General features: G+C 41.8%; 6 protein-coding genes and 2 long non-coding RNA genes across 32 annotated transcripts; 3 read left to right on the top strand and 5 right to left on the bottom strand.

Annotated features, from left to right (window-relative positions):
• Positions 1-5,325: 5,325 nt before the first annotated feature.
• Positions 5,326-93,320, bottom strand: LOC131448781 (calcium-activated potassium channel subunit alpha-1a). Of its 22 annotated transcripts, XM_058621529.1 has the most exons (34): positions 92,418-93,320; positions 74,292-74,435; positions 50,045-50,106; positions 45,626-45,719; positions 45,434-45,545; positions 41,117-41,192; positions 40,322-40,397; positions 40,044-40,214; positions 38,766-38,857; positions 35,849-35,959; positions 35,609-35,714; positions 35,427-35,509; positions 34,599-34,668; positions 34,223-34,378; positions 33,879-33,988; positions 33,168-33,236; positions 32,627-32,713; positions 31,621-31,697; positions 30,041-30,205; positions 27,564-27,596; positions 25,314-25,631; positions 24,098-24,191; positions 18,604-18,727; positions 18,010-18,234; positions 16,801-16,993; positions 15,823-15,936; positions 15,499-15,591; positions 14,387-14,517; positions 13,358-13,552; positions 11,772-11,890; positions 11,427-11,648; positions 9,312-9,357; positions 8,737-8,765; positions 7,595-7,657 (listed from the first exon to the last, which is right to left on the bottom strand). In XM_058621529.1, exons 1-33 carry the CDS (start codon positions 92,649-92,651, stop codon positions 8,748-8,750), a joined length of 4,020 nt encoding a protein of 1,339 aa, XP_058477512.1. In that variant the 5' UTR covers positions 92,652-93,320; the 3' UTR covers positions 7,595-7,657; positions 8,737-8,747. The 22 variants fall into 22 exon arrangements, with proteins under 22 accessions (XP_058477508.1, XP_058477509.1, XP_058477513.1 ...); XM_058621525.1 differs by lacking the exon at positions 9,312-9,357 and having other exon boundaries at positions 5,326-7,657; XM_058621526.1 differs by lacking the exons at positions 9,312-9,357; positions 38,766-38,857 and adding an exon at positions 38,589-38,680 and having other exon boundaries at positions 5,326-7,657.
• On the top strand, positions 78,978-81,968 carry LOC131448783 (uncharacterized). Its single transcript, XR_009234224.1, has 3 exons — positions 78,978-79,406; positions 79,578-79,640; positions 81,010-81,968. It is a non-coding gene; the product is annotated as an uncharacterized LOC131448783 (long non-coding RNA).
• Positions 84,251-87,288, top strand: LOC131448782 (uncharacterized). 2 transcript variants are annotated; one of them, XR_009234223.1, is made up of 11 exons: positions 84,251-84,911; positions 84,986-85,169; positions 85,250-85,312; positions 85,387-85,443; positions 85,516-85,606; positions 85,681-85,750; positions 85,831-85,903; positions 85,978-86,068; positions 86,143-86,212; positions 86,293-86,351; positions 86,435-87,288. It is a non-coding gene; the product is annotated as an uncharacterized LOC131448782 (long non-coding RNA). The 2 variants fall into 2 exon arrangements; XR_009234222.1 differs by having other exon boundaries at positions 84,251-85,169.
• A 1,077-nt stretch (positions 93,321-94,397) lies between the features above and the next one.
• On the bottom strand, positions 94,398-121,306 carry LOC131448326 (disks large homolog 5-like). 2 transcript variants are annotated; one of them, XM_058620687.1, is made up of 33 exons: positions 120,309-121,306; positions 114,668-114,736; positions 113,905-114,058; positions 113,524-113,667; positions 112,048-112,231; positions 110,219-110,475; positions 109,614-109,926; positions 108,599-108,829; positions 107,459-107,643; positions 107,215-107,340; positions 106,828-106,960; positions 106,609-106,733; positions 106,230-106,405; positions 106,017-106,120; positions 105,058-105,150; positions 104,033-104,983; positions 103,742-103,865; positions 103,500-103,644; positions 103,158-103,279; positions 102,492-102,575; positions 102,258-102,417; positions 101,310-101,472; positions 101,087-101,220; positions 100,642-100,806; positions 100,347-100,530; positions 99,950-100,098; positions 99,527-99,697; positions 99,231-99,427; positions 98,696-98,839; positions 98,428-98,555; positions 98,177-98,286; positions 96,570-96,679; positions 94,398-95,431 (listed from the first exon to the last, which is right to left on the bottom strand). In XM_058620687.1, the coding sequence occupies exons 1-33, from the start codon at positions 120,604-120,606 to the stop codon at positions 95,328-95,330; spliced, it is 5,937 nt and encodes a 1,978-aa protein (XP_058476670.1). In that variant the 5' UTR covers positions 120,607-121,306; the 3' UTR covers positions 94,398-95,327. The 2 variants fall into 2 exon arrangements, with proteins under 2 accessions (XP_058476670.1, XP_058476668.1); XM_058620685.1 differs by having other exon boundaries at positions 113,905-114,073; positions 120,309-121,305.
• A 3,693-nt stretch (positions 121,307-124,999) lies between these two features.
• Positions 125,000-133,532, bottom strand: anxa11b (annexin A11b). The gene is made up of 15 exons (XM_058621561.1): positions 133,378-133,532; positions 131,129-131,555; positions 130,981-131,018; positions 130,683-130,826; positions 130,468-130,555; positions 130,252-130,346; positions 130,035-130,148; positions 129,765-129,855; positions 128,280-128,359; positions 128,104-128,160; positions 127,920-128,013; positions 127,722-127,817; positions 126,693-126,751; positions 126,438-126,560; positions 125,000-126,348 (listed from the first exon to the last, which is right to left on the bottom strand). The coding sequence occupies exons 2-15, from the start codon at positions 131,544-131,546 to the stop codon at positions 126,289-126,291; spliced, it is 1,557 nt and encodes a 518-aa protein (XP_058477544.1). The 5' UTR covers positions 131,547-131,555; positions 133,378-133,532; the 3' UTR covers positions 125,000-126,288.
• Positions 133,533-135,151: 1,619 nt separating this feature from the next.
• On the top strand, positions 135,152-151,137 carry LOC131448685 (zinc finger CCHC domain-containing protein 24-like). The gene is made up of 4 exons (XM_058621343.1): positions 135,152-135,659; positions 137,531-137,731; positions 148,843-149,007; positions 149,981-151,137. Exons 1-4 carry the CDS (start codon positions 135,447-135,449, stop codon positions 150,092-150,094), a joined length of 693 nt encoding a protein of 230 aa, XP_058477326.1. The 5' UTR covers positions 135,152-135,446; the 3' UTR covers positions 150,095-151,137.
• Positions 151,138-151,725: 588 nt separating this feature from the next.
• On the bottom strand, positions 151,726-155,755 carry ppifb (peptidylprolyl isomerase Fb). The gene is made up of 6 exons (XM_058621344.1): positions 155,502-155,755; positions 155,279-155,309; positions 154,028-154,116; positions 153,852-153,948; positions 153,096-153,171; positions 151,726-152,093 (listed from the first exon to the last, which is right to left on the bottom strand). Exons 1-6 carry the CDS (start codon positions 155,652-155,654, stop codon positions 151,946-151,948), a joined length of 594 nt encoding a protein of 197 aa, XP_058477327.1. The 5' UTR covers positions 155,655-155,755; the 3' UTR covers positions 151,726-151,945.
• A 1,354-nt stretch (positions 155,756-157,109) lies between these two features.
• On the bottom strand, positions 157,110-287,278 carry LOC131448684 (zinc finger MIZ domain-containing protein 1-like). 2 transcript variants are annotated; one of them, XM_058621341.1, is made up of 24 exons: positions 287,149-287,278; positions 254,286-254,384; positions 213,312-213,431; positions 206,633-206,746; positions 203,843-203,948; positions 196,061-196,096; positions 168,059-168,194; positions 167,073-167,187; positions 165,781-165,998; positions 165,487-165,688; positions 164,788-165,063; positions 164,513-164,695; positions 163,887-163,964; positions 163,625-163,793; positions 163,395-163,536; positions 162,738-162,948; positions 162,484-162,589; positions 162,227-162,387; positions 162,064-162,131; positions 161,892-161,960; positions 161,570-161,805; positions 161,307-161,464; positions 160,293-160,559; positions 157,110-160,194 (listed from the first exon to the last, which is right to left on the bottom strand). In XM_058621341.1, exons 3-24 carry the CDS (start codon positions 213,378-213,380, stop codon positions 160,087-160,089), a joined length of 3,228 nt encoding a protein of 1,075 aa, XP_058477324.1. In that variant the 5' UTR covers positions 213,381-213,431; positions 254,286-254,384; positions 287,149-287,278; the 3' UTR covers positions 157,110-160,086. The 2 variants fall into 2 exon arrangements, with proteins under 2 accessions (XP_058477324.1, XP_058477325.1); XM_058621342.1 differs by lacking the exon at positions 196,061-196,096.
• Positions 287,279-288,358: the final 1,080 nt, after the last annotated feature.

Genomic DNA, 288,358 nt, shown 5'->3' with positions numbered 1-288,358 from the left:
AAATCTATAACGTATATATCAGCAAAATCCATGCATATCATTCCATGCCCTTGGCAAAAATGCAGTCTTATAAAAAAAAAAAAATCCTGAGCATATAAATGTATTTTATTCTCTCTGGATTTGTGGTTTGTGGTGTTTTTTGTGTTCAGCAAGATCACGCTGGTTTTCAGCTAAAAACAAAATACTCTGTTCTCAATCTGTGCAAATGGTACCACATTAAAGTGGATATGTGTAAGAAATGTATTATACCCAGTCATAAAATAACCATGATCGTGTATGTCATCAGAGATTAAGAAGACGTGTTCATTTAAAATACTGGCATCACACGCTACAAAATGTGTTTATACTTTAGTTTGGTGTGTTGGTCTGTTTACCCACTCAGTAAAGCAGGTTACGGTGCTTTAATACCCAGGTTGGTAGCAACACAGCAAACTCCAGCTATGGCTCGCAATTTTCAAACGTTACCGAACCTAAAAAGCCTCACTACCCCTCTCAAAAACATCCCAAAGAAGCAAAATGAGAATCTGCAGTGAAGACGTGTTACATGATAGATGCTGAGAGAGGGAATTAAAGACAGACATGCCAGAGTCAGCTGACCCTATTCCTCTCTCTCTCTCTCTCTCTCTCTTATACATGTGGTTGGTAGATATTTCATCGATATAATGTTTTTACAGTCCCCTATCATCATGTGATGTGTCACAATTTCAGTCTGACATGTGAAAGCTACCTGAATAGGATCAATGTTTTTAAAAATAAAATAGACAGATGGAGAGTTATGTATGTGCATGAGCATGTGTAACATCAGGTGGAAGTGCAGCTTTTTTTTGCTGGTTGCTGTTGTGCTTATTTTACATAGTACTTTGTAAAAGGAAAATAAGACAAAAGCTATAGTTTAGCGTAGGGGCAGGCCAATTTTTTTTTGACTTTATTCAGTTGGTTGTTCACAGTGGATAAAATCAGCCATCACTTGATGGCCACAGAGCAATCAGACACAGCCCTGCAGTGTCTTCAGCTGACTCTTCTGCCCCTGTCAAGTCCTCCTTCAATCTGGAAGTCTGAACAGTCGTGTGGAGGTTGACATGATTGCCTTTAAGCAGCCCCTCTTAGCCAGTGACACACAGCTGCAGCCAGGCACCTTCTCTGACAGTAAGAGCACCATGATGGATTGCCTTGCCAAAACTGCTGATCAAAGAAGGTCGGAGTTCAGGTTTGTGTCTGGCTGCACTGGGCATGTGCAATCACCAGAGGTGGCTTTTCCTTTTCCTGTCATTTTTTTTGCCAAAAGCTGCCCGATTGAGCTGTACAATAATTATGTCATAAAATAACCGGGAATGAGATATAAAAAAGGAAAAATAGCTTATGTGTCAGGAATACAATTTCTCAACTGAGCTTCAGAATAAAGCACAAGCGGATGTTGGGTATTCATACATGCATTTGGACACATACCCGTCTTTGGGCTGCAGAAGCACTGTGCTGAAAAGAGCAGACATTTAAAAGTTTCTGACATGTGTCGTACTACCATTGAAGCACTGCCGCTGATGTAGGTGGAGCTGACAGTGTCCCAGCCATTGAAGATGGCTCTGGGACATACGAAGTTTGGTATGTGTCAGCTCTCATTGTTGTCAGGAAGCGAAAACGGAATATGTAAAACGGCCTCATTAAAAAGGGAAGGCATCTGGAAAGAATTGGGAAGAGTGACGGGCAATTGTCCGACAATACCATTTTACCACATTATATTAAGATAGACAAGAGTATGTGGACTGGTTTCTATGACGTGTCAGAGCACCTTAAGAGACTAAATGTGTTTGTTGTTGTTCGACATAGTCATTCACGAACGGGATGATGTAGAAGGAAATGAAACAGAGGCAAGTGTCCTTATCTAAAGATCCTGGCTGGAGAGGAAGACTTGCGGTTAAGGTGACTAAAAGGAGTCTTATTTCTGGGGCCAGATTCACATTAGTGACATTTATCATTGAGAGGGAGGATGGTATAATTAGCTTGTCAGTCTCCTTTAGGCTGAGCTGGTGCTCTTTGTGAAGAAGAATGGACTGCAGGCCCAGGGAGCTGACAGCTAGTCGATAATGTGGCAATTAATGTCATAAATAATTCTAAAGCCAATTATATTAAAATGGACCTCACACTCTAAAACAACACTTTATTTCCTATCACTTTATGATGTGCACAGTATCAAACACCAGGAGCAGATTTCCCTCTTTATTTCTACATATGGCCGACATATGGCAAAGTCATAATGTGAGGCATAAAAATCGGAAGGGCCGCGCCAGAGATTTATTTGTTGATTTAGTTTGCTTTTGACTTATGAATGTCTTCCTTATTGCTGAAGCATCACCCGCGGTAAAAAGCAAATACAAAGTGTAAAACCACTTTTAATCAAAGTTATATTGCCTCCATGTTGCTTGCTGTAAAAAATGGCAACAGCTCATAAAGAATGTGAGTAATTTAATGGCAGTAGTGGTTAAATATATCAAATGCTCCTTCTGGCCTTGGGAGGGTCAAGCCCAGAATGATATATAGAGAAGACTGTGATGGCTGAAGGTCATGTCAGCTTCTTCTGCATAATGCATGAATCCTGTAACTCTCTCCGACTCCAATCTTCTGAACCTGAACCTTGGGATGAAAATTTTACTAAGTAAATCAGTGAGCTTGCTGGCATTTCTATTAACCTCCAGTGTGGTGCTGACAGAAACGTGAATCAGAGTAAATAATATCTCGCAAACTGTAAATCATGTTTACAACTTGTGCCGAGGAGTGATGTCATGGGATAGTGCCATCTGTTCGCTGTTTGTTACCGCTAATTTCTTTGCACAGAAGCGAGCGAGAAGGTGATTTGAATGTGCAAACTCCTCATTAAGCTCAACAAAAAACGGGGGCAATTTGAGTTTTGATGCTAAATCAATTTAATTTAAGCTTTAGACTGCAAAACTGTGCACTAGACGGCCTGTAATAGTGTTTGTATTTACCATTAAAATATACACACTGGTTTTATAGTTCTCCAGTTTTTGACGACTGGTATTTCCCACATCAAACATGAAAATAGCCAAGAGCTTTGTTTTATGCATGCATGGAGTGAAACAAAAGAAAAGAAATGTTGACCTTTACAGGGATCCTAAAGGGTCACTGCGGCAACTGAGCCTCACAGGCAAATTGCCTCCCAGTGCTGGTGATCTATCCTTACAACGGGGCTAAAATTGTCATCCTTTGCCATTTATTCCCAGGTAGAAATGTGGAGAGGCACAGTGTGTGTGTGTGTGTGTGGTTCACAATGTATTATATATTTCTTCTTCAAATGAAGCTATAGGGTAAGAAAATAAAAATAAAAATAAAAGTTTTTGTCAATTTAAATCAGATTCAGACAAAAATATTCAAGTGGCAGCGCCGAAAATCATTACTTTGCTTTTAACTCAGCGTGCAAGTCGACAAGCCCCCTTGCCCTCTTTTATTTCTGTATCAAAGGGTAAACTAATGCAAAATGTATATGGCCCTTGGCACAGAAGATGGTGTTGCGGCTCCATACAGGAAGATCTGTGTGCTAAAAGCTTGAAACATCTGTGTAAACACATGGCCTTTTTCCAACCATGTAGACAATGTTCTCATAGCCTTAAGATAGATGTCCAAGGCAATATACCTTGCCCTGGGGCCATGAGCGAATGGCTTTGAACATCTGAAAAACCTTGAGCTTCAAGCAGTATCCACTTTCAATATTCAAAAATCATGTATAGAAGAAATGAACATATGGCTTTTGTTTGACTCTTGCTGTTCCCAGCATGGATGGAAAGCGACTTTGAAACAAATAGACAGAGGCTTTAAATGATAATTGTTTGTTTTTTTGTATGATAATTTTCTATAATAGGATTTAGGAAAGCAGGACAAACATAACAAAAAGGGAGGACCTTTGCTTTTGTTGTTGTTCTTTAATTCTGTTAATAGCCCTGGGTAAAGATTTATCTGCTCTTGTCAATTTACCTCAGCCTCAATATAAAGCACCAAGGTCACTTTTTCCTTGCCTGGCCCACAGGATTAAATTGTCATGTCCCTCTAATAGGCAGCACAGGGAATCATTAGTCCAGCTCAGCTGCCTGACTGATAGGCATTTCAGTCCAATCATGGGAGTGTGCCGCCACAGGCCAGCCAGTATTGACACTGTGTCAGGACTGAGAGGGGACGCCTTAATCAGCCAGGACACACTCAACATTGATTTGACAAGCTGCCGTAATGACCCCCCTTGTTTTGGTAAAGGATCACTGTTTATCCAGGCCGCCATTGATGCACTTGGAGTGCTGCATTGTCATGGAAACTATGATCATCAGCTACGTCTGTGCAGCTGGACAAGAGCTGTCTTTAAAGGTGGATTATGGATTTTTAGAATGCTGTTCCTAAGTGCAAATGTTTCAACAAGAGTTCATATTTATTCTCATAACTCTATTCAGTTCCACAGGCAAAAAAAAACATCTGTAGAAATTATTATTAATCTGTAAAAGAGTAATTTAACTCATTAATTTCATTTAATCTAACTATAGCCACGATATTATCTGGGGCTAATTTGTCGCTTTTTTTCCAAGTGTTCCAAATTAACTCGTAATGTGCTCTTTACTACGTATAATACCATGAATACAAGAGTAATAATACATTTAGCCTTTTGAGTTATGTGACTATGTCTTATGTTATAGAATATTTGATTATTTGGGTTTTGTTTGGACAAGAAAAAAAACCCTGAATGAATAAAATTACTTTTAGTTGAATCATGGCATATTTTCAGACATAATCATCCCTTTCCAAAATGTCCCAGCTTTATTCTTGAGATAACGTCTATCATAATGAAATAGCATACATACATCAAATGAATACAGCTTTCCTCATAGCTGTAATCACAGTGTATCTCTCGGTGTGGGAGCTTCACGTGTTTGTTTATCAAGACGAGGTGACACTGCAGCTGGCAGGAGGATCAGGGAAATCAGCAGCCTCTCTGTGAGGTGTTAGACTATAAATATTATTGGCATGCTGACAGTCTCCCACAGAGCCGTGGTGTGTAAAAATCGTTAACAAGCAACGTGATGGGGCCCTCTCCATCCCCAAGGTGAGAGTGTGGAGAGTGTTTTTATCAGCCATTATCCCAAGGGTGCAATGAGGTGTCTCGTATCACATGATCTGTCTGTTTGTGTCGTCCGTCATCATCACACATCAAGACGTTGCGCGTCTCTCTCTTTGATAGACAAATGTGTCAAATTTGGCCTCGAGGCTGCCGTGTGTCCGTTCAGCAGCACCTCCTAAAAAAAAAAGTCTGAGAAAATTAAAGACGATGTCCTGTAGAACACAATACATTAGCTTTAATTTGTGAAAATACAAAATGAAATCATGTACAATTTATGTACAAATCTATTTGTACAAGACAATAAACTGTATTTATTATTGGGTAATTATGACATAGTCAGAAATATCAGCTTTGCACTGTCTTTGTATCCACAAGTAAACGTGCTAAAAAAAAAAAAAAAATCACAAAATATTACAAACTAGACTGTGATGCTGAACATCGCTCAGCCCCACAGGAAGTGGCAAACAACAGAATCAACAGAATCAGTCAAACAAACTAGAACACGCTAGAAATAAAACTTTTACATGAAGCTTTAGAGATTTCTTTAAAGAAAACATAAATGTATTTGCTATCAGGATCTGCTATTGGTGGTGGATCATTTAAAAAAGAAAAAAACAGTTTTAAGACTTTTTATTTCATCGTACTCTTTTTATCTCCAGGAAATGAAAGACCGTTTCTGTGCAATGGTCTCTGAGTGGTGACAATGGAAAACAAAGAGGAGAGTATAAACAAAACAGCAAAACAAAAAAAATGAGCTTAAATCCAGTTAAAATTGAAGCCTCTTTTCGCAACAGTGGGTCTTGTGGAGTCCTCCGATGGCTTCTGCACTGCCTGGCACATCACTGACACTGAGCGAGGGAAGGATAGAAGGAAGGATGGAAGGATGCTCTCTTCTGCCAGTAAAAATGTCACAACCTCTCTCTTTCTACATTCACTATGAACCCTTGGCTGGATTGAGACACATCCTTGTTTAAGTTCAGGATGTTGTGGATTGCTTGTATGCATTTTCATTCATTTACTTCCACTTCATTGATTCCGGACAAAAGTGACAACAGTGCGAATATAACTATGTTCTATTATTCATATAAAACATGATTATTAACCATTGTTCACGCCGTATTCTAACCTGGTGTGTCGAAACAAACCCAATCAAATGATTGACGCTTTACTTTCATTGTCTTATGGATACATCAGATATGTAATCGATGGCCAACATGGATTTACCAACAGCACACAATCTATTACAACATATACAAACTGGAAGCCAAAAAAAACATGTTTTTTGTTGTATGATAGAGCTGTTTTTTTTTTATGCATGTATAAAAAGCACAAACATGTCTCGTTATGGCATTTAGATCATCAGGTCATGGAGTACTTAATGTGCACTCCAAGACAATCCTGTGTCAGGCAGTGCTTACAGCCAAAGGAGGAATTAAAGATGCCCACTGCATGCGATATGTGGCTTTCACATTCAGCTCAATTACACACTTAAAATAATATTTGGCTTGGCTGTCTATGATTTCTTGACAAAATGAAAAAAAGGAGTAGAATTTCTGGCTATGTTGTAATGGTGTGAACAAAACAGCTCTATCATGTTTGGCTATTAACAAGGAAAGAAAACAGGTTCCTAAGAGCAGCTCTGCAAATATGTAAAAGCTTTTCTCTGTAAGCTTTCTGGGATTTTGGACATTGCAACCAAACAGTGACATGAAAACATTTCCAAACAAATTACTCAGAAAGGCAAAGATAAGACAAATATAAATGATAACGATAAGGCTGGAGCCAAATGCCATATACACATGGACACAGGCCATCATAACCGTCACAAATGTTGTGAATTAGCTCCAAATGGCAAAGTAATCGCTGAGCGCCGGTCACTAAAAATGCCATTGTGGTGGGTTTGCAGCTGAATGTAAAATACACCGTTTGACATACTGTACAGAATAATTCTGCAACACTGGGTAAAGTGAATGCAGTAGTTGTAATAGTTGGTCATCGACAGATAAAAAGGCAACTTTTACGACATTTGATCCAATAATAACTGCAGTAGTTGTAGCCTTTTTTTTTTTTTTTACATTACTTGTCTCTTTTGAGTGACCATCATTCCCCAGAATAGACAAAAAAAAATCTCATGGGGTCTGGTCAATCGTAAAAATAGCAGAGAAAACTAAAGGTTGAGGGATTGTGATGCTCGTCTATGATTGTATGTATATATGATTGTACCGTAACTTTGCAACATAGGTGAATGAGGAAATCAGTCTTGTGTTTGTCTCATCGAATGTTTACCCGATCCTTTATGTTTCCAGTTGAGAAGAGATCCTGAATCCCAGTCTGACACCTACATGAGAAGTTCTCAGAGAGTCCAGGCATCCAGGTGTCAGCGTGGGTCCCGAGCTCAGCACTCGTCCTCGGCTTCTGCGATGGGTGGGATCAAGCTGCTTGTGGATTTATACTGACTGACTTGGCTGACGGCGAGAGTATTCACTGGCTTGATCTGTATGGTCCTCAGGTGGGTATTCTCTGGCTCATCTGTAAACCATGTCTTTTCTGAGAAGGAGCCAAAATCATATAGAGACAAAGAGGAGGGACATCAGACAAAATGCTACATGGGCGTCCTGTTACAATTTCACAATGTCACCAGTTTATGTTTGTGTGTTTCTCGAGTGCACACAAAACATTGGGAGGACATTGTCTATTTCAAAAGAAATATGCCGAGTTTTATTGACAGTTTAAGTTCCACTGAATGTCCCATTGCTCCCATTTTCACCTCTTTATTGACACACATCACAGTGGTTTTCATTATTAGCACTGACGCATGCCATTTTGTTGGGGCAGCAGACATGCAAGGTCGCCACTTAAAATCTAGTTTTAGTACTCCGTCGTACAAAATCAGAGGTTACTATTAGTTACTTCTATCTTCTCGGTTACACTTTAGTCTTCAGGCTTCTTACAGAAGAAAATCGATAAGTCTGGTGTGCAATATTGCCATGATTCATCCACTCGTCATGCATTTTCATGAACGCGACGGAAGACTGTAGTGCGATGTTGCATTAACATACAGTACTGTGTAAAAGTCTCAGGGCGCTACCAGCTTTGTTGTTGTTTGTTGTTTTGCCTGTCAAATCCTGTGATCATTGGCATTAGGATTGGAATGATGTGACTGAACGTTGGTCTGATATTAGCAAGTGCAAACACATTCATTTGGGTTCTACTCCAGGTTTAAAAGAGCCAGGATCCTGCTATTGTTAAAGAGAAGCTGTTTTTGTGTTTCATTTTTAAAATGCATAAAAGATGTCCTCTATTTTCTAGATGTGTTCCAGTAAAGTGATAATTATAATATTAATATAAATAATTACAATATACTTATATAATAATAACAAATCTAATGCTGGCCTAGGACTTTTGCACAGTACTGTATAACCCAATACTAAAACATCCAACATGAATTGTTACAGAATAACGTGAAGTAGAATCAAACCATTCAGTTACATTCACAGTTGAACCTACAGTGAGATGGACTGCACAGGTCATAACCATGCGCTCCCAATGCAATCGTTTGAAAACATATCAGCGAGGGACGTTTGACTGCATTATTTAACATCATGCATAATGATTCACTACCATACCTTGGCCCACTCTATTCATCCTTGTTGCACTTTGGGAACAGAAAGTAGTACACTAAATGCAAGCTACTGTAAATGAGAGAAAGCTTATTATGACCATTAGTAACAGACGGAGGCATAAAACAGATGGTGTGGAGTTTGTTAAGCTGTAGGTTGTGACCAGTGACAAAACATCTCAACCAAAAGTAAAGGAAAAACAGAATATGGACCAGGTTAGGAAATGACATAAGATGCTATTACATTACTGCAGCATATCACAAGCAACCATACTGTATCCATGCCTGTTACCAACACACTTTCATGTGTCATTTAGAACCCACTGAATAACATGCAGCTCAATGCATCAATTCAATATCAGCAACTTCAATGTCAAACATACCTCAAAAGCATTTCTGTAGAAACTGCATGTTTTTAGCACAGATTACTAACCACAGAAAGCCTGTGGTGTTCACTCAGCAGCTGTGCAAATGTAGCATACCCATGCATGTTTTTGATTTTTTTTGACAAACAAAGAATATTTGAGTGCGAATATTTTTTCTCAAAGATCCACTACGATATTAGAAAACACATGTGCATACCTCTGCCAGTCCTGCAAAAATCCTCCCACTGGGTTTATGATAAAGGCTGTTGATATATTTGTAAGAGAGGCACACAATGGTTGGAAATCGTTTCTATATCGTAAAACTATTATTAACATGTTTTTTGTACAATGTAACCAGTTATGGTGATTTAAATTCATCATGCCGAGACACTGGCAACCATTTTTAACATGCGGTGTTCCAAGATGATGAAGAATATGCTTTCCCTAGACGTTATTCTTCAAAGATGAGAGGTCAGGTTGTTCTTGATGAATTTGTACCTGTACAACAAACAAACGTTTGTCATTTCCTGTCATTCAAATCTGGCTCCTTCATAAGGCACTGCCTTTTTTTTGGCTTCAGTGATTTAGATTAGGTGTAACTGGCACCTAAACCTGCAGAGCCTTAGTTATTGGACTTTTGTGCTGAGCTGAGCTGTCAAGTTTTCAGAACTTCAGAGGAGCACAGAGGTTAATCGTCAGGGTTATGAGACGACTACTTGATCCAGATACAGGAGTGAGGCCGTGTCCAAAACGTCCATCGTGAACCCAGCTCCTCATAGCTGTTTCCAGAGTGTCGTTTGGTGCCCACTGCAATGCAGTAACTTGCAGGAGAATACAAGTGACAGTGTTGACATGCTGAAGGAGGCTTCTCAGGATGTGGTGACTCAGAAGATTCAGGCGTCTTTTTCCCTCTCATGGAGAAAATCTATAGCTGCCGCCGTCAAGTGCGAAACTATCCAGTTGGGTTGACTCATGAACTGAATCTCTGCTTTTTTGCAGATGATGTGACTGTTTTCCTTTATTGACCCCATGAACTTGAGCACATGTAGACTGGGCCACTATTCTACCGAATATTTAAAAAAAACACATTTGCAGTATCATAAATTCATGATATCATCACACGTAATCCATCAAGAAAGAATCACCATCATGGTAAATTTAGCTCAAACGACTTGAAAATATAAAATAATATTGTGATATTCTCATGTGGAGACAAAATCATCGTCATCATCATCATGGTGATGGGGTTTTTATTTATAAGTGTTACATTTTCTTTTTCCAAATATTTTGTCGTAATTCATACTTCATGGTGGTAAATGACGAAAGTAAACGTTCAATTTTGATGGACAAAATGCAGCATTATGTGGACATAATCAGTATTTCATTCATGACATAATATTATTTAAGACATGTAAATTAAAGTGTAGTTTGAGTACAGTTAAGGTTCAGTTTTAACTCGTTTTCCCGGGGCAAAAGTAATAAAAAAAACAAACACAGAAAGGTTTGACATGGCAGTTTCTTCTCTGAGGAGACTTGTTCTCTTCTTAGTCCATATCATGTACATAAAAAATTGTTAATTATTCTTTTAGAGCCCTTCCTTAGCAAGTATCAGGTTTTTAATTACTTGTTGGAGTTGCCCCTGTGTGTACAGGTAAGAGCACTATAGTGAAGTTAATGTTAATGATGCTAGAGACAGTGCATGTAAATATTTGGTAAATTCAGTGAAACAAGGATTGAAGCAGACACCACACTACCTTTGCTTTCACATGTATTTGCCTCATGGTTTACTAGAAACAAAGCAATGAGTCAGTAACTGAAGATGATTTAAAAACCCTTGAAAATCCAGTCCAACAGTTAAATGGTAAGACAAAAAAATCACTTTTATCATGACAAACATTACCCCAATACTTCCAAAATAATGGAATTATATAATGGTCACAACCCTGACAAAGTTAACTGTAATTATCGGCATGGCGTTCAAAAAGAAATTACAATAACAGACAGTTCACAACCACAGTAAAAAAAAAAAAAGAAAAAAGAATGAATGAAAAGAAACAATGAGAGAAACCTCAGTGTGTAGAAGCCCCAAAAAAGACAGGAGCCCTCTGTGGGTGCTTATGTTATCATTCCACCCCTTTGCAATGGGACATTTTTGAATGCAAACAAAGACATAAAAGAGACACAACCATCCACATTCAGACAAACATACACACATAAACCAGCCAGACGTGCCACAGTCTGCCTGGATCCTGCAAAGAGGATGCACAGGACAACACTGTAGACAGGCACTGCTCACGAACATAGAAAGTCAGAGCTTTAGAGGGGCACATACTTTTGTTTGTCTCGTGAGTCCCTGCTTTTGGTGCGGTTGCTGCGGTTGGTGGTTGTGATCGAGTGGACAGAGGAGCTCTTTTTGCTGGAGGAATGGGACGAGTGGGACGAGTGGGAGAGGCTGGTTCGAGACTGGCCTGCGTTGTGGTCAAACTGCATCAGGCAGAATATCAGGTCCGAGGGCACCAGCTCAAATGCATATGGCGGATTGGTTATGACATACCTAGAGGAGCGAAGGAGCAGATGGTCAGCCAGGTCTAAACATAGTGTTGGTAGTGTCGTGTTTGTGGATTCCAGTTTGAAGCACATACTGTGCATTTCCAGGACACATTAGAACTGTACTCACCGTTTGGTGCATTGGCTCTGCGCGTTTAAATGTGCGTCTCGTAGCCGATAGATGCCAAAGCACAGCATGTTGTATGTTTTCAGGGCTTTACAGAACAGGTCGCCATAACAACCACCGTCCTGCAAGAATGTTACAAAACAACAATGCAGTACACAATTAAAACAAATCATAATAAGCATTAATGGATTGAAATAAATGCCTTCCACGTTAAAAATAGGTCATGAACTGATCACTGTCCATCTTTTAAATGAGATATGTATTGCAGGAATTCTTAAGACAACCCTAGAAGATCAAAAACACCAGGGTTACATTGTTAAAATGTGCAGTAAAGTTAAAACAAATCCGTCTCAGGCTTTGATGAAGTAATTTTCGTGTAAGTGACTGAGATAATTGGCTACAAACTGTGAGATAACTAGTTATGCTAATTTTTCCCCTTTTAGCTGTCCCTTTACTGAATACAATAACGTGCACGCCTGAGAATAACATGCCAGAGAGGAGGGAAGATTGGGATAATATTTTGTAGCACACTGTTTTGAAACAATCAAGTCTTCAGAGAACTGCTCCAGTTCGTACAGGTTGTGATGTGGTGCCGCCTAATTGTGAGTTTTAAAGGATTGAACGCAGGATCCGTAACAGGCCACTTCAGATCTTTTCGTCTTATTAATTCTTGGGTGCTTTTAGGTGAAGCTCTCTCCAAACACTTCACTGATAATCGTGCCCAGTGCAGATTGAAGACACCCTGTGCCAGCTGCACCACTATAACATAAGTGACTGTGCCTCTTCTGTGTTTTAATGTGTAGATGATTATCTTTCCTATAAGGGTTAGGGTAACCTAGAGCCGATGTGGCTTATGAAAAAGCTCTAAATATGTTTCATCTGTCAACAGAAAACTCTTCTTGAAGCATTGCGGCTTGTCTACATTCATTTTTGGCAAACTCCAGTCTAGATTTTTTCATTTTTCTCTTAGTGGTATTTTCCTGGGTCTTCTTCAATTTGGCCCTCTTAAATTCAGATACCATGTGAACATGTGGTGTGAATGATCTTGGTGGTCAGTTTCTATCTGTTTTGAAGTTTTCCTCGGTTCTTTTTCCATCATCTTTTAATGTTCAATCTAGAGTTATTTTTTTCTTTTGAGGTTACAGCGTGGGAGGTTGACTATAAGTCCCTAAGCCCCCAGACTTCTTAATATTATTAGCAGCTGTGGTCACAGAAACATCAGTGGTCCTACATCCTCTTCCTTGGCCGTGCTTGGCAAACATTCTCTTCCTCATTCCCTCAGACATCTCTCTTCTTCCCTCTGTTCTGTGATACCAATCAGCACAATGTAGACTTTTTTTAAACAATAATCAATTATCAATTTAGCATTAAGGTGCATTCACACCAGCCCATCTAAATCAAATCCTAGTTTGTTTGCTCGGAAAGTCTTTTTCACTAAATGTACTTGTGACAATTAATGGATTAGATTTCATTCTGAATATCTTTTAATGCTGAATCACAGCCATCCCTGTTTTATCCAACTCCTTTCACTAAAGTCAACTCCCACCGATATGTGCTTAACCCGTTGGGTGACAAGACCAGTCACTTACCCCCAGGTCAGCAAAGGGCCCGTCGTACAAGGCCAGCTGTGCCACGCGACACCTGTCCCTGTTAGCCAAGGTCTGCGGTGTGCTGTAGCCACCTCGTAGGGCATTCTCCTCTGCCAGCAGCCCCTCCAGCTCTGGGGTCGCCCCGCCTGTTACCAGCGTCCGGATCAAGGTGAGGATATTATCATTGAAGTATGTCTGAAGAAATAAAGGCAGAGGAGGTGAGAATCCTTAAGCAAATGCCACGAAAGTCACAACTGAACCTTCTCAAAGTGCCAGCCAGCCCGAGTGGTGCTATCTAAGTCTTCTCTGTCACATCACATTGTTCCGTACACCGAGTGAAAAGACAGGAGAATCCAATTACTGCAGGTTACTTTCACTCCCATCAAGAGTGATGTATAGGAAGTCCATGAACACATTTGTGCTGTCCAGGCATTTCTTACAGCTAAGTAGCAGATTTAAAACAAAAAAAAATCAGCTTTACAAATTAGATTTGAAGCTTAAAAAAGCACTTTGCTCAGTGTTTGTCTTTTTTAGATTTGAACCTGTTATTGCTTTGTTAATTTCAACAAGGGCAAGTGTCTGCCCTTTCCTTTGCACTGCAGTCTCTCCCCCCCCCGCTTGTCCAGCACAGTGACATCTCCCTCGGCTGCTGACAGCACTATTGACTAAGATGATGGATGAGGGCTGTCCATTAGGTAGCATTACCTTTGTCTACACGAGAGCGCACTCGAAGGCAGCTTTGTTCTAGCCTCAGTCAAACTGAAAGGCAGACAAATGAAGCCATCATACCTAGAACAAGTTCCAGTCCTGTCATCTATTGTTTTAATGGGAGCAGAGTGCACCTACATTTTTTGCGGTCGGGGGGTTGGGAGGGGGGGAGGGAACTAGAGTTCTTCATCTCTCTGTCATATCAAAGCACAGGCACACTTTGCATATTTCAGATTACAGACAGATATGGTACGTCACATAACCCACCATCATTATCATTTTATATCTCCGGACTCATCAGTAAGCTAAACTGTGACTTACAGCGCTCATTAAGGAATCCAGGACACTGACAGCAAAGGCTGTCCCACAGGCAAAAGGTTGAGTGAGATATAACTCCGTGTCTGGGTCGTCGTCGTCATCTTGGTCCAAGAACTGAACGTTTGAGTCATTCACTATGGGCGCAAACATGAAATTCATTAGTGATTTAACTTCTTTTCTTTTGTTTGTTTTGCTCACACAAAACCCAGATGTCTTTGGTTTGTTTATGAGTTGGAAAATAATGGATTGTGTATTCAAGCACACATCAGGCAAAGACTTGATTGATGTGAGGAAGAGGACACAGAAGAACAGTGGTTGTGCACAACAGTCAGTAGCTGCAGATATGGACTGTATTAGAAATGTCTTTCTTAGTTCTGAATTTGGACAGAATTCCATTTTATTTTATTTTATTTTATTTTAATTGACTGCAAAAAAAAACCTGATAATCTTGTTTGGCCTTGTGGACAAGTTCTCCTTGCTACACTCCATATCCAGGGCGATTCATGCACAATCTTGACACCATGCACACTGTCAAAGCCCCAGGCCTTGATTCTGAGTCCTCCTGAGTTCAGTATCAGTAAAACCAATAAGCCATTGTTTGTCTTGTAAATCCAAGACAGGACTTCCAATTACTTGAGCTTGCATGTCAAAACAAATGAAAGCATCTCATTGCCCCAGAACCTTCTTTGAAGATGCATGGGAGCACAAAAACATATACAGTAGCTGGAAGAAAGTAATGATGTAAAATTTAGTTTGAGGACTGCTCCTTCTGTGAGGACAGGAATAAATGTCAGTCATATCGACAGGGCTGAGATGAAAGAAGGGCCAAGGAATATGATCCGACAGAAGATGCTATGAAAACTGCCAAGAGGACTTCTGAGGGATCAAAGGCCTTGTAATTCTTAGAAAAATAAAAGGGAACAATTTTGCTTTAAGATAAGGGGGCCAAAACAAGACAGGCAATTTCAACCAGAACCAAGGGTAAAATGTGCTCAAAGTGATGCTGTGGGAATGGACGGAGCCTCTTGTGCAGCGAGAGAAATCAAAAGAAAGCTGATGTGGAGGCAGCAGCAGTTACAACACTGCAGTACAGGACAGAGTAGAGCACTTCTTACCCAGCTCAGTTATCATTTGTATGCTGGTCCCACTGCTTTTATCCTGACTGAATGAAATCACAGGCAGTTTTTTGCCCGGCTTTGCTAATGGTGCTAGACAAGTATTGAGGAAAAACAGTTACTGGAGCATGTCAACAAGGGACCAAGGAGAAAAAAAACAAAAAAAAAAAAACACTCAACTTTTAGTACGGTTAATCAAGTGTTGACAGGCTATAATTGCAGAAATTGTGTTTTCAGATCCGTTTACAACTACTTGACTGAAATCTACATGCAGCAGTAAAGTAAGCACACCAATCATCTGACAAATAACACTGGCAAGCGTACCTAGCTCTGTTATGATGGGGATATTTGCTCCTGTTGTGACAGAGGTTTGCCTTACTAATCCATGGACTGGGCTGTTTTCTGGAGACGATCGGTCCATGCCTGGTGGTGTGAAGCCTGAACGAACACACACACACAACCCAGCGAACACATCTGTTAATGCAATATTCAATACTTCATCACATGCTTCAAACAGGCATATCAGCACTGTGGCTATTTCATCCACTCTGTACAGCCACAGCATTAAGTTGCTGAGTGCGTTGTTACCGTACTCCTGACGAGGTCCAATATTAGTCCATATATAATGGATGTGACATACTGCTCATTTTGTTTCCCTCGACTGCGAGTGCACGGAGACGGAAACCTTTTACACACATGCACAAAGAAAAGCATGTACAGTAAGGGGCCATGAAATAGAAAATAACTGACGCAAGATTGAATTTGGATTGACTTGACAGTCCTTGCTTTCCTCAGACTGACAAGTAAGCACATTAAATCAATGATGCCGTATGTATTATACATGTTTTGACATCCATCACTAACTGCTGACTAAGGCAAATGCGAGGTCATACATGTATTAGAGGAATAATGAAATTGGCAGGGTATTCCCCCCCCCCCTCCCTACTGAGGTCAAAGGTTTCTAAAAGCATTTTTCTCAATTCCAACGAAGGACCATTATTGAATGCCATCACGTACTAACTGACTGTTTTAGCAGCTTGTATGAAAGCTGTAATATTACATTGTTTATAAATATTGTGCACATGTATAGCCAGGTGAGGCTGCTGTGCCGATACTGTGCTTGTTGCCATCAATTAGGTTTGTGAAAAAAGCAGTTGTTATAGTAACCTGAGGAATAGTCAGTAGGGTTTACTGTCAAATGCACTGACATCAGGCCAGGCAGCACCCAGTGAGGGATATTCTGTGTGCCAGCAACCTGTCCCTCACAGGCAGTGCAGTGAACTATGATAGGGCACTCCTTACCTTGGGAATTAGCCTGCAAGAGCCCGATGCTGTCGTCAAACTGCATGGATTTGATGTTGAGTGACGCCAAGATGCATTCTTTGTCCTGCAGTGATGCATCGTCAATATTGTTCTGATTGGCTGACAGGATGACACACATGTCGCAGAGGTTGATGTTGACAGCCCTCAGATCTGCCCGACTCAGTGGTGTGCCCTTTGAGAGAAAAGCGAGAGAGGGAATTTGTAATGTCAAACGATTATACTAAAAAATGTAGCTGGATGAAACTTAACTTGCAGTTCTCGTTCTGTTTTATTTGCTATTTCCTCCAAAATAGAAGAACTTGACACTTATTTGCTTTGTCAAATATGTTCTTAAGTACACTTAAGAAGTGTCCAGAGGTGCGATATTTTTGCACTGAACAAAAGTTAAATTGAGTGGTCGTGGTGGTGGATAGTTAAACACAGAAAGCACAAAGGGTTTCACATCTTGTAAGTAAGTAAGTAACAACGATTTGATAACAACCTCAGCTGACCAAAGTGCTGTACTGACAATAGAAATAAAAACAACACGCATTTACGCGTAGATAATACAAACATTAAAAGGAGTAAACAATGAAATAAGTAGATTTGAAATCATCTATGCATACACAATAAAACAGTGGTATCTTGCTCAACCAGCATTGGAAGCCAGTGAGAAGAGATACGTAAGTCTGCAGGAGCTTTTTAAATTGGTCGAGGGTGGAAGGATGGTCTGCAGCTTAGGAGCTGCCACAGCAAAGACTCCATCACCACTGTTGCATATCTGATAATTGTTTTAACTAAAGCTAGGGCACTCATAATAGGAGGACACATTTTGACAAAAAGCAACAACATATCCCGCCCCCAAAACTCTGGAGTTTGTCGTCTGGACTGAGAATATTCACAACAAGCCAGAGAAGCTTGTTGTGAAAAGTCGTGACAAAGCTGTGGTCATGCAGCAACACATGGGTCAGTTAGTGATGGACAGATTGTGTGCTCTGAATGAAATGATTGGTTGTGTTTATCACATTGTAGTAAGAGCTACTGACTCTGGCCAGACGTACAGTAATTAAAACCACATTATTTCTCTGCTCTCAACAAGGTGCTTTTCATCGTTTAAACTTAAGATGACGATGCAAACGACACGTGGTAATGTTGTTAATTTTGTTTGTTTGTTTAATGCTTGAAAGTTGCTGCTTTTGCTTCACTCACTGGCAGGATCGAAACTTTTGGGAAGTTGTGAAGCGTCTCCCACTCTCGCTTCAGATACTCGAGGGAGCCGACGAACACGATGTGCTTCAGCTCATGGTAGTGAAAGTTGCTCGCTCTCAGGGGCATCACAAAGTTACGGAGTCCGATCAGTGCCGATTTCACGTCTCCAAAAATGCACACGACCACATGACCGCTTAGGACAGTCATGGCTGCCTCGCTGCGGGTCTGAGAGAGAGAGAGAGAGAGAGAGAGAGAACAGAGGACAAAAGATAAAAAATTGATAGATATGGTTGTTAAAACAAATGTTAATGCTTTCTCCTCTTTTACTCGCCTGCTCACCTAGTAAAATATATATTATGCAGTTTATGACTGCAGTAGACGATGAAAGTAATCTGAATAATGGTATATGCATTAGTACAAGAAATGCTCAATGTATAGGTCCCCCATATACCAAATGACAAGTCAAACACCCCATTAGAGTGTTTAAGTGCCCTGTCAACCTCTGATGGTGCTTTGTGACGTGACGCATCTGTCACCGGGCGGAATAGTGTCAGGGAAAAATGACGTGTAGCGCGTAAAAGAAGCAGGACGCACCAAGATGACCTTCTCGATGTCTTTGGACTGGCACCAATGAAACATCCCAGTGGAGTCGTATTTCTTTACATTCTCGTCCATGCTCTCGATCTGCTCATTCCCTGGGATGAGGAGTGGATCATGTCTAATCAAACAAAAGATAAGAGGGAGGGAACAAAAGATCATCAAACACCAACTGTGGATTAGAGGAAAGTACTTCTTAAATCATAAAGGAGTTTTATACAGCCTCATTTGAGGAAAAAAAATACAAAATTATCAGGTGAATCGTTGGGCAAAACATATATTTAAATACCAATCAATAAAAAAAAACAACATTTTTAATTAAATGAATAAAAAAAAAATTCATTAATAATAAGTCAAATGTTAGGGTTCTACAAACAAAAAAAAGAAAGTTTTTTCCCCCCATTTCCTCTCAAACTCATTCCTGTCAAAGGCCATCTGCAGAAATGTCAACAACACTGCCATGTCATCAAGCAGAGTGACATCAGCAGTGGCAGCCAGGCAGAAGGAGATGGCAGCAACACACTGCGTTGACTGGCATGAGCACGGAGATGCAATTACGCCCCCTTATTGCATACAGCTTTTGACTTCAGTGTGCTGCACTGTAAAAGCTTTAACAGACCAGACTTTAAATATTTCAGCAATTTGCCCAATCATATTTGCTTTCTAAAGTGAAGGGTATTAATTTTTTATCAGAGCATCAGAACTACACAGTCTTATTTCACTGAGCGCAGCCAACACTGACCATTAAAGTGGTCTCAGACATGAGAACCTGCGGTGGTATCATGCTTGTTCAGGTCAGCATAATGGAGTCTTTTGACAGACTCCTTAGACATATAAATGAAAATATAAAATGATATTGCTGCATCCATGCGTAGCTGCACGTATGCTTTAACGTTATTTTCAGTGACAGACGGGTCACAACGTACAGAGACAAACAACCATTCACTCTCAGATATAAATAAAATCAGTACAATAAAATAAGCCGATTCATTTGCAAAAAACAAACAAACAAAGAAGCAAAATAATTGTAAAAATTAAATCATAAAATTCCTGCCTCCTAACAGACACAATGCAGGTTCAGTTCGTAATAGCAACAGATGCTAATCTTTTTTCGTATAGCCTTTTTTACAGCAGCCATTTTGACATGTCCCAGCAGGAAAGTCAGCAGTGTAAATAATGGCATGAATGAATGTGTGTCACTGAACAGAACAGAGCCATCATTAACATCGTCACTAACACCTGTGCTTTTCCTACTATGACATTTACAAATGTCTGCCATGGCGAAGTCATTTTTCCTTCCATGTATTTTTATTATTACTATTTAAATGAAGCTTTTTATTTAAAATAATAGTTCAGTGCACTTTTACAGCAGTTACGTCCTGCGGTTCTATTCTTATTCAGTTCATTCACTGTCTCGTCTGTCGCTCAATGTTCAGGGCTTGTATGCTCAGTGACAGAGGCATACATTAAACCAAGAGACCCACCAAAATGGCTTTATTCAAATATATTATTGGGAATGTTTGTATGTTCATTAAGCATTAATTTTCATTTATTATACTTATACTATATATGCTTTTTAGGCATTCTGGATTGCCTCCCCTGCATGTCTTTTTAACTTTGAAGAGAAACTCACTCAGACAAAAGAGGAGCATTAAAAAGTCCAAATCGCTACAACCAGCCAACGCGGTCAAACAAAACCAGCTACAAAGGGATCTACAGAGCCATGTGCTGCCCAACACAATTCCCCTTGCACTAAATCAACTTTGTCAGATTGAGATCACAGCTGAAGATATTGTCTCCTGAAAAACACAGACAGCAGCCTTCTGTCTCTGTCTTAAACCTTTTAAACGCATCGAGTCGTCTCCCCATAAGAAGAGCATCTCCTTAGCCCATGTGTGTACTTTAAAAGAATGCTACCTTAAGTAACACGTTAAGTATGCATGAAGGTGTCAGCTGAAACTACCATCCCTCAGGCTCCAAGAGACTGAAGCCAAAAAAGCCCGCCTTTGGGCTCATATACCCTGAGGCAAGACCTGGATGTACTCTCAAGAAGAGAAGTATAGTTGGAGAGTGAAATGTCTTCTCTGCCAGTTTTGACCTCTCAGACTCAAGCCTGCCAAAGCAATTTTAATTTGAAAGGACATGGCGTGTGCCAATAAACTCAATGATATGTAAAAATGTTCATCATTAGAGAAGAATGGTCAACTCACTGAAAACACACTGAAATTGTTGCAGCTCAGTTCCCAAACACTAAATCATTTTCACTATGGATTATTTCCATGATTACACTGAAAATCAATGAAAAATTTAAATGGCTTGTAGCAAATGTTTGATGTCTTCTCGATTAAGGACAGTCATCTTCCATAACGCCGGCTGTATTCTATACCATCAGCCTTAACTCGAGTCGGAAATACATGTTCTTATAAGACTGAAAGCATTTAGTGGTTTTACACCTCGGCTAAATATTTCATCAGAAGTCAAATGTTTCACCAGTCACTCAGTGGAGCCGCTGTCACTTCAGTTTGTCCTTGAGGAGATGACTGGTGAGGCAGAGCTCTGCCAGGATAGCTATCGCTCACTGTCAGCAATGACGGCCTGTCACTATCCTGCACTGCCATTTGCCTTGGCAGTGCCGGAGCAGACATGACGTGTATGTCACAGTGCGGTCCGATGTGACCAAACGTGTTGTGACATCCCACAATTAGATGTGTCTTATGGCCCATCAAGGAGCCTATGGAAATGGTGTTAATTTCACTGTGGTTGTCATTTGTTGACTTTCAGACAGGAAGTGTTAAGTTTGCTGAGGCATCTGAAAAAAACAGCAGACAGTTCCTGCTTCCACGGCTTTCTTCTTTTGTGCGGTTCGTTCCATCACGCAGATCAGAGGTGTCTCTGAGTGTCATTTCGGTAAGCGCACTTCTAAGCATTCAAAATAATCAGCACCATAATACCACTGCTTTAGTCACTAAACGACACATCATGACCGCAAAACATAAGGCCAGGTGTCTTGTGGAGGAGCCTAATGACAGTTTATAGAGACATAAAGTCAACGTTAGGCATGCATATTATGTGGATTTTCTATTTCAGCATCACTGCATTGGTTTGCTGTAATGCAAGAAGGCAAAGCCTGAAAATACATCCCCTCATGCAAACTGACAAAGACTTGATCTTCAAAACCCACAGCCAATCTGTTGATCATTACTTATTTACAAAGGCCTTGAAGCCGCAGGTCCTGTAAAAACACATTTGATATAGTATACACCCAGATGTTTTTTCTCTCTGCTTGTTGCAATGAAGTATCCCTGAGGCTACAGCAGCGAATCCCTCTCCAAACGTGTAGGCAGCAGATACACTGCGTGGAACAACACATCCACCTGTACTGTTTCCTAAATTAGCATGGCGAGTAGATGGATTGGTTTGACGGGTTGATATTTAGCTGATGGCTATAGCATTGCAAAAGCCTGGTTATTAATTCCCACGAGTTTGGAAATCACCCGGAGCCATTCAACTTCGACACTACTTTGAACTAATTCAAACACGGGGAAAACGCCCACCTGAAAAAAAAAAAACGGAGGCCATAGATCAAAAGAAAAGGCTAAATTATGCACATAAACTTTAATCTCTTTTTACAAATAACAATGCAATTTTTATAGCTATTGTGCACTGTTGATCTGCAATGTATGTGCCACTTCTTTAGGTGAACCTGTTAAATTGCTTAAGTGACAGTGGTTAGAAAATGTTGATCTACAACACCTTGTTGAGGCCAAAGGTCAAAGGAGAATGGCCAGCATGGTTCTATATGACAAAATAAATAACAACTAAGGTTTGCAGAAGACCATCTCTAAACATCATCAAACCTTGAAGCTGATGGGCTACAGCAGCATACAGCAGCACACCAGAAACTTTAAGATACATATAATATCAAACAAAACAAGTGGCTGCTGAATAAATAGATGAAAGCATGTTTGTGTCAAAAATTGTATATCGTGAACTTACCAGTGGGACCATCACATCTGTGGGGTTTAGGCTACATGTCAGGGTGCAGGACTCCCCTGTAGCCTGCCTTCCTTTATGACAGTGACTATTACAATTATCCTCCCTCTAATGGCCTCTTGTTGAGTAGCATTGTTATCTCCAGTCAAAATCAATAAGTGCACGTTTAATTTTACAGGACAAGATAAAAGCAAGGTAGCATTTGAATTCACCTTTCATTGCGATAATACATATCATCTGTGGCCTTACGTGCTGAAAAGAGCTCAGTGGGATCCGACAATAGATGAATAGCCTTGGGCTATCTATCCTTTAGAGCCTCTCCGACTGCCTGGCTGTCATTAGTGCCAGGCCTGTTTAAGAGCTGCAGTCTGCTGGTGTCACATGAAAACCTTGTGGCACTGTAGAGCCCTTCTGCAAGTCTGTTTCATGAACACAAGTGCACAGCTTTTTTTTTTTTTTTTTTTTTTTTTAATATAAACATATTCTTATATACAGTAGAGCTGATACTAGACTTTTGGGACTGATATAAATATTTAGGAGCAATCAAAAATCAGTTCTCCTTTTGTTTTGTTTTTTGTTTTAATAAAAGCACACATCTTTTAGAAAAGGGTCCTCAGTATTACACTAATCCGTGTCTTGATATCATCAGGGGATCAGTGATTATACACCGTGTGAAAGGTGTTGCTTGTAATAATGAGCCCACAGAGAGTTATCACCAGTGTCACACTCTGCAGTTACCCTCAAATCTATGCAGCATTTTTACTGTCTTTGAACTCATTGCTTTGGTTTTATGGCACATAACTGCTTTGGCTCATCTTCACTGCTCTTATCAACCTGTTTTTCAGCCGCAGCACAAAGTATTTTACAACAGCTACAAACCACAGTAGTTATATGCAATGATAGCAATCAAATGGTAAACACAGAGTCCAATTTAGCTGCTAAGGAGTTTCTGTGTTTTAATTTATTTTACACATAAATCAGGATAATTCAAATCCAGCTATCTCCCTTTCACACTTCCATATCATGCCACAAAGAAATCTGGTGTCTCGGGCTGCTGTAGAAACACGGCAACACAATATTGCAGCCTCTGTAAAGGAAAGATTTTTGCCTAAATTACAGATATAAGCCTTATACAAAGGCTATGAAAACCATTTTATTTAAAAAAAAAAATGTATGTATACCTGCACAAACTCAAACTAACATGTTGTCACACTCTGTGACCCCCACTTCCCACTGGGCCAAACAATGCCTCTTATCCGTTAAATAATAACAACAACAATCAACACCTTTCCCAGTCTTTCACTGAATTAATTTAATGTCTTTATCCCTTGTTTAACGAGGTGATAATATGCCAGTATTGTGCCTGTGTTGCTCTCAAAGGAACTCATTTCCAGCAAATAAACTTTATCAGATTCAATCAATTCAAAGATAAAAACAAATACATGTATATTATACATAAACACAGTGAGACACAGCAGACTCATCAGTGATCTCCTACCTCAATATCTTAGGTGAGGAGTTTGGAGAGATCCTCATGCCTCCGTTGCGTTGCTTTTTTTTGGGCGACAGAGTCGACTGTTGGTCCTCTTCAACTGCAACAAAATGCATCGGTGTGAGGGAGGGAATTGTCAGAGGACACACACACACCACAAAAACAACTTCAGTAAAGGCAAGAACAGCACAGCACCATTTAAGCTTAGTGAATTCAAAGACAGGAAGTGAGGTTGGGTGAACAAGATGGTGTGGACAACACATTTGAAACCATGTGTAACACAAAATGTTTGCATGATGACTACAAGATGCGTCATTTGCTTCGTTTTGTGTAAAGAGACGTAATCATGCAACTGTGCCATCATTAATCATCATGCTAAAGTCAAAATCTGCGAACCAGAGACGTCCCTACAAATCCACACCCTGATTCAGTTAATATCGAACCACGAGTGCCTCCAACTCTTAAAATCCCGTTAGAACAAGTCTCTTTAGACTGTTTGGCCATGCTAATCGCACACAAATCCATTTAATTAACACAGTAACCTGTGAACATCATAAATACTTTGTGCCAAAGCTGAATCGGACTGCTGGTGTGTCGTCATCTCAGGAGTGACATCATTGGCTCGTTTAATTAGGTCGGTCTTTGTGCCACAGTGATTGATGTACAGCTGAGATGCCCCTTGGTCACTGTCTTAATGTCTACTGCAATGAGTGAAGAAATCAAGCTAATATTTTCACAAGCTAATATCAAGAGTGGAGGCAAACAAATCTGCTCTGTGGCCCTCGATGGTAAAATAAACACAAGCAGCAAGAAAAGTATATTCACTAATCACCTTTTAACAGCCATCATTTACACTGGGAATGGCTTGTTACAGGTCATGAAAAATACACTTGAATAACCGTAGAATGGGTTTTAAAGCACCGCTAACATGTCTAAGAGTGACACCGTAATGGAAGATGTTGAAGTGTGTATGTGTGTGGGGGGGGGGGGGTCCAGTGGAGAGGGAAGCTCCAACACACTGGCCCTTCACAGCTTGCTCGTCCTATTCAATATTTAATGTTTCACAGCTGACAGCTGCACACACTGGGTCATTAGTAAGGAATGCTACACATGCAACCACTCCAGCCTGGCAAGCACATGCTTTGGTTGTGCTGTTGTTGAGCACAGGCCTGCCAAACACGGCGGCGGGGGAGGGAGGGGGCGGGTTTGAGCTCGTCCTTACTGTGACCAAGTGTGGCGTGACTGGGGTGGTAGCTGTATTTCACTGGCAGGCTCCGCGCCCGCTGGAGCCGCCTGGCCTCTTCTGCCACCACTGGTCGCCGGCCCACCTGACCCAGGTCTCTGGAGCACAGGAAGCTCAGTCTCAGAGCGGAGGGCACAGCGGGGGGCAGCAGGCTTCCCTTGCGATTGTTTACCAACGGGACCGACAGAGTAGACACTCCGCTACGAGGCCCCCTACTGACCTTGTCTGAGTTGCAGTTCAGTTTAGCTGACTCGTATTGGGAAGTTGATAACGGGATTAAGGGGCCATCGTTTACTGCTAAATGAAGAGGAGTCATAATCAACAGCTGTACAAGTCAAGTTAATGGGTTATTTCCATTTGAAATGGCTCATTACGTCCAAATCACAAATCCCTAGTGGTATCTAGCAATGTCAACAGCTATGTTTTATTGGTTTTATGTGCCAGTGTTTTAAAATCTCATTTCTCCCTCCTTCTGACTATGACGTGGGTGAATTAAATGTCATTTTTGTTCACAACACTGAACTATTCTATTGAAGGAAAAAAACTTCACTTTTGCAGATAAAATAGTCCCATTTGGTCGATTATCTATAGTGGGACTGCCCAAAGGCGTTTAGTATATCTTTAAAAATACAATCAAAATATGATATCACTGTTTATTAAACTTATTTATAAAAAATCTAAGAATTTTCTAAAGCACGGGCATAAAGGCAGCTCCATGAATCACATTCTAGTGGCCACTGATATTGCAATTGCTAATTTAGTGTAAGGCACCAAATAAGTAGTTATTTATCTTGTGTACTTCCGCTTCTGATTGTTTAAACCTGAAGAACATTTAAAAATATTTAATTAAGGGATTATAGAATTGCAGTAATTACTTGCATCTTAATACAATACAATACAAAATGTATTTACTTCTTTTGTAGAAAGAAAAGGAACAAAACCATGATGCTGTTTATTCTTTTTAAGTCTTATTTTGATGCAGCACAGACTGTTTTGCGTGCAGGCAGAAATCTCAGAGACAATGAAACAAGCTGTATAGACACCACAAGGGCGACGTTAGTAAATGCTTGCATTGTCATTTGGGTGAAGTGGCTCTTTAATTCTTAACCTTAACCACAAGAAAGGATTTAATTTAAACTGACTTCACTAGGACCTACAGTGTGTATGTTAATAAAACATCTTGTGACTCTTATCATAATTAAACCACAATCACTGGTTTTGGGGGATAATTCTTTCTGGCACAAGAATGCTAATAGCTGAATTATTAAAAAATCTCATTTTTATTAAACACCACTTAACCACTTGGCATAGCCACCAATGAAGTTTCAGATTTGCTTGGTTATTTATAATAAACATGAATTAATAAATATGCTTTCAGGTGTTCCAGCATTTGTTATGCCATAAGAACAAGGAGCTGACAATGTGTGTTAACAAACACGAGCTGCAGTTTATGTCTAATGACTGAGGACTAAATTCATTATTTTGGAATACGAAAGCTTACATTTGCAGTGTTTTTTATAAAAGAGAACCTAACTGGTAAAGATAAGACCATGAAACAAACAGAAGGAGGCAGAGGAGCCTGGTCCTCTTACTCCAAGAAATAAAATGACTGGGAGCTAAAACTGGAGGATTGAGATGATTATTTCAACAGTCAGCTGTCGAGCAGATTATACTTCCTGCTGCAGACCTCCACTGTTCATCTGCCTCGTGTCAAACATGCACAGCAGTTCTCCAGGACAATACCATTGTGGCATATTTTCTGTTTATCACAAGTCTTGTAACAGCGGATGAAGTGGAAGGCCCACAAGGTTCACACTCCTCCAACGGCTGGACGAGCATCGCGAAAAATATCAGACTAACTCTCAAAACACTTTTGTCTTAACCTGTGTTTGTTTGAGCCCCCCCTGACTGCTCTTTAAAAATAAATCTGCTCTAAACCATCTATAGGTGTATTCACTGTACGGACAGATTTAACATGTACACTGAGTTGATTCAACAGTGAAGCAGTAGCACCATCTACTGCTGAGCTGTACCTGACTGCCGTAGCAACCAAACCCCCACACAGAAACTGTCTCCTCATGCTTTGCATAAGATGGATGATGATGTACTGGACTGAGCTATGGGCAGCAAACCGTGACACACAGCAGATTAGAGACAACTCACACTGTGATGGAAGTGGAAATGGTTAGAAACAAGTGGCAAAACGAGAGAACGGAAATCAAAACTTACTTGACTTGATATATCCATTATAGCTATTTTTAGCTGAGAAGAATGCAGAGACAGATGAGAGGTTACAGGGAAGAACAGGTCGTCATGGAAATAAATCAGACAAACGGGGACTGAAGGCTGGGGAAGTTTTTTTTTTAAAAGGCACTTAAAAAAACAAACAGGTAAGCCTTGAACACAGCATGGATGTAATGAGAAACAAAAAGGGCTCAGTTAGTCACATGTGTTTCGTGAGCTTAAACAGTGGCTCAGTGTGTGTCATGAAAAGTCACATCAGAGGAATTAAATCAAGCATTTGATTCGTTGTTGTTGGTAAATTTGGTTTAAGTTTTTGTTTTACATCAAGGTTTAGGGCAGCAAATTAATATTCTTTTAATCAAGGATGGATCTGATTATTCTTTATTTATATCTGGTTAGTTATAATACATATTTCATACATAATTAATAGTTTGAACAATTTTGAATGGTGACCTACTTTTATATGAAACACTCAAAAAAGGAATGATTGATAGCTCTGCTTTAAAACATTTTTTTTTTTTTTTAACTGACTAGTTGATTGACCACCCTGATTATCCAGTTCTGCTTAATCAAGGTTAAGTGATGTGTTATTTCAGAGTGGTGCAGGTCGTTACAGCCCACACTGAGATTGTATGTCATGAAATACTGTTTAACCTTGATATCTGAAAAAATTAAACCAAATTTAGCCTGGTTTTATCTCATGGATGTATTTTGAAATCCACCGCTCACTGGGTCGACCTGCATTAACAATATAAGTCAGGGTAAATGTATGGAACAAGACTTCTGTATGTTTTATTCTTGAGTCTATGGCGCTGTCTGTATTTTTTCTCCTCTTTCCCAAAAGCTGTTTTCTATTCCATTTCTCTGCCTGCACAGATGCATGGAACTTTGTGAGTCACTTTTTTTTGGAGCCACGAGTACCACACATGCTCATTAGGACTTTATTTCAGCCCCTTGCTTACAATAAAGGTCATGCAATGAGCTTAAGGCAGGACAGTGACAGCAATGTTCAAACAGGGACCTTGCTGGTCCTGGCATCTGTCGCCTGCAATCGGAGGGCGCGAACAGAGTCACAGGACTAACAGGCTAGCATCTGTCCCACAACGAGAGAGGAGGACAGGGGTGGGGGCACTCGGCTGCCTGGTGGTTAGGAACTGTCACGCTGAGTTTCATGACAACCGGTAGCACTCCAAAAATGAAAATGCAAACATAATTTCCATGTCAGGCCGTATAAGGCCTCGCTCTGTGCACCTCCCGCACTGTGTCGACAGCAGCTCCAGAGCTCTGCTCCAGCTTAGCTAGCCAGGCCGTGCTCACGGCACACAACCCTAGAAGACATGTCGAGGAGTGGAAAACGCCCAGAGATGTTCAGCTATACACAAACATGGTCTTTGATCAAGAGACATTCACTAAAACTCTGTGACAGACTACAATGTTTCCAGCAAATTGTATTAACGCTGTGTGAACTCGGACACATTCTTCATGCCTCCTGCGATAGATCAGCGCAACTTCACATGGCCTCTGGCTTTAAAGGCCAATCACACTTGAATTGAAATTTCCTCTACAGCTCAATTCAGTTCAGCACAATTCAGTCAATTCCAATATGATTCAGCATTGTAATAAAAAGCTCTCAGAGCTTGAAAATATCACCATGAGCTTTGCCTATGGCAGTAAATGTGAAACTGGGTTATGCACGGAACAGTTTTTCTTTTTTTTTGAGACTTTAGCCCATGGTTGTTCAACCTTTTGGTCTTAATTTAATAAAACCAGTACATTAACCACAATATGTGCAACTACATTCAGAGAGTCCCCTCAGGTGCTCTTAAGACTTCTCCAATAATTGTCTATTCACACATATCTCAGATCCAATCCTGTTCACCCATCTCTAAAAAGAACAGCCATTAAACATTTTATTAGTCGTAGGTACTGGAGTTTTTCTTGAAAGGATGAAAGTACCCTCTCTACGTGACATTATTAGTACAAAACAAACCCAGAACCCTCCACCAGGATTTCCAAGATTGAGAGAGAATTGTGGCAGGGAAACACAACAGCATTTTCTTTTTTTGCTTCAGGTTTAATTGCTTGTAATTATGTTGGTGAGATCAGCAGAAGCAGAAGCGCGTCATGTTAGAGGGGAGAGTTCATTATCACACTCTTGTCAAATTCTTGTTATCCCAAATTGAAGTAGAGGTCAGTTTGAATTCACATTCTCTGACAAAGCAGCAGCAAAACAGTGAACCAGCATGCGACACAACAGCGCCAGGTCACCTGCAAAAGCAGCAGCAGCAGCAGCACAGGACAAAGAACATCAGCTGATAATAAAGCTCCAACACTGAAGCAAAATCTGCACCCACGACAGTGATGACACAAGAGCCAGGCAGCACACAAGCCAGAGACACTGCACAGTAAACGCAGTGCATGATACAAACACTGAAGACTGCATGTCAATGGCAACAACTTACGGGCGTGTAATGTGGTTGTGCATTCAGTAACAGAGAGCGGGATGTCATGTTGAGAGGAGTCCATGTTACCACGCACATTAAGTGGCATGCAAGAGCAGCCCCGCTCTGAGCGGCCGCAATCAAAACAACATGCCAGTCGTATTTTCTTGTAGACGGGAGTCTTGGCTACAGTCACAGGTTCAGACAAGAGGAGAGGAACAGTAGGTTAATGTAGAGGGTCATTCTGGAGGAAGAGTGAACTAAAGGCAAGACAGGGCACAGAGGAAGGCCACAGCTGGGATGCACTAGATCAACTACGTCTTGACAGCGTGCAAATGTCAGATCAGGAATTCAGGAATTATTTTTCCCCTGTTTTGTTCGGGGTCATTTCTGGGACATGTGTGGGAAATATCACGGGGGCCCAAGGTCATGAGGCTTAAGGGGGTAGAACATTTTACGGTGAGTTGGGGTGGGAGGCAGATGATAAGATTTTATCCAGCATAGTAGTCCTCATGTGTTCTCTATTGACTTCACCACTCGACCTCACCTTAACATCACCATCAACACTCATGGCTGGGTTGTTTTTACACCACGACTCTTATCTGCACTGGTTCTCTGATTCGAACATATTCATATGATTTAACCATGATTCTTTTTAAATATATTGGTTTAAATAATAAAAAAATAAATAAAAATAGAAACGCTTTCTATGAGACTATGAAGTCCTTTGACATCCTGCACAACTTAGCAATTTTTCCAAGACAGCCCTGATATCAGATGTGATGACTTTCCTGTTATGCTCCTCTTGCAGGATGCTGTTTTTGTCAGAGGACGGTGGGGACACCTGGTGGTGATCTGCAGTACTACTGATTCTAGTCAGCAACATTTAATCCAGGTAATTTATGCACAATTGTTGTCCTAACATTGAAAACGACATAAAAACCAGAGAACCAGGCAGAATCAACCATTGTACATGCAACATTTAGAGTGCATTCAGTCAAGGGGAGCAGGCTGTGTTTCAGGAGGGAGACAAATCCACATTACTCACAATATATCACTATATAGTGATTTTTTAATTTTTTTTTTTAAAGAAAAGTGTGCCAAATTTCCAAGCAGCAGGAAAAGAATGCATACATATAAATGACAATTATTACCTGTAAAGGGTTAAGGAAAAAAACAGGAATAGGAAATCCATGTGAAAAAACATTAAGAAGGACATGATGTGTTTTAAGGTCTACAAACACACGATCCAGCCAGGTACCTGGGGGTGTTAACAGTCTCTGAATGCCTGTTAATGTCACAACATCATCAATGAAATGTAACAGAACGGACAGTCATCATACAACAGAACACATGGCAAACAACCAAACACACAAGCCACAGAGACATAATGCATATTTAGACTGCAGTCACGTGTGGTCTTAAAATACTTCTTGTTCCTGTGTATGTTCGCACGATGGCAAGAAAAATATAATATTCTATTCTTTAGATTCTCTACCGGTTGTGTCAGTTAGAAGTAGACTACAAAAACAATAAAGAATATCATTTCATCCAAATCCCAAAAAAGCAGAGTTCACAAAGAGTGATAAGGTGTTACTTACATTTCTTGCATCCACATTTCTTTATTCTTTTGGGATCAGTTATGTCGTCGTGGCAGGATTTACAGTAAAACAACGCCCTAGGAAAGTAAGATAGGCATCCCATTTAAGAAGAACCATCATTTATGTACTTAGTTCCAGGACTAAGTTTACATTATGCTCATATAATATATAACTTTTTACTCAAAGTTCATTTAATACAATGTATTTTTAAATGATTTTAAATGTATTTTGAATTACCCAACACTTTATATGAGTTCCACATTGCTTCACTATAACAGATGTTTAAAAAGAAATACTATGTAGTATATCCATTTTATCTGGATAATTACAGAAAGATACCACTCTGTGTTATCTTCTTCTTCTTCTTCTTTTCCTTTCGTCTGCTCCCTTCAGGGGTCGCCACAGCGAATCAGCCTCCTCCATCTCACCCTGTTCTCTGTATCCCCCTCTCTCACACCAACTAACTTCATGCCAATCTATCTATTCATCACCAACTAACCACTCTCTGTTATCTAATGCATCGAAAAAAGCACAGTGTGTGTAGATTCATACGTACACAAACGATCACGGTTGTGGATTTGCAAGATTTAGGAAAGCTTGTTTCTTTTTCTGTGCTGTTGGTTATCGGACTTTGTCTGTTTGTGTTGTGGATCCCCTAGAAAATGAGATGATCTTCTCTAGGAGTTATCATTTCAATAAATTTAAATAATTGATTCTCTACTATACTCTAGCCATCTCCAGGGTCTATACTGCAACTTCTGAATTTACCTCAATATTAATTATTACTATATAACATCAGATTTTGTTGCACAAATATCAAAAAGTCAAATATTTAGAAGGAATTATTAAACCGATCAACTCGATATTGGTCACGTTGTTATGAAGTTATTATTTCCTTCTGTTCTACCTGTCAAAGGAATATGGTCACTTTTAGATAACGTATGATGCGTTTTCAAACACGGCTTCTGTCTGAATAGAAACACAGCAGCTTGATCTCATTCATTACCTCTTTACTTCTTTGGCGTCGCTGGCAATGAAGAAGCCCAAGGTTCCCTCCTCCATTTTCATATGGTTCCCAGGATTTATCAAGGTGCTGTTAAGATTTATAGACCAAAGAGGTTGGCGTGGAAAGTTATATCACACAGACTGCAAATGCAACGCTTTGCACTCATCACGGGCCAATCACTTCTGTTTATTAAATTAAGCTGATGAAAGCTGATATCAGTGACACTTCAACTGGTGTAAAATGAGCATCAGTGCATTAAAGACACCACTGAGACGGAGCTTCAGCTGTGTTTAATGTCGCTAACTACCACCTCCTCCAATCATTTATCTCAACGCCTGGAAATGTTTGTTAACAAACCAATTTAGACACTAATTAAACACATTTTCTAAAGGGCCGTGTGTTTGCAGTCAAACAGAGGGCCCGATTAAAAGTACGCCCCTCACCGAAGGCAAACCCCCGACAGCAAACACACCTGTGTGTTTAAGATTGTGCATCTAATCTGAACAAATCCCAGTGATCCACCGTGAGCACACGCACGTACCTGCTTTCTCTTTGATCAGACTTGTACTCTATAGCTATGAGCAGCAGTTTTAGCTTCACATAGCAGAGTCTGTGGAAAGAGCACATAGATATAATTTGACTTTGATTCAAATTATCCAGACTAAGCACTCGTGTTTCCTGTGGTGCACTGTTGTAAATAGGCTTCAACTCTTTTACAAGACTTTACAAGGAACTCACTAGTTGAAACTTGTTATTATAATAATTAACATATTGAATCAATGGGTTTTAAAAGGTAGAGTCGTTCATTCTTTCTTACTACTACAATTGTTGTGTCCATAATTAAAGACAGCTTGACATTTTCTTTCAAAGGCCTTCAGAGATCATTATAATAACTATAACAATTATTATTAATATTCGTATTTTTACATCAGGAGCAGTTCTTCTCTCCATGGGCTTCCATGTTGGATCACCATGCTTTTAATTGACAAATTAACCACCTATTCAGTGTTAATGATAACTGAAGGACGCCATAGGTTCACTTATTCAACTGTGACATGCAACTTCACCACTAGATGTTGCTAAATCTACACACTATGCCTTATGGGTTAAAATGTTTAGTTCTGACTCTTTAAACATAGTAAAAAGACCACAGAGTTTAAATTGGTGAGGAAACACGGTAACAAAAGCAGCAGAAAGGCAAACACTGAGCATATGTTTGGCTTTAAACAACTCGATGGTTCATTGTACGTACTCGCAGATGACAGGGAAGGACATGCCCACAAAGGCACTCGACAGGTACTCGGTGTACATCTCGTTAGCTACTCCTTCGAGGTAATACTTCTGCCATGTGTCCTCTTCAATCTATGACAAAGATGGGATGATAAAACACAGATGAGCTTGTGCCGTTACAAAAATGCCAAACGCAAACAAAAATTGTGCCCGAAAGTTGAGTTATTTATATATCCAGCATTCACCAGACGCTGTATTTGAGCCTCATCTGGGAGAACCATCATCCTTTCAGACTACTTTAATAACCATATTCAATATTTAACTTTCTCCAGTCTTCACAGATGGGTGAATCTGAGCTGTGTCTACCTTGATGAAAGACCTCATGGAGAAAAGGTTGGCCAGCATGGTGGAGAGGCCCTGAGCCAGGCAGCTCTGGGCGATGAAGCCAAGTTTCAGCTCTGCGAGGCAAATGGCATCATCTCCCTCCTTCCAGTTCCAGCTTGGGATGTTCAAAAGGTGGGCCTGAAGGTAGGGAAAAAAACACACAAAAACTTGAACGTAGACAGTATTATATGTTATGTGGTTCTTAATAGTTAAACAAGATGGACAAACAAAAATTAAACAAGTCTTAGAAACATATTTCAGTTTTTTAGGTTAACCTAACCTTATTATAAATATCCTTATGTGGCAATAACAAGCATGTAATGAATGGTCTTTGTGGAAGGAGGTGGAATCTACTAACCTTATTGTGGTACTGCAACATCTGTGTGATGATTCTGATCTTTGGGTGGTAATTCTTGATCGATATAACCCTGATGCAGGAAAAAAAAAAAGGGACACAACAAACTTGTCAGTTTATCTTCTTTCTCATTTATAAGATAAAAACTCAAATAAGCATGTTCAAATTGTGCTATTTACACTTATAAAACCAACTTACTGTTTACATCCCTGTCCTTGGACATGCGATTGTTTCATGTCGGGAAAAAGTTTATAAAAACTCTCTGTCAGCTTTTGATCGTTTTCCAAAAAGGAAAGTAAACAACCAGGAGTTTGTCCGTGTGCTTGCAGTAAAAAAAGAGCTCTGTGATGCCCACTTACACTCTTAAGTTCAAACACTGGACTTTGGTAACACTTTATATAATGTATTTAAACCTATTAAGTCTCCGGACTTACAAATACCTGTCAGAGGTTCAAGAGGACGTGTTGCTAAGTGATTTTTAAAGAGGTAACACTGACATTTTCTGGTGTATAATTTGGCATATACAGTACTGTCCCTTTCAGCCATCACTTTGCTTGGTTTAATCCCAGTTGACACCGTAACGTCGCATTACTGCCTTCCTCTAGATTTAATCACCCTTTACTTCTTCTCTTTCCTTCCTGTCCCCATTTTCAAACTCCTTAGCTGTTTTCACCTCATGACAACATGCTAATACTGTTGTATTCAGAGTTTTCTGAGAGGGCTTCTACTCTCACATAATAATCACCATCATCATGCAGATTTCAGTTGTTGAAATGCAACATATTTGTCAGATTTGAAACACAAATCCTGGAGAGGGTCCCTGTGATTTACCTCATGATGTTGCTTGCATCCTCAGCATCAGGGTCAGCACAATATTTGTTGGCTAAGATCAAACAGGCATCGGCAGATTCAATCTGAAGACAAACAGACACAGAGAAACAAACGAAATGATCCAAATCAGCGTCAGACACTGAACAGCAGTGTTGTGTTTACAGCGAAACAGCAGAAGTTACCTTGACTCTGGCCAGGTCATGTGGATTTAGAACAGACCCTTGGTAAAACTCAACTTGGGTGAAATGGCGTTTGAACAAGGCTTCCAGCTCAAGATTAGGGGAAATACTGAGAGAGAAAAGAAAATCCAGATAGTCCTTAATCTGAGGCAGAATAACGTTTCTAATCTGGCAAGCATGTGATTGTTTTATCTTCACAAGCAAACCAATAAAAAACGAATCAAATAAATATTCTGTACTTACTTATGGAGAAAAACAATTTCTACATTGACATCATCCCTGTCCTTGTGTAGGAAGTCTTTCAGAAAGTTGGACACACTCTCAAGTGTTATATGACCACAGACAACGATGTGCCTAGAAAACAAGGTGCAGAACAATAACGAAACAAACAAAATATGTAGTGGAAATAAAAGTCAGTCACAAAACACAAACACACACACACACACACACAAATGTAATGTTTCATCTTCATCTGTGTCCTAAAATCAAAAGGTAAATCTGAGATGAGATGAATGTAATGGGAAAGTATTCAGTGGTGTTGTGTTCAGGTGACTGAGCTGAAATCTGTGTGGGATAAATGAGTCAAACTCCGTTACAGGAGGGATGTTTGATGTTCCTGACTGACGAGGTCAGAGGGCACCGTGGATTTCACTGTCAGATTAGAAAGGATCAGAGTTGATTTAGATGGAGATTATGAAAGCAGCACTCAGTGCACCTCCACTCCCACATCATTTACATTGACTTAAATGTCTTTTATGCATTCTATTTTTATTTGTCAAGATTTAAAAACTTGTTTCAGGCGTTTACTCGTGTAAACATTTCGCCAGGACGAACTGCTACGTGGAAAGAAGCACAGCTGGACGTCTCATTGTACGGCAGTGTCTCTTCATGGTGTTAATCTACAATCAGTGCTTCAGAGTCATTGTTATTTTTGCGCCACCTGTTGGTCTAATTTCCAGAGAAAAAAAACACAGAAAACGAGAATGCCGTTACAACAGTGATGGTATAACAACAAGTAAAGACAATAAGAGGAAGGTATATTAAGATATTAAAGAGATGGAAGGAAATAGTAATGATAATGATGCTGACACGTCTGTATAATTGTGAAAACAGATGTTAAAACTACAAAGCATGCTACAATACAGTAAGCCATCCAGAATCGGAATCGGAATATTAAGAGAATAGTTTGACATGTTGGTATTTACAGTTTTCATGTCTGTACGTTAGATATGGAGCTGGAGCAAGGGGGTCATTATCATGTCACTTCATGTCGGGGTCACCACAGTGGATCGCCTGCTTTTCAGTGATCCGCATATATCCTTTCTGACACAACCCTACCTTGCTCAAAGGCACTCAGCCCCTGACCTGTCAGGCATATGAACCGGCAACCCTCCGGTTACAAGCCAAGTTCCCTTTCCACTAGGCCATAGGATGCTCCGCAGCGGTAATCAGTTTACATTCCAGAAAAATACACACAAATTGTCTAATAATAGACATATTGTTTGTTAGTTACTTTTTGTCACAATCAAAGCACAACAAATAGGAATGTAGTAAGTTAGGAGCTTAATTAGTCACATGCTAAACTAAACTAAACTAACAGTCTGCCCTCATGCTCTAGCTTTATATTTAACATACAAACACATTAAAGAGAGTGCATTAGTGTATTTACCAAAGGGTCAAACTCATTTTAACTGTAATTTCTGTTCTAAGGGTGTAGGTCAGACTGAAGACAAAGGCCAAGATGGTTTAAAAGCAGAGCATGGAAGTAAAAAGAGAGAGACAAGCATAGCAGAGAAAAAAGAAATAAATAAATCAATAAATATAAAAAGAAATCAATAATAAGCAAGCAATGATATACAGGCCTAGATGTATGGGTCATTTTTCATCACTGAAACTTGAGTTGAATGAAGGAATGTTAATAAATGACTATGTTTTTATTGCTGTAGAGAAGGCTCTAGGTTTAAATAATGTAATTCAATGAAATTATTATTAATATGATTTTTTTTTTTAAATCATGAATGAACTACTCTAGTTTGTATTTAAATTGTTATTGAAAAACATGCACACAAAGTGATTCAACTTTGATTTATCAAGGCGTTAATTTGATGCCGTCACATACACACAGTAGTATGGTACAGTTTATGTTCAGTTACAGATGAGCCTTATTTAGATGTTAATTATGCAGTTTTTGTGATGCAAAAATCTGTGAATTCATGAGTGCAAATACTTGATTGACATTCCCCCCACACAGATGAGTACAGACCACCACCACCACAACACATGAAGGATTTTCTCACAGTGAGTTTTAGTTTATTTTATTAATTTATTTATTATTAATTAAATTATTTTATATTTTTAGACACATGAACTACTGTTGTAACTCAAAGCTCAAGGCAGATCATTTGTTATTGTGTATGTGTCAGTTGTTGCCACAGAGGGTGCTGTTCAGTCATCTTTAGTGACAATATCATTGAGAAGTATTTTAATCATTTTAAAGATAATCATTGTCAATATCACGGTGAGAAAAACCAACATGTACCATCTTAAAAACAATGGCAATAATATCATAGCACAGACTCTTGTCAAGTCACTTTTGTCTATTTTTAAACAAGTGAAAAATCATTTCTCTGTCATTTCCGACACTAAGTGCAGTAAGTGATTTTTTCACTTGTTTTACACAAACAGGACTTTCAGGACTCGGCTCACAGACAAAAATAACTGAGATGGAGCTATTTTTGCAGTGTAAAAGGCGAACATTGATGAGCAGCGACACCTTGCGCACACACATAATGGAAGCAGCAGCAACTTAACATTTATCATGGCCAAGTTCTTCAGTCACAGTGTGACTTAAGTGCTGATTTGAGGTCATTACATTTCAAATGTTTTAGCAAATATTAAGTCTCCTCTTTATGAGAGGGCCACTCGAGTCACACAAAACCACACCAGTCAAAGTTTTTTGTTTTTTTTAGTTTGTTTGACTTACTTTCTGCCCCTGGTCGAGTTATAACTCCCTCCATATTTCTTCCGATTAAGGATGAGAGCAGCAATTTCTGGCACGTAGCGAGCAAACATGGCCTACATGCATGAAAAAGAAAAAGAAAAGGGCATGCAGAGAAGGTTCTACTGCAGTGGAGGCAGCAGAGCCTCCTTGAATACTTACTTTCTCCCATTAACCGCACTATAGGAACCACCGTATTTCTTGCGGTTTCCTATTAATTCTATGATTTCAGGGACGTAGCTTGCAAACATGGCCTAAGGAGAAGATAGAAGACAGGAGAAGAGACTAAAAAAATAGGCAGAGAAGAGCAGGTCCTCTAATTTTAGTTTTTAAGACGTCTAACAGTGAAATGCTACTGTTATGTGCAGGAGTAATATTAATATTTTATTAACAGGAAAAAGGAGAAAGAAAAAAAAAGAGTTATTTTACAGTTCCATTCCAAGCATAAAGATAAAGTGTGAGAATGAAAAAAAAGGCCAATATTTACGGATACTGGACGAAAAGAAGAAAAAGGGAGGAAATATAACAGCGGATGAGTGGTATGTCGATCTGTGACAGGAAATAAAGAAAATCAAGAAAAAGCCTTATGTGCCATGTTTCGCCCAACAAACACATGTCAGTGTGATTTAGAAAGCACCGTTAAATAGACAGCAAACATTCACTTCATGTCTCTACACTTCTGCACGACAACAATTCCTCACTGTCAGTGTGAGGACTTTGATTGATGAGGCCACACTTTGGTGGGAAAATTAGAATTAAATTTACAGCAGCTAAAAAGTGAAAAAGATTGTGACTGATATGATGTCTTACCACAGAGATATAGGACTTGATTTTGGCTGAACTATCATTTTAATACTCAGCTCTTTTCCGTAATTAAAATATGTCAGTGCAGTTTAATCCTACGGTGAATATTGCTTCATCATCCAGATCACAGTGTGACCTCTGGCTACAGACTTGATCAGATCTTTAAATCCCCTAAAGGATGTTTTCTATTTCCTCCCCCCCTACAATCAGCTTATTATCCTATAAAAATGTGCGGCTTTCGATATTTGTGCAGGAAGAGATATGGTAATGTTGCGAAATCCATAAAGCGGGGCTGTAATAAATCACGCGGTGTCATTGTGTTTGTTGTAAAGAGGGAGGGAGGGGAGGCAGGAGAGTGGAACCACCTGAAACCGCAGTACTTCATAGTTAATAACAGATGCACACATCAAAATAAAATACAATTATTCAGCATTATATCCAAATAAATGCTGCATTGATAGAAACAACTCATACATGACATGGAAAACAAAACAAAATCCCACTGTAAAGAACAGATGAAGATCATCCTGAGTTGACAGCGTCCCAGTGAATAATTAACACCCGGTGCAGTGTGATGATTGACTGCAGGGAGGATTTTTAAGCAGCGATAATATAAGTAATGAGATGTTTTTTTACCAAACCACCAAGGATGAAGAAGACCATAAACAGGCGACCCAGGGTGGTTTTCGCATAAACGTCTCCATAGCCAACGGTGGACATCGTAACCATGAGTAAGTAGACACATTCCCAGTAGGAAAGGGCCTGGGAATTTTGGAAGTTTTCCCAAGGATCCCCTGAGTTTTCCACCTGGAACAGAGTTAGAGATTTCATACAACCATGAAAACAAACCGATGATTTAAAATAATTAATTGATATTAATAAAAGCAGCATCCTAAAAATGAACATGAACTTACCAAATGAATGAAGCCTGCTGCAGTCAGCCATGTGCTTATGAAGATTGAACACAGGTTCACCAGCTTGATGGAGTTGCTAGTTTAAGAAAAAGACAGACAACTGGTCAAAACAAATTTTTACATGTCATTATAAATGAAAATCCGGGGTTCTGCAGCAGCAAATGAGTCAAAATCATGCCGATACTCGGTAACACGCAGCAACACTAAACAATCAAAGGAGATGCAGCAATTTCAGTGACTTTTGGACAGAGACTTAAACAACTTTGCTTTTATTGCTGTGGTAAATCAGAAACATGTATATTAACACATCTACTTGTATACTTGTATAATTACATTTCTCACTTGACATAAAAACCCGAGAATATTGAAGTGCAATATCCCCTGCATGGCCTCTATTTTCATGACCTCTACCTTTAACTTCCATCTGCGTGAATGAGTGAGGAGATTATTCTATTCTAAGCATTTTGTTGCACTATAAGCTCTTCCTGACACAACATCTGTGCAAAAAAGATTTAATTCTATGTGGCGAGGAGACAAAGCACTTCTGTTCTGCAGGGTGCAGTATATATAGACATATAACTGCAAGTCCAAACATGCAAAATGTTAGCACTTTATTTTTAAGTGCCCACGATGTGATCGATTTTGGTTTTAAATATTAATCATCCCCCTTAAAAGTACAGTAAACCCGTGGCATGTTTATGTTTAAACAGAGCGAGTCACAGCATGTGCACCATTTCACAAACATTACAGTCTCACACACACACACAAAGTGAGACAAACTATCCACGCACTTACCTTGTCTTTAGTATGTTCAAAAATTGTAAAATCTCTGAGAACTGTATCAACCTTAAGGCCCTTAAAAATCTCAAGCCTGTGAGGGGAAAAACAGAAGACCACAAATAAATGACCTCACATGATGAATAATAAAAGATTCAGACCAGATCAATAGCATTCCACTGTGTTTTTTACAGATACGACATAGATTTAATACCATCATTCATGTTTATCAGCCTCAGTGGATTCACTGATCAAAGCAAAGGCCTAACCAACATGCAGTGTATCAACAAATCAACAGAAAAATGAATCAAGCTCTACAACTGCAGTTCTCTCTTCATCAACTCATCATTCTGTGTAACTCTCAGGAGATTCACAAGGCGCCAGCTTCCACCTGAGAGGTGTTTTCATTCCAGCTGAATGTGGAAGGGATAACAACCTGGTTTAGAGTCAAGACAGGTGGACGCTGTCCTGCCAAATTGAATGAGTAAACACACATGACGTCAAATCTGAAATTTGAGGGCATTTATGAGAAGAAAAATAATGCTGCCAAGACTTCAAGGACGGCGTTATATCCAATAAAAACCTGCACTGTCAACACACGCCTTAGCTCGTATACGCCACTATTGTCTGACTGTGCCATCCCATCTTTGAAGCTGTGTATATTTACTGCCATTGTTTACGGCCGTTTGTGTCCAAAAAAGCCCCAGAAAGTCCACACATAAATCGACGTCTACAAAAGCCTCGGCCGAAGCCACATAATTCATTTCTTCTTGTTTATGTTTCATCATGTAGGTGCAGTGCAGTAACAAAAAAAAGAAAAAGTTCTCTTCGCTGAGTTTAAAAGCCAAATGATTCATAGTCCGGCTCATGTTGTGAAAAAAGCTGTATCCGCTGCAGTGTCACTGCAACATAAACCATAAACAGCCACCTCGGCCAAGAGTGAGCCATCAAGTCAAATCCATTTCCACACGCATTAATCTGGCACATGAACTTCCCTGCATGAGTAGATTTGTGCCAATGCCAAATGACACAAATCAAATATCACAGGCACTCACTCAGCTAAAAACATGTACATGTGTGGGTGAAAAAAACAACAACAACAATGTGGACAGTGGTGTGCCTCATCATTTTTCATTCTAAGTGAGCGTTTTGCCAGACTGGGAGCATAATACTGTGAAAATCCTCAACCTGAACCTGCTCCAACTGACACATTCATGTCCAGAGAGTTCTGGACGTGCCAGCGTTGAGCCTCAGATGAGATTTCCCCCGCTCCGACATCCTGTAGATCTTACCCCAGTAGGCGATTAGATGGAAGCATGCACCCAAGCTGTAGCAGACACTGTCCTGGTCGTCTTTGTCGGTGACCTGCCCGTGGCCCATCCTGACCCTGTAGCCCTTCTGAAACAGCTCCCCCGTCGACTTCTTTCGCCTTCTCGTGTTCGTTATTGTCTCGGAGCGTGTGCCACCATCGGGCCCCCTGTACACTAACATCTTCGTAGGAATCATGTCTGATAAATGACTCGTATCCAAAGTTAAGTCCAAAATCTGCTTCACATCACCTTCTTTGCCATTCGGTATCCACCTTGCCTCATTTCACATAAAAGACAATTAAAAATAAAGAGAGAAATAATAATCAGGCGCTCTCATTTTTTTGATGAAGGTCTTTCGTCCGATTTACCTCAGACCTTTGTGGCATCCTCGTGGCGATCTGGCGCGCTCACTGAGCTTAAAGCAAACCCTTTTCCCATCAGGATATTAGAGTGTAAGCTTCTTTAGGATTCATCCAGGGAAAGGAATAGGCCAGACAGTGAGTGTGTCCATCAGCTGGCTTCACAATGTAACCCACATCTCATCCCTCAAACACTGCAGCTGCTCCTGACAAACCAAATTTCCCTCTCTTATCTCAGACGAGAACATTGTGTATCTTTGTCTCATATTTATAGCCGGAAACAAAGTTCTGTGAGAGATCAGCATAAATAAAAACATGAAGCTGAAGCTTTGGCAGACATTGTGTTTTTCTGTGGCTTGAGCAATTCTGCAATAATCCTTAAATGAATCACAGCTGATGTAACAACTGCTATTGTCGTTGACACTAAAGCCAAATCTGCAGCACGGAAAATGTCACCACAAAGAGGAAAAAACACAGCAGCAGCAGCAACAGCAGCAGCAGCAGCAGCAGCAGCAGCAGCAGCAGCAGCAGCTGACTGAGACCCAAGTCTGCACAATCTATTCAATCTGACAAGTGAATTAAAGCTTGAAATATGTGTCACTTCTGTCGTCAGCAAAAATCCTGTCTGTATTCTAAATCATTCCCACAAAAAACACAGAGATTTACGTGCTTATTTCGAGAAGTGGTTCTATTCGAAATTACATTGTATACAACTATTTGGAATTTAGGGACATTTTAAGGACATCATTTTGACATTTCTATCAAATAGAGAAAAATGTTGAAAATCAACTTAGTTTTGATTCACACAACATTCATATGTTGTTTTACTGTACAGCTCCCGATGTTTCCAATAGTTATTATATAATACTCTATATGAGACTAAGATAAATGTTATCTTAGATTGAGCCTTTCATATCTACATCTGGAGCAGTTCATCTTCCATGTTTGTCATGTTCCACGTCCGTGTGTCTACAGTAACACAGAATGGACAATCCAAAAATAACATGCACAATAACAATAACAAAGCTGAAATGTCTCAGTCTCCGTCAAACGACCTCATACCAGCTGACACCTGATTTCAATTCAGAGCTGTTTATTTCAGAGCATTTACTTTTCAGTCAACATCATAATAATAAAAGCTGCTTTCTGTTTAACTAGGGAGGAAAAAAGCTCATGTGCTCACCACAAACACATTAATATCTCATGAAGAAAAGAAATGACTGATTTACCTTGTCATATTTACCGGGATTACTTTTCTTTTGAGCTTCTGAATTCAGGTATTATAAAGAAAAAATGCTCTTGTGTTTATTAGCAGCTGCAGTGTGTTTCTGTGCGTCATGTTCACACCTGCAACCTTGTTGTGCACCAGTTAGTGTTGCTGAGCACAGAATAACTTTAAAATCATCATGGGAGAGATGTTGACAGCTATGAGTCCAGGAAGCTCAGCTGGTTATGACCTCATCACCTGTTTAACCACAGTTTCATTAAAACCCAACTCCTCTTGTTGTTTGGCTTGAGATTATGTTTGATAGATAAAATGCTCCACTTGTGTTTACTGTAGAAAATAAGGAAACAACAGCATGAATAGATTTTTTTGTCCTGTAACCACAATATTCTGACTGGACAAAAACAGCGTCATCAAAAAAACAAAAAAAAAACAGTGACACAATGTGACAGTGTGACAGTGAGCCAACAAGAGCCATTTATATTGAGAAGCTGGAATTTAAGTAACTAAATGGAATTGAGCCAATAAAGATTTTATTATAAAAAGCCATCATGGTATAACTTCTATAGTAATTTATACATTCTATATTCAAAGGAATCAAATGAGGCAAAGCAATAGGCGGCGTACTTTTAAACCCATTGACATTTTGCATTTAAAATGACCGGACAGAACCCAGGAAGAAACCTTTGTCTACGAAGATGGAAATAATCTTCCCAAAAATCTTAATGAATGACTTATTGCACTTTTCATGTCACCACTCGAGATAGAAGATAGCCCAACTGCTTCCTACAGTACAGTGTAAAGATGCAACAAACAGTGACATGTTCTCTTCATACACACACACTAGTCCAAATTATATCGTCTCCAACGACACGCACACTCTCTTATGTCCACTAGATGGCGTCAGCATCAACCACCTCCTCAGATTTTGACACTAAATGTCAAACTGCATCAGCCCAGGGGAAAAAAAACTCAGGCACATTATGCAACTGCACTGATTAAGATGATATAATGGAAGTAGAGGCTGTTATTTTCCATTAGTGGCTGCTGCAGCAGCTTTGTTGCACAGATAAGATAAAGTTGTGTGCTGCAAAAACAACAACAATAAAAAAAAGGGCATGGCCTTTAATCCTCTAATTGCTCACAGAACTTTCTGACTGATGATCTTCACACATTTAGTAGATTAACTTCTAGTGTTCAGGCTCCCAACAAAGCCTACTGCCTTTTTTTTGTTTTTATCCATCTGTGTATTTTTCAATTAGAGCATAATTGAATTCCTGCTCCGCTGGTAGGCAACAGTAACAACAGTAATACACGGCAAATCCACCAGGTGGCAACATAGGCCGCTGGGAAATATGGGCTTAAACCCTCCACTGTACAGTACAGCTCTTGTATAGTTCATGAGCATGTGTGAGTGACGTAAAAATGTGAGCGTCCTTACCCAGCCAGCTCCTGTTCAGATACACCGACACAAACACTGGAGGGACGGTGAAGAAGTCCACCACTGAGTTCACCTCCAGCCAGAACCACAGCTTATCATTGGCAGCAATGAACTGTGGACGATTCAAAGTGGACGATGAGATTCGCAGACGTTCACATGCAAAGATCGACCAACGACTTCACTTCAACTTACGCGGAGGCCGAAGTAGAGCAGGAAAAACACATTGAACGCCATGTCAATCTGCAGCGTGAAGTCTTTGTAGAAGTTCTGACAGGACTCGATAGGACTGTTTGAAAGAGACAGACACAAACTATGTGAAAATCACTCAAGAAATCTATATGTGTGTATACATATATATACACAATAAATGTAATTTTTCATCACAAATAAAGCCGAAAAGATGCATTTTTCTTTTCCTGAAAGTGCATTTTTTTGGATACACAAAAGAGGAGGAACTTAAGTGTTGCAAAGAGTGCAATACGTGATATTTTCCAATGGTTTTCTGTTGAGAAAGGACATGCAGTTCATTGTCATACAAGCAATAACTTGTCAATGCTTGTTTAACCCTTAAATAACTGCAAAACTGTCTGTGGAATATAGAGTATAGGATGAAAAATGTCACCCGTTTTCTTCTCACGCCTGCATTTCCCACCTAATAGACAACATTTCAGTGAAATATTAACTCAAACATGATGGAAATGCAGAGCCAAGGCAGTAGTTTAAGGGTTAAGTGCATGCAGGGGGGTTTCATGTCTTCTTTTTATGAAATCAGGCAGCCAAAGCAAGTACTAACAATGTAGTGAAGTCTCACCCTCAAACAAGCTTGTATCTGGCAGTAAGAATTCAAATAAAGAGAAATAATTAACCAAGTAAATGTGAATAGTATAGGGTTAGCATGGTTGTTTAGTGCAATTCATGTCCTGGGAAATGAATGCATAAAATAATCTAGACACAGGTTATACTGTACATTCAAAACAAGAGGCTTGAGAGAAACTGTTAGTTTTGTTAGTGTCCAGATTTGCATGAATGAAATATATAGAGCAGTAAAACAGCAATATTCAACGATGGAAACAGTGGCTTGTTAATTATATTAGTGCTGAAACAAATGGAAGATGAAGCCAGTTTTGGGTGGCACAATACTGGTTTATTCTAAAGCTATGGAAGCAAACACATTTCGCTTTAATGCGATTAAACACTTGTACAAACATTCTTATATGTAGTATATTTTATTTATGCCAACTAACCCTCCTAAATGTTACATATCGGACCTTTAAGTACTTTGGCAGCAGTGAATTCCATGAAAACCTTTGTCGTACATGAATATGCTGACAGTAAAAGCACCATCTCAGCCTTTGTTCCTGTCAATAACTGTTTCATTTTACCTGCGTAAACGTCAATATGAAAAGAAAAATAGGTTAGTGACGTGTGATATTTGATGAGGGAGCACAGACGCTGCTCCATTCGTAAGAGATGAGCATTTTGAATCTTCTGCGGCATGTTTGTAGTTTTTTTATCCATGAGCTTCCCCTGCAGCCACAGTCACAGTCTCTCTCCCCTGTGATGCCACTCGGATTAAAGCAAATTGCTTTTGTTATGTCAAAGACAGAAAAAGAAAAAAATCCTATAAACTCCCTTTGATAAAACTCTGTCCTCACGAAGATCAAGAGGTGACATTAAAATACCTCGGGGATTATTTGGATGCACATTAGTGAGCCTTGTTTGCTTTTCCGGTCGGTGATGAAGAGGTCAGTGATGATGGTCACATGATGATGGTCACATCCTAACCCCAGTCAACACAGTATTGCAGTAAATCCTCAACAGCAAAGCAGACACTAAAAGACGTTTCTTACGTTTTATGTCCACAAATCATGAAAATGCTCCAGACTCTGGAGTTGCCCCTAAATGCCCCTTTGCTGTATATCTTGAATTTATCTTCCTGGTCGTCGTATGATTTCTTCAACTGACATGATTAGATATCTATCGAAGGGTTTGTGCTGAACCAAATAAGACGGTACTCAGCAATGATCAATACATTAAAATCATTTATTCATTTATTTACTATCTATCTACTATTTATATTCTGTTCAATGAATGCTTGAGTGAATGTACGCAAGAAACTACGTATGCTGAAATGAAAGCTCTGCCCCCAATTTCACTGTCTGGTGCTCGCGTACAGCAACAATAAAGGAATCTTTATCTTTTCAAAAGATCAAAGTTATATTTTTAATAGGGCGCTTTGTTTTGTTTAAAGGTGATCTGATAATACAAATGCAATCATGTCTCATGTTTCCATTGATGTGAAGCTGCTTTGAGCTTTTCCTGGTGTTGCATCTCATCAAATCTTTCACAAGTTGCGTGTTTGTTTCTCAGTGTTAGAAACAAATAATGATGAAGAATAGAAACCAGTCTTCCTTATGGCACCTTTAAAGATAGTCGTAGCATGTTGGATAGTTCTGACTTCATTCATGGTAATGACGCATCCGCTTGGCAAATCCCTGTCATAGCAGGGTGACGGACCATATAGCACAGCGGCAGACCTGCAGTACTAAATAATTAAGTTCCACTAGGTCTGGTTTGGAAAATATCTGAGCCTGTTATGGATCACAAATCCTCCCCCATCTACAGCGGCTCTGGCTCTCCCTGAACCAACGCTGAAGACACTGAGGGTGAACGGGCAGTTAACTCATTCATAGCTTTTTGATACAAGTTCATGATGTTACTTTGAATTATTGGCTCGGCCAAGGAGGTTCTGTTTGTGTGCGTCTGTGAGGATATTTCATTTTTCGTTTTTTCTGTAAACTGTTGTTTACCTTTTTTAAGAACGTGTTTCTTTGAAATAGTACGTCATAACAATTCTGCAGATTGACAAGACATGACTGTTGCAAATGAGTTATTGCAAGTTTAAATTCTGTTCCCTAGAGGCCAAATAAATCAGAAAACGACACGATAATAAATATCTGATTAAGAAATATAATGAAGTCTGACCAAATAGATGAGCTTTATGTATCTGTGACTCTGGACACACTCACTGTTGAAGCGTGACACCACGCACTATGTTAACACTGATGAAACAGTGCAACATGAACTACATAGACGCAGACTTTACAAAGTAAAAATCCCAGTGGACCTATAACCAGTTACTTCCTCACTGTGCAGCTTGCAGATGGAGGTCCTCTCTGCGAGTGGATGTGTCTCTGCCAGGTCAGCCTGTCCAGCAGCCGCAGCAGCCCCACAGGACTAATTACAGGAAGGGCTGTATCGTTTACAGTCTGCTGCCACTTAGGAGGGCGCTCTGAGCGTAGTTAACTGGCTACTCTCTCTGGCTTCATGTACTGGGCAAAAATATAATAGAAAGGCCTGAGTGAAAACTGGGATAAAGAAGATTTAAAGAACGCATTTGAAAGTAAGTGAGAGCAGGTGCTGCCGCATCAGTCCCTCTGTGTTTATTTAACGACTCCCTTTCTTAGGTGCAAAGAGGTTAAAGAGAAAGGTTGACGGTCGCCAAGTGAAAAGGTACCGGGCGCTGTGATGAGAACAGGAGGCCACAGATGGCACTGGTGAGGCTGTAACTGGAGCTAAGCTTGTCCAGATAATGAAATGAGATCATGCTCGCAAGCCATGCCCTCAGCCGTTTGTGGTCCTATGAAAGAAAAAAAAAAACTGGATGTTTACCTCCAGGACCGCGAACAACATTACACTCGTTTATAGCCCATTTTCTCATCTCTGCCTACACATCTCTCCCTCTGGGCTTGAGAAAAGCTTTTTATCCGAGTGTGTTTCTTTCTGCTCTGCCTCTCAGTGGCACATCCTGTCCAAACACCGTCACACCACACTGCAGTATCAGAATACTGTTGCACATGGAGCGAAAGGGTCTTCCGCTGCCTCTAATTTGATGAGCGATGGTGATTGTTGTGAACAGGAACTCCTGCCTGTTTGAAATTCTGATCCTTTCATCACCGAGATTAAACAAATTTCATTGGCGAGTTAATCCTAGAGCAGTTTACCTGGAAGGGGATTAGGGGGGAAAAAAAAACAGCCAGCATGTACCATAGACTACTCAGTGTTATTGGCTCTTTGGCAGAATGTGGACAAAGATTTATGACACTGTGCTGTAGAAATCATAAGTGGCTGCATATGTGATTTTTAAATGCACCGCTATAATCTTTAGAGCTGAGGAAATGTTTGATCAGCAACATTTAAGTGATTTAGACTGGATTAAGATCATATTTGCTTTATATTTTAATAAAGCTGCTGTAAGGACAAAAGCTAAAGGACTCAGAGGACGACAAGATTTCAGATGAACCCAAAGCTGCACCTCATTTGTTGACCTTTCTCTTAAATTTCTCCTTCTCATCCTTCAGTCTTCGGACCAGATGTGGTTTACTCAGGTGAGGTTCCTGTGTTTCAAGTGTTAAAAGCTCCACAGCCATTTTATTTTTTAAAGAGCAGATCACAGAAGACACTGAACTTTGAGAAATGATTAAAACACATTCATCATTTCGGCTGTTCTGCAGAGGAACAGGATAAACACAGGATTAACTATCAGCTATACTAGGATCAGTTGTGAAACATGACATTTTTACTATTTAGTTATTTAAAGGGATTACTTACTCAGATGAATCTATGAAGTATATTACAAGGGCTCCGATGCTGAGAGCAAATACGAGAACCACCTGTAGAAAGAAAGAAAGAAAATCAATTTCAGAGCAAGACCGTGGCATCAACAGCTAATTCCTCAGAGACAGATGAAAACTAAGTTACAGGGAGATTTACAGAATACAAAAAACAACAACAAATGGATCAATACCAGTCCTCATATGACTGATTATGATTAAATTGCAAGTAAGACTTCTAAAGATGTATTGGGAAACATGATGACAATGAAAAATAAAACACAGATTTAAGACATTATGATGACCCTTAGTCAATTAAAAGAAAATGAATTTACGACTTTTAACCCCAGCCACGGGGAGTCACTAAAAGCATAAACTATCCTCAGATAACAACAGTGATGTGTTGGACACATCACTGTTGTTACTGGTCACTGGACAAGAGTCTTCAAGTGACACTGGCTCTGATACTGATCGAGCTCAGGTGAAACTTAATCACAACAGCTAATGCCACAGCAAATCAGACTCAAGTGTAAATACAAATAGTCAAATCCGCTCGCTCCAGATATTTGGAGGAGAAACAAGAGCGTGAGGTGACCACTCTCATGTCATTTCAGTCAACGTAGCACACAGGAAAACAAGCGGTGTTGTCACCTGACCTCACGCCACTGTCACACAGTACACTTTAGAAGTGAGTGCTGTCACACTGTGCTTGTCAAAGCAGAAAAGGTAAAAAAAATAGAGAGTACAGGACATAATCTCTTATCTAAATACAGCACACTTTCAACAGTAAGTCACCTGAGCCTGAGCCACAAGTTCACACAGTTCATATACACGCAGTACAATATCATTTATATATTCTAATACAGGGTAGATGATACCATCTATTGTAATATATTGGGATATCGTGAGCAAGGCGATATATTAAACCTATAGTACAAATAATATGACAGGCAGACACCATAAACATCCTCTAGTGAGAGGAGTAGGAGAGAATCAAATGGCCCAAAGCCTGCTGCCAACAACAAGTCGGAGGTTTCAATATAACAACAACAAAAGAAACACTGTCATGAATATTTGCATGCATGTTTGCATCAACACATTAGAATACAGTGTACAGAACAGTACAGTTCTATTTGGGCGGCGAAACACCGAGATTTTCAATACTTCCAACGTAACTATAATTGTTGTGTCAGAGTCAGCAGCTCAGCAACTCTTTAATACTGTTACACAATGTGTGTCCTGGCCGGTCCAGGGTGTCACCACCGCCTTTTCGCTTTATGTCAGCCGGGATTGGCACTAGCAGCCCGGCAACCGTCACGTGGAGGATAAAGCAGGAGAAGATGAAAGAACGATGGAAGTGTGTCCCAACTTTCTCTTTTTCAAGCCAACGCTAATGGGGATAAAAGCTAAAGCAGGAGGGTCGCAGATATGAAGTGAGAGGTCTCTGGCGGACGGCAGAACAAATGTTTGACATCATGATGTACACCACCACGGTACCTGCGACCCCACCTGGCTTTCATCTATTTAGAAACGACACAATGGCCATTCTGAACAAGAAACCAAAGGGAATCCATAATGAATGAGCTCAACCCAATTCATTTCCATGATGTGAAATTGCATTGTCAACCTGCAACCACTGATGATGGCTCTGTAATGACAAAAAGCACTCGCATGAATTTTTAATGAAAGGCAAGAAATCTCTTTATGCCTCTCTGACCGTCCTTGTTTAGACACTGGACAACATCATTGGTGCAGCCCTGGAAATGCAAATGCCACCAACGGAGGAAGACGCAGTGGTGGCAGTAAATAAAAACACACATGACTGATGATGAGCACTGGCCGAGGGGGCCAGTGCTCATCATCAGTCACAGGATAATGATGATGCATCATGTCTGGATCTTGAGCCACCTTTACCGCTTTGATAGTTGGTGGCGACAGACACAGTGAGCTCAGACTCACAGAGATGAGTGACCACAACCAGAGTCAACAATTTAGTGAAAACCACCTTGGATTTAGAAGATTGCAACAACACCGTAGTAAAAACCAACTGAAGAGGCCCCATGCCACTAATTTGCTGCCTAAAACCAGGAATTAACTCTTCAATCCAAGTGATTTCTTTGATTGTGGCTTAAAGCCTTGGAAAATAACATTTATTTTCTATTCAGTGCTAACAATAGCAGGTATGTCAGTCAGTGACTTGGTGAGGAGGGGGGCGGTTCGGTTAGATGTCGGACACCCTTGGTCGCTTTGGTTTAGCTTCCCGTAAGTCCCTTGAAACATCCCTGACATGATATACATGTAAGTCTGTCTGACATGAAAACCAAGTGATTTGAAAATGTTTTTTGTTTTTTGTTTTTTTTTGGGGGGGGTGTTACATCAAACTGCATCAAAGAGAAAACAACAGTGAAACCGTCTCAGATGGAAAACACATTCTTCTCTGTCAGAGGAAGTCTACAATCAAGTATCAAGTTATTTGAGACAAGTAGTGAACAAGTGAACAACGGTAGCTCTCATTTCACAGACAAAGGAGAGCGGTGTTCTTCATGTCCATCTGGCACATCCATCTTTCACCCTGATTGATCTTTCTCTTTGTCTCCCTGACAGCAGCCAACTTCATTTTATTTCCGCAGATGTGCTGCCATTTCCTCCTGAAGTGGCGTCTGTTGGCACAAAACGGGTCCTACTGGCTAGAGGAGAAAAACAGCCTGTTGTTGACCATGTGTGTGTGAGCTATTTCAGGCTTAAAGGGGAAAAATTGTTTTTCAACTGCAATAAATTTCCCCATAGATGATGTATATAGTGATGTGGCTCTGGTCAAAGAAGAACCAGTGTCATGTGTTTTTATTGTTCTCAATCCACAGCTCTAACACTAAATCTGAACACACAGGTGCTTTCTCTGAAATCTCCAACTCAACTGTGAATCTTAAGTTCATTAAGTTTAAAGAAAAAGGAACAACCAGACGTACTATCGCCAACGTTCCTGTCTCTGATGCACAGTATGTGACTGCCCTGCAGAGTGCACAGGTCTCAAGCATTTAAAAGTCAACGTGCAAACATCAGAGAGCCCACTCATGCAGCTCCACTTAACTATGACTCACCACTGACCAGCGTGAACACGCAGGAGTGTTTGAAGAGACTTTGGGGGCCAGAGGTAAAATTCACCCCGGGGGCCCTACACGAACCAGGCAAAAGCAAGCTAGTGGCAAATTTTTGTTCCAGTTTTCTGTTCATATCCAGTCACACAATTTGCAATTCAGTACTCGAGTATGACCTCGAGTGTGATGTAACTTTTAAACAACAGTTTGGCAATTAGAAGCTACAACAGGTTTTCTTTAATCAGTTATTTGGCTCCACCAACACAAACAGTTCCACAACTGGACCAACTTGACTGTTGCCTAGCAACAGAAACATTTCGTGTATTCGTGCACACTAGTTTACTTTACACTCAGGGTCATGACCTGATACTGTGATTCATGTCCATTTATTTGAACGTACTGCACGTGTTGTGCAACCAGAGGGGAAAAAAAGGTGTTGAGAGCCACTTTAGTTGTTTGAATCTGGCAAATGAACAGTTTGATCTTCCATCCTCTCCTGCTCTACTCATTTTTGTTTAGACTGTATTTGTTTGTGTTTTTACGACGCATAGTCATTCATTGTGCTCTTCCACGATCTCCCTCACTCTCTGTATGGCCGTGGCTCTCGGGCTGTGGTTGGTGTGGATGTGTGTGCGCGTCCTGGTTAACAGCTGGTTTACTCCTCAGAGAACTGTGGTTTACCAGACGCTGTCCATCACAGTTTGCTCTCTCCTGGGCTACAGATAGATGGTGGAATTTTTCTCATGCATTTTTCACGAGATGCTACAGAGAAAAGTTAATTTCCTCACTCTTGGAACAATTTGTCCATTTGTAATGTATCTCAAACATTATTTCTGGAGAAATGTCAATCTTTTTGTCATACTGTAGTTCCTCACAGTGTAGTGTTAAGCTAGTGATCATGATTTTTATGAACACCTGTGAAGCAGAGTGATACAATAGTTAAATGTCCAAGAACTAGTGGAATGCCCCATGTCCAATCAAATGACCTGACTGGTGTGAACTCACACATTTAATCACAATAGCAATAACTTGCAGGAAAAATTGGAATTTGATATTTTCAATGTTTTTTGTCGTTAAAGGTGATAGAGCGAGTTGTCTTTCAACTTGAAGGTTGTGGGTTTGTAAGGTTTGCATCGATGTAGAGTATTTTTTTTTTTTAAATAACACAAGAGAATGAAGGATATTTTACCGAATCTTGGCACATAGGATTCTATGAAGAAAATACACTTTTTGTAAAAGATAATGGTAGAATTCAGATCATCAGTCAGTTAGAAGCACTGAGTTAAAATCACAGTGCTGCTACAGCAGTTCAGTTCAAAGCGCTGGAGCTCGTTGATATTCAGTTAGGACACAAACATGTCTGCAGTTGGTCGTTGTGTCACTCTGAGCTGCTGCTGCTGTATCTAAAAACAGGATTCAGAAGAATCTGGGGTCAGTTAGTTCCATATTCCCTCGAAGCCATGTGATCGGTGGGATCAAAGTTGTCAATGGTGGGATTCCAGGGATGCGAGTGGGCCGTCAACTGACTGTCTTTGTCTTTGTGTGCAGCATATAGGGTTCAGTGGAGCACTGAGTCCCTGACCCAATGCTCCTCATGGGTCACTGTCTGGCCCTGTGCAGATTACCCAAGTACATTGTGCTGCTTTGCAAAATAAAATGATCTAAGGACTGTCCTAGTGAATTCCAGTCAGCCCATCTGTCTGTCCTCAAATGCCACATTGAAAACTAAGGCCACACACACACACACACACACACACACACACACACACACACACCAAAAACAGATGTGCACAAAAGAGAATGATGTCACTCTGAAGCTGAGCGGTGCAATTACTGACCTTTGCACCACAAGTTTTCCTCCTCATGACATCAAAATTATTACTTATGCACTCTGTCCTCTTTGTAACCTTATGAACTCTGTACAATGTGTCATTACTGAGTTATTACTTGTGATGTAACTGCGATGCTTTCTGATGTCTCAGTCCTAGCTCAGTTATGACTTTGTTTGCAAAGTGGGAGCCATTGTCTGAGGACAATCTTTCTGGAGTTCCCCAAGAGGAATAATGTCAGTGAGTAAGGCCTTCACATCCGCCCTCTGGGAGCAGAGGACATCTCACGCTCAGCGGCTAGTACTAAAATATGGTCACCATACAAACGCCATCCACGATCAGCTGAAGGAGAAGGTTTAGTAGCCTCTCTAATGGCCGCAGGAGACATAGGTTCTGTTCCGCCCGAATACCATCTTCTCGACATGAACAAGGGAATGGTTGTTTCAATTCCTATTTTGGGAACTGTTGCAACGACTAAATGGTTGTATTTGGGACTCAATGACGTGCATTTCAACACTCAAAGAATCGCTAACTATACAGTGTCTGGTTTTTCTGCCATCCACAGTCAACTCTCCGCTACTTCGATAATGACAGTTCAAACACGTCTTGCGGGAGACATGCTGTTATAATTCCATGTTGTATTCCATGCTGTCGCGCGGTTTTCCTGAAAGTGGTTGAACGTTCTATGACTGACCGATATGTGCTGATCCCGGTGAAAGATCGAGACGACAAACGACTAAAGACTTCCCACCGTGAGGACGACACACATGACCTTTTCCCTCTGCCTGTCTATTTTGATGATGATGATTCTCCTGACCTAGACCTAGTTTTATGAAGTAAATACGTCACAAACACAGCCTGTTGCAGCTCATTGCTTAAACCACAATAAAAGAACAGGTGGTTCGTTTCCTGTGATGAAAGATGCATGGAGCTATGCTTTTGCAGACTCCTCACCTCCGCTCATGCAGAGGCTGCATCTTGTTGTTCTTTCTGTATCATCGCTGTGGTGAAGCTTCAATAAAAACCCAACTCAGAACATCTGTTTGAATACTTTATTCCGACAACCTTTGCTGAAATTTCCTTCACACATAACAAGTCTTTCAAAAGGAATTGGACTGTGATACTTGGCTTAACAGTTCCTCAGTTTGAATCAATCGAAAGTTTTTTCTCACGTTTTAAAATTGAAATCCATGCAACGAAAGCTTTAGGAAGAAATCAACAGTCCAATCGTGTTCAGATGCAAAACTGTAATGATTTGTTCTTTGTTTTTTTTTATGTGTAGTTGAAATTGAATCCATTTTGAGTTGCTGTCCATATTCCTCCAATAGATTTAGAGCGACTGTAAATGTCTTTGTAACAGAGTAGTAGCAGTCTCTCACATCACAATTGCTGCCTTCATTAACTCAACTTTGTTACTATTGACCGGATGATAACTTAGAAGTAAATCAGCATATTTGCAAGAGCGGTGACAAACACAATGACCGTGGATGGACATGTGAGGCATTTGCAGTGTTATTACTGTCCAACATCAGGTCCTTTGTGACTGAGAGGGCATCTGTGGCATGTGTGGCAACTTCAGCTCCACAATCTCAAGCTATTGTTATTGTTGTCTGGCTGTTTGGGGGGACTGGCCGCCTAACGGATGCCTTGATGAATTATGATACCCACTGACCTCCTCATGACCTTCGGATGGCTCAACTCTCTATTTAGAGCATTCACAGTGCACATAGAGAACTTGGCAGGCCACACGTCGGGCTACATGATAATCCAGATTAAACTGCCCCGTGTGGGTTGATGATTGACAATCAGTAAAGCGTTCATTCTGATTGACATTTTGCCATGAAGTCGATGGCTGGAAGTAGCTAAAAAGTACCAGAAAATGACTTTTATTTATTGGTGAGATACATTTTTATATTATAAAAAGTCACTTTTTATAATATTACTTTTAAGTAAAAGTCTTAAAGTATATGACACTTACTGTACTTAAGTATCAAATGTCATTTTCTGATATAAAATGTACTTAAGTTTTAGAAGTTTTAAAAGTATTAAAAGCGGGGAGTAAGGATTGAGCCATGGTGACTCAGTGGTAGGGCGAGTTGTCTTTCAACTGGAAGGTTGTGGGTCAAATCTCTGGCTCTGCTAGTCTATATGTGTGTGAATGGCAAAACTGTAGTGTAAAGCTGCTCATCAAGACTAGAAAAGCTCTATATAAATACACACCATTACCAACTTATTCTTCTGATTTTATTTGGTAGTAATGAGTAACAAAGATAGTTAGAGGAAAATCCAAAGTTGCTAGAAAAATAAATAAAGCGTAGATATATGAATTGTGTACTTAAGTACAATAACAAAGTATTTGTACTTTGTTACATTACAACACTACACTGTAAAGATGTAAAATGGGAAGGAAGAGGAAGGAAAGAAGTAAAAAGGAATCAGGATCATGAATAAGGAGCTAAAAGAAGTAAATCACCTCAGTAAATGTCTCACTGAAACATCTTTCAGTTTTAGACTTTAACTGTAAAAATATAAATTTGGTATAAATGCATGCATGTGATCATTATACTGTGTATATTACATAGTTTACATAGTGCAAGGTTTATCTAAGTCTCATACCAGCTGACAGTGTGCACACCCTCACACATGCATACCAATCAATCAAGAGCCATGAATTACCTTAAGTATGAGAATTAAAAGTTTGACCTCCAGCAATTTAATTAAATGTACTCGAGAATACAATGGTACAATTGTGTGAGTAAGAGAAGAAAGAATGAGGACGTGTGAAAACGGAAGTTTGAAGAGAGTGAAGAGAGTGACAGCTGAGCTACGGCTGACTTTTGCTTGATTCTTAAGTGAGCAAATGGCTTTTAATTAATATTCCTTCATTTCATTCGTATGAATGTTCTCTCCTGCTTCCCACCATTTGTTTCCTCCTGGTACCTTGTAGTAATTGTCAAACCTAACTAACCTTAAGTAAACGTTTTGCAAGCCTAGTACAAACATCCCAGATTGCGAAGTGACAAGTTCCAGCTCATGAGATACGGGAACGTTTTCTTTTCTGTTGGTAGAAAGAATATTAATAGGTGTGACATGTTTTCTCTGGCCGTGATATCTACATTGCATAAGAAAACATCATCTGCTTAGATGAGTCACAAATGTACCAACAGCAAAGAATTCATCTTTTAATTTATACACACTATACATATATAGAGTGCTATATACTGCAGGTGTATTCACTATACAAAACAATGACATAATTGGCTCAAAAGAACAACAAGTGTTGAAAACACAAGATAAGACTTGTTGACTGGTCTAATATGTGATGACAACAGTGAAATCCAAGTGTGTTTGCACTTACCTGTTCACAAACAAACAAACTAAATCAGTTGTTCAATTACACGAGCACACACAGGCATTAGTTGTGAATGCAAATGTGAGGGTTAAAATAAAATGACAGATCGGGCTGCATCCCTGTTCAGCCTTGACATGTACTCGATGGCTGTGTCTGCGTGTGCTCCGCACTGTGGGCGACAGGCAGGAACACAACACGCATACTAATGGGGGTGTTGGATGGTTCTCCTGAAGCCTGGCATCCTCCTCAAGCAATAGAGTGATCTTATTATAACCTTCCCATTGTGTGTGTGTGTGTGTGTGTGTGTGTGTGAATGAGGAAATATGATTTAACAGTCCAAATCACAGCAGCACTGGAAAGGTGCTCCGCCGTGTTCTGATGACAAGGTCACAGACAGAAAGGAAAAGTGTCTGGAGCTGGAACTTGAGTTGAGTTTGAAGCATCGGCACCAGTGAGTGCACACTGTCGTATGTGTTAACACACTGTGGAATGTTTTTTGTTACATTGCCATTCAGAATTATTGTGAAGAAAAAACGGGTTGTAAACGAGTCTGTGTTAGCGGCACAGTCTTAAAGCTGCAATGGCTGTTATGCACTGTCACTGTAAAGGAGCTGTGGTGTAACCATGGTAACAGCAGCACCGTGGGATATGTGGCCGTGACGCTATGTTACCTGTTGTGTATGGAAAGCGACGTGTAATAGTTCCAGTGTGAACCTGAATATGTTTGAATACGTGCATTAGTTCTTACAATAAGCATTAGAATCAGCCTTTTTTGTATGTGCTTGAAGTAAGGGCCTTGATTTACAGATGCTGCCATGTTTCTGCAGCTGCTGGACAGACAGACTTTTACAAGCAGAGGCTTGCAAATGTATAACAATGACAGCCTTTCTTGTGTTTGGAGGCAAAAAACACAGCGATGCTTTACTTTGCAGTTGCTCTCAGCTTTACAGAGCTTAATTGCGTTGGTTTGTAGCCGACAACACTCTCATTATTAATCTCATTATCAGCTGAAGGAGGCAGCTGTTTTCACTATCGGGCTCTATCAACGTGGACAGCCAAGGTAAAAGGGAACTTTAAATATATATTTTTCTGTGAGTTTTGTGTCTGTTGATTCTGTGCCTGTTATTGAGGTGCATATCAGTAGCACATACTCTACGTTGTTTCCTTGTAACAGCGAGACAACTGTTGCCGAGACAGTGATGCAATACATGAATGCTAATTGAAAACCTAACTCTTAGACAAGTCATTAGCATTAGCAGTCATTTGTGTACGTTTAGGGACCTTTGGTGTCTGGTCAGGTGTTTTCATCCACAGGAAAGTTGCAGGTCTGGACGCTCGGTGAATTAAATAACTGGACTTGGGATTTAAACTCACACAGTTATTATCAGCGTGTCAACTTGTTAATTCATGTGCGACTCCAGATTGGCTTAAAGTGCAGGCTTTGCCTCTGTGCTCAGTTTAGGGTAAAGTGTGAAATTAATCACCGTCAGACAAGATCACAGTCAGATTATAAAAACGAGAAGGGATGATGATCTTATACAATGTTTATCTCATTATTGAGAGTCTTATATAAGGAACTTGTGCCCAAACTGCTCCGACAGTCTGCAAGTGATTCACCACCGATGGAAAGCTGAGGGACACGGAGCTGAAATTGGTCGTGTGTCACAGTGCTCTGTCCACCCCGTGGACAGGTTTATCAGAGATGTGAGCACATGAATGTCTGTGTTCATTATCAGAACACATAAATGATAGTGTAGTGTCAGTTGGCTTTCGATGGAGAAACAAACCACCGTCACCACAAACCTCAAACGAAGACCAAAGAAATGTACTAATGACAACTTAATGACGAACTTTAACACTATGTGCTAATCTTGTCACCTTGCTGTAATTGCACGCACTGTGTGTCATCTTGCACTTGAATAATTGTCAGGGCGTGTGTTTCATCTCGGACCACACCCAGACCTGAGAACAAAGGTGACATTTGGAAAGTGAGGGAAAAAAAGCGAGACGCTGCTTTTCAGCCTGGTGTTAAAATAAGAATAAGAAGATGACTGGTTCATGAGTATATATTTTAATATCATAAAAATGAGCAGCCCAGGGATCCATGATAACTTAATGAATTCAGCACTGAATTATACATCGGCGACACTGTTCATGGGGGTGAGATAATGGAGTACAACACATGCACACATATGAACAGAATAGTAAAAACTTGCAGTCCCATCTGGAGAGAGCCTGGATGTAATATTCAGGCTCCGTCTGTATTTTTATGAATATTTTGCCTGCAACTTGTACACTCGGGAGTAAGACCAGTGGGTTTAAGTGGGTTTTTTCTCTGCCAGATTATTTTTTATATCACCGGCACCCCAAACCTCGCATGAAAACCAAAAAGCAAACCTAATGAGCAAAATCAAAATATGGATTTTGTATTAACAAATCAGAGACCGTACAGGTGTATCTGTTGTCATACTGTGTGTTTGTATGTGTGTGTGCGTGTGTGTGTGTGTGTGTCAGGAGGATCTGAGTGAATCCATATGTAATATTCAGGCTCCTTCTGTATTTTTATGAATATTTTGCCTGCAACTTTTATACTTGGGGAGTTAGACCAGTGGGTTTAAGGGATTTCTGTGTCACAGTCTCACAGGGATCACACCAGCATTACAGTATTTCCAGAGGGATAGACCTGCTATTCAGTGCTAACGTCATCATTTCTGAAGGTGGATGCATTCGTATCTGCAGGGAATCCAGCGGCAGAATGAACAGGTGGTTCAGTGATTCATGAAAATGAATGTCTGAGAGAGACTTCACTGTTGAAGTTAGAGCTCTTCCAAAAAAGTGAAATAAAGTAAATAAATAACTCCACTTCAACAAGCAAAACAATGGACGCTGTGTTGCACCAACCAACTTCATACGACTCTGTTCTTTTGTGTGACAAATTATGGAACTTACTTTGCCTACAGCACAAAAATAAAACATGCAAATATTATTTGGCTGTTCTGTCGTGTGCAGTCACTGGGCGACAACCCAAACGTAATTACCGGCGTGGACTATTTACACACAACAGCAATTCTTGTAAAAACCCAGACACTAATAAAACAAACTAAATGTGACTGTTTACACCTGACATTAAATTGCGTCCCCGACGAGTCTCCTGTGTTTTGGCTTGACGTCATGTGTGTTTGCGGGAACACCATTATATTTTAACGAGTCAGACTGCACAGATGTGTCTGTTGTCATGGAATGTGTGTGTCAGGGGGATGTGAGGGAAGCGAAGCCCTACTTACTCTGCTGTAACATGTCAAAATACAACACTGACTATGAGGAGGGCTTTTCATGCTTTTATGTCGTAGTTTATCATATACTGAACACTTCAACATTCAGTTGGTTGCAATAGGCAACAAAAAAAACATATTCAAATCAGTTATGAAAGTAAAAGATGTTTTTATCAATGTTTGCATCAATATAAATGGACTATGAACTGATGAACTGATTGTGTCTCTCCGGTGACTGCGCTGAAACTGACAAACCTGAAACAGGGAGTGAACAAACAGCATTGTTTAACATAATGACCTGCACTGTGTAATAAAATGACACTCTCTACAGGTATCCAGCCTACAAAGGCACACGAAAACGAGTCTTGGTGAATCTGCAAACCTTTTTTTATCGCATCCACAGCCTTGCCATGCCACCCTTGCATTTTCGCGCCTCGTTTTCGTTATCTTCATCATTGCCGTCATTCTCTTCTTGTGTTTAGAGATCTATCTAGAGGTCTATTTGCTTCACTTTTATATTCTTTGCTTAGTTGCCCTGTAATGTATGCGTTGTAATGTATACTTACTCGAATGAAGTTTAAAAAAAAAAAAAAAAGGGTTGTACACAGCGCACATGCTCAAGGTCAGCGACGTACAGGCCCGGCATAAGTACTGCTGTACTCATTTTAATGAGTGTGGATGGATAACTTTTTCCAAACGACAAAGAATGATTTTTTTTCATTCTGAGATAAAAAGGATGTGTCATATTGAACAATTTTGAATATTGAAAATTTGCACTGTTCCCTTATACAGTGAAGACCACAGAGGAAATGTCATCAAAATACAGTAAACTCAGGTTTTTCTGGGGACGCGTCTGCGGGGTGTCTATAGAGACTTGCACTTCCTGCTTTGCTCTGTATCCCTGCATCAAAACACTAATCTGTGCAGTTCAGTGAACTGCAGAAAACACAGTGTGGAGTAAAAGGCTAGCGCAGGTTCCCACTGGGAATAACAAACGGTAAGTATTTTGGAAAAGGGAAAAATGGGCTTAGATGTTTCTTAAGAGCTTTGCTCATCAGCTAAGTAAAATAAGCAGATTGATTTCTTTGCACAGGACAATGGGAGCAGAGGAAGGAAAGAAAAGTGTAACAAAGTAATGAAAGCCGAGTGAGTCACCGAGCTTTGCTGCTGAGGCCTGATGAGTGTAAATGAACCGTTTCACCACAACACTGCATCACCTTTTCACTGTTTACACAAAAAAAATGTTAAACCTGCGGTGAGTAATCCTCCACGCTGCTCCCGTCTTTGTGTAAATAAGGGCATGTTCTCTCAGATCTGCATGTGTGTCAAACCTAAGCATCGACTTCAGCAGCATGAAAAATTACACAAGGTACATTCATGAACGAGGCCACTGAGTCACACTCCATTGTTATTCTATACAATCTGATCGTGATGTTCCTTCACATATTTGCTCCATGCCAAGTTTTCATGATAATGTGGAGTTTGCTCAAAATTTAGATGTAAGAAATTTAGAAATGAGCCGAGTTGCCGTTCCAGTTTGTCTTATTTGCGTGGAATTACAACTAATAAAGATTGCGACTCTGGGGCTTTGAGACATTGTAAAGTAATGGGGCAAAAGGGAAAGTGTGAACTTAGCAGCTCAACTTGGAATTTACTGGAACATACTTGTTTCCAATCAGCTAATCCCAGCTGAAAAATATGTAATATTCATGTAAAATAACATTTAAATGTATAACTCATTCCATTGTATTATTGACTGCTGTCGTCATGTTGAAGCTTGCAGAAATTTCTTGCATAAATATTGATTTATGACGGTATCGTTAACATATATAAAAAGATGTGGGGGGAGAAAATAACAGCTCTGTTTGACTTGCTGCTGTCACGTCAGTGTTTCGAGACTATTAGTTAATCTAATTTTCTCTCATGTGTCTTTCTCTCTGTTTAATCTGTACTAGAGTCAATACATTTAATTCCAGCGTGTCGTTCGTGTACTTTGTCAGACACAGTTTATCTGGAGCAGCAGCGACAGCAGCAAAAAAAAAAGTAATGCAATGCATAAAACAAACACAATATTCAGTGGGGCCAAATTTTACTTGTATAAAACTGTATTGTTTTCATTCAGTCGCCCAATTAAGGACAGAACCAACCGTGTGAATTAGGGTCACTTTTGTCATAAGATCATTTTTTATTTATTTTATTTATATGTTTATTTCGGTCATGTCAGTTAGATCACTCATCACACATCATCGTAGTGTAGTTCACACAATATACATAACCGAAAGGGAAAGTGGGAGAAGCAAAAGCTTATCTAGTCCCGCCCCCATTATCCACAGAATACATATTTTCATACATAATTATTCTTTTCTTATGACATTTTGACAAAAACATGTTTCAGCATCAGGTAGCACTCAGAGATGTAGTCTGTTTTTGCCAAGTTGTGTTTTTTCACATGAAGAATTACGACAAACCTGAGAAAAATTGGTGAAAAGTAATTAAAGGCGTATCTTTAAAACCCGACTAACCCTTTAGTATAATCTGATAGTAAAATACTTAGTTTTGCACCGAGCACTCTGCCTTTAACTTGACCTAACAATGTACTTATTGTTTGTTTTGTTCAGCCATTCTTGTACAATATGTGTGGAGTCACGAAACAGCATTAAAAAAATGATACACCACACATTGACAAACAAGGCCACTGACTGCGTCACTTCACTTCATTATTCCATATAACCAGCAGGTGACTCTCTGTTTTCTATTCAAACTCATCCTTCAAACATTTGCTTTACTGCACGTTCTCATTGTGGCGCAGTGTTTACGCAGACTTTCCATGGAAATGAGCCAAATTACAATTCATCCGATTTGCATAAAAGTGCAGCTGATTAACACGACGCCGCTGCAGTTTGGAAACATTTTGGGTGTGCGTATGTAAAGTAATGCGGCACAAAATGGAGTTGGTGACTGAATTACAGTTTTGTAACTGCAAGTGAAGGCTGTATGAGGAACGAGATTTCCAATCAGCTAATCCCAGCTGTAAAAAGATAAAATAATAACCTATATCTCCTTCTACATTGGTGTTACTTGCTAGTTAGTAATAGAATAGTTATAGAATATTTGATTTATGCAAATAAAATGATGTGAAAAATAACAGGCGGCTCTGTTTGGCTTATGTAATATTTGCTGCCACTCCCTTTATTGCTGTCATTTAAGTGTTTTTATGGCACGCTTATCTCATTTTTCTCTCTCGTCTCCTTCCCTCTGTTCAAACTCACTCTGTTTGTATTCGGCAGATTTTATACCAGTTTTTCCTCTGCCACAGCTGTCGCTGAAAAACCACGAACGGCACATTTTCAAAAACATATGTCTTGACAAACAAATACGAATATCCTTCAGTTTTTAAGGACATGAACACGCCTTCTGCTTAGCAGCCACGAGACGAGGGCAGTGTTTGCTTAGTTAATATCCACCAGAGTGTTGGGAAATAAAAACACTGGATTATTCTGAATTTATCCTGATCTTAATCCTACTGAACGTCGATGGAAAGATGCAGTGTGGACAAGACAGCGTTCAAAGCGCAGACAGCTGGAGCCATTAGCTCAGGAAGAGAGGAGCAAACTATTTGTTGGCAGATGCAGAAGTCTTACTCTATTTGGAGTTGCAGAAGTCGCTCGTTGGCAGTGATTGCTTCTCGTGTTTGTGCAATAAAATATTAAGTTAAGGGTACTATCGTTTATGTCCGTGACATTCCCATTTGGATGTATTACTCTGCTACTTTAAATACGCCTGACGTCTAAATAGAATTGCGTTGTAATCTTTGTTAATTGGAGTGTGGTTAACCAGTAAAGGTTAAAACAATGATCACATGCTTTAAGCTGTAAAGCCACTCGCTCATCTTCTGTCTATCATCCATATTGAACAGATGCTTAAAAAAAGCCACTTTGACACTGGATCCTGTCATAAAGCCTTGGCAGCTCCACACAAGCTCTCAGTTTGTATTTCATGTTGTATATGTTGCACTGTAACTGCCTGAAAACTGATCCTCTGTTTGTTTGACACTGGTCACTGTATATAGTGAGTGATCTGATCTATGAGTGTTGCTGTCCTTGGACTTTTTTTTGGCTCCAGCCAATTGAAGCATCTCTCTGTCACGATGTGTCTTAAAGTCTATTTATTTATTTTTTGAAGTGACAAGATTGAGTCAAATAAAAACAGACTTTCATTTGACCAAAACAGCATGTTCTGCTTTACTAAAAATAGACGTATTCTAGTACAGACCGCACCATTATACACATATTAAAATACCCATAATCAAAATATGCAGTGTAGAAGCCCAAATCCCATAATGGCTTAGCCACGATTTAAGCCCTGCAGGAAGCAGCCCAACCACTCTCACAGTGAAGTGTTAAGAGCTTAGTATGGGAGGGATGGAAGTATCTTCCCCGAAACTCTCACTGGTTCTCTCTCTCTCTCTCTGTCTCTCAGCAGAAATGAGTTTGTAATTCATTTGCCTCTCACTGTGGAAAGCAACAACATACAAAAGGAAACCGAGATGAAAAAAGTTCTCCAATGTCTTTATGTGAGAAAAAGAAGAGTTTGAAGTTAAATGTTATGACTCACTTCTCTGGCAGCTACTTTTTATTCTCGCTGCTGAGAGAGAAAAGCGAGAGATTGAAACTTTGCTCTGTGCCCATAATGGAAATGGAAATTCCTACCGCGTATTAAAATGTAACTCATGCTCTGCATGTGGGAAGATGAGCACAATGGCAGTCGCATGTATTTTTAAGTTTTGAGGGGATGCATGATGCACGAGAGGGGAACTGAGAGGCAGGAACGTCGACATGGACCTGTCGTGGCGAACGGTTCTGAGATATTAATGCACATGATTACATTTCTATTCTGCAGGTGGGTACAGTATAATTGCATTTTAGCTCACAGAGCGAGGGCCACATTTGTTTCCTATTCTATTAACCTCCAAATAGTGGTTTGTTTGTTTTTTCTTCGAAATTGCCGTGTAAATGAATTAAACTCAGTTTGCCGAGGAAAAGTCTGTGTGTTGCAAAGTGCCAGAGTAAAAATAGTTACCGCATTTACACCTCCTTTATGTCCGCATTTCCTGTAAGAACGAAGGAACGAATGAGTTTGAAAACCTCATGGACGCTTTCACCAGCCGGAGCACAAGTGAAGCTTCACACTGAATATGAATTGTATTTAATGACTTGTGTGTGTGTGTTATATTGTGTTATATACTGTCTCTTATTTCATTTTTAATTTGCTTTCAGTTAACCCTCTTGTGAGTTTTCAAGACTCTGTGAGCTCGATTACCAATAATTGCCACATCGCACGGCTTTCAGTGGAATCTGGAGAGCAGAACTGGGGACGGACAATTTCTTCATATGAATTAGCTTTTGAAGATAATTAGAATATTGTCTCCACCCTTTGGTTTCCATGTGAACACGATTGCAAATTCACAAACTAATTATACTACACTGTTTGCTCGTGCCAAAACACTGCTGGTCGACCATAACTGTCATTGGATAACTTCTGCAAGGATTCAGCCCCGCGAGCACAGAGCGAGGATGTGCAGACACGGGGCGAGACAAACGGAAAGACATATGAATCATGATATGAATCTATAGAGCCTGCAGGCTCTCAGACGCCAAGCAAAGTCCAAATATAACGCACAATATTGAGTTTGTAGTGACAAATACACACAATTAAATGCAAAAAAACAACAGACAACACACCAGCTAAGTGGTAGTACTTTCCGCTGTCTCTTGGATGTTTCATGGGCTTTGTCCCTGAAGACATCGCTGTCATGTATGTGCAGACACAGAGGCGCAGAGGTAATCGGACGTCATGCAACCTGATCTGTGTAATGAACAGGAGAGTTGTAAATGAGTATGTCAGACAGCTGAGTGTGTGTGTGTGTGTACACGCTGTGTGTTGTTGTTGTTGTTGTTGCCGCCGCCTGTACTGGCACTCATTTAGTCAGTCTCAGTTCTATGAAACCTTCATGGCCATTTCACAATAGCAGAGAGCGGTAAAGAGTGGGTGACGACGCGAGCAGACGTCAGTCGGGTGACCTTGCATAGAAATGCTGATTTCTATGGATTTAAAAAGTGCTGGAGATGTTTTTGGCTGATGTAAGAACACAGCTCGACAAGATATGTAACAGAAGTCTCCTGGTTTTTAAGTATGTTCATAGTCAAATCTTATCTATGTAGATATTTATATCTGCTACCATCAGCCCACAGGTAAGTTTCCAGCTGCATTAGAACACAGAGCATTTTACTATTACTATGTTCAAACGTACATACAGAGGCTATAAGAATGTGCAATATAGAGTGACTTCTATCCTTTTTTTCAGCACAACCTATAAGCAAACTGATGAAAAATAAAATGTTTTCATTTTCACCAACTATATAAACACACATAGTTGGTGAAAATGAAAAAGTACTTTTTTTTTTAAAATCGGATTTAATTTTTGAAATTTGGAAATATGTCAAAGTTCGCTTGGCTCGTTTTTATGAACAAAACGTTTTGTGACTTCTGCACAATTATCACTACTCCCATTGTTGTTTTAAATATAAAATTAACTCTGACCCTTAAAATGGTTCTTCCGATAGTATGCGATAAGAAAAAGGATTTCCTGCTCTGAGAGACACCGTGTTCCCCACATCAGCACATGTTTAGCAATTCTTACCATATTCACCAACTTATTCATCAATTTTCTTTCTTTTCATCTTGAATGCCATTTACTCCCAGTACCCTGAATTATTAAATATTATAAGTCGTCAGTCATACTATAAGTAGCTAACTTCACACAGTCTCTGGCATTGTTCGCCGCTGGAGTGTCCTGACAAAACAGGCCTGGCAGCTGCTGTCACCCGAAAATAGCGGCAGACTTAGGCGGGCAGAGAGCCGAGTGAAACTGCCACATTGTTCATTCTCTTGCACAGGGTGCGGTGAAAGTCACACACGATCACGCTGGCACTAGAATCCACAGGTGGCGAACACCCTCCCTGTCTGTACCGCAAGGCCACAGGAGCATTGGTGGACTATCGCTTACACACAACAACAACAACACCGACGTCCGAATCCGAAGCCAAGAGTCAAGTGGGAATGTCAGGAAAAGGTCACACATAGTAAAAAACCTGTCCGAAGGCTTTCAGTCTGAACACAGGGGAAAAAGTAAGAATGTTGTGCAGCAGCACGACATGAGCACAACTGTCAGTCATGCAAGTGACGAGTGTCAGGTGTGAATGGCGCGTGCGTCATTTTCTGCTGCTGCATAAGAGAGCGTGTTCGCACTAAATTGTTTACCCTCTCTCTTTTGCTTTTTTTTAAAACTCTCATCAGGCAAAAAGCATTTTCATGTCATGCTGAGGAGGAGGAGGAGGAAGAGGAGGTGAGTTTGTCCACCTGATGAGAATGCCCTTCTGGCCCACCTATAATTTTGTTCAGAGCGTCTTTTTCCCTCTGCAGCTGCTCCCAGGTGACATCAAATCTTGACGGCAGCGGTAAATAGAGAAGACGACTCTGTTGACCCTGGTAATCCAAGATGACTCTGCAGCACTTTTTGTTTGACAGCTGCTGATGAAGTGAATTCATTTGCGCTCTGTCTCACCCATGGATACGCAGGTTGAATGTTCCATCATATAAGCTTCCTCCCTGCCCTCTCCATCCCTAATATCACACCAAAAAAAACTCTTCCATTGGTGTTCATGAAGTTGACACACAGTCATATCACGTATGAAGATAAAGACACTTTCATTAGCAAGTGACACATGGTATGGTAACTATGGTTATGTGTTCTCATTTTTGCACACTGAGTCAATAGCTATCAGTTAGTGAGTTTGATGTGTCAGAAAAATGCATAAGAAATGTTAAATATAGCCATTCCTGACACCTTCCTGATTCCTGTTATACCAAAGAAACTTGAGATCTGATCGAGTTTTCTTTGTCGAGTGCTAAGTGTGAACAGGAAGCATAAAAAATGATTGTCTATACATTCACCATACAGGTGAACATACAGCATTTTCTGGAACAAATTTGCATGACTTGTTTACATCTATAGAGATGCATATCAACATAATAGTGTTTCGACATAAACAGGGAAATTAGTTAAGCCAAATGAAGCTGTGGTTTGGGTATATGTAGAAAAAGCACCTGGATAGTTTTGAGAAAATAATCTTTTCATCTTATCCAATAAAATCCAACAACACACTTTGTTGCAGTGCTAAAACACTCTGGATGTCGACAAGAATACAATGCAACAAAGTCAAAGTTTGATTCTGCTGCTTCATGGACGTCATCACAGGACACCACCTGTCTGTCCACCTCCAGGTAAGAATTTCACCTGATACACTTATGTCCTTACTAGTGTGACATGTCAATAATATGGTACCAAATACATCCCTTACAAAACTTTTGACTTTTGACATTTGTGTATGGCCCAAACCCATTTCTCATTTTCACCACTACTCACCATCTCTTGCCATTTGAAATTGTGTTGCAAAGGGTGATGCTTAAAATGGAGCCCTACGAAATGGGACACCCCTTCAAGAACATGACATGTCATCACGTAAGCTAACATGTAATCATGGAAGCAGACACGTCCTGCTTGTGCTGGGGAGTGAAAAAAAGAATCAGGACTCACGACATGTGAATTTGACTTTTGTTGAAAACGTTTGGACACACAGGCAAGAGAATCATTGAGAGGAAAACAGCCACATAACCACTGATGCTCTTCCACCTATGACTGCAGTTGGGAGTAGGAATGCAAACTGATTCATGCCAAAGGGCAGTTCTGTGCTTCCATTAATAGAAAACATCTCCATGGCCAGAATAATAGCCCCCCCCCCCCCCCCCCCCCCACCTTCCACACACACACACATAACTTAGGAAATGTCACTCAGCAGGACCCCCTCATTTAACAGACATCTAATTTTCTCCCAGAATGCTCTAACCTCAGGTGTAAGCTCTGACACACACCGTCTGACTTCCAGGTTCTGGACTATTACATTCTCGGTGGAGGATGCAACTGACCAGGGAACAGGTGATCGTCATTACAGGAGACCTGCCAGCTTTTTTGGCAAAGGTACAAGCTGAGGCCACCTGTTCAGCGAGCTGTTTGTTTTGATGCCGCAAAACTAACCCGGCGACATATTTGATCAACTGTGGGGGTGGATGTGTGCGATGCGTAGGTGACTTAGGGGGAGGGGGCAATGCAATAACGCATAAACCGACAGATGGGAGGCTTCCCTCAATCTGCGAAGATAACATCTTCTTACACGGAGCGTTGCCGCTGACCTGGACTTCAAAAAAGTAAACACAAAGCCTCGTCATTTCTGTTTTATTTGAGTGCATGAAGAGCCGAGATCTGAGGCAGATAAACCTTCACAGACTGAAAGGTCACCCGGGAGTATCCTCCCTGCTAATCAAATAGCCCTAAAGGCAAGGTTTGATCTTTTGCAATCTGCTGTGATGTGAGGCCGGTGAGGCAGATGCACATCGTGCCTCTGGGTCTTCCACAGAGACGCCTGCACCTGTTTGTCACTCAACATCCACCACCAGAGGTAAACATTCAGCTCAGTGTGTCGTGCTGCAGTTGGCGAGGTTGATACTAGTTATAGACACGTACATTTCACTCATTTATGACACTCCAATTCATTTATGAGCTGCCGATTTGAAGGTTTACAGTTTGGCAAACCCCTGGTTGAACAAGAAGAGACCGTATTTGTACGAGAGGGTGGAGCTGAGGGTGGATCTTACTGTACGACAGGAACACCAGCATTTTAGTGTGTTACACCAGCTGTCACAGACATACTGTATGTATATAGACGTCAGACTGACTGCTGGAGAAGGACGCTTCACTCTTGTTGCTTGGGGCCGTACACATCACTGCACTTGATCCCAAAGAAGAAGAGAAGCCAACTTCTAACACATTTATTTATTTTTATCATGGAATGTTATAATATTAAAAAAAACATTGTGTGTAATTTTTTGTCATGGCTTATGAAATGAATATGAATCATGAGATTTACTTAAAAATGATTCATCAAAATCAGCATGCCCTGCTTTGACATCATGCTGAAACTAAAGACTGAGACCAAACTCCTGAGGATATTGTTAAGTGGTTCTTTAAATCAAGTGAGAATTAGCCTTGTCTTCTCATACACTTAAAAAGCTTGTTCAAAATAACACTTAGACTGTTTTAAGGATCAAGGAAAAGAAAGGTTAGAGCGTTTCACTTGATGTTCATCTCGTGCAGGCAGTGTGGCTGCTCTGTGGTTGTAGTGTTTCTAGGTTTAAAAGCTAACTACACATATTCAAATGCAACTAATGTCCTCAACAGTAAAGTTATTGACTTTGTAGAATTGCAAAGTACTGCAGAGCCTAATTTTTGTATAATCTGTGTCTCTATTGGGTTGAAGGTTTAGGGCGTATTCTGTCCTTGACTTCATCTCATTCTACGGAACAATTTAAGAAGATTGAATTTGTTCAAGTTAATGAGAGGATGTGCTGCACCGTGGTAAAGGGCTGGAATTTCAAGCTCTGGACAAAAAGACCTAAGGTCAAATGTGGTCGATCCACCCTTTTCTGGCTTTTAGTGAGAGCTGCTGGAGCATTAAAAATATCCAGAATATCCAAAAAGCCTGCAAAATTATAAACGCAGACTCATCGATGCGTAAAACACACACACGCACACACACAAATTACTCTTATTGACTTATTTGGACAACCTTAACAAAGCCTTATCCCTAACCTTAACCATAACCAGTTAATGTCTAACCCTAACTTTAATTTAACCACAATTCAAATCTTAGCCCTGAATCTAATAATTTTCTCAGAAATGCCTCAATGGACAGGTTTTGGTCTCCATGAGGACTCCTGGTCCTGACGAGGTTTCTAAAGAGGTAACAAATACACATATTTCATATCACACATGTAAAAAACACACACACCCACGCTTTATTTTAAGCCAACACAAACTCTTACAGTAAAATTCCCTCTCATCTGGCTTGAAAATAGGCTTTAATGTGTCTCCTAAACACACACACACACATCTGCCATGTCTAGGTAAGCTGCAGTTGCCACGGTTACAGACGAGCACTCACTAAACAGTTGTGTGTCAGGCCATCAGAGGCATAGCACTTGAGCACGCACACACACTCTAATGAGTTGATTTGAGCATTCATGGCACACACTGAAAAACAAGGAAACACAGGATGACGTCACGCTTCTGTTAGCAATATGTCGCCGTCACCATTAACCAGACACTAGTGTCTGCGCTCAGGACAAACTAATAAAGCACGCCGCGGGGAAAAAGTGACTTCTGCCTGAGTCATCAGAGTTATCATCAGAGGACATTTAGAGGGAGATAAAAGAAAAGTGCTCTTTTTAGCCCAGACTGGGAGCTTAAGTGTTTTATTCTACGTCATCTCCTTGTAGCAGCGTGCAGCTACACATGTCATCTCAAAACAACAGCAAATCATTCACTACACAAAGCAGGAACAATATCCTTATACTCCTTATCAAGACAATCGCTGTTAATGGCAGCTGCAGATGAAGTAGATGCAACAGTTTGTAATGAGATGTTGAACTCTGAATTATTCAGCTGTCTCATTCAGGAATAAGAAGAATTTTACATTTAAAAAGACTGTAAAATAATCTCCTCCACACATATGTAAGCTCAGATGTCCAACCACTGGTCAGGACAAGTTACACCAAATGATGGACCTAACTAGAATACTTCATACATTCTCTTTATCCTGTTGTGCAATAAAAAGATCGTTTAAATCTGATTCAGATCTAACATCTACAACACCTGTGACTGTCCTCTCAAACGACACACATGCATTATTGACAAGACTTGAGACTCTTTGATATTAAAGCAGGAAATAAGATAAGATAACATAAGATATGATAAGATAAGACTAACGGTATCACAGAAAATGTGTGTGTGTGTGTGTTTAGTTTGCAGGAACGGAACTCCCCTCCCTTGCTGTTTGCTTTTGCTGTGCACACGTGTTGCAGGTCAGCGACATCAGTACATAAGCAAGAAGTCACATGGGTTCTGATACGACCATTGTCAATCATGTCACATAGCCACACGTCAGTATGTCTCTGCTCTAGCGCCACAAATCGGGAAATTGACGATGTCCACACAGTCACTTCAGCCTGGTAATCTAGACGTAGCCCAACTTGTCGTGGGATCACCGTGTCAACAGACACACCAGATGCCATGGCAACCACATCCAAAGCAATTGGTAAATTGTGCAGCCCCCACCCTCCCAGCCCCCTTTCTGGATCTGTTTCACTCTGCTGTAGCATTATGGGAAATGTGACCTTAATACACTATGAAAATCTCTTCCTTTGTTCCAATGTCTGTCCAGGGATAAGCTAACCAGATAAACACTATATAAAAGAGTATATCTCTGTTCAGACAGCAGAGACTGAGTAAATATGCCTGTTTTATCCTCATGTTTCGGGCTTGCGCTGTAATATTAAGTATTTTCCATAAGGTTGCCCCATGAGGGAATTCCAAGCTGTCAAGCAGATCATGAGGAATGATCATGAACAGCTGTCACGCTTCATCTCACTCATGTCTTAACGCTGGCCTGGTACATGTGGACCTAAGTCGCTCGAGACGCCAATCAAAGAGTAAATGAAGGATGATGACTGAGTGTGAACTCACCAGGACTCTTCCTGTCAGCGTCTGAGCGGATATCATGACTCCGGCCCAGTCTTTGACTGAGGTCATCCAGCCCACCTCGCTGGCCGCCACGTCGTCCTTATCAGTGCGTTTGACGCCATCGCCTGTGGTGATCCGATGGACCTCCTAAAGCAGACAGTGAAGCAGACGTTAATGATTGACCAGGGAACAGGAAATTATACTTTAAGAAACTACTTTTATACTTGGAATACAATAGCCTATCAATCAATAAATCAATCAGTCGACCCCTAACAGGAAGCTGCAAGCTGTAACCCTGTATAATAAATAAATAAATAAATAAATAAGTAGTGTTAAAATGCTGCAGAGCGCCGACAGGCTGCCCTTTTCACAGTCCACAGTATATCATGATTTCATTTAGAGGAAAAGAAAAATATTGATTGGTAAACAAAAGAGCGTGACCTTAACTTTGTTAAGAGTAAGTACAGCATTTGATGTAGGATCTGTTGTTGACAGCTGTGCTAAGCAAAAGCTCAACATCAACAAATTCCCAAATCAACCGCCCTGAGTACAGGCACAACAGAGTGATGTTTTCACCTCCGTCTGTGTGTGGACAAAATAAAAGTGTCTTCAGATTATTGACAAATGTCAAGGTCAAAGTCAACAAAAACACAATTTACTTGAGCAAGAAAGAAAATCTAATCTCTACTGATCATCATATGATATGTAAATGATGTCATTTGTCATGACATTTTTAAGGTAAAGCTAGTTTGTTTGTTTTTTTTAAGACAAACAAATCCTTTATGGTCACTGGCAGCAATCATAGCATTTAGTGTTTTAATGGATTAACTGGGATTAGACCTCATTTACACAAACAAGACTTCTGTCAACTCATACAATGATGACATTTCTACAATATAAATAAATGATCACAGCCTGAGTGTGGTGTGCACAGTGCATGTAAGGTATGCTTCGCCTCTTTCATGCTTTTCATTCCTAATATAGTGACCAGTCTCAAGGCTTTCAAAACAAACCCACGCACACACACACACACACACGCACACACACGCACCCATGCACACATGCACACAGTAAACATACAGAGCAGAGTGAGAGCAGCAGAGACTCCAGGACTGTATCCATGGCAGCCACTGAGCTCCTGGTGTTTCTGCTTGCCTGAGTGAGTGAGTGCGTGAGTGGGCTGCCTGTGTTCCTGTCTGTCTGTCTGCCTGCCTGCCTGCCTGCCTGCCTGCCTGTCTGTCTGTGTGCTGGGACTGGCATGATTCAGAGAGCAGGAAATCAAGACATGATGCAGATGTAAGCCATGCTCCCTGATAAAGAAAACAAAAAAACGCTCACAGCTTTCAGGAAAACATGACTTGGACTCTTTACCCGATAACACTCCCTAATAGTGTCAAACGTCAAGGCTTGGGTTTGTTTTGTTCTACAGCAGCAGCCGACTCTAAAAGAACTCCTGGTATGCAACTATGCAACTGTCACGCTGCCGTATATCTTGTTGGACGGATTTTTAGCACTTCTGGAATAATGTATGAATGAACACGGTCGATTCTACATCACACAGCAATAGCATCTGTTTGCAAACCGTCTGGAAGGTGGGAAACATAGGACATTGTTGTTTTGTTGTCCAAAAAATTCCACAAAAAGACCAAAGCAAAGAGTAGTGTGTGTTAAACCAGAAATAAACCACTGTTTTCAGTGTTTGGATCAATTTGTTAACATATTTTAATGCTGCAGTCCAAAATGTACTTGAAAGTAAAGCAATGTTTGCAGTAATGCACAAAAACATTAGGAAAGGAAACAGTGCTTTAATAAAATGACAATTTAACATGAGCATCTCTGAAGTTACAAACATCTTCTATAGAAAGTATGAAAATACAAAATTGTTATTGAGCTCAAGTGGCAATACATTTTCCTTTTATATGAACCGTTTTCCATTTAACACAATAACATCCATCATTTAGTCCACCACGGTGATTTTAAAAAGTTTCCTCAGACATAGATTGGAGAGAAAACTCCACAGTCCATTACTTTAGATATAATTACTCATCTTACATTTGTCTGTACAGAAAAACATCTTTTTCCATCCCATATACTCTGAATGTCATCATTATTACTAGACTGCTGGCTGCACAATGCAATTAAATCATGTTCAGAGCCATTAATCGGAGGCGAGCAGACCACCAGCAGGCCTTGTTCCATGTTCCCACTGCCCTGCAGCACTAATCTGATAACAGAATAATGACGTGTCGACTTCACTTTGTAGCTGGAGCAGCCAACGAGTAACAGCAGTGGAGGTAACTGTGAAACTGCACGTAAGAGCAGCTGAGATTTTCCAAAGTTACATCACTTTTGAATCCCTGTGTTTGAAGAGAGCGATATAGAAAACAATGTTGCTGTTTGCATTGTCAGTCAGCAGCCTATTGAACTGTGTTAATATGTGAAGGAACATAAAGCTACAGGCCTCTAGTTGCAATAACAGGAAACAAATGAAATTGTCAAGGGTTTAAGAGCTGTTTCATCCAACCAACTCGTTACTTTATGATGCTCGATAACACTGTGCAAGAAACTGACGCAATGAGAAAAAAATGTCACAGCTACATAAAAATATACAGTGTTTTACTTATTTACTCACTCATCGTCTACCACTTTTTTTTTCTACCACTTAAGGGCTTTACTTATAAGGGCTTTACTTATTAACTTTGTGATAACAGAGAAATATTATATTATTGATAATTAATTTTACAACTATGCTATGCTCACTCTAAAATGTATTAAATGTAGGAAAACTGTGTTCCTCTTTGTTTACTATATTTAAAGCACTTTGAATTTCCTCGCTGATTAAATTTGTGAAACATACATTTGCCTTCTTCTTTGTTTTATTACCCAAACCCCTTGGAATAATTGTCACGATTCCTATGAAGTGCTTTGTCTCAGTGAAACGTTTGACCTGGTATATTCATGTGACACTGCACCTTCTCAAAAGCGAACGCAGGCTGTGCTGAGTGAAGTGATAGCCATTAAACGGCCTTAATTGGCCTCGTGCTGTTATCCCTCAACACTTTAATGAACGGATCTAAAAAGACGGCATTTTTCAGGCGGATAAAGGCAGAGTTTAAAGATTAAGTAGTTGTGAATCATCACATGCCTCAGTCCAATTACTTTTTAAAAAGGCTCAGACCGTATACTTCATCTTAAGGTCACATTCAGAAAGACACCTTCCGTGAGAAAATGGAAAGCAGCTTTTTGACATTTAAACAACTAATTTCTTCCCTCATTTGACACATCAACAATATATAGTCTATAATTATATGTATAAGTCTAATTGTTTTAATCTATCTCTTCAAATGCACACATGTAAACATACACATAAATAGACATCAGGCACAGTTAAAAGTCCTTTTTAAAGTTGAAAGAACAAAATTTAATGTGATAGATAGACAGATAGAAAGATAGATAGTTAGATAGATAGATAGATAGATAGATAGATAGATAGATAGATAGATAGTTAGATAGATAGATAGATAGATAGATAGATAGATAGATAGATAGATATGAGCATAAAAGTTTCAGAGCAAGAAATTCATAAATAATCTCAGATGTCACTTGATAAAAGTCAGCAGCAAATATAAACAAGCACTCTGAGTCGTATGGTTCTTCACGGCTTCTGTCCAAGCCTCCTCTTCACATCACACATGCTGTTTCCTGTGTCTTTCTCTGTGCCAGGTTTTCTGCTGCTGTTCCATTTCTAACATGGCTGACCTCCCCAAACCTCCAAGTCGTCCGGACACTGAGGTGCTGCATTTTGGCATCGCATTGCTTAGTTGACAAAGTCACAGCAGGTGATCTCAGATGCAGCTTTTCTTGACAGCAGGAGGCAGATAATAATGTGGGATGCTACTGCTATCTCGCACTATACTGACGATGGAGTCCACAAGTGGTTCATCATGGCACAGACTGGTGGAAGAGAGTCTGGGTTTAAATCAGCGTTGGCTACAGGTCTGTCCTTTGGTTGGTGTTTGATGGTATTAAATATTATCTTAATATAGTTATCAAACTTAATGCCAGCTACTTAAGTAATGCAAATGCAATTTCATGTCTAAATGGTTGCACGCCTCCCTGTTGCCAGCCACACAGAGCAGGATGTGGTCGGCAGTGCAGCTGGATCTCAATCTCATAAAACCACCTGCAATACACAAACAGAAACCAGCTGAGAGTGAAATGTCTTTTTTTCCCCCTGCATTTACAAGCACTTTAGGTTAAAGAGAATTACATAAACATCTCATTTAGCTCACGCAGTGATCATACAACTTTCCTTTCATATTTGTTTACACATGTACAGTCTTTAACTGACACAATCTGCTCTAACTTATTTTCTTTCTTTATGTAATTACCTTCAGTTGTGCATTTGACTGGTGAACAGTTTTGAATCTATCTTCACTCAGTCTCAGTTGGAATATTAGATTTTAAAAAACATCATGATTATCATATTTCATAATCATTGCTAGTATGTGTTGGATCACGACTACGTTTATACTTGAAGACAAAATTACAAACACTAACTAAATGGGTATGTTTTATCTTTTTATTTAAGGTGACTTTAGCTAACTGTTCACTCATAATAGAGATAACAATTAGCCCCACTAGCTAAGGCTAACTAGCATTAGCGACTTACCTTCTACAGCTGTCGTGTGTCGCGACGTGGGGGCGTGGCCTCACGGATAAACGCGCAGGTGCCCGCAATCAGCTGATGACAAAGTGCATATCAGGTGTGCACGCGCAGCTCCTTCTCATCACGCTGCTCCTCAGACACCACGTTGGTTCGGTGCCTTCAGAACGTCTTCAGAATCAGAGCATCCTTCAGCCACAGAAGCAAAGACGAGCCACAAACACGAACCTTAGCAGCGTTTACACTTCACTTCCGTCAGCAAACGTTTCTGGCAAAGGGAAGCTTTTGGTTTTTAAAAGTCGCGCGTGGCGCAAATGCGGTGTGTGACGTCAGGCGCACCGAAGTCTCCATTAGCATACTGTAACACTCTCAAGTGTTTTAACTGTTAGCACGGATTTAAACGGTGAAGACGGCGTATCGACCTGGTCCAGAATCAAGATTTAACCAGAAAGGTACATTTTTATTTATTTCATAAATTTATGTCATAACATGTTTTCGATGTTTCCATGTTTTAAATGAATAAGTTCATGGAGTTCAGCAAAGGAAAATCCTGTGTATTTAAATGTATTCGGCAATATCATTTATTTAGTTTGTCTTTAATTTGTTTTCTTTTTAAATCACAGACATCGGAGATGTGGTCGAGCTCATCCGGACTCAACAAAGACCTGAGACTTATCTGAGAACAGGTGAGTGAGCTTAACTAGACAATTAACTCCCTGCCACAAATAAATATTTAACAAATGCTGATTTGTAAATACAAAACAAATCAGCTCATTAGCTTTAAAAAAATTAAAAAAACTAACTGTCCTCATGGCATGTAAATGGCACTATATCTAAAATATAGAGGCTAATATGGTATTAAATATTTCAAGTACACGTATTTAATATGAAATAGTTTATTAAAATCTATACCATTATTTTACCTGAAAGGACTTAAAATATTTTATGTAACCTTTTGCTGCTGTTTTATGAAAATGTATTTCATAACATGTTTCCATGTTTAATTGAATGTTCATGGAGTAATGTGCTAAACCCTATAAATAAAGATTAAAAGCAAATGTGTGGGATGTTTTTGTTTTTTTTAATTACAGCTGTATGAAATCTGCAAAATAGCTTAGTAAATTACCATCACACTGTGGTAAAATGTTGTATCTACATCTGATTACTGGTGTTTAAGTAGCATAAAACTGTTCCCATCAACTTGGATAATTTAGCGATTTTCTTAACTGCTGCTGCTAATAATCTGCTGTGCATTGACTAATTTGTGCCTAATCAACCAAAGCTGTCACAGAGCAGGTGATAAAAATAATCATACTTAAAATTGCTGGCTAAAGTTTGTCCAACTCTAGCTTGGAAGGCTGATGTCAAAGCACCAGAAATGACCAACTCACAGAAGTCAGGGCAATATTTCAGTCTTGCTGCCCTGGGAGTGTGCCAAAAACCCACCTATGTCAATGCTCCTACTCCAAGAAAGCCTAACCCATGTTAATCAACCCAAGTCATTACCCCTCTTTATCTTAATCACCATTTATCATCCACCTACACATTTTTCATAGGTTCATAGTACAAGTCATGAATTTCATTCATGTAGCCAGGATGTGATTTGTCACGAGAAATGGAGGGAAGGAAAGCAGTGTTTAAATGACGAGAAAACTCTAAGTATCACCATCAATTCCACTTTTTCCAACTTAGTTTTTGTTTTTGTTCGGCTTAATTTTCTCTGAAGCAAAAGAGTCTAAAATTAACATTATATATTTAAACAAAACTTGTAGTATATTTCTGCACTTTTGAAACATGCTTGTTTCTGAAATGATTCATTAGAAATGATATTTTCTTTTGTATTTACAAACCACGTTGAAAGAATCTGACACTGTTAGCCTTGTGGCTGGAATGTATCCTCAGTTCATGAGCTTATGGAGTCAATCAGTCAAGTTTATTGTATACCAGGACATACTATATTTTTCAACCTTTAGATATAGTAATGAACACCATTGCTGAAGCATGAAAACATCTGGGGCTTGAGACTGACCAAACTTTTTCTTTTGTGTCTTTCAGATCGATCGTTTTGAAGCGTCAAACAGTAAGGTCAAAGTTTTTTATCCTGGGTGGCTGCCGTGCCCTCACTTTCGTCTTTCCTCACCGCGCTTTCCTGGGCCGCCGTGCCGTCACTTCCAGCTTTCCTGGGCCGCCGTGCCCTCACGTCGCGCTTTCCTTGGCCGCCGTGCCCCTACTGCCTTTTCATTTCAGGTGTGTCTACATAAGGTAAGAGTCACTTTTATATTTTTTCTGAATGGCCGCCGTGTCATTGATTACATTTTTATTTTTGGAGTGTCTTTCATCAAATCAACAGGGGTTTAAACTAAAAACAGAGCAAAGGGTAAAACAAAACTACAACTTTTAAAACTTCAAATGCACCAAACAAACCAAACCTCAGTCTGCTCCTACACTCACCTCGGCAGTCTATAAAACTATACTTTTACAAAACCCGGGTCAAATCTGTGGTCATGTCAACATGAGTTCAGCATTTCTTTATTTCCTGGTGTATTACTAAACAAAGGGTCATGGTGGATCTTCATAAACAGTTTTTTGGGTTATGGTTTTACATTTCTATTTCAGCTCCTCCAACCAAGATAAACATTTTGTCCAACACAGCTGTCTAATTTTAAAAGGATTGCATTAATTTTCACGTCGGCATTTTTTCCCGTGTCGGTCTCAACTTGCGTACATCCGTCGGTCTAAAATCCAAACTCTAGGCATTTTATTTTCCCTCTTTATCTCTGATGGTTCTCTTGTGTGAATGCATTTCTTGTCTTGGTCCAATAAAGTGCAATTTGATTTCAAAGAGGCTTTATTGGAGCAAACAGAAATTGTTATAATATTAAGCAGCACCTAACATGAAAGCTGGCAGTTGAGTAATAAATCCACAAATCTATAGCAAGTTAATTGATTTCAATTCACAAATATGTATAGGACGTAAATTAAGTTCAACGGTCTATTTGTGAATTCAGTGTATTCAGTGTATTCAGTGTAGTGTAATCTAGCCTTGCTTTACAGTTCTATAGCACTATTTAATCACCATCTCAGTCTGTCGTATAGCTACCTTCTCCGGTAAGTCATATTTCCTTCACTTATGTGTGATACTGTCTTTGCATCTTTCTGTCTAACCCTTTCTCTCTAGGAAATTGAAGTCAGGGTCACAAATGCAGCCTAAGAAGAAAGTCAGGGGTTTAAATAACGTGGGAGGCTTTAATGATTTGCTGGAGGAAACTGTCCTTTTTTTTTTTTTTTTTTTTTTTTTTTTTTTTTTTATTAAAATGGATTTAGTTGATCTTATCTCACTCTTAAAATTATAAGTTTATCTGTTGGATGTTGTTGGTTATGCAAAATAGAAATAATTTTCCACATTAGTCTAATTTAAGAGTTCAGTTTATTTGTACTCGGCTGTTTTTTGCAGCTTTTATTGTACTTGATCAAATAGTGCAGAGTGTTTTAGCTTATAAAGTGTTATTCAGCCCATGGATACTGTATTTACAGTCAGTATTGTCATTTGACTTGGCACATTCATACAAACATGGAATAGAACTTAGTCACATGGTGGGCGGTTATGCCCACTTAAATATTCAAATGTTAAATGGAAATCACCAGCTTTAATAAATGTAAAAAAAAATGCATGATGTCAAATTTTCTGCATCGACCACAATGGTTTGTGTAAATCAATTGCCTAAATTTTGGTTTAAAATATATATTTTTAAAGGTTAAATTGCCTGTCTTTGCCAAAACCACTTCCAACTGGAGATTCAGATAATTTCTGGTTAGTTTACCTCCGATGAGGTTTTATTTTTGCGTGTTATGTTGGGAGGCCTCCCAGCAGGGGAATTTATCCCACCCCTGCAAAGTACGTGTTATTCGTTTATGAAAGTGTCACTGATATCGCAGCATCAGTGATGTAGGAATATTTTTGGACAGTTTCAGGAATGACTGGAATTGTTCAAACTAGCATAGAGGCGCGTTGACTCTCTGAGAGGAAGCACATTTGGCAGAGACAATTGCAACATAATATAGGTTACCATAGATATATATTTTTATTTATTATATAATGGACTAATAGTAGTAATAATAATAATAATAATAATAATAATAATAATAACAATAATAATTTTCAATCCATTTATTGTTGGGCACTCATGATCATGAATCTTGGTGTCCTTCACCAGATTTTACAATGTAATTTTTAGTTGCCTGCTTTTGACAAACTTGACGTATTAACATTATACTGTGGGCTGAATTTCAGAGACATCATCTTGAAGTAGATGTAGGACAGAACCAGGGCTTAGTTTTGGAGAGACTGTTGAGCAAGTGGCCTTTAGCATGCATTCATTTAATTGTAACTTTGTTTTCCTTTGTCACCTGGAGGACCTGTAGACTAATGCTTTGTCTTTTTGTTTGCATGTGAACACCCATGCGTCCCTGGACCCAGGAAATGGAGCGGTTTGTTAATTGTCCATTAGCTTTACACGTTAATCTGATTTCTGACAGATTGAGTAGCTCACTTTGTTGCTAATCTAACGTTGTTCCCTGTTTTTATTTTCTTTTTATGCAGTTTTTCATCACTCGCTGCTGTTGGCGAAGGAGAGCAGTTTCCTGATCCAGCATGACTTCATGTCTGAGGTAAGATGTGTCGTCATACATACACAAAGCAGACAACTTGAAATGCTTAGTCCTAATTTGTCTAAATCTTTAACACATCTCACTAGAAGTTCTGTATTAGGACTGGGTTGTACAACCGGTCCAAATCTTAATCATGTCTCACTAGAAGTAATTTAATTTGACAGTATGTCACCTTTAGTCTTGTTACAGACTGACTTGGTATGTGAGTTTAAGCTCCTCCAAAGGTCTGAAGCTTGTTTTGTTTTTTTCCTGCATATTTTTCTCTTTAGAAATCAGTAAGGATTTAATGAGCTGGGCCTCCTTAACACTACAGAGAACAAGGTCAACTGAGTCGACTCTAAGGAGACTTTTCTCCTTACCCTTCTTCTCTCTGTGTCAAGGAAATCTAATCATTAAACCCTTACTGGTTCTTGCGTCAGCCATGATGGTTCACTTTCCAAAACTAGACAAGGATCCATCTAGTTTTGTGAATCTGCTCCTGCATGCTTTTGTTTTTTGTCCCCAAACTAAGTAACTGATAAACATGTTTTAATATAGAGCATTTCAAGTTCGATGTTTTGTGTGGTATAATGACACATCTTACTGAAGACGTGAAGTCATGCTGGATTAGGAAACTGCTCCCTTTTGCCAGCAGCAGCAGTGAGTGAAAGGTGGCATAAAGGGGGAATGACACAGAGGACAACAAATGGGATTCATTTAGTCAAGTAGTGGTCAAAGGGTTGGAGCAGTGAGGGCAGTTTAAGTGCTGTGTTTTTTATAACCAGCTATAATAGTTTAGGATTCTAGGAGAGTCTAGGATTTTGGGAAACTGATGGGTGACACACCTTTTACATTTGAAATGACCAGGCAACCGTAAGGGAAAACTTAAGGTGGTACGCAGACAAACACATGGGTGAAAAATGTAAAGGGACATTCAGGGCATACTAGGCCCGAGGGCTTTTCCTCCAGTATTATCAGTATAGCTTCCAAATTAAAATTACTTTGCAGCACAATGATTAGCTGTTTTGCAGAAATTGAATCTGATAACAATCTTGCTTTAGGATTCATAATGCATACTAATACTTCTTAAATTAATCTACAAAGAGCCTCTGCATAACTTAATCCCTTATCCCAATCAGTATAAAAAAGCAGTATCGTAAATCCAAAGATTCTATTGTTTCCACTTGTGGAACTTGGCGTTTAGAGACATGGCAGTGTAGGAACAGGGTAGGCAGGAGGAGAGATGGAGCCCAGGCTGTGGATCCAGACCCAGGCTGCTGTGGTAAGATTGGCCCTCAAACTTGGAACAGGTGAGCTACTTAATATTTGATATACCACAAAGGAGTGCAAAAGAAATATCTAATTGTACTTTTTGGATGAATAGGTGCTGAACACACAAGCCCAATGGTGATGGGAGGCAGCAGTTGGTTCCTTTTCCTGTGCCACCAGGGAGATGGACGTAGGACACCATGGACCAGAAGCTGCAACCTGGAGAGCCGAGCCGAAGATTACGGGCCAAGCTGGACCGGACCGAACCATGATAATGCTTTGCCACGGGATGTCTTCAGGTATGTCCTCTCATATTTTATGAACTTGTTTTATTCCTTGCATACTTAAAACTTGACATTACTTCTCCGTTTACCTTTAGGACCCAAGCTGGACGGAACTGGACCCAAGCCCATGATGTTACGTTTCTACAGGATGTCTTCAAGTACAACCTTTCATATATTATGAACTTGTATTATTCCTTGCATACTTTATACTTACGATTACTTTTACGTTAAGGATCCATGACCCAAGCCGGACCCAAGCCCATGATATGTTTCTACAGGACGTCTTCTGGTATGTCCTTTCATATTATGAACTTGTATTATTTCTTGCATACTTTATACTTAAGATTACTTTTATCATAAGGATCCATGACCCAAGCCGGACCGAACTGGACCCAAGCCGGACTGAACTGGACCCAAGCCCATGATGTTATGTTTCTACAGGATGTCTTTAAGTATGTCCTTTCATATATTATGAACTTGTGTTATTTCTTGCATACTTTATACTTAAGATTACTTTTATCTTAAGGATCCATGACCCAAGCCGGACCGAACTGGACCCAAGCCCATGATGTTACGTTTCTACAGGATGTCTTCAAGTACGACCTTTCATATATTATGAACTTGTATTATTTCTTGCATACTTTATACTCAACATTACTTTTCCTTTTCCTTTTAGGATACATGACTCAAGCCGGACTGAACTGGACCCAAGCCCATGATGATGTTATGTTTCTACAGGATGTCTTCAAGTATGTCCTTTCATATATTATGAACTTGTGTTATTTCTTGCATACTTTATACTTAAGATTACTTTTACCTTAAGGATCCATGACCCAAGCTGGACCGAACTGGACCCAAGCCGGACCGAACTGGACCCAAGCCCATGATGTTATGTCTCTACAGGATGTCTTCAAGTATGTCCTTTCATATATTATGAACTTGTATTATTTCTTGCATACTTTATACTTAAGATTACTTTTACCTTAAGGATCCATGACCCAAGCCGGACAGAACTGGACCCAAGACCATGATGTTATGTTTCTACAGGATGTCTTCAAGTATGTCCTTTCATATATTATGAACTTGTATTATTTCTTGCATACTTTATACTTAAGATTACTTTTCCTTTTACCTCTAGGATCCATGACCTAAGCTGGACCAAACCCATGATGTTTTGTTGCCACTGGATTTCCTCAGGTATGTCCTTTTGATATATTATGAAGCTTGTTTTTTTTCCGTGTGTGCTTTATACTTAGGATTATTTTTCCTTTTACCTTCAGCATTCATGGCTCAGGCTGACCAAGCCCTTGCTTCGCCTTGTCCTAAAATCCTCACCTCCAAATGGCTGCGCCCAAACTACAAGATATTGTCAACATCCTGTGCTGAGTTTTCCATGAACTGTACTCCTGAAAACCAGAGACCTTTTTATGTCAACGATAAACAAAAAGCTACAACCTATAGCACAAAGGGCTTGATGCTTTTTTGCCCAATTGCTTCAACAGACTCATCAATGTTTAAGTCTAAATTTTAATTTAGACTTGAACATTTATTTATTTTTTGCGATAATTAAATGGCATGTTTACGGAACAATTTGCATTTAATGTTTAAGGAAAAGTGCAGGAGATGTTAAAATCCCTGTGCATGTTCTTTTAGAATCAACATTTTCATTTTTCTTAATGTAGAATCATTCAGGATTTAATGAGCTGGGCTTCCTTAACACTACAGAGAACAAGGTTAACCGAGTCGACTCAAGGAGACTTTTCTCCTTCCCTTCTTCTCTCTGTGTGAAGGAAACCTGACCATTTTATCCTGACTGACTGGTGAACCATGGTCGTGCAGTTTCCAAAACTAGAAAAGGATCCTTCTAGCTTTGTGAATCAGCTCAACGTGGTATTACCCACTTGTTAATTTTTAATCATGTAAAGCTAAATGTCTTTTTGTAGATCAGAGTCTGAAGCCTTTGGGCAAATCTGGGTTTTATTTCAAATGTAACTGTCAAAATGAATTGTCTTGTCACTGCCTCAGACTGTGAAACGTCACCCATACATACAACCGGCACACGCTGACGCAACCTTGTTTTCCTATCATTCATATACTGTACTTGCATCAATTCATTTTGTCAAATTAAAATTTACATTTGAACTAATATTGCAACTTTGGTGCTTGTAATTATTTTAATATGGTTAACATTAAATGAGATGAGTGCAAAGATAGCTCCAATGACTAGGGTGCAAAGACTTTGTTTCATCCCTAAATTAAATCAATTTAGTGTGCATTGGATCTCGGGTATTTATCATTGAATTGGTAATTAAAATGCGGGTTCTTGGATTTCTCAAATTTAATTTGAGAGACTACATCACAGGATTAATTTAACTGACCTGGAATAAACTAGCAGTTTGACACCAGACCAAAAAAAACTCAAATCATAGTCCTTACCTAAAAACCTGTGCTTCTATTCAGATATATTTTTTTTCTTGACTAATGTGGACAAGAACGTTCAGCTACTGAGCACAGAATAATTTTTAAGAATATTTTTCTTCAAAATGTAACCCAAAGATCGGGTCCTTCTGGTAGGAAGTGCACAATGTAATGGCAAACTTTAAGCAGCTTTTTAATGAGGTTAAAATGTACAAGGTAAATTATTTATCAGGAGCTGACACCAGCAAAGTAGTCATTAAAGTCAAAGCAGCACATTTCCTCACTGTCACTTTGATCGATAAGTCTCCAAATTTAGGTTTCTCACTCGCCTAAATCGAGTTCTCCCGACAGTACGAGTCATCGATCAACGCTGTACTCTTAGTCCTCTGACCTACCATGGTCATTTCTCAAAGGCGGAGGATGTTAAACTAGAATAGAACATGTGGCTCATGAGTAATTATAATTTACATAATTTCCTGAAATATCAGTCGCATAACTGATCAAACCCCTCAACTTTGTGAAGAGCCTCTTCAGTGTAATCACTTAATGCATGAAAGACTATTTGGTAAATATCTATGTCAAGTGTATATGGTAAAGATTGGAACAGAAGTCAGTGGCATGTATTGACTCGACTGTATATAATTTGAAATGTTGAAAATCAGTGGGAATTGCAGTTCAACTATGATCAGTACTTAAGACAGAACATGCAGTGTGTGTGTATATATACTGTAGACACTGCATTGAACTGTCTCACACCAGCATGAAGTGCATATTTAGTCTTTCAGACCGATGGAACGCAGCAGGCTCTGGCAGTGTCCGTGTTCAACATTAGTGTTCATCTGGGACCTGTGGGATCACAGATGGTGCAGTGACAGCCAGGCTTTAGCATGCTGCTTATACTGTGTAACATGAGCCGCTAATACTCGCAACAGCCAATTAAATGAATATTAAAAGGAATATAATTTGTTTGTGCAGCACTTTTCAAGATTAAGCACAAAGTGACTTCCACATACAAGATGAATACAGAGTATTAAGGTATGTTCAGCTATAATATACACAATGGTAGGTTAAACTATATAAAGGAAACTAGTAGCTGTTTGTTTTTGTTTGAGTTGTGTATGTGACCTGCATATTTCTTGCATATTTATAGTTTGTATAAATATCGGAATGTTTCCATGATATTCTGTTTAAAGGGTCATTTGAAGTGGTATTGTACTTTGTACCAAGCTGCTTTTGACACTCTCAACACACTTTGTTTGCACTGCTGTGCTATTTGCACTGTTTACACTGTGTACAAATATCTCCACAAATACAAAGTTTTATGTATAATGTGTTTACTGTGAGCTACCAAATAAGTCATGAGGCTGTTGTATTTAATGATTTAAAACACTGATATAATAATAGGGGCTGCACCACATTAATGTTCTCTCTGCTTAACTTATTGGCATTCTCTCTCTCGCTCTCTGTGTGTGTCTGACAACAAAAGTCCCACTCAGCATTCCCGACCCTCTTACTCTACTTACTGAATTACTTCATAGATCACTAACAAGAGTCGGAGTAAAACTCGCCCTGAATCCACAAGTCACACCCTGACCCCTTCCCATCACCCAGCCCCTCCCCCCACCTGTATCTCCATGAACCTGACATATCACAACACTGAGTCACTGACAGAAGATGCACAAGGCTCTCTGGGTGTGCATGAGTCACCTTTTGTAGATGCCAGTAAGAATAAAACTTATTTTTACATTATTAGACTGGTGAACCTGGTGTTTCGATTTTGTGTCACCTGGCGACATTCCTGCACTACACATAGGTCTGTCAAGACAGGAAGATTGCGCTAGTAAAGTGAGACAGTTGCAAACAGGTTGAGTATCACTGAAAACAAAGTTTACTAAAGACGCTTTTTCTTTATACAGTTCTAGCTCGACTCTATTCTACTAATTTTTTTTTTTTCTTAGTACCTGCCGATTTAAATGTGACGTTAAGCTGCCAAACACTGATTGGTCCGAGTGTCATCACTAGAAGACTCATGAGCGTCCAACACATGAATCAAAGCGAACAATGCCGAACTGTAGATGAGTAAAAAAAGACTTTGAGAATCCTGAAAGTGTGTTCAGCTCCTATTTTCAGCAGGAACATTTGTAAAATCTCAATATTTAACAGAGGAGTCTGGTGTATTTAGCGACGGCACTGCCGAAAGCCGGCAATCGTAAGCTGAGTCGCAACCTGTTCAGCCGTATTATAATTGAGTGACTATGTCAGATGGAGTCTGCTCTGGTCATTGTGTTGATGAACTCATTCTAATGATTCAGTTACACTGAAAACACTAGTTTGCGTGTCGTACCAAACCGAGTTGAGTACTGCTAGAGCTATGTAATGGAAAAGCACCATAAGTTAAAAAACTTGTACTGCAGTTTTCAGGTGAAGGATGCAGCGTACACATGTCGCGTCCTTTCTGCACATGAAGACCAAACCGAGGCAGAATAATATTAACAATAAAAAAAAGCCCCCCCAAAAAAAACAACCTTAACCTCTAACAATTTCTTTCTTCCTCTCAGATAGATAATAGCTGTCATTTATCAGAACCTCACAAGCTCAGAGTTTCATCGATTACCATCAGAGTAGGAAGGCAGAGGCACAGTGATGGAGGCTCGGACTCACACACATGAGAGCAGGCCAGTGAACGCCCCACACTGAGGGGAAAAACAAACTGGAAATCACAGGAGGAAACAGATTATCATCTCTGAACAATGCACTGAAAGCTCCATGTTTGGGCTGTTAATGACATGCACAGACTATGGTGATGGGGGGGGGGGTGTTTCTCCAGCACAACCTCACACATCCGAGACAACTGCATAACACAGGGAGATTTACTCTTATAATGAAATCCTGTGCTTGCTAGTTGCTTAGCAACGAAAGTACTGATTCATACTGGTACATGGCGAGTGTGCCTGACACTGCATTTCTGATATTTTTAAAGAAAGGTGGATTCTTAAGATGAAGAGAGAAAGACGGGGTGAGAGTTGGGTGGGGAAACAGCAGGAAGTACAAAATCAAAGTGCGGAGAGCAGAAGGCAGATTGGAAGTGAAAGGATGACACGTCCCTGGTCAACTCCCACAGAGCAGCACAACAGGTTGGTGCAGCTCACCAGCTTCACCTGGCAAAAATCTCCACAAACAAAATCTGACTGCTCTCTTGTGAACAGTGTTGCGCTGCGGGCCGATGCATTTTTCTGGTGATTATTTCATCTACAGTCAGGTGTCAAGAAAAACAACTTAGTTCCTGCTTCTACTTTGTATTCTTACAGCGTGAACATTATCAGACTTGGCTGAAAAAAGCAGCTCGAATACATTGCACTGGCCTGGGAACTTGGCATTTTATCGCTATTTATAGCCCTTATTTATAGATGTTTTAAAGAGCAGGTGATTAGTGCATGAGAAGATTTACAGCTGAAGGATGTACTCATTAGCCGCAGCCCTAATTGTAAACAGGAGCAGACCAAAGCGTGGAAATGATACAGGTGTCTCCCTTTTTTTAAAAGGTCAACACCACCCTGCACGAAGCCTGTGCCATTTCTCCACGACCATCACACCTGTCTGAGAGATGAATGCGCATACATGCGTCTCTAGAACCTCCATCACTACACTCCTCCTGTTTTACATTTCTAAACTACATTTTGTTTAAATGGGGAGGGGGAAACGGAGCTCTATAATTGAGACCTTTGTATTGTTCCGTAAAGCTGGACAGCAGACGGCCTCGGGCAGATGGTGTCATAACAATTGTAAAGCAGAAAATCTAGTGGCAGCGAGCCTTAAATGTTAAGAAAATAATTTCTCGGGATTACACTGGGACTCGAGTGTTAACCTCCACACAGACACTTAAATACACACCAGTGGTGAGAGAACAGAGTCTCACACTTGAAGCAGCAGCTGGCAGTGGCAGGGTCTGTGTGTCCTGACTTTGGACTCAGTGGAGGCAAATTATGATGATGAGAACATGTATTATGGAAAACTACGCTATGCTAGGACTGAAGGATTAAAGTAAAATATGGGATTGTGATTTTTTTTTCAAATTATTTTTCATTTATCGCAATTTGATTCCTGACGTAACTACAGTTTAGAGTTTACAACATTTAACAAGATGGAGCACACGGATGCCTTCAGGTTGTTTGCCAATTTAAAAAAGTAGTATAATATTGCGATTAGTTTTTTAAATAAAACATAATACTCAAAAGTAGAATTTCTTCCTACCACCAGGCACAGAATCACATTTAAAACTTTGCCAAAAAACAACAATCATACTATTTTAGCTACTGTGATAAAATTCTTCATTAGTTTGTTTCATTAATCCACACTACACATTGTTTTTCATTGGACCAACATTATATTAGAAAGTAGTTGAAAACTCTGCATGGATCATCCAAACTACACAAACACATTTTGAAACACTGGATTGAGGGATTTCACTTTTGTTTTTCGTGTTTTCTGCTTTCAGCAGCACTGATGGAGGCAGTAAACACACACACACACACACACACACTCACACTATCATTGAACCGGGAGCATCGCCAAGCGATATAATGGCACAAAGAGAAAGGTAGTAAAACTATAAACCCAACACACCTTCACCAGTATGTGGGCCTACAGTACAATCGTTGTAGTACAAAGGTATCTCATTGTCTCTCACACACACACACACACATACAGTATTCTCTGTGAATGGAGCCTCAGCACAGATTTAACTACAGGTCTATTTACATCAAACTCGCATTCTATACAACAACAACAACAACAAAAGTATGGGATCCACACGTCAATAGATGAAGCAGTGGCCTGGTGACATACCTTCTTTTTGGCACGACAGTGGCAGCACACGGTCCACAGATACCTGAGGGTCCTCCACAGGAGGATGATGAAGAGACCCCCGAAGAAAGTGACCATGGATGAGGCGAGGAAAGCCCACCACATCCGCTGGCCGTTACTGTCACAGGGCACATCAGGTGAAAACGGGATGATCACGTTCATCTTGGATATGTGGATGGACGGGTCTGGGTTGAATCTCTCCCTGTTCTTAGGCATTATCAACTTCTAATCACCTCCCAGCCTAAACAAACAATCGACTCTATTGGGAGTCAGGCGCTGTGGGGAGGTCCAGCCAGCGCCTCCTCATGCCACAGCAGCTCAGCCATGTTGAGTGAACCACCCTCCACTCGTCTGTCTTCTCATCTGCCTTCACGCGGGGGAGGACGCTCAGGATGAATGGACAAAACAAAAGCAATAATATATATATATTTAAAAAAAAAAAAAAAAAACTCTTAAACGCGGATTCAGTCGTGTGTCTCGCGATGCGCCTTCATGGGTGCGCGTTTTTATCTGTGCGTAAAAATCAAAAATAATAACAAATTTCACACCGAACTTCTCAAAAACTCACGATTCCACGGACAGTCCCACGTGGATCAAAGTGCAAGTGTTATTATAGTGAGAACCCGATCGATGAGTGGATGAATGGATGACTCCCTCACTCCTTCACTCCCAGCTTTGAGCAGGTCCGCCGCTGGCAGCTCCACACCGCGCACTGTTGAATGCGCCGCTCGCGTCAAAAGTCGCATGCGCTCGGTTTTCCTTTTGAGGAGCAGACGTCGTTAAAACAAACGGTGACGGTGTCTCTGGTTATGAATAGCGGGTCTCTGACGCCCGATCGCCGCTGGCTCGGCTCCAGCAGCCGCCCGTCACAATCCCCTCGCTGGAAGATGGCATCGCAGATTTACAGGTAGTGGAGGGGAGGAGCCACCGATGGCAGACGTCGATGCTTATCTGGACGTTCAGTTATTTATAGTGACCGCTCCATTAATGTTTGATGACCCTAACTTTGTGGTCACATCCGTCTAACACCCAAACATGATCTTAAAAACCACTGACGACATATTCATATCAAAACAACGGCTTTTTAATCATTTAACATGTATATTTATTGTATTAATATGGATTTAGTATTATTTTTTCAATTTGTTGATGATTTTACAGCTTTGTGGGCACCTGATTGACATTATCATGACTGGATGAACGATTCATATAAAACAAATGATCACCCACGTACTAACTTGATCTCTTAGTGATGTAAATCACCAGAAGTTCTCATCTGACCTCAAGCAATGCCAAATATCCACTAGTCCATGAGCAGGAGTGTTTTTCTATTATAATAAACAGCCGTGGGAAAACGGTGTGAAAACAATTTCTCACCTTTTACAGTGGTGGTTTACTCCACCTGGTGGACAAACGGTGCATCATTTTTCAGGTCTGACTTGTGACATTGACTTTAGAAAGTTTCTCACAACTAATGATTATTTTCTCGATTCATCGAGTAATTGCTTTGTCCATAAAATGTCAAAACATTAAATGTTGATCAGTGTTTGTCAAACCTGGAAATGATGTTCTCGAATGTCTTTTGTCCACAAACCAAAATGATTCACTTTTAATGATTTCTTTGTTATCTAGAGCAAAGAAACCAGAAAATATTCACATTTAAGAAGCTGAAACAATCAAATCTTGTTTTAATAATCTATTATCAAAGCAGTTGATGATTAATTTAGCAATCGATTAAAAGAGTAATTGTTTCAGCTCTACTCAAAAGTGCCAAAATCCTAGTTTCCTCCCTTGGGCCAGAAAATGTCCTAAACCGTTAACGTTTTTGAATTGAAGACAAACTCTGATGACAAAATATGAACCCCCTTGTCGAAGGTGATTATTAACCTGTTAAAACCTTTGTTTTTATAGCAGCAGTACAGTAAAAGTTCCAAGAGGAAAAAAAACCACAGACAACATGCATTCCATTAACTGCACTGGTGTTCTTTTTTTAATATTTTGTAGAAATATTAACCTTCATTAGGAGAAAACATGACCCAACAGTGTTTCCATCCAGCTTGAAGATGAAATGTTGACAACGATCAAAGGGGGTGCATGTGAATGTGGTGATAGCTGACCGTGACCCAGAAATAAAACATCCCTTCTTAAAAAAAATAAAATAAAATGAATGATGAATTGGAACAGTATTTGCAAAAAAGAAAAGACGACCTGAACAAACTGACGTTCATGTCGAATGATTCATTATGGCAGTTGTGTTAATTACAAAGAATAAAGAGGTTAAACATAATTTTAGCTTGGCACAATATCGGTTCTAGTACTGAAATGTCAACAGTGGAAAAAAAAAAAAAGTGGTCAGAACAGACAAGAAAATAGAACAGACTGAAGGAAGCAAATTTGCCCCAATTTCTCCTCTATAAATAAGAACATTACTTGGAAAAGAACCTCCTTCCTGTTAACTAGACAACTACACGTGTGTAATAAAAGCTTATAACCAACATCTTTGATTTGATTAGATAAATTAAATGGCAAGAGAATACATATAAATATAGAGAGGGGAACATAGTGCTCCAGTCTATCTTCATATCAAGAATAACATCTTCAGTTTGCATCCATGCAGATTTCTGTGGTCCAAAATATTCATGGAAAAACATGGGATTAAAGGAGTGCTACTAGATACAAGGGGAAGTCAAACATTCAAGTATTAAATGCTAGTGTAAACAAATCTATCTGTAGTACAGTACATCACTATTGTAGTGGGAATATTACACGATCATCATCATCATCATCAGTGCTGATATTGGTGTATGAGAAGAGATATTGGCGTTGGCTGTGATGTCTGTAGGATGTACCGATTCACTGTGTGTCCCATAGTAAACCATAAAAGTGAAATTTCTACGGCGCGCCATCTGGAATCCACAGTACTTTGCTCTGCTCCTGCTCCACGACGGTCGTGATCTGAGTGCAAATGTAGGCAACGCTGCCTCCTTGGACAACGCCTGTAACGCAGGGAGGGAATATTTACAGTGTTAATAATGGCTAAATTATTCATACACATGTTAACCAGAGGTCAAACGACTGTCGTGTTGTTAAATGAAGATCATCGGTTACTTGCTTGTTTAAAGGAGCACTGTTTCTTTAGAACTGCATGATCTGGTGTCGTGCAGCGGAATCAGAAACCATCTTTAACATATTCCTTGTCAATTATCAGGAAAAATGACTACCAAAAATCAGTTTCTTTAGATTTACATCTTTGGTGTTTTGGACAACACGAGCTTGTGCAGTTGGATAAACCATCTGACACCAATGCGCAGATTTGTAGGTGCTGATAATTAGAAATGACATCATTAGGGCTTGGTGCAGGACTTGTCCACTTACCTCTGTGTTACAAATAGATCTGTGATGCTGCATGTTCATCTCGAAAGCCCATCCCTATAACTGGCCTCTTTTATGGCCTCGTAAATCAGCTGGACAGCCTGGTGTCTCAGACAGCTCCTTGCTCCAGATACCAGAACATAAACTCTGATCTATTACAGACCACAGAGATGCTGCTCTGTCCCAAAAACCCAGCACTGCTACACACTCCCACTTTTTAAATGAAGATGACATTTTAGTACAATGAGTTCTTTCAAGTGGCTTTGCTTGGTGTGTTTTTGTGTGTCCGTGTTTTCCAGGGATGATCGATATTTAACTTTTCTATCTTTTGATTGTAATGACTCAGTAGGGCCAGTTCTTGTTTGTGTTGCCTATAAAACATCACGGCAGTTTTGCGGTGATGACCCCGCCCATGCTGAGGATGTACTATGAAGTAATGGAAAATGTTGTGACAGAACTGTGTAATGGAAAAAGTTCCCCTTGTGATCATTAGTAATGAAAATCTAAATGCATAATTGTTCCCAATACTTTGTCTACCTCAGTGTAGTTGAGAATGGAATCCTTTTGTTTGTGTCACTAATGTGATTTGGTGAACTGATCATTTTACATCACACCTAGTTTACAAAGTACTTTTATTCCCACGTTGGTGTTCATGACTGGAATGATACTTGAATTATTCACCACTCTTACTACCTCCAAGTCATCGCTGTATCTACACCAGCTTTTGAACATCACAGATCAAACTGAGTTACTTCCACTAACCTGTGAAGAAGCGGCAGAACTCCTGCTCTATTCTCTGTGCCGCCTCAAACTGCTCCTTGGAATGTTTCTGTGAGAGTTTATCCCGCAGGTACAGAGGATCCTTCTGCTCCCTGATGAGAAAACATCAAACACGCATTAGCATCCGACAACATCTTACACACGGATTCATAACATAGCACAATAATATCAGTAATGAAATTGCCCCCAAACATTCTTAACATCGTTATGATCTCCCTGTGTTTTATTAAAGCTGTTTGCTCTACTGACAACAACTCTATTTACTTTATTATCTCGTGACAAATGTTGGATTCTAATCACATCACAAACCTGAGATAAACACCTTCACACCTTGTTTATCTTAACTTGTCAATATGGTCTGAACCAATGGTTTAATTTGCACTGCAACAACTGCAATGTGGACTGTAGTGCAACAGCTAGTGATTAAGTATGAGTATTTATAATAAAAACTCATTGTGCATAAATTCCATTAAGGAAAACTAGATCAGAATGAATTATTTTTAGAACAAAACCTTAAAAATCCATTGAAGAAAATACCCAAGATGTATTAAAACTGACTAAAAAAAACTGTCATCATATACAAATGTTACCATGATTAAAAAGGTCCAAATCATTCAATCTATTGATAATTATCAATGCAATTAATTGTAAACATTTTGCAAAACTGAGACATTCTGTACAATTGTTACATTTCAGTGTTTTCATAAAGGCCTAAACTTTGTTATATTGATATTGAAGGAAAATTAGATCACCACATATGTTGCTATTGATTATCGGCCAGTCCCTACACACAGCAGTGAAAAATCTCTGCTCTATAAATCTTTCCAGCTCGCTGCGTCTCTCCACAGCGTTGAGCCCCTCACTCTCCATCCACTCCCATCTCTCCCTGACTCTCGGCACACAGTCTTGGTCAGATTGGTCTGCTCATGTCTCCCAGAGGACAAAAAAACCCATGAAAAAGCTCGAGCTTCTGTCTCACTGCAGCAGGCAGGCAGTGGGAGGTGTGTTTGTGGCAGCCACTGTGGACGGGGGCACAGATTGGTTTAACCACCCACACCATGAAACAGAGCCACAGACCCTGCAAGCTCTCCCTGGACAGCTGGCACTCAGCTGATGACAGCAGAGGCTTAGCGAGAATCAATCTCCATCATGTTTTCCTGCTGCACCACTTGTGGGAGTGGGGTTAGTCCGTGTGTGTGTGTGTGTGGCGGAGAGAGAATGTCCTTTATTTGTTTGTGTTTATAAAAGTACCTTCAGCAGATTCAGTCTTGAAAAGAAATGGCAGAGAAATCTTTGGAAAAGCATGAGGAGGAGGCGGCGGCTGTGTTTTCTGAGCTAATGACACTGATCAAATCAGGCTCATCAATTAGCTTTGGTTGTGTATGATTATGAAAGCAGCAAGAAATCTCTACATCAATTTCCTGGCTGACTGTTTGATCAAAGACAATTGACGGAGTAATAAAGAATCATATTTCCTGACCAGGAAAAGCCAAACACAGCAAGCTCGTCATGTCGTCAGGCAAGAAATATAAAAAACCCAAAAAAAACATACATAATGAATATTGTCAAAAACATATGGGATTACTCACTTTATCTGCTTGGCATTTTTGTAGCGAATGAATATGACGATTGGGTAGATGTGAACGCTGTGAAGACGCTCGATGGCGTGAGGAGCAATGTCTAGTAAACAGTGACAGTCCTGTGTGAGAGAGGAAATAGCAAAACACTGCATGAGGAATGGAGGATGGTTCAAGCATCAAAAAATACCTTGAATAAGTTAATATTTTTGCGTACTTTTTTGCAAAAAAGCATCCAGAGCTGGACAATCGGAGGAATTTACCTTCTCTGTGATTTCCTTTATCGAGGCAACAGTTGTCACATCAAAATGGCCGCTCCTCCTTTTGTAGTCGATGAACACACAGTCCTTTACTCCTCGCTCTATTGCCTGCTGGGAGGCCTTCATAATCTCTGCAAGTAAAATGTATATCAATTTATTTGCCTTCTACTTGTTGGATTACGTGGCTTTCTCCTCGCTTGCAGTCCAACATGGTTGATTTCACATCCTTGAATAAATGGGCTGTGATCACAGACTTATTATTTGAACTCACCAGGCAGACAGCGACAGAACTTTGAAGGAGCCTCCTTCACTAACATGTCCTTACTGGCCTCCACTAATGGTCCCAAGACCAGCACGGGTCTGGGGAACGAGCTCTCCACCTTCTGAACCCGCTGGTACATCAGGCTCCCCCCATCTGAGCAGCAAACACAGGAAGAATGTATTCCTACTTGAGACATGAATTTCTATTTCCTGGAAGAGTTTCTGTTGAGCATTTTATAACCAAACTTTCATACCTGAGCATGTACTTGCACTGTGACAGTGAGTTACTTAAATACAGTAATGAAAATACTGCACATTTGGAGTTTATCATACAATTTTACAATTTAATTTATTTCTAATGGTATGGATTTCACTGTATGAGACTGACATTTCTGACAAATTAGCAAAACTCTTGTTTTCTTTTAAGATGTCAACACCATACTGGAGACAGAATAATCTCAACCTTTTCCAATAACTAACTTTACATTAGAAACTTAAGTATAGGACACTACGATAAATGAGTTTACTCGCTTTGCATTTCTTACCCTCTGCGATGGGTAAAGAATCTGTGCTTATGGCGTCCAGAGCCATCAGATCCTTCCCGTCCTTGGATCCACTGCGTTTGTGTTTCAGCCTCCGACGGAAGAAGGACCTCCGTGCGGCAGCAGACATTGTCTTGTTGGCGCCATTATCGTCTTTCATATCAGCCATGCTGTGTCTCCTGCAGAACTCCTGGTCCATCCTGCACGTTCACATGAACTCAACTGTCATCCTGGTGGTGCTCCTTCACATTAATAACCTCCACGTGTTAAAGAAAACTAAAGGAGTATTTAAAACTTACATGTATTTACTTGGGATCTGCCCTCGTCCTAGCTTATGTGCATTCTCATCAAGTTGCCAGGCCATCCAGTAGCCGAAATTTCCATTAGGCAGCGTATCTTCAACAAACAGGATGTCGTCTTTCTTAAAGCTGAGCTCCTGCTCTGACTCAGCCACCCTCTCATAAAGTGCTCTGACACAAGAGATAAATTATGAGAAATAAATAAAGAGAAGGACATACAGACAAATTAACAATCAAAACTTTTACAACTTATAACTTCACTCTCACTTTCACACAAATCAGTTTTATATTATCTTACATTGCCAAATGATTTGTGAATATGACGATACTTGATTTATGTACTTGTGTTGTACATGTTTTCAGGTTCAGGCTTTTCTAAAAGCTACAAAAAAACAAAGCAAAAGCAGTAAATATTTTAGGTACCGTATAAAAAATGCATCTCCGGGGGTTTCTTTGATCGCAGCGAGGTTGTCCACACAGTTCTGGACCTTGCAGGTGATTGTTTCAGCTGGTTTCAACATTTCCAAGTAAGCCTCCTCTTTAGTTTTATTCTTCATGCTGACGCCATTGTACTGTTTAAAAAACACCGTTTACACAATTGAGGTTGGCAGCCAACACAAAGTGACTCATCGGTTTCAGTAAAAACCAACAATTACACTGAAGGTCTTAATTTGTACTTCACAGTTTTAGTCTTTATGATGTTAACAAATCTGCTCAAACACATTTCTAGAGCAATGGGAACATGTAACTTAAGTTCTGTCACAATAAAATAATCATGGATTAAAGTGATTGGCCAACAAACACTGTGTGTGGGTGTTACCTCGAGTAGCAGGTCTCCAGGCAGCAGGCCATCAGGACACTTAGCCGGGCTGTCGTCATCCAGACTCTCCACAAAGATGCCATACAGGTTCCCCCCACAGATCTGCACTCCCAGCTCCACTTGGACCTTCTTCAGCCTCACCAGCCGAGGCTCTGTGGCCCTGCACGAACTTGAACCAGGAAGTCTGAGGAAAAACATTGTGGTGATGAGAGTGAAATGGCAACCTCTTTCTTGGGTTTTCATATCTGGTTGAAATTCAAAATTCAAATACTGCCTATAGTGTTGAGAGTTCTACCTGAAAGAGCTGAGAGGGCTGGTGGCGGGAGTTGTCTGTTTGGATGGCGGCGTCATGGTGCCCTCATCGTGTTCGCTCAAGGTATCCACGGCACAGGAATTGTCCGGGGTGGTGGCTCCACTGGTTTGGGGTGTTGGTTGGTTGCTAATGGACTCCATCCGAGAGCTGTGAAGAACAGTGGCTCAGTCAGGAATGTTTGGTTTCTCTCATTGTTTACATTTTTTTGATTGATCTTAGTGACACAGTCCACATATGAGGTGTTCAAAAAGTATGTAAATGTATGCAGCAGAACTTTTTTTTTTCATTTTTCTCAAACAGTACAAAAAAACAACTCCATAATGTCCTGCATCGCCAGATTTGTTTGCCAGATGGTTCATTAAATGATGTAAAATTCATGACCTCAGTCTGTGTAAATAATTGTCGTGCTCTTCCAGGCTGTCATTACCCTGAACGAGAGTGGTTGCCCAGTTGAAACATGTGAGGATTATACTGAGCCAGAATGGTGACAGTGTCACACTGCTGCCCAATCACCAGTCGGGCCTGCTGCTCGTTGGCATTGCGAAGGTTGATTCCATTAAACTGGAAACAGCATTTGATTCATTAGAAAACATGGACAAATGATAAACCACAGGTAGATGCATTTAGTGGAATCGTTGTGGCTGCTGTACCTCGAGGAGCTGATCTCCATACGTTAAATGAACCTGGTGTGCGATACTGCCTGCAGTCACTTTGGACACAAATACACCGCCGTTTTCTCCACTCACGATGGAGATGCCCAACGGTTCGGCGCCTTTCTGTATGGTCACACTGCGAGGCTCCTCCAGGTATGGCCTTCACGGGGGGGAAAACAAGGGACATTTTGTACATATGTTGGCAACAATGATGATACTTGGAAGAATACATCATGCATTTTCAAAGGATATAAACTTTTCAGAACAAACTGTAAAAGGAGGTAGTGCTGCTGCCTGCTTTTCAGTGTTAAAATTCAATGCAGCTCCCTGGACAGTGATTTGCACTTCACAAATTATTTAAATCAAAGCTGCTGCTATAAAAAGGGCTGAAGGAGACGCGGGAATTCTGTGAGGCATGCCAATTGCTATTCGACCCAACTCAGTCATGCAATCATACAAAATTCGGACCACTGCTGATAATAAAGGCTTAAATGAATTTATAATTGAATTTATAATTGCACGTCGTACTGAAGCACTACAACAGTATTTCAGGTGGTGCATACACTGTGGGGTACAGACAGCACAGGACAAACCTCAGGCTTCTTAAAGAGAAGGACTTGGGCTCTACCGCCAGTCCAAGTCTGACAGAGGAAGTGTTATAAGAGACACATCTGAGAACAAGATTAGAGAGGAAAGAGATCATACACAGTCACCCAAACGAGGAGAGAGATTTCAGGTTATAATGAACAGCAGAAGAAGGAACAGGATGAGGACAACGTGACGGATGAGTCATGAGTACGAGATGGAAGCTCACAGCTTTGTTTACTGCTTTGCAAGCATTTAATCACAATGAACCAGACAGACGCACAGACAAATGGTGGAAAACACCGTCATGTTCTGCTGAATGATGGCAGTGTAACGACCGGGACGTGAGGCTGGCCTTACACATCTTTCCTCCTGTCACCGACCAGAGCGGGGCTGACTGATATCCTGGGCTGGGTGGAGATGGAGCTTTGTGATGGGCTGCTGGTGAAAGACGTTGTCTCCAGGTTGACAGGGGACATTGGAGGTGTAGGGCTGCTGCACTCTGAATGTGTAAGAGAGCCTGGAAGTGAGAAGGGTATAAGTTCAGAATGGCGGCTTACTGCGGCAACATTACCTGCCAAAAATCGACTGTACCTCTGTCCGATCCAGTGGAGCGAGGATAACGTGTAGGAGGGATCTTTATCCGTTCTGCCCTAAACTGTAGAGTGCTTAAGGAGCCTAAAGAAAGTCAACACAGGGTCAGTTTCACTTGATATTGTGTGAGCTGCGCTGATTAATTACCTCAACGTAAATGTTAATTAGTCCCCGTCATCACCTGAGCTCAGTCAGAGAGATCACGTTGCATCTCGAGTCTAAACACTCATTAAATATGCGTCCTCCGCTGTGTGATACACAGTATCGCACATATCTTGTTTCCACACACAACTGTGTTGTCAAACAATTGGACGATGGCTTGGTTAACGTAACCCCAGCAAATCCTCGTAAACGGGTATTTTTAAATATACATTTCATTATTTCAAACTGGAAGATTGGAAGTCAGCCACAACTGATGCTGAGGCAACAGTTTGTACATGAACTCATGAGGCAACTGTAACATGACAAAATTGGGGAAATCCCTCATGCCTGACATGTTGATAGCAATATATCCTCAAAATAATATCCCACTACACAGTACAATGTTTTTAGGTCATCATAAGTAACCAGGACATTTGGATAAACATATTATTCAAGAGAAAAAGCACCATAGTGGGATAAAATATGATGTGAATGATTATGAGAAACTTAAAATTCCATACGTACCCAGTCTTGCACTGGAAGGCAGGGAGTTGGTGTTGTGAGTCGGCTGGCTGCACTTTATGTCAGTCGATTCTCCAGCACGCTTGTGGCTGAGGTCCAGGCTGAGGCGACATTGATGCTGGGGGCTAAAAATAGAGGTGAAGGTCTCACTAAGTCACTGAATGGTCAATTATTCAACTCGGAGCGAGATACAACTTGGTGCACACCACCTTCCCATGAGATTTAGAGCACAGTAAATATTTTTGTTTAATATTTAATTCAAAGATATTCAATATACACTTGTATGAAACTGAATATTTAGTACTTTTCATTTAAGAAACTAGTAACACACTATTTGATTTCCACCTTGTGTGTGGATGCTGGTGAACTCCTGAACTTGGAGCTGGAGGACAGTTATTGTTCTGGATCTCATGGCTCCAGGCGGTGTAGACTGGGTTCCTCATCACAGCCGTCACAGCCGGACATGGGGCTAAACCTCTCTGTGCCGAGTCTGGAAAAAAAAAAAGACAAGATGTTAGCATTTCTATAGATGTCAAACGTAAATGAATCATGAATAATTCATTGGTTCACTTGATGAGAGGACCTACGTGCTGCAATGCTGCTGTAGCTGGGAGGTGCAAAGGGCACGCTGTACCGATTAGTTCTCATAGGAGAAAAGCGCAACAGGTCCACTGGCTCTGGTGAGTACTCATCGTTAGAGAAACTTTGTACCTGCAAAAGACAATCAGAGTCAAAGGCTGCAACTGACCATTTGCCATTTGTCCACTGACAATTACACTTCCTGTTCAGAAAACATTTAGTGAAGAAGAGGACTAGAGTATGTGACTTAGGACTTGCATTTATCTAAAAGGTTAATACGATATCAATGTCTCATTTACCTGCATAGGGACAGGAATGTGCAATGGAGTCACATTTCTCCGCAGTGCCGGAGCTGATTTTGGTCGATACCTCCTCTTTTCCTGGCCCTCTATTCTGTGCCGACTTTTCTCGTCCTCTGCAGGTTTCTTGGCTGTGCTCTTAGTTTCTGTTGGAGGTGCGTCGCTGTAATAGAAGTGGTTCCCTGTCTCTTCCTTATCCTGCGGGCCTGTAGCTTGAGCAGGGGACGCGGGGGGAGTGCCGGTGGTGATCGTAGAGTCCGATGCAGAGCTGTTCTGATGCCGATGTTTGTACCTGAACGAGTCACTTCTGGCAGGTGGGGTGGGAGGAGTCTGAGCGGACTCGGATATTGAGCTCTGAGGCGAGTGCTTAGGTAACTGGGAAACGGACATGTAGTCCAGTTTTGGGGACGGCTCGGGTCTCCTGAAAGCAGTCACATCAAAGATGGACTTCCTCTGTTTGGGTTTTTTGTAGATGGAAAGTTGTGCATATTCAGGAATCGAAGCGCCCGCTATCACTTTGGGCCATGTGCCTCCACCTGGCTTGCCTGGTGAGTTCTGTCCTTGGTCCCTAGCCATCTGAGAAGAGCTGCAGTCAGGGAGTGCAGGGGTGAAGGTGAGGGGACGGTGGTGAATCTCCTGCCTCCTGTAGCAGAAGTCTGGGTGGGGTTCTGAGGGGGTGTGCGACGTGGAAAGGGAGCGGGAGTGCAGAGAGTTGTTGGAAAAGGCCTTGTGGTGAGAATGGGTACTGCTGCTGCTGCTGTCTTGAGAGTCACCTGTGTCCTTTCCTCTGCAGTCCAGGTCACAGTTGCATGTGTCAGTTTGTGTGGAACAGTTGTGCTTGGAGTTCCTGCAGTTCCTTGCGTGAACCTCACACGTCTGCAGCCGAGAGACCTTCTCCGTGTCTTTCAAACTTTCCAATAAACTCTGACCAGAGCAGCTCTGTGGGAGGAACTGTTGAGAAAGAGAGGTACATAAAGAAATTCAAGAATACAGCAAACAAAGTGTTGTTGCTATAAGAAATTCACCTTCATGAGGGAGATGCTCAGAGAATCGCGGCAGTTTCTCAGCAGAGACTCGCATTCAGTGAGTGACTTGTTATCAAGAGCAATTCCATTGATCTGTCGAGAAAGTCAAATTTCAAACTACAGCTTGAAAAACATGACAATCACACAGCCTAAATTCACTTGTAAACCATGGACAATCATTTGAGAGATGTAATAAATTTGCATGTGAATTAGAAAATGGCCTTGTCCCATTTCCACACTGCATTAAGGACAACAAGAGGCTTGTTGCAGCTCTTGAGTGCAGCCTCTGTGGATTTAACCCTAACCCCACAGTGGTGGAGAAGCTACTTTTTTGTGAACAATTTTGTTAAATGCTGATTGGTTGTGATACAGTAGACGTTACACAGTAACCTGTCTACATTTTACAATGTCTACATAACCTGTAGACATTAGTTGATTTAAAAAAAAAAAAAAGACATCATTTGCCAATCTGGCAATTGCTTCATGGTCGTGATTTCTCCACCACGGCTGTGAAGGTACCACAGGTGGGCCCTTATTTTAGTTTTGTAATTGAGCTTCAAAAAACATAATATTAATGACCAATTAGAAAATAGATAGCAGATAATGGACACTTGATGAATCATTTATGTGGAGCCCTTTGTTTTGTCCTCTCGATATGCAGAGGTCTGATTTAAGTTAATAATTTATGTCTGTTTGGAGTAAACTTGATCCTATAGTCTTGCATGTAGATCAAAGTTGTGATTTAAGGTTTGGGTGAGCCTCAGAAGATTTTCAGAATTTAAAATGGGCTGCATTGTCGAAGACTTGCACTTGCTATTCATAAAAAGGACTGTAACACGCCTCGTTTGAAGTGAAAGGTCTGGAGAGCAAAGGGCACTAGATGATAGTGTCGATGCCCAATAGTGTTGCAGCGTTTTGAATAGTCAAAACCTAACTAGATTTTCAGGCATCATACTCACAGCTAAAAGTCTGTCCCCGACAGTGAGAGTGCCGTCACGTGTCGCTGGACTGCCTGGAGCCAACGTTGCAACAAACACTCCACCTTCCAGGCCTATGCCACTATCTGAAAGACAAGACCGAGAGAATCAGAAATCATACACACAAGTCATCTAGGATATCACTAGTTGCTTATTTACAGCATTGATTTTTATTCTTTTTAACTTCAAGATGACCTTTGTGTCCAGCCAGGTTAATCTGGATTGGAGTGACAATGCGTCCCCCGAGTGACTTTCTCCTGCGGACCACCATGTTGATCACTCCCTCTCCACTCAGCACCGCTTTGATCACCTGCTTCCTGTCCTTATTGGTCAGGTCCACGTCATTAATTTTCAACAGCCAATCATTAACCCTGCACAGAGAGAATAGAATAGATGATTGCAGACTCAAACGCATAAAGATTCATACAATAAATACGATTAAAGAGTATATTCTATGGTTAAGTACATGGAACTGTTGGAACTAGAATCAAAACTAAAACAACACTGATTAAAAAATAAAACACTTTCCAAACAATTTGATTTACCAGATGTAGTAAGGCAGTGAGACCTTTACCTTAATCTTCCTTCAGCAATACTTCCTTTATCCACCTTACTGACAAATATGCCACAGTCTCCTGGTAAATATGGATCATTTATCCCTTCAGCTATATCAAACCCAAGTGCTTTCAAATCCATGTCCTGGCAAAAAGAAAAGGTTTCATTGTACATTTAATTTATTCAAAGATGAGTCAATTTACTGAATATGAAATATAGAGATCAGAGTGGCTCTTACTCTGTGCTTCTCAAATTCAACAACTTCCGTCTCCCACTCCATTGAGTCTGTGTCAATGGCTGAATCATGTGAACTATGAGCCATTAACTGACGAAACCTTGCCTCTTCTTCCAACTGGTCCTCCATCTTTTCTCTACGGGAAACAAAACAAGAGACTATTAAAGGCTGTTACGTTCAAATCACTTTAGGAGTAGTCTGAACTTTCTCCACTGGGTGTCACCAAAGTTCTGGTTAGAAATCCCAAGACCCCCCAAACAAGAGGATCACAGATGACCTCACACAGGGAACTTTGAGAATAAATCTACATTTTTAACTTAAATATAGTGCAGAATGGCATAAGCCTGACAAGATGTTTTGAAAAAGAAAAACAGTGGGGGAATGACTCACTTCAGTTCTTTGAGTTCTCGCACAGCGTCATTCTTCTGTTTCCTCATGTCATCCAGATTCCTCAGAGCATCTGCCAGATCACTCACAGCTCTGTCCCTCTCTCGCCTCAGGTTGTCACATAGTGTGCTGACAGATTAAAGCATTTTCATAGAATGTAAACAAATCTATTTCAGTCACCGACTCTCTTTAGTAACATGCAGCATATTCAAATAGCAACCAGTTGTAATTGGGAAGCAGTTTCTACCGAATGCTCTCCCTCTCTGCCACGATCTTGTCCCTCTCCTGAAAGGCCCAGTCACGTCGACACTTGGCGACCTCGGCCTCCTGCAGCGCCTCCTTTAGCTCCTGAGAAATGGCCTCGCACTGTTTCCTCAGCACCTCTATCTCCTTGTTGGCTCGCTCCATGTCCATAGTGGCAGAGTCTTGTTTCTGCAGGAGTTGAAGTGTATTAGTAAGATGAGGAACATCAGTGTTGGAGTATGTGGGCAGAACAATGCTTTCAATTGAATTGACATTATAATGAACAAGGGAATTCTCATATTTGATGATCAAAACAATTGCCTGTCAAGACCTGGAACAATAACTCACCATGTTTGCAAATCAAATACATATATTCCCGGTGGATTACTTTATATGTAATTCTTTGAGATTACGTCCACTGTATGTTGTAATTTGGCAGATATAAACTCTCTTCTGGTTTGGTGTGTGTGTGTGTTAATCCTTCAAATCCATTGATGTATTGCTTATACTTGGTTTCCAGGATGGTTTTTAATTTTCCCACTTGTATATGTAGCTCCACATCCAATCAATTTCTGTCCTTTGCATCTCCCAATGCAGCCTGACGGCTTTACTAGATTAAAGAGGAGTTATATATCTTTCATCACATTTACCAGAATCAAATTTGAGCCATAATGTTTTGTAAAGATAGTTTGAGGTGAAACGGTCAAATGTAGTTCTAATGGAAAGTCTACTTTGATATTTGCAGCACATGTTCTCTATTTCTCTCTCTAGAATACTGCACAGATTGTTAAGTGGAGTGACGGCATTAATTAAGTCCGTAACTATATTGATTCCATTAGACGTTAGTGCAATATTGCTCAGGTTAATTATTCGTTTCTGATGCAGCAGTTTTTTTTTTTCCCGCCTCACACTTCAATGTCAAAGAGCCTTTTCACTGTAATTGCTGCTAATTTTCTAATGCCTGCATGTCAGGATTTCCATCACAATTAGTCTAACAATCACACATTTCTCAATAGAATCCATGTGTGGAAACGTGCCAGCTGCTGAAAAAACATTCACTACGAGATGGGAGGAGAGGATTATTGTAAAAGGAATAAATCAATCCCTCCATTTGTAATGACAAATCTCCCATCTGTCTGGCTACCTGTCTGGCCTGGTAATACTCTCGCAGCAGCTGGTCCCTCTGAATGATGGCCTCTGTCCTCTCCTTGCGGGCCACGTCTCTTTCCTCACGCACCGTCTCGATGTCCTTGCAGGCCTGACTGAGCTCTTTCTGGGCCTCGGCCTTGTCCTTTACCTCGTGGCAGTATTTCTCCAGCAGCTCATTCTTTTCACAGATGGCCCGGTCCCTGTCCACCAGAGCTGATGCCAACTCCTTCACGAAAACAAAGCAACAGAGGGGAATATAAATCAAAATTGGATACACATATCGTTCTAAATGTAACATTTCACTGTGACGCATAAAAATTATATACGGTATAGTACTGCACAAAATAAAGCAAATGCTGTAAAGTAAGAATGCTTATGCACATATCAATTAAATGCCAAGTGAGCTAACAGAAGAAAAATCCAAATCAAATCAATATTTGGTGTGACCACCCTTTGCCTTCAAAACAGCATCGATTCTTATTGGTACACTCTCACAAAGTTGATTTTGTGGGATTATAGTCTCACAAAGTTGATTTTGTGGGATTATAGTCAGGTGTATGATTAACCAATTACATCCAACAGGGGCCAATGATCCTTTTCATACAAAGGTTAGAACACAGTAACAGAAGCAAGTGTGTAGGAGGCTTTAAACTGGGTGAGGAACAGCCACACTCTGCTACCAAGGTGAGGTTACGCCAGAGTTTCATGTCACAGGTCATTTTACTACATCGCCAAGGTCTCGCCCTCTCACTGGGGTTTCTGTCAAAAGCTGTGTGCAAGTGTACTTAGAAGAATTGATGCCGTTTTGAAGGCAATAAAGTCTGTATATTACTAAAAACAAATAGTGACAGCAGTAGCCCTAACCCATAACCAGCTGGAGTCGATACAATCAGTCAGTCATTGGGTTTACTTGGTCACTCATTGCTAACTTTAAAGCAATGTTCCGGAGTTGTATGTGCTTTACAAATATCATTCTCAGCGTAACATGGTGGACCTGTTCCAGCAGTTACCTGTCGGAGAGCCTCCAGCTCCTCGTTGGCCACCCGCCTCTCTGAAGAAGTGTTCTTCAGCTTGGCTTCTGCCAACTCCAGCCCGGTGTGAAGTCTGTCCACTTCTTTGATCACTTGGTCTCGCTCGCTCATGATCAAACGGTACTCGCTGATCACAGAGTCTCGTTCATCCTTGTATTTTTCACAATCCTTCACCGCCTTGAGCTGCTGGGTCTTGAGCCGCGTCGCCTCGGACTGCAGCCGCTCCATCTCCCGCTGCAGCTCCTTGTTCTGGGAAGCGGCCTTGGACAGTTCCTGATGTGTGCTGTCAAACCTGGACCGGATAGAAAAAAAGCAGTGTGTTTTTCTCTAAAGTTTCACCCCTTGAAGATATTTGTGTTTGGTAAAAGAAAATATGCTAATAGAGGAAAAGTTCAAATGGTGAAAGCAAGTGCTCATGTGCAAAGCTTCATCTGCCTTAGATTAAGAATGTTTTATGTTCTGCACAGATTTGACCTTGGCAGTGAACACGAGTACAGAGTTTGGTAGCAAAGTTTTCTGTAGCTGCTTTTAATCCTTACACTTTGTTTTAATGTGTCCGACGATTTAATGATTCCCAGCTTTACCTTCTTATAGAGGAGGAGTACTGCTGCTGATAGTGGATGGCTGCATCTCTCTGCTTCAGCAGCATGTCCAGTTGCTTCTGGAGACGGTGATTCTCCTCCTCTGCCTGGTCCAGGCGACTCAGGTCTGCATTGTGACTGGCAGTTTTCTCGTTATAGCGCTTCCTCAGAGCCTCGTAGTCGCCCTTTGTGGCCTCCAACTTGTCGACAGCTGTGTCGTACAACTTGTTGAGGACATCGGACGACCCTTCTCTCATCACCTGGAAAGGACATACTCTCAGTGACTTGCTGAACGAGATGCATAGAGACATGGCTTGTTCGGTGGGGCATTTGAAAACATGTTCAAAATGACATTTGAAGTGACTTATTTAACTAAACTCAGATCTCGACGTCTTTACTTAAGAGCTTATGTTGTGTTTATGAGCAATCATTTAAAGGTTAGCAGGCATGTCACTGTGTGCTGAGTTGGCAGGACAGAGCAGCAAGACACATTCTGTACAGTGAGGAGCTCTACTCGAATGCACAAACGAAATAACTGTGTTTTGCAGAGAAATAACTCTCTTAAATCTTGCTACAGATAAAAATGTGAGAAAAGGGGGATTACATGCTTATAAAAACTTTCACACTAATGGTGTTTGATACCAAACTCTGCTGTAAAATCTATCATTTGGATCAAAACCACCTGAAACAGGGAGCCTCCGTCTGCTTTTAATCAAGACAGTGCAGGTTGCCTGTGGTTCAAACATTAACAGAACCAGACTGTGTGACAGCTGACATGTGACATTCATTAACTGAACTACTCGTACATTTTCTTGATACATGTGCTGATCACAGGAACATCCAGATGAGAAACTTCTCTGTTGTGTATCACGTCCCTCTCAAGTTTCCCTCTGGACTGACACTGGAAAGTAGTTTACCTCATGATGAAACAAACCCTGGACAGTGAAGCATGAATCCTTGTTACCAAACCGCCATGAAAGATGTTCCCCATGGCTATGTGAGGTATTGCTAACATGTAATGATGATTACACAATATGTCAGATGGCGTAATGGTAAGAAACACAGTTTAAGTCATTTGTCTGATTTGAAAGCATGCTTCGATTGATGGAGACATTGTCTGTCCAAGCCCATTTTTCTGAATCGTGTCTAGTTGTCTTCTTGGAAGTAATGATCACAGAGAGAAACATAAACCAGTTTAGGTCTCGAGTGTAATTCATTATAGACCAGATTGAATGGTTCATATTAATAACTTCAAGTGTCTTGCGTCTGACTTCCACTCGTGCAGTGCCCGTACCTTTTATCTTGCATTTCTCATCCCGACAACTTTAAAGTCATGCAATTAACGGGCAGATGGTTCTTGTATTTACAGACCAGATAGTGCAGTACCTGTTAAATGTGTGTGTGTGTGTTTGAATGGTCACTGTTGCTATTACACACAACAAAACGTCTGTTTATGATTTTCATATATTAAACATAAATGCAGATATTAAAATAATTCAGTTGGCACTGTGTGAGATGCTTTCTTTTTTAAGTGATGTATGTCACATTTATATGGATAACTTATTTATTATCCTAACAACATTAAAGTTGGCACTGCACACACTGGTGCCCTTAGTAAGTCACCTACCAAGTTTGAAGCCTGCCAAGCGAACAGTTGAACAGTTACGTGATTAACAGACGGACTTTCCTTGCATTTGTAGATAGATGTGAACACGACTGCCCTCAGAAACGGCACGTATGCACACATTTGATACCTTTTTGCATGCGTCCTTAACAACAACTCTGTCTTGAAGAGGGAGAGCATGAAAGCAGAGGCCATTTATTTTAGATACCTGCTGGTGCAGCATCCTCATATCAGCCACCTCTCTTTGGTCTTCATCGTGCAGCCTCCTCAGCTCCTCACAGGCCTGCTTCACGTGGTTGTGCTCCCTGACCAGCTGGATATTGTCCTGTCTCACTGCCTCCAGCTCGTCTTTCATTTGGGCGTGCTCGCTCACCTGGCGGCTGTGCAGCGTGCTGGGGAGACACCACAAGTGCTATCAGACCACGGGCACTGCCAGCCCCCCCACCCCCCCCCCCCCCGCTTAAAATCAGCTGTCTCACATTTAGGCATAATGATTGACGACTGAATAATATTCATTGAATAATAAAAGATAAAATGGTTAATGGAGGCAATGTCTCGCATCACAGAAGCTGGAGCCAGTGAATACTTTTAAAAATCACTGCTGATGATGTCGAGCAGTAGTTAAATACTACAAATTGACATGGTTTCACACTCCTTTGTTCTCTGCAAATTGTGTCAGATGCTCCGTTTAAGTACACGTCAGCCACTTTGTACAAGTAAACTTCAATCAATCCAAACAGAAAACTTTGAACTCATTAAGGGTTATAAAAAGGCTCAATAAATAACCCTTACTCAGTAGCTACTTAGTATGTATTCAAATAATCTTAACATAGTAAAATAGTTATTGTATCATGTCAATAGTTACACTTACAGCCTATTTTTTCCAGTTCTTCATGTAATTTTAGGCAGATATAAACAATCTTTTTATAAAACTGAATCACTGTGGCCACAAAACTCGCTCCATGACGGCTGAGTGCTGTGTGTGCCTGCGACCTATTGATCCAGTGCAATTCATACGTCAGCCATGAACGTCAACTCCCATTCACACAGGATGGTGTTTAGTGTCACTGGACAAGTGCAGAGGCAGACAGGACATAATAATAAATAGGGACTGTCTGATGTGCAAACAGGGCCCAGAGGGAGAGGCTTTAATACGGCAATAATCCTTCATCTGTCTGTTTGCATTTGGACCAGATGTTGGTTCCCTACACTTTGGAGACGGTATGGCATCATTAAATCAGACAAATGGACGAGCCTCCCCTTCATGTCAACTCAGCACAGCTTATTTCACAGCAAATGTTCTGTTCATAGCATTATCCTCATGGCACAGATGTCGATTGCAGAGTATGCTTTTGCATGAACTAGAAGTAATACAGTTTTCAGTCACGACCTTTTGGTCTGAAAAGATGACTCTGGATTTATGCTACTACTAACAATCAGTAAGATGAAATTGATTAAGGGATGCAAGGATTTTTTTTTGTTGATGGCTTAACTCATCTGTGTTTGGACTAGTATAAAGGCTTCATCCCTATACACACACAAAAAATCTACTCTGCAATCTGCTGTGAATATGTCAACTGAATCCCAGCAAAAAACCCCAGAGGCTGTGCACAAATGCACACAACACAAATATAGCGGCTATTAAAACATTTACAAAAGGCCCTGTAGTAAGCTTTTCACTTACTGGTAGAAGTCTGCTTTCTTTACAGCCTCCTCACACCTCTTCAAAGTGCTGCTATGCTGGTTCTGCAGGGATTGCAGGTCTGCCATCGCCTTCATGCACTGCAGCTTCAGGCGCTCATAGTCATGACCTGCTTTTGAGTTTGGTCTGTTTTAAAGCAAGAGGAAAACAGAGAGAAAAGACATGAAATTAAGTTTTGATATTGGGAGTATGAACGGGACAGACGGACATAATTAAAAATGTACATTTTACCAGTTGAGCACATTTAGAAACAATGTTTTATCTTAGTTTTTTAAAAGCTGAACAAGGCAAAATGCCTGTATTTAAGGAGTGCAGGTACACACATCAACGTTAATAATTATTTAATTCAGAACAGAACAGAACCTGCAGTCATCAAAAGTGGTTCCAGGCGAAGAGAGAGCCAGACGTTTGCGCAGTTCATCCCTCTCGCGGGTCACATGTCTGAGCTGGAATAGGACCGTCTCCATCTTCTCGTTCACTGCGTGGCTGTCCAGGTGGACGGGCGGCGGGGAGGAGGCTTGAGCAGGTGTACCTGTGGGAATCAGCATGTCACTTGTGGCATGTGCCATTCATGAAGTTCATATGGTGGAGGGGTAGAGATGCAGCTCAGCCTTTTACATCAAAGTGTATATAACTAGGGTATCCCCACTGATTTCTGATATTTATATATTTTACAGGAAGAAAATACCTTCATTATCTTTGGTTCAAATCATTGCTTACCTTTTTATAGCTGAAATGTGTTTAATATTCAACCTTATATTTCATAAATAATTAACCTCAGTTCTTGTGAAAATACCACACAGAAATCCCTGATACAAATCAACATTTCTCTTTCAGTGGCATGGACCAGTCAAATCCTCTCTCCCTCTAGAAAATGACTACACTGACCGTGTGTGTGTGTGTGTGTGTGTGTGTGTGTGTGTTGAGGGGGGTCTAAATCCTTTTCACATCTGTGTAATCACTTGCATGTGCTCAGTCTAAACAGGCAGCGACCAAATGACTGACAAACCAATGACTTGTTTATCGAACTGTGATTGGCTACTTAGAAACTTTGAAGGTTTTATTTCGGGGGGGGGGTTCTTCTACACCTGAACACCACCACCACCACCACGAGCATGACACTCACCTAAGCTGCTCAGAGAGCTGCTGCTTTCAGAGTCCGACGGCATAGTGGACAGGACACTGTAAGTGGACCCTGCATGGAGAACAAAAACATTAAAGTCAGCTTTGAGTGTACTCGACCATGTCTGCATTATAGTTGGACGATTATCTCCAGCATTGTATGCTACATCAAGGCTCTGCAGCTTGGATTACATTCTGAGGCCTTTGCTGAAAAAAGGCCAGCTGCCGGCATAATAAGGTGGGACTTTCCCCAACTTGGGATGACTGGCCTGTGGGCTGACAGCAGAGTGAGGCTAATTATTAGTTGGTCAGGGAGCTTGAATACTGACTAGCCAGGGCCCCAAAGAGGCTGAAGCCTCAGAGCTTCTCCTTTTATCTTCTCTGACAACACATCACACAGTCCCCCCTGTGAAAGCCCCAGCATCTTTTATAGCCTACAGTGATCCATAATTAACTGTACAGAGAGGAAGCCTCAGTACAACTCTTAGTATTGTTGAAAACATAGTTGTTAGTTGAAAACTAATGGAAAGTCATCTTTTGAAGAGAGGCACAACTGTTTAAAGAACTTTATGAACAATAAAGCCACCATGTGGCATCTCTGTGTATGTTCCATCATCATGTTTCGGTCAGAATGTCACTTTCTCTGCTGCAGAGGTTTACAAAAAGTACCACACTTTGCTATACAACAGAATACTGAGGAAGAGTGTTTAACTATCGCTCAAGTTCATTATGCTTTTTGGGACTCTGAAGAACACTTCTGTTTGCCAGTGTTGCCTTTGCTGCCACTCATGAGCAGGACTGTGTCGATTAATTGATTATTATTCAATTGATAAATTAATTACAACTATTTTGATCGAATAATCGGTTTAAGCATATTTTTTTTATATATATATAATTGGGACTGTTTGATTTTTCAGCTTCCTAAATGTAAATATGTTCTGGGTTCTTTGCTTCATATAACAAATAAATAATTAAAAACTGAATCATTTTGGATGTGGACATTTTCTTATATTCTGTGGACCAAAGAACAACATAAAATAATCAGTAAATTCATTAAAGAAAATTACAAAAAAAGTATAAATTTTTTCAATACAAGCAGATAATGGTTTAATCTGGAACATAACCCCACAGACAGTCCATCATCCTGTCAATCTGATGTACTCAGGTTGTCCCAGCAAGTCCTCATATCCCTTCATTAACCATGATGGTGATTTGTTGAATTGTCAGAATTCTCCTGACTAAACACTGTCCCATTAAATGCAAGCTTTCACATAGTTTTCCTGCAAGTGTGTCACACATAAAGGACTTTTAATCATCTTTGACGTGTGCAACACAAATCTTGAACAAACGGACACTAATTTGACTGTGTGATGAGCAGCTTGTAGTTCGGTAAAATCAGCAACTTCCATCTCTAGCACTGAATTCAGAGCAGGAGCATGACAAACGATTCTATTTACGCATGTCCCAGTGCCCTAAATCAATCCCTGGTTGGCTGAGTTCCCACCAGCGAAAGGAGACCATGAGTTTGATTAAGACTGGAAGGAGCCCAGTGAACATGGCTCACCCCTCTTTTTCCCAGCAAAGTACTGAAAGAAAAAAAAGACTGATGTGCCTCAGGAACCGTGGCATCCCATGGATCAAGCTCTCTTTGTTCTCGCTCTAGCTTAAGTTTCCCATGACTCTGTTTGAGCAAAGAGTGTCTCAATGGGCAAGGTTCAGTGTGTCATAGCTCACTCACTTTTCTGCTCCGTGAAAGTCATGTGACTTGGAACCTCGCTGTGGTCTGACCCTCACCACTCAAGTTTCTCATTTAGTTTGATTTCTTTGCTACAGTCGGAGCCACTCAGTCCGCTGAAGACATTTTCAGATTTACCTAAAACTTTCATGAGAACAAGATGGGGAAAGAGGGCAAACTGTAGTATACTTAAATCTGCAGATGAACATTGTTTTGTTTTAGGATCGTGAAGAACAGCATCAACAATGCATCCTGATATCACCAGAGATTACTTTCGCAAACACAATATATTCCATAATCTCAGGGGGGAAGTGATGTTCATTTTGATTTTTTAAACCAGTACCTACAGTTAAATACTGTATTAAAATGTGACGTCTGAATTTAGTAAACTCACAAAATGCACGTTCTAAGAGTTTCACAAATAGGTCCCCATAAAACATTTATAAAAAAAAGAATTTCTTGAATTGTTTGCATCCATATTCACCTGTTGGTATTTCCCCCCTGTGAAAATGTCAATAGAGTACCATTAATATCAAAACAATTTACATCCATTTTCTACCACTTTATCCTCCACATGAGGGTCACCTCATCCAAATTTGGCCAAGCTGTTACTTGGTTCATCCTAAAGTTATGGATTTTCTTACATTTAGCAGTTCAATTATTTAATTATTTATTATCTCTTGTTAGGAATATTCCTGGTAGCCAAATTCATCTAAGTAGATTAAGAAAAATGTGGAAATTGAGCATTTTACCCTTCTCCTGATCAAGATCAGTCTTATTTTACAGTGGCACAGACGAGCCATGTAAGCCATAAAGCTCCCTTGTGATATGCTCTGTCTTCATGTAACTGTTCTTTTAAACAGAAAATAATCAGTCAACAAAAGATCTCTACTGTCAAGTCCTGAACCTACAGTAATGAAACAACTATATAATATGATTATTGATTTAAAAAAAAAGTGAGTATACCCTCTGTGATAAACATATACACAGTCAAAACACTATATTACAAAATATGACCACCACAGTCAAAGTTCTATAGCTCTGTGATCATTTTAATGGCTTCACTTAACTCACTTGTTGACTTTTGATTTCAATGGTTGAGGTTAACTGAGGAAGCCCTCACTCATTAACATCTCTTTAATTTCAAAAGCTGTTCTATTTATCCATGAATTGCCCTGGGGGATTCTGGGTGACTGGGGAGGAATATGATCAGGCTGTTGACAGTGTATATTATTTAAAAACTGCCTGTAACAAGCTACTGTTTTCGTGGGGAAAGGCCCTTCTTTTGGCTGTGCAGTGGAGGAACCTGTCCGCCCAGTAGCAAAAAGCAGCTCAGCCCATAAGTGTCCCATGTGACTGACTACCAACAAGGAGCTGCAGACTCCACCAAACTGCTAAAACCAGCTGAGTGTATGTTCATGTACAAATCTATTTTGCAGGAGAAAGTATATTCGGGCTCCATTTTCCACTTGCACAATTGTGAAATGCAGCAGAAAAATAAAAAAGATGAGAGATATGAGCTCCCTCATCCACTTCCACGTCTCTTATAAATAATGAGGGCAGAATAAATGCATAATTAACACCTCTACATTAAGCTCAGAGTGTGGCACGATAGCTGACCGTGAGCAAATTCACTACAGGTGCTGAGCAAGGACCATTTTAAAAAAAAAAAAGTATAAGCATGACCACTGCTGAATATTACGTTTATACACTATGAAAAAGTATAGGTTGACTTCTTAAAGTGATGGGAAGTATGTCAGCACACAGGAGCAGCTCAACCTCATTTGACACTGAATGCATGCCAGAGAGGAGTAAAGACTGAGATATGAGCCATCTTATCAGTGTATCATCTACAAACAGCAGTTTGTTTTGTTTGCATGGGACCAAACAGTCGAGTAGAATACACAAGGACAAACAAAAAGGCCCAGCCATAGAATTTGTGAAGAGTTAAAATTATTAATAACAATGAATATGAAGTGTATAAACCTGCCTTACCATTTTTATGTCACAGAAGAAAAAACCCTCATTCTGATGTTGCTGTTAAAAACATGCATGATACTGATCATCATTATTTTCTGTCATTCATCAATCAACTCATTCCTTGCATGTGAGGATTTTAGATGACAATAATGTAGTTGCAGCTTGGGAGCTCCACAGTGACAACATCAATTTGTGATGAGCATTTGCAATATTTTATGATATTTTACTGACCAAAAACGGATGAAAGCTGTTAATATTGTACCAAGACACAAAGGAAACCAACATGTTTCATTCTCCTCTTTGTACTCAATGCACAATACTCTGGAAACCAGAGTCAGTTGCTGCACTGTGTGCATTAACACACATTTAATTCATCACTCACTTCCCTCTTGTACTTAACTTTGACAGTGGGTTATTGATTCTCCCCTCACAAATACACGCAGCTCTGCTTGCCACGACATTGATTGTTTGAGTCAGTTTTAGGTCCATTAAATACTTTCACAAAACGCAACAGCAGGCTATGCTTTTAGTGAAACTGCAAAAGAAAGAAGCACAGTTAAGGGAGTGAGTGTGTGTACGATTTCTTCTGGAATAAACCTTCCTAATGTCCTAATGAGACAGAACCTCATTTCTGAGGCCCTGGCGGAGCTTAGCACTAAGATGTAAAATGTGGTTAGGTTAAGATTAGCTTTATGCTGCACTGCTTGGTTATGGATAAGGTTAGGGATCTGATAATTCTGTCTGAATGGATGGTAGTCAATCCAGTGTCCCGATCAGCTGTGCAAACCTGTGTGTGAGAGACATCTTGATTGTGACAAATTTTGACGATTATTTCTGTAATCGATTAATCTGCTGATTACTTTCTCAATTCATCGAGTAATCGTTTGGTCCATAAAATGTCAGAGAACGTTAGAAAACAAAGATCAGTGTTTGTCAAACCTGGAAATGATGTTCTCAAATGTCTTGAAACCAGAAAATATTCACATTTAAGAAGCTAAAACAATCAGAAATTCTCGTTCTAATAACGGAAAAGCTTCAAACCGATTCATCGATTATCAAAATAGTTGACGATTATCGAGTGATTGTTTCAGCTCCAGCTCAGGCCCATTTGTGTTGGTTCTTTCACACATTTAAAGGGGCTTTTCCAAAAGTTAAAGACCAAGTGTGCATGAATTAGTGACATCTAACGATGACACTGCAGATTGTAGCAAACAGAGGACCCCTCCACTCGCCCATCCCTTTCCCAAGGGTGATAATAAATTAAAAGTGTCTTACTAGAAAGTTGCATAAGCGTAATAACCTCACGCTACAGAACTACGGTGGTCTCCAAATCGCGAAATGCGCACCCTGGCTTTTTTGTCCATTTGAGCCACTGTGGGAACATGATCTGCACAAGATGGTGGCTGCTATAAAGTAAGGCCCTTACCAACCAAATGATTTTCATTATTTAATTATACAGTAATGCAAACATAATTATAGGTAATGTATCCAGTGTCTGCCAGTAAACTTCCCAAACTGTAACACACTCGATCTTTAGGACAATGTTTTAGGGTGAGGTTAAAGGCTGGGGACTGGCATGTTATCAAGTCAGTTCGTGTTAGGGGCTGGGGAATCGATTCAACTCCGTGTGTCCTCACAACTATAGAAGTGTGTGTGTGTGTTTGAGTGTGTACGTGCGTGTAAATAAGCATCAGGTCCCATGATTGTGCAGCTCTCCCACTCTCCCACTCTCTCTCTAAAGTTGCTCAAGGGAAAAACCGTGCCCTCCATGAAACTGTCATATGCTCATTACTCCTAATGGTAGTTGGATCATTATCAGAACAGTATTGAAACCAGATTGGAAAGCATCACTATCAACATATAACACAGTTATAGACGTCCACGGTCTTTGCAGCACATGCTTGTCACAGATAAGTTCATTGTTTCTCACCAGTCGTGTGATCCACTGGTCCAGAACCATTCAGCAGCACCGAGTGCAGGTGAGGGTGGGTCGTCTCCAGAGCCGAGCAAAACTCTGCGAAATGGTCTCTGTCCTTACTTAGGAGTATCTTTAGGAGGAGGTCCACTTTCTCGGAGTTGGAGGAGCAACTGTGTCCCAGCTCGTAGCGTTCAGACTGGCTGAGGGTCCCGCAGTGGACCAAAACATCCACCACCCGCTCCACGTCTGTTATCGACTCCACTAAGTTCTGGTAGCATTTCTCCAGCAACTCTTTATGCTTGGGCTCCATCTCTGTGCCTTCTCCGAGTCGCTCCCTCCTCCCACCTCCTCCTCCACCACCACCACCCTCCTTAGCTTTAACCAAACCAGCTTCGGGACAAATCCAGCGTCTTAATCTTCCTGGTCGTCAACTTCACTTCGGACTACAGCCGCGGGGACTCCGCGGAACACTGCTGCTCGGCCCAGTTAGGACGGTTCTCAACCACAACTGAAGGATACACAAGAAGTAGCCATATTTGTTGCCCAAGGCTGTTGACTGCACGGAGATGACAACACATTTTCCTCAACCCAGCTCCTGCTCCGTACTCCTCCCGGGAAAGAAGAAGACGAAGAAGAAAAAAAACTCGACGTATCTGCCACTTTCACCCCCGCTCTGCAAACGCTACACACGTCCAAGGCACACACGTCCTAAAACCAAGTTCTCCCTACATCATGAAAAGTGTAAAAACTCTTGAGGAGCTTCCTCTGCAGGACTACAAACTCCGCCATGTCGCCCCGAGTCCCAGCAGCTGTAGCTCTGCCAGTAACACTTCCGTGCCATAGACATTTAAGGTAAATGTGGGCGGGGCTTTGTTCCCAGACGCACCTGGCTCCCCTGCTTTATGCTCATGACGAAACATGTTGTTGTTGTTCTTTAAAACTATTTCCAAACAAGTTTTTCGGTGCACAGCTCTGTCTCCGACATTTTTGATTAAAGTTAACTTGCTGCTTAAAGGTGCAGTGTGTGACATTTTACGGGGTCTGTTGGCAGAAATTGAATGTTCTATCCTGTTTATATGAGAATATAATCACTTCAAAATAAAAGTGTAGCCTTAAAATACACCTTACAAGTACTTTAGGCAAGTTTTCTTTTTAATTACGCAAAAAAAACAATAAATGAAATCTCTTATTACATTATTATTATTATTATTATTACAATGTTATAATGGAAGTGAAGTAATATTATGGGTTAGGGTTACAGTAATTATTAATAGCTTGGTAATAACAATGGGAATCATGTGTGAGACGTAAGAGGGGTTGAACTTAAACTACTGTGTAATATGGTAATTATTAGTTTTGATTCACAAACATTGATGGCAGCAGACAGCAATTCTCATTAATAACCTATTACTTGAACACTGCTATAGAAATAACATGGTAACATAATTATAGGTAATATAACGATGCATGTCCTCACAACTATATAGAAGTGTGTGCGTGTGTAAATAAGCATCAGGTCCCATGATTGTGCTGCTCTCCCACTCTCTCTCTCTAAAGTTGCTCAAGGGAAAAGTCATGAAACTGTCATCTGGTCATTACTCCTAATGGTAGTTGGATCATTTTCAGAACAGTATTGAAATCAGGTTGGATCATATCCGTTACTATCAACATATAACAAAGCTACAGATGTTCAGTCTTTACAGTCTTACCAGTTGTTATTACTATAATAAAAAAGGATAATACTGTAATATCAGCTGATTTTTGTATTGTTATTGCTAAGCTGGAAATTGCATCAGAAATAGGATGCTATTGCCATAATATCACCTACAAATGATTACCCTTCTTTTATTTTACTATGTTGTTATTCTACCATATTGCAAAGTGTTGCCTGTTAGCGCTCATGCATTGTGCGTCTTGTATTATTTTATTCATTCTACTACTTTATGGTGTTTAAAAGCAGCAGCAGACTATTCACTTAAATTGCATCACACATGAGCACAGTGACGCTGAAGTTAAATCTCTGGTAAACTCGAAACATGTTTATGATGAAAAATGTATGCATCTGTAAATACACAATGAATCAACAACATCAAAATCATGTCGCAGAGTAAAAAGGACATACATTTCCTATGTATGAGCTGTTGTGGAGTAGAAGCAGCAAAAATGTTAACTAAGCCATGATTAATGTATTTAAACCTAAACTAATTTAAGATGAACCGTCATGCTATTGACCCAGTGGTTATAGCTAATAATATAATATAATAATACAATTGTATCTGTGATTTACAGTGACTCGTTGATCATTGCCCTATGTATGTGGGTTGCACTTTAGAATACTGATATTGGTATATTTATTCAGTAAAAACATGTATAGAATATGCTTCTTGTATTGAATACAAATGCCTTTATATTGGTTTATATTATAGGGAATACTTAATGTTTGTTATTGTTATAATTGAAAATAGATATGTCCTGCAATACAGTGTTTCTTTTGCTTTTGGTAAATACACACAAAACACATCCAGTGAACTGATTCACAGCACTGAATATCAGTCCTTTTTTGTTTTGGGGATGATTTGAATTCTGTTTGATGTTGTACAAAAATGTTACAGAATAATTTTGTTGGCGAAAAGCTGTTTTGGCTTTTATGTCAGCAATGATCTCTTTTTAAAACAGATTGCATACCTCCAGACAGTATATCTGCCTGTTTCTCATCTGGCTCGTCCCCCGACACATCTACCCCACCCTGTGCGCTCTCTTCTGCTCCACATAATCCATCAGATCTCAAAGGAGGCAGTCGACACATAACACTGAAATCCTGAAGAAACAAGTGATCTAAAAGCAGACACTGAAATCTATAGTCTCACATCGATGGCCTGTCTAAATGCTTAATATGGGAATCTACTTTGTGCTTGTTTAACCATAATTGCTGACAGCAGTCTTTATTAAAGGGTTGTCGTGTGTTGAGGAGTGTGTCTCTCATCTGGAAGTAGGTGGAGCCTGGCTCTAAAGCTTAGCATGGAACACAGTGTGCCTATACATTTACCCACTTACCATTTACAGCATTAACAATGTAAGTGGTTATGCAACAACTCCACTAATTTATTTTCTCTGCAGGGAAAATCTGCTAAACTAGTAAACTGGTTGAAATGTTGAAGAATTGTTTACAATTTTAAGACTATATCACATTACATTGATTTGTGGGCTGTTACACCCTCAAATCTTCAAACCCTGACTGTTTTGTGATGATTTATAGACTTGAAGTCTGGCATTGTGCTGCTCTTCTTCCAAACCTCTTTAACCGGACATATACAGACTGCACACACGAGTAAAAGGAACAGGTAGAACAAGTATAGTTTATGCAATGCAATGTTGCATCTCTGCAGGCAAGCAAGCGATATCTGCTGCTACATCTCATTATGCGTCGTCGATCTAATCCAGGGGTTTGTAATTTGGTCATATGCACTCATGAAGTTCAAAGCAGGATTATGTCTCTGGCTACCAAATGTCACTGAACCGCATATTCCTTATTGGACAACTGCGGGATGTGAATTGAGGTAAAGCACTGACTAGTCCGAGGCAATTCAGTGAATTGAATCTCATTCAGATTATGTGACTGTGAAAAGTGCTTTTAATGTGATGGGTTTTTAAGTATTTTAATTTATCCATAAGTGTTAGCATTGGCTTATTGAAATTGAAGAATCAGAGGTAAAATATACCATTACTCACTCATATTCTACTGCTTTATCCACCACAAGTGGAATACTGGTTATGCCATTATTTAGATAAAATCATTTCTATAATTTTGAATTGTACAGCTTGTGTCCATTAAATTATCAATTTGGAGTAGAACAAGGCTGCAGGGGTGTGATGGGAAGTGTACGGGCCACAAAAATCATCTTTCACCTCCCATTTCCCAGCAGACCTGATGGACAGATATGGACTGACATTACTGCAGTCTGCATGTGTCTGACATCTCCCATAAGGCAGCACAACCCTGTATTTGTGTGTGTTCAAGTACAGAAAGGTGGCAGCATCCCACCACATGTTAATAATTAAAGCAGTTTGTCTGGAAATCAGGATCAGGGATGTGTTCTTCTTTGTCTCTAAAAGTAAAAAGTGGGGGGTATGGAAAGGTCTCCCTGCCAGATTTGCTTTTGACCTATATACTTCAAGCGGTATAACTGCAAACACGTCTCCACTGGGGAGAAAATACACAAATACCGACATTAAATATTCATCCCTCTTTGTCCTCCAGCTGTTAGGAGCTTTCCCCTTTGAGAAACAGCACTAAGAGGAATGGGGTACAAGAAGTCTCCCCATCACAGTCCCTCTGAGGCTGCTCTTTGAAGACAGCAAGTAGAAATGGAGCAAAGACTTCAGGAAAACCACATCTTCAATATGGACACTATTTATAGCTTTCAGAAAAGCTCTTTCTGCCATATCGCAGCAGCTGTGAAGCAAATCTGAGCATTTTCGCCCCCTTTGCAGATTATACAGCAAAGCACACAAACATCACTTATGTAAGCCACATTACTTGCACTTTTTAACATAATTTACTCTGGAGATAGAGCTGGGTGTGTTTGTGCGTAATACAGGCCAAGGTGATGATAGTGAGACTCTTTGAAAATGCAAATGCTCATTGTGAGCTGTGAGAGAAAAATCCATTGGCTACTTGCCATGCAAAACACATGATCCAGAAATGCAAAAATTGTTTTTTTATTTATTGAAATGACACATGGCTGTTGGTCATGCCATCTCCGCTGGAGACTCTGGAACTATCAAGAGGTAAAATGTTAGAAAATTAAAACAACATCCGTCTTTTATCATGGCATTAGGATGATTGCAAACTATTAAAGTTAGGGAATTAGTTAATTAGTTCTATGCCAAAGCCCAAGCCAGAAAACAAAGCTCACACAAAACACAAAGAATGGCACTTCCTCTGAGTAAAGCGCCCTCTACTGGCAGAATAACATACAAACCCAGTGATGACACAGATAGAAAATGTAAACAAAATACAAATAAGTCTAAGGGTGAGATTATAGATAATATGTGAGCTACTTTAACACAGTTAAACAACAACAACTGTCTCTGAATCAGCCCTGATAAAAGGCACAGACTGAACTGTCTGTGGGCTTTGACTTTCCCACATTCAGTAAAAGGCAACTCTGTCTGTAAATCTTGGACAGTGACTGGTCAGTTTTACATTCCAGAAGCAAAACAGAAGAGCTTTGTAAAGCTGACATGAATAATATAAAGTGGAAAGCTAATTTGCATAGACATTCAAGCAGGAGTAAAGGTCTGATTAGTTAACTTTGACACTTTAAGGATCAAGGAGAGGCCTTGTGCAGATATTATGTTCAAGAAAATAGCATGAAATTAACTGTTGACAGTTAGTAAAACATTCACTTATATTGCATGTGATTAAAGTTGTTAAAAGCTTTTTTTTTACTATGCTTAGCCTCAGCAACACTGACATATCTGATATAACTGTGTAAAAATGATACTTGGTAGGTGTATTTTATGTTTTTAGACAACTCAGTCACTTGCCTTGCTTTGCATCATTTTATTTTGTGAGACTCTATTCATCCAGCCTTTAACGATCATTACAAACTGCACTGGGCAGCAGTTTGTTGGACTACATCGTTAGCACCATCATTGTGCATAACTACGACTACTATTTTAATTAAAAGTGAAATATTCTGAGACCATCTTTTTTGCTTCAGACCTCAAACTCTTCTCTACTATAGATAAAGCCATCTACGTGTCTTTAAAAATCTTCATATATATATCTATAGATTTACTATTTGGCAATCATACCCAAAACAAAGCTATCATATCATTATAGAGAATATAAAACTAATATTGATTTGCTGTTGTTACAGGATAACTAACATTAAATGCATGCATCAGAGGTGATAATAAGATCCTCTAACGTTGTTTGATTGTGGACATATACATAGTGTCCTCAGGAGTGGTTATCTTCTTCTTTTTAGTCGTTGCCTCCGCACAGCTTCAACAGCAGCTTCTTGTAATCTCCAGAGGTATCATCCTGAAAAAAAAAATGATATATGCTATATGCATGTATGTAATACATAAATCATATCATGCATAAGTGGAAACATGAAGGGTTGGACTTACTGAGATATGAGCATAGAGGGACTTCCCATATTTCTTCATATACTCCTGTCTGATGTCCAGCATGTCAGTCTCAGAGCGGGACACCATGACACGGATGAGGGTTCTGTCCTTGGTCCCTGCGCCCTGTCGGAGCATCACAATATGTCATGACACTGACTTTAGCAGTGGAATCATTTCCTCTGTGCCTCTGCAGTAACGTCAGACCGCAAGAGGAAACGACTGGTTTCGTGATAAGAAGCAATAAAGCAGACTTACGTGCATGGCCTTGTGGAGTCTCCCGGCAAAGTAAGCAGGAGTGTTCTTGATGCATTTCACTGGAGCAGATGAAAACAAATGTCAAAAGACTTGTATGAATCTGCAAGATCAGACCAACGCTGCCAATGATACAGGAAAAAGACAAGAGAGTTGAAAAGCTGACACCACTGGTAAACAAAACTTGCCAAGGTGAGGCAAGCCGGTGGAAACACGCCATAATGTGACCTTGAATGTCATGAAAGACGCCTTTAAATAAAATGTATTATTATTAACATTACATTCTAATTAAATGGAACCCAATAACTATTCATACTTATTCATATTTTGTTGGACGTTATTGCTTATGCTAAAGAAATTTTGTTTTTACTTTGATTAAATCAATTTCTAACAAATTTGACTAAAAATATCTCTCTGATTTACACAGGATTTAGGGAATAACACATTTGGATGAAGTCCAGAATTTATGTTATGATAGACCAAACTACTTTCACAAACTACTAGTTATAATTCCATAATACATTTCGGCATTATGCAAAATCAAGTGATCTGAAAGAGAAATACACTTCTGCACCTCACCTGGGCTCTGTCATGGGAGCACTGATCTTTTGAGAATATGGGGGATTTTGACCAATCACAGGGCAGTTCACAGAGAGCAGGTGCTCCTGGTGACTATACTACTACACCACTACACCTACTCTGCATACAGGTCCCTCCTAGGGGACACAAACCCTCGAAAAAAAGAGTTGGACAACAAATGCAATAATATTAAGCGCGCAATCAACAGTTTCAATCACAAAAAAAAGGAATTCCGTCTGTGCTCATTTGAGCCGTGATTTGAAAATGTGAGTATTTTAAAGAGCTTAACACGTTTCTATTTTTGTACTGACTTATTTTGAGTTTTCCAATCTATCATTGCCCTTAAATGAAAGGCTATTTGGGGAAAAACAGCAGTCTGATACTTTAAGTCCTTGCTGGAAAGTTTCGCAACACAAACATCTCGACAAGTGATTTCAATTCGAAAGAACATACCTACGGCTACCATGCCATCCTCCACATTGCCAGACATTTCTCTGCAGATACTCTTCTCAAGCTCTCTCCCACACATTTGCTGGTACTCGTGGAAGACTAATGGAGACATGGGAGATAGTTATAATCATAATATTTTTTAAAAACAACGTGTCATACATCTGCCACACGGCTGTTTCATTACGAGGAGAAATAACACACCTGCTTGAAGGTGAGGCTTACTGCGAGCACACAGGATGGCATTGAACTGAGACTCATCAGTTCCCACCTTGTTTTCTCCTGCAGCGTGAAGTTTCTGTTGCACACACAAGCGCACATGAACAGAGTGATGTCATCAGGTTTGCTAATTACCAACAAGAATGTGATAACGCTGAACCACCAGTACCTGAGCATCCTGTTTGGCCAAGGAGATGTCGACAGTAGGTCTTTCATCACGATTTCCCTATAAGGAGTTAGACACACAGCAGTTACATGAAAGTTGGTGTCAGTTCAAATCCAGTGTTTCCCACAGACTAGCCAGCAATTTGTGGCGGCGTAGAGCGAGATAGGAGCAGCAGTCACCTGACAGAGAGAGACCAGGAGTCTGCGGAAGTGACCAGAGGTGTCGCCGCTGATGGAGTCCTCCAGGGTCTTCCCATACTCTAGAAAGAGGGTGCGTCTTTTTAGATAGATACACTCATTTGCAAAATATTTGTTCATCCAAAATATGCCGTGGGATGCTGTCAAATTTGTTTCTAGGTTTTCTAATAGAATAACTATGTTTTTTTTTGTTTTCAGATGCTGGAAAATACGGTTTTGAAACTTGACATAAGCAACAGCCTGTGTGTCTCATTATCATGTTAAACGACTCAAGCTACAAGCTACAACATTTGCATGGCAAAACTACACTTTGTAGTTCTCTGCTATGCCTCTTTACATCCATGTCTTCTCATGACTCATGTATGTATTCGGCTTGGACCAAAACCGAATTCATATACATGGTTGACACTGGACAATAGGTCAGTCGAGGAGAAGAAAAGACATTTGTTTAATGTCTTTTTCATGTATGTAAATATTGATGAAACATTTCCCTTTGGTGTGTAATCTGGAGAAAACCTGAGACAACCTGGCTAAGACTCTTTATCAAGACGTACTGTAAACCTGTAGTAGTTATCTTCAGCAAACATCAGAATCATAGCTAATGTCATTTATTTTATTTTTAAGATTTTTGTTTTGATATTCTGCTCATATACCGTTTGCTGAACCAGTGGATGGACCAAAAGGCATTTCACAGAAATAAAGATGAACAAACTAACTAAATAAAAGTGTATTTTAATATAGGATAGCATTATAATGAACTATCGTGTGCATAGTGTTTTTATTTTTTTTCCATTAGTGAGTAAGGGGTATATAGTGTAGATAAATTACCAAACTCAAATCGAATCAACTTTGATTGAAAGAACCACAAATTGTACATTAAGTTGAAGCCGTTACAGACAATGACAATGCTTCAGTTATGAATGTTGTTGCAAATTCTACAGTGAAGAAGTTACATACATGCAGGATTATATGCAGCAGTAACAGCACTAACATCCTAACACCACAGCTTCAAAGTGACCACCCAGGATTAGTGTAATTAGTCCAATATCTGACCAAATGTGAGCATGTGCCTGAGTTGTATCATTAAGTAAGAGCAAGATGAGTTATTTTTCAATAAAATGTCTATACCAAAGTAAATAGCTTTGACCTTTTGAATTTTAAATGTCACAACTTAATCCTTTAAAACATTCAGGTGGAATTTTGGCATAATCTGTGTGTGTTTTCGGCCAATGCCATGTCTTGTGAGGAAACAGTGACTTTTGGCCACCAAAATCTACACGGTTCATAGTCCAGTTAAGTGTCAAGGTGCTGGAGAGAGGAACACCGAGGCAAAACTAAAACAAAATATGTGAGATCTCAACCACTTAAGAACATACATTTGAAGATTACTTTCACATTTAACATTATTCTTGTCATGTAGCAGCCAGGGAGCAGGTGGTTTCACAACCCAATTCACAAAAACCTTACCAGCTTTGTAGATTTTGTTGATTTCATGAATCTCTGCATTGGAGCGTGATGACAGAATCTCAATCAGACATGCTTCATCGGTTCCTGCTCCCTGTATAAACAGAAACATAGAAAAAAAACATAAAAAAAAAAAAAAACTTAAATTAAGGGTTAAAATGGTCATGAGCTTTCTGGCTCCTTTTTTTTTCCTACCGCACAGTGTGGTTTGGCCTGGAAAAAAAACACAGCTGGAGCATCTGCAGACAAAATGCCTCACATGACAAGACCAACCTTAATGGCTTCTCTGAGTTCAGAAGCATCAAATTGCGCGTGGCTCTTCATCATGGCAAGAACCAGTTTCTCAAAGTTTCCAGTGAGCTCAGACTTCAGATCATGCATCAAATCCTGATTGGGAAAAAATTTGAACAAAAACATAACAAAAGTCACAAGGGGGCCACTTCAACAAAGCAAAATGAGGTTCAACAAAATAAATACAAAGAAAACACACCTTTCCATAAGTAGTTTTGTAGGCAGCCACCATTGGAACCCTCTGTTTGTTGGTGCGACTTCCCAGAAGTTCAATAATGGCGTTTTCATCAGTGCCTGTTCAAGAGGGAGTTTTTTAAAACTATCAATTTGTATAATTGTATAACAATAATCCACTTATGAATCTCAAATGACAATACATAAGATGGGTTTAATATACTCAGATAAACTTACTTACCAAAACCCTTCATAGCCTTTCGAAGAACTTCAACATCCCTTAATGGATCAGCCCCTGGAAAGTCTTTAATAGAACCCCTGTATCCTTTCTATACAATAACAGACATAAGAAATTACAACATCTCACAGTGACAAAGGCGTTTTTAGCTGAATGTGATTTTATATATAACATAATACATAAATAGAAGTCATAGAATAAAAACAAATTGAACTTACAGAAATGGCAGGTGCCTTAGGGTTAGATGGAACTCCACCTCCATATCCAGGATTGGAGGGTTGAGCACCAGGGGCACCTGGGTAATTTGGCATGGGTTGGTTTGGTGCGGGGCCTCCTGGGTAACCCTGCTGAGCTCCTCCTGGCTGCAAACAAAGGGACAACTGTGAGTGCTACGTACATGGTCACAAGCTTCATGGAAAGCACGGTTCGAGAAGGGCGGCTGGTGTAGTTAAGCTGATTTATGTTATTAATGACATTGTACTGCAGACGTGGAGAGTGAGATAAGAAATTATGTACCGCGCCATAACCGCCCGGTGCTGCACCCCAGCCTCCACCTGCAAGAAAAACATTGACGTGACACTCAAAATGACATATGACACTCTACATTTTCTTGGATAATTTGTTGATAAATCGCCAGGACTACATTAACATCTTGTAACTTCACCTGCTGGAGGCATGGAAGGATAGCCACCCGCTGCAGGCTGTTGGTATCCTCCTGCCTGAGGAGGGAAGCCTCCAGCAGAGGCAGGGTAGCCACCTGCCTGGGGTGGAAATCCGCCTGGCTGTTGGGGGTAGCCTCCTGCCTGTGGAGGGTATCCTCCTGCTGCTGGTGGGTATCCACCTGCTGCTGGTGGGTAGCCCCCTGCTGCTTGTGGATATCCACCCGGCTGTTGTGGGTATCCACCTGGCTGTTGTGGGTATCCACCTGGCTGTTGTGGGTATCCACCTGGCTGTTGTGGGTATCCCCCCGGCTGTTGTGGGTATCCACCTGGCTGTTGTGGGTAGCCACCTGGTTGTTGTGGGTAGCCACCTGACTGAGGTGGGTATCCACCTGACTGAGAAGGGTATCCTGGGTAACTCATCTTCAGAACCTGTGGGTGACATGAAGTTGTGGATGTTACTCACTTGACTTTCTACTGGAGAATTTTATTATGAATATTATTATCTGAGGGCCACAAACCCCTGTTCCTGAATTATTGCTTTTCAGTGGCCCATGAACTACAGGGCTAGTGTTTACTGTTGATGGTAAAACATAATCACAACTTGTGTGACTATGCTGTCTAACCATGTGTATGTCATTAATCCAGACTGCAAACAGACAATGACTTTTGCAGTCACAGATTAACAGCTCCCTTTGTCGAGTTTGCCTTATCACCATAGTTACCCAGAGGTAACACAAACTGGAACATGCAAAACAGGCTTCTTAAAATCATGCAAACATTACTGGCTTTTATATGCTTCACATTATATACACATATGCTTACAGTTTTGTAGTTTTGTGATTTTTCATTCACTTAATGTTTTGTTAACAATGGTCCAGCAACCTAATAAATATGAAAACATGTCCTCCAATATGTGCAAAAATATCATGCAGATCCCCCTGCATCAGGATCTGTAATGAAAACAGTTCAACAATCATCTATTATTAGATTGGAATTTTCAGGGCTAAAATTAACACAAACCCTCACCCATATGGTGCCCTCCTATTAACAGCCAAGCCTGATTTGACAAAAACTATTTCAGAAAACCCTGTCTTTTCAGTAATAACTAATACACAACTGTCCCACTGTCATTCAGGTGTCCTTCAATCTTTGCAGCTACACATCAGGCCACAATATGCATATGTGTTTGTTTACAAACAAACAAACAGAGGCCCAGGCCATAAGGGCATTCAATGTACAATTTGACATCTTAATGAAAAACAATAGGTGCCTGATGACAGTTTATGAAGCAGTAAAACAAAGAGATGATTTGATTCAGCTGTTAAAAAATACTTATTTAGACCCAAAGGCTTTCATTTTGATTTGATTTAATTATAATTAATTAAGAGATGCACCACTAAATTATTCGATGTGGGTTAAAGGTGACTTCTTGAAGGGCATCTCTCCCCTGTTGCTTGTTTCCACCTTTCTCCTTTGGACCCTTGGGAGTAATAGTGAGGCGTTTAATGTTATATCGGAAATCCCGGGATTTAACTCACACGTCATCGACCCAAACATGGAATGAGAACGGGTGAGAATCTAAATTGGTCTACCAAGCCTAAGTCACTTTTGAAAACATGAATGTATAACAACTTTATATTTTCGTAATAAACAGCTGTTACGTGTTTGGCCATAAGAATGACTCAAATATGATGAGCTAGGAATAATGGCGGTCACATGCTTATTGGTTTCGCAACACAAACCACACAACCAGAGTTGATAGTATTTAATTCAACTTGTACTTTTTTTTAAACATGACACTATGACACGATGAATCGTGAAATATGTCCACATTTACACGTCCTGCTTGGAATTTTACGATTTTCCAATAAGTCCTGGAACGCATCACAGAAAAAGACAGTACGAGCATCACAGGCCTAGGTTTATCGCAAACTAGCTTTGGAGCTAATAACAGTTATGTTACAGCGAATGTTGTCTAAAACGCAGCGGAAGAGATTAAAAACATTTTGGATAGATACAGATAAAAGTAATCTAGTACTAGTAAGTGTTTCAACAGCGGGAAGCCCAGCGTTTGTTGCTGTTCTTCTGATACCGTTAAACTGCTCTACAGCGGGTGTGTCTGTTTTATTAGGCTAAGCGACTGTCCTAACCACAGAAGAACATTAATTAAATGCGTAGCAACATGTCTCATGTAACAATTCACATTGCGCCAACATTTATGGACAAATCGACAAATATTTTCGCAATTTACCTTAAGGGAGACGGAGTTAGTTCCAGGAAGAGCCGATTAGAGTTGAAGCAGGCTGAAAGTGGGTGGGACCTCGCAGTTTTCTTCCGCCCTACTAACGTAAACTTTGCTCGGTTCAGTTAAATGTCCACCGTCAGAGGCCGATGTTGACTCAGCTCAGAGCAGAGTGCTGGGATGTCTCATTGACCCTGAGGGGAGCACTGGAAAACGTGTCTCACCACTTTAGTTTACATGGTTATGTAAGTGTGGAAGAGACTCTCCAGTTGTTTCATACACAAATAGCACAATGTAAAAACCCCATGCACACATTATTAGTGGAATGGGCTAAATAGACCAACAGACACTGACCCCTGTGGTGAATTATCCTTTTTACATATATATATGTGTGTATATATATATATATATATATATATATATATATATATGTATGTATATATATATACACATATGGCACCATAATGTGTATTATAGTTTGAGTTAGTTTCAACTTAAATATGTAATTTTTATTTCTGTTTTCAAATCACTTTTGCCAGACATGTTTTTTATAATTTTTGCTCAAGTATTTTTGTTTCATGAATAATGATTTTTAAAAGCTTGTATCATCCCATTAAATATGGGTAAATATTGATATTTACAGCATATCGCCATCAGTGAATGTGTTCAATATGCTCCTGATCCTAAAATGTTAAAAAATGAAAGAATGGATGTATTTCTGAAATACACCACTTCCACCAGTACCATTACACAACACTAGATGGCAGCACTTTACTTGTGGTCAAGATATGTATTACAGACCATAGGCCTGTAAGTACATGTCAAGTGTGGCATATTAATTGGCCTTTATTTATTTACTTGCTTTGTATAATAAATGATAAGTGCAATGAGGGAAGCAACACAAACCAAAAAAAACATGTTGAGGTTTATTAAAACAAACAAACACACATCATACATTATCTCACTATAGTGTTGATATTAATTGCTACAATAGTCTTAAAATCACAATAACAATAGGCAACAAAGCCTATAACATTTAAATATTTTTTTCTTTTCAGTTCAGTGCTTTCTCAAATATGCCTAAATGAAGCACAGTCTGTGTAATGTCTCCATTCCAGTGTCGTACAGTAACAAAGTACAAAAATCACGTATCTGTACTGCTGTGTTTGTTTATTTCACTTAATGAAGATCATTACAATTGTTTTCACTTACAGAAACCCAGTGAAGAGCAGTGTAGGGCTTTTATTTTCTTTGAAGGAAGTGACTTTGACGTCGACTAATAGTCAATTTTATTTTATTTCAATCACGACTTCCTCTGTTGTTTTGGGAATGGGACATGTGACTGTTTCATGATCACATGACACATTTATCTCTGAAAATTATTTAAAACAACTATATTTTTTGGTGAATTGTCCCTTTAAGTCTTGCTCAAGGACACATATAGACCAGCAGGGCCAGGAATTGAACCCACAACCTTCCAAAACTCGCCCAACCACTGAGCAACCATGGTTCAATCCTTAATCCTCCACTTTTTAATACTTTTACTTCTAAAACTTAAGTACATTTTATATCAGAACATTACTTTTGATACTTAAGTACAGTAAATGTCATATACCTTATAACTTTTACTTTAGTAATGTTATCAAAAGTGACTTCAACTTCTACCAAAGTTATTTTCTGGTTACATAGTCCATTCAAACACTCACTCGGGTTTAGTTAGTTAGTGATGGTCCCTATCAGATAGAGACATGTGAACATAAAGAAAAGGTTAGAGAGACACAAGCCCATTGGTCCTCCTATCCGCTGTGACGCACACCCCCACAGTCCTGTCCGGAGCGCAGCTCCAAGCTCCAACTGGTATTCACGTTCAGCCTTTTCCACTGCTCCCTCCCTGACAGACTGAAGTCCCGTTACTGGGGTCCTACAGGACTCCCTCAGGTGAACGCGGGGATCACACCCAACCAGCCGGGACAGGACAGGACAGTGGGGATGACAGAAAAGACTTGGCTGATCCAAAAAACCCGGCGGTTCTGACGGTGCTGAGCGAAGAGGCGCCGTCCTCCACCACCAGCAACAGCATGATGTCCGCTATAGAGACTGGTGCCGCCGTGTACCAACCTGCACAGCTGCTCAACTGGGTTTACATGTCTCTGCAAGACAGCCAGAGCAGCGCCTTCGATGCGTTCAAAGCCGAGTCGGACACTTTCCTGCAGGACATGAACAACTCCAAGCGCAGCGCCGCTGATCTGAGCTCCAACTATCTCAACAACTTCTTCCAGCTGAGGAGCGAGGTGTGACTCTTTTAACGCCATTCATGCTTTGTTGAAACCTTCATCCATGAATTCATCTTTTCTCTACTGCATGTCTTACTTTATCTCACTCTCTCTTGGCTGTCCATAAATATCACACCACACGTTTCACTAGGGGTTATTTCTGTAGCCCATACAGCAAACCTCACCTGCATGCCTGCCCAGCATTGGGTCACACTGTGGTGGAGTGGGTAGCATATGAATATGTGTTTTGTGTCATGGTGTATAGTGCTCGAGTGTGTTTTCTGGTGTCAGAGTGTGCAGCTGCTGAAGGAATGGCAGGTTTGGAAAAGCCTCTCACAAGGTTTTAAAAATGTGAGGCTTCACCCTGACTGGCCTCTGCTTCTCCTCAGTGGGGACTTGTGTTGCTTAATTTAGTTATAAATTAAGTGTTAAGTGACTTGTGTTGCTTAATTTAGGCTATATTTAAACTGTTCTATTCTAACACGTATTCACATCAATTAATATGTAAATTATTTTATCAATTCACTGATTAGTTTGGTCCATAAAATGTCACAAAATAAGGACAAAAAAAGCATAAACCATGTTTCCAAAATGTCAGTATTCATAAATGTTTTTGCCAACAAACCGTTTACTTTTACAATGAGCAAAGAAACCAGAAAACATTCATATTCACAATTAAAGAGCTTGTTATATCAAATATCAAATAATAGTCGCAGCCCTGATCTGCACCCATGCCACAGATATGCAGAGGACTCATGAGTAACGTGCACACTGCAACGTACAAGAGGTGCATTTGATCACAATCCTGTTTCTGTGATGCCTTCAGAGTAAACAGTCAGTGTCTGCAGGCTGTTCTTCATGTTTGCCCTGCGGTGCCATAGCACCCGTCTCCTCCAGGGACACAATGATGCTGATTGTGTTGTGCCAATAGGACCGGTCGGAATAATGCACGACAAAGGCATTTTGTTCTGACGAGGAAGTGGACGCCACTGGCTCACAGAGTAAATGTGCTAAAGGCAGCGCATCTGCAGAAATGAAATAAAGTCGGCCAGTGTCAGAGAGATAAACAGGAGAATCAATCAGGGAGATGGACTGACAAGCTGCCTGAAATACTCTTTCTTCTCACTGTAGAGGCGCAACAATGTTCATCTTTGTCTTTATGAAATGAGAGATACTTTTGTGTAGCGTGATAAAGATAAGTGTATTAGTCGGTTTATAGATAAATGTAATATGAATCAACACATCTGATAATCTGTAGTCCGCTTTCTTTTTTAATTTACTTCCACATCAGAATATCCTGCTTCCACTTTAGTTCACATTATAAATTGAAATGTTCATTGTGTAAGAATTACTGACATCTAATGGTGAGACAGACTGTGGCTCACAAACTCCTCCCATTTCCCATGAGCCTCAGGGAACTACGGTGGCCTTCACATACCAGAATTAATGTTTTTATTCTTCTTTTGTGCAACAGGCTTCCACTTTAAAACAACTGTTGAAACATGGCGGTGCAAGATGGCCACCTTCATAAAGCAAGGCCCTTTACATAAATACATACACAAAAATGATAAGAACCAAATTATTTTCATTTTAAAACAAATACAGGAAGTATTAGTAGTACTAATGGGTTATTATATTGAATTCTTCCGATAAACCCCTCTAAATGTTACACACTGGCCCATTAAAATCTTTAGGTTTTAGACTGAAGTTTAAAGGTTATTTGGTCTCTGATAAATGAAAGTCATGTTGCAAATATATAATCAGTCAAGAGATTCATCAACAGGTTAATAAAACAAATAAAGAAGATTAACAGTCCGATGTTGTCCTGCTGTAGTTGTGTGAAGTTATCTGTCTATTCCCTTTTATCATGTAGTGTTCTTCTCTCGCAGGCCTTAAACAACAATTTCTACAAGAGCTCCTCGCCCTACGGGTCCATCAACAATATCGTGGACGGCCTGAGTTCTCTGGCGGACCATTTCTCAGACCTCTCCCTGTCCCCCGAGACACGCAAACACAGCAAAAGGCCCCCACCCAACTACCTGTGCCACCTTTGCTTCAACAAAGGCCACTACATCAAAGACTGCCCTCAGGTGAGCCCCGTCGGGGATGCTGTAGCCTCAGTCAGGTGCAAGAAGGCAGCTGAAAGAGCTGCACATGTGTGTTTCAAGCATCTCAGCTCATTGTCAAATGCAACATGCTTTGACGTGTTGTCTAAAAGAGAGATATCCATAAGGTAATAATTTGATCTAAATTCTGGATCAAATTCACATGCTTCATCGCAGTTTCTGGCATATATTCACCTCTTTCTTTTTTTTTTATGTAATCATAGCGAAACTGTACAATACGTTAGAATATTATGTTTCTATTTCTTTTTTTCCAGAGTGAAATAGATTCCTCAGCATGTATCTGAGGTAGATGTACCACACTGCAGGTTGGTAATGAGCAGCAGATGCCAGATTGGATCTCAGAGCTGGCCTTAATGAAAGATGATAGGTTTTCCTGGGGAACCAGGCACGACCTCTACTCCAAACACCAAAGAAGTATTACCACTGCCTCATGTGCAGCTGTGCTCTCCCATTGATCATGTTCAGAGGGAAATGCCTGACATTTGTTAGGTGTAATGGAAATAACCAAATGACTAATTGACAGGGTGTGACATAGACAAGACGCAACATAAAAAGAAGTAGATATTCTACTATATAAAGAAACCTATAGTGTAATGAGTTGGTTTTGCCATGAATAAAGATGATTGCTTGTCAGCTGCAGCTTGCTCTGATAGCTACATAGATAATAAGACAGATTGATTGCTCCCTCATTTAAACTTTACAAACGCACCAATCTTTGTGCATTTGTGCCAGAAGTTTCTATGAATGTGAAGGAAACGCAAAGTTTCATAGCGGCTAAAATCTAAAGCACGTGCAGGTGTGAGAGATCAATTCATTGGCTTCAAGATGTTCTTATTTCTTGCTGAAAAGTTAGATTTGAAGATTGATAACTTGCATGGTAAATGTGGTTGAGGGTTAGCATAGCTTAGCATAAAAACGAGAAATAGTTACACACGGATTTCGGTGAACATGCATACTTTTTTGGCATTAGCATTAGCTTCACGTCCGAGACAGGAAATGGTGTATACAATGGGAGAAATTGGTCTACTGCCCCCAGCACTTCCTGTATGTATTGCAGTTATTGAACGTGATTTGCCAGAGATGGTGTTTTAATTAAACAGGTTGACGACATCAACATGACATTTAATATTATATTAATATTTTATAAGAGTTGGTCGGAGACTTTTCCAGACTGCCTGTTTCCACTCTTTATGCTAAGCTAAGCTAAGTTTACCAGCTGCTGGCTCCAGCTATCTCATTCATATTTACTGTACAGACATTGGAATATAAATCCTTGAGAAAGCAAATAACCATGTTTCCCAAAGCATTTCATCGCCTCTATGACTGCCAACATAGAGGAGAGTGATGCAGCTGAGCTAAAGTTAGTGGAGTAAAATGAGGAATGCAGAGGAAATCAATCGCAGGAAGCTTAAAAGTCTTTACATTTTCACATATTTACAAACGATTGGTTTATCCGTCCCAGTCCTGGCTCAGGAAGATGAGAGAAGAAGCGCACAGGAAGTGGGTGTGTGGGGCCCTTCAATGGCCCCCTCTCTCTGGGTGGAATGGGGCCCATGTCAGCTCTAAAGGTCTGCTCCTTGATAAAGACACACATTGCTCCTGAGTCGAGGCCGTAGGTGATGTGAAACAATAAAAATCGCGAATTATCAGTCCACACATTTGGGTTGCATTCCTACTTACCCTGCTGTGCCCGGCATGCCTGTGGTAAACACCCCTGTTGACAGCGTTGTGGAGAGTTGTGTTACTTGCTTCCCCAGGGGGTGAAGATGTCAAAGGATTACGCCATGCTATTTACATTTCAACTTTGCAGCCACGCCCCTTATAATGTTTAAAAACCTGGAAACCATTTCTGCTGTCTGGCTCTGTGCTGCTCTCGCTGTGCTTTTAGAAAGATGATGTCAGATTGAACATGTGTTGTTCATATTTTAGACACGGAGCAATGATGTTGTCATGACAAAGGGCCTCAAGTTAGGAAGAGCTGAATCTTTCTCTGGAGCTTGGAATTTCTCTGCCGTTTTACCAAAACATGTTAGCGTTAGTTTAACACCTTTCATCTGTTAACTCATCATAACATCATTTTATTTCCTTGCCAGTTAAGTAGCTGGTTGCTTAAAAAAGAATGCACAAGTGACAGTGTGTTTACAGTAATTGGGTGTATGGTGGGAAGGGCCTAGACTAAATAAGGAGAGCATTGTTTCTCCAGAGGGGCCGTGGATCCAGAGGTCAAGAAGTCGGGCTGCATTGTTCACCCGGCTCTGCTTGACTGCAGCCAACTCCGTCTCAGTCAGTCTGCCTGTTTGAGAAGAGGCGCTTATCAGATATTAGCAGATATTAATTTAAAGGGCCAGTGAGCAGCTGCCGACAAGTCTCCATCCAAAACATGGTTTTGGAAATATTGGAAAGCACAGGAAATGGGCGTATGGCTTCATAGTTAGAATTGAATCACGTTTGAATAAACATGGTCTGCTTTGAAAAGTCATCTGGACAGTGGAACTTTGAGAGTTGCAGGGCTTTTAGGGGGAATTCCTTTCTTATATTTGGTCTTTGAAGGCTGAAACAAAGATATTTGTGATTAGATTCTAAGCAGCATTTAATCCCATTATTTTTTTCTCTGTTATTACTAAAGTAAACCTGGTCTGAGACACAGCCTAACTACTGTACTGTTGTGATTGGTCTGAGTTTGTGCTGGTAGTAGCCTAATATGTATCCATTTATCTTGTATATTGAACTTCTTGTCTAAGAATTTATTTAAAAATGATAAATTCCACTAGAATCAGTACTTGTCATAGTTTATTTTTTAATCCTTACTTGTAAATGACTGAGATTTGGTGAAATCCCTGTAGGTCAAATAGATTTTTAAAGCAATCGCCCAACTATTCTCTTGAGAAGACTAAGAACTTCACCTAAAAAATGACCGAACAATTGACTGAATAACATAAAAAAAGAAGCCACAGTCAGGGAGGAACATTTCCTTTTTATTACAAGAGTGACGCTTTTCTTCAAAGTTTTTACTGATGATAGATCTTTTACAATAGGCTGATATATCAGTCCAAATGCTGATAATGTTATCAGTGTTGGTTTAGAACCAGACGGCGTGCTTCTGTCCAGGTGGAGCGAAACAGCTCACAGCCAAATATGTAACTGGTGAATCTCAAGCAACACCACCGTGAGATTACTGTGGCTTTGGTCTTGTTGTTTTCACTGCTGATAAATGTCTTATCTGTCCTCAGTTTGCTGTCTGTTGCTTTTGGCGAGATCAGAATCAGAATCAGAATCAGAAGAGCTTTATTGCCAAGTACGATTTGCACATACAAGGAATTTGTTCTGGTGTCATTGGTGCATAACAAGCATACAAAATTTTAATATACACAGTATATAAATGTTTTTTTTAAAAGATGAAAAGAGCACTACAGAAAGAGCAGTACAGCTGGGCAGAAGTGAGTAACAGTGAAATATTCACCAGGTGCAAAAGTTCACAGTAATGACGTTAATGTAACGCATAAAAAAGATGTAATGATAATGTGACATGTAGAGGCAGAGGAGGAGTGTGAGGAGTCAGAGTGTCAGGGGGGGGCTGCGGGCCTTGTTGATAAGGCTAGTAGCAGACGGGAAAAAGCTGTTCTTGTGGCGTGAGGTTCTGGTCCTGATGGACCGCAGCCTCCTGCCAGAGGGGAGTGACTCAAAAAGTTTCTGACCGGGGTGGGAGGGATCAGCCATAATCTTTCCTGCACGCCTCAGAGTTCTGGAGGCGAACAGGTCCTGGAGAGATGGAAGATTGCAGCCAATCACCTTCTCTGCAGACCGAATGACACGCTGCAGTCTGCCCTTGTCCTTGGCCGTGGCAGCAGCGTACCAGATGGTGATGGAGGAGGTGAGGATGGACTCAATGATGGAGGAGTAGAAGTGCACCATCATTGTCTTTGGCAGGTTGAATTTCTTCAGCTGCCGCAGGAAGTACATCCTCTGCTGGGCTTTTTTGATGAGAGAGCTGATGTTCAGCTCCCACTTGAGGTCCTGGGAGATGATAGTTCCCAGGAAGCGAAAGGAATCCACAGTGTCAATTGTGGAGTCACAGAGGTTGATGGGTGCAGGTGAGGCTGAGTTCTTCCTGAAGTCCACAACCATCTCCACTGTCTTTAGAGCGTTGAGCTCTAGGTTGTTACGGTTGCACCAAGTGACCAGCTGTTCAACTTCCCACCTGTAGGCGGACTCGTCACCATCAGAGATGAGTCCGATGAGAGTGGTGTCGTCCGCGAACTTCAGGAGCTTGACCGACTGGTGACTGGAGGTGCAGCTGTTTGTGTACAGGGAGAAGAGCAGAGGAGAAAGAACGCAGCCCTGGGGGGATCCGGTGCTGATGACCTGTGAGTCGGAGACATGTGTTCCCAGCTTCACATGCTGCTTCCTGTCAGACAGGAAGTCAGTGATCCACCTGCAGATGGAGTCAGGCACGCTCAGCTGGGAGAGCTTCTCCTGAAGCAGAGCCGGGATGATGGTGTTGAAGGCAGAGCTGAAATCCACAAACAGGATCCTGGCGTAGGTTCCTGCAGAGTCCAGGTGCTGGAGGATGTGGTGGAGGGCCAGATTAATTGCATCGTCTACAGACCTGTTGGCTCTGTAGGCAAACTGCAGTGGGTCCAGGAGGGGGTTGGTGATGGCTTTCAGGTGTGAAAGCACAAGACGCTCAAAGGACTTCATAACCACAGAGGTCAGGGCGACGGGTCTGTAGTCATTAAGTCCTGTGGTCCTTGGCTTTTTGGGAACAGGGATTATTGTCGAGGTCTTGAAGCAGGCTGGCACGTGACATGTCTCCAATGAGGTGTTGAAAATGTCTGTGAACACTGGAGACAGCTGATCAGCGCAGTGCTTCAAGCTGGATGGGGAGACAGAATCCGGACCAGCTGCTTTCCTGGGATTCTGTTTCCTGAAGAGTTTGTTGACGTCCCTCTCGTGGATGGAAAGAGTCAACACTGAGGTGGGTGGTGGGGTGGAGGGGGGGGGGACCTTTAAGGTGGGCATTGGTGGAGATGCCCAGGCCCCTGCTGAGGTGGGGGAGGTGGAGGTGAAACACTGGAGCTGGGGGTGTTGGGAGGTGTTATGGGGGATGGTTGCAGGACTGTCCCTCTGTCTTTCAAAGCGGCAGTAGAACTCGTTCAGGTCGTTGGCTAGGCGTTGGTCGTTAAAGGAGTGGGGGGCTTTAGGCTTGTAGTTGGTGATCTGCCTAAGCCCTTTCCAGACAGACGCAGAGTCGTTGGCTGAGAATTGGTGTTGGAGCTTCTCAGAGTACAGTCGTTTAGCTTCTTTCACCGCCTTGCTAAACTTGTACTTTGCCTCTTTAAGTCTGTCTTTGTCACCACTCCTGAAGGCCTCTTCCTTATCCAACCTTAACCTTCTGAGCTTGGCTGTGAACCAGGGTTTGTCGTTGTTGTAACTCACCCTGGTGCATGATGGAACACAGCAGTCCTCACAGAAGCTGATGTATGACGTCACAGCCTCTGTGTACTCATCCAGACTGTTGGTAGCAGTCCTGAATACATCCCAGTCAGTAGAGTCCAAACACGCCTGTAGATCCTCCACAGCCTCACTGGTCCACTTCTTTGATGTCCTCACTACAGGTTTGCAGAGCTTTAGTTTCTGCCTGTAAGCAGGAATCAGGTGGACCATGACGTGGTCAGAGAGTCCCAGTGCAGCACGGGGGACGGCGTGATAAGCATCCCTGACTGTGGTGTAACAGTGATCCAGAATGTTCTCCTCTCTGGTCGGGCATTTAATAAATTGTCTCAGATCATCTTCTGAGGAGGATGAGCAAGAGCAAGATAGAGGAAACCCTGGAATGTGTGTGTGTGTGGGGGGGGGGGGGGGGGGGGGGTAGACTTGTTCGGATGAGGAGGGGATTTTATATGAAACCCTGTACACTCTGAGTTTTCAGTTCCCGTCAACTACCTCTCACTTTCTCATCAGTTTGGGAGTGGTGAGGGTCAGATTAAGTCACTGCTAGTTAGGGTTTGGGATTAAGTTAGGTTCAAAATAAGTGAGCGATAAAAACCAGAATTAGCTCCCACCAGAATCCAGACACTCCCAGTCTTTATGGACCACAATCATCTCATTTCCACTCTCACTTGTATCATGTCAGATGGCACATTCATTGAATGATGCAGTAAATCAGTGTTTGATTGCCACTTCACACTCCATCATTTTAGGTTGGTTCGCCACAGTTATGTGAAGCAAATGATTCAGTTATTTCCGCTCTAAGGCTAGGTATCGCCACGGAGCAGGTTTATTAAAATAATCCCTTTCATCATTCATTCAGGTGAATTGATTGGTGTAAACCCAGCCCCGACCGCGGCGATTACCGAAATAATACCATTAAATTCACATTTGGCTTGTTAGCGACCTCCTGGGAACCTGGAAATCATTTCCACAGACCAACCCACCATCTCAGAGTTTACTCCCCACACAGGATTTAAAGGATTGTGGCTCAGCAGCTGTGTCTTTCTGTTGCCTTTTGCGTTAGCCTGGCACTCCGCCTGCGCCTGTCATTCACTGGTTGTGAAATGTAAAGCCAGTTTACAGCTGTATATGTCATCAGCTCCAACCACAGCCAGGACTGGAGCTCAGTTAGACTCAGCGGTGTGTAAATGGTGGGAGATGAGATGTATGCAAATGTGTGTGTCCATAATTCTATATATATAGGCAGAATTATGGACATATATATAATCTGAACAGCGGTAGTAAAACAGAAAACCCGTCATCTGTGCTTTGGCCTCCAGTTGTTTGCACATAATCACATTTATTTTCTGGAAAGGAGAGTTAATCCATTCAATATTTCAGATGCGCCAGATTTACAGATAGGCTGCGTGGAGGGATTACTGCCTCATGCTGCTAAAGGAATTATTTGATATGTGGATGTTTCTACAAGTGGAGCATTTGGCCCTGACGGATTCTGGAGAAAAGGAAGCACCATTGTGTAACACAGGACATCAGTTTGCTGCCACTGGCCAGGGAGCGTCTTATATCTTGTTTCCTTGAATCACAGCTCTGGGGTTTGTGCTTATTATCAATGTGGTAAAGTTGGTTGAGAAGCTTTGTGCAAGGATACACAGGAATGCTGAGTTCAGCACCAATGGCACACTGAGAGAACAAAACAATGGCATGCTGGTGCAGTTCTTTTCCACTGTCTCATATACAGCAAGTAACTGTACACTGATGCTTTTCTTGGACTTTTAAATAACTCCTTCAGATAAGGACACAGAAAAAAAAAAAACTGAATACAAATGTTTGCTATTTTCATATCATCTCCCTCCGGCTACAGTAATACATATACTGTATATACTTGTCATTTTTAAGGAAAATGGAGAGTCATCTGTTTGCAGTTTTAAACCCTGCTGGGATAATTGATTTCACAAGATAATGGCGAGTAACACTAAAGTCGTAACAGGAGTCTTCACCGACCGGCTGCAGTGCCGTCTGTAGGCATTAATGTGTTGTTTTGCTTTGGTTACAGCTGGGCTTCTCCCCCGGTCCTGCGGGGGTCTGATACAGATTAGTCGCAGCAAAGAGATGATGAGAGCACTGTGGGTTTGTCAGTGTGGAGTAATTGACCACATGCTATCCAATAGGCTTGGTGTTCCTGTGATTTCCAGGATGAATGTCTCATGGGGGTATGGATGTGGGGGGGGGAGAGTGAATGAGGGAGGGAGAAAGGAGAAGGAGGAGATTTGGAGAAGTCCATTGTTTATCCTGATGGATTCCAGATGATGGCAGAAGGAGGCAGCCAACCTTCTGGGCCTCTCTCACCAGGCTACAAGGATCTGGGCCATGGCTTATCTGCTGCGACCATAGAATTTGGCTTCGCATTGGCCCAGTACACTCAGGGGCTGGTTTAAAGTTTAAAGTATGGGTTTTCGTTGGGACAAGTTAAACCATTTCTCACACATGGTTTCAGGCTGCAAAGATCAATCAAATATCAGGAATCGAAAACTGAAAAGTCTCTCTTCATGGTTTTAGTCGTGAGGAATGTCTATCAAGAGTTGGCAGCGCTGGTCTATTAGCTGCACTGAGCTGCTCGGCAGGTTTGGTCCAGACTGAATTATCTCATCAGTTACTTGAACGGATTGTCATGAAATGTAGAAGTGACATTCATGGTCTCTGGGAAATGTTCTCTAAGGACTTGTGATTGCTCGACTCTCGCTCGGAATGCCGATACAACATGAGGTTCAAATTTGTGGTTTGGAATAGAATGTCTGAACAACAATTGGACAGATTAAAAACTAGAATGGCTACTTAGCAGAGTGCATAACTTTGCCAAGGCCGAACAATGATTGAGACGTTGCTGAAGTAGGAAGGAAAATTGAAAGAAAATGACTTATTCATCATAGAAATGTGTTCAAGAAAAAACATTGATTCACCCCATTGTCCACATTACTCTGAAAGTACTCTTGTTTAGTGTACTTGCACTTGTAGTTTTTGTACAATTTTGCTAAAAACAAATTTAAACTCTTTTTTGTCAAACAACTAATCCATTAATTGGGAAAATAAGTGACATATGAATGGATGGATTACAGTTGTATAGTTGCAGCCCTATAATAGCCACTTTATTGTACATTATTGTTCTGTTTTTCTTTTCAAACGCACAATTGTTGCATCAATTGAGTGGTTCTCAAACTTTTTCATACCAAGTACCAGCTGAGAAAATACTGAGCTCTCAAAGTAACACCATTATCGACAACGTTCAAATACAGTGGTGTAAATAGGCTGAGCTGCAGACTCTTCACAGGAGGCAGATTTATTCCCCCCCCTCCTCTTCCTCACATATACTTCACACTCAGTGGTATAGCGAAATTAAATTAAGATTCTTTTTTGTTATTTTTTTCATTTTCTACACTCATCAGCCCCACTCCGATCACATACCCTGGTATGAACAGTAGAACCGTATTTCTGAGGAAGCTCTCGTACCACTGGTGGTACACGTACCACAGTTTGAGAACCATGGTGCTATGGGCAATATCATTGATCAACTTTCACGAGAAGAAGGTCATGGTTATGTGATATCCACCGAATTGTTATTTTAAACTAGAGTAACTAAAGGTGTGTGTACAGGTATTAGCAGTGTTGTTGTTGATTGTTGATGTGGACATGCTGTGTGGTAAATATGGTTTCTGTGGTGTTAAGTGCAACGTCTCACCTTCATTATATCATAATGAAATTGACGATCTCGTATCTTTGTTAAGATTTTTTGTAAAAGTTAAATATCAAGCCAACAATGACTAACAGTGACAGATATTCACGCTGGTGACTTGACTCAGACTTTCCTGCCGGCGTACGGGTCTCCAGTCAAAGTCAGGTCAACAGTGTGATGTCCATGTCGACTGCCAGCGTCATATCTCTGATGGGACCAGTGGAAACACCGGTGTGTGCCGTGCCCTTTGCTGCCCCGTGAGCTCCAGACTGTAGGTAGAGTTTGTTTTGCTTGCTCTGCAGAGTGAAAGTTGTTTCCTCCCTCAGGAAGATGATGCTCTCCACGTCTGCTCTCCCTGTGGGGGCTTGAGACAGAGGGCTGCCATCAAAAGTGACCTCCCACAGTGCCTCACTGTGGCTCAGCGAGGCAAACACAGGCCTTCTCAGTGGCCTTAACAGTTAGAGACTTGGCTGTGGTAACTTTCAGCATGTTTTTTTTTTTATTTTTTATTTTTTTTAGACCAGATGCAGCCCTGGAAATGAACAGAATGATCCGTTGGGAAGTTTTGAACCTGACATAGGTTTCTGCTGTCAAATCAAAACAAGATTGGATGCGAGTTCCTCAGCATGGTGTGTGTGGACTCCGTCTTAATTTTGACTTGCCCTACTTTTCTTCTTCTTCTTCTTTTTTGTCCACTGAGGTGCTTTTTAATTTAAACCAGTCTTGTCGAGATGATTTCTTTGTGATGGGTTTTTGGGTTTTGTCATGTTATACAAGTGCAGAGTTCATCTGGGTTTTATTTCCTCCCTGCTCAGATCTTGGTGTCCTGATTGGTGGGTTGGGGCCAGCTGGGAGGGATGACTGAGAGCCTGAGGTATTTGTCCTATAGCAGGGAGGCCTCTACCATTGGTCCCTTCAGGGCTGGGGCCTCCTTTACGGTCCCTTGGGAACACAGCTGGAGGGATTGAGTTCATTTTTAATGGGAAAGCTGAGACTCCCTTTCTCCCTTTCTCCTTTTTCTGTCCAACAAATAAATTACACTGATAAATTACAGTTTATTCCAACTTCCTCGGAATAAACCATTAAAGCATTAACATGTCATATTTGTTCTAAATCGTTAGATAAGTTTGGATAAGAGAAGGTTCTTGAAAAAAAAGAAGGTGTGGCTGACTCTGGCCGGACTGTAAATGTGAAACATCAAAACAATTATCTGTCTTTTGAGCATGTTTTGTCTAGGGATTAATATGATTGTTTATTTTTCTCCTATTAAAACAAATCATGTCTCCTGACCACCAACAAAGCTTTCGCTATCACTTCCCGTTCCTGCAGGCGTGCAGAGCTTTTGATTGGCTCCTCTCCAAAGAAACCAAGCAGGTCACTTTGTGTCCAGTGAAAGGTGTTGCATTGGAAAAGCCCAAATATGTGTCGAGCTGCAGAGGAACTGGGAAACGTGTACTTTTTCAGCGTTTACTAAATGAAGTGGGCCGGCTGACAGACTCGGACTGAAACTTATTTTCTCTGAGGTGTTTTCCTTTTCCTGACAGCACTCACCATTACACATGTAATTGAAATAAAAACAATGCAGGAAATCCAACCTGAGATCAAACTAAAGCCACATGTTTGAAGCCAAACATCTTCCTCCCATTTCTCCTTGACCAATCACAGTCATGTGTTCGCACACAGTGTTGGGTTCACACCTACACTCCCTCAGCCTCGACCTTCTCACACTCTTGTACAACGTTAAAGGCACATTCAGGTTCATCACTGGCTTTGTAAACTCACACACGGACAGTATTACAGGAGACGCCTGTAGGGGATCGTACACGATGCAGTTTGGCAAGAGCAAACTCAAGTTTAATGTGTATAATAAATGTGAAAGGACTGCATTTCTCTTCAGGCTCGACCCAAAGGTGAAGGCCTGACTCCTTACCAGGGAAAGAAGAGGTGTTTCGGTGAATACAAATGCCCCAAATGTAAGAGGAAGTGGATGAGCGGGAACTCCTGGGCCAACATGGGGCAAGAGTGCATCAAGTGCCACATCAATGTTTACCCCCATAAGCAGGTAATGATACACAGACTCATTAGATATCATACTTGTATTATTATACTTATATATATATATATATACACATTTTGATAATTAAAACAAGCTTTTTGCTTCTTAAGCTTCTTAAATGTGAATGTTTTCTGGTTTCTTTGCTCCGTTTGACAAAGAAATCAATAAAACTGAGACATTATTGGTTTGCGGAGAAAACAAGACATCTGAGAACATCATCATTTCGAGGTTTGGGGAAACACTAGTCAACATTTGTCCACATTTTCTGACTGGTTCTGATTATATGGACCAAACAAATACTTCAAAAGAATTGCCAGATTGATCACTTATGTAAGTAATCATTGGTTGCAGCTCCGGTGCCTACATATTCTTAACATAGTGACAGTCTCTCCGTGTCTTCTTTCAGCCGTTTGCTTAACTAACTCCACACTTTTAATCTCTTGAAAGTGTCTTTTACTCCTTGTGTGTCTCATATAGACTGTGAAAAACTGTAGTGTAAAGAGCTTTGACTGGTCATCGAGATTAGAAAAACAAAATATGAATACAGAACATTAAAAGGAACTGCTGCACCGTCAGTCCACTGTTCCTCTTTAGTGGATTTCTTTCCAAGACTTCTTCTTTGTAGCTTATTCCTCTTTTGTAAGTTGTGTTTGGAAAAAAGTGGCTGCTAAATGCTTAAATGTGAATGTAAATATTAGAGCTGCAACTAACGATTATTTTCACGATCGATTCATCTGTTGATTAATCGTTTGGTCCATAAAATATCGGAAAACCTTAAAAAATGTCGATTGGTGTTCGTCAAACCTGGAAATGATGATGTTCTCACATGTCTTGTCGGAAAGCTTGTTTTAATCATGAAAAAAAAGAAGATTTGAACCGATTCATCGATTATCAAAATAGATTGAATTGTTTCAGCTCTTTTCATATGTCATTTGTGTATACTTGTGGAGCTGTAAACTCTCTTCTTCATTTGTTCCAGCGACCTCTGGAGAAACCGGACGGCTTGGATGTGTCTGACCAGAGTAAGGAACATCCACAGCACCTGTGTGAAAAATGCAAAGTCCTTGGCTACTACTGCCGCCGTGTGCAATAACCCACTCCTGTTTGACTTCCGCCGTTTCATCAAAAAGGGACATTTATATTTTAATAACTAAAATACATACCTATATATATATATATATATATATATATATACATGGCAGTATAGTTTATTATATCATAATGTATCTAACGGTTTACTTAATTGAAATACTCTGACACTGTGACTCTTGGTCTTAGGGGCTCATTGGCCTGGATATTTGCGATCACATCTCCCAGTGGAGACGAGTGCTTTGCGTTTGTGTGTGTGTGTGTGTGTGTGTGTGTGCGAGGAGCGCAGACATTATGTGAACATTGAAGTCGTAACTATGAACAAAGAATCTTACCAACTGTGAATTAAAAAAGAAAACTTCAACTCAGCGTCCGTGGGAGTGAAGTTTAAGAGTGAAGTTTCCAGATGACGATTCTTTTTACACGTTTGTATATTCCAGTAATAACTTAAATGTGTTCTGTATAAAATATGCAACAAGTCTTTACTAAGAAGGATATGCAGTGTTGATGTGTATCTGCATTATTGTTTGTATTATCAGTACTGGAGGGTACATAATTTGTGAATTAATTTTTATGTCACACGGCTGTTTTTTTTTTTTTTAATTACATTTTATGAAGGAACATATTAGCCAACTAACATTTATTCTTTATATACGTGCCTACAACAAAAAGTGAATTATATCTATGTTGTACAACAATGCAATATGGTAAAGGTGTTACAGCACACTTTATTTTGGCACGCAGTGTCAGGAGAAACTCAGCAAAGTGTTTTTGTTTTCTTTTTTGGTTAAATGGGTCATAGGTCGTGACGTCTCGTATGTAACGCGAGACAAAAAAAAAGGACTAAATATCAGTGTGAACCAAAGATCGGGAAGGATTTAGTGGAAGGGAGCGTGTGCATGTTGCTCCAGAAGGTTTTTCCATGTGTCTGTTACATTGTAATGTACGCGCTTTACGATGTATGAGACACCAGTTGTGCCTTAGTTTGAGTTCTCCATGAGATGGAGCTCTTCAAATGTTTTTGTATTAAAATGCATTTAAACTTGTCATGCACCATTGTTTGTATCTTTTTTTTTTTTAAATCTCCACAATGTATTTTTTTATTTCCTTCACCAAAGGGACGATGTTGTTAACATCTAATATTCAGACTTCTTCAACTATTTCCATAAAACATTTTGAGTGTGTGGGGTACAACTTGCAATCATGGAGTTAAAGTGTTTGCAGGAGTATGTTTCTAGTTTGTCCATATGTTTGGGAGCTGGAGAAAGTTTCTCCCTTCTGCTTTAACTTATCCAGATGTGACATGTTTCTAACAGAGAAAAACCAAGTTTGTATCAGTCTTTACATTTTCAAACATCTGGTTTTCTTATCAGATTCAGCTTCACTTTCTCGTGTACCACCACTGGCACTGCCTACAGGACGCTTCCCCGCGTGGCAGCCGTTAGATCGGACATTGCAGAATAAATACACAAGTAGAATAAGATCATGGGTCAACTGAAGCTGATGAAAGAAAACCAGGAGGAGGTGGGTTAAAAAAAAAAAAAAGAAAAAATGAGAGAGTGAATACATTGATCTGAAGTAAAAGGTCACGCCTGTATTTCATGAGCATTGTGTCAGGCTAATGAAACAAAGAGGTTTGCGTTTTTAAGAAAAAACTCATTTATTTTTTTAATTACTGCCCTTCTAAACCAGTTTGAAAAAAGGACCCTGCAGTCCTGTGGCAAGTTCACATTTTATAGCATAAGTGCATTAGTTGACGGAGCAACTGAGTCAGATTTTTATTGTCAGAAGTGAGAGATATATACATTAGTACAGCAAGTACAGCAGGAGATGAGATGAGGACCGTGTCCACTGCTCACATCGAAGTCTCCTTCAGCTCTCCACAGTCTGTGATAGTGATCCTCTTGGCGGTTCGCCCAGACCGTGAACCAAAAGACTCCACTTTCTTGACCACGTCTATTCCCTCCTTCACGCTGCCAAAGACAACATGTCTGCCATCCAGCCTGAATGAAGAAAGACAAAGTTTGTTATCACTGCCTCATACAGTGAGAGGATTCGTGATGCCCCCGACAGGGGTTTGACTTGTGGCTGTTTTCTTCTGCGATGCCACTATTTTCTACCATTGTTGTACTATTTTAGACCATTTATTAAATCTGATCACATCGAGCGCTGATGCCAAAACATACAAATTCAATACAAGAGTATAATTCTCTGCAGGCATAAAAAACAAAAACACCCTTTCAAACATTTTAACAATAACTGGACATGACTAAACCCATATTTTAGGGGGGAAAAGCATCTAAAATAACAAGCAGTGTAGATGCAGCAGCAGATTTGTATGGTTTGGTGTTGTACCAAAGCTATTCAACTGCAAGTGGGACACTTCACTATTTTTAATTGAATTACTTATACAATAATCATGACTATTTCCTTCATAATGCCTGAGAGTCTGAAGAGTCGGTGACATGCCAAGGTTACATGCTGATACGTGTATAGCCTCTGGTGGTGGATTTAAGTGCTTTTCTCTTCAGATCCCTGTTACTCAACCTAAAATGTATGAAAAAGGCATCAGGGTAGCAATTAACTTTTTTTTTTTTCCATGTGGTTTGAAACTCAAGCTCACATTTTAAATGTTAGCAGTCTCTGAGATGTTCACTGTCACCACCACAGCCAAGCTACTTTTCCTGCTCACAGTTAAAAGTCCTGCAGCTCACTGTCCCTATAAATCCCGAGGTGACTTAATATTTAAGAAAAAAACACAGCATTTATGATTTGTACTTTAAGAGACTGAGCAATATGGGCCTCCCATATAATATATATTTAAAAGTAAAGTGTGCAATCACCTGATGGTTATTTTCATTACCTGAGAATAAGTTTTTTACAATAGCTCACAATGGACAAGCTCAACATCTCTAACTGAAAGCTAAATATTGATTCTTCAATACACTTGGACAGAAATAACCCGATTGCACTTTGATTAGAATGGTGTGTTTGTCAGTACATACCATTCTGTTTTAGCAGTGCAGATAAAGAACTGGGATCCGTTGGTGTTTGCTCCAGCATTGGCCATGGACAGGATTCCTACAAAGCAACAAATTCACACTCAGTCTAAAACAAAATACAACATATTTTAAATCAAACCGTGCAAATAAGTCATTATGCTGCAAGGATTAATGACTTATATTAAACGGCACATTAATTAAAACATTTGGCCAATTTAGGGAACCAACCGACATTCCTGAGCGTTATTTAGCTTTTTTTTTTTACACAATACTGCCACCCGGTGGTGAAACAATTGAAAACATGTACAAATGAAATTAATTAACTTATAATTTTCTGAATTTAATATTGCAATTAGTGTTACATGCCAATAATATGTATTCCTGCCTTGTCCTCTGTCTTTTTGTTTTTTTGACTCAGGACAATCAAGTTTTTTCAAGCCCTGGTTACAAACAACTGAAAACTACCACCTCCTTTCATGACTGTAGCACAAACACCGCATATATTTAAGTACCTGTAGCATCACAAGAGGAGACAGTTTGGCCCTAAACATTCCATCACAACCCACAGACCATCTTAGATGAATGATAAAATTCCCAGACTCTCCACATCTGGAAAATTACCTCTGAAAATTCATCTTATCCTTAAATATCTGTGACCAGTGGAAACTGCGGAATAAATAAACCAGACAGCACTGCGTTCTCCTCCATCTATACTGGCAGTGTTCACAGAAACAGTGGGATATACATCAGACACATTACCAGGTCCAGTGTGCTTCAGTTTGAAGTTCTCATCGGGAAACTTCCATCCGTAGATAGACTTCCCTCCAGTCCCATTGTGGTTTGTGAAATCACCACCCTGAAAACACAGATCACACTGTAATTACACTGTAACGATCACAAAGGACACAAAAAGAGAGAGAGCGAGGCCTACCTACCTGGCACATGAACTGAGGAATCACTCTGTGGAAAACTGATCCCTTGTAACCGAAACCAAGTTCCCCTGTGCACAACGCCCGGAAGTTTTCTATGAAACAAGAGTTAGTGTTAGGTCCTCCTTAAATCTGTAAACAAGTCAGTGAACAACATTCACTGATGTAGGTTGTACCAAAATGCAGACAATTCATTTTCCTCGTCTTAATTGAAAGAATGAATGAATTAGTTAATTGTGGTTTTAAACACTTTTTAAACACAAATCTGAGGCAATCGTGTCGTGATGTAAGATATATTGTTATGGAATCGTTGCTCCAGTGTCCATAAATACCACCACTAATACTACAACAACACGTATTGTGTTTTTGTTTTATACCACAAGTATTATGGCATCAGATTCAGCTGTAGAACGTGGTCATGACGTGACTGATGTTTGACATAATAACACAGCTATGGGTGATGGTTTGTGGGATGGATTACATTGATAAATTCTGGAGAACTCATCCCTGCTCTCTTCCTTATCAGTGTTTCCTGTGCCACTGTAGAGCTGAATAGTTCCACTGTTTGTGGAGACAGTTAGTTTCCCAATTAACAATACTGTATGTTTTTCGATCCATAAAATTTGGTCCACAAACCAAAATATATACTGTTTTTTTCTGGAAATTGTTGCATTGCCAAGTAAGTAAATCTTTACCAAAGCTTTGCAAAGAAACTGCCCAACTACAAAGAATTAGTAGAGACATTTACTACTCTGCAGTTAAGTCTTGTTTAGTCTTGTCCAGTCTGTCTCCTGCATAATAACTAAAAGTCAACATTCCTTGGATCAGCCTGTGGCTCTGACAAACAAGTTTCACTTGTGCTTGTGAGTAGTTCTTAAAATCTTTAATTGAACATTTGCTTAAGTAATGGTTTGTTTTAACTTTACTACATTTTAAATCGAATCCATTCCTGAGAAATATTATGATGAGCAGAAGAACATAGAAGACACAGCAATTGTGACCTTGCTCTGTTTTAATGTGTACATTTTGCAGTGTTACGTTTTGACTATTGATAAAGGGGAAAAAAGGATGGTCAACCATGACTGTATTGTTTGTACATATTATATGAGATGGTCTACACTTATAATTACGTTATAACGGTTGTTCTACTTTGTTATTACACTGTAATAAACTTGATAACAGTTTGATATTAATTAAGTGTTCATTTACCACATACACAAACAATGTACACAACAGAGTTCACAAATAACGGCTTACCTGCTGTTTTAGGCACAACGTCAGCGTTGAGCTGCAACAGAAACATGAAATTTCCAGGGTCATAAGTGTGTGTGTGAGCAGGTGGTTCGCAGGAAAACGTTAATTAAAATGAAACTGCGCCATTTTCTTTTGAGGCACGTACACACAAGCATCGACAGGTAGGCAGCATTAAAGTCCTGTGTTCTATTATGATTTTGTTTTTAATGGTTTTGACCGCTCTTACCTCAAAGGTTACTCTGCCGAGAGGCTCGTTATCTGCAGCAATGTCAAAGTAAACGGTCGGGTTGTTGTTGGCCGCTGCGACGCCGCTGCTGCACAGACGCACGGCGGTAAACGCCAGCGAACACAACTTTATTCTATTCGACAACAGCAACATGTTTTAAAGCCAGTGAGTCTCAACTGTTCCTTCACACGAGACGAGACCGCAAGGACATGGAAATTACACTTACATGTGCAATAGCAGAACCCGGAAACACGTTATTTTAAAGTCTCGCGCGATTACGTTTACACACAGGGGCAGAAAACGTTTTTTTTCCTTTGTGTTCAGCTTTCATTCTTTACAAAGAACACATGATGAACAAAAAACTTATTATAGAAAACAATTTAAAGTTGGCTGTAAATATATACTTTATCTGCATAATCTAATCCCTATAACATCCATTCAACCTTAATGATTTCCTATTGTGGATTATGCTGCCATCTTGTGGGTAAATCAAGTGCTCCATATGCCCTGGACCTTTACAACAGGAGTATGATCAGAATATTAGGACACAACAAATCCATGTGCATCCCATTATGGTTAAAATGTACCATCCTCTAATGATGGTAAACCATGTCACAACCCTAAACCTAACACTTATAACACAACTGAACATGCTGATAAAGCCAGCAGTGGATCGAGAATCAAGGATTCTGTGTATTTCTGTGATTTAAAATTGACAATTTCCTCTATGGACTTTGGTGCAGGGAGTGAGCTGTTTACAAAACAATATAATCTTCAATTTCTTACCATAAAATGATTTGTTACAGTTTTGTTACAGATTAAGCAGCAAACATACACTTAAAATTGAATTAACTTAAGCTGACAGGAGCTGTCTCTGGCTGCTTCTCGGCACATGAAATACTCTATTTATGCTTAATTCCAACCCTACTTCAAAAAACTTAAAACTATCCCTTTAAATTAAATTTAACAAAAACGTGAGTGAGGGTTGATAACCCATCATTTACACCTCGTCCTTGCCTGTGTCGCCATTTCACAAAATAAAAGACCACAGTGACGTGCGGGTATCATCTGAATACATATTTATTAGATAAATATTAGGTTGTCACATCATCTAACTACATACAGTTCTGCAAGACTAAAAATCACAATTAGTTCCTTTTATTTTTTGACCAGTTTAGAATATGAAATGATTGTACATACAATGTACAAACATAGAGACAATGGCCACATTGCATGAATCAGATTGTAGATCATTTCTGCAGCTGTTCATGATATCAAAAATCGTACAAACTATGGATTTGTTTACAGTCTTCTGGACTCGTCCCTCCCTCCCTTCCTTCCTCCCTCCCTCCTGCCTCCTCTCTCCTACCCCACCAAGCGATTTTCTCCGTAACCTTGATGTTGTTGGGTTTCTTTTTTTTTTAAGCTTTAGCACCTCAAGAGTATGCAGACGAGAACACTTAGGCTAAATATTACATGTCAAACATAGCTGTCCCAGTTCCCCTTGGAAAAAAAGAGGTGACAGTATATTACAGAGGGGGACAAAGTGCCGAGATACCCACAGACACTTACTAACAAGTTTCATTTTCCATATTCAGCCACTTCCAGTAGAGGGGTTGCAAGCTTTTTATTATTCTGAAGAAACAATGCACATTCCCAGGGAAAATGAATACATTTCTGTTCACATGTCTCTACAGTCATTTACATATATACAGGCATTCTTGGGACGTTTGACCTAGCCTTGCCCTCAGCATCCTTTTTCCAGGCCAGAGTGACGGACGTGCCCTTCCTCTCTGTATTTTTTGTTTGTTTTTGAACTTATTCGTTTATTTTTAAAACAACATCCCCCGGGAAAAATGGCCCTGTATCATGATTGTGCAACTACAGATTCGGGGTGCTGCCTAACACACTGAAGTGGCTCACTTCAAAGTAAGAACAAAATAAAGCATTGTGGATTCAGTGGGATGGATGAAACATTTCAATTTGGATAGTTTTTTTTTGTTGTTTTTTAAACAGTGAATTGCTTTCAAAACGTGATGTCTGCATGGGAAACGTCAGTGTGCTGAAGTGGAACAAATCATATTTTGTAAAAGGCATTTAAAATAATGCTGACACAAATCAGGGGGTGGTTAAATCAGTCAAATGCTGCAAATTGAAAGAAATTGGATTTCTAGCCTTACAGATTCATAAGAAAAGCAGTACAAAATAATTTACCAAAACAAAATGGGATAAAAAATGTAAATGGTCTCATTTTTCTATAAAATATAAACAATATGATGATTTTCTTTAAAATATGGTGGTGATATATCTTTAAAATACCACTGCGTATTGACAATTAGCAACAATTATGATATTCACATAGCTCACTAAATATACTGAAAGCCAGTTGATACCACATCTTTTTAAACCACTGTTTAAATCACTGTTTGGTTTCACTGATAGAAAATGTGAACATATATTCATGAGTACACGACAGTGACCTTTTCTTTTCTTTTTCTTTTTTTTGATTCAAACACATCTGAGCATGGAAGAAAAATATTGCTTCAAACTGAGCTTAAGGTCTGAAACTTGAAATGATGCGACACAATCCACCTCGACAGGAGACCACATGGAAGATGGGAAAACTGTGTATACTGGACAAGTGCAAGACAGAGTACACCGGGAGGAAAGTGACGAGAAAGCACGATGACTTGCAGGAAATAGCTTATGAGATGTTTGGACAGACGGCGAGGCAGCCGCCGTACGCTGGTTACAAACAGAGTCAGTGGTCAGATGGGAGTTCTGGAGCAAATGTGGTTACGTTTGGACGACTAATGATCAAAGGACAAATATTACCAAGATGATACAAAAATATTCACAATGATATTTACAGTACAATAGCATTTTCTTCAAAAATAATACATTTGCATACTGAACAGCACTCTTCTCAAAAAGTGAAAATGAAAACAAACGTGGCTAAATGTTGGCACCAATACTGCTTTAAAAAAAAAACACTTCTTGAACAGCAGTGATGGATAAACTGTATTTGTCCTCTCCTATATCTTTGAAATCAATATTACCTCACACTCTCTCTCTCACTCACACACACACACACACACACAGTCTAACGCAGGACCAATCAACACAAACATCTCCATTCTCATCTCTCTAACTTTGGTGATGTTGCGTAGTTTCCCAAATAATTTGTGGATAGTTTTTAATTATGCAGCGACAAAAAAAACAAACAAAACTACAAAAACAACAAAAATATATAATACCGTATATCTGGCAAACACATGATAAATGTATCGCTGATGTCGGCATTATCCCTTCAGTGTTAGTGTTAAATAAATCATACTAAATCTGACAGAAATCAAAGACAAACAAAGAAAAAGCTGCGGAAACAGCAAACTGATAAAAACCACACTATATCTCTCTTTTTTTCTTTTTTTTTAAACCACTTGGAACAGCACTAGACAAGGGCTTGGCACACATGCACTTCTGTAGACTACTGAAACAGCACATCATTTAACAGGGAAAGAGATGCAACTTTGCAAAAATTGCTGACCCGAGTAACAATGGGGCTCATGCAGAGCAAAGGGGCACAGAAGGAGTTAGAGCAGGAAGCAGTAAATGCAGCAAGATGGTCAGAAGGAGCCCAATCTCTCATATTGTCCCTTTTCATTTCCATCCAAATCACTCCGCTGTACAGGAGGATGATCACTATACAATATGTAGACGCACACATATGCTCTTCTTGTTATCTAATATAAACCTTTTTTGTTTGTTTGTTTGTTTGTTTGTTAGTTTTTAGTGAGGCCAAAATCTTCTCCATTCCAGTTGTTCCAAAGCAGGGTTGGATCTCTTTTTGACAAAAATATGTATGTATCACAATTGTAGACAAAGTGGAAGCCGATCACTCTCAAAATTCTTTGCCAGAAGAGCAAAAGTTGTTTTTAAAAAAACTTTTTTGACAAGGACAGATATACACGGATCTAACTGATTTTCATTTGTACACACTGATGTATATTTTTTGTTTGTGTTTGTTTTTTTTTGCGTTGCCTAAATCTCTTGTGCTTTTTAGATGATGTGTGGTGGACAAAAACATTGCGACTAACCAGACCAGTCGGGGGAATGGAGCTGTGACACCAGGAAGCTGTGGCCTCTCAGATTGGAATAACAATATGGACATGACGCACACTGGCCAGATAGCGCAAGTATTTTTTTTTTCTTCTTCTTTTTTTTTTTTTTTTAATTTTGTTTACACTTAATTCCTTTTTTCTTCTCAAAAGGAAACAAAATATAATAATAAAAAAAGAAAATGCTACAATGTGTTTCTAATGTGCACACATACACGTGTGTGGCATTAAAAAAATCAACTGAGTATAGCTGCACAGTTCAAAGGTATCGCCGCGTTGTGAGCTTCCCACTGTGTGTTTGAGTTTGAACCTCTTTCAGTCAATCTGCGCTGGCGAATGAAAACTGTACAAGAGGAAGAAGAGAAAGGGAGTGCATCTTTGTGTTCATCAAGTACTGAGCGACCGCTCCGGGTTCTCAGGGAAACTGCAGGCAGTCAGAAAAAGTTTGTGTGTGTGTCTGATTCGCCTCAGTTGTTTTCGAAGAGTGACAGAAGGTCATCGTTGCTATTGCTGGGGAGGTCGGGGGGGTCCAGGTACGACAGCAGCTCATCTGGGTTTGCGAGTTCTGGTAGAAGCTGTGAAGAAGAAGAAGAACGACACGATTCTTGTTCAGTAAATGGAGAATGATAAAGATCTGCTTTTAAAATAATATCAGCTGTATGTTAGGACTCACGTCTAAAGATGGCTCGGGCATGTCCGAACCAGCTTGGCTGTCCAAACTGGAGGGGTTAAAGGTGAGGTCGCCATGGGGATGGCTGTTGGGGCCGGGTTGCTGTTGCTGTTGCTGAGGAGGTGGAGGTTGTCGCGAGGGCTGCGGATGCGGATGCGGATGCCCGCCGTGGTGCAGCTGCTGCCCTGATTGGCTCCCAGGGTGTGGAGACGCATGTAAGCTCTGCTGCAGTGGACCATGTGATGGGTCGTTGCTGGCAGAGTGAGGTATCTGCGCAGTGAGAGGGACACATTCAGTTTTGTTATTTACTGATCTATCAAGTATTAGAGATGGGAATCGGTATCAGTCAGTGTCGGTCCAATACTGATCCAAATCACTGTAGATGCTCAAGTTTGTGATATCAGTGTTGTATTGGACACAAAAAGTGCTATCGCTCTATCCCTAATAATTATGATAACTTGATTATTTTTTTTCTAGGGTTAAACAGTTGTAACATCACAAAAAAAAAGTTCAACCTTTTTTGGAAATACAAGGATTTGCTTTTGTCCCATTACAGTAATTCTTCATAGCAACAAAGTCACACCACATGACTTGCAGAATGTTGCAGTTGTTACGAGTTAATAGGTAACACTTTATATTATTTTTTTTCTGGTGACATAATGGAGGATCAATTACAACTAAATAATATGGTAATTGATTGATTGAATTAAATTAAATTAAATTAAATTAAATTAAATTAAATTAAATTAAATTAAATTAAATTAAATTAAATTAAATTAAATCCAAGCATAATAGTGATTGTAATTACCAAGCTATTACTATATTACATTACATTACATGTCATTTAGCAGACGCTTATATCCAAAGCGACTTACAAGGGAAGTCGCTTGTTGTGGCAACAACCTGCCAGAGGTGTAAATTGCATTGCAAATAAGATGATATGACCTATTACAAGGTTGTAAAAGTCAAATAAAAGTAAAAAAAAAAACTGGGTGAATAAAAATATATAGAACTTACTGAGTCAGGCATATTGTGGGAGAGTGGCTTGTCTTGCGTCATCATGCTGTTGGGCATGTCAGGCGGATGAGACAGTTGGGGGCCGTGCATGAAGTCATTCATGGATGTACCACCAGGGGTGCCGTGAGGGAAATCAAAGTTCCCGTGGTAACTGTTGCCTAGCAAACAAAATCAATCAATCAATAAATGAGTACACGTGTCATAATTAATGACATTATTTGTAAGCTTGCTGGAGAGGTTTTGTGCAGTGACTGCCGGGTTACCTTGGCTGCTGTATTCGCTGTTGTTGCTCCCTTGTTGAGACAGGTACGGCGAGGGTCCGGGGCCGAGCTGAGCTATCATCTCCATCACATTTGGCATGATCATCTGGCTGGGACTCATAGTCTTAAACCTCTTCGCCAGCGGTCCGTCTGGATCCTCCTTGATGTGGATGTCAGATTTGATAGCAACAGGCCGCCAACTACATGTCGGGTCAATGGTCACTTCCTCAAATTCCGAGCTGGTGAAATACAGAAGGAAGCAAATGTTTCAGACAAGAGGAATGGTATCTGCGTTGCAAATGTGTTTTATCGTGCGTGGACTTACTTTTGGATGGCGTTCAAGATTCCCCACATGTACTGGTCCACTTCAAGTCCTTCTAACAATGCTGTTTTACTAATGAGAGAAGAGAGAGAGGGCTTAAAGCACTGCGAGAGATTACGGTGAACCACTTTAAACAGGGCAAATACTGCGAGGTTTCTAAACTGGATGTACTTACTTGCATACAGGACAGCGCCATGTCCCCCGCTCACAGTTGAGTTGTAAATATGATTCCAAATCAAAGCACTGCAAGAAAGACATAAAAGAGAGAGTCTGTTATTCCCTGAATGCATCATATTCCTGACTCCCAGTGTGTTTTTGTTGGTCCCCGTGTTGCGTACCTGAACGTGTTTACAGTCGTGACCTCTCGCCGGAAGCTGTATTCGTCGGAAGGTGATGGGACATTTGAGGGAAACCTTGATGGCCGTCTGCTCCACGCCGTCCTCTCCGTTGAGCGTGGTGTTGCCCGACGATGCTGCTACGCTGCTGAAGTTCCTCTTCACTTTAAAGCAGAGGGACAGAATAACGGCGTGTGAGCGTGATCAGGAACATGAAGGGTGCAGAGGGTGACTTTGTTGTTGTTTTTTTTCTTGAATACCTTTGGTGATGCAGTGCTCTGCAGGCAGAAGCCTCTTCTTCAGTAAGCCTTGAAGGACAGAGCGAACTGAGGGCCTGTGAACCAGCTGCAGCACGAACAAGTGCGACTGTGGGGACAAATATTGCCGTCACTTAAACAAGCATTATCCTCAGTTGCACAAGTGTAATGCTTTTATTAATGTTTCGCTATATGTACAGCTATTTTTTGTGTCAGGATTTATATACCTCTTTATTTTTTGAGATTTTTGTACTCACACAGCAGCAGGCAGTGACTGTGATCTGGATTGTGTTCCTTCCCGGCTGGCATACGTGTTTCAAGTGCAGGGGTTTGTGGGAGGTCTTGTTGTCGCCCCTCTCGATGGTGAGCGGCGTGGCGTTGACGCTGACTTGGACCGATGCCGGCCAGTTGGTGTTCATCTGGCGGTCTTCGTGATGATAGCACTTAAACTGTAGCTCCAGGTCCGATCTGGGAAGAAAAAGAAAAGAAGAAAAAAACAAATTAATAAAGTGTGTTTAGAGCTCTGTAAGGGAAAAGAGCAGCCAACTGTTTTTACAAATAACTCGAGCTGTCCCTGCCATATTTAATATGGTCTGTTCATATGCTCAGCATACGACAAACTGGCTTAAACTCTCTTTCTCTCCAGAAAATATCTATTTTACAATCACTACGATTGTTAAAAAAAATGAAGAGAAATCCCCAATGAAACCACTCGTGTTGATTTTACTCACAGCTGGTGTTTACGATATTTAACATCGGCTGTTGTAAAGTAATTTACGAGACCTAGAACTGCAAAGGAAGACTGCAAAAGCGTTTACATGGAGGTTACTGAAAGAGGGAAAAACTATTTTATTTACATTAGGATATCTGGTAAGACCATCTAAGAATACAGCCTGCATTGAGTCATGTCTTACCTCCACATGAGTGTCTGGTGTACAGAGGGCCGTAGGTGGAAGACGTGGTTGCTGACAGCCAGGTTATGCTCTAGCCTGAAAGGCTCTAAGACGACGCCATCTCGTACTGGGAACGTCAGGCGGAGCTCCTCGTTGTGGTTGGCTATTTGGGCGGGAAAAAGAAATACCAGTGAGGCAATCACGCATTTCAAAATCCCACATTCCTCCACAGTAGTTTACCAGTTACTGACCTGGGGGCGGCGGGAGAGCGGTCATATTTGGTTTGATGTCAGGAGGGAAGGGCGGCTTCACATCCTGGTTTGGCGACAGGTATGGAGGGATGTTACTTCCTGGAGTCATTGGAGGGGTGGGGTTGCCTGGCACTGGAGAGTGAGGATAGTTCCCCACTGGTCTGGGTGGCTGTAGAGGAAAACAATTCATCAATACATCATACTTTGACACAAGTCAAGTGCGAGATAGTGTGAAACACACGTGCTACAAAAATGGACTTACCCCATTCATATTAGCCTGGTTGTACTGATATCCACTTCCAGAGAAGTTGTTTGTTTGTCCATTAAAAGGTGGCTCCTGCTGCAATTTCATGAAACAAAATTACCGAGATTATTTCCTCCTCCAAATAAAACAAAATGGCACCATATTAAGCCTCTTTCAAAAGGAAATTAGCTGATGTGTATGTGTACATTGTCAGTGTTTTCTTTTTACGCTTGCATCATTCGTGCGTGAACTGGGACTTATTACAGTCGTCACAATGTTATATCATTAACTTCCGTGCCTCATTGAAACTCAACAGTGAGTCAATGATTTTAAGGTCCTTATTAGATAAAGTAAGGTTCAATAAAAATGTGGCTAATGGCTATGCTAACATTCAGAGATGATGCCAGAGTTTGCGTCACTGTCAAAGAATTGAGCAGAGGAAGAAGAAATGAGTGTTTTCACCCAGGTCTTGCATCCCTACTAAAGTCACTAATGTCAGAGAAAAACCTGCATGAATTCCTTCTACTTAAAATGCAATTAAATCTGGTATTAAAGGGGTCTTTGATTGGTGAGATTATGATACAATACACCTAAACATAACACTCTGCAATTAGACCTGAACATTAGAAGGAAAATCAATGCACCTTATAGTACTGGCCCATGGCACCGCTTGGTGGTGGGTACTGGCCCTGTAGCTGCTGTCCTGGCATCCTCTGCCCAGGGTAGTTTGGGGATGGCAGCGGCCTGGAGGCGTTGGGTGTGGGGTACTGCCCCTGCTGGTTGGGGAACTGGTTGTTTGGTCCATACTGCTGACCACCATAGTTTGGCTGCACATGCAGAAGTGAAATGCATATTCAGCATACAGCAGGATAAGGATGCAAGTCTTTCAAGTGAAAATGTGGAACTCATATTCACTCACCTCCCCAGGGTACGGTCTCTTCATGCCCTGCATACCCATGCTCTGAGGTCGAGGTCCTGCATAGCCTTGCTGGGGCATCCTTTGACCATGGGCCCCAAAGGGCCCCATGCCTTGGCCCCTGGGCTGGTTCATTCCCATAGGGGGCCCACTCATGTTGGACGCATTCATGCCTGTGCTCATGTTTCCAGGGATGGACGGTGGACCACGGGGACCTGGCTGGTTCATGAACTGGCTGTTGTACGCTTGGTTTGGTCCCATCTGGAAAGAGGAACTCATCTGGAAGACAAAATGTTTGCATGCAACTGTCAAGATAACACACAGAGGCAAAAGCAACGTCGACATTGCAAAAGTAAAGGGAAACAGGTGCTAACGCGGTGGAGTTCAGTGTCAAAGAAACGTTTCAGGAGTGAATTCTATTGTTTAAAGGAACCCACAAATGCTCCCTAAGTCAGGCCTGAATCACCACAAGTTATGCATTGCAGCTTTAATTATTTATTCTTCACTATTAATAACTGGTGTACATTTTGGCTCAATTTGAACTCATTTGAGCGAAATTTTTCAGTCTGAACAATGTTCAATAATAAGCCTAAATCCACTGTTAATAAAAGGAAAGAACTGGAAGGAGCAAACAGACTTCTAACTAATGTGCGATGACAAATGCACACAAAGGTGACATCACTAATGCGTTTCATGACCTACCGGTCCGTATTGGTTCATGTCCTTGTTCTGGGTTTCCTGCATGGCAGCTACAGTTGCCGTTGCGGTGGCAGTTGCCGTGGCGGCGGCTGCTGCAACCGCGGCGGCGGCGGCCGCAGCAGCCGGCTGGGTGAAGTCTGAAGGAGGACGAGAGTGTGGAGGGATGCCCATTCCACCAGGTCCACCGTTGGGCCCTCCTGGGTAGCTGTGATAGGAAGAAACCGCTTTTTAGAAATGAAATTCTCAGGATTTATCTCAATGATTGCAAGAACCAACAATCATACGCTGTCCACTTACCTTCCACCATAGCCCCCTCCACCGGGGTAGTTGGGTCGTCCGTACATGCCCTGCTGCATGTAGCCCTGGTTGGAGTTGCCTTTGCTGGGGAACTGCTGCTGAGGCCCAGGGAACTGTGGCGAGTTCATCCCTGGATTGTTGCCGGACATACCCGAGCCCATTGGGTTTCCGCCAGGATTCATGGGATTATTGTTGTTTACCATGGGATTCCCCAATACCTGATGGACACAGATATATATAGAGAGAGGCATCAGTGTGGAGAACAAGAGTCATCCCCTTGATGCCCAGGGAACGTGAAAGGAATGAAGTGGTGACAAACAGCCATTTGGCAAAAATGGAATCCCAAATTGGCTGAATGACATACAGGAGGTGTTTGTATCTTAGAGCCCTCTATGGGCTGAGTACCAGACGACAACTGGGAAACCGGATGCCTCTTGTGTCTGGTGTGTAATTCCATTTGATTAGATGTTTCTCAGACCCTGATGAAGACTAATAAGAGGACAAAGTGCTTTGGTTGATCTGAAGTTTTAACACCCAGAAGGACACTGGGAATTGTGTTTTTCTGTTGCCTTGAATCATTCTAAAAATGTGACTTAAAGGTGACTTAAAACAGGCACCACATCACTACGTTATGAACATCGCTGTAATATTTGTTGAAAATATTCCATGTGGATTTTAATTCTGCTCCAGGAAGAAAATTGTTATACTTTAGATGTTTAGCACAGACGGACACACTGATCACCGCCACGTCTAAAAGAAGTCAAATTAATGCATCTATTAACTTCTCACCAGCGGAACTAACAGTGAACACATTTATCCAGATTCAAAGCAGAATAACAGTCACTGCTGCCAAGGAATAACATACATTTCAGGCATATGACATTGTTGAAATGTGTTCCTTCAACTCACAATTTGTGGCACATGTTCAGTTATATTTAACTTTTTCCTTTCAACTCCATAAGCTAAACAGTATGTGGCACAAAAAGCAGATTTTGTATGGAAACATTTAAAGTGCTGGTCTCAAAACTAGTACCACAGAAAACTTTGCAGCACACAAAGGAGTTGTGGATATACACATTACACCACAACAACATTTAGAAGAAGCCACACCTAACATTGTATGCATTAGTTTAGAGTTACATCAGTTTTCCATTACGTAACACTTACATGTCCTGGAGAAAAATGAAAACCACCTCCTGATGACAAGCCTTTGGCAGCAACATTTTTTTTTTAAACTAAAGAAATATGATTTTTTTATTTAACGCAGTCCACTCAGAGACACTTTAGCTCACCTGGCTCTGAGACGTGTTGGTAACGCCCCACACTGTGGTCACCACAGACAACGAACCTGGAGGCTGATTGGCGTTCTGTTGCCAGGGAACTGAGTCGTAGGGAAAAGACCCATCTCTGCAGGGAACACACAGGAACACGACATGAAGGCAAAACAGAATGTCTCCCATGACACGGCATGCGTCCAGTATTTGATTAGTCATTGTAAGCATGACTGCAGATGGGAAGTGATATGGGAAAACAAAGCATTTATGAGGAAGATTGTAAAAGCACAAGAGATGAAGCAAGGAAATTTGGGCATTGTCTACATCAGGGGTGTCAAACTCATTTTAGTTCAGGGGCCACATACAGTGTAATTTGATCTCAAGTGGGCCGTACCACTAAAATAATGGCATCATTAACCTATAAACAACAAGAACTCCAAATTGCAATTTCAACAATGTTGTGCCTCAGTTTACCATTTACATGTGTGCATTACAACATAGAGATCACAGTGGTTCGACAAATGCATAAAATATTTAGTCACAGGTATCTGGAACTGAAAAATATAGTATTTCACATAATAATGTGACATTTTCTACAAATCCATCCTGTGGGCCGGATTGGACCCTCTGGGTTGTAGGTTTAACACTCCTGGTCTACATACTCTGAAGTTTTGGATGTTTAATCTATGTGTGATTTGTGTTTATTTAAACATTTGGTTGTTTTTCACTTGGTTGAATAGATGGATTTTTAGTTCTGTATTTAGAATTGTGGGTCATTGTTTACTAACTACATCTACTGGAAGTGTGGGAAGTACTGTCGGTCCTCACTGACTGCTTAAGCAGTTTCTCTGGTCACTGATCCATAAGGAGCGCTGCTCTTCACGTGGACAAGAAGGGCTTTCCCCGAGGGCCCGGCCTGTCTGTCTGTCTGTTCACACTTCCAACACACACACACAAACACACCACGCACACATGCCAAAAAGTGCAGCAGTGTGAACACTGACCCGTGTGAGAGGCCGGGCTTCATGGAGCTCATGGGGGGCTGCATGGGCACTTTTCCCGGAGGCTCGTTCTGCCTGTTCTTCTGGTGACGGAGGAGGAGGAGGCGTCCCAGTTCCTCACACCACGAGGACAGTAGAGCTGGAAGAGGAGGGGGGAAAAAAGATAGAGTGTATCAGTGCTGTTGAGGCTCTGGAGTGAAATGACTGCAGAGGTAACAGGCGTCCACTGCAAACACTGCAAAAACGGACTGTGTGAAAGCAGCAGGGAGATGAAACAACAACTTAGGAACAGAGGCTTCTGAGCAAAACTGGAATGACCTGATTGAAAAAGGAGACAACTGTGTGCAGTTTTTTTGTGTGTGTTGACTGAGGTACCTCTAAAACAAACAGTGTGTACAATGTCAGACCTCAAATGTACACATGAAACATCCTGGTGCTGAGTAATTTAACGTCAATCAATAAGCAAATCGTAAAGGCTGTAGTTTATTAGTTCTTTTTTCGAGTGTTTAAATTACGTTTAAATAATGTCATTATTTCACATTCTAGCATTAGAACACGCTTGAAGCGGAAGCTTGTCTTGGAAAAAATAGTGAAAATCAAATTGCGATCAAGTCATTCAGACAGTTCATAAGACATTTGAAAAAGTTAAGACCCTCAGTTAGATGTATTTCTTATTCAGCGCATTTTAGCTCCTAAAATGAACATTTTTCCACCTTGCTAGTTTGATTATTACTATTTTACACATATAAAATAATTAGGGTTCGAGCAACAAGGTTGCAAGAACCCTATTGAAACTGGAAGGATTATTATTATTATTATTAGGGTTCGAGCAACAAGGTTGCAAGAACCCTATTGAAATGCAAAAGATTATTATTAGGGTTCGAGCAACAAGGTTGCAAGAACCCTATTGAAACTGGAAGGATTATTATTATTATTATTAGGGTTCGAGCAACAAGGTTGCAAGAACCCTATTGAAATGCAAAAGATTATTATTAGGGTTCGAGCAACAAGGTTGCAAGAAACCTATTGAAACTGGAAGGATTATTATTATTATTATTCTTATTATTCCCCCAAATGAATTGCCTTTTTGAGGCCTTTCCCATACCCCAAAACTCACCAATTTTTGTGACCGCATCAATCCTGGTGTAAATTTACGTCTGAAAAAGGTTCGGGGAATGTGCGTCGAAAATTGAATGTGGGAGGGGCCAATAAGTGCGGCGCCACCTGTCCAAATTCACCATGACCAACACAAATATCGCACATGCCCGAAATTCGGTACACATGTGTAGTGGGTCAGGATGAAGAAAAAATTACATGATGACCATGATCCAAACCCAACAGGAAATCCGCCATCTTGGGTTGATTGGCGATTTTTTGGCGATTTTGGCGAATTCGCAGCAATGGTATTTGAACTAACTCCTCCTAGAGTTTTCGTGCGATCACCTTCAAACTTGGTGAGGTCCCTGTGGACCAGTTGAGGAGCTCACGGTATCAAAAGTTTTTTCAAATGTCACATGGCGCACGAGATAGGGGGCGGCAAAGTTCGTGATGATTCTGATGTTTCGCATCAGAAAAACAAAACTCTTATAACTTTGCGATGGAAGGTCCGATCCGAACCAAACTTGCTATGATTGATGATGGGCCATGGCTGAAGACGTCTATGAAAAAACGGTGAAGTTTGAAAACAGCGCCTCCTTGTGGTGAAAGAAAATACACCAAAAAAAAGTTTTTTTACGATTTCGGGAATAACTTTTACACAGATAATCGTACCGCACTCAAAATTGGTGACAACAGTCAAAACACATGGTAGATGATGCGTGATCAATATGACGACAAATCGTTGAACGGTGTTGCCATGGCAACGACGCAAAGTCGGATTTTTGGGACAAAAAATCAAACTGCTACAACTTCGTGAATCCTGGTCCGATCTGAACCAAAGTTGCTAGGATTGATGATAGTCCGGCCCTAAAGACGTCTATATGAAAATATTAAATTTCGAAAACAGCGCCCCCTGGTGACAGTAGACAATATGACAGCTTGTATTTCAATTATCTCCTCCTAGAGCTTTTGTGCGATCACCTTCAAACTTGGTGAGATCAATGTGGACGAGTTGAGCATCAAAAGTTATCAAAAGCTTTTTAAAATATTGTATGGCGTACGAGATAGGGGGCGCCAAAATTGGAGATAATAATAATTTTTCATAACAGACAATGAAACTCTTATAACTTCCCGATGGAAGGTCTGATCCCAACCAAACTTGCTATAGTTGATGATGGTTAGTTGCTGAACACGACTATGTTGCTGAAACGGTACATTTTGAAAACAGCGCCTCCTGGTGGTGGTAGAAAATTCTAAAAAAACAAACTGTTACAACTTTGCCAATCCTGGTCCGATCTGAACCAAACTTGCAAGGATTGATGACAGTCCGGCCCTGAACACGTCTTTATGAAAATATTCATTTTCAAATACAGCGCCACCTGGTGACAGCAGACAGAATTACATTTATAGTTTTTGATGCTGCTCCAACAGGGATTGTTGTATCCACTTGAAACTTAGTATGTGGGACCCCAGACCCTTCCTCAACATGTCCGTAAAAGGTCACCTCCCTACAGGAAGTGGAACGCCCGAAACAGGAAGTAAAGTCTTACATTGTCCGATTGACACGAAACTAGATATGTGAGTTACTGGACCTTCCCTGAACATGTTTACGGAGACGCCGTTGACCGAACAGGAAGTCGGCCATTTTAAACAGGAAGTGCCCTCTAACTTTGCCGTACGTTGTCCGATCTGCACAAAACCTTATATGTGACACCAGGGACCTGTCCTGAGCATGTCCGTAAAAGGTCACCTCCCTACAGGAAGTGGAACGCCCGAAACAGGAAGTAAAGTCTTACATTGTCCGATTGACACGAAACTAGATATGTGAGTTACGGGACCTTCCCTGAACATGTTGCCGGAGACAAACAGGAAGTCGGCCATTTTAAACAGGAAGTGCCCTCTAACTTTGCAGTACGTTGTCCGATTTGCACAAAACATTTTATGTGACACCAGGGACCTGTCCTGAGCATGTCTGCAAGAGATGACCTCCTAACAGGAAGTGGAATGTCCGAAACAGGAAGTAAACTCTAAGATTATCCGATCTGCACAAAACTTGATATGTAAGACAAGGGAAGTTCCCTGAACACGTTTACGGACACGCACTTGACCGAACAGGAAGTCTGCCATTTTAAACAGGAAGTGCCCTATAACTTTGCCATACGTTGCCCGATCCCCCCCGAAATTTGGATCGACATGCGTGGGGACGCCGCTGAAAATAACTAGTACTGAAAATAACTAGTACTGAAAATAACTAGTACTGAAAATAACTAGTACCGCGCGCGGTGAATGAACGGGTGAGAGCGCGAGGCACGCGGGGAGCCGTGGCACACGGCGACCCGCGTGGGTCGGCTCGAACCCGTTCAGAACCGCGCGCGGTACTAGTTATTTTCAGTACTAGTTATTATTATTATTATTATTATTCCTAAAAGTAAATCGCATTTTTGAGGCCTTTCCCATACCCCAAAACTCACAGATTTTTGTGACCGCATCAATCCTGGTGTAAATTTACGTCTGAAAGTCGTTCGGGGAAAATGCGTGGAAAATTGGAGGTGGGAGGGGCTAAAAAGTCACGCAAAAAACTTCTATTAGGTCAACTCATGTCGGGTTTAACGTACGTGAACGAAACTTGGTACACACGTTCATTAGGTGGGGACGGTCAAAAAAGTCGATGACGACTTTCCCGTGAAACCTACAGGAAATCCGCCATCTTGGGTTGATTGGCGATTTTTGGGCGATTTTGGCGAATTCGCAGCAATGGTATTTGAACTAACTCCTCCTAGAGTTTTCGTGCGATCACCTTCAAACTTGGTGAGGTCCCTGTGGACCAGTTGAGGAGCTCACGGTATCAAATGTTTTTTCAAATGTCGCACGGCGCACGAGATAGGGGGCGGCAAAGTTTGTGATGATTCTGATGTTTCGCATCAGAAAAAAAAAACTCTTATAACTTTGCGATGGAAGGTCCGATCCGAACCAAACTTGCTATGATTGATGATGGGCCATGGCTGAAGACGTCTATGAAAAAACGGTGAAGTTTGAAAACAGCGCCTCCTTGTGGTGAAAGAAAATACACCAAAAAAAAGTTTTTTTACGATTTCGGGAATAACTTTTACACAGATAATCGTACCGCACTCAAAATTGGTGACAACAGTCAAAACACATGGTAGATGATGCGTGATCAATATGACGACAAATCGTTTAACGGTGTTGCCATGGCAACGACGCAAAGTCGGATTTTTGGGACAAAAAATCAAACTGCTACAACTTTGTGAATCCTGGTCCGATCTGAACCAAACTTGCTAGGATTGATGATAGTCCGGCCCTAAAGACGTCTATATGAAAATATTCAATTTCGAAAACAGCGCCCCCTGGTGACAGTAGACAATATGACAGCTTGTATTTCAATTATCTCCTCCTAGAGCTTTTGTGCGATCACCTTCAAACTTGGTGAGATCAATGTGGACGAGTTGAGCATCAAAAGTTATCAAAAGCTTTTTAAAATATTGTATGGCGTACGAGATAGGGGGCGCCAAAATTGGAGATAATAATAATTTTTCATAACAGACAATGAAACTCTTATAACTTCGCGATGGAAGGTCTGATCCCAACCAAACTTGCTATAGTTAATGATGGTTAGTTGCTGAAGACGACTATGTTGCTGAAACGGTACATTTTGAAAACAGCGCCTCCTGGTGGTGGTAGAAAATTCTAAAAAAACAAACTGTTACAACTTTGCCAATCCTGGTCCGATCTGAACCAAACTTGCAAAGATTGATGACAGTCCGGCCCTGAACACGTCTATATGAAAATATTCATTTTCAAATACAGCACCCCCTGGTGACAGCACACAGAATTACATTTATAGTTTTTGATGCTGCTCCAACAGGGATTGTTGTATCCACTTGAAACTTAGTATGTGGGACCCCAGACCCTTCCTCAACATGTCCGTAAAAGGTCACCTCCCTACAGGAAGTGGAACGCCCGAAACAGGAAGTAAAGTCTTACATTGTCCGATTGACACGAAACTAGATATGTGAGTTACTGGACCTTACCTGAACATGTTTACGGAGACGCCGTTGACCGAACAGGAAGTCGGCCATTTTAAACAGGAAGTGCCCTCTAACTTTGCCGTACATTGTCCGATCTGCACAAAATCTTATATGTGACACCAGGGACCTGTCCTGAGCATGTCCGTAAAAGGTCACCTCCCTACAGGAAGTGGAACGCCCGAAACAGGAAGTAAAGTCTTACATTGTCCGATCTGAACAAAACTTGATATGTAAGACAAGGGAACTTCCCTGAACATGTTTACGGAGACGAACAGGAAGTTGGCGATTTTAAACAGGAAGTGCCCTCTAACTTTGCCGTACGTTGTCCGATCTGCACAAAACCTTATATGTGACACCAGGGACCTGTCCTGAGCATGTCCGTAAAAGGTCACCTCCCTACAGGAAGTGGAACACCCGAAACAGGAAGTAAAGTCTTACATTGCCCGATTGACACAAAACTAGATATGTGAGTTACGGGACCTTCCCTGAACATGTTTCCAGAGACGAACAGGAAGTTCGCCACTTTAAACAGGAAGTGCCCTCTAACTTTGCCGTACGTTGTCCGATTTTCACGAAACCTTATATGTGACACCAGGGACCTGTCCTGAGCATGTCTGCAAAAGATGACCTCTTAACAGGAAGTGGAATGCCCGAAACAGGAAGTAAACTCTAAGATTGTCCGATCTGAACAAAACTTGATATGTAAGACAAGGGAACTTCCCTGAACATGTTTACGGACGCGCATTTGACATAACAGGAAGTCGGCCATTTTAAAATGGAAGTGCCCTATAACTTTGCCATACGTTGCCCGATCCCCCCCGAAATGTGGATCGACATGCGCGGGGACGCCGCTGAAAATAACTAGTACTGAAAATAACTAGTACTGAAAATAACTAGTACCGCGCGCGGTGAATGAACGGGTGAGAGCGCGAGGCACGCGGGGAGCCGTGGCACACGGCGACCCGCGTGGGTCGGCTCGAACCCGTTCAGAACCGCGCGCGGTACTAGTTATTATTATTATTCTTATTATTCCCCCAAATGAATTGCCTTTTTGAGGCCTTTCCCATACCCCAAAACTCACCAATTTTTGTGACCGCATCAATCCTGGTGTAAATTTACGTCTGAAAAAGGTTCGGGGAATGTGCGTCGAAAATTGAATGTGGGAGGGGCCAATAAGTGCGGCGCCACCTGTCCAAATTCACCATGACCAACACAAATATCGCACATGCACGAAATTCGGTACACATGTGTAGTGGGTCAGGATGAAGAAAAAATTACATTATGACCATGATCCAAACCCAACAGGAAATCCGCCATCTTGGGTTGATTGGCGATTTTTTGGCGATTTTGGCGAATTCGCAGCAATGGTATTTGAACTAACTCCTCCTAGAGTTTTCGTGCGATCACCTTCAAACTTGGTGAGGTCCCTGTGGACCAGTTGAGGAGCTCACGGTATCAAAAGTTTTTTCAAATGTCGCATGGCGCACGAGATAGGGGGCGGCAAAGTTCGTGATGATTCTGATGTTTCGCATCAGAAAAACAAAACTCTTATAACTTTGCGATGGAAGGTCCGATCCGAACCAAACTTGCTACCATTGATGATGGGCCATGGCTGAAGACGTCTATGAAAAAACGGTGAAGTTTGAAAACAGCGCCTTCTTGTGGTGAAAGAAAATACACAAAAAAAAAGTTTTTTTACGATTTCGGGAATAACTTTTACACAGATAATCGTACCGCACTGAAAATTGGTGACAACAGTCAAAACACATGGTAGATGATGCGTGATCAATATGACGACAAATCGTTTAACGGTGTTGCCATGGCAACGACGCAAAGTCGGATTTTTGGGACAAAAAATCAAACTGCTACAACTTCGTGAATCCTGGTCCGATCTGAACCAAACTTGCTAGGATTGATGATAGTCCGGCCCTAAAGACGTCTATATGAAAATATTAAATTTCGAAAACAGCGCCCCCTGGTGACAGCAGACAATATGACAGCTTGTATTTCAATTATCTCCTCCTAGAGCTTTTGTGCGATCACCTTCAAACTTGGTGAGATCAATGTGGACGAGTTGAGCATCAAAAGTTATCAAAAGCTTTTTAAAATATTGTATGGCGTACGAGATAGGGGGCGCCAAAATTGGAGATAATAATAATTTTTCATAACAGACAATGAAACTCTTATAACTTCGCGATGGAAGGTCTGATCCCAACCAAACTTGCTATAGTTGATGATGGTTAGTTGCTGAAGACGACTATGTTGCTGAAACGGTACATTTTGAAAACAGCGCCTCCTGGTGGTGGTAGAAAATTCTAAAAAAACAAACTGTTACAACTTTGCCAATCCTGGTCCGATCTGAACCAAACTTGCAAGGATTGATGACAGTCCGGCCCTGAACACGTCTATATGAAAATATTCATTTTCAAATACAGCGTCCCCTGGTGACAGCAGACAGAATTACATTTATAGTTTTTGATGCTGCTCCAACAGGGATTGTTGTATCCACTTGAAACTTAGTATGTGGGACCCCAGACCCTTCCTCAACATGTCCGTAAAAGGTCACCTCCCTACAGGAAGTGGAACGCCCGAAACAGGAAGTAAAGTCTTACATTGTCCGATTGACACGAAACTAGATATGTGAGTTACGGGACCTTCCCTGAACATGTTTCCGGAGACGAACAGGAAGTCGGCCATTTTAAACAGGAAGTGCCCTCTAACTTTGCCGTACGTTGTCCGATTTGCACAAAATCTTATATGTGACACCAGGGACCTGTCCTGAGCATATCCGTAAAAGGTCACCTCCCTACAGGAAGTGGAACGCCCGAAACAGGAAGTAAAGTCTTACATTGTCCGATTGACACAAAACTAGATATGTGAGTTACGGGACCTTCCCTGAACATGTTTCCAGAGATGAACAGGAAGTTGGCCATTTTAAACAGGAAGTGCCCTCTAACTTTGCAGTACATTGTCCGATTTGCACAAAACCTTATATGTGACACCAGGGACCTGTCCTGAGCATGTCTGCAAAAGGTGACCTCCCAACAGGAAGTGGAATGCCCGAAACAGGAAGTAAACTCTAAGATTGTCCGATCTGAACAAAACTTGATATGTAAGACAAGGGAACTTCCCTTAACACGTTTACGGACGCGCATTTGACCGAACAGGAAGTCGGCCATTTTAAACAGGAAGTGCCCTATAACTTTGCCATACGTTGCCGCGATCCCCCCCGAAATTTGGATCGACATGCACGGGGACGCCGCTGAAAATAACTAGTACTGAAAATAACTAGTACTGAAAATAACTAGTACTGAAAATAACTAGTACTGAAAATAACTAGTACCGCGCGCGGTGAATGAACGGGTGAGAGCGCGAGGCACGCGGGGAGCCGTGGCACACGGCGACCCGCGTGGGTCGGCTCGAACCCGTTCAGAACCGCGCGCGGTACTAGTTATTTTTATTATTATTATTATTATTCCTAAAAGTAAATCGCATTTTTGAGGCCTTTCCCATACCCCAAAACTCACAGATTTTTGTGACCGCATCAATCCTGGTGTAAATTTACGTCTGCAAGTCGTTCGGGGAAAATGCGTGGAAAATTGGAAGTGGGAGGGGCTAAAAAGTCACGCAAAAAACTTCTATTAGGTCAACTCATGTCGGGTTTAACGTACGTGAACGAAACTTGGTACACACGTTCATTAGGTGGGGACGGTCAAAAAAGTCGATGACGACTTTCCCGTGAAACCTACAGGAAGTCCGCCATCTTGGGTTGATTGGCCATTTTTGGGCGATTTTGGCGAATTCGCAGCAATGGTATTTGAACTATCTCCTCCTAGAGTTTTCGAGCGATCACCTTCAAACTTGGTGAGGTCCCTGTGGACCAGTTGAGGAGCTCACGGTATCAAAAGTTTTTTCAAATGTCACATGGCGCACGAGATAGGGGGCGGCAAAGTTCGTGATGATTCTGATGTTTCGCATCAGAAAAACAAAACTCTTATAACTTTGCGATGGAAGGTCCGATCCGAACCAAACTTGCTATGATTGATGCTGGGCCATGGCTGAAGACGTCTATGAAAAAACGGTGAAGTTTGAAAACAGCGCCTCCTTGTGGTGAAAGAAAATACACAAAAAAAGAGTTTTTTTACGATTTCGGGAATAACTTTTACACAGATAATCGTACCGCACTCAAAATTGGTGACAACAGTCAAAACACATGGTAGATGATGCGTGATCAATATGACGACGAATCGTTTAACGGTGTTGCCATGGCAACGACGCAAAGTCGGATTTTTGGGACAAAAAATCAAACTGCTACAACTTCGTGAATCCTGGTCCGATCTGAACCAAACTTGCTAGGATTGATGATAGTCCGGCCCTAAAGACGTCTATATGAAAATATTAAATTTCGAAAACAGCGCCCCCTGGTGACAGCAGACAATATGACAGCTTGTATTTCAATTATCTCCTCCTAGAGCTTTTGTGCGATCACCTTCAAACTTGGTGAGATCAATGTGGACGAGTTGAGCATCAAAAGTTATCAAAAGCTTTTTAAAATATTGTATTGCGTACGAGATAGGGGGCGCCAAAATTGGAGATAATAATAATTTTTCATAACAGACAATGAAACTCTTATAACTTCGTGATGGAAGGTCTGATCCCAACCAAACTTGCTATAGTTGATGCTGGTTAGTTGCTGAAGACGACTATGTTGCTGAAACGGTACATTTTGAAAACAGCGCCTCCTGGTGGTGGTAGAAAATTCTAAAAAAACAAACTGTTACAACTTTGCCAATCCTGGTCAGATCTGAACCAAACTTGCAAGGATTGATGACAGTCCGGCCCTGAACACGTCTATATGAAAATATTCATTTTCAAATACAGCGCCCCCTGGTGACAGCAGACAGAATTACGTTTATAGTTTTTGATGCTGCTCCAACAGGGATTGTTGTATCCACTTGAAACTTAGTATGTGGGACCCCAGACCCTTCTGGAACATGTCCGTAAAAGGTCACCTCCCTACAGGAAGTGGAACGCCCGAAACAGGAAGTAAAGTCTTACATTGTCCGATTGACACGAAACTAGATATGTGAGTTACCGGACCTTCCCTGAACATCTTTACGGAGACGCCGTTGACCGAACAGGAAGTCGGCCATTTTAAACAGGAAGTGCCTTCTAACTTTGCCGTACATTGTCCGATCTGCACAAAACCTTATATGTGACACCAGGGACCTGTCCTGAGCATGTCCGTAAAAGGTCACCTCCCTACAGGAAGTGGAACACCCGAAACAGGAAGTAAAGTCTTACATTGTCCGATTGACACAAAACTAGATATGTGAGTTACGGGACCTTTCCTGAACATGTTTCCAGAGACGAACAGGAAGTTGGCCATTTTAAACAGGAAGTGCCCTCTAACTTTGCCGTACGTTGTCCGATTTGCACGAAACCTTTTGACACCAGGGACCTGTCCTGAGCATGTCTGCAAGAGATGACCTCCTAACAGGAAGTGGAATGTCCGAAACAGGAAGTAAACTTTAAGATTATCCGATCTGCACAAAACTTGATATGTAAGACAAGGGAAGTTCCCTGAACACGTTCACGGACACGCACTTGACCGAACAGGAAGTCTGCCATTTTAAACAGGAAGTGCCCTATAACTTTGCCATACGTTGCCCGATCCCCCCCGAAATTTGGATCGACATGCGTGGGGACGCCGCTGAAAATAACTAGTACTGAAAATAACTAGTACCGCGCGCGGTGAATGAACGGGTGAGAGCGCGAGGCACGCGGGGAGCCGTGGCACACGGCGACCCGCGTGGGTCGGCTCGAACCCGTTCAGAACCGCGCGCGGTACTAGTTATTTTCAGTACTAGTTATTTTTATTAGGGTTCGAGCAACAAGGTTGCAAGAAACCTATTGAAACTGGAAGGATTATTATTATTATTATTAGGGTTCGAGCAACAAGGTTGCAAGAAACCTATTGAAACTGAAAGGATTATTATTATTCTTATTATTCCCCCAAATGAATTGCCTTTTTGAGGCCTTTCCCATACCCCAAAACTCACCAATTTTTGCGACCGCATCAATCCTGGTGTAAATTTACGTCTGAAAAAGGTTCGGGGAATGTGCGTCAAAAATTGAATGTGGGAGGGGCCAATAAGTGCGGCGCCACCTGTCCAAATTCACCATGACCAACACAAATATCGCACATGCACGAAATTCGGTACACATGTGTAGTGGGTCAGGATGAAGAAAAAATTACATTATGACCATGATCCAAACCCAACAGGAAATCCGCCATCTTGGGTTGATTGGCCATTTTTTGGCGATTTTGGCGAATTCGCAGCAATGGTATTTGAACTAACTCCTCCTAGAGTTTTCGTGCGATCACCTTCAAACTTGGTGAGGTCCCTGTGGACCAGTTGAGGAGCTTAAGGTATCAAAATTTTTTTCAAATGTCGCATGGCGCACGAGATAGGGGGCGGCAAAGTTCGTGATGATTCTGATGTTTCGCATCAGAAAAACAAAACTCTTATAACTTTGCGATGGAAGGTCCGATCCGAACCAAACTTGCTACCATTGATGATGGGCCATGGCTGAAGACGTCTATGAAAAAACGGTGAAGTTTGAAAACAGCGCCTCCTTGTGGTGAAAGAAAATACACAAAAAAAAAGTTTTTTTACGATTTCGGGAATAACTTTTACACAGATAATCGTACCGCACTCAAAATTGGTGACAACAGTCAAAACACATGGTAGATGATGCGTGATCAATATGACGACAAATCGTTTAACGGTGTTGCCATGGCAACGACGCAAAGTCGGATTTTTGGGACAAAAAATCAAACTGCTACAACTTCGCGAATCCTGGTCCGATCTGAACCAAACTGGCTAGGATTGATGATAGTCCGGCCCTAAAGACGTCTATATGAAAATATTCAATTTCGAAAACAGCGCCCCCTGGTGACAGCAGACAATATGACAGCTTGTATTTCAATTATCTCCTCCTAGAGCTTTTGTGCGATCACCTTCAAACTTGGTGAGATCAATGTGGACGAGTTGAGCATCAAAAGTTATCAAAAGCTTTTTAAAATATTGTATGGCGTACGAGATAGGGGGCGCCAAAATTGGAGATAATAATAATTTTTCACAACAGACAATGAAACTCTTATAACTTTGCGATGGAAGATCTGATCCCAACCAAACTTGCTATAGTTGATGATGGTTAGTTGCTGAAGACGACTATGTTGCTGAAACGGTACATTTTCAAAACAGCGTCTCCTGGTGGTGGTAGAAAATTCTAAAAAAAAAAACTGTTACAACTTTGCCAATCCTGGTCCGATCTGAACCAAACTTGCAAGGATTGATGACAGTCCTGTCCTGAACAAGTCTATATGAAAATATTCATTTTCAAATACAGCACCCCCTGGTGACAGCAGACAGAATTACATTTATAGTTTTTGATGCTGCTCCAACAGGGATTGTTGTATCCACTTGAAATTTAGTATGTGGAACCCCAGTCCCTTCCTCAACATGTCCGTAAAAGGTCACCTCCCTACAGGAAGTGGAAGGCCCGAAACAGGAAGTAAAGTCTTACATTGTCCGATTGACACGAAACTAGATATGTGAGTTACGGGACCTTCCCTGAACATGTTTACGGAGACGAACAGGAAGTCGGCCATTTTAAACAGGAAGTGCCCTCTAACTTTGCCGTACGTTGTCCGATTTGCACAAAACCTTATATGTGACACCAGGGACCTGTCCTGAGCATGTCCGTAAAAGGTCACCTCCCTACAGGAAGTGGAACACCCGAAACAGGAAGTAAAGTCTTACATTGTCCGATTGACACAAAACTAGATATGTGAGTTACGGGACCTTCCCTGAACATGTTTCCAGAGACGAACAGGAAGTTGGCCATTTTAAACAGGAAGTGCCCTCTAACTTTGCCGTACGTTGTCCGATTTGCACGAAACCTTATATGTGACACCAGGGACCTGTCCTGAGCATGTCTGCAAAAGATGACCTCCCAACAGGAAGTGGAATGCCGGAAACAGGAAGTTAACTCTAAAATTGTCCGATCTGAACAAAACTTGATATGTAAGACAAGGGAACTTCCCTGAACACGTTTATGGAAGCGCATTTGACCGAACAGGAAGTCGGCCATTTTAAACAGGAAGTGCCCTATAACTTTGCCATACGTTGCCCAATCCCCCCCGAAATTTGGATCGACATGCACGGGGACCCCGCTGAAAATAACTAGTACTGAAAATAACTAGTACTGAAAATAACTAGTACCGCGCGCGGTGAATGAACGGGTGAGAGCGCGAGGCACGCGGGGAGCCGTGGCACACGGCGACCCGCGTGGGTCGGCTCGAACCCGTTCAGAACCGCGCGCGGTACTAGTTATTTTCAGTACTAGTTATTTTCAGTACTAGTTATTTTCATTATTATTCTTATTATTCCTTAAAGTAAATCGCGTTTTTGAGGCCTTTCCCATACCCCAAAACTCACAGATTTTTGTGACCGCATCAATCGTGGTGTAAATTTACGTCTGAAAAAGGTTCGGGGAATGTGCGTCGAAAATTGAATGTGGGAGGGGCCAATAAGTGCGGCGCCACCTGTCCAAATTCACCATGACCAACACAAATATCGCACATGCCCGAAATTCGGTACACATGTGTAGTGGGTCAGGATGAAGAAAAAATTACATTATGACCATGATCCAAACCCAACAGGAAATCCGCCATCTTGGGTTGATTGGCCATTTTTTGGCGATTTTGGCGAATTCGCAGCAATGGTATTTGTACTAACTCCTCCTAGAGTTTTCGTGCGATCACCTTCAAACTTGGGGAGGTCCCTGTGGACCAGTTGAGGAGCTCACGGTATCAAAAGTTTTTTCAAATGTCACATGGCGCACGAGATAGGTGGCGGCAAAGTTCGTGATGATTCTGATGTTTCGCATCAGAAAAAAAAAACTCTTATAACTTTGCGATGGAAGGTCCGATCCGAACCAAACTTGCTATGATTGATGATGGGCCATGGCTGAAGACGTCTATGAAAAAACGGTGAAGTTTGAAAACAGCGCCTCCTTGTGGTGGAAGAAAATACACCAAAAAAAAGTTTTTTTACGATTTCGGGAATAACTTTTACACAGATAATCGTACCGCGCTCAAAATTGGTGACAACAGTCAAAACACATGGTAGATGATGCGTGATCAATATGACGACAAATCGTTTAACGGTGTTGCCATGGCAACGACGCAAAGTCGGATTTTTGGGACAAAAAATCAAACTGCTACAACTTCGTGAATCCTGGTCCGATCTGAACCAAACTTGCTAGGATTGATGATAGTCCGGCCCTAAAGACGTCTATATGAAAATATTCAATTTCGAAAACAGCGCCTCCTGGTGACAGCAGACAATATGACAGCTTGTATTTCAATTATCTCCTCCTAGAGCTTTTGTGCGATCACCTTCAAACTTGGTGAGATCAATGTGGACGAGTTGAGCATCAAAAGTTATCAAAAGCTTTTTAAAATATTGTATGGCGTACGAGATAGGGGGCGCCAAAATTGGAGATAATAACAATTTTTCATAACAGACAATGAAACTCTTATAACTTCGCGATGGAAGGTCTGATCCCAACCAAACTTGCTATAATTGATGATGGTTAGTTGCTGAAGACGACTATGTTGCTGAAACGGTACATTTTGAAAACAGCGCCTCCTGGTGGTGGTAGAAAATTCTAAAAAAACAAACTGTTACAACTTTGCCAATCCTGGTCCGATCTGAACCAAACTTGCAAGGATTGATGACAGTCCGGCCCTGAACACGTCTATATGAAAATATTCATTTTCAAATACAGCGCCCCCTGGTGACAGCAGACAGAATTACATTTATAGTTTTTGATGCTGCTCCAACAGGGATTGTTGTATCCACTTGAAACTTAGTATGTGGGACCCCAGACCCTTCCTCAACATGTCCGTAAAAGGTCACCTCCCTACAGGAAGTGGAACGCCCGAAACAGGAAGTAAAGTCTTACATTGTCCGATTGACACGAAACTAGATATGTGAGTTACCGGACCTTCCCTGAACATGTTTACGGAGACGCCGTTGACCGAACAGGAAGTCGGCCATTTTAAACAGGAAGTGCCCTCTAACTTTGCCGTACGTTGTCCGATCTGCACAAAACCTTATATGTGAGTTAAGGGACCTGTCCTGAGCATGTCCGTAAAAGGTCACCTCCCTACAGGAAGTGGAACGCCCGAAACAGGAAGTAAAGTCTTACATTGTCCGATCTGAACAAAACTTGATATGTAAGACAAGGGAACTTCCCTGAACACGTTTACGGAGACGAACAGGAAGTTGGCCATTTTAAACAGGAAGTGCCCTCTAACTTTGCCGTACGTTGTCCGATTTGCACGAAACCTTTTATGTGACACCAGGGACCTGTCCTGAGCATGTCTGCAAAAGATGACCTCCCAACAGGAAGTGGAATGCCCGAAACAGGAAGTAAACTCTAAGATTGTCCGATCTGCACAAAACTTGATATGTAAGACAAGGGAAGTTCCCTGGACACGTTTACGGACACGCACTTGACCGAACAGGAAGTCTGCCATTTTAAACAGGAAGTGCCCTATAACTTTGCCATACGTTGCCCGATCCCCCTCGAAATTTGGAACGACATGCGCGGGGACGCCGCTGAAAATAACTAGTACTGAAAATAACTAGTACCGCGCGCGGTGAATGAACGGGTGAGAGCGCGAGGCACGCGGGGAGCCGTGGCACACGGCGACCCGCGTGGGTCGGCTCGAACCCGTTCAGAACCGCGCGCGGTACTAGTTATTATTATTATTCTTATTATTCCCCCAAATGAATTGCCTTTTTGAGGCCTTTCCCATACCCCAAAACTCACCAATTTTTGTGACCGCATCAATCCTGGTGTAAATTTACGTCTGAAAAAGGTTCGGGGAATGTGCGTCGAAAATTGAATGTGGGAGGGGCCAATAAGTGCGGCGCCACCTGTCCAAATTCACCATGACCAACACAAATATCGCACATGCACGAAATTCGGTACACATGTGTAGTGGGTCAGGATGAAGAAAAAATTACATTATGACCATGATCCAAACCCAACAGGAAATCCGCCATCTTGGGTTGATTGGCGATTTTTTGGCGATTTTGGCGAATTCGCAGCAATGGTATTTGAACTAACTCCTCCTAGAGTTTTCGTGCGATCACCTTCAAACTTGGTGAGGTCCCTGTGGACCAGTTGAGGAGCTCACGGTATCAAAAGTTTTTTCAAATGTCGCATGGCGCACGAGATAGGGGGCGGCAAAGTTCGTGATGATTCTGATGTTTCGCATCATCAAAACAAAACTCTTATAACTTTGCGATGGAAGGTCCGATCCGAACCAAACTTGCTATGATTGATGATGGGCCATGGCTGAAGACGTCTATGAAAAAACGGTGAAGTTTGAAAACAGCGCCTTCTTGTGGTGAAAGAAAATACACAAAAAAAAAGTTTTTTTACGATTTCGGGAATAACTTTTACACAGATAATCGTACCGCACTGAAAATTGGTGACAACAGTCAAAACACATGGTAGATGATGCGTGATCAATATGACGACAAATCGTTTAACGGTGTTGCCATGGCAACGACGCAAAGTCGGATTTTTGGGACAAAAAATCAAACTGCTACAACTTCGTGAATCCTGGTCCGATCTGAACCAAACTTGCTAGGATTGATGATAGTCCGGCCCTAAAGACGTCTATATGAAAATATTAAATTTCGAAAACAGCGCCCCCTGGTGACAGCAGACAATATGACAGCTTGTATTTCAATTATCTCCTCCTAGAGCTTTTGTGCGATCACCTTCAAACTTGGTGAGATCAATGTGGACGAGTTGAGCATCAAAAGTTATCAAAAGCTTTTTAAAATATTGTATGGCGTACGAGATAGGGGGCGCCAAAATTGGAGATAATAATAATTTTTCATAACAGACAATGAAACTCTTATAACTTCGCGATGGAAGGTCTGATCCCAACCAAACTTGCTATAGTTGATGATGGTTAGTTGCTGAAGACGACTATGTTGCTGAAACGGTACATTTTGAAAACAGCGCCTCCTGGTGGTGGTAGAAAATTCTAAAAAAACAAACTGTTACAACTTTGCCAATCCTGGTCCGATCTGAACCAAACTTGCAAGGATTGATGACAGTCCGGCCCTGAACACGTCTATATGAAAATATTCATTTTCAAATACAGCGCCCCCTGGTGACAGCAGACAGAATTACATTTATAGTTTTTGATGCTGCTCCAACAGGGATTGTTGTATCCACTTGAAACTTAGTATGTGGGACCCCAGACCCTTCCTCAACATGTCCGTAAAAGGTCACCTGCCTACAGGAAGTGGAACGCCCGAAACAGGAAGTAAAGTCTTACATTGTCCGATTGACACGAAACTGGATATGTGAGTTACTGGACCTTCCCTGAACATGTTTACGGAGACGCCGTTGACCGAACAGGAAGTCGGCCATTTTAAACAGGAAGTGCCCTCTAACTTTGCCGTACGTTGTCCTATCTGCACAAAACCTTATATGTGACACCAGGGACCTGTCCTGAGCATGTCCGTAAAAGGTCACCTCCCTACAGGAAGTGGAACGCCCGAAACAGGAAGTAAAGTCTTACATTGTCCGATCTGAACAAAACTTGATATGTAAGACAAGGGAACTTCCCTGAACACGTTTACGGAGACGAACAGGAAGTTGGCCATTTTAAACAGGAAGTGCCCTCTAACTTTGCCGTACGTTGTCCGATTTGCACGAAACCTTTTATGTGACACCAGGGACCTGTCCTGAGCATGTCTGCAAGAGATGACCTCCCAACAGGAAGTGGAATGCCCGAAACAGGAAGTCAACTCTAAGATTGTCCGATCTGCACAAAACTTGATATGTAAGACAAGGGAAGTTCCCTGAACACGTTTACGGACACGCACTTGACCGAACAGGAAGTCTGCCATTTTAAACAGGAAGTGCCCTATAACTTTGCCATACGTTGCCTGATCCCCCTCGAAATTTGGAACGACATGCGCGGGGACGCCGCTGAAAATAACTAGTACTGAAAATAACTAGTACTGAAAATAACTAGTACCGCGCGCGGTGAATGAACGGGTGAGAGCGCGAGGCACGCGGGGAGCCGTGGCACACGGCGACCCGCGTGGGTCGGCTCGAACCCGTTCAGAACCGCGCGCGGTACTAGTTCTGCTTATGATGGGACTCGTTTGTTCCTTCAACATAACAAACTACATTATACACATATTCAGAAGCGCAACAGTGTCACAGAGATTATGTTTCTGTTCCACTATTTATTTATTTAGTTATTGAAAAAGTACATGCATATTTTTGATGGTATCACTGAATCAAAAAAAGATAAATGAAGAGAAAATGCAGTAGTCCTTTGAGCGACTTATTTGAACAGTTATCTGCTTTAGTGTTTCTATGTCTTTTGAGGCTAATTTAAAACTATCCAGTCCTCCTACTGTCTCTCTCAAATCTAATCTCTATATGGTTTAATATACAGTGTATATTCCATTAATGGAACTGCTTATACTTATTTGAGGAACTGTAAAAAAATACAAAACAAACCCTGTAAAATGTGTTCTGCTCACCATTCAGCTATTTAACGCACACGCAGATGTCAAAGTATAGACAGGATCTATGAGTATGAAGCTTATTTTTGATTAAAAATATGATCTCTGCCACAGGATCAAACAAGAGGAGGCACATTTGTGCAGCATCATAACAGATCAGCTTCAGTCCAGCGAGTCACTGCTGTTCTTGGCCACTAGGGTTCACTCTGGGCCCGCAGATGATCCACAGCCCTTCCCTTCTTCCCACTTTCCTACCTACCTCACACTGAGGTAGCTACCACAGAGTGCATTTGATCGAATCATGTGCTTTTCATCTGCAGTGTATGTTTTTGTACCAAGCCAACTACAAAAGACTTTTCCTCTCCGTCTCACTTCCTCTGCCTCCTTCTATCCTCTCTCTCTCTCTCTCTCTCTCTCTGCGGTGTCACAGGAGGAAGGGAATGTGGATTCAATCAAAGAGCAGGGCAGCCACCTCCTCTCATGATTCACAGCACTTCTAGGTTGAGTGAGGAGCGACGAGGGAGGGGAGGGGAGGGGCGGGTGAAACAGAGCACTCCGTGATTTCAGCTGCAGTTTGTGCGCCAAAAAAAGAGAAGGGAAAAAAAAAAAAAGAAGAAGCCACGTCAATATGACAGGAGACAGTGCAGGCTGTCCTCGTAAGCAAATTCACCCACCCTGCTGCCACATGTAAGGACGACCTGCCACCACACACATTACACAGAGAGGGAGAGAGAGAGAGAGAGAGAGAGAGGGAGGGAGAACAAGGTTGAGTGAGTCAGTGAGAGAAGACACATCAGGCTAATGGGGCCGATGGGAGGAAGGAACAAACAAAAGCTTATGACTCCCATCACAAACATGGCAACCCAGAGATTTGACCACATAAGTGCTTGCAAACAGAGCAGCAGCCCACTGACACACACACACACACACACACACACACACACACTGAGGTAACACAAACAGGACTGTCCTCCCAGTGTGCCACATTTTCCGAGGACAAAACAGAATTTCTGCATCAGTACACAAACACACACCTTCTCCTCTCAGAGCATCGCACCCCAAAAGGCACCTCCTCTCTTTTCATTTGAACACTGAGCACACCAGCCATGCTCTGTGTAAAGATGAGGGCTGGAATACAAAAGACATGTACAGATGGTACCAGCCGTCTCCTCTCCTCTCCTCTCCTCTCCTCTCCTCTCCTCTCCTCTCCTCTCCTCTCCTCTCCTCTCCCCTCCCACTCCTTTAAAAAGCAGCATGGGGCTCAGGCGCAGAGGCAGCTGGGTTTTTCCTCCTTTCCCACCCGCTCATGCTCCCTCTCTTTTCTCTCTCCTCTCCTCCTCTCCTTGGCAAGCAGGTGCCAGGAGACAGGCCGTGCTGTTCCTCCAGAGGATTGATCTGACTTCACCACGGCTGTGCTTTTTGGTTGACAGAAAAGGCCTCTCCAGTTCTCCTCTCTCTGACAAACACCACAGTTGCATGTGGATGCACACACCCATAGGTTGGTTTTAATTAAATATAACGGGATCCAAGCAAAGCACTAATGGGTTTATAAATTTCACATCAACATTGGAACGTCCTGTCGTGTTCTATCAGGCCCCTGCCCCTCCCTGGACCCCCTCCTGATGTTGAGAGTTTTCAATTCAAGGGCTTGGCCACCAGCCAACATGTTACAGCTCAATTAGTTCCCATTATTCTTTTCAAACAAGGGGTAACTTACACTTCTTCTATGTTGATAAACATGTCTCTGCAATTTATCTCCTAACTGCGGCACCGAGAGCCCGTCTGGCTGAGGAGGGCGATATGCTTGTCTCACGCTGAGGCCGACATCAACAGCCGCGGGACAAAAATAACAACAGAGCCGAGCGGAGAAATGACAACATATATCTGAGCGAAGGAGGGAACGAGGAGAGAGGAAGCACTGAGCGCCGGCACTCGAAGAGGAATTATTCTTCCCCGCCATTTGAAAACGGGGCTTATCATCGCCACACAAAATTACCACCTCCGCTGAGCTCCGGCCTGTTTGAATGGAGTGGCACTCTGTCATTGACTCAGCAGATAAACTTCAGGTTTCATATGACAGCAGGAGGAACAGCCGCCCCACAACTCCTCAGAGTCTCCCCCAAGTGTCTCCCAGGACAGTGGGAATGATAAACACATAAAAATGACTGTTTCTCTTCCCCTCTTCCAGCCAAATCTGGAAATAATTGTCTCAGGTGTAACACCATCCAAATCACGACAACTCCACTGGAGTGAATCAAAGTGCTGTTTTTTTTGTTGCTGCAGAGCATCTTCCTGTTTACACTGGTCTCCCTGGCGGCGATTGGCCTCCGTCTTCCATGAGGAGAGGAGCCTTCTCTGTTTGCCTTGTAGATTGTCCCAGGGGCCCGGAAGAGCCTCAGCCATATTGATATTCTGGTGCTCAGCTGCACAGCCTGATGGTCAGCCATGGCGGAGGGCGGGGAGTGCATCTGCTGGGACTAGATGGGTGGTTCAGTGGCCGGGCCTGCAGCTTCCAGCTTCACCCTCTGTCATACAGCCCAGAGGGCAACATGACAAATGACATGGACTGCATCTCTGACAGTTGTTCAATGCTCTTCCTGATGATAATGCTCCCCCCACTGCACACACACACACACACACACACACAGAGAGAGACAGGAGGCGCACATATAACCTGTGCTCATTATTTTGCTTCTCTGAAGTAATAAGACCTCTAAATGTAAGGGCCAGTCAACCTTAATGATAAATAACACATTTTCTCAAGTACCTGTAATCATTTCACATATCTGCCACAGGTATTTCTGCCTGTTCTCTGATACACTGGGATAGGATTTTATTTATGCTGGTCCACATGATTCTATAATACACCCTTGAGGGCTATTTGGCAGATACTGAATATAAACAATAATGATAATAATAGCAATGAATATGAATGGTACCTTTATTTAAAACGCAAATTCCGTTTGGTTTTCACAGCCTTAGAATATTTTTTTTGCACGTTTTGCACTTTAAAGTGGGAGGCGAACCTTGAAATAGCTAACAATTGGATAGTTGTGTGTTGAGGGGATTTCTGCACCATGTGAACACATTCTGCAGCTGCACCGTTGTTTTAATGTTGGATCTGTCGAGGCTGCTACAGTGGACTCGCAGCAGGAGTCGTGTCATTCGACTCATTATAACGTTGATAGTTTTCTAAGTTGTTGTGAATAGCCATTTGATCATGTCCACCTTTTTTCTTTAGGAGTAAACAAATCTGGGTTAAATTCCGAGATTTTAAAGTGAAGACACTTTCTATTGTTTGCGATTTTGGCCTGGATTGAAAAAGTTTATTTATATACTCAGTGCAAGCATTTTATATATACATATATATATATATATATATATATATATATATATACACATATACATATAATAAATGCTTGCACTGAGTTCTCCCTCCTCATTTTAATGTTGCATTTCCAAATTCCAAGAGTGAAACGTAACGGCTGTAGTGGAGTGCACCTGCTTAGTAATAAAAGTATATATATGCATACACAACGTGGGGACTGTAAGAGCTGTGACTGGTGAGTTTGGGCTATTAATTTCAATGACACACACCGAGTATATCATCATCCGCGCTGCAAATGTTCCATACCATACCATGAAACAAGGCAGACTTTCCCACAGTTACTCTTGTATCACCAACGAGCCCAACTGAAAGGATGTACCTGATGATAGATCAGTCCACTATTGTGAGGGTGATAAATCAACACAGATGCTTTAGGTATCTACTCCGTGACTTCTATTATTCCCGCATGTCAACTATAAATCCATCATACAAAAAGTGGGATCGTCACTATAAAAACTGACAGCATGACGCACAGCAACTCAGACGCTGTTTCCGGACGGATAATCTTCCACACTTTGTCGACAATAAATTAAATCCCACTCAACTCAATTATAGTGTAGTATAGTAGTTTCTAACGTGTGTGAGCTCACCCCTTTAAAACAGACATAATTATGATAGACGGTGAGTAGGCACATGTGAGAACAACCTGTGGTGAGAAAGAATAACCGTAAAAACTTGACACGAATGGCTACCATATAAAAAAAAAGGGTGTCTTTTCATTTCCTCCCTCTCTGTCTCTTTCTTTCCATTTTCTGGCGTGGCATTGTAGGGAAGCAGCAGGTAAAGCAGATGCCAAGAACTCTCATGAACCCCCCCTCACCCCCCACCCCGCCTTCCCCTTTCCTCCCTCCTTGCTCTGTATCTAACGGACACCTGCTCCCTTGTCAACCGTGGCGTTCCACCTGGCGCCGTCCCACATGACTCGGTCACCAGTGTCCGCGCAAACGTACAGTACACATCCTGTCATCGCATCACACTGGCATTGTTGGCGGCACTTTGTCACTTATATTCCCACATGAACTGTAACAACCGCGCTCAACTTTTGCTGTTAACCTGTCAAAAAGAATCACGACCCCTGAGCTGCTTGTTTGAAGACATTTAGCCTGAAGGGCTGAAAGGAGAACAAAGACCATGAGCAAACTAACAAGAACGTCTCTAGTGGGCTTCCACTCGCTGGTTACTGAGGGGGGGGGGGGCAGCGGCTATTCACTTTCTATTCATCCCCCCCCATTTCTCTGGCCAGAAAGGTTTGAATGGACACAAGCCTCCTGCAGGCCAAAGTCAATTAAAATAAGAGAGAGTCTTGGAGCCCTAGTATCCCTGGTAACTGAAAGCACCTAAGAGGCCATGTAAAACAGCCACATTTAGATTCAGCCAAAGAATTCATCACTTCTAATGGTCTCCCAGAACTACACAAAACAGGAATTTACCTCATGATATATTATAAAAGCTATATGAACAACTAGTTGCTATGGAAAACAACAAAAAAAGCTCATCTGGTGCCAAACTAGCATGCGTGTGAATAAACGCCATCACGTAAATCATCTCCTGCTCTGCCTCGCGGCGCTCAGCCACACTCTCCACATGGATGCCCACCTGGCAGCCATCAGACCTTTCTTAGTCTGCACACAGATGCCACATATTATTCACTGAAGCCAGTTTTTGGAGAACGAAACCAAAGCGACTTGTCCATCACGCCATCACCCCCCCCCCCACCCCCTAAAAAAAGAGCGCAGGTATAACAGGTGACAGACCTGCTGCCAGTCCCTCTTTATACTCGTTCACCCATCGGGAGATAATGAGGTGGAAGTCACGGGTGTGCGGCCTTAAACACATGGAACACATTTTTTAAACTTGTCGGTCACCCTCTTCACACTCTAACACCTCGGCATGGAGGCGACCGCGAGCTGGGTGTTGGGAAATTAGGCTGAAAAGTGACTTCATTAGGTGAGCGGCTGATAATTTAACGTTGGCAGAGCCATTTCGTGCCATATTTCAGGGTGAGTGATGTTTCCGCAAAGCTGATGAGAGTGGGAAAGATGTGTGAAGTGGCAACATGTGAATAGCACGGTTGCCATGGAGCATCACATCTGACACACTTCCACTGTGGTCCCTTACAGACCCGATCACTGGCACCTTCTTAGGTGCTCTACGTTTAAAAAGGCACTGACTTTCATTTGGTACATGTTGAGATCTTATCATTCTGTGTTTTATTATTTTTGGAACATTATGATATCTTATGTGATTGTTGTGTTTTTTGACAGTGCTGGGCCCGATCCTCATCTCAATGAGGGCCTTCTCGTTAAATAAAGGTCAAAGTAATAATAAATATTTGCTGGTAAACGCATCTTTAGCTGACAAACAAGCATACAAATGAGTATTTAGCAACTACATGGTGTGGATTGAAAGCATTAGCACTAACAACTATGAAACAGCGTGTCTGTTTAGGCCAGACAGCTGCCTCCTGTCTGCACCTCATCTTTCTCTGCTGCTTGCATTATTTCCTCTGCTGCACTCTCTCTCTCTCTCTAGGAAGTCAGTGATGTTGGAGTCTTGTCAATGAGTACTTAGGCCCATTGCCTCATGGGGAGCCAGACTTACTGGCTAGGTTTTATGGCCCATTTCAGAGCTGCCTCAGCTTAAATACAGCCTCCTGCTGGCCACATGGCCACAATGTCGTGCCATGTCCGTCCAACAAGGAGGAGGGGGAGGGGGGGACAGGGACGGTTGGACCTGGGCCAAATAGGTTTTACTGAGACCACAAGCATATGTGGCCTTGTGGAAGCAGGCGGCACAAGGAGGTCAAGAAAATGCGACGGATTTGGTGTTTCTGGGTTGCTTTTATGACATCTTGCATTTCTTTGTCGCAAAACCAAAAACCTCTAAACACCGTATTGCCAAAAGATGGCAAAAGCTTTCCCTAATTCCTCTAAACCTCCCACTTCTACTGTCACAATATTAAAATATCCGGCTCGCCACTTTGTGATGTTAATTTGTACAAATATGCACGACAAACTTGTAGGATTTCTGAGTAAAAACTGTCAGAGCTAAGGCACTTATCCTTAACTGAAACGTGTTCCCAGATTGGAGGTAGAGATAATCCTTTACATCTTTGAGTAAAACCACTTGGCACTAAATAAATACCAACTGGAATGAGACACAATTTATGCCACAATCTTCGGATGGTTTTGTCAGATCGAATCACTCCGACTGTCATTTCTTGGCCATGATTACAGAGAAACCAACCTTATCCAAAGCAGGCCAGTACTTTAAAGGATAATCTCTCTTGGCACATATAATACATGTCTTTATGAAAAACAGGACGTGCTTCTCAGAGTCCCTGTAAAGCACAGGGGTGGAAATCTATAGAAGTTCACCCCCTGGTGTGAATTAATTCCTTGTGAAATAGAGGCAAACATCTCCCCCAGACGACTGCTTAATCTTCAATCTGTTTCTCTCTGTTACTCTCCTTCATAAGCTGATTGAGAGCAAAACTCCACCCAAACCTACACCTTTACGACTTAATTCAGGAACCGCAATCTGGCAAAGAATCTGGCAAGATTTAGTTTTTTTTCATCTGATTTAACATCACAGCCAGCTGTGTTTTAATTTAGATTTTTATCTTATGTATTTTGTGTCAGACACTCAATCATTTCCCTTTACGAGCAGCTTGTACATGTTATTAACATGATTATCAACTCTCATTTCATATCTGGAGAGGTTTACTATGCATTTCTGCTGATGTTGCCACAGTTTCATTCACACTGCAAATGAGGGTCCACGTCAGTCTAGCGCTCCACGCCTACATACTCGAGCTCACAATCCATCCCGGTAAAGTGCAATAAGGTTTTGCCTTTTCAATTAAGAGGAAAATACAGTATAATGTAATAATGTAATGTAAAGTAGCCGCGACAGATGGGAGATTATAGTAAACAGTACAGTGCATAGCAAGCGTCCATGGTTTCTATCTTATCATCCCTGATGTCTTCTTCGACTAAAAAAAGAAGAGTTCGCCAAAATGTTGTACAACAAATTGCTCTGTGCTACATGGAGTGCGTGCGGTCGGCGAGCACGGTGTGTGTGTGCGCTCACAACATCTGGGCTGCTCGCTTATGTCAGACGATGACATTTACATCACACGGACCAAGTAGGCCTCTGCAGATGTGGAACGTGTGAATCGTCCCTCGCGACTGTGACAGGACTTTAAAAGTGAACACCTTGCATTTAAAAACGCTCTCATGTATGGCAAAAATACCGGAATGACCCTTTAAGAATCACATTTTTTTTATGTTAATGTAAAATAATGGAAAAATGAAAGAAGATAACTCATGGCAAAACTCTCCGCTGAGATTGAATTAATGAACGACTGCACCCGGACCATTCTGCTACCAGATTATCAGAGGAGACATCCCTGCAAAGCAGCGGATTATGGGAGCCAGACTGTTTCTCAGGGCAACAGGCTGATATCAATGCAGGCCCAGCCTTAAGCTTGTGTCTACAATGATACTAATTAGTCACAGAGCAGATGTGCCCGGGCCTGTGCCCACCTCAGGGTGCTGAGCAGGGCCGGTAGTGTCACGGCGGCATACGTTGGTGGCTGATTCACCTGTGACCTTTTCACAGTGGGCCTGGCGTCAAAGCCTCCCTTCAGAAGTACAGTAGAAACAGACAGTGGGGGGGCCTGGGTCGGGTCCTGGCACCCCTCTACACTCATTAAAGGCATCCATATGTGCAACAGATCAGGCTTTAAATGGTAGCATTCTTAGGCCAAATCTAAAGAATTAAACTGAAACTTTATTCGGCTCTTTTAGGATGTGTTTGTTCAGAACAAAACAAAAAAACAACTTATTTAGCATCATTTCACTGTGTTATGATGTATTGGTGTCATTTGGAAAATGCTTTCTTATCTTGACTTGAGCTGCTGTAAGTTGTTGGAATCAATAAAGTGGCGTGAAATGCATTAAATTCTATTTATCGATTAAGGGTGAGCTGATACAATAATCAGAACTGATCCAATGCCAGTGCCCAAATTCACTGGATTGGACATCAGAAAAAGAAAAACTTATATTATTAAGTATTTATCTGATCACATAAATCCTTCATTATGCACTCTGTGGAGAAGTGTCTGACACCCGTCTCCTATAAGTGACGGATTGCAATCACAATGAAACGTACAGTACCATAAGCACATGCTCATATTTTGTTATATAAAATGGCTTCAGTACCAAAAGTGATACTTTTGTGCACATGTTTACTGCAGATAACCAGTTTGCTCCGCTCTCAATTACGCTTGTTGTCCCAGTTTCCTCACAGTGATCATTAAAGTTTCACCACTTTATTTGCACTCTGATGTAAGCTTTGTTCACAGCTCACAACTAACTGCTGTTCCACAGAAGGGGAAAGGTGGTGGTGGTGCGGTGGGGGGAAGCGGGGGGGAGGGGAGGGGAGGGGGCATCATTAACATGCAAATCACCCAGAAGAATGAGGTAAAAAAAAAAAAAACAACTGAGATTTATAAAGCCTTTCGACGAACAGCCCAAGAACATGGGTGTGAATGATGACCGCAGGCAGGATGATAGAACGTGTGCGACATGCTCCGCACTGTAACACTCAAACAGACAAATACAACAGCAGCCATGAAGACCTTCTTTTTTTTTTTTTTTTATCTCTCTCCTCCCCCTAAATGACCGGACAAAAGCACAGCGGATGTCATTCCACGTACAGTATGTCGACATAGTTTGAGGACTGTGATGGAGAATGGTTGCTTGGATTCAGCCAGTGTTACATGAGTTTCCTGTACAGCACTTCAACACACAGCAAGTACCTGAGTCAGACTGACACCTCCTGCAGCAGCTGGTTTCTGTAGGGTTCAAATTTTACATTTTACTGGACGTTGCAAACATTTCTACTAAGATACTGAGTGAATGGCAACAGATATTGGGACGGAGGAGTCGCTCCGTTTGTTCAAACACACACACACACGGATGAGGTGATCGACTGAATGCAAAAAGAAAAGTACTATGAAGACAACGAATAAACATAGTTGAATGGCCAAAATAATGAATACACTGCAATTCAAAATGACAATTGGTTAAAATTGTAATAATAATATGTAATTATTTATGGTGACAGTAGGATTCCCTTCTTAATTACATTTTCCTTAAATGGATATGTAGCTATTTGTGTGAGAAATAGCCTGGGTTGGATCATTGCATTAAGGATAATGATGTGCACACAAACATTATTCTGTGCAGGTACAGAAAATGTGTGTTTGTGGCTCGTGGCCATTAGGCCTGTAAAATATTCTACTGATGAGACTTCATGCACCTTTGATGTCCTGCTTATCAATTACAGGAGGAGATGTTCCTGCACGACCACAGCATATTCTGTATATGAACAACACAAGGGAATGCAAAGGGCTTTCTGCACCAGCGTCAGGTTTCCCCTGATTGCTGCCGTTTGTTATATTTATTGAAACTTCGATGTGAGGAGAACTGCCCACCTATAGATACACAAGGCATTCCAGTGCAGATTATCCAAATATACAGAAAATCACATTGTCATTTTTTGGAAAAAATTGATATCTGCAGGGTTCTGTGTCAAATATCAAACTCCTACTTTGGATTTCATTTGATAATCATAACAAGAAGTGTACACAGTATGTTGTGTTACAGTTGGCTTCATGTTCTCATCTTAAAGCCACATACATGTTCTGTAGTCACACAAGATTGTTGATCTTTTCATTTAAGAGTTGCTATCAAGGACAAAACAAAAGTTGTCCGAAACAGAAAAGAGAAGCTCAACAAAATCCTTCTCATGCACATCTCTGTCATAGGTCTGTCAGTAGTATGATCTAACAATGTCTGCTTGGGTGCTTTCATGTAAAGGAGCGCCTCAGAATTATTCAATGTTGCAAATATACTGAGCATATGGATCGATGGATATTTGTGGATATTTGGATGGATCTGTTTCGCTTTAAGTCTGGATTATTAATGGAATCCAACTGCTGTAAAAGTCAGCCAAGTATTTTACACTTAAGACTTTTGGTGGTGGTACAGCAACAGAACAAATGCTTGTTAATGCAGTCAAATGTACATCTGCGACCAGTGTTCAAAGACCACAAGAATCACTGAGATCTGTGAATTGCTACATAGTGGGAAATCTGTGCACGTCTGCAGCGAGCCTGGCTGGCCGTGTCGTCTGGCACCGGGGGGAGTGGGTGTGATAAACTGTCAAGAGTCTCACGGAAAACGCCGCCTCAAGTAGGTCAGCACGACTCGCAGAGATAATCAAGGCCATTTTGACCCCTTCTGTGTGAGCTGTAAGTGGGTCAAATGCAGCAGTCAGCTGTTGCAACTCTATCACACAGAGCCACTGCTGAGGCACTTGTCGTACACTGTCAAACCCCATTCCGTTAGTCTAAGACATGGCAAGATGCCCGTCTGCACCTTCCAGTGCAGGAATCAACCCTCTGTCTGTCTGCCCTCTCTACAGGGAAGGAATAATGTCAGGTTCCTCTCAGCAGCAGCAGCAGCAGCAGCAGCAGCAGCAGATCCACTTTCCTCTCTTGTTATAGAATACACCCCCCCCTGCAAAAACAATCTTCTTTAACTCATGTTTCCTCCGTGTGACAGCTAACAGCTTCACAGCTCTGTCCTAATACTCACAGTGGCACAGCTCCCCCGCCAATGTCTAAAATGCCACCCGCATTTCAACCACACTGACTCCAGCAATGCTGCTGCTTATTGCTCACTCTTCACTTCGCAGGGGGAGAAAAAAAACAGGAGGTGACTTGTGTCTAGAAACACTTTGGAGCATAAATCTGCAACAGTAGAACAAAGGCGATACAGGGCAGCCGTAATCTTTGCACTACTGAAGCCAGCAGCTATTTTAAAGCTCTCTCGCTCTCTTTCTGTGCGTCTCTCTATCCCTCCCACCTCTCTCTCCTCTCTCTAACATTCTTCCTTTCCCTTCCCTCCCTTCCCTCCCTCCCCCCCGTTGTTTCCCTCAGTGTCTCAGGGCAGCAGCTTCTCACCGTTTTTTCCTCTCCTCTCTCCCTGCGTGTCCAGTGACTGACTGCACAATACACATCAATTATTCATGACTGCTCTCTCTGTTTCGCAGGCAAAACCAATCACAGATGGAGTCAGTGCTAATGGGCTCCTGCTGTACTTGCCACCGGCTCCTTTGCACTCAAGCAACAAATACCCCAGAGACAATAAGAGGGGAAAACAGGGATAAGCTGTTAAAAAAAAAAAGAGAGAAAGGGGGAAACTTCATACAGCGCCAGCAGCCATGAGGATAAAAAAGGAGAACACACATTTGTGGTCAAAGAAGGAGAAAAAGGTACGCAGCAGAGTCACAAATAATTTAGCCAATAGTGGGAGCCGGTTTCTGCAGGAGTAAAGGGTTAAAGACAAGAGGGGGGAGGGGGAGAGGAGAGAGAGGGAGAGAGAGAGTGTGGGTGAGAGGACAGAAAGAGAGAGAGAGAGAGAGAGAGAGCCAAATGCTTATCTCCTCACCTCGGATGTATGCAGCTGTTATTGATGTATCTTCTTTTTCTGTCTAGTGATCCATTGCTTGCTCTCCCAATACACACATTACACAGAAGCAGCCACAGCCACTTCGCCAGAAGGGAGAGAGGGAAAGGAGGGGAGGGATGGGTGGGGAGGAGGAGGAGGAGGGTGGAGAGGAGAGGAGAGGAGAGAAGAGAAGAGGAGAGAAGAGGAGGAGGAGGGGGGGGGGTGTAGGGGGGAGAAAAATGCAGGCAGCTCACATTTCAAACTTGCAAAGGGGGGTGGTGCCTAATGTGCTAGACAGCCTGTATCTTGGCCTGGGTCCAGAGCAGCGAGTAAAAGAGAAGCCTCAATCAATTCATTTTCAAGCATGAGATGCAGCACAAGTCCTGCAGAAAACTGACGGTCGCCGCAGCTCAGGTGGAAACGTGGAGCGGTAATTTCAGCCCTCAAATCTCGCCCGTGCCCATACTTATTCCATCAAACTACTCGTTGTAATTAAGGGCTGTGTGGAGGATGAGGGGGAGGAGGGAGCGGGAGGGAGACTGTGGCTTCTCGATGAACAGGGGTTTTTGGGACTGGCAGAGGGAGGGGCCAATTAGACCACATTTGTCTATTAGCACACACAAGCCTGAGTGAGCTTTTGGATAAATAATTACACAGCTATAAAACATGTAAACTGTGGGCAGACACACCACCTGAGGCAGTCTGGAGCATCTATTGTCATCTGCAAATAAAAACACTTGCCCTCACCAGCAGCGAGTCAATTCAGGTGTTAAATTAGCGCCACTTACCTGTGGTTGAAATACAACAATGAGCATTTAATTAGAGGCATTGGGTCAAGTGGAAATTGATTTGAATATACAGTACAAACGTGCGATTTTTTGGCTACATGCAGTGGAAATTAAAGAGACCTCCCGCTTCTATGGACATAATAATTGGCGCTACTTAAGGAGGAAGGACGGACGAGCTGAGCAGCTCTTATCTCTGCTCGCGCCTGTCTGCGATTGCTCCCCTGGTATTTACTATCAGCCCCGGTGCATGTTGGGTGACTTACAGCGCCGCAACCCGACTGCAGGTTAACACATCTATCATGGCTGACGCGGACCACGTCACGAGCAGTGATTATGTGCTGTGTGAAACAGACACAGTGTTCACAGTGTCCACAGTGGACAATGTGAAGCACGTTTATGTCTCTAAGAATTCAACCATGGACACTCAAAAATGTAATTCATCAACACTTTGAATAATTGTTATTTTATTAACCGTGCTGCCAGTATTCATAACACTCAGCACTCAGTAGAGTCTGATGGAATAACACTCCCTGAATGGGGAACAGGAGGAAGCTTTGACAGCTTTTAACTAAAATGTAATAATGTTTAATTTCTGTCGCTGTTGTCGCTGCTGCGGCTGCCTTTGCCAAAGTCCTCAAACAGGATCTCTACGGTATGAAACCTCTGCTGGATCCTAAGGTTGTCAAAAACCTTCAAACGGGTCATTACAACTCGGACGTGAGCTTTACACCCCGCTTTCAAAAAAATGATATCAAACTTTGAATAAAAATATAACAGCCCTACCAACAACTGCTGAGCAGTCACACAAGGTTCAGGCCACCAACAATGTTTTCAGAGTCTGTGTTATTCTCTATTTAGGAAAAGCCGCAGCTTAAGTACATGTTGAAGAACACCAAGAGGAGAGACAAAACATTTTGGTGTGGAGAACACTGGGAGGAGAAATTACAGCCCTGCAGATCTGTGTGCGTGTGTGTGTGTGTGTGTGTGATCTCTGTGGAATCACAGACGTCTCCACAGCTCAGTGGCAACATGTCCGACCCCACTTCACTGTACGGCTCGATAAAAGCCGCTGCATCGTACCGTTTAAAAGGAGCATGTCGTGAAATGTATGGACTCGTGTCGACAAGAGTTCAACAGCAAACTTGAGCATGTTCCTCTTAACCTTAACCACTTCCCCCCCCCTTTAAAACTAAAATGAAAATGAACCTGACACAACATACGTATACGGATCAATACAGAGGATTTCTACCGTTTAAAGCAGGTGGTCACTGGACTTCAAACCAACAGCTTCTCTCCTTCGTATGCGGGCGTGCGCTTCTTCATACTTTTAACGAGTGGCAAAACCCGAGAAATCTAATAAAGCTCCCGCTGTCAAAACAACTAAACACAACAAAACAATACAACATCTGCTGCTTAAATAGTTTTTTCTCTCTCTTTTTTTTAATCAAGCTGAAACTGTTAAATGCAACCCTCGGAGTGTACTGATCAAACCTGAAAGCAGTTCTGCATGTGTTAAACTCGTGTGGAGACAACCCAGGCTGACAGAGTGAGAACTGAAGCCCAACTAATTATGTGTTGAATAGCTATTTTACCAGGCATTTGTTGCATGAGCGAGTGAACACCCCCCCCCCCCTTCTCTCCTTGTACATTGCTTCCTTTCACTCTATAGAGCCGAGGAATTCCGAGAGCTTGTTGAAGCGCGGACATTTGGGAAAGGGCAGCCCTGACCCTCTAGGAATGAAAAACAAATGACGATTAAGCATGTTTGTCAACGCTCTAGAACCAGAGAGAACCGTTAAACTGGTGCAGGAGGGGTGTGACGCTGGTGAAATGGGCCTAACAGGCTTGTAATGCAGCCTATGATGAAGACAGTGGAGTGGGGGGCTGATGAGTTAATCCACACCGGGACGAGTGATTGCGTCGCTTTGATGTGCCCGCAGCTCTACGTGCGAGGTTTTGCCCTGAGGTGAGACAGTCCCAAGTAATCGCAGATTAATAGAGCAGGCTAATCTCATTCACAAAGAGGTCAGCACTGGCAGACAGACTCCCCTCCCCCAGGTCCGCCTGAGCGGTGAGGGCCGCTTACAAAAAGGCAAAAGGGCTACAACTGGCCAAACCCCAGAGTAAATCAATTAAAGAGATCAGCGGTACAATCCACCGTGTGAGGAGTTTTCCATTCCCAGTCGGCTGCAAACATTATTAGCAAAGCAAACCTCTAAACCGCTCACTCTGCTGAAATTCAGATACATACATATGTTGACGGACAAAATCAATAGGAGGTAATAATGACGTTTTCCTCCGCAATAGATATATATTAGCGCTACCAGTCGGATCAAGGTCTATCTCATTGGGGTTTTGCACTTATAAGCTGTTTTCTGACCGCACTAAATGAACTAACTAACACCTTTAACTGTTGGAGGCGTTGCGCGATGAATCAATTCGTCAAAGCTACGACCTGTTTCAGCTGTAAGTTGACTGCAAACATTGATTTGCTCGTGCTGGAATCGGCTCTGTCCTGCCCTCAGCACAATTTCCTCCATGTTCAGGGAAGGAATTAGATGATTTAGCAGAAATGGAAGTGTAAATCTGATTCTTTTGACTACCAGAGCCTCCTACTTTTCCCCGTTTCCCCTCCCCTTTAAACCTAGATGCTCAGCGTAGATTACAAGACGCACAATGTGACTGTGTGAGTGGGGCCTGTGGTTAACAGAGCTGAGATTTGGCTTCAAATGCTCTCTGGACACTTGTGTGCCCCCCGAGGGTTTGAGCCACACAATCCCCTTTGTTAGCACAGATAAGTAACAAATATGTAAACAAATAAAAGAAAAAAAAAGGAGGCGGCAAATATAAAGTGGAGCATTTTATCATTTTTATTCTCGACTCACAACAACGAAAAAAGCCCTTTGTGCCACGAATGTGATTTTAAAAAGAGTTACGCAGATGCTTCTGCATTAAATCCACCTCATCCATACACACAGACCCAATCTAGTATCTCCATGTTTGTTCTTTCCAGTGCTGGACGGCTGACCCGCTGCAACCGCACTGGCCCCCCGATCATGTGACCTGGGGGCGTGTTATCAGGGAGTGGGTCGCGCCCCTGGGGCCTGTGGATGTGCCGATTCAGAGCCGTCCCTTGGCTGCCAAAGACGGCTTTCTCTCATCTTAACAATCTCTCCAACTTAAGCCTTCACACGCTGTAGCTTCTGGGAGCTGCTCTAATAATATTTATGCATTCGCAGGTACATAATTGTCCATGAAATGCACTTTGGGATGCTGCCTAGACTCGAGTGCTTGCCGCTTTCCAAATGACTACTGTTAACAGGAAATTATTCAGACACAGAATCAATTGGCAATCTTATCTAAGCCCATAAAGTAGGGCCTCAGATTTGATTTAGGATTAAGTAGAATTAGAACATTTGGCGTCGTAAGCTAATTGCCGGCACGGAGCGATTCCTCTGCCTTGGCTGACACAAGAATGACACCGCATGATTTGAAGCCTCATATCACCACGTATATAAAACCGGGAGCTCCGTAAATCAGAGACGGCAAACGCGGGTGAAAATTCAAACAACATGTGGCTGGAACTTTCATGTCCTCGTCGCCTCAGCAGAGAGGCCAAGCACACAGGATCCATTGCGCAACAACACTTTCCTCCATAACCCAAGACAGGTGGAAGCCACCAATCAAAAAGAATAACACAACAGCTCAAAAATATTCCTCGTATCTCCCAAACTGCTGACAGCCTTTACATCTTCATTCCCGCTGTGCCTTTACTTCCAAGCTTCATAACAACACTCAGCAGCCTAAATCTGCCCCTCCGATAATCCATCAGTGTGCCGATGATGCAGATGCATGAAAACAAGGAACTCATCATCAGTGATACATGTGACAAATATTCTTGTCTTTTGTTTAAACGACACACATAGGTCTCCTTTTGAAAGTGGGACGTGACATGAGGTGAAAGTGTATGTCGATATTACAGGGTAATGTTTGAAAAGAACAAGTTGTCCTGCTTTGAAATGCCTTCTTGGAAATCAAGAGAAACGGTGATGGTTGGGTTGTTCTGTCATTCGGAGAGTGATAATGATTTGGGGGGGAACATCTTTGTAAGGAAACTGATAATCCAGTTGAAATGTAAAGATGCAAATTCTTACATGCGAGTGACCATTTGTGGCACACTCGGAGTTTAGCTGTAATCCGTAAGCTGCCAGAACGACGACAGGAACTCTGAGCCCCCGGACAGAGCGGCGTGGCCAGATGGCCTGAGAATGTCGGCAGAGAAAACTCTGGTCTTACCTGCTGATTTTGGAGTGAACTTGTCCCTGTTGGCGGCGCACACAGCCAGGAGCCGATAGCCAAGGTCCAAGTCGTAACCCTGCTGTGCTGCTACGCGACTGACCACCTGAACACAGTGACAAAGCATATCATTCAGTGTCAGGTTCTATCGTGGCCTGATGGATATATAGATATATATATATATATAGATAGAAAAATGACACAATCTTTGAGTCTGACAACACATATTGTATTATAGTGAAAGACTTCATAGAGAATAGGCCAATAATAAAGACAAGAGGTCAACACATTACTATAACAAATGGTAGCGTAAGTTCATTATATTGCAAACTAATAACAAAAAACCTTCTCTAGGTTTTTTTTTATTAACTCAGTTATCTTTATTATCAGAATGAATGAGGTCACAAAAATGACAGTTCCACGATAGCAGTCACAAGTGCTTACTTGCTTCAAATTTACAGTATTATATCATTTCTAGAACCTAGTCAGAACTCAGTAGAGTGAAAATGCGTCTCCACATTTTTCTAAATTCTACAGTCTAGATCTGTTCCAACTTCAAGGATCAAGTGGTTCCAAGTTTATCAGTTCCATATGAGTCAGTGGACAGCGAGATGAGAGGGAAACTGTGGCCTCTAAAGCATCGATGCCCGCTGAGAGGAAACATTAAGGGAAACATCCACACGCCATAAGAGGCAATGTAAATCACCCTCATGTGGCACACGCTGCTTTGATTTACCATCACTATTATCACCTCAAAGGGAACCTGCTCGTAGCTTTTTCGACCTCCAGGACATTCGGGTGCCTGCGCGGAGCGACGGGCCTCACTCCAGACAGATTCTACTCCCTGCCTGGCTTTTCATAGCCACGGTCCTGCTGTCACACTCCGAAGTTCAAGACAAGCCCCGAGGTAGTACAGCTGAACACTGCTGCCTGTACCATGTCATTATCTCCTGTAAGTATAGTCTCGACGTGACACCAAAACACTGTGTGTATATCTGGCCTTTATTTATAGGAATTCCCCATTAAGAAGAAGATATACGAGGATAGGCTGTCTAATTAGAATCTAAACTCGGAAGGGACGTTTTGCTAAATGGTAATTCCAGTGTAAGAATTTACAACAAGCAGTTCTAATTCCAGGACTTAAATTGTACACAGCCAGCGGAGACAAACATGTGCCTTTACATTCAACGTCTTATTTATTTAACCGGTCCAATCGTCGCAATGTGCACGGCAAGGCTTTAAAGCGCAGTTACTGAAGAGTTCATTTCTTTCCGTCTTAGTCATTGCTATAAATGTGTGACCTCAGGGTACCTTGTGTTTCTTAAAAAGAGCATATACTGTATTTCGGGCTTCTATAGCCTCTTTCACACTATAAATAATGGAGGATACCTGGGCATTTTTTAAACTGGGGTGAAAAGGCGTGTGCAAATCATGACGATAACAACAATAAAAAAAAAAAACATGTTATTTTCTGTATCTCTAATCACAGATTAGAGATTTATCAATTAAATATTTAATTTACATAAATCAAAACCATTGACCTTTAAATGTGTTAAAACATTGGATGCAAAGTGACACCATTTATCCATCTTGTGTGTAATTATCCTACAACAACACGACACAACACTATGATTGAACTGATTCGCCTCCCTTTTGCCTGCGGCGTGCAAAACACACCGCAGCCACTCCGTTGTGCAGAGAGAAAGTTGATATCATAAATGCCAACGCTGAGGCAACACCGAGATACATTACGTGCAGGCCGAGGCCCAGTGATTCCGCCAACACTACAATCAGATTCTCTGTACTTTCTCTTCTCTCCTCCTCCTCTTCCTCTCTGCAGACTAACAGCTGCACAAACCGTACACAAAGGAAGAAAAAAAAAAGAAGATTTTCACGGCAGGAATCCAATTGAATTGGCCGAGCGGAGAAAAAGTCGTCTGCTGCCACACATTAAAGCAGTAGCACAAACAATCGCTGGAGCGATGTGTTGCTGCGGGTTCCACTGACTTATTCGAGTACAAATGTCAGGAGTTCCCTCGTCTGGTGGAGCCGCGCTCACTCGATGAGGAGAACTATACTAGTACATGTCTGTTATCGACTGCTGGAGGCAACGTATAAATGAACATGTTAAGAACAGCCCCTCGCAAGGAGACAAGTGACAGGCGAGTGACACGTCTGCATCCCACCATATTCTGCTGACTGTCGTCTACTAACTGTGTCTTAGCTCAAAGTTGGAAGAGTGGCATCAATTTGAGAAATACCCTTTAAAAAAATCTGTATAAAATTGATTTGATTTAAAAAAAACATAACACACAGCTCTGTTTTGCAGCTTCTATGTTTTGCAGTATACATCTCAAACACAGTCAAGTATTTCCCCCCCCCAATGTCACGGGATACAACTTATTCAATTAACCAAGAGGCCCCCAGACGTTTAAGCGGGAGAATTAAGGCCTTTGAAACTTTTAAGCACTGATTGCTTTGTGGTTTGAGGACGTTATTGTGCTTGTCCTTTTCAAGTTCCACTGTGCCGATTTCATGAGCCGCAGCACAAACTGTAACTGAAGTCTCTGAGAGGTGACTAAGTCTCAGTAGTTTCTAACGGGGTGAAATGCTTCTTTTTTTTTATTTCCCAGTGACCTCGGTGAAGATCAGGCTGCTAAACATTAGTTCTCTTGTGTCTCTGAGGAAATCACAGAAAGAGCCGCGGCAGCAGTTGTTGTTGTTGTTGTTTCAGCGGCCCTCTCCTTGTCCTTGAACCTTTGAGCGCGAGTCTGCAGCGAGGCAACTTACCGTTAGGCATCCCATCAGGCTTTGCTCAAAGGGACGCTGGAAGGCTCGGGGGTCGCCGCACCAGTCCAGCAGCTCGGTCGCTGCCGTTTGAAAATTCGCTGGATTTTGTAAGTGCTGGAAGGGAAACAAAAGGAACATGAGTCCAAGAACATTCGGAGGTCACAAGGAAACAGAGCAGCGATATTTTTGAGATACATATATGTAGAAAGCTAACCATTTATTTATTTGGAAACATTTATTTCATTTGTTGAATGAGAACTGGCCTTAACCTTCTGAATATTAAAACTTGATGGAGTACATTCAAATGATGTTGGGCCAAACTCTGTGATGGGTGAGGTTTGACTGCCAGCTTAGTTTTGCAGCCTCTCTCTCTTTTTCTTTTCAGATAAAAAGTGGAACAAGTTGATAGGGATGGAAATTAATTGGTACCAAAAGGAAATGATGAATATTTAAAGAGGAGTACAGCATGTGCAGCAGGTTTAAGACGGACTACATTTGTGCAAATTTGCCTTATCACAGTTTAAATTACTTTTGCTCTAGATTCATAAGTATTATTGCTCTGGGCTGAAGGAGTATGTCCCCATTAGACACATGCCTCCAGCTCACTCTCCCCAGGTTTTTGTAGCACTGCCTTGCCACCGAGTGAAATAAATCTCCTTCTGTGGCTGCATGAATAGCAGAGGAAGCCCTTATTGCACCAGCCGGCCCTGAGCTGTGCTGTGACTTTATCTGACAACAGACTCCTTGACCTGCAGGCACCCCTTTATGGCATTCACTCCCAAACTGCAGCCAGCAGCCCACTCACTAACCCTTTTGTCCACCTTACTCGTGGAGCCGCACAGGAAACTGGAAAAATCGAGCTCTCTGCGTCGCAAACATCGGACTTGCTGCTGGTCACCGATCTTCTCTAAAAGCTCTCAAACCTCGGCGTGACTCGCATTCATGCAGGAGCACACGCAGCACCTCCACTCGGCCGTAATCTGTTTGCCTTCAGAGAGATTATGCACACAAGCCTTTTTGTAGTGCACTTGTATAAACCAGACACAAATGGGACTCCCACTCCACGACATCAAAGGTAAATAGAGAGGTTTGTCAGTTTAAAGTGAACGGCTGCCATCTTAACATGTGTGCGCTTTGATTGCAGTGTGAGGGACTGAAGAAAAAGGAGAAGAGGAGACGACATCAGTGCCAATTTCTTGTTTGCACTTTAGGGGGCAGCAGAGGTCAGGATTTGGTGAGGCTGCCTTCATATCAATTTCCAAAGCTGGTGTTTGACAAGGGCCGGATGAAACCAGTCTTGTTTGTTTTATGCTCTGTCCGAGACTGTTCCCCACTTGCTCATCATGTCTTTGTTAGAGGAGACTTGGATCAGACATGGTGAGGCTTCTGAGGGTGTCTCGTGGAGAAGCGCACACATCCACAGATGCTAAACTTAGACGAGTCTGGAAGCAAGACAACACACAGCGTCAGCGCACCAAGAATGGAACGAGGGAGGGAAACGAGGGGAATGAGGGAGAATATTAAGAGCGGAGGGGGGAAAAACACCACCACCACCACTTGTGCTTGAAGTGATTACTGTTCTTTGCACTCAGAACAATTGGTCCCACCAGTGTGGCTGTGACAGGGAGAGCTTGGCACTGTCATACCACAGATGTTACCCCCCCCTCTCTGGCCAAAACCCACCAATCAAACCTAAACTAATGGCCAAAAGAACCCTCACTGCTCACTCCCCCTTTACTCTCATCCCATGGGTGAGGACGATCATCCAGCATTTACACCCTGGTTAAAACTCAGCCCAGTTCAGCAGAAACAAAGACACACAAGAGTTCCAGTGTCCTGAGAATGCGGCTTTCATCAGATACAACCTTCTTCTGTTGCCGTGTCTGGAAACAACTTGATCTGCACATCTGCAGCGAAAGCGAACGTGACAGTGTGCTGCACAATCTGGCAGAGACTCGCTTCGCATTCAGAGACCCGGCGCTTGGTTTTGCTGCTGTTTTTGTTCTACATTCACTGACGCCCCAGAGCAATGAAAACATATTAATGGAGACAATTAACCCAAGAAAGAGCACAGAGAAAAGACAAAAACAGCTGCACAGCCGGTGCAGCAGTGCAGAGTGGGGCGCCTTATCTGGGAGAATTGACAATCAGACATTGAGGAAGTTTTCCAGCGTTTCCACCACAGCCCTGTATGTATCACTGTGTGTGTGGAGAGTCTGACAGCAGCGTGGCTTCCCCACACAATGAGAGCAAAAAAAAAAAAAAAATACTGTCTCTGAAACAGACACCAGCAGTATCACAAAACCCATCTTCCCCAAAGTGTTCACTACGGTGCAATTCTGAGATGAGAGAGGAAAACAAACTGCCACTGAGGAACTATGTGCTGGGCTGAAATCAGATAACTCTGTCTTTTTGTATCACTTTCTAAACATATTCGTTTGTTTGGAGGTTAAACAAGTGAACATATTTATTTTGCAGTTTGACTTTCTTTTCTTTTCTTTTTTTAAGTTACAGATGCAGTATCTTTTTCCTGAAGGTATTTAGCAGCACTTTCCCACGTTGGATAAGTAAAACAAGCACCAGCAGTATGTATGAATAGAGAAAGATTCTCTTGCCGATCAACAGATGAACTGTCCTTCACATATTGATATAAAAGGAGTGTCATGTAAGGGTTAAAACTCATGATATTCAGTTTACAAAGAGCAACAAATCCTCACATTTCAGACACTTTTGTTTGGCATTTTGCTCAGAAACGACTTAAATGATTAATACATTATCCAAACTGTCTTTTTGACTGACGATAATTGACTAATCAGCTAACTACTTCAGCACAAAGACTTCAATTATTTCATAAGCTGCATCTAAAAGAAATAATAAGTCAATCTTAGATCTTATGTCATATGTCTACCGCACCAAAATCAGTGCTTTATAGTGCTAAATGACAGTTTAGTGTTTTAGTGTTTTAATGTCTTGTGAGGACACTTTTGGAACTTAATGTTTCAAAATCAGGCCACTGTGATTTTACAACAATAGGGTGATTTCAAAATGACACCGTAATGATTTCTGATTCAAACTTTCAACCTGTGATTCAATCAAGGCGAGGTGATTCCAATTTCCTCCGCTTTATCATCATGCTAAGCAGCAATTTATCATCTGAGCAACAAAATCAATTTGTTCCCCTGTCCGCTGCACTGACTGAGAGTGTTCAGAGAGACATGTCACATCTCCTGGAAAACAACAACACAATGGAGGAGCCTTCATTTATATTCCCGCTCCATGTCTGCGCTGCCTTTGAGATGCCAAATTTCAGCATGCGCACATTTTCAATTAAAGCAAACAGCTGGATTGGTTTACAATATTTTCTTAATTATTTTAATGGCTTGGATATTGGACAATGGGGAGCAGGGGGAAGAAGATAGTGAGTTAATTGTTCTGATCTCCCCTGATGATCATCTTTGTGTGTGGGGAGGAGAATAGACGGCCAGCTGAAAGGGCTCACTGCTCGTCTAATTGGCAGGACATAAATGGTATTTATTATGCGGGTCTTCCAAACCCCGATTGTCTGTGGCACAAAGCTGCCTCTATTAGCAGGGTGCTGGCTCTTACTGGTTGGTTTGAAATGACCCGGTGCTTAACTATTTATTAGATGGACTGGAGGCCTCCTTGTATGCCATGGATCTCTCTAATTGCCATGTTTACCCATGTGCTGCTGCCCCGGCTGCTAACACTGAAATGTGTTTGTTTAAATTTTTTGCCTTGTGGGGTTAATTCATTTAACCCTGCGACGTTTGGATTGTTTAAACTTTTGTGTTCCCTTTCCTGAACGTCGTACGATGCTGATTGAGGAGCATAGCGGACAGCAACAAAAGTGGCCACCAAAAAGCTTCGTAATTGAGTTCTCCCCCTCAAAAACCCAATCATGCGGTAGAATAAACACGTCTTATCTCCGCCCACATCTGCGCTGCTGGTGTATACGCACAACGCTCCCTCTGTGAAGTCTGTTTTGCCCATTTTATGCTTCAAAAATGAAGCATACAAATAATGATACAGCGTTTCTGTTCACAGAGTGTGATCATTTAATCTCCTTCAACTCCCATGTAATTGAAGGAGGTGATATTGAATATTTAATATCCATGAAGGAGTAAAGACAGAGAGTGTTTACCTTGCTCCATATTACATCATTAAGAATATCAAAGTACGTCTCTTCACACAGAGGCTTCCCTCTGTTTGCTCCCTAAACACTCGTCCTCTCTCTGTGTGCTTCACCTTGTCTCCTCCTTTCAGTAATAGCTGGGAACTCCCGGCCCAGGGTAAAACAATTTGCCATGTCCACACTCGTGTGTGTGTGTGTGTGTGCAAGCCTCATACACTTTCCCTAAGGCCATGAGATGTACTTTTTTAGAAGGTGTCCACAGCGTGGCGCCCAGAAACAAAAAGGGCCGTCAGTTAAAAGGGGAGATCAAAGGCAGCGAGCCCTGTAGCCCGGGGTTACGCAACTATGTCTGTTTAATTCCGCCAGAGATTGGTCCTGCAGTAAATGGTGGCGAGGGGAGAACAAAAGGACTCAGTGGGAGTCAGCGGTGGTGGTGGTGGGAGAAAGAAGGGTGATGAATGAACGGGGAGGGGAGGGGGAGCCTCCGCTCTTTGACCCCAGTCAGAAACCTGAGTCACACCATAGACCTGATAATAGCACCCAACAGATTAGTCAAACAGGAAGACACGGACGCATTCAGGCCGTGATTGTGCGTGTGTGTACATGTGTGCGTACAATGCAGGGGAAACAGTGTTGCTCTCTTTCACCTTTCTTAAAAAAAAGAAGAAAACAAATTATTCTGATTACATAAGTGAAAATGTCACATCTATTATGCTGATATTATTATACCAGCATATTATTATTATAATACAATTACTGATTGATTAAAATTTTAAAAATACAAAACTACCTTCAGATGGGGAAAATGCATAAACTGCATATAAAAAATAGTTGTACTATTTTTTTTTTTAAAATAAGTTACAGTTAGCCACAGGTTGAACAGTTTGAATGGAAGTCTGTGGTAGAATGAGCTCCCACTTCTCACTTGATTTATAATGTCAGGAAACTGTTTCCCCAGGTTCTTCCTAAATGGCACGTAATGTCAATTTTGTAAATTATACTCCCAGTTAGAGGACAATAAAAGCTTCTGTGTGGCACATACGCAGAGACACCAGTGTGTCTGACACACAGAATCATCCAATAGGTACCTGGGTGCACAGTCATGGGTATATAAACAGTCTATGGAGAAGAAGTCTCCATGAAATAACATGGATTAAAGCAGTAAAGCTGCAGTCAAATGGATACTTGTGACAATGCACCATGGCAGTTTACTCCGCCTGTGCTCGCCTCTGTTCACACACACATCTTTGCAATCAGGCCTGCTGCTAAAATGATCACCTGACAGCTGCTGCTGCTGCTGCACATGCAGCATTTCAAAGGCTTCACCTCCACCTCAGCATCCACCTCTAAGTTCTCCATCTCTCCTGTTATTTATGCATTTGACACCAAGCATCAACATTTTACAGTAAACTATTCTTACCTAGCAATGCATCCCATGGTTGACTGAACATCTTTTTAACTTGATACTATAGTTTGTGTATTTATATACTACTTTTAGGAAATACAGAGTGAAATCATGAACAGAAAAATCAGGAAAAACCCATCCAAACCAAACCAAACCAAAAATAAGAAAACAAGAACACATCAAGCAGCGCTGGGTCTGTACTTAAACAATAAATAATCACATCAAGCTAACATGCAATATTGAATAAACTCTCATAAAAGGCAGATAAATGACATTCCAACATCAAATTGTACTCTGCGAAATTAAAAAATAAGTTTAAAAAAATTATAGGATGTTTATATAAAAAAAAAACATTTAGATCACATTCAAATGAGGGCAGTAACTACAAAATAATGAAAATAAACAAACACCATAAACATGAAACACAAAAATGTAACTCAATAGTGTGCTGTTGCTGCGGGTTAGTCGACCTAATGCATCATCCTGCTTTTGCAGTTAAAACCACGACCTTGCATCATGCAGTTACTCTCTAGCGACAGTATTAGAGATCCAGAGAAGTTGCATTTTACATATTTAGATTTCCATTTATCTTATTTACGAGGTCGTTAAACAACAGACATCAGGTCTGTGTATGGAGAACAATTTCCCCCAAAGACATGTGAGTGGAACATGTGTACTTAAAGCTGCAGTGAGTAATATTGGTGTTACTTTTGTTATTGATGCTATTGTTCGGCCTCTGTTTGGTCTTTGTGAACACAAACGATGCAGCAGTATTTGTATAGTGGATGCTGCATCTGAGGCTGTCCAGCAACACTGTTAGACCTGCGTGAGGGAGCGTTTGTGTGTATACAGCGTTTGTGTGTTTGGGGGCAAAAAGTGTTTATCCCGTTTTTTTTGTGCGGCAGAATTCACTTCTGAAATTTTTCATGGGGTCTTTTTTGTGTTTTCAGTCACAATGTTGCTATGAAAATGTAATTTAACAATGTTTAAAGGTACATACATTTGCTTATATTTGAAAGTTACATTACGTACGACCCTTGCGTACATGTACTCTTTCCTTCTCTAGACACTGTATCTCCTATACTGTGTAACACATATAAGGCATCGTTGAGAGCTCTCACCTGTTTGATACACAGCAGACGGTCATTGGTCTGCTGTATGTGTCTGTCCATCGACGGAATCGAGTTCATGATGATTGTCCCTCTTTGGCCTCTACCTGCCAGCCATTAAACTGGAGCGCTCTGCAACAGAAACACAGACACGTGTTAATGCTCGCCGCTTGTCATCCCAGGGAAGCTGCCACTGCCATCATCACCAGGGTATTGTCTACTACATATATGTGTGTGTGTGTGTGTGTGTGTGTGTGTGTGTGTGTGTGTGTGTAGTGCAGTGCTGTGAGCTGAGCGGGGAGATATTGATTTGGCAGGTGACAAGCACCTCAGAGAGCTCGAAGGGTGACATTTCTCTCAGCTCGTGTGACACTCTTAACAAGCCCTGAACACTGCCGCACTCCACTCCTTCACACTGGACAGCTTAGAGGAGATGCCTGACCACGTTGAAAACACCTTCAGGTATAAATGACCAGAGATGGACACACAGACACACAAATAACACAAAAAAACGACACATCCAGAAGCGACTGAACGTTGAATTACTACTGCATGTTTAAGCTGACCGAGGCGCTCTTTGACCTGGAAATAGTAGATGAAGTCAGTGTGGTTGCAACGGTGGCTCAGTGTAGTCTTTTAACTGGAAGGTTGTGGGTTTGATTCCCAGCTCGGCTAGTCTACATGTGGCCTTGCGTGAGACACTTAACCCCACATTCCTCCTGACAGCTGTGCTGGCAGCGTGTGAATGGGTATAAGAGGTGTGTGATAGAAAGTGTGCTGCACGTTCCTGCAAAATGGCAAAATTGAACATCAGAACAGGAAAAGCGGGATAGAAATATTCACACAGAAGACTGACTTTAGGCTCTGTCGGCTCAAAGTATTCAATATTTCGGAGTTCATGTACAATAGAAAGGCACACGATGGTGCTGACAGCTAAAGTTGTTGTCATGCCGACCTAACAGGTCAACCAGTAAACACTTTATACTAACGGGGTGGAAGAAGCCTATTGGAGGCAGACACACTTAATTCAATCAATCGATTCCCCGCTAATGTTTGTACACTGAGACAAAGACGGTGGTCTAATTAAACGGCGTAGTCGAGCTGCAACTGTAGCTCGACTCACTGACTGTGAGTGGAAACGCAGTGACTCAGTGTGTCTTCTGCTTTACCTCGGAAAACGACATGAAAATTCCCATCCCGGCCTGTGAGAACATTAACTTGGCATGTGATTTGCTGTTTACATTACTTGGCCGTTATGTAATCTTTGGTTAACAATTATCTGTACCCTGGGCCCAGACATGCTCTACATTTTACCCCCACCACCACCAGCACCAGCACCTCCCCACCCCCACCGCTCTCCAGCTACATGAGAGTTCCTCGAACAAAACCCCTTACAGCGCACTATTGATTTTGGAGCCGCAGCTCATGGAAAACCTCTTTCTCTCTTGGTTTTTTCCAGAGGAATAATTTTTCACGGAAAGCCAAACAATGGGGCTGTGGTGTGACATGCTACATAACATCATCGCAAGTTAAAAAGTATTACAAGCTACATTAAAGGTTATCAATTCTGCCCGCCGGGGTCTGATTTAATGTTGCATTCAACGTCGAATAAATATCAGTTGGCTATAACTCATGGTGACCTGCCGCTTCAAATGGAGGGGTGAGTGAATTAATAGGCATATATATGAGCAGCGGTTTGAAACGCACCCCTCCATCTGCAACCCTGCCGCCTCCTCCTCCTCCTCCCCGCCACGCTCCCTCTCTACCTCATCCTGTCTCAATCTTTCCTTTGCGCTACTGCAGGGGCATTTCTTCCTGCAGCGTATCCTCTCTCATTCTCAAACACACACACCCCCCCACTACCACCTTCCATCACTTGGAACCCTCCCAACCCCACGCCATCTTTTGCACATTGAGAAATTTCACTGCACAAAGTACCGGTGAGAGACGGGAGAGAAGGAGGAGAAGAAGAACATGAGAGCGAGAGAGGGAGAGGAAGCAGCATGCTGTACCACACTGATAATACTCACTTAGGGGTCTCTAGCTGGATTTAACGGCAGGGCAAGTAATCTACTCCACTAGACAGCTAAAGAGCTTTTATGCTACCTATTGGAGCTGCTCATGCCGTTGCTCAAGAGGAGAGAAGGGCACACTAGTGCATTCCTCTCCATAAATTAGAAAGCTCATTAAAAAAGGAAGACGTTGAAGGATTCTGTTTTTAATTCTTTTTGCGCGCAAAACATATTGATTTGTGTTGATAAGTCACAATCTTATGACAAATTAATTGCACACTTAAAAATCCTTTTTTTTAATTACAATTTCTCATTTAAAGGTCCAGTGTGTAATATTAATTGGCAGCTATTGATGAGACCGCTTATTGTCTCACACACCCCGTTGTGCATCGGGGGAAACTACAGAACGCCGCTGCTCTTTGTTCGTGCGCAGCGTCTGCTTCAAAATGCGACGTGTGAATAAACTTGTACAAACATACCCATATAAGTTATATACACCCTTCTCAATATTAGTACCATTAATCAAAAACAGAAAAGGCCTTATGCAACACATTAATATACCATATTGAGCATGTCATTGACTTCTCATATGTCCCTCTGAAGGTTGCTGCTGTAATACTCCTCTCTGGACCAGCTGAGGAGACTGAGCAGATCCATTATAGTGGGTGGCCCTGTACCATTGTGCTCCTCAGTCACCAGCAGGTGTCTCCCTGGCCCTTCAAAGCTCTGGCTAGTGGCATAAAGGAGGCGGAGCGGTGTTGCTTTAAGCCTTTACAAGCTCTACAAATCCTCAGCTGCTGCTTCCTAACAGGGCCCACTCAGCCCGGCACTGCCTGTCTGACCTTGTGGTTATTGATGAGCGAGTCGACCTGCTCTCTCCGTCTCTCCTCCCTCCTGCCCTTCCCTCTGCTCTCTCTCTCTCTCTTTCTCTCTCTCTCGCTCCCCCCCAGTTTTCTCTCTCCGTGTCATTTCTCTTACCTCCAGCAGTGAGTTAAAATAAGGGGGGGGAGAAGAAGGAGGCTGTGCTGCCATTCACCTCCTCTGCTTCTCCCTGTTAACAGCAACATGTCTGACCTCCACATGTCTACACCGTAAAAAGACGATTTTGATGACAGTTGATGATGACATGACAGAGCTGGGGAGTCATTTAATTTGACTTGATATTCACTTGTTCGAATTAAACACTCGTCCTTTGTTATAGCTTTAATGACTAACACGAGCCAAATTAAAGATTAAACCCACAATGCTGTGGAGATATGACAACAGATGCAATTATGAGGCTGCCTCTATTTGCTTGCTCTTTTCTTTTTTTCTTAAATAATCTTACAGATGTTATCATTTATTGTTTTCTCTGCACCATTACCTTATGTGAACTTATCTGCTTTGATTAGATACCCTCAAAATCCTGCCTCTGAGTGTGTGTGTGTGTGTGTGTGTGTGTGGAAATCTGTGTAGATACACGCGTTGCTTGAGCTTAATTTGCTGCAAATTGCACGGCAGGCGTTACACAACAAGTTGAGAGCTGTGGATTCCAGCACAACAAAAGACACATGGGGGGGGAGTGGAGGTGGGAGAGGAGGAGGAGGAGGAGGGAGACCTGCTTTCCTTCCCTATTCAAGGGGGAGCTAAAATATATGTATTGAGTGGGAGCTGTAATAAAACGAAACGGGTGAGGAGATGCAGGCTGGGAACAAATATGAAAGGCAGTGGAGTATGGCGGCAAGGCGATGGAGCACCACCGGAGGATTGGATGAAATTATCTCTTTATAATCAGGGGGCTTCTGCATGGCTGCCTCCTCCATTGCCCAGTGACAGATGAGGCCTACCTCCTCAAATGGGCTTTTCACAGTGCTATCAGCCCACCTCTAGGGTAAAACAATGTTTTTCTTCCTCCTTGTACCGCCACTTTAAAGGCTTTGTTTCCACATGGCACCCCGCAGAGGAGAGGACCATCTCCCAACAGGCAGGGTCCATGTTTGTCTCATTACGTGTTCATGTTACGTAAGTGCACCTTGGAAAAGGGCTGAAGACTTAATTAGATGACAAAACCGTGCCACCGCTGGGAGGGGAAGACGGTGATGCTAAATAATGTCGAGTAAAGAACATTATCTCCAATAAGTGAGAGGGGCTGCTTCTTGAACTGTCACAGTTGCACAGTTTGGAGTAGAAACATTATTTCAGACACCCAAAAGCCAGCCCAGCATCTTCAAAGAGAGCTTCCAGCCCACTAATGCAATGTAGACGAGATGTCTGCCTCTGCGCGGCAGGATAAAAACAGTCAGAGGGGGAGAAGAGTAGACAATGATTAGCTTTATCCCGCCATCACAGCAGAGCAAATGGATCATGAACCCTCGCCTCTTTACACAGTCTCTCAGCTGAGCTGTCAAGGTGCAGGGAAGAGGTAAACACATTTAATTTATTCATATAAATGGCTTGTGAACCAAAACAGTCAGGCTACTCTGGGGTGCAGCACAGTTTGCACATTTGGCTAAAGTGAAGTTATGTGAAAAATCTGGCTCCTCTGTCTTGCCATGTTCAGAGAATACAGCGTTTATTCTGATTGAAAGGTGAGATGATGATGATGATGATGATGGTGTTTTCTGCACATGTTAAACATCACATCCTGACACCTTACTTAGCAAAAAGGTCAATTACAACTTTCTTATTAAATATCAACAATTTTTTCCCCCTCCATGTCAATTCATGGAAATCACGCTCGTGTTGAAATACGATTCTAGGAAATAAACTTTCCACAGTAGCAGATAAATGTGTCAAACTCAGTGAAGATTAAACACCAGTGAGTCAAAGGCAGTTTGAATAATTGAAGCGTATATCAAACATCTGCATGAATGTAACACCGAATAAGGATTTTCGCCTCGAGACGGACTCTTTGGGAAGTATTCATCGATGCACACAAGCAGGGGAAAGTTGGACGCTGCAGGAAGTGAAAGACAGCAAGCTGTGCTGGCTACCGTGTGGACCACACACACACACACACATATGTACACACAGATCTTCTCACCTTCCCTTGAGTGCTGGCCCGCCGTCATGATACCATAACAAACACCCTCAGTCACTCGTAATGTGCTTTACAACAACACTACAGGCAGTGTGCTACACCTCTACAGAGCTGTGTGAAACACACACACACACACACACACACAAACACGCACACACGCCTCACTAATCGAAAGCTGTAAGTATTGCTGACACTATTAAAATGGAACAAGGTGGCTCGAGCAGAAAAATCAGCATCGCGCGCTCTCTCTCACACCTCGTGCGGACGCATCAAGACGTGCTGCTCAAGGTGATCGTGTCCCCACGTGTCATCTATTGTAGGTGAATTAGGCAATAAAAGACTAATCTGTAGCCATTATTGACTAGGCCTCGGCTGTTTGCAGCACTTGCTTAGGGGCGATAAAGATGAGGGGGGAGGGGGTAGGAGGAGGAGGAGGAGAGGGGAGGAAGCATCTCTTTACCCTCATGATTTTAATGAGCTTTGATTCCAAGATAGTGTATGTCTTGTTTTCTTCCGACTGTCGGCCGAGGCCGGCGTGAAAGCTCCCTTTTAATTATCTCAGCATTGTGGAGATGCCGTTTTCTCGCGCAGAGGGGAGGGGTATTTAGTTTGGAGAGGGCAGCTCTAGGACTCCAGGTGTCTGCCTGGTTCTCTGCCTGGTAAGTGGCCAGACAGGCAGCGAGGACAAAGCTGTGTTTGTTCGACAGAGGAGAAAGCCGAGAGGATGGAAATGTGTACGATTCAGCACCGCTTCCATTGTTGCTTTACAGAATGTGCCGTAATCCCCGGCAGGCTCCATCCAGAGCTGGCACAGAGGATAATATGAGCTGCCTCCTGCCTGTCCCACCTCCCTGCTCTACCTCCCCTCCCCTCAGCCCTCCTCCTCTTCCTCCTCCTCCTCCTCCCTTCCCCCCATTTCTCTGCTGCACACACATATGGACACACTGCCACTCAAGTGCGCACACAAACACACACACACACACATACACACTCACACCTCCCCACATGGCTCCTTAACAGGCTTGGGAATGGATTTCTTTTATTTAAAGTGGTTAGGTCTGCAGCTCCAGCAGCAACCGTGAGAGAGGGCGGGCTTGCAGTGGTGACATACACGCACACAGAGACACACACACACACACACTCTCAATCCACGGAGCCCTGCTGTGTTGGTCGCTGTTCACTGATCTCTCCCTGTTCCCCTCTGTCTTTCTCCATCTCCCATTCTCCCTCCAACTCCCTCCTCTCTCTCTCTCTCACACACACACACAGACACATATTCTCGCCCTCCCTCCCTCTCTCTCTCCTTCCCTTCCCTTTCTGCCCTCTCACTTTTTTTTTTCATGACAGCTCACATAAGCAGGCCTCCTGGATTCCTACGGGAGCCCCACGTTCAGTACACAGAGATTGTTCAGCCATCAGGCACATCTGCAGCGTGATTAGAAAAGCAAAGGGAGCATGCTGGTGGTGGTGGTGGTGGCAGAGGCTGCTGTATACACAACCCCCCCCCCCCCCCCCCCCACCACCCCACCCCAACAGCAAAAAGAAGAAGAAAACAGAGGGTCTAGGATCATAGAGGGGCCTAAGCAATATCTCCTCTCTAACCAAGTGTAACGTTTCACCAAGTCTCAGGGGCCGATTGCCGACTGCAACACAAAAAAGAAGGACAAAGGGAGATTGGGGCCAGTCTCTCTTCAGTGCAAAGCCCCCCACACACCCTCCAACTTGCCTGGCTCCTGGGGCAAGCAGAGAGAGAGAGAGAGAGAGAGGGAGAGGAGATGGTCCATGCCACACACAATCACGAGGAGCATCACAGTGGTTTCTCCTTCTCTTGTTTGCCCTCTACCATCTCCTCCAAACAGCTCCACTCTTTTAATTTCCTTCCACTCTTAACATGAACAGCAGGAGAGGAGGGGGTGAAGGGTCTGCGTTGGGGGTGGTCAATTCCCGAGAGGTGCTGGAGGCAGCACAGATGAGCCACACGAGGAGCCCGAGCGAACGCAGCGCTGCATGGAGCTACAGTCAGTGCCTTAACATGACATGGGGGGAAAAGTGAATTGTTGTTTTATTCCAACTAACATATGACTTTTGAAATGCATGTAAACATGTTAGTCTTTCTAACATTTCCCACAGTCAGACTAAAGCACGTTCTGCAGTTTGGACCAGCAAATATCAGAAGAAGCTGCTATCAAGAGAGAAAAAGCAAGGCATATTTGGACTGATGGGAAGTTTATGCTCTGTCTGCTTATAATAAAGTCAATATTTTGATGTTAATAAATGGTAGAAAGACACAGAAAGATGCTTGACGTGCTAAGAACTAAAGTTGTTGTTGTTGTCTCTGACATCAACCGGGAAAAACGCCTGTTCATAACAAGCCGATAGGGCATTTATCGCCACCTAGTGTAGTGGAGACACTTCTTTCAATAAAGTGACTGCCTCTCAGTCATTGTATACTGGGACAAGGACAGTAGACTATGCATGGAAGGTCCTCAGTCACAGTGAGCCCTGCACTGTCTGTCTGCCTGCCTGTGGTGCTCCATCAGTCTTGTCGCTCACTGCCAAGCTCCCCATTCCCCTCTAAGGATTTCAGGTGATGATGATGATGATGATGATGATGAAACCATCTATCTGGAGTGTAAACCTGCAGCTACTGTTGCAATATGGAGTGAATATCTGACAAAGAAAGCCGCCACCGCCACCCTCAGCCCTCTGAAACCCTGGACCTGAGAAGTGCCTTTGATTGTTTGCACAGAGAAAAAAGTTAAAAAGTTGAAGAAGCATTTTATTTCCATTTGGGTGAGTGATATTGTTGCCGTGTAGGTGCCGAAAGAGCTTCAGACAAGTTGTGAGTGAGGGTTTTTTCCTTCCCCCCGTTTCCCTTTTTTGCACTCTCCCCCCCCCCCCCCCCCCCCCCCCCCCCACACCCCCAGTGCCAGTCTCCAGGTTTATTATGCATTCAGCTCATGTGTCCCTCCTCTGAGTGGCTGTTCATTTTCCACATACCGCGCTTAATCCGGCCAGCTAAAACTTTGAAATAGCAGGAGCCGCAGACGCAGCAGCAGCAGCTACCCAGGAGGAGCCATTATGAGGTCTGGGAGAGAGAGAGAGAGACAGAGAGAGAGAGAGAGAGAGAGAGAGAGAGACTGATAGCACTGAGGGGAGGAGTGACAGGCGAGCTGCAAGATACATGGAAAGGAATTCAAAGAAGGCCAAGAGCAGAACATGAGGGTGTGCATGTTTGTGTGTTTGTTGGCCTGTGAGTGTGTTCAGTGTGCGGTGGTGATACGTTTGGGGTGGTTGTGTGTGTTTCTTGACTCGTGTGTGTGTGTGTGTTTGGCGTGGGGGGGATGAATGTCCTACTCGTCTCCATTGTGCCAGTGACCTTTGACTTTTTTGTGACTTTGAGTGAATGGGTGGAGAGAGTGAGGGCGATGGACTTTAAATAGTGCATGAGCTCAACCTGCCCAGACACTGATGGACAGCAGCAACATGAGCTTTCTCTGTTTCACCAAAGACGCCCGGTGAAGACACACCATCTAACTGCCAGACCTCACGATGACCCCAGCATCTTCTCCACACTTTTCCACTGTCTGAGCTGTAACTTATCATTGTGGTCCATATCTTTTCATCAATATATATCAATTAATTCACTGATTACTGAAAATAAAGTGGAAATAGTTAACATTAAATTTATATTTTGCTTATTTTCTGAATACTGACATTTTTTGTTTGATTATGTTTGTATAGTGCTTCATAACGATGTACAGCACTACAGTAAAGTCTGTACGTGAATTTAATATAATAATTCAAGAGTATGTAAGTTTTATGTTAGTCAATAAAAGGCAGCGGTTCTTTTACAAATAAAGAATAATTTATAAATCATAAATAAGCCAATCTTAAATTCCCTATGGTTTGATCTGATATTACCACCATATGGTGTGTATTAGCTAATATTAAACTTGATTTAGCTGCCTGACGTCCCTTTAACTATATTTCTATTGATCATGATGAATGATGGACTTTTATTTTTTTAACTCTGGACGTAGCAACTTTGCCACAGACCTGCACTGCGATCCTTTCACTGGGGTGACTCCTAAAGATATACTTTCTTCATATCAGCAGATTCTTCTTCTGATAACCTCACTGAGTGGACTGATCCTGTGTTAACAGCTTGCTCGTATCTGCAGCCATCAGTCCCTCCAGGGAGAAGCCTCTTGCTCCACAAATGTGCTCAATTAAAAAGAGCGGAGTGTTCAGAGAGGGGCAGTAAGGGGCAGCGAGGGGCCACTGCCTTGTGCCTGTTTGATCTGGATTTCCTAATTGGTCAATGACAACACATTACCAGACACGCGGACGCTTGATCTGCAGAGAGGCGGCTTTTGACTGCAGCGCTTCTGCCTTTTTGCCCTCCCCCTTCTTCCCATATGCCACCGCCGCCATCCTTAAAACCCCCTCAATGACCAGGCACAGTGCACTGTGTCGAAGTGTGTCTGCATGTAGAGGAGGGGCGGGGGTCTGTAATGTGGGAGGGAGGGGGCTGATTTAGAGGTTAGGCAGCACAGGCTGCCGTAAATCTGTGTCACAAATCTTCCACACAATGTGGGGGGGGGGGGGGGGGGGGGACACACAGGCATGTGATGAATCCCATGCAACAGACAGACCTCCACCTCCCCTCCTCAGCCACTGCTCAGCTCCACAGCACGCCACTTGCACTCTAATTTGCCAGAGATTGTAGGCTGCCATGTTTTGATTGCCTTTGTGTAAATGGATCGGGAAGGCTCTCATCTCATGTGTGGCTGTGAAAAATGCCAACGCGCCTGGGGAGGAAGAGGAGATTCTCCGGGGGAGACGACTTAGCAGAGTCCTCAATCAAACGCGGACGACGTTTAGTCAATATTTTTTTGTGCACATCTTTCCCTCGCATTGCGGAGGTCTCCTGAATCATTTCTCACAGAGATACACGCTGCTATTTTCACCCATCCTTGTGTGTGTGTGTGTGTGTGTGACCCTCCTGTGAACTCGCTTTGGCACAAGAGAAAGTGAATTAATAAAAGCAAAGCAAAGAGCGGGGAGTTAGTCTCAGTCAGTGTGTTTGCATGGTATTAGAAAGAACCGACTTATTCTGTTAGTCCGACTAAAAGCGGACTTTAAAAATATTTGTTAGTCCAGCTGAAAGGAAAAATTTGTCCAAGTTGGACAAACACACCAAAGTGGTACATATAAACGAGTTAATATAAACAGAAGAAGGCGGTACACAAAAGAATACGACAATAGTGACGACAACATGGTGAAATTTAGGCCGACCAATGTTTTGGACTGACAGGGAGACTGATTTCATGCTCTGTCAGCTTCAAGAATTGAATAATTCAAAGTTCAAGGTGGAAGGAGAACTCCAAACAACTAGCTGCCTGCTAAACCCGAAACCAACTAAAACTAACAAGCTGAAAGGAGGCGTATCGCCACCAAGCGTAGCAGAGGTGGACACACTGCATTCAATAAATCAATTCCCCACTTGTGCTTGCATACAAGGACAAGAGCTGTAGTCCAATTGAATGGCATAGCGACCGTGCATGGAAACGTATACACAGACTGATGAAAGTCACGTTTTTAGGGCAGTAAATGGGATTTTATGTGACGTAAACGAGGGCTAAAAAATAGCGGGAAAATAATACTGAGTGCTGGGACAGAGGCAGTAACTTACCAGTCAACTTATGATGCAAATATGAGCCCCACCATTTTGTGAATACGTTGTATAAAATCATTAGTTTTACTAAATAAGGGGTTATTTTCAAGTATACAGTGCACGGTATAAATATACACTGTATACTTTTGAGCTAAACTCCAAACCTCAGAAGACGAGTCACTCGGTTGATTCATCACTTCAGTGCCGGAGTAAAATATTCTTATCTTGTATGTTCATGGATGAAATTTAGCTACGAACCATTTCTAGCTGTCGGCAAACAACACAGCTCCACATCATCCATCAGGGAAGGTGAGGTAGCTTGACAGGTAAACATAAACAATGGTGCCTGCAGGAGCATTTCAAGAAGTGTATACCCCAAAAAAACACACACACACACACAGCAGGAGACAAAAATACAGTATATAGAGAGTAAGGTGTGATAGGCAGCAAGAAACTGGGGAGAGAGGGAGACACTTGATCACAAAGGAGGAGACTGTGTGTATCTGCAAGAAGTGGAAAAAAGCGGGAAAATTCTGTATCCTCCCATTTCAGCACCGGAAAAGTGCTGAACCATCAGCAATTACAGGCTGGCTGGGTCATGAATCTCTCTCTGCAGTGGTTTGCTCACTCTCTGCTCGGTGATACTGCAGAGGTGTGCAGCTTCAGTCACCTGGCCACCAACAAATGCACACACACACACACACACACGCACACAAAAAACTGTGTAGAAGTCCGAGCTGCACTCCCGTCTGACCCCTGCCTACTATTACTGAGGTTTCCATGCAAATCAAATTGACACTTTGCATCTCCTTTTCCATGACTGCAAACGTCACGCTGTTAGGAGGGGAGCTGATATGCAAAGCAGTTGTTTTTCGTAGACGCACAGGTGAACACGATGCACAAGCGGCAGATCAAACACGCTGTCAAAGACCGTGGCACAATGCACGCCGCCATTGGACAAAAGCTGTGTGTATGTACCGTATGTACATGTTTGTGTGTTTGCACGTGCACAAGTGCCCAGCACAAGAGGAGAGAGTGCTGCACATGTAATCAGCTAATCGTCATCAGTAGGAAGCGCAGATAGGCAGTCACTTAATTAAAATGATTCATTAAGGCCAATAAAAAGAAAAGGTTTGAAAACTTTGAAAACTGCTGTCTATAATTACAAGTGACTCTGTGTGGCGAAGAGCTTCAATATGTGCATTTGCATGTGAATGTGTTTATGTACGTGCACGTGATTGGTGCATCTCATTGAACGGTCGGGGGGGGGAGGGGGGAGGGAGAAAAAAAAGTCAGTTTCTGTGGCTCATTCAGCGTTAGGATCCTCGGCTAATGAGATTAGTCAATAATGGATTGAAAGCAAGCAGGCTCCCCTCCCTGACACAATGGCGGAGCGGCTGCCTCGTCAGCGACACATCCTCCACTGGTCAATACGCACGCAGACACACACCAACACTCGCACTTTGAGACACCGTCCAAACAACAGGGGCCGCCTTTTTAACATACAAATTGTGTTATAATATTGAATGACGCCAGGTTGAGTCTGCGGACAGTTCCCTCGGATTTACATTCAAATAAGTCGCATATCTAGTCTTGATCTGCAGAAAAATAGATATTGAAGATGTCACAGTGGGCCCTCAAAAGCCCGGGGTCTCCTTCAACATGTGAATGAACGAATGTCTGAGCCCAGGAAGGACAAACGCATCTTGAGAGTTGAAAACCCGTCTCTTCTCATATAAAACGGTTGAACATCCTGCGAGTAAAGAATCGAACAAACCTCGCACAAAAAAGAAAGACGTCGTGAGCGTGCAGAGCCTTGATGTATTTTCAGAAGTGAGTTTGAAGGCACCAGCGAAACAGAACCTTTGACTTTGTGATGTCCACTTTTTTATTTCCTCACTAAATCTCAATGAGCAGCATCTTGTGTCCTGCTGTCTTAAACCAGATGTCACAGTGGCAGAGTTCACATGTTAATTAACTTTGTTACCAAGACTTATGTGAATTTCATTTCCCTGGGTTTGGTCTGACAGGCTACAAATGACTCAGCATGAATATCTGGATATATTTAAAGGGGGGGAAAAAAAGCCTTAAAATCCAGGTGATGTACATGTGTGTTTATGAAATGTTCGAACATTGAATCATTTAAAAATAATAACTACAAAGTCGAGCTGATGTTTTCCATTTTAATCAGCATTTGCCAATTATTACTTATTAACCATCCAATTATTAAAAATTATGCATTTTTTTCTCAGAAACTTTTGATTGAAAATAATATATATATAAAAAAATATTTGCAGTTATATTTTGTCGGATGGAGGGAAAAATGAGAAACCTTGAAAACATTGGTCAACCTCTAGCAAATTATTATAGATTATACACTAACCCAAACATACTTGTGGGCAGTATATCCATAAATGTTACACACTGGACACACCTTTAAAAGGTCTTTATAAAGACTAATGCATTTAAGTCATTTCCATATCATTTCTAATTACACGTAAGTGACTTCAATTATTTTGGAAAGCGTGACAACATGATGTCATAAAAAATGTGTATTTTACATACATATTATAGGTATGAACCAAACCTCTACATCTATATGATCCTCTGGCAATAACAGCTCTTTGTGGCACTGAGGGGTGTTGGTGTTGCTGTCAGGCAGCCTCCCTGGCTGGGGTCAACACTCTGCTACCAAAGGTCAGCTCTCTGGTAATTTGTTTGACCGCAGCTCCATCACCGTCCAAACACAGAGCGTTGTATTGGGTAAACCAATTATTATCTGACATGAATCGGGGAGCAGAGAGGTCCCACACAGCCACTTCCTGTTATTAGCGCCGCGTTTCTTTCTCTCTGCGAAAAAAAAGGAAGAAAAAAAAAAAGGCACCTTGTCCCTGATTCACAGCGTGTGTTTGCTGCCACTTATCAGCTGCCAAGTGACTCATTTACCTGCAATGTGCAATCCTGTGTGGGACTTAAAGGTAATTTAACCTACATTCAGACAGGAAAATGAATTAAGCGCTGCCTTTCCTCACTCGCTCCCCCATTTTGCAACTGTCTTTCTGTCTCCAAAGCATAAACAGCAGTCAGAAAACGCCGAGCGTTCTCCTGCTTAGTATTCAGCTGTAATCCTCCTGGGTGGACGCCATGCTGTGTAGACAATCTGCATTTTGATTGGAGTACACTGGAAGTTTCCGCTTGGCTCTTTAGAAGCCGATGCATTGAAAAACAACACGGTGTCGCCGTTAAGAGATGCATTTCTAGGAATATTCAGTAGACTGTGTTCTAGGAGCAGCACATAATTTGCAGAGATTTATCTTGTTTCATTAAGGAGCGTCAGCGCTGACAAGTGGGTATGATGTGATCATTTGTTGCACTGCGACACTGTTAGCCAACATGGAAATGCCAGTGATCTACTGTATAACTTTCTCAGTGAGCCATTTGTACAATCTCACCATTAGAAGCCACTTTGTTCCTGTAGCCCCTCTGGCCTCAACCCAGCCTTCAGCCTCCGATGGCTGTAACCATGACAACTGCCTTCATTCAACACTTGCAAATAATGAAGACAATGTGTTTTCCATTTAGATGAGCTTTTCTTTAGTGCAAGAAGATACGGAGAGTCCATCCTGACTGTTTCATTAAGGGAGCTTAATGACATGATTCCAGCTGCTGGATGCACTGTATGAGCTGAATCACAGATTAAATTGGTCTGCTGGGACGTCAGTCAATATCGACGTTCGCGATTCAATATTATGTTCAACAACTAAAGTTGGGAAAGTTCTTTTTCTTCCCGGGCCTCAGTGGACCTGCGTGCTGGAGGGAGAGACATCAGAAAAAAATAAAGAAATGCCTCAGGCAAAGAATTATAGAATCACGATCACACAAAGCAAAACAGAAAGTAATAGTCAGGCCAATAAAAAAATAAAAAAATACTTGATTGATTTTATTTGGCCTTTGGGTGTTTTGGACCTTTTTACCTCACATATCTTGAATCTTATTTTGTATTATTTTGACCATCATACCGCTCTGTAACCATGGCATATTTCATAGTGACGTGATAGTTCAGGGTTTAGGTTGGATTAGGCACTGACGTCACTGTGTGTGTGTGTGTGTGTGTGTGTGTGTGTGTGTGTGTGTGTGCGTGTGCAGCCAGCACTTTGCCCTCGTTGTGAAAACATGGCAGACAGTGGGAGCAAGAGGGAAAACCGGCATTTATCCATTTAGCAAAGGCAATATCATAAGAGTACGTTTGGGTACTTCATCTCGCTGTTGCACAGCACAATAAAGTTGTGATAAACTGTGAAATATTCTCTTCATATTCATAAATATCTCAACGGCAGCGTAGGTTTGTAAATCTGTGAGCGTGTGTGTGTGCTGGCGTGTGCGCGCCGCACGCCACAGCAGTAAAAGTTAACTGACACAAATCACTAATCGGTTATAAAGTACAGTGACATGCAAAACCCCCGTATCAGTCTAAATATGCCATAAAAGATGGATTTTTAACTGAGACTCACTCCCTGTGGTCAGGAGACTTGCATCTGGCTGACTGTTACCTGTCTTCTTTTAAAGTCCAAGTTATTTGTCTGAAGCACTTATGGCATTACGAATTGAGAAAATGGATGTCTCCGAAATGCTTTTGAGTCGTACTAAATCAAATCACCCGTGCATGATGCCCACCCCACACAAACACACACTCAGAGTCTCCTTTCCACTGTTTACAGTGTAAACTCCCTGCATGCCGAGCCAGCTTTCCAGGCCAAAATTAATTCAAGACTTTTACAAATCAGTAGACAGGAAACATGGTGTTGTTCTTCACTTCCAATTCTTTCCTCCTGCAGCCCAGTAAACATGCTCACTTGCAAGGAAAGCACATAAAGCAGATAGTTACTCTCATTCCTTGATGACAAGAGTTTATCTTACAGAGTGAAGTGCATTTCATTGTCTGTGTTCATACAAAGCCCTGTAAAGAATATTGACTGGAGAAGCTGCTGTCAATAGAATTCCTGTGATTCTTATTGAAGAATCGTTGTGCAGCTTTGCGCATCTACAGTCTGGGGACTCTGTTCTACCACGTTCCTTGACAACGCGACGGTAACCTCAGAACAGGTTTTGTTGCCACAACAAGCAACATGGAGAGTTCTGGTTCTTGTGTGCATGAGGGCCGCAGTGCACCATGATTGATATACACGAGATAAATCACTGTTTGACTCCTGAATCCGGCTCCAATCACCGGCTCTCTGTGACGCACTCGCCGCACGCTATCTCCGCCACACACGGCCCGCGCCGCTGATAAGCAGGGCTGAACCAGTCATATCTGGCACCTCTGGAAGATTTTCCTTCTGAATAAATAAACTACCTCTTCAAAAAAAAGGAAAGAAATCAAGGTTTGTGCTTTGTGGATTTCAGAGGCGGCGGTGTCAGCGGGAAGGATACTTGACAGTGAATCAGATTTAGACCATTTTTTTCATTTGTTTCATTGGTGAAAATGTCAAATGCTTTTGAAAGTTTCAGTCTCATTTTTATTTTTCCTGCCTTCATTTATCGCTCTCTGTAGCGCGCGTCTTTAAAATCTTCTCCTTCGTTGGAGAAAGCACTCGTGGCAGACAATGGGAGCAATACTGAATATTTGAATGGTTTTAATTATTTATTTAATTATGATACACCACTAAAATTCCATTTTAAAAAACTTTTAAACTAGTGCTCTCAGTTGAATGTTATTAAGTTTTATTAACAGCGTTAACGCAAACCCATTTTTACGTAGTGTCTGCTTAAAAGTGAGGAAAATCAAAATATTTGAGTGTCGCTCATGTTGATTCTCCTTAAAGACTAAATCTAAATCAATGAATCGTAACAGACGGATTTATGCTGGAATGAATCCTCAGGTGTAACCTCAGGCTCTCCTGAAATGCAGAGTGTGATGTAGAAAACAGACCCAAGCACATTTCCTGCCGACTGTGAAGCAGTGCGACAAGTTTGCACGGAAATACGACTGCTACACTTTATCTCAATGAGCTTCATGTATTTTTAATGAGAAAAGTGCTCATGACATGAGGGAGGCAGCTGCTGGCACAACTCATGATGCATTGCATCGTTTGAGAAAATCTTGTGCGAGTCTTATGATCTTTTAAAACGATCACAAATAACAATGTTCAATTGGCTTTAAAAAAAACAAAAACAAGGAATCATCCATCCTCATGACGGACACTGGCTCGTTGGACACATTTACTGACAAGTCAATCAGCCATTTGTCGCCCTGGAGAGGCACAGATGGAGGCGTCTTCACATCCAACACAGATGCTCAGCTAATGCTTCTTATTGGAAATGGCGACACATGAGGACACTGCAGCTCAAGGTTTAAGGAAAACAACAAAAACCAAGACTGCAGGAGAATTTTCATTTCATGTTGCACCGCACACGCTCGGAGGTAAAAACACACACACACTTTACTGTATTCACAAACCACCACCACCGGAGAGGGATGGTGGCTGCAGCGAGCCTCTAAGAGACCACCAGGTGTGACCTATTCATTATTTACCAACACAGGCAGCCTAGCAGCATCTGCACGCTGTGCACAGCCCGTCCTTTGTAGGAGAGATGTGTTGGGATCAGATGAGAGAGGGCACATTTGTGGACCGACATCTTTGTTCACACCCTGCAGGTCTGCAACCCTTTACTGTTCCTCACTCGCACAAACAGACACACAAAATACATCTTTTTCTTCCATTTGAAACGAGGGGAAACATGATGTCCGTTTTGTCCGGAGCGACCAGTGACGGACAGCGGCGCGTGTCGTCTTCGCGCGGTTTCGTGCAAATGATATCACAGTTTATAATGAGTACTTAAGACTCGCAGTAAGCTGGGATCAGGATACACAACATGTAGGTCTTCCCAGATGGTCACTGTGTCAGATCAGGAGATTTGACCTGCTGTGACCCGACCGAGCGCCTCGGCCAACGTTAGTTTGTTGTCTTTCGTGACCTGCCGGACACGCAAAGGTCTTTGGGCAGGAAGGGCCGTATAGAGTTCTGAATGTAGGAACATCAAACCATGTGGCAACTGAAACAGGTCGTCCTTTCTAAGAGAAAATAAACACTGACACGACCACTGTGATGTGTTTGATGTCTGACTTGACAAAACCTTGGTAATTCATAAATCCAACCAGCGATGGAGCAACATTTGCATTTATATGAAGTATTCTCTCTCTTTTAGCTCATCTTTGCTCTCCGTTAACTCCTGGAGGAAGAAAACAAACGTGCTTATTAGCTGTTTGTTCATCAGCTAATGTGTTGGAAACTACTTAGCAGCGCATAAATGGCATCTTGTAGGACTTTAGAGCAGAGTGAGAGCCTGACAGTGGTCGCCGAATCCCCACAGATAATGAGGATATGAAATGCTGACAGAGGAAATAAAAACAAAGCATGATATCAAAAGGAAAAACCATTTTAAGAGTTTCAAAGACACAAACCTTCATATGAATTTGCTATTTTTTTCTCGTCCATTCAAACCTTTAATCCTCTATAAAGCCACAACACTAGTGGAGATAAATTGCCCTTCCATGGACAGCTTGGCACAGGTTCACACACATCAAGGGTCATTAACACAGCTGACAAAGGCTTTTTTTAATGAATTTGTGTGTAGGGTTTCAGCCAGTGTGTGTGTGGGTGCGTGCGCGTGTGATGAGTCGCGCGGTGTGTGAAGGAGCCTGGTTTCATTTCTTCTTGTAACACCCTAATGGCTTTATTGTTTCATTCTTATCCAGCCTCCAGAAGCCATTACCATATAAACACCTGTGTTATCAAAGCACCACAAACAGTTTCCTGGATAATTTAACAAAGATGCAAATGTTGATTCCATATGAGGTGCTGTGACTTGTGTGTGTGTGTGTGTGCGTGTGTGCACAAATAATCTGAGCTATCTATTTTCTCAGTGTGTGTTTAGCTGTGTGTGTGTGTGTGCATTTTGTGATATCTATTTTCTGTGTGGGAGTTTGTCTCTAAGTGCATTTTGTGATATCCATTTCATCGTGTGTGTGTGTGTGTGTGTGTGGGAGTGTGAGTGCAGAGCTTAAACTTGCCAGAACCTGGCTACAGCTGGCCACTTTTCAGCTTCAATTGCAGGAAAATATGTCTGAGTTACCTTAAATGGAGGCTGCTTTGGTGAAGAGGGGACAGAGTGAGTGTTTTGCATTGCCATCATGCTCCATGCAATCTGTATCAAAGCCCCGGTGAGGCAAACAAAAAAGGAACACTTGCATAACGTAGGAGCCTGATGTTACCCTCCAGAATTGGACCTCTCTAATCTTTTTTACCCCCGCCCCCATCTTTGACTCTCCCTCTGGTCCCTCCCTCCCTCTCAGTCACAGGGCCTGGATTGTTCTGCTGAGGCTTGGCAGAGGCCACGGATGGGAAAAGTGCAAGGGAGGCAGCTAACACTTCCTGCCTCCCTGAATCAGAGAGTTAACCTTCACCGAGGGCACAATGGCTCCTCGTTAGTGAAACCACCCCACATGCAGGCAGCCTGTCACCAGCCATGTTCCTGTTGCCTGACCCCTCTTTTTGTATTTCTCTGTCCTCTCTTGGACTTCACGTCCAACACGGTCTGCACTTATGTGTACACAGGGAAGGTCAATATGTTGCACCGTATGTCAAAATAAGTTGGTGTTTGTATCCATATTTGAGGAATTGCGGTGATGATTTCGCGTCATGAATAAATACATTTAGGAGAAATAAGAGCGCGTATTCACTGGAATGATAAAGTGACCTCACAGTATACAGCCACTTCATGAAGCAGCATGACATCAAACCCCACAATAAAGAGGTGGATTCATGCCGGAGAATGTGATGACAATCAGGAGTTCAAAACAGAGGAATTTTCCCAAAAAGGGTCTCTAAAGTCGATGGAAAAGATGGAATATGGTAGGAGTAAATGGTTTTTCACTTGTTTTCATCTCATTTTCACTGGCTTAAAAAACAAGCATAAAGGAAGCTAGCCTAGGAGAAAATAACGCATTGATTTTGCACGCTGCCCTCTCGATGGCAGAGGACTGCGATCAATAGGCTCAAGTAATACTCTGCACAAGTTTAATGCTTGAGCTGTGCAGAGGCAGACAAGTGCTTTGTCTGGAAATTATTCCCTTTTTTTTATTGCACCAGCACTGCTGGCTGTTTGAAAGCAAAACAAAAGCGACGAGATCTGTTTAAAGAAACGGCATCGCAGACATGGATGATGAAAGCCGCGCGGTTGTTGGAGGGCTCTGTGCGGGCAGATCACACTGTGGTCACTGGTTTATCTAAATCAATGGAGGAAGCTATATGTGTTAGCCAATTTGTAGGATCATCCGAGAGGAGGAGGAAAAAAAGAAGATCAGACTGTCAACCAAAAAGATGACCTTGGGCTGAGGTTGTGACCTTTGACACAGAGCACTACCTATGCTGGAGAACCAGATATAGTCACTTTCTATCAGGTCAAAACCAAGTCAAGATAAACATGATATTTCTTTGGGCACTCACTGAAAACTACACATGGACGGCTGCACAATTGATCTAGAGTTCTGGATCTGTGAGAGCAGACAGAGGAAATCTGTGAATGGCAACAACTGAGCATGTGGGGAATCTGAGAAAATGAAGAAAAAAAACAACTCCTCTTTTGCCTTACAAAAATTTCATTTCCTGACTGCTTACTTTTTCCCTTTAAGGTGCCTCCAAAGTCAACGAGAAAAAAATCCCGCGCCACCTGTAAAATGTTAAAAAGCGTTGACCCAAAGATTTGAACACTCATTAAGCGTTTTAAAGTGGAGAATTCTCTGAGATCCCCTCTCTCAGATGTTTCCCTCTGTGTCGACCAAATGGTATATCAAGTTCAGGAAATTAGCCAGTTCCTGTTGGGGGAAGAAGCCGAGAGAGGCCAGCGTCAATGCAGCTCAGTTTTTTACTATGATGCTCCTTAGACCTCTATTACATCCTGAAGGTGAAATCAAACAGCCTAATAGCTTGTCTGTGATCATAAGACCGCCTACTGTCTTTACAATAAAAGTGTATATAGATAGATAGAGCAACCTAAACTGCCTTTGAGCATTTCAAACAAGCGAACACAGACAGATGCATCTTATCACCTTTTAAACACGGATTTCTTCAGGTTAGTTCTGTGCAAATAATATGGTCATTAGGTCATTTAATATCCTCTGGATAAATTGCTGTGGACCCCCGAGACATGGCTGCTGTCCACACATCAGGAATAAATCAAAAGCACCTCCTGTTTATGGCCGAGGCTCTGTCAGGCTTGAAGCAGCAACATGTCCCCAGGGAAATAGAGAAAAGGCCAAATAATCAACGACACGCTGCCACTTCCTGCCCTTTTATCGGTCCAGAGCATCTCAACAAGCCGGGTTCTGGACTATACTATACGATGAGGTTAAGACGGCTTTCCTCGTTTTCACTGAAATCAAACATGAGGAAGATTATCCTGTGGAAGGCACACAAGAGTTGACCTCCTGAGTGGTCGGATGAGTGACGGCGACACCGCCGTCGCCGCCACCACCAGACTGGGTTTGGCATGTCACACAACTGTGACCCCTGCCGCAGTCACAACCCACACTGTAGACTGTGGCCGTATATGTTGTAAGTGTAACCCCGTTGTTTCCATTGCACTCGGTTAGCAGACAACGGACCCTGCAGCATGTGGTACAAAAGGCTTTCTCAAGCACACGCAGACATTAAGCAAGTTAACATTAGAAAAGTCAAGGTAATTCTCCCCTGAAAATCCTCTTAAAATTAGGACACACTGAGCAGAGTGGGTTGCAGAATCTGCACAATGTCGACTTAGATTCTGTGGACTGGCAGACCCCTGCATGCTGCCACTGAAATTAAGCTGGAAGAAGTTATTTGTCTTTTATGGGGCGAAAGCAAGGGGAAAAAATGGAGGCTAAAGGGGCCAAATTGAGCAGGAAGGCTGCAAAGGGGAAAGAGTTCATGCAGACTAACATCTGTGATATTTCTTCACTTCATACTCCTTCTCCCATCCCCCTTGCCTTGGGTGTGCCAAATGCTAAGGTGGGGCTTACAAAAACAGCAGAGTGAGGGTATTTCTTTTTTTTTTTTTTTGGAGTTACCACAAGTGTTGTGCTGCATGCTTCTTCCACCGATGGTCATGTGTCCCTTCAATGAGATCAAACTTGTCTTGGAGAACAAATCACGGAACAGCAGTCGTATTGTTTTTACCAATGTTTATTAGATAATTGTGGTTTGGACCAAGACCATGTCTTGAAATGCCATAACATAGTTTGCTACTGCTTTCTACATAGTCTCTGCTTCATGCCCAGAAAACTATGGAAATAAAGCCCCCTTTTCCACTGACGAATCGGCTTTCACTCCCGGTTTTAAATGACAGTTGCGTCGTTCAAGCAGTGACCTAACATCATTATGTCTCCATTGAGTTGATAAGGGGGACAGCAGTTAAAGATATTTAAGTCTAACCACACCAAATTTCACTTATACTCATGGCTCTTAGGGATGAGCCAATACTGTATCAGACATTAGATAAAGGTGAAATCAGATGTGATCTCTAACCAATCAATATGGCACAAGTGCTTGACTCAACAAAGGTTCAAAGAGTTGGAGCATTGTGTTTTTAAGATGGATGTGTGGTTACAGCTGGATCGTAAATGTCATCTGGACAGTGAAGTTGTTTCAAAGCGGTAAAGACTACTATCGGAATTATGTAATTATCGATAGGAATTCAATGATTGTATCTTACGGGACACAAAATAGTGTCCAATAACTCCAAGTACATGTAATCACTACATCTATCTACACCCGCCAGAGGTTAATATACCTGTTTTTCTGTGCACATCACAAATCAAAAGGCAAGAGGCAGACAGCTATTAGTAATGATTGCTTATGAAAAACCTGTAATTTTCTTCCCTTGCTGTTGCTGCCTTGTTTATACAGCAGAACGACTCCTTTAGCGAGCTAAGCGGCTAACTCATCAATCTCTGGCAGAGAGACGTTTCATTTCACCGCACTGGTTCATTATCTCAGCCTCCGCCCAAGTTCAGCATGACCACAAGCTGCCTCAGCTTGCTCCAACCGATACGTACAGCTTTTTTGGACCACTTCACCTGAGATACGTGAGGAGGTACACACGCACACACACACACACACAGTGTTTTGTTACCTAGAATTATTATTTTTTTTTTTAAAAGAAGGAAAGATAAAGCCAATTTTGGGGCATGAACATGAGAGGGATATTTCTTTCACATCAGTAAACTGCTGAATTCATTATAAACACTGCAGGTGTAATAGGATAAGAGTAATAGAGGTAAGAGGTGCCTTCACTTAAACACAAAAACATTCAATTAACTAAGATTTAAGAAGAACCAATACCGATTTTCACAAGGAGACTTACTTCTTAATTGATCACTAATTACAGACTCTATTTGTCAGATTAATATTTGTTCCTGGATGTGCTACAAAAAACAATCAACCAAAAAACCCACTCTGGCGTCACGGCCACCTTGTTCTCAGGTCTGGAGACATTGTTTGTCTTCTGGCTCAGATAGTGTCTCCCGTTTTCAAGATGAGACCACGTCTTCCCTCCCTCCCTCCCTCCCTCGTACCCCTCCTCCCACATAGTTGGGCTCAGCCCACAGGGCGGAGGGGGGGAGTGGATTTAATAAAGGCTCCCCCAGCCACATGCTAAAAAGGTATGCAAATGTGCAGGTCCTTCTGTTTTCTGATGTCCCCTCCCTCTTCTCTATCCAACTGACTGCTCTTCTCTCCAAGCCAAAGCCAAATACAGAAGGAGGGAGGGAGAGGGAGAGCGAGAGAGAGAGAGATTGGGTGTTTGTTTTTCAGAGGAATGGATTATTTTGTTAGGACTGCTCCTGGGTATTTGATCTGAAAAGCTATTACGATGATTGCGATTAGAATTAATTACACTATGAGCTGCAGGAACAGCGAAAGAGGTACTTGACGCACTTCCTTGTGAGGAGAGGAATCATTCAAAGACAGATGCAACTAATAATTCCTCGAAAGCAGCGGGGTGAAATGAATAGTGCCGCGAAAATTGATTATCGATGATAGATTAGGTAATACAAATGAAACCCCTTTACATGTATCTTCCATATCAAGCAAAACAATATTGACTTCTCCAGCTTCCTGCAGCAGCAGCTCCTCCTCCCACATATCAGTGATCCCTATCTAATACAAAAGGCCTTGCATGACTACCATGATGACCCGTGTTCATGAGGAGGTGAGAGCTGATCATTTTGTTCCGATGTAGTGAGCCGTGACAAGCAGCAGTGCGGGAAGGAGGGCGGCAGGAGGCCATGGGGGGAGGAGGGCGAAGAGGGGAAGAGGAAGGCCACAGTGGGACCCACCAGGAGCAGCAGCTAGCTGGGCCAGACTGAGGGAACCAGCCTTTCCTGCTGCTTCCTTCCCGTGCTCTTGGCCAGCTGAGCAATCAGGTCACCTCTCTTTCCAGTGTCGCTTCTGGTCAATTGTTCTCCTCCCTCTCTCTCTCTCTCTCTCCTTTTCTCTTTTTTCCTCCTCTTTCTCTCCCTCTTCTCTTCTCCAGTGCCACAGCCTGCAGCTGTTGTGGCTGATGTCATTTTTGGGTAGGACTGTGTCTGTGCCTGCTTGTTGGTCGCTGCCTCTAAAGAAACGCAAACATGGCGAGGGCTCATTTAACAGGCAGCGAACATGAGGACGTTTGGAGTGCGATGCATGGAGGGCGAGGATGAGCATTTGCAAAGTTGCTCTAATGCAAACTGGAGACAATGTGCAAAAGTGCATGTCATTAAAACACAAGAACAAGATCTGCCGTGTGCCAACATGCATCCAGTGTTTATTCTTGACTCACCGAGATTAAGGAAGAGGACAGGAAGTACACAAACATGCTCTTTTGACCTACCGCAAACAGCATTCAGTGAACACATCAGGTTCTTTAAACTGAATATCAGCTCAAACTGTAAGCAGAGCTGAACCTTTAGCCAGCTATGATTTAAAAAACAATATCAAAGCTTCATCCTGAGGGTGTTTCAGGAAAATCCACTGCAGAAACTAATACAGTGCTCGCTTCAAGCTATGAGGAGAAACAGGGTGAGGGAGTTGTGATGATGCTAGTTGACAGTTAAATCCCAGCTTCGTGTGCAACATTCCCTCCAACGTGGTCATGAAGAAAAATTCTTCTCCTTTGTAAATGTGTTCCAGGAGCTGGATACCTTATGTCAGAGACAGATTAATTCACGTCTTGGCTTGTTCAAAGAGCAGGAATATTTACATTATTGGTTGAAATGGCATGAGATGAGCACATCATCAAACCCTCATCAGGGACAGAACAGGGCATGCCTGCAGATTTGGCACATTCTAGTGCCTATAAAGAGCGATGAACATGATATTCAGAGCCTTGTTGTTTCCCTTTCTTTCTGGGGGTAATGTATCTGGATATGAGCAATCTCACAAGATTGAACAGATTCTGGAGACAGTAATCTGTTGAAACTAAGAACTAAGAGACTAGGAATAGTCTGTGTGTATGTGTAGCAATGAGACACAACTGTTGTCATGACCTTGAGATGACTGCCACTTATGAAAAGCTGTTTTGGTATGAGAGACACCGATTATAGCCCATTTCTAGGCCAGCACATAATCAGTGTCCAAGTTCCAAATCAATGACCTACTTTCGGCACACACACATATAGAGTATCTACTGCACATAGGCTGCGAGGCAAACTCTCATTTAACAGCTTAATGTGGAGGAAGAAAAATGGAGACTTTGTTTTGATCTGAAATTCAACCGAGTGTAGATACTTAGAAACCCAAATGAGGGCGGCAGGATTTCCTAACAGCAGGCAGAGCAGCGGAGGCCCTCCATGGAGCTGCTTGTGTTATTTTGACACTGGCTGGCAGCGAGGGGGCACCAGGGTCACAAACGGCAGTGCTTTACTAGGCAGAGTGGATCAGATCTGACCTGGATAAAGTGGAGAAACAGTCGGCACCAGCTTCCACAGCCTCCCTCGCTGTGAGGAAATGTGAGCGGCAGCTTGGTTAGTGAGGTCAGGCCTGCACAGAGAGCAGCCCGGCGTGCCGCTCCTTAATGCAGGGTGGGCTATTTACAGACACAACCCGCCGCCACCTCTCCTGCTCCCTTACCAACTCGCCTCTACCACCCCCTCGAGTGGCTCCACCACCACACAGCTCCATGTGCCATGCAGTCATTCATACAGATGGAGGGAGACTCCTCGACTTCATCCCAGCTCAATCCTCTGACTGCGATTTTTCTAAATGAGATGTTTTGTGACTCCTGAGAACGAACGTTACAGATGAGACAGAGAGGACACGGAGGCTAAATGTGCTGTGTCATGACTGATGACACAGATGGACCTGTGGACATGATTTAATGGATTGAAGCCATGTACAGGAGTACATGTGCCCTCATCTCCTCATTAATGACAAACAAATTGTTTATTAGTCACATGTCCATATATACTGTATATTTAAACACACAGTATGACTTTTAATGACAAAAATCCATTCATTTGACATAAGGCGATAGGCGGCAACCACTCACACCTATGGTCAATTTAGAGTGTCCAATTTACCTAATCCCCATATTGCATGTTTTTGGACAGTGGGAGGAAGTGGGGGAGAACTGGGAGAAAACCCATGCACACACAGGGAGAACATGCAAACTCCACGCAGAAAGGCAAGAGTGCAAACCACTACGCCATTTAAAAACACCAATGTGGCTTAATGACAAAAATAAAGACCAAAATTGACAATGACAGGAAGTAGCATTAGTAACATAGGAAGCATTTGAGAAAGAATGCACAGCCAATGGCAGAGTAGTTGAAGTCAAAAGCAAACTAGTAATATACAATTGCGTCCTCAGTTTGACAATTCCCCAGTGTGTTATAGCAGCGACGGTGTATGGAGTGATCTCATTAGAAAGCGACAGAAATGAAATGGTCCCTAACCGTGAATACAAACATATTTCTCTGTATTCTCTGTACACTATTCCACACAATATATAACATTAGTCTCAATGTTTGCAGACATATCATATATTTTCTTAGACTTTTGGTTTCATTCATTACTGATTATTAATTGTTCCCGGTGAATAGATTGTTTTTGATGAGTATAAATAACTAAGTATTGGGGGAAAGAGTTTGCGATCCTCTTTTTGTGCAAAAACAAAAAGAAAAGAAAAACAGTCTCCAAGCTGATGTGAGGCTTCACCACAGTTGATGAATCAAACATCTTCCAAAATTACCATCTCTTTATAGAGTGTCCCTCCCTGTGCGTTTCCTCAGGGGAAACTCTGGTGCTGAGCAACAACAGAAGAACAGTAAAACAAAGAGTGAATTTTGTACGACACTAAAAACTGCACCGCAACACTGGAAGACACCGCGTCTTGTTTTCGCTCAGATTACTGAAGCCTCGCGTTACATTGGGCTGAACTTAAAAGAGCGCACTCCATCCATTTAGTATTTCAACCATATTGTTTGACTCACAAAGGGCTGTTTGAAATAAGAAGGATTGTGGTTTTTACTCCCTTTTTTCTTTCTCCCTCCACTTACTACCTGGTGCCATCATTACCCACAATGCCACTCAGACCCTGGAAGATTAGTCATGCCTTGAAATATCTGATTCGGCTTGATTGGACTGTTCTATTGTAACATTTAAATAATGTTTATTATTATTATTATTATTATTACTATAATTATAGATCCACGTTTGACAAAATGACATCTAATGTAGCTTTAAATGGCTAGAATAGCTATTTAAGGCTATTTTGTTTTTGAATAGAAAAAATATTCAAATTGCCATGTGGATATTGTTTTCTGACAGACTCTAGAAATAATGGAAATTTATCCTTTAACAGCCATGCAGAAATGTTGGTTCTTTTTTCCCTGGCTTTGATAAATCTCTCTTGGAAAGTTCTGCTGCCACAAACCTCACTCTAAACTGTTTTCATTGGATCTTCTTTGTACAGAAGAAACAGTCCTGATAGGTGTTGACAGTGAGGTCTGCAAATTATCCTGAGTAACCCTGACATTGTTTCTGGAAAGATGTCTTGCTGTTGAGTCACCTCCACGTTAAACTGAGTTGGGAGGCAGACCGCGTATCTCCCAAATGTGGGCAAATAAAACCAAAGCTATATCTGAATATCTACCAGAGCTTAAGCGTGAAAATATGTGTAAGTGCATGACCCAGACCATTAAAAACTATTTCATGTCACTTATCGCAATGATATGACAGACAACGGATGAATTATGTGAGCTGAATAAAAAACATCCTTATAATTGGCATGCACCTCGGACTGCTGAAGCATCAAGAAGAAGCCTGGGGCTGCTACGTATTTTGAAGCAGTCCTGCTATCATCCATCTCTGTTTCGGTGGGGAGCATTGATTCGGCAGTATGGCTTTTAGGGGAAAATGTTGTTTTTCACAATGGACAACCTTGTCTTGTGTCATTTAAAATCAGGTCTAGACAAGACAGTGAAAGCATATGAACACGCAGCTCGCAGATTAATCCTCATCCTTTTCCCTTTTGGCTACAGGCATCAGGTTTTGTCACTGAATCAGGGCAAAAAAGTCATTAGAGTGATATGGTTTATAAACAAATCCATTTTTCACGTTCATGCATGGTTTCACAAATGGTTCCTCCAGTCCATAAACAAACTGCTAATACCCTGAATGTGTGGAAAAAGTGATGGTGATATCAGTGTTTTGCCAACAACATGGCAAACAGTGTTGACTATTCACCCTGGCCTGGCTTTATTACTGCAGACCAAATGAATGACTTCCCTTCTCTGGGCTTCGTAGGTCTCCAGCAAGGTTAAACGGGCACATCCTGCTGACCCCGTTCCACAGTTCAACCATAAACATGACCTGCTTTGGTTCGTTCACTGCACGCAGTGGAGCAGAGTGGTCAAAACGAAAGTTCAAGTTGGGAGAGGAAGTACCGCGAGATGCTGAGAGTGTGTTTCCCTGTATTTTTCTTTTTTCTTTTTTTCTTTTATGAAATCATTTTAATTAGAAAATGCAGTGTGTCAGCAACAGGCAGCGATTGAAAGTGAAACTGTGTCTGCTTTTAAAGCAGCGGCAAATCATTATCACATAATGAGAGGAGAGGATGAGGCAACAATAACAGACGGTGAAAACATTAACTAACAAAGTGCAGGAGAGACAGCATTTGTTTGGCTTCCAGAAAGAAAAGTAGGCGCACTGGCAACTTCTTCAACTTCATTTCAAAACATCTCCACTGGTCAAGACATTCTTCAGAGGGGTAGTGAGACTTTTTAGGTTTTCTTAATCTCGGATAACAACATATCCTGATTACTTTATATCTCAATGTCATACATTTCTTACAAATTGCGCCTTTAAATTATATATATACATATATGTGTATATATATATATACATATATGTGTATATATATATATATATATACATATATATATGTATATGAAAAAACAACCTAAGTGTTGAGTTGAGGAATCATCTGGAAGCAAGACAACAGCATGAGGAGCGACTGTCCTGCTCTGGGCTTTGTAGCCCGACAAAGACCTCAAAGCTGTGTTTCTGGTGAAAAAGCAGAACAAATGGGGATTACAATATTTGAGGAAATGGAGTCTTTTGGCTGACCTACATCTCCCACAGAGACTCAAAATTATAATCCCAGCATACATGTTCAGCTATTGAATTTTCAGATTCTGTATCAACACCATGAAATTGAGTTTGATGGCAACTAAATGGGTAAAAGGGGAGATTAGTGGCAAGAGATGCTGACAGCACTTAACTCATCTGGAGGTTGAATGTGGGCTGACAGCTCATCACTTTATTTTCTTCCGACGTGACAGCTTGAGATCCAAATAATTTACATCCACTGCATGCGTATATATACGCTAGTAACACCCTCTTTAGACGACAACAGCAAGCTACAACAAGCAGAAGAATTCACTTAAAGCCATGTGAGGTGAAAAAAAGACACATTAAATCATTCATTTCCACATTCCACACTCAGCATTCACTGAACTCCAAATGAATGAGATACCCCCCACCAGGACAAACACACACACACACACACACACACTCCAACTGTTAAAATTAGAAGGGGATTGAAAGCACAGTAGTAGTCGCCCAGCACAATAACCACAATAACAATATTCAATCCCCAAAAACATGCATTGATGGCCTCAGTGACTGAGACGGTAGTTGCAAAAAATAGAATTTTCAGTGATCTAAATGCATAAGAGAGATTACAGTTGGATGTAAATACAGTGAGAGAAGATTAAAAAAAGCAATAGGAGAAATAACGTCACACTTCTTTCAGTCAGAATGCAGTTAGTCTGATTTTGAAAAACAAGACAAAAGAGAAAGAGATGAATTATTTCACATAACTTTTACCACTTAATTGGAAAACCCTAATCAAACTTCCAGTGTGTGCATGTGTGTGGCTCCGGAGAGAGAGAGAGAGAGAGTGTATATGTACAGTCTGTTTACGAAGCCTCAGGAAATACCAGGACAGACACGCTGACTCTCCAGCACATCGTGCCCATGTGACTGGAAACACACAGGCCAGATTGTTTGCATGTTTGCTTGGGGGACGCGATAAGAGCATTTGGTTAGAGCGAAATATCAAAGCAGGAGTGGACATCTGAACGTGGCCTGCCACTGGAGGTGTGGTCCAGTTTGGCTGCTTATCTCTTGTTAAACTTTTTTTTTTTTTTGCTTTTGAGTTATCAGCCAGTCTGCTTATTTGCATGATGACTCTTGTGTTTGTGTCCCCGTAGCCATCGAGTGCGACGCTCCTCCGCTGACTTCCTGCTCTCATCACATTAGCATAATGCAGATGCAACGGGAGGCAGTAACCTTGCTGTTGCTCAGCACTATTTAGAGCAGAAATACACACAAAAGCTGTGAGGGCTGCACTGCAACCTTGCTACATTTCATCAGTGCACCAAGTTTACTTTTTATGGCATATACTATTTGTACGATCTATATTTACGCTGTTTGATATGAGCAAATATTTTAGTTTGAAACATATTTACCAAAAATTGACCTTTAAAGTGAAACCATTTTTTTTTAGCTTAGATCCCACAACCATATTTTTAACTCAACTAATGCACTGCAGTGAGAGTGGGCCTGAATGTCAGCTGCACCGTGTCTGAATAAAACATCAACATCAACTTTACTTTTATGTTGGCTGAATGACGATTGCGTTACAGCTCTCATCCATGACAAACATGAAGGATGACGAGGACACTGGAGAAAGAAAAAAAATCTACTACACTTTCCCTTTATTTAAACTTGCATAAAAACATTTACAATTCACAGGAGTGCTCTCCTGTCTCGTAAAAGGTCAGTCGAACCCCCCCCCCCCCAACACTGATCACTATAAAACCTGGCCTTTTCCCTCAACTGTAGAAGCTAAACAGTTGTGGCGCACACGTAAATATTTTGAGCGAAAGCTCTAATCTCTTACCTCTCCGCTTCCTCATGAAATAAATATTTAATCAAATGTCATTACCGCGGCTTTATGTGCAGTCCCTTTGAAACAAAATGATCCGGTTTGCACAGAATGGGGAACAAGGTCGGCGCAAGGATGTGTTAAGGAATCTGGTAACAAAGGATGCTGTCACACCCTTCTGTCTCTTTGTGTTGGTACCTGGCAGGCTGCAGCCTGTGTGGCTGGACCTTTGTGCATTATAACTGCCATTATATGGTGTCCTGCAAACGGTAGGAGCAGCCGGTCTGAATAATTAATTCCTCCTATTGGTGCTGCAGGGACTCTTCTGATCGGAGCACAACCCGGTAACATGCTCTGTTATGATTGGCTGAAGCAAGGTCAGTGTCTTGAGAGACCTCGCTCTAATATCCAGCGGCAATTAGTGGCTACTGTGCGGGTGTTGCACATGTTATTATGTGATGGGGAGCGAGAGTGACCGCAGGTAGAGATTTAATGCCCTGCCTCTGCATGCGGCTGCCAAGGAAAAACGGTTTATTGGAGCACAAGACAAGCGGTAACTCACTGGTGATAAATAGACTCATGGTTAAATGGCTAAACAGTTGCGGTAGGATGCAGGGTAAGAACAAACAGCCATGTATTATATCTGGTTTGATCTTCTTGCAGTTCAGTGTAACATCGTCTAAAGTGCACATTTCTGATATGGAGCTTTAAATTCTTTTTACAGACCTTTCACATTTTGGCCAAAAAAACCATTATGTACAAAAAAGGGCAAAATACATTTTAACTTGTGATATAGGTGCTACCTATAGATCATGACACTTGCCTACGGGGGAATGTGACTGCCTGTGTGTGTGTGTGTGTGTGTGTGTGTGGGGGGGGGGGGAGGTGTTAAAAGAGTGCTCTGGTATGCCCTGGAGTAATGAGAGTTTCTAGCATTGTAGGATCCACCAATGGCAATTGACCTCATTTATTTTATTTGCCAACATATTTTTACCCACATTTGGCAAGCGGCAGGCGCTAAATTTGGACGCCGACTGCACAGCTGTCGCTCCCGGATTCTCTTAACCCACGGCACCCCATCGTAGGAAATATTTCTGTGGCCCGTACGTGTCATCGTCTTCGGCGTTAGGTCTAATTTTAGTTGCATTGCTCAGATTCGATTCTCAGACTGTGCTGGAGGCTGCGATGCATCAGCATTTCTGTAAGCTTTTTTTTTTTTTTTTTTTTTTTCAAAACCTCAGGAGCTGTAAATTACAGAGTCACACAACCATGGCAATGGTGAACTGTGTTGCTATCAACTTTCCATTGTTTTTTTTTTATCGTGGAGGAAAGCTGTTAAAAACATTCAGGCATGGATTTTCATGGACCAGGACTCATTGCTCTAAAACCATAGACTGGTCTTAGTGACATAGTTATAGTTCTACAAGCCAGAGAGGGATGATCAGAAGACATGTGAGGTAGGAAACAATAAGGAATGATGATGTGGGTACATGTCAGATGAAAAGTCACTGCAGGAGAGTGACTCACAGCCCACATACATCCTGTGACAGCAGTGTGAGTTAGCAGTAGAAAGAAAGTGACCATTCCCAGTGAACTAAAAGAACGGAACAATGCAGAAACATACATGGTCATAAGAAAAGCACACTGGCTGATTCAGAACACAGAGGCAATGAAAGAGGAGTCAAAGTTCCAGTAAAAGGGCCGAGAGATGGACACTGAGCAAGCTTGATGTCTGCTCCCTATGAGTCAAACCATTGTGAGGCATACAGCACACAACTCATATTCCCAGTGAATCAGTGCAGTCAGCTGCCATCCACCACCTCAAGGCACGGGGAGCACAGACATGTGACCAGCTGTCTCACACAACCACCCTTACTATAGTGCGTCTCACCCCTGACAGTGAGATCTCAGAGCAGATTCACTTCTAAACATGTTTAAACAAGTTCCCTTCAGTTTATTTAGCTCACACAGATAAAATACTACGATGGTATAGTGAGGAGCAGAGGTGGCAGGTGTTTGTAAATCTATAGATGACTGTGCTGCGTGATTTACAGCCTGCTGTCAGGAGGGTGCAATGACATCAATACTGCAGCAGGAGTTTGTCTGAGGCCTCGCTGAGGGCACCGAAATAACGCCACACGTCTACTCGCCCCCCCTTCCACTGACAGAGATACACAACATTACACGTGCAGCTGTCTAAATATTACGTCTCCCAACTTCTCCTCTTCGTCTTGCCATTCCTCTGCTCCCGTCTCGCCTTTTTCCGTCCTTACGTGAGTTTGTAGCGGCGTGAGCTGGATGAGTTCAGAGAGGAGCAACTGTTTGACGGGGATGGGGTGTCCACATTTGGCGCACCGTTGTCCGAGGCCGAGTGGCAGAGGGCTGGGAATAACTCATCTTCTTCTGCCCCTGCTCCGAGCTATAACCAGCAGCACAGCTGTGGTACCATTTATCGTGTAGCTAACCACAATTACAGTATTCCAAATGTAAATAATATTTTGCACAAGGCTCTGCAGCAGGCAGTGCCCTTTTTGTGAGTACAATTTATCACTAAATCACTGTGTGCAATTAGGCTTTTAAGGCAATTTATATAAGAAGCCAGACTAAAGTTAATCTCATAAAAGGACAAACACGGCCATTAAAAGTCCTCTGCTCTTTACTTCATTACTGGCTCAGCTTGCTCTCCTTATGCTAAGAGTCCCCAGGTGCATGAATGTTTCATGGCCACCCTGCTGCCTGTTTCCCTCCGCTTGGATTCATCCTTTCTCCCTCCTCCCAGAGGAAGCACAAACTCCGCTGTCAATTGCACTCACTTACACTCTGCTACCGTCATCATCAGCCATTAGTGTGGGGGGGTGTGGTGGTGTGTGTGTGTGTGTGTGGGGAGGGGGGGGGCTGCACATAAGACAGCTGTTTTGCCCTGATGACTCAATCATCCCCTTCGGTGGGATTAGCATCAGTATCACCATCCTAATCATCGCCTTTGATCCCCAAAATTGCCAAACAAGTCTGAAATTGATGACTATCAGCCTGTCGGCCACACATTCCTGGGCCTTCTGCGAAATCTGGCTTCAGTCTTTACCTTTCAATCACGCAACACAGCTCGAGGAGGTGGATTTGTACTATTCTCTGAATTTTATATCCAACCCTTTCAAACAACTAAAGGAACTAATTATCCATTTCACAGTTTGTCAAGGTGACAAAGCGCAGTAAATACTGAAATACCTGCTTTACTTAATTGTGTAAAATGTACTTAAAACTGTTGTAGTTGGCTCACATGGAGCTTATTTTACAAAGAGTACTTTCAGATATTGGGGAATACACCAACTTGTTTCCTTCCAAAGTTCAACTGTTCAACAGGAAGCTGAAGCTTGATGATGTACAGGGTGTAGGTTCTGGGCTCATGTTCATCTCCTGCTGTAAATATATCTTCATACTGTGCTACTTGAATGGCACTCAGATCAGCTGATGTTCTAATTCAATGCCCTGCAGCACCGCGCCGCAACTGTCATTTCATTAATATAAAGACATATTACAAATAGAACGTTAAGCCGAGGCTGCGCGGGGGGACGAGTCGAGCACGCTCGGTTTTCGTTATCTTTTACAGCAACAGTGTAGAAACTAAATGAGACCACAGTGTGTGCTTTCACTGTCAAAGACAAATGCAGTAAAATGCCAGTCAAAAAGCCGGTTGATGGGAGCAAACCTTTACGAAGCAGCATTGAGGTATAAACAATTCAAAAGCCAACAGCATCTTCCTGCCAAGTCTTCTTAAGACATATTACTCCACGCCATTAATTAATATGTGGGCTTGTGAAGCGTAGCTTATTCAGCCTATTCATCATGAACAGGAAATTGACAAGTTACACGCGGATGGAATGACAAATGGATATCAGCTTAACTTTTTCTAAAGGGAACAAAGAGCGCAAATACTCCTCCATTTGTTCTCTTCATTTTCCTGACAGTGTCTCTATTTGAGAAGAACCAGAGAGCTTAACAAAACAAGATATAAAAACGAGGCACCAAAATGAGTGGGTATGTTTTTTTTTTATATATATATTTTTTTTTTATCTGAGTGAACCCGCTAAACATTTAATTTCCAGACGTTCTTCTGCCCATGCTTGAATTGAAGCATCGCAAATAGATGGGAACCATGTTATTGTCACTGATATGTATGTCATTGGTGTCTTTTACTCAGGTCCTTCATTCAAACTCAGTGTTGAATGAACTATTTAAAAGTGTTATTAAAGTGACATAATGGCTAAGGGCTAAGCTAACAGCCAAAAGATGAACACACATAGTAACTTTGCACCGGAAATGACAAATAAGTTTTTGCACTATTGCTTATTGGAGCCAAAGCCAGTAAAAAACCCATGTGCATTGCTGATTAAACACATTGACGGAGGTCAAAAATGCATTTAAAGGTACTGTACTGTGTGAAAATCAACGTTGTAATCTTGTAGAACCTACAATGCCTTCAGTTAGCGTCAACAATCAAAAGATATTTGGTTATCCATTGTGGGATTTTGTGAAAACATAGTGGTCCAAAATGGCAGCCTCAATAAAGCTGACCCAGCACATGATATAAGTAACATTCTGGGGGGAAAAACCACTGTCTGCCAAATGAAAATAATTCATCTGAGTTTTTAAACACACTAGCGAGTGGGGCAGTGGGGATTCACCAGGGTCACAGGACAGTGGGGAGAAGTTAATCTTGATGCTTAATCACTGCTGTATGTCAACACAGACCCTCATAGTGGGCTGTGGAGAACATCTGTCCTGAACACACGGACACTTTGTACCACCGCAGTCACCCTGTCAATCAAACAAGTTGTGGCGCGTTGCCAGCTATGACCAGCGGTTGTGATTGCTCCCGAAGACATGCGCCTGCACTGGCTCGGGGTGTGCGCACAAGCGCGAGCACGTGCATCTCCATTTGTATCTGTCTACGGGAAGGTGAGGATGACGCCGTGTCTATTTTTAGTCCAGTACACTGAGTTCTGCCTCTTTGTTGTGCTGCTCTGTTCCTGGGACAGGCGACTGGATCATCAACAGCAGCAGAGAGCTCCCTGACCCCAACCCTCCACCTCCTACATCAGTGGGAGAGACTTACAAGATTCCAAAGCATCCGTTAAAGAAAGCTATCTGCAAAAAAAAAAGAAAGAGGTATTTTCTTGATGGATGCCATGTTCATGCACCTCTTTCTCTCTTCGGTGACTAATGGACTGATAATTCAGCTGTTACCCTGGAACGTTATCTTGCACTCTTTCAAGGGAAGAATACCACCTCGGAAAATCTCCACCACAGGCTCAGCTCTGGATGAGATTTGGCAGAGATTCCCAAAGCTGGTTCAGAGTTAAAGATATGGTGACAAAAACAACTTGGGATCAGATGGAAAAATCCTCCTAAGTGTTCCCCACTGGGGAGAAGATAAGATCATAGATGGGGAGGTTTGGAGTAGGCAACCCTGGGTCAAGTTTTTTCATGTCATGCCCAGTTACTCACCCAGTAGGTTACAAGAAAAATCAGCTTTAAACTCATCTGATGCACATCACTGGTGGACCTTTGAGCCAATAGTCATGCTGACACAAAAGCTTCAAGGGTGAACAAATCCGTGGATACTTCTCCCTCACTGAGATACCATCAATATGTGGTGTTCTATTCATTCCAGAGGGTTGTGTAATTGTTATCCAGTTAAGTGAATTCTTGTATTTCAAAGAATGTTATTGCACACTCCCAGGGACTGAAGATGACCGGGTCACATGAAGTGAGAATTTTCAGGAGAACTCGTACTATAACTGCAACAAAACACTGTGGATAACATAAAGAACGACCCCATGATATCATGTTGTAATTCACATGATGTAAATTTGGCCAGTTATGTAAAGGAATAAAACGCCGTGGCAAATTATAAAATGGCCCCGAAACGCAAGGTTAAGCATCTGCACGAGGTGACCCCAGTGCAGCCGTGACAAGAAAATCCCGAATGCAAATGCCAAATATGAAACATAAATTACGTGAACTAATGTAAGGCATTCTCTTAGGAAAGCACATTTTAAGTATATACAGCATATATTTTTTTGGCTTCGTCACCCATTGATAGATGGGTTTGCGAGTGCACAGAGTTGTTTTCCTATTTTCTCCTGCACTTACAGTCTTCATTCCAAACAAAACATGGTGTTTGTCCCCTAAAAGGTTAACATTAAAAAAGATTAAAGATGTTTTCCTTTCCAGGCTCTTTTATCTTCCCCTAACTTTAGTGAATAGCGCAGACGTTCTGCAGCAAAAGAGTCTGATTTCTATTTAAAGTCCTGCACTCAGTATGTAAGGTTTGCAAGCCAAATAGTTCCTGACAACTTATTGTTGCAATGGTATCATCCGCTCAACTCACTTCTTATATACACACACAGCTCTTTCAGCCTATTTTGAGCATGAAAGCCCTTCGAGCATGTTACAATTTGCTTGTTGTGTTTTTCCTTTGAGCACCTGCTTGAGGAAACACTCATGTACGGACACTAATCATACTTATCAGTTTAACACCTTGTCATTCAGACCTCTAGGTGTTTGGGTTGAATGATAAACTGTCAGTGCGCAGCCATGTACTTGTTCAATAAAGCACTTCCACTTGACTCGACACTGGCGGCTTGAACGAGTGTGTTGTGATTGTGCTCGGGTGTGAGGCTGCGGACAGAATTTAGCAGCGATCCGTTTCATGAAGACGGCCCCCGTAATTATTTTCCGACAGAAATACCTTCATGTAGATAAGAGTTCACTCTTGTAATTAATAATAATAATCCCTCTGATAGGATTGAACGCTGCGAAACCTGGAGTTAAGTGGCAGGCGCCGCTCTCTTTGTTTGCCTGCACAGGGGAGGTGGACATGTGTGCCGAGCCAGGCCCTCTATCCTTCCTGTTCAGTTACCAGAGGCCTCACACTTATCAGTTCCAGATCTCACAAGAACAGAGAGAAAGAGAGACCACTGACAGGAAGGGGATTTTTTTTTTTCCCTGCACAACACCACCACCACCCCCCTTCCCCTTTTTCTTTAGCAAGGTTAACAGAATGTCTGCAGCCTTCACATTTCACAGAGGAAAGCAATTATTCATGAAAGCTTTAGCTTTAAAATGTATTGCAAATTTTAACCAAATGGTTCAAGATGCAGTAAAACAAAATGCCCATTTATCTGTGTCCATCAAATGCTGTAAAACTAATATTGGGGGTTAGTTACTGAGATAAGCAACAAGCAGTGGGCAGCACTACAGTCTGTGTCTCCACAGAAGGAATAACTTTAATACTGAGCGTATTTTGCTGTTGCTTCACTTCATTGTTACGGCGATGGACGACTGTTGTGGTTTCTTCATCAGTCCACATATTCCTCCTCTTCCTGGCTGTTTTTGATATGTTTCCAATGTAGAGAAATGCAGAAGCAGATTTGTTTTTTAACTCCCTCTTTATTTGCCGTGTCTGTTTCTATTGTGCTCATTTTGCCTTTTTTAATGTGCCAGTTTTTCCACCTCCCTTTTTTTATTTCATTTTATGAAAATGTCTTGACACATCACACGGAGCCCCAACTTTCACACACAAATCCGAAGAAATAAACAGCACTCGTCAATGAATTCATCACTTAACTGACAAACAAACCCAGACAACAGTTCCGATTGTTGAAGTTATATCTCACTGGGCTCATCTTCCCCCTTATTGTACAAATCAATGGTGGGCAGTTTCTTTTTAATATTGTCTGACATTGTACAGATGAAACCAGGCCTAATCAATACAGTGAAAGAAAAGCCACAGCCCCATGAACATTTCATTCTGTGACATATGTGGCTATCAGCCTCAGCGGCAACGGATTCCCTGCGAATTCCTTTGACTGCAGCCTTTCCATCACGCCCCAGCTTTATTTCTCCTCCACAAAGACAACCTTACATCGACAGCGAGAGGGAAAAGATCTGTCGTCGACAGCGGGAGAGGGGGGAGAACTGACTGTGAAGCTCTCGTGTCATGTCCCCGTTCATGTCGTATCCCCCTCCTTTCGCTCACTCTCGCTGTCTACCTCGCATGACATTTCCACAATAATCACTTTGGTTTATCCCACTCAGCTGTGCGGCAGGCAGATGTTTGTCAGGGCGCTGTATTCCTCAGCATTCACACTGCTCTAATCAAGATTAACCACTCTTATCTATTCACTGCGTGTGTGTGTATGTGTGTGTGTGGGGATGCTGGCTGTCCTAATTCCTAATCCATGAAGCCGTGGCCGTATTGTATAATACAGTGGACAACATTATTCTCTTTTGTCGTACGCTGAGCTACATATTGCATAAGGACAAAGTACTAGCTCGCCAGGGAAGACAATAGCCCTGGCCTTCTGTACACATGTGCCTCACTGCATATGGACATAAAAAGAAGAATTTACAGACACAACATCTCAGCAATTAGTTACTCAGAGCCCCCACAGGGAGCTCCTGATGAAATCAACATGCTCTACGAGGTGAGACGACCCCGGCTGCACACAAACTGCTGCCATCACATGTTTACCAAAGACACTTGAGCACAGTGGAGTGCGGAGCATGTCCGTGCAAACAAAGTCGTGGTGTTTAAATCACTGTAGTGGCGGGGGGAGGCTGTATCCAATAACACGGCCTTATTTGATTCCAGCTGTATCGTAACATCCAGAGATGTTTGAGGCAAACCGACAGCTCAGCTAATTAGTCCCTTCATTCTCCACAAAGCTACGTACCCTGCTGCAAAGTCTGTGGCATTAAAAAGAAAAAAAAGGAATATGTGCACAGAGTTAATTTGTCGTCTCCCATTATTTACAATTTGCACACAAATTAGTCATTCCTGATCTCAGATTTACACAACGAGCTAAACAATATTGTTTCCATCAGCGTGTTGTCACAACACAGACAGAACATTTGCAGGGCTCAACAGTGGAGTAAGAATCCCAGAATTCTTTCCTGCAACAAGATCTTAATTATCGTCTCTAATATGGTAATCATCAAAGGTTTACTCGCCACAAATAAAACAATATGCTCCTCTGGAAGGCACATGTTTTATGATATTAACTCTGATTTAAACGTGAAAAAAACTGCAACGTCTCTGCTACTCCGCAGCTTTGATTTCTCTTTCTCACACAGCGACATGGACCACTGTAGGCCACGAGTGTGACTGCTGGGATATTTAAGTGCAGTTGAGTTGGAATTAAAGGATCAGTCACAATGGTTTATGGGATGTGTAATTGTGTCATGATCATGATTAATCTCGTAGCTGGTCGTCCTGGTTTCAGGCTTAAATCTCTTTTTCTTAAAGGAGAAAATGAATGGGAGGGGGGGATTTACTTCTGGAGCTCCAAATGGGCTGATCCTGTTCTCCACTCTGGCCACTCCCTCAAATCTCAGTTAGGTTGCAAATAACTGTTTAACCATGTCTGTACATCTGCGAGCGGCCAAAAAGGGAGCGTCGCCACTTTATGAAAGGGTTGATTGGGACAAATGTAATCAATGTCATTCGCTTAATTCACTAACACCACAATGACTTCTAGCTGCTAGCCTGCCACTCATATTCTGGCTGCTGAGTGAGCACATCACACTTGCAAGTTCCAACTGCAGCAATAATATCCACTTGAGGGCATCCTCAAAATTGTATAAAGTATAAAAAAAATCACATTTGCCACCAATATCTGCTGAGCGCTGTAGGTTTCACCATACACACACATATATATATATATATATATATATATATATATATGTATATATGTATGTATGTATATATATATATATTTATTTAAAAGGGGAAAAAATGAACTCACCTTTGTTGACTGTGATCCGTGATTCTTCACCACGAAAGACCCCCCCATCCATTCATACACCAGGAGTAGAAACACCCCAGCGCCTCACGTCTCCAGTCCCTGAGGAAAATCAGGGGAGAAAAAGAAAGCACATCAATCACTGCTGCATTTTCAACCAATCTCCACACATGAAATTATTACCTTTGCATAACGCCAACCCAAACCCCCCCCCACCCCCCCAAGGAAAAAAACGAAGGCCCCACTCAATAACGTTGCTTTGGGCGCTGTGTGGCTTCCATCTGCGCCTTGCTGTATCTGTGAAACACTCTTTCTCTTCACGGATAAGCTCCTTCACGCTCTCTGGCCCATGAAGGACGAATCAAAAGAGCAGCCAATACTTCACATGATCGGAACGGCATCGTAAACATCCCCCACAGAGAAAGTTCACTGTCATGGCGCGTTCACAATTCACTCCCGATTGACAGATAAGCCTATTAAGAGAGGCCTTCACTGTAGTTTAGCACTTAGCCAGGCTGCCAGGGCTTGTGCATCTGTCCACTTACATTCAAACCCTGATAAAATGTCCACCGCGGTTCAGGAGGTGAGAGTCGGTGTTACGTAAAACAAGCCAGGTGAGACCAATAATCCTGCCGAGAATACAGCAAGGACGTGTACACATCACGATTGGAAATAAAGAGGAATGTGATTTATCTCCCAGTTCACACTCGGGTCTTATCTATGTTTGCAAGACTCTAATGTTCCCCTTATTAATCAATCATTGTAATTATGAGCATAATTACGAGCTTAAGAACATAAGAGTGGGATCTGCCATGTGTGTTAAGCAAGGGGAGGTTAACTAACAAACAAGAAAAAAGCCTTTGAATGTGTACATTTACAACAATTTGGATAAATGAATGAGTATTGTAAAGATCTCACATTTAGATGTGGAAAGGGTTTAGGTTAAGGTTAAGGTAATCATTTAAGTATTATGTATAATTATCATTAGTTATGTAGTAGGTAAAGACACATAAACAAACTGCTGACCTTTAATATTTGATCCCATTTTTTGGAACAAATTTAGCCTTTTACAGTCTCTTTTGTTCAAAGGGTGTGACACTTCATTTCCACAGAGCCAAACAGAAAGCAAGCGGCAATCTCTTTTTTCCCCCGCGTCCTCAAATAATTAATTATGTCATTTCAAGGAGCTTGAATGTGACGCTAGAAGAAAAGGACCGAATAAAAATGTCCTCGGGGGTGATGTATGTGTTGTAGGTGTAAATATGAAATAACCTCTCCTCCCTCATCTCGGCTACGTTTAAGTCAATATCTGAAAGTGTCAGGCATCTGCTCAGTGACACAGCATGATTATAGCAATTCCTCTTCTCCTTCCATCACTACAAGTCTAACGCTTCACGTGTAGAAAACAGTATAACCACAAGGTGAATTTTCACATTCAGCAGGAGAAAGCAGTCCCTTGTGCCTTGCACTTTTTTTAATCCTCTTTTTTTTTTTTTATCACTGGAAGATTTTTCAGCCCGCGTTTCTCTCCTCTTGGAAGTGCCGCTCGCTGAAAAGAGAAAGTGAAGGAGAGCTGGGGGCTCAATGAGTTGGTAGAGAGGAGGAGGAGAACAAGGAGGTGGAGGAGGAGGAGGAGGGGTTGACGCTGGGTGCCTCCTTTTTTTGTAAAGCCAGATTCTCCCCAGATACCTCTGTCCTATTCATCAACAGCTTTTCCAGGGCTGTGAAAAATCAATGTGCTCTGCACTGCAAACAGTTCATAATGACGGGGGATGGAGGGGGAAAAAAAAGCTCAACTGCAACAGAATTGATTTGTTTAAGTACAATAACACGGCTCTGCAGTGCGGTGAGTAGGAGGCTCAAGCATCCACACTAAGACTGACTGGCAGCATGAGACCACGAGCAGTAATTGATAAACTGCTGGAAAAGGGCAAATCAGAAATACACAGTTCTCTTATCAAATTTAATGAGTGTTTTTTTTTCCTCTGAATTACCACCTGACAGACGAACAAGACACAATTTCAGTGTTTCATGTTACCGCACATCGCCTCTAAGACAGAGTACAAGCACATTTAAAGAAACCACTAAACATTTCAGCAACAAATGGAAATAAATGACAAAAACTATCAAAATGTAATTATCTTCCAAAGCAGTGTGGCAAAGGTTCAATATAGATTGACATGATGTTGACATAGCACATATTATCACTCAGGTTTGTCAAATGTTTCTCTGTTTAACAGGTGTTTGTTGTCTTTAGTCAATAAAAAAAAGAAAGAAAAAAGATTGTAACCACAGATTGAAAGCGCAGTTGGTTTCTTCAATCGGCAGCAAAAATAAGTCAGTTTGTGACATTTAACGGGATTATTATCGACAGTGACTGGTTTGAAAATCTTAATCGTGACATTTGTGGCCATATGAACAAGTTCATGTTGAAATGGTACTTGAACCACATGATATATCTTTATTATTATTGTTGTTATTATTATTATCAATTTACAGACATAAAATAAAATAAAATAAATTTTCAATTGAGTAGCTTAATCGTGTAAACCATTTGCCAAATCTGATCAAATATCCACAAATTATACACTATAAATACGACACTATATCCTATAAATGGTGGTAAAATGATGCAAACACACACTCGCACATCTGCTCTAATCATGCGTGCCACACACACACACACACGCACACACTATTTGTGCTTTTGGCAGCGCGTCACTACATCTAAAGCCAGCTCAGAGCTCATGCAGAGTGTGTTTGATGTTGCATGGAGCCAAGTCATCAGAATATTTTCAAGATGACACCATGCTTCTCAAAGGCAAAGTAAATAAATAAAAAGCACAAGGTGAGATCTTAAACCTCTTGATGCTGCAAGAAACGGGATCATGGCGTCGGTTGTGTCAAAACAGGCCAACACAATAAAACATTACTCGCTGCTTTTATTTATTTATTTTTTTAACCGGACCATAGAGGTGCATTTATCATTGTTATTGTTCCTTCAAAGAGCCACTTTCAGGTTTAATTGGATCCTCGTGAGCTGTTCTCACATAAGAACTCTGGACGCTGTCCACAGAATCAGGTGTGGACATTGTCTGGAGTTCATTCACGAGATGCCCCTTCACACATGCAGCACAGGGGGCAAGTAGCACAGGGGCACTACTTTTTTTTCATGTACAACACGATAGCTGTTTATATCAGCCCGGTACACTCTCGTTTCTTTATATCCTTTAAACCGCTAAGCTGTTAATAAAACATTTACCACCTGACCATAAACAGCCATTTCAAAAACATCATGCTCCAACTGTGGAACAAAATATCCTGCTCTCGTAAAGAGGAGACATCCACTGCACAACAGGATTCAGTTAAAATGCTGTTGCTGCATTTTGTGAAGTATTGAAGTGATATTTGCGTTTGGGGTTAGAATAGAATAGAGCATCATTTTAGCATACAATCATAAAAGGATATTTTAAAATAAGAGAGAATTGTAAAAGACAATTAATTACATTCAAAATGACTGCAGCTGTGGATTAAAAGCTTGGTGGTCACTTTTCACTTGGACTTAATGATTTATTTGGTGTACATTTTTGGTTGCCAAGGGAACTCTGTAGCGCCTTCCCCAACTCAAAGGCTCATACTGACAGAACAAGGGATGGGGAGCTACAGTATGTTCCACGATGCTCCTTACCATGGAATGTCTGGACATTGGCTACAAACAAAGATCTTTACCATTAGCTTTCACATATTATGTCCTGATTCCTGGATGCCATGCATGGTGAAAGCAGCTTAAAATCTCCACTGTCACTCGAGCTGGTCAGAGTCATTCCTCCACTCAGTATTGGCCTTTACTGCCTCCATGGCTGCAGCCATATGGGTAATGAGAGGTGGACGCCACCTGCCAAGCCCGGACAATGTTGGTAGAGAGGCACCTGGGGAGAAATCTCGCTCTGCTCTCAATGCTGTTAGGAAAAGCTCTTGAGAACCACAGGCTGTCCATGCACCCAGCCAGCACTGAGTGGCTATTATTCCCAGTGGGCCACATTTGCATTTTAACTGGTAAATATAGAAAGCACATGAGCGTGAATCATGTGTACAAATGGAACCGGAAAGGAACTACAGAGGATTTTTTCTTTTCTTTTTGCCACCGTGAGAAAAAGGAGGTGATATATGAATAACTCGGGAAAGTAAACATGTATTAATACTGAATATGCCGAGATGATACTTCAAGTGACCTCCAAAACACATCTTTGAGAGCTTTCTCTTTCTTCTCACCGCACAACTTTTTTGATCATCGCAGGGCAATACAGAGAACTGTGTGAAAAGAAAGTTTTAATCTCAACATTATGTTCTTGGTAAATACCAGCGCAGAAACTTTTGACCCCCCATTCACCTCCCTCGGTAGTGCTCCACTTCCACTTGGCGTTACCTTGGCACAGAAATCACAACTCCTCCTCCAGGCTGCTTCCTGTTGTTGATATGCTCAAGACGTACAAGATCAACTGAGATACACATCTCTGCTTTTCAAAAGACGCCCCGACAAAGACACTTGATGTCAAAGTAGGAACGCTGGAATAGAGGATGAAGGACGTGGTGATGATTTTCAGAGGAGGAGAAGGTTTTCATCTCAGAGAGAAACACGCCACATTCATCCACTGCGTCTTTGTTTCAATAAACACTATTAATGTCACTGTACGCTAAATTAATTGAGGGGATAAACTTTCTGCAATGTTCACTGACTTTAATTGGGTTATTTTGTTTGTTATTTTAATTAAATGACAATTTTAAAAGGTTGATAACTCATCAGTCTTACAATGGCATGTTTTTGGCGTGGAATAGTTTGCTTAATTTCACAATAGTTTAGTCTATGCTGAAATAGTAGTTTAGTGTAACTCATTGTCTGCATTTTAATCAGGGCTACAGCAATACATCTAGTGATTGATTAGTAATCAACTACTTAATCAGTCAACACTTATTTTTCTAATCGATTATTCAGTTTGTGTGTGTTTTTTATTCTCTGATTCCAGCTTCATATTTTTACTCTTCTTAATAAGTCAACTGAATATCTTTGGTTTGTTGACAAATCCGACTGATCAGGATTTCAATGAATTGGGTCATTAACTAATCAGTTGATAGAGGAAAAAGTGACACAATAATCCAAATTGTTTGTTGCAGCTCTAATTTTTAATATTTTGACAGAGCAATACAGAGCTAATATTACACTAATCTACGTTTATACGACAGTAAGGTTATTATACCTGTGTATATGTATGAATATATACCTGCGCTCACTGACACTCAGATCCAGGTTAACAGAGAAGGGACTGAGCTTCCTCCCAGCACACAGGCAACTGGTCTCCCAGGACTTCCATGTGGAGTGATTACATGGGCTGGACTCATGTTGTGGACCAAAGCCATAAACATGGAGCGGTGAATAAACTGCTGTAGTGATGATTACAGGTTTTTAGAGATAATGGATTTTCGCATGATACATAAGAGAGAGTATGAGACACCATTTCTGTTAGCTCCCTAATCTTCACTCTATACTGATTAACCCAACTGCTGGTGCCTAGTTAAATAACACCACTGCTGTAATTATATGGAGCATCACAGACACACACACACACACACAGGCTAATGCACTTTGGTGCAAAACAGTGTAGCAACTGTGCACCACCAGATCTGCATCACAGCAACCACCAATTATGTGTCTTATTTATGCAAATGCAGGTAATTTACTTCCTGCTGAGCATTACTTCCCAACCATGTTTGCCCTGTAGCATCGGTTGTTTGTGTTGTGGAGTAGCCTAAACAAGTGGGACAAGTGAATACAGCGAAAAAAGAAAGGTTTCCCACTCAAACAGTTCAAAGAGTTGATTTAAAGGTCTTTCACGACCTAGGCTTTGGTTTAGTAGTCTTGGCAGTAAAACGTCTGTCAGTGCAAAACTCTTCACTCTTAAAAAGTGATTGCAAAATGAAGAGCTCACAAAGTATGCAGTGCTGGAGGCGCGATGAGCTAACTGGTGAGCTAATATGCTTTCAGGAGGAGGCTGATGTGACTCAGTCAAGAATGCTCCTGATGGAATTTGCTCAAACGATTGTTCCATCGCCCCAATATTGAAACGCTAACGAGTGAGAGAGTTCACTCATTATTAGCACTATTAGACGGGCGTGATGGCCAAAACTGTGAATATTGAATGAAGCTGGATTTCACTCTCTTCTGTAGTTGAAAACAATGAACTGGTGCTTCTGTGTGTCTTACATGAATTAATGGCTTCAATATTATTTGTTCTCCCACTCTCATTTTCTTTACAGCATATCTCATTTCAAAGAGCATGCAGCCCAGGAGGGCGGCTGTATTTTTCTTCCTTTGTTTCTAGTCTTTCCCTATCGGAGCGAGCGGGTGGTAGAGAGAGAGAGAGAGAGAGAGAGACTGAGGTGCAAGCTGCCGGCAGAGCAAAAAAAGCAAAGACATGCTGCACCATCTGACCAGAGACATAAAAATGATGCTCCTGTACTATGTGCGGCTTCATCTGCAAAGCAAATCACCTGCCCCACAGCTACAGATTCCTCTCTGGTCACCTGGCTGTTCTCACCATTTCACCGGCCTGGGGAACAGAGGAGGGTTTACTGAAGGTGAAGGACTTCATAGAGAGACAAGAAAGACAGAGAAACAGAGGGCAGACCTTCCAGCCAATTGCAGAGAAGATGTGGGGGTGTAATGAGGCTTGATCTGTCACGAGAAAGAACTACAGACCTGTATTTGCATTTTCATCCCCTTTCTTCATCTCCCTCCCTCATCTTTTTTTCTCCTCCTTTCCTCGTAATAATGAAAAAAAGAAGCAATGAGAGGGAAGAAAGAGGGGGAGCGGACAAATACACAGAGGAATCCAAGGAGGGGAAAGAAAGCACAGTACTACTGGGAGGTGGGGGGGAAATGATTAAAGGCTGAGATGAACACAATCTGCTGGTTCCAAAGGAAAGAGGAAGGAATTTCCAGAGCCAATAAGCCAAGCATCACAGGGAGACCTGCCTCTGCCTGCTATTCAACCATGACCATGCTGGCTGAAGCACATTTCCTACATCCGCCCTTTTGCACTAGCCTATGGCATGTGTGCTCCGTGCACATGCAATCATTATGAAATCAGATTATTATTTTTTTTTTTTCTATGAAGACATTGTTTGTTTCCTCGCAGTAACAGGAAACACTACACATTCGACACCCGTGTGGGATTCCTCAGGATTGTGGCTGCTGCAGGTAACCACGTATAAAAGCGGTTGGAAAAAAAGACTCTTGAAGCAGAAGAGAAAGAAAAACAGTAACATCAATAATGAAGTGAAGGAGATGCGGCGAGGAGAGAAAACAAAGGCGTTCATAACAAATGAGAAAATAGGCAGAGCGTCTCATTGCAAGAGTGCTAACGACAATCAATTAGCAATTGCTCATGATCTTGGGTGCACCAGAGTATAAGGTGTCTTAATGAGTCCCATTTCCATTAGCTGCTCGAGTCGAGAGGCACAAGGAGGAGGCTACACCAAAGCAGCTCCTCCATCTCAATGCCTAATGACTGCGAGAGTGGATTACTCCATCAATTCCTCGCTTCTCTTTGTTTATCCCCAGCGTAAATAATGGTCAACCATTACAATGCATTAAACGGGCCACTCACCGCACAGAGAGTGAGAGGCAGAAAGTGGAGCACAAGTGCACCGACGGCATCCTCTAGTGATCTCCAGGAAATCGGCCAACGCCGGCCATGTGGTGTCCGACAGGAGGGAGCAAGGAGTGCTCATGCTCAAAGAATATCTGGCCGGTTTCTACTCGAAGGTATGGTTGGAGAGGAGAGGCTGATTTCTTATTAACACCTCGTCAAGGTTGTGTTCAATGAAGGTTCCATAACCCTCTGAGGCAGGTGTAGAAGAGACAGAAACATACACAAGTAGACAACACAGTGTCCTAATAAATAAAACTAAACTACTGCTGCCTCTCTTCTGTTTCAGTGGAACTGTATTTCCTGAAACAACATTTTATTTATGGTTTGCTGCTTGGTGAAATGTTCTGAATTTTTGCCTCAGCTACTTGTGAACTACATCATTATTGTGCTATGTCATGCCTTGAATATTTCAGTGGAGCGACATTCAGTTTCCCTACAAAATGAATCAATCAAAATGTCAAACATTACCCTGCCTTTTTACTGACAATAATGACTGTTCAATTTAAGTACGTTATGAGGTTACTAGGCCTATTTGCATTGGTGATTTAATGCATATGTGTCATGGAAAGAATGACACCAGAAGCTAATAATACTGTCAAATCCAGTAAGGCAATTTGCATTAATTGATAATTACACCAGAGTGGGTGTATATAGACTTTATGTAGCAGTATTAAGCAGCATAAATCCAACAGATGCCATAGACTTCACCCAAACAGTGTCTGCAGCCGACATTGTTGATGGTCCCTACTGTACAGCGAGCTGCAACAGTCAGTCATTTGTTGCACACACCTGTCTGAGTGCCACTCTGTGAGACTGGTGCGCTGCAAAGTCCTTCACGATCGGCTTCAGATCCCGCGCGCGCGCCTGCTCATTCCGAATCCTCTCAGCTTTCCCTGGTGTCGCTGCTCTGCTCGGAGTTTTCAAACACCGGGCTTAATTAGCTCTGCGGTCACAAACGGGGAACTTGAAAAGCAGCGGAAAAGGTGGCGCACACCTCACTGACAGTAGGAGTGAATTCTTAAGAGTCTGTTGTTGTTACTTTAGCACTTAGCGTTTAACTGAGGCCCAGAAGGTGCGTGTCACTCTCGCGTAATGGCTGGTGACATTTGTTGTGATTGGTTTAGTTCAAGTGGCTCCCAGACGTATTAAATAGACCCGAAAGGTAAAAAGGGGGAAACTATATGGTATATTTCTATAGTTCAAAGTAGTTCCAGTCCTGTTAGACACTCAGTATGTTCACTTGGAAAAAGTACATTGTTGTGTTAGTCTGACAAAAATCACACTTTACAACACAAGTATACATATTATTCCAACTGAAATTATCTAATTTCTTGAAGTAAGACTAACACGGCATAATAATGCGGCTGGAAGTCAAATGTCTATTGCATGAAGTCTATATAGTGGTACATGGAGGAAACTCAGAAATGCCCGGAGTGCACCTTATGGAGACAAGTCACCTTATACCTCTCGCTTCATCTTAATCTAATTCTGCTATACGAGTGTCTGAGAGAGCAAATGATCTTATTTGGGAATAAATCTGCCTCCTGTGAAAAGTCTGTAGCTGACTTTGCTCGGCCTATTTACACCACAGCATTTTAGCGTTGGTGATAATGGTGTTACTTCAAGAGCTCAATGTTTTCTCAGGTGGTACTTGGTACAAAACGTTTGTGAACCACTGGCCTATACATTGAACTGTACGCAACTGGCCTTCGGGCATTCAGCACAGGGATCCACGGTTCCCACTTGACCAGAAAACAATGGAAGAAGCAAGTCATTTAATGGACAGTATGAGGATTTAATAATGTCGTCCAGCTACAACCTTAGTTCAACTTCACCGTTCATGGAAACATCTTTGCACTGGATGACACTTTGTGCTCTCACCAACTCAATACTCCATTGCACTGGAGCTCTCAAAGAAATATCAACAAGCAAGACAAATAAAGCCAAAAACCTGTTTGCAATCTGGGGAATTTACACACCACTGGCCTTGATAAACAGCATCAGCGACGTGAGAGGATGGATCCGAGCCTTGTGCAATCAACTCTATATTCCCGTCATAAGAGAGAATATAAATGTACCTCAGTGGTTGCAGAGCTTTCACACAGAATCGTCCCAATCAATATTTCACCTCTAGCTCCATCACTCCCTTTCTGTCTCCTGCTCTCTATTCTGGCACTCTTTTGAGTTCCCCTCTTGTGTCAAAGCACCAGACAGGATAAAAAATTAAACGTATCAGCAGAAAAACACACAAGTGGAAATGATCTTGCCGCTGTGGCCACGCGGGTCATGAATTCAGCTAACAGTGCTTATCACGGGTGACTGCTATTAGTCTTAATAGCTCCGGTGACAACCTTGCCTTGAGAGAAGATGGGCTCTGCTTCCCAGGTCTCACCACAGGCAGGTGATTCTCCTCTGCAGTCTATTCATGTGTCATCGTGAAGGCAACGCTGGATGAAGAAGAAAAAATGTCTGACGGCCAGCCCATTATAGAGCCATATGTTCTCACACTCAGCATCAATCAGGGGCAAATTAAGAGTTCAGTCAAGTGAAGATCTAAATGCCCCTTCACTTGATCGCGCCTTGTAAGCATGCAAAGGCCCAAAATAAACACACAAGGCAAATATTACACACTAGACAACATGTTATTCTCATTAATGAGAAAAAAGCCCAGAAAATCCAGACATTTTCCCAAATCATACATCAAGACTGCAGCAGAAGATTGGGACATTCTCCCAACAGCAGGACAGCAGATGTTTCTCCTGTGTAATCACATGGTGCTCGTTCCCACCTTTTCCGGAAATTTGACTGGGGGGCTGGCAGGAAAAGTTCCGGAGCAACATTTGCAGACATTCGCTCTCTCTCTCTCATACAGCCCCCTTGTTACGATTTCTGGAAAATGTCTGGAATTCATTGCGTGTCTGAAAACGGCGACACAAAACGTAAACAATGAACGGCTGATAAATCAACGATTCGCTGGACTAAAACGCAGTCACAGTGGAACTTTGAGCTCTTAACGTGAAACGTTCCTTGAGAGTTATCAGTGATGTGTCTTCCCAGTTCAATACTGTTCGCCGGGCCTGTCTGTTTGACCTCCTATCAAGACAAGATGTTCTAACAAGCTGTAAATCGCCAAAGCTTCTACAAGGAATCTTATGGGTTTCATTTTCTCGCTCTGGCTGTCAGTCACAGAGCACTGTATGTGGAGAAAATCATCACACGTTCCTCCACAGCCTTGAACACCTAATGTGTCTGGTGTGCTTTTAAACAACAAACGCGAGTTTCATGGCTTCAGTGAATGCGGCCACGCGGTGTTTCGCATGAATGCTGAAGGTGAGGGAAAATGATTTCTCTCGCCCGAACTAAACGTTACATTGTGCACAGCCAGTCTCAGAATGGGACATGCAGCCTTGCTGGGCTTAAGAGACGGAGCGGCAAAGTGAAAGTGTGAGAGGTAGGGCTACATGAACACCACCCCAGCACCGATCCTCAGTGAACCTTCACACAAAGCGACATGAAAGCGGTGTAAAAAGGAAGCCATTTCAGCCACAATGCTTTCCCCGTGATCCAGAGGAATCCTCAGCCACTGCACTCCCCCACAAAATGACTGAGACCATGTCAACATGTTCCTCCATTTAGACCTGGGGGAGGGAGGAATTACTTTGATCCACTTTGAGACATGTCTTCCTTTACTGTCGAGAGCCGGTAAAGGCTTACGGTGAAAAGGGAAGACACTTGTGAACCCAGCTCAGGAAAATCTTCATGCCAAAGCGGCACTTCCAGAATATAAAGATGAAAAGTGTTCACTAATTACGGCAAGTGTGAAGGATGTGATGTTGATGCAGCTTCCAAACCACAAAGACACAGTAGAAGAAGAAACTGGAACTCGTGGCAGCGGCCCCTTATCTTCGCTGAGCGATGACACTGTTTTACGGACATGACAAAGTGCAGAGATACTGGGCAGAACAGGCTGCAGCTGCAGATCTGAGCGTAGAACAATGGGAGACTGTGCTGATTTCTAGCCTGAACAATGGCAGGATGACATGGAGCCTGACAGACACACACAGAGCGGCAGGATCTACGCTGCAGACAGGAGCAGCAGCTTCACAGAGCAACAGCGCTGCCAAAAAGCATCTCCTCGTCTTCCTTTTCCCTCTCCCAGCATCTTTTATGTGTCATGGCACCTCTAGCACTCATAACTCTGAAGTGAACAGGAGAACTTTGAGCATCACCACAGGCACTGCTTTGTGAGATACTGCTGAAAACGCGAGATATGAGCCGCTCTTAAATGGGTTACTGATGTCGTTTTAGTGTTTCAAGCTCAAATTATAGTACTTAGTACGACATGTGACTTTCATTGATGGTTCTCAGTATCAAAAAAAAGATGTTTGAGAAAATAAAAGCATAATTTCCTCAGCAGATTTACAGCAGTTATTTAGCCTTGTGGAAAATACACTGATTTGTCAGAGTGCACATATAAATTCAAGTAATAGCACACTCTTTCTATAAAATATGGAGGGACTGCAGAAAGCCAGTTAGCTTAGTGAAGCACAAAGACATGCAAACAGAGGGAGGCAGCTACGTAGTCTGACTCTGTCCAACAGTAATCAAGATGGCCAGGCTGTGTCAGCCACATCTGAAGCTAACTTGACCCAATATAACTCACATGTTTAATGAAAACATTTGGGAATGTTATAAATCTGCCAGATCTGGCCAATTAACCTGTGTATTGGGATGAACTGTTGAAACCATCCATTAAGTATTTTAAGTTTTAAACATAACTCTTTATAAAAAAGAAAAAAGAAAGTCTTACTAGTGATTAAATAACACAAGTCGTAGAAGTAGAAAAGCAAAATACAAGAAAACAGCAAAACGAAAGTGCTAAATCCAGGATGTGGTGAAATCTCTTGTCTTCCATATGTCACTGAAGAGCTCAAAGTGTCCTTCATTATTCATGTCCTCTGAGCAGGACTTGAAGCAGCTTTGCTTCTCTTATCAATCATTTATCAGCTTTCCACTGAACATGCTCCGATCCTCCGGTGTCAAATCAGACAAGAAGTGGCTGAAGAGGCGGCGATCTTAAGTCTTTCCTTTATCAAATGAGGCGAACATGAGCCCCCAACACCTGCTCTCCAAATGAGCAGCAATGCCGCGCTAACGTGCAGGATCCCGAGCAATCCGCGACCTGTCAATCATTGTACACACCACACTCAGGTCTCATAAATCAATAATAGCATGCCAGAGCCTATTTGTGCAGACTCCTGTGCGTGTCCTTGTATTATGAAAACACCTCAACAGAGGAAACGAGAGATGGGATCTGATTCAAATATTTTCCAAGCAATCGTTTCAGTAAAACAGATTAAAACAGACTTTCCCACCTCGCGCCCTGCATGAGCAGGATCCCGTCTTGCTTGAGTGCGATAGGCACTTGGTTAACAGCAAACATAATCAAACTTTCTGGTCTGCCTTCAAATTCAAAGCATATCGTGCAGGGTTCTTTGCCAGCAATCTCCAATTACTTTGTGCGTGCAAGTGTTCACTGCAATGGAACTTTTCCATTACACTGAAGCTGTCCCCGTCGAGAGCCGGCCAGCATCGACAGCAGACCGTGTCCCCGTGTTTGTCTGTGAAAAGACTGGATACAAACCACAGGTGCAGAGAGTGTCTTTTCGAACCACCACAGAGAGAAAGGGGGCAGGGCAACACTCAGCTCCCCCTCGGCTATGTTTGTCACAATTATTCAGTAGGTCAACTTTCCCCCAGTCTCATTAAGAGGTAAAGCACTGAGGCTAAAAACCTCTTTTTTTTCTGGCACCCAGAGGAAATGTTTCGGCTCGCAGACAGCCACTGATGCAGTCGTTCTCCTCACCTCGCGATGGGTTCAGGAAACTAGAATGAGGGATTATTTGATGTAACTTCCATTCAAGAGGCCAATTCAGCCCAAACCAATCAATACTAATCAACAGCGAGATGACAGGAGATGAAATTCCCTCTGTTGCAGCCAAGGTCTCATGTATCAGGATTTAGAGGCTGCACTCCCGATTTCCTCTGCTCCTTCTCTCACAAAGCCAAAGATTAAAAGCAAGTGAGTATAAATTTACTCATAAACTTACTCTACTTAGTGAAAACAATCTAATTCTCTATAGGGCCATCTTACAGGCTTACAGAGCATTTGTTTAATGCATCACAGATCAGTAATTCATCATCAGGACAACTTCCTGGAAAGTTGGTGGCTGGCTGATGAGGTGGAGACAAAAAGAGTGCATTTCCATTCATCAGCATGTCTACAAATAGACTAGATTGATATTCCTTGATATCCGCGGACGTGAAAATTGTGATCATAATAACTTTTTTTTTTGGCCAACCCTCGCAACTGCATTTGACCTACATTTCCAAAAGTAAATGCAGAAATGAAATGATACCATTGCTCATTCATCTCTGTGCACGCTGCATTTTACTGCTGCGGTTGTAGTTTGACTCTACTCTACTGTATGGGATTGCAGCTAATTAACATGAAATTACAGGACGGCCAAAGCCACGCCTTTACAGTGCCTGTTTCATCCAACTATTGAGGAAACTTTCAATTTGAATTGTTTAGATTAGGGTTTCTCAATCCTAGTCCTGGGGACCCACAGCCCTGCATGGTTTAGATGTTTCCTGATTCTAATAAACTGGAAAGGATCAGGACTGAGAAACAATAGTTTAGATAAGTACTCATAGTTGCCAACCTGGAACTATTTTACCTTTCTTGTCTATAAACTGATTGATTAAGCAACTTGTTATTCAATCCTATTTACATATGTATATATATATATATACATATATATATATATATATATATATATATATATATTGGTGTGACTATATGCACCCCTTACTCTGAATCAAATCAAGTATAGTTTTGTGGACAAAAGTGCTACTCAGCTTCAGAATACCTTATCTTTTGTAGGTATAGGCAAAAATAAATACTACTCCAGTAAAATAAATACAAGGACCTTCCAGTTGTACTTGATGAAATGGGTTACATTTCACAACTAGAACCAAGTAACGTTCCATATTCCAATACAGGCCTTGTATTGGGTTATTTACACATTGTGGTTTTGTGTCCTTTGCTTGAAGGATCCGAATTCTTCTTCCTCCTCCGCGACTGCTCAAATCTCGTTTCAACAGCCTGCAAATTATTCATCTCCAGCATTAACCATGTTGACAGTTTCAAGCTCTGAGAGAGCACAGCCTGCAGAGGGAGGCCTTTCATCTGAGGCACCGAACAACAGAGAGCACAAGCTCTTCATGTTAACACAGGAAACATATATTTAATGAGACAACCACTGCAATCTCTGCTGCCATGCTAAGTGAATCTGACCCCACACCACAATGTAGCGGCGCTGCCAAACAGCCACAGTCTAGACAAGGCCAGAGTTGGGATGGGGGGCCTCCCGAAAGCTTCTGCACAGCACAGCAAGGAATGTGGTGCATTTTCTTACCTCTGAGGAGAGAGGAAACGCATGAGTGCGAAGAAAGAGGGAGCGAGATCCCCACAAAGGTCAGAGCGCATCCCTGGAGGTGTCAGGGGGAGTAAATGGGCATGACTGCAGTACAAGGGGTTATACCCACTCCTCTCCCTCCTCCTCCTGCTCATCCTCCCTTCTCTTCTTCTCAGGTGGCTCCCACTAACTCATCCATAGAGCGCTTGAGAGAGCAAAGCAACAAAAATTGGAACCCGGAAACAACCGGAAAAAAAACCCACAACTTCATTTGAAAAGTGATGTAAATGTGACATGGGGTCAAGCTTGTTTGACGACTCCAGAGGCTGCTGCCGTTGCCGGTTTTCGTTCTCTGCATGGCTCACTGAAGGCTGACACAGTATCAAGGCACATGAATATTCAGTGACCAAGTAAATGAGGCAGATAGCACTCGACGTGTTCAACATCCACCTTTGGCACCTTCCCTCTACAAAGCCAACAAGGTGAAGCAGCAGAACAAATATGTTGGTTGTTTGTGGGCGGCAACCATCCCCTCTGATGAATTGGACAGCTTTGCAACAAAGAGAATGAGTTTTCGGGGGGGGGGGGGGGCAAGCTGTATCAAAAATTAGCCGGACTCGGAAAAACAATGTAATTTCCTCCGTGTGATTTGTTGCTTAACTGGCGTAGTATTTTTGGAGACTGGGGATCAAGTCAAAATTGCAGCATTACGCCTTGCAATATGCTGACATTTACATTCTTAGAAAAACATGTTTCCCTCATCTATAATCCCTGCTGGTATCAAAATGTTTGCTCTCTAAATATTTACCAACCCTGAGTCACATCTAAAGCCTAACACAGGCACCTTGAGACTTCCTTTTCTCCCCCCCCCCCCCCCCCCCACACACACACACCCACCCCCCGAGTGTTGTGTCCCAAAGGAAATGTTGTGAAAGCACTACACACTAGCTTGCAAGTGCTTAAACTCTCTGAGCACACAACGCATTCCTGCAACACATCTGAGGGATAAAATGCACACACACACACACACACACACACACATATATATATCTGCCACTGACAAACTGTGCTGCTTAAAATCAGTGACACGACCAAGAAAGAGACACACGCTTAGTTTTTACAGTCGCCGTTTCCACACCAAAACAGCAGAGAGGAGTAAATGTATTACTCTGATAGGCAAAAGTAATGTAAATATTGACACTTTGATAGTCCACTTCATGCTTAACCACCAGTTAAAGCCATGTCACATCTGCTCAGTACTATTCCAGGTGAGGTGGTTCAAGAAATGTTCCTTTTTTGTGTGAGTGTCACTTCACGGCTGGGACCTGTCAAGCTGACACTTCTGGACGATGCAGCAGAGCACAGACCATGTACTTGGCTGATTTATCCATTGTCCATTCATGCAAATGTGAAGCAGAGACTTTATAACATGACACTTAACAAGAACTAGGGCTGAACCACATTGGTAAAATGACCATATACAATTATTAGTGGACATATCGTGTGATTAAAATGGTGTAATGACTTTTTAAGTTGAGCTTCATCTTAATATTATTCAAGTTACACATGAAGACATGGGATACATTTATATATTAACTACTATACTCTAATGCAAAGATAAGATTTGATTGTAAAATGTGTTTTTTTTTAAGTGGCACATAAGACAGAACAATCAAAACAGAACAGTTTAACTGCAGCCTCTGCGATCGGCTGTTTGTATTGTCTTAAATTACGATTTAGATCTGAAAAGCGTTCATTGTTCAGCTCCTGCTCCGACTAACAACCACTTTGTATTGATAGTATTGAATGTACAAAATGAGACTGTCACAGTTCCTTTATCCCAGTGAGACATTTTCAAAGTGCAATACTTCCAAAATCCAAAGAGATTCAATTTACTCCCCTATGAGACTAAAAAAAAGAAAGCGGATAATCCTCTTAGATGAAAAGCTTAAACAACATTTGGTCTCTTTAGTTTGCGCTTTTGTGATGAATCGATTACAAAAGTACACGCTGATCTTTTTTCTGTCAATTCATCAACTAATCACATCACCTCTACTCCTCAGTATTATTCTACCGATGTACCAAACTCTTCATAATGTGTTGAGCGCTGTTATTGTTGAGCTAAGATTTAACATCATGTACAGTAAATGTTCATGGAAGATTAATCCAGCTGATCTTTTATTGCTTCTTGATCACATCCAACTTAAAAAGTGTCTGTCAAGAAGCGTCAGCTCTGTCAGTGTTTTTCGTCTCGTTTAGTTCAGTTCTTTTGTTAGTTTAGGTTTAAAGTCACGTTAAGTTCATGTCACTTTTGGTGTGGGTTTGATTTGCACTTCCCCCTTTTATTTTGGTAAATGTCGTGTCTTCCTGTCGTGTGGTTTCCTCAGTTGTTTTGACACATCTCCCCTAATTCCCTCATGCACTTCACCTGGTGATTCCCTCTCCCCTATATAGTGTCCCCAGTTTCTTTGTCATGTGCAAGTGCGTCGTTTATGCTTCTAGGTCCCAAGTTGGTTTCACCGAAGAAGTGATTTTGCTTTCTCCTAGCATAGTCTAGTTTAGTGTTGTCCTTCTGTAAAGAAGTGATTTTGCTTGCTTCTAGAATAGTCTAGTTTAGTTTTTCCTTGTGTAAAGAAGTGATTTTGTTTGCTTCTAGAATAGTCTAGTTTAGTGTTGTCCTTCTGTAAATAAGTGATTTTGTTTGATTCTAGAATAGTCTAGTTTAGTTTTTCCTTGTGTAAAGAAGAGATTTTGTTTTCGACTGGCTTCTCAAGAGGAAAATAAAGTCTCTTGAACCATTCGTCCTGTCTCGTGCATTTGGGTCCAAGCAGTGTATTCACCGTTCCTAACAGTGTCTCATGATACTAACGTGTTAAATGGATTCTCTATTTTCATCTGTTGCCTGAACAATGGTGATGGGCATTTATTTACTGTCCTGTGTTGTGTTTTGCAGACGAAATGATTGATTACGTAATCAGCATAATAATCGATAATGCAAATAAGTGGTAGCTGCAGCTTTTTTACTAGCATTCAATAGGATTGTGTTGTGATGTCATGGTGCAATACGAGTTAATGAAGTTAACGCTTCATTATTGCGGTATTGATTTTGGCTGAGCTCCAGTCGTCAAAGAGTGTTTGAAGGAAGGTTGTTTTGTTTCTTTGGTGGTGTCTTGCTTTCACTGGGCTTGATGTGGTTACAATTCAATTGAAATGAAATGTGGTCTTTAAAAGACAGTGTGTTCGCGCTGCATGGGAAACAGTGTGTATTTCAGCATGCAGTGTGAAACCATATGGAATGGGCTTGGCTGACAAGTCAAAGCAAAGCCGAACGTGTAAATGAGTTCAAAGAGAGACACAAAGAAGACTATTATCATGTAGTAAACAGATGAAAATTGTTATAATAAGGTGTTTTTCTTTTCCCCCTTATTCTCTTTTGTTTTGTGCCTTCACACTTTCTTTTTATATTAACACAGTATGGACAGTGTTGCAAATAAATATGGGATCATTGATTTTATAATGACCCAGCTCTCTGTGTGTGTGTGTGTGTGTGTGTGCAGCCCAGCTCAGCTCACAAATGAACTGAGAGGTTATGTTCTACCAAACACACACACACACACACTGACCTCCTCTTACACCTCCCCTGCCCCCGCCTCCCCCTGCTCAGTGCACCCTGACTCCTGATAAGCTGGTGTGCCAGTCGTGCCAGCGCCGCGGATGACTCCGTTTGCACAACCGCTCCATTGTTGCTGCGCAGAGTGGACAACTGCACTTTGGACCTTTCAGTGGGGAGAGCCTTTTATTGTGTTTCCCTTAAGGGCACCCACTGTGGTTTATCTGCGACCTGCAAACCGCACACACTTTAAACACCGCGTTAGGCATATCTAAGGTAGGAAAACATAAACAGAAGCCGCTGCGCAGCCGGCACTGCCGCCATTAAATACTGTTTAGTTTTTGCTTTTAAAAAACACTCGTGTCAGAATCATCTGTGCAGCTGGAATCTGATCCACTGCCAGCTGACCTTTTCCACAAAGCAGCATTAAGTATAACAGTTGGGCTGAGTTAAGTGATTGCAATTTATGAGTCCATTTAACTTGATTCAATATTGGATGACAAACGATTACCATGGCAAAGTAATGCTTACATGCAGGAAAATAACTCGGCCACGCACAAACACACGGCTTCATCAAACTTAACAATCACCTCACTGTCTGTCAGCTGCAAGTCTGCGGAGGGCTGAACAGAATTTTAAAAATGCAGGACAGGGTCTAGAAAAAGAAGTAGAGGAGGTTGCCTATCAAATATCCACATATTGTTTTGTTTTTTTCCTCTCCTCAAATTCTGTTAAGCTGCAAATGTATGTGTAGCCACTGAAACTGGTCAACTGGCCAAACGGATGAAATGAATCAAATTCCTGTCCTGAAAACATTGAGGAAGTGTCAACTTGAAACATTTTCAATTTATCCCAGATTTCTTCATCTCGCTGTAGAACAAGCTGCTTAGTCTGCAAAAAAAAAAAAACAGGCTGCAACACGTTGCCAAACATTGGCCCGGGCATTAAATGATCCACACACACAATAAGCATATTTGATTCATTGTGTAGCCGGAAGAAGAGTTACACGACTTTTAGGAAACGGGCTCAGACTGTGAAGAAACAATGTAGCCTACTTTGCACACTCCTCACTGCTCCCTTTTCACTCATATCCTCTTGGATTTTATGACTCTGGTTAAAATGCAACCATTAAATATTCATGTTTGAGGGCTTTCACCCGTGAAGCAGTTTCCTCTTCTTTTTTTTTCTCTCTCACGCTTTCTCTGAGCGTCAGAGAAAGTGAGAAACTTTTTTTTTATTATTTTAACTGACAGAAGCTAAATATTAAAAAAAAGAAAGAAAGAAAGAAAGAGGCTTTGGGAGTTCAACAAAGTGTAGACTACTTTTCTACGATATCTTACTGCACCAACACGAGCTTTGTCTCCTTGGCTTTTATCCTCATTTATTCCTAGAACTCCAGACTGAGTGAGTTAAGTAAATGAACATGACATACAGTGGCCATTTATGTGTGAGTGTTTTTGCTGACTTCATTTTTCACTTGTCTTTGCTACTTATTATGCAAAACACTTCCTATAGAGCTCTGGTAGCTGCCAAAGACATGCAACTTGTCATAAAAATTCAAGACGGTGGATAGCTGTTGTGCCCCAGGATTCCAAAACAGCCGAGCACTATGAGCATGTTTCCCTCGTCGGAAAAGTATATTAGAAAGCTGAAGATGTCTAAATACCGTCTGGAATATTGTCCGCTCTGGCTTTTTCCATGATCATGAATTATAAGGGTCAGACATGTTCAGTCTTTCAGGTTCCGCGATACATTGCTCAATCTCTGTGGATTTAAAGAGCACTGGGCTTGTTCATATATGCCACCGCGGCGGCGTAAACAAACTGAGTCACCTGACGTCATGAGCTGCAAAAGCAGCGAGACAAAATAACTCACACTTTCCCCTCTTAGAGCTCATGGCAAGCTGTAATCCATAAGATATATAGCAAGTGATGGCGTCTATAAAAGATTAAGGGTGAGAATTATGTCTGCAGGTATAGACAGGAGCACAAATGAGGCTGAAATGTGATTTTGCTGCAGTAAACATTAGGGAAATGTTTGAGGCTTTGTTTGGCTGGATGTGATTCGCACACAAATTCTGGGATGCAACATTCAGGGCTTCTCCAAACAAGTGATTCTGTAAACAAATGAAGCAACTGCTCAGACCTGAGCGTTGCTGTGCACTGCAGTCTTTGTGCTCGAGGTGGTGGAACGCGTGCATGACAACTCACTGCATTATGTTGATTTAGCAGCAGAACATTCATGAGGGGAGAGTAAAATGAAGTCAAACAATGGGGATTGTTGTCACAGAGCAGTGGAAGAGCCATTAGTTCATTCACTCTGAACTAATGTTTTCAGATTTGGGAGCGAGAATCTGTGCCGCTCACTAACAAATCAGGGACGGAACGAATAATTAGAACATTTTGTGGGCAATATTGTGTCAGCAGCCGAGCAAGTGTGCAGTCAGTCACCATGTGAGCTTGGGAAGACAAGTGTATGAGAAGCAATCGATTACGCTTTCATCACCACAAGTCTCTCCTGTTTCAGCACTGAGCAGCTGATTGAGATGAATCAAAAGGATTGTTTTTCTTCCCTCTCCAGCTGCACCAGTTTGAAAGAAGCCACTTGCTATGAACAGTCAAACTTTCCATTGCCGCTCATCACCATCTTTGATCCCGGACGAGCAAGAAAACAAAAGGGGGGGAGCGTGGCTGTTGAAACACGAAGGCTTTCACGGGCATTCTTCCGCTCTTGGAAGGCTGCCCGCTCTTTTGAAAAAGGGTTTTCTTCAAAGCAAATGCCGGTGACATTTACCCAGTCGCGTCCCAATTAAAATGTATTGAAAACATCCAGGATAACACTGTACGGCTAATATCATCACAACCTGCTTGTCAGGAAACAAACAAATGCTGCGTTCACGAGGACATGAAAGGAGTCCTTCCCCGGCCATTTGAGTTCATAACCAGCATTTAATCCGCGATAAAGATTTGCAGTATGACAAGTCAGGCAAAATTTACTGTGACAGATTGAATGGGACCCTACATAAATATAATTATGGCTCACATGATCCTCTCCACCTCCCCTCCCCTAAAGGAAGTGTCTGTCTGTGACACACAGACAATGCAGTGTACGAAGCCTTGCGTCATTTGCTTTTTAATTTGCTCCAGCTGATTTTTTTATTAATTTTTTTTTTTTTTTTCAAAAAAAGCCACGGAACATGATCCTCGATTTCACATGCAGTGAAGCATGACATGGTTTCCAAAAGGAGAAATGTTGTTTGACCTCTACAAATGCAGGTTAAGTGAAACAACAGGGGGATTCTCTAGGATAACAGCCGTAGATAATGGTTGTATCTTGAGGATGCTCTGCTTTTAGGGCCAAAATAATCAGCATCGTTTAGTGAAAAGTGCCCAAAAATATGGAAAATTCACAGTGCAAATGTGTTACTGGCCTCTCAGCTGGTCCAATAAAACAAGAGCTTGGATGAATGGATGCAAAAAGACAAACATGAGACAAATAGAGAGAAAAAAAATGGATAGAAAATGATGTTTTTCTTGACCTCAATGAGATAAATGAACTCAAATGTCACCCAGAAACAGAAATAAAACCACCAAACTATGGAACTTGTTGAACCCCTACTATATACTGACGATTTATGGATTAAATGATCAATTGTTCCGGCAACCTGTCCCCCACCTGTCGCCCTATGTCAGCTGGGTTTGGCGCCAGGGCCGTGACTCTCATGTGAGGGATAAAGTGGTAGATAATGGATGGATGATTCATCGCTTGATCAAGAGAATGATGACAGATTATGTGAATTTTAAAATGATTGTGAAACCGTTGACAAAAGGCTGAAATGTTGTACAATTTCACTCTAACATGGATGTAAGATAATACTTAAAAACAAGCCGAGTCTTATCAGAAACAGGTCAAAATGAGGTGATCAAGCCCCGGTAGATTTTCTCAACACAAAGGTTGTGGAAACATGAGCGATTTAGTTTAATGAAGTTGAGTTGTGGCGAGAAGCTCCCTCCGTCCCAAACAGAGTCATAAACTGTGAGAAGTGGCATCATAGGGGAAATTCTTCTTAAGAAAACTGACTGTGCTCCCCCGTCACCTCCCTCCAGCCAGCTCAGATTAGATTTCACATTCCTACCTCACAAATAACACACACACACACACACACACACACATGCGCGCGCACACGCACACACTTGAGGGAGAAAGAGGACACGGAGGTGGACGGAGATGTTTGTTGAGACATTTCGGACTATTTCATCTCTGACGATGATGTTTACACGATGAGTCAAGCACAAGGATATCTTCGCTCTTGTTCTCCGTCCAAGACGTGGAGGACCAACCCCCACCTCCCCCCCCCATCAGCCATCACGCTAATGTAACACACATTAGTGAAACCAGCCGCACACTGTGTACGTCCTCAGTGACACGAAGGATGCTAGGCCCTCGGGTGAGCCATTCCGCCCCCCCTTCGTTCCCTCTCCACACGCCAGGCACATCGCGGGCACAGCCTCACATCACAGCGTCTGTGACTCAAACATGCCCTGCTTTTTAGAGCAGATGGTCAAAAATAGCGTCCGCCGTCGACGTTTTTCTGAGCTGTTGAGCCACAGCGTGCCAAGACGGAGTAGGGGTGCGATATACAGTGTGCGTGCGTGTGTGTATTAAAATAATCTGCTCATTTACGGTTTTCCTCTGTTTGATACTGACAAAATGAGCACACCCTGTTGTCTGAAAAGAGCTTATGTAAGATGCATCTATAAATAGGAGTGTGAAGTGTGTCTGTACATGCGTCTCTCCCTCTCTCCCTCTCTCTCTGTGTTTACATCCAGACAACGCTGCCTAATTAATAAGCGTCATCAGCGGCGGTATTTGTTCGGATATCTTTGATTGCCGTGAGCGTGTGAAAGGATTCTTTCTCGCTGCAAAGGTAACGGTTCCATTTTTCAAAGCCGCCAATTTGAAAAATGGGGGAACAGGGGAATGGCCTGCCAGCGCTTGGACTGGGGGGGGGGGGGGGGGGGACTAAGGAAACAGGATGTGTTTACAGAGGAGTTATTTAAAGTCAGCGCTGGGACAGCGGCACACGTGGCTACAGGCCATATTTTTGGTCACTTACATGCTGTGTGGATACACAAACACCCATTTCATGTCCTGATTTCTCAAGTCACTCTGATGAACAGTCGCCACTGCCAACCTATTAATCCCCTTAACACTTGGCCGTGTTATACTATTACAACTCCAGAACGTCATAGACAGTGTGATTATGTTCAGAGCTCCTCAGAACTGACCTTATTTGACAGGTGGATTACGTTACACATGTTCCAGGGGATAATCTGACACAATACTTGTATGGAATTGTAAATCTGCTTCAGACGTACACAGTGCATTGTGATTTTTATTGGATCCTTTTCGTGTCTTTTGATTCTGTGTCTCCTATATTTACATTTGTAATGCATATGGTGAATTATTCTTCTCATCTTGCTTTTGGGTAAACAGGAAGTACTTCAGTGTGCTGACGACAGAAATGCACAGTCAGCAGTGAGCTCCACCTGTGAGCTGCACATTTATATTTCAGTCCAGAAAATGTGTTCACTACTTTGTGGCAAATCTGCACGTTAGCTTCACGCAGTAATCCTGACACTGAAGTGACTATATGTGAGCATCATAAGGTAAAACCTGGGTTTAATTTATTTATCCAAAGGGAGTTACAGTGTTCCCATCTTATTAATATATTGTGATAAACACTTTTTATGAAGGATTAAGAAAAAAAAAGAAATATTGTATCCATAAGTCAGTCATGTTTGCATGAAAATTATAATAAATTGCTCAAGTGCAACAAAACAAAAACAAGCCTTGAGTGTGTGTAACAAATGTGAATCCATTATTCCCTGAAAAGACCTCTGATACCTCTGATTTATTTATTTAAATTAACCTGTACGTTTGATTGAACTTATTCATACATTTATTCATTTGTTTTTGTTGTTATTTTGCTTGTGACTAATATTTGTGCTCGGCCCTTGTTTGCACTTTACTGCTAAATTGGAGCGAGTGAGTGGGTCAGACGTCGCTGACATTTAAAGTTACAGTCCTGAGTGGACTGACGGAAGGGTTTGAGGGTTAATGTATTCCACCACGTTCAGCGCCCGAGACGCCTCTCGCGCTCCCCTTGCACTTCCCACAGCTGTCACATCAGTGTATCAGCTCTGGTCTATGATGCATGCCTTGCACCTGGGTAACCGCCCGCACACAGACACCGTGTTAGAGTGAGGGAACAGTGTAAGCTGACACGCAGGCAGTGGGTGTGGTGTCACTGCTGTCTGCGAGTCATCATCGGTTACAACAGGCATCCTGCTCAAAAAAAAAAGAAACGATATTGGATCCAAAAAGAGATAAAGAAAAAAGGTGTGTGAAGTGATCTATAAGCTGTTTAAACGCCACTGAGAAATGAGTCAATACAGCATTTTAAAGCTTTAAAGTGTGAAAGTAACCATTTGTAGTCATCCTACAGGTTCCTCTGGGATGAATCAATGGAGTTGTTCTTCTCTAGTCATTTACTGACAACAACGTTTGAACTCCCGCCCACTGCTTTAAAGTATTACCAGGTGTTTCCATGTACGAGTCATAATATAGTGATATCTGGACTCTACTAATTGGCTCAGAGACCCAGAGTAACATCTTCAAGAGGCTTATTTATGTGTTTATTCAGTAAATGGACTACAAGTCTGAGCTATTGAATCATCAGTGACATAAAACAGAGAAAAGCAGCAGGTTCTCTCCCTGTAGTGACTCAAACCAGCAAGAAAACAGAACCACAGTGTGATGAAAGGGTTTTGTTTTTTTTCTGATGTTGCTGATGTGACCAAACTATACACAGAGCCCTGACAAAGCAGATTTGTATTAGTGTTATTGGTGTTTCCCCCAACTTTCCAAATACTACGTATGGATGCCATGAATGAAAAGCTATTTTAAATCAGAGCAACCATTGCTCACATCAAAGCCCATGAGGATAAACTCCCAACAGTGAGTGTTACTCTGGGACGCTGTAGTCTTTGCCAAAGAGACGATGCAAAACAATATCTAACAATGTTTTAAGTTCCAAAATGTACCAATACGTCTTAAAAGATGTCAGGAGACAAATGTTTTCCCTCAAGAAGAATCAAAACACAACTAACTGGTGGTTTTTCCAACTTCAATGACATAGTTTGAAAACATTTTATATAGTGACCACGTTTTTTGGCCGTATCGCCCCGCCCGAACAAAAACACTCCCCCACGACATTCACAACCTGTTAACCTGTTAAGTTTCCAACAAGCGGCGAGTTAAAAACGCCCTTTTCACGACTTCCCATGTGGTAATTAAGAGTTCACAAAGTTTCACTCCAACGCAGCCATAAACACAGCGAGTAATGATTTGCAGTAAGTGGTTTGAAAGAGTCCGGCTGATGGAGGGATGGAGAGACCCTCCGCTGTTGTCTTGCAATCGCTTTTGTATTCTACACATTTTGAACTGCTTCTCACGCGTGAAAACTCAACACGGGAGGAAACGTGAAAACAAATGAAACGCGTTGGAGATGTTTCACATCTTGTTGAGAGCAACGTCAGACATTTATTATGTTTCGGGGGGGAGGGGAGAGTGAAGGTGAAAAGGCAAGTCTATGAAGGGAAAGAGAGAGATTACCCTTAGACCTTTTCAGTGAGAGCAAGAGGATGTTCCCTCTGTATTAGTAAATCCCAGTTCATTTTCCCTGTCAGAGAACAATGAGACACAGAATGGTTGAAGGTAACTCCACCACTTGCTCATTGCTCACCAGATGTGCATATACATACACATTAGATAATGTGACACTCCGGCAGAGCCGCCCCGCAGTCTTTTCAGTGGCCTTTTTTTTTTGATGGTGACATTGACACCTCTTGAGACGTTTTCCAATTTTTTTTGGAGAGCAGCTGCGAGCTTATGTTGTCTACGCTGAAATTTAAGAGAGAAATCTGTCATGCCATGCGGCGCCGGGCTCGCGCGCGCCCAATTTGACAACACTTCAGGATTCCTGGGTCGGACCTGGTGGTTTAATTTATCGACGCCGCGACTTTGGAGGAGCCAGATGTTATTCATGATCCAGAGCCTTTCATTTACACTTAACACTGCAGTGCGGTGCTGTGACATCATCTGCATATGTTTTTCACAGCGTGTAACGTTCAACATGCATGAGCCTGCGATTGCTGGGAGCCAAAGAAGCTCTAATTATATCCATCATATAGGACAGTCATTTGCAACTTTAACTTTTAAACAAATCACAGCTGCAAATAACTGGTATCTTCATTATTTAGTAACTGTCCAGTCCATAAAAATGCCGTGTGATCGAAGGTCATTCACCAGGCAATATATTAAAATAATAAGAAGTAAAATGCAGAAACTGGAAGTGGCATTTGTTTTTCTTATACATGAAATAAAATCTATGACCAAATTTCATGTTGAACTGTGTGTATTCTCAAGTCACTTTGAGCACATGCAGCAAGGCTGCAACCATTAGTCAATTCATAATCAATCAAGGAAAAATGAAGGGGCAGATGTTTTGTGATTCGGTTAATCACTTAAATCTTATTTAAGCGCAAACTCCATGTGTGTGCCAAGCAGCCATGGGAATAATCCAAACGTATAGTATTTAGGCCTATTAATCACAAAATGTGTATTTTGTGTTCCGCCTAACTTCCCCTCCAGTGCGGCTGCAGCTGTAACAGGAGGCCGAGCCTATTGTTCAGACTAACAAGGGGCGCAGAGGTCACTTGCATTTTCACAGCAGCTTCGCCAGAGGGGCTGGTGGAAGCAAACAGCACACCGCTCTGTTTAGTATGGATCTCCTTCTAAAGCTTTTCCTATAAAGTCACACCATTCCCAGTCCATTATAAAGGGGGATGGATTAGATTAAGTGAGATTATGCAGAGAGGGGCTCCCTAAAAAGAGCAAAAATAACACACTCAGTACTTAGCAGGCGAGTCAACAGTGGGATTAAGCCAAAAGGACACGTTCAAATCCAATGCTAATATGCACAATGGCCTTCCTTCCACACGCACTCAACTTTTAAGTGGTCTGAAAATGTTATTGCTTCAGATTTCTCAACACATTTCGCAAGCTGCACGGCCCCAACAGAGATCTGACTTTTATTATCACATTCTGGTCATTAAACTGAAATTTATCTACAATTTGACAAATTTAAAACCCCAAAATAAGGGCAATTTCTCTTCTCTCCATCAAACTGTCAGCCCCGTCTTCCCTCTTGTCAAAGTCTCTCTACAGTACAGCTTCTACAGCAACAACTCCTTTTAGCACCAAGCAACCAAAAAAAAAATGCACAAAGTGGTTGCACCCTCTAAAATGATTAAATGATGTGTGGTCTGGCGTTCCTCCCAGCACCTCTCCCATCCCTCACTGTGCTTGGTATCTCCCTCCTGCACAAAAGCAAACTCACTCACACTCAAACACACACACACACACACACAGATTCCCTTTCCCTTAGCTGTGTTTTGAAAATAGAAGTTTCATATTAACAGTCAACAGTCAAGCGGATAGGTACAGTCTGAACACTTTTCTCCAGAAAACCCTCTCCGTGGGCCGGTGCCCGGGCCACGTTGCTGCAGCTCTGTGTCACCGAGGTGGAGCGTCACAAATCCCCACAAACACACACATGAGGAATGTGGAATAACACATGCACGCGTATTTTGTTGTGATAACTGCAGAGGGGAGTATTTGGATCTAGTACTGAAAACTTTACAAATACCACAATATAAAAATGTGACATTAAAGGTTTCATACAGGTGTATTTTGGGCAGTAGTAGACTATTAATTTAATCCACAAGTATTTTCAGTATAATCAGATGATTTGATTTCCATGAAACTACAAAGTTATTTCAGAGTTATTGCTTAATAATGACAAATATCCTCCCTAACCCACCTGAGCCAAGTGGACTGTGTCTGAAACTGTGAAACTCTGAAACCAAACCTCTGAAACTAGGATGATCACATAAACTTAATTGTTGAATTTATTTTCGTAAAATCTGTCAATTGAGGTACGACTGAACAATACGAGACAGCACAAGTGATGATTAAATGATTTTCTGCTTCTGTCGTGGGGATCACAAGACAAACGAGTGGTTTATCTTGTAACAATGCAACACCTCTTGTCAGATAACTCACATAATGTTAAATCTGTATCTACAACAATGGCATTAAAGAAACTCCTTTAACGTGGTGGAGTAAAGTAAGCTGTGTGATCTGGTCAAAGTCGTCAAAAATGTCATTTTAGAATCAATCAATAAAAACTATCAAAATAAAGTGTGCACATGAGATCATGATAATATTATAATATGAACTTTTATTGCTATTGAAGGAAAATATTGTGAGTGTTTCTGTTTTATCACTAAGCCTTGGGTGGAGTGAAAAATTGCGTAAACTGCCTCAGTAAATGCTGTTAGGTTTCATTTAAGCACAACTTCTTCTCCACAGACAGTCTCACTGCCAGAGGTGCAGCAGAATCAAAATAAACATGCACAATGTGCTATTTGTTCGAGTGTCACAATAGTTGGATTAATGAAAAATGAAGTCCTGGCTGGCAACACAATTAAGCTGCCACGACTACAGCGATACACTATGGCTTCAGTGCCTGCCCCGCGCTCCCCTTCCCCACTGAAAATAGCCATACCAGTGTGGTGATTCATCCCAGCAGTTTATCTGTCAAGCAAAGACAACACAGAGAGGACCTTGAGTGAAACCTACAAACCTCCCACAGGCTCTGACTGTGGAGGAAGAGCAGTTGGTCGCTCACTCGCTCACCTTTTCCTGTTAGGGAGCCTGAGAGAGAGCGCGCGCGCGGTACGTGGGAGGTGCCCGCCGCAGCAACTGGAATTCCCATGTCGAATCAATGACATTATGACATTTTAGACACCACAGTACGGCCCTGTTTGCCAGCTACTTAAGCACACTTCACTGATAAAAGGAGGAGCAGGCCACAGTCCTTTGAGAATGGGATAGTGAACCGGTATTTATCTCTTAATATAGGGTGTTAAAGGACAAGTCACGTTCCTCTTTTCAGGAGGTTCACATGACGTCAGAACAAAAAATCGTTAGACTGAAATTTAAGTGAATTCCTCAACTTAGGACTAACACACCCACATAAGCCGTTCCATGAAGATGTTCAATCTGACTAAACTGGCCTAGGCTGTGTATGTTCCACAGTTCCCACCCTTGGGCTTGAACCCAGAAATAATAAGAAGCCAGAACACTGGAGTAGACAACATGGCAAAGTCCAGCCGGGTACATTTTTGGACCGAAGACGAGACCGAGCTCAAAGGACTCAATACTTTGAACTTTTCAATCGAAAACAAACGTCTGTTCCATTCAAACCACTGTCACGTTCACACAGCGCTGAATGAGCCTATCAGCTCCACGCGACCCTCTCTGTGTTTCTCGGTGTGCCGCTATGTTGTGTTTCTGTGTCTGTGGCGACACAGATTGCCGCGTTTCATGACTAATTGAGGAAAGGTGAAGCGTGACAGATACGCTGGGAGACTGAAGCGGCGGGGAAACGGTGGAAGACAATGGTCGGAGTCATTCTTTTCACAGAGCTCTGCAGACTCACCTGAGATGAGGGCTGAGTCTGGTGTTTTGGCGACAAAATGACACACTGGAGCTTTAAAATTCATGGAGTAGGTTGGAGGACTTGGGATGTCCCTGTGACATAAACGGGCAACCAAAAAAAATGGCTTATATTAACAAGCTAGCATAGCAGAGGTGGACTCACTTCATTCAATAAATCCCTGCTTACTGCTTTTTTTAATGGGACAAGTATATTAGTCCAATTAAACAGCACAGTCAAGCTATGATTGACGCTCAAATTGACTCTCCGGAATATTCCCAGACAAAAAAGGAGGATGAGATGCGGCGTGTGTTGGAGTTTAGTCTGGTGTGGTCGGCTGAGACACAGCAGCTCTGGGTCTCCTCTCAGACTGGCCGACAGTGCTGCTGGAGGTAATGAGGCCTCTTGTGTGTCCTCTCTGATCTGAGAGCTGAATAATTTCCCATGTGGCACAGCCATTTCCAGCTTCTGCCGTTACCCTGTACCTCGTCAGGTGGGTGGAGAGCAAAAAAACAAACTCCCACCCTGCATTAAAAACATGTTGCCATTGTCAATCCACAGTGCTTCCACACAGACCTGAGGCTGCCTGCAGTCCAGCCAAGAAAAGCCCATCTAAAAGACATGTAATTACATTTTTTTTTAGTAATTTCTGCCTTTAATTGCCGTGTTTGTTTTGAGGTTTTGCTCCCTAATCTGAGGCAGAAGCAGCTGAATGTCCTTTTGCAGTTTTATTCTGCCTCACTATGTGCTGATTCTTTTCACTGGTCAGTAGGAAACTGAGAGTTAATAAATGATCTACTTCAGCACCCAGACACACGTGCTGGGTTGCAGATCTCTGTTTCAATGTGTCTTTTGTTTGACGGCTGGTGTTTCAACATCCTCAGCTTGAATAGAGGAAGGTCAGCCTGGTGGGGTCTGCCCCATGGTTATTCAGGAGCCCAACCTGGGGCCCCTTTAGATGGGGTGACCAGGAGGGAGGGAGGAAGGGGATGGTGGACAGAAAAACCTCCTCCTCTGTCTGACACCACCCTCATCTGTGAAGACACTGGAGGGTTTCCATGTTTCCTCACACAAATTGACCTAAATCAGCTTTTAATCACACATGCAATCAAGCACTTGTGATCCAAACAGTTCCCATGCAGGGATCTGAGAATTCCACCCGATGTGATTAAAGGTGGCATCCGGAGGTTTGAGAGCCCTTTCGGTTCAGGGTGAGGAGAACCTGTGGATTATCGAAATGTAAACAAGCATGCTGACCTGCTCAGTAACTTCTATCACACAAATGTGTATCACCCTCAGTGGCTGGGTCCAAACAGTCACCGGAGCTGTGCGGGACACATTCAGATGCTGCCGTGTCCAAAAGCAGACATGCGGAGAATTAACTTTTTTTCAGCAACATAACAAAAACAGGAAGAGCTCTCCTGGACATCTCACCAGAAACAGACAAGAGACATCTGCACAGTGTTTGCCCTGCTGCATGCTAACAGGGATTTTATTTTTTTGAATGCAGAAACAAAGTGCATGTGCACATTGGAGAAAACACACTCCCCCTGTCCTCTCTCATGTCTCTTTTCCGTGACAATGGTTAGGAAGCAGATCAGGCAGTAGAGCTTACTTTTTCCACTTGGCCACAATTCCTGCTTCCTGGAACAGATGTACAGCAAGACAAAAAGGAGCCCAGTTCAATATTAGAGCCCCCTTTCGGTCCCAACTGGTTCAATATTCAGACAGCAGGAATCAGGGGGAGTCAACTTGTTCAACCTTAAACCAAAGCAGTCATGACCTACAACAGCAGAGCACACATTATCACTCCAGACTGTGCCACTTACTCATTCATATTTAATGCCACATGAACCTGCACATGTGCTTCTGTTCGTGAAGTTCCGTAATAAACATTTAACACGACATTCGTGAACGACGCGCTGCAGTGGCTGCTGTCTATGCCTTGTTCACAGTTGTTGTGCAGCTCCTCTGCAGCCTTCCATCCAAACTGGACAGCACCATGTGCACATCTCAAGCCAAAGGTATAAAGCAAAAGCACACACGCGCACACAGAGACGCACACGGAGGAGACACGCGCAGCGGCGCGATTCATTCTGCACAGCAAAACGCGCACAGGCTGCTCCGGCGAGGCATCCAAGCTCCAGCGCTGTGGAGATCAGCGCGGCATCTGTTACTAACGAAATGCACAACCTGCTTAACAGTCCGCCGGTTCAATCCCGACAGCGCACGGCAGCGTGCTCGTAAATAAACCGCCGCCGTGTGTTTGTTTATTACATGCCTCCGCCGTGCGCCCCGGTGCCACTCCAAGTGCTCACTCTATTGTTGAGAAACAATCTGAGCCAAAGTGGAAACAAAAAAAAGCGTTTCACCCCAAACAAGAGGCTCGCAGCGCCACACTGGGGAAACAAGCAGCGTTTTTAAGTTTGCAGCCACTCACCGGGTTCTGAAGCAGAGAAAGTCCTCGGTAATTTTCGCCTCTTGTTTTTTAAATATCTACCTCCTCGTTGAGCCACTGAGAACAGGCTCAACGTCAGTGGGTGAGTAACTGAATAGACTCGGAGAGAGCGCAGTAAGTTGAAGTGTCAAATTACATTGGCTATTCTATTACCAAAGGGACCCATGAACGGTGGCTGCTCACAAAACGCGTCGCGGATTTTACGCACAGGAGAAGCAGCGAGGGGGGAGGGGGGGAGAGAGCAGGAGCTCAGCTCCGCGGCCATCTGCTCCACTGGGTCTGCTGTGGCATAATCCTGGTTTATTCGGGGGAGTTAACATCATTGACGAGTAGTTTTACACGCCACAATTGAAGCTGAGCATGCTGGGTACTTACCTTCATATATAACTAATATTGATTTGGACTAATTAACATAATAACCATGCTTGCTTATCTTGTTTATTGGCATTTAAAACGAAATGTATTACTAATTAATAGGCTTGGCACTGGCACAAACAACAACACTATCAAATAACAATCATAATAAATGAGGCAGAAACCTATATACATTAAAAAAATAATGAATTCAAAAATAATCACACCATAATAGCATGAACAACATAATATTTATATGACTGCACTGTTATAATGATATCATAGCTGTAGGGTACATGTGGTAAACAACAATAAAAACAACAATAACAGTAATATTAATGCATCACTACAATTTTTAAATATAAATTATGATAATTTTATTTTGTAACACATTAATGTATATATTGATAATTACATCATAATTGCATAAAACAAAGTAATATTGATATGGATGCCTTGATATAGGTTTCATATAGTAAATACTAATCATAAATTCATGATTCAGTCATCATGAATCCTGATTCAGAACATTTACGTCAGTCTAAATGTGTGCAACATGTCAATGTATTATCATAAAACCACAACAAGCTGCTTAAAATACCCAAAGTGCAACACACGCACGCACAATCGCGTGCGTACTGACGCACACGTGCCATTTGTACAGTCCTCCCCTGATCCTCCGCGGCCGCAGCTGAGACGCCACCCTCCGTGTTTTGCAGGTCGCCGCTCTCTGATGGAAAGCTCTGAATAACAAAGACATGTTTGAGAGCAGCAGCGGCGGCAGCAGCAGCAGCAGCAGCAGCAGAAGGCTGGGCTGAGCGCTGACGTCAAGGAGCCA

Source organism: Solea solea, chromosome 21 (assembly GCF_958295425.1).
Source record: "Solea solea chromosome 21, fSolSol10.1, whole genome shotgun sequence".
NCBI classification, from domain to species: domain Eukaryota; kingdom Metazoa; phylum Chordata; class Actinopteri; order Pleuronectiformes; family Soleidae; genus Solea; species Solea solea.
Note: the sequence above shows the minus strand (reverse complement) of the source record. Positions and strands in the feature narration are given on the sequence as shown.

Excerpts from the sequence above, each read along its gene's own strand:
- LOC131448781 (XM_058621525.1), bottom strand. The coding sequence starts at position 92,651 with ATGCCTAAGAACAGGGAGAGATTCAACCCAGACCCGTCCATCCACATA. Across the intron at positions 40,398-41,116 it reads TTGAACATACTAAAGACAAG|CAACTCCATCAAGCTGGTGA; the intron begins GTAAGTGCGTGG and ends TTCTTAAACTAG. Across the intron at positions 13,553-14,386 it reads TGGATTCCTTAATGAGCGCT|ACATACTTCAATGATAATAT; the intron begins GTAAGTCACAGT and ends TTATTTCTTCAG.
- LOC131448684 (XM_058621341.1), bottom strand. The coding sequence starts at position 213,380 with ATGAACTCGATTCCGTCGATGGACAGACACATACAGCAGACCAATGAC. Across the intron at positions 168,195-196,060 it reads GAGGTGTCAGTCTGACTCAG|CTCTACTGTCCTCGTGGTGT; the intron begins GTACTTGCTGTG and ends CTCCTCTTCCAG. Across the intron at positions 161,806-161,891 it reads ATCTTGAACGCCATCCAAAA|CTCGGAATTTGAGGAAGTGA; the intron begins GTAAGTCCACGC and ends GTATTTCACCAG.
- ppifb (XM_058621344.1), bottom strand. The coding sequence starts at position 155,654 with ATGTTGCTGTTGTCGAATAGAATAAAGTTGTGTTCGCTGGCGTTTACC. Across the intron at positions 155,310-155,501 it reads TCGGCAGAGTAACCTTTGAG|CTCAACGCTGACGTTGTGCC; the intron begins GTAAGAGCGGTC and ends TTTCTGTTGCAG. Across the intron at positions 154,117-155,278 it reads CGTTGTGCCTAAAACAGCAG|AAAACTTCCGGGCGTTGTGC; the intron begins GTAAGCCGTTAT and ends CTTGTTTCATAG.
- LOC131448685 (XM_058621343.1), top strand. The coding sequence starts at position 135,447 with ATGATGTCCGCTATAGAGACTGGTGCCGCCGTGTACCAACCTGCACAG. Across the intron at positions 137,732-148,842 it reads ACATCAAAGACTGCCCTCAG|GCTCGACCCAAAGGTGAAGG; the intron begins GTGAGCCCCGTC and ends ATTTCTCTTCAG. Across the intron at positions 149,008-149,980 it reads ATGTTTACCCCCATAAGCAG|CGACCTCTGGAGAAACCGGA; the intron begins GTAATGATACAC and ends CATTTGTTCCAG.
- anxa11b (XM_058621561.1), bottom strand. The coding sequence starts at position 131,546 with ATGAGTTACCCAGGATACCCTTCTCAGTCAGGTGGATACCCACCTCAG. Across the intron at positions 130,149-130,251 it reads ACAAAACTACTTATGGAAAG|GATTTGATGCATGATCTGAA; the intron begins GTGTGTTTTCTT and ends TTTCCCAATCAG. Across the intron at positions 128,014-128,103 it reads TGGCCAAACAGGATGCTCAG|AAACTTCACGCTGCAGGAGA; the intron begins GTACTGGTGGTT and ends TGTGTGCAACAG.
- LOC131448326 (XM_058620685.1), bottom strand. The coding sequence starts at position 120,606 with ATGGAGCCCAAGCATAAAGAGTTGCTGGAGAAATGCTACCAGAACTTA. Across the intron at positions 101,473-102,257 it reads GGTGACAGGAGGAAAGATGT|GCCATACCTGGAGGAGCCTC; the intron begins GTAAGGCCAGCC and ends CCCCCCGTGAAG. Across the intron at positions 96,680-98,176 it reads AAAAATGCCAAGCAGATAAA|GGAGCAGAAGGATCCTCTGT; the intron begins GTGAGTAATCCC and ends TTTTCTCATCAG.